The sequence below is a fragment of the Drosophila takahashii genome, chromosome 3L, assembly GCF_030179915.1.
Source record: "Drosophila takahashii strain IR98-3 E-12201 chromosome 3L, DtakHiC1v2, whole genome shotgun sequence".
Taxonomy (NCBI): domain Eukaryota; kingdom Metazoa; phylum Arthropoda; class Insecta; order Diptera; family Drosophilidae; genus Drosophila; species Drosophila takahashii.
This window is the reverse complement of record NC_091680.1, coordinates 32,427,550-32,703,663: the sequence shown is the minus strand read 5'-3', so window position 1 is coordinate 32,703,663 and position 276,114 is coordinate 32,427,550. Positions and strand designations below refer to the sequence as shown.

The 276,114-nt window shown below is 37.7% G+C and overlaps 3 protein-coding genes and 2 long non-coding RNA genes across 11 annotated transcripts; 3 read left to right on the top strand and 2 right to left on the bottom strand.

Moving 5' to 3' along the window:
- The first annotated feature begins 44,784 nt into the window (after positions 1 to 44,784).
- Positions 44,785 to 46,621, top strand: LOC123002400 (uncharacterized). Its single transcript, XM_070215014.1, has 4 exons — positions 44,785 to 45,086; positions 45,210 to 45,637; positions 45,735 to 46,289; positions 46,386 to 46,621. The coding sequence occupies exons 1-4, from the start codon at positions 44,785 to 44,787 to the stop codon at positions 46,619 to 46,621; spliced, it is 1,521 nt and encodes a 506-aa protein (XP_070071115.1).
- A 16,420-nt stretch (positions 46,622 to 63,041) lies between these two features.
- LOC138912965 (uncharacterized) lies at positions 63,042 to 73,987 on the top strand. The gene is made up of 5 exons (XM_070215013.1): positions 63,042 to 63,114; positions 69,962 to 70,776; positions 71,551 to 71,807; positions 71,879 to 72,459; positions 73,467 to 73,987. Exons 1-5 carry the CDS (start codon positions 63,042 to 63,044, stop codon positions 73,985 to 73,987), a joined length of 2,247 nt encoding a protein of 748 aa, XP_070071114.1.
- A 15,162-nt stretch (positions 73,988 to 89,149) lies between these two features.
- scro (scarecrow) lies at positions 89,150 to 203,024 on the top strand. Of its 5 annotated transcripts, XM_044392565.2 has the most exons (7): positions 91,352 to 91,618; positions 94,839 to 95,307; positions 114,898 to 115,109; positions 139,691 to 139,842; positions 153,302 to 153,397; positions 168,625 to 168,711; positions 201,539 to 203,024. In XM_044392565.2, exons 2-7 carry the CDS (start codon positions 94,880 to 94,882, stop codon positions 201,968 to 201,970), a joined length of 1,407 nt encoding a protein of 468 aa, XP_044248500.1. In that variant the 5' UTR covers positions 91,352 to 91,618; positions 94,839 to 94,879; the 3' UTR covers positions 201,971 to 203,024. The 5 variants fall into 5 exon arrangements, with proteins under 5 accessions (XP_070071552.1, XP_044248500.1, XP_044248502.1 ...); XM_070215451.1 differs by lacking the exons at positions 91,352 to 91,618; positions 94,839 to 95,307 and adding an exon at positions 89,150 to 89,170; XM_044392567.2 differs by lacking the exon at positions 94,839 to 95,307.
- LOC138913093 (uncharacterized) lies at positions 111,370 to 197,557 on the bottom strand. Of its 3 annotated transcripts, none has more exons than XR_011418674.1 (3): positions 197,135 to 197,557; positions 196,258 to 197,067; positions 111,370 to 111,384 (listed from the first exon to the last, which is right to left on the bottom strand). It is a non-coding gene; the product is annotated as an uncharacterized lncRNA (long non-coding RNA). The 3 variants fall into 3 exon arrangements; XR_011418673.1 differs by lacking the exon at positions 111,370 to 111,384 and adding an exon at positions 195,965 to 196,187 and having other exon boundaries at positions 197,131 to 197,557; XR_011418672.1 differs by lacking the exon at positions 111,370 to 111,384 and adding an exon at positions 195,965 to 196,187 and having other exon boundaries at positions 197,135 to 197,556.
- Positions 115,352 to 149,907, bottom strand: LOC138913094 (uncharacterized). Its single transcript, XR_011418675.1, has 4 exons — positions 149,824 to 149,907; positions 116,649 to 116,741; positions 116,534 to 116,590; positions 115,352 to 115,496 (listed from the first exon to the last, which is right to left on the bottom strand). It is a non-coding gene; the product is annotated as an uncharacterized lncRNA (long non-coding RNA).
- Positions 203,025 to 276,114: the final 73,090 nt, after the last annotated feature.

Here is a 276,114-nt window from a genome sequence, read left to right as displayed (position 1 = left end):
AAAATGTCATATTTTTGCCGGGTAAAACGCCGGCTGTGAAGAAGAAGAAGACGTGTAAGTAAAAAAGTACAAAATATTTGTTTATTATTAATTTAAACTAATAAGCGTTTCTAATTTTCAGGGGTAAACATAGGTCACGTGCGCAAGACACCATATTCTTCCGATTCATTCGCGATAATATCGACATTGCCAAAGGATTTACTCAGGGCGGCCGCATTCTTGTGACCACTGCTTGAAAGGACCTGGCCAATGAGTTAAATCCCCACGGACTACCAAGTAAAAACGCTTGTAGGGATCTCCTCTGCGTCCTAGCCTCTCTCATTTTATGCCTTCGCAGGTACTCTAGAGCAGATGGCATTGTGCCAAAATTGTACATAATAAAAGAAAAAAATTAAAAATTTGAATTTCCCGCCAGGGTACACTCATAAAAAAAATCGAAGAACTTCCGTTACATCTAGAAAATTTTTTCTTGAATTTTTGCCAAAGGTGACCTCGCCTTTGTTTCAAGAAATGGTTTTTGTGAAAGGCACCTTTTAAAACAAGAAAAAATATTTCTTGAAACAAGAAATTAAATTTCTTAAAACAAGAAATGGTTTTTTAGAAACCCTCCATGAAAAGAAGAAAAAATATTTCTTAAAACAAGAAAGGCGATTCTTGTTTCAAAGGTGCTTGTTTTCTTGTTTCAAGAAATTAAACTTTTTGTTTCAAGAAAGAGTTTTTTAGAAAGGCACCTTTTAAACAAGAAAAATTCTTTCTTGTTCAAATTTCCTTTCAAGAAATTTTATTTCTTGATTTCAGAAAAAATATTTCTTTAAAGGAAGTTTTATATTAACACTGAAACCCTAAAAATAAAATGTAACTTGGTTTTTTCTTTTGCATATTATATTTAATTACATTTAAAACATTTAACACTTAACAGTTAAACATTGTTAAATAACACATTTTTTACTTAAGAAAACATTATTATTACCCAAGGTCTGTTGAACTTCATATGACCTAAGGTGATCCATTTTCTTCGCCTTTCCTCATCTAGAAAAAAAGAGTTATTGGGATATCAATGATTTGTTTTTAGATAAACTTTTTTGAAATAATGTAATGTTAGTAATAGCCAAAATACAAACACGTTGGTCAGACGACCGAGAGAGAGGAGCAAAACAGGTAGAAAATGAAGGGTTGAAAATTGAATTTCAGAGAGAGAGGCACGGGAGAGACACGTACATGCATACATATATATCAGCGGTCGGCACACACATACGTTGACATTTTGTTTTATATTTGTGTGAGTAATTTGCACTGGGCAGCTCATCGATGTGTGTGTGCAGACCGCTGTTCTACGTTATACGTGTGCGAGCAGCGCGCCGGCAGAACAAAACCTTATGCTCACTTAATAGGGCGCTGCCGACCGCTGATAAATATTTACATACAGTCCTTTGCGCGAAGGGAGACCGAATGTAAGCAGGGCAGATCATGACAATTTTAAGAAGGAGAAGGGAGAAACGTCGCGATGCGTAGGTCAAGCGAGCGAGAGAGAGGAGCAGAATATGAAAGGGTTGAAAATCGGGTTTCAGATCGGGTGAGCCGCGTACATGCATATATATTTACATGCATACATAAGTATGTCAAACAAATACAACATATTTTTCTTACCGTAGAAGGTTTTAAAACAAAATTACAGCTTTGCCAAAACAAATTATTTGGCTGATGCAACTGCAGGTATTTTCACTCTGAAAAATAAATAAAATGCGAGTAATAAAATAAAGTTATTATAGAACTCTACACCCACAAATTTATGTACAAATTAGAGACCTGCACGATACGATGCCGATGCCGATTCCACGAGTAAAAGTAATCGTGTCAAACGATGCCGAGTATACTATATACGTAGCTCTTAGCTGAAAAACAATTCAACTAAATTGGTATAAGCTTGGTAAAGAAATTTGGAATTTATCATACATACAATTGTACGCGCGCTATACAAAAAATTATATATTCACATACCTTTGAATATTTGGAAAAAGGCATCACCTCTTATCCGCTTTAAGAAAAATTCTTTCTTGAATTTTTTCCATCAAGAAAGGTTTTTCAGTATTCAAAGGCAAATTTTCTAATAACAAGAATTTTTTTTTTCTATTTTCAAAGGTAGGCCGATTCAATGGCGAGATTTCCCAAAATTTAGAAATTAATTTTTATGAGTGTACATATTGCAGCCCTGAACAGCGGTTTGCCGCGGCTGCGTTGGTTTATTTTCATTTCTAAGTTGGCAAGAAATTTAAAAGCGAACCAAAATGCCGTCTGCTCTAGAGTACTTGCGAAGGCATAAACTGCAAGAGGCTAGGATGCAGAGGAGATCCTTACAAACGGTTTTACATGGTAGTCCATGGGGATTTAACTAATTGGTCAGGTCCTTTCAAGCAGTGGTCACAAGAATGCGGCCGCCCTGAGTAAATCCTTTGGCAATGTCGACATTATCGCGAATGAAACGGAAGAATATGGTGTCTTGCGCTGGTGACCTATGTTTATCCCTGAAAATTACCAACGCTTATTAGTTTAAATTAATAATAAACAAGAATGTTGTACTTTTTTACTTACATGGGTTCTTCTTCTTCACAGCAGGCGTTTTACCTGGCAAAAATATGACATTTTTCACGACAGTGATGCCAACTTTTTGCAAAAGGCGGCCTGTTTGTATTAATTTCTCAATAACTACAACTTCTTTTACCATGAAATTTTTACCAGAAATAAGTTTAATTTTTAACTACCTTGGAATAAATAACACAGGTCGACAAAATCAAGACTTTTTCTTGGCCCAAGAATAAACGCTACAAAACCTGAAAGAATTATAGCTGTAGATTACTACCTCATACTTGGAAACTTTCCAACACGTCGAAGTTTTTAGAAATCCGTGGTCAAAGTTCCAAATTTTCGATTTTTAGGCACTTTTTGCGGGTTAATAGTAAGAAAACCTGTCGTAGCCCAGAGCCACAATTTAGAGGAACTGGTACCTTGAACCTTTAACTTCAAGAGTGTCCAATCACAAAGCTGGGCGACCTCTATTTCCTTAGCTACAATGGATTTAACAGATGTACTTTTTGTCACTTTTTATACCCTTGCAGAGGGTATTATGATTTCAGTCAGAAGTTTGCAACGCAGTAAAGGAGACGTTTCCGACCCCATAAAGTATATATATTCTTGATCAGCATCACAAGACGAGTCGATCTAGCCATGTCCGTCTGTCCGTCTGACCGTCTGTCCGTCTGTCCGTCCGTCTGTCCGTCTGTCCGTCTGTCTGTTTCTACGCAAACTAGTCTCTCAGTTTTTGAGCTATCGGGATGAAACTTTCCCAAAAGTCTTCTTTCTATTGCAGGTAGTATATATGTCGGAGCCGACCGGATCGGACAACTATATCTTATAGCTCCCATAGGAACAATAGGAAAAAAAAAACTTTAAAAAATTCTAGCTTCGGTGTTTTTTAAAATATTACCTTCTACTTTTGGGGATGTTATTTTTTGAATATATCTGAATTTCGAATCAATTATTTAAAAAATCGGACTACTATATCATATAGCTGCCATAGGAACGATCGGAAAATTAATGGAAAAGTAATAGGAAATAAATTCTAGCTTCTTTGGATTTTATTGTATTATCTTCTACTCTAGGATATGACTCTTTTTAAATATTTCCGAATTTCAATTTTAATTTAATCAAAATCGGACGACTATATCATATAGCTGCCATAGGAACGATCGGAAAATTAATGGAAAAGTAATAGGAAATAAATTCTAGCTTCTTTGGTTTTTATTGTATTATCTTCTACTCTAGGATATGACTCTTTTTAAATATTTTCGAATTTCAATTTTAATTTGATCAAAATCGGACGACTATATCATATAGCTGCCATAGGAACGATCGGAAAATTAATGAGAAATATTAGAAAATTGAACATTTTTGCGATTTGTTAATTAATGGGAATGATCTGCAAGGGTATATAAGCTTCGGCTGGCCGAAGCTAGCTTCCCTTCTTGTTTTCATCTATAGTAGCCTGATATTTTCCTTGTTGAAATGAGACCCGTACACATACAATACATTAAAAATATCAGGCTACTATAGATGAAAAAAAGTGACAAAAAGTACTTCTGTAAAATCCATTGTAGCTAAAGAAGTAGAGGTCGCCCAACTTTGTGATTGGACAATCTTGAAGGTAAAGGTTCAAAGTACCTTTTCCGCTGAATTGTGGCTCTGGGCTACGAACGGTTTTCTTGCTATTAAGCCGCAAAAAGTGCCTAAAAATCGAAAATTTGGAACTTTGACCACGGATTTCTCAAAACTTCGACGTGATGGAAAGTTTCCAAGTATGAGGTAGTTCTCTACAGCTAAAATCCTTTCAGGTTTGGTAGCTTTTATTCTTGGGCTTTTTTTTTGTCGACCAGTGTAATTCGTTAACACAACATTTCGATAACTAACTCCGAAATTTGGTATTTTAAAGTTCTAGCTAATTGGAAACACTGCCAGGTTGATGGTTTGCCGACGGATTTTTGTATACCCTTGTAGAGGGTATTATAATTTCAGTCAGATGTTTGTAACGCAGTGAAGGAGTCGTTTCCGACCACATAAAGTATATATATTCTTGATCAGCACCAATAGCCGAGTCTATCTAGCCATGTCCGTCTGTCCGTCTGTCTATCTGTCCGTTTCTATGCAAACTAGTCTCTCAGTTTTAAAGCTATCGCGATGAAACTTTCCCGAAAGTCTTCTTTCTATTGCAGGTAGTACATATGTAGGAGCGAGCCGGATCGGACCACTATATCTTAAGGCTGCCATAGGAATATTCAAACAAATATAGGAAAATTCATTGTAACTTTGTCGGAAGTAGGCGTTTTGATTTTTGACAACTTAAAAACAAAAATTAAATAGGCACACTAAATCTGGAATCCCTGGGCCGAAGCTAGCTTCCTTTCTTGTTTAGCTAATTTTTTCGAGAGGTTTTATAAAAAGCATATTTTTAAATATAACCCGAAGTAGGTATAAAAATCGTAGTATGCAGGTAGTTCAAAAAATTCATTAGAGTTGTCTTAAATAAAGTTATATTTTTGGGAAACATTTGTAGGCTGGGTAATTTTATCAAAACGTCCGGCAAAATACGGGGTATTTAGAAACAGTCAAAAATGACGTCTGTGACACCGAGAATTGCTATTCGGGGGAAATTCGGTTGGAATGGATTTCTGTGACACCCCCGATAAATTATTTTTCAAATTTTGCAAGAAAAACATAAATTAAGTTTAAAACTTATTGGAAAATAGTCCAAATAAGTAAAATAAAATTCGATAATTATTGAATATTCGATATTAAGTGTATGCATCCAGCCCTAGTCGTTTTTCGGTACATTTTCCGAAAAAAGGAAATCTCCTGAGTTTTTGTGACACCAACGGTTTTGGTCGGTTGGTTTCTAAACCAACCGTCCCCAAATCCGTCGACGGCTTGTGTGACACCCCCGATAATCTGCCTGCACTCGGCGCTAGCAGAGACAAATTTCGGTCCGTTCTTTCCTTTTGCGCTTTACAATTATGTTCAGCTAGCAACCCAAATTTGGCCGTTATAACCTACCTTCGGCCAGCTGAAGCTTATATACCCTTGCCGATAAAGTAAATACCTATAGTTACACCCGTTACTCGTAGAGTAAAAGGGTTTATTGTATTCGTGCAAAAGTATGTAACAGGGAGAAGGAAGCGTTTCCGACCCTATAAAGTATATATATTCTTGATCAGGGTCACTAGCCGAGTCGATATAGCCATGTCCGTCTGTCCGTCCGTATGAACGCTGAGATCTCGGAAACTACAAAAGCTAGAAGGTTGAGATTTTACACACATATTCTTGGGATTCCTACGCAGCGCAAGTTTATTTCAGTCTAACGCCCACAATAGCCCACTAACGATTCTAAAATGTGTCTGGCGCCCACACCTTTAAAGATTTCCGAGAAGTATACATGCAATTTTGTTGTATATATTTATAAATCAAAAATCAAAACGCCTACTTCCTACAAAGTTACAATGTGTTTTCTTGTATTTGTTTGAATATTCCTATGGGAGCCGTAAGATATAGTGGTCCGATCCGGCTCGCTCCGACATATGTACTACCTGCAATAGAAAGAAGACTTTCGGGAAAGTTTCATCGCGATAGCTTTAAAACTGAGGGACTAGTTCGCATAGAAACGGACAGACGGACATGGCTAGATAGACTCGGTCGGAAACGTCTATAATACCCTCTGCAAGGGTATAAATATATTTGTATATAATGCAAGGAAAGCCTTTTTATACCCGTTACTGGTAAAGTAAATGGGTATATTCGTGCCAAAGTATGTAACAGCTAGAAGGAAGCGTTTTCGACCCCATAAAGTATATATATTCTTGATCAGGATCACTAGCCGAGTCGATCTAGCCATGTCCGTCTGTCCGTCTGTCTGTCCGTCTGTCCCTCTGTCTGTATGAACGCTGAGATTTTGGAAACTACAAAAGCTAGAAGGTTGAGATCTACCTACGCAGCGCAAGTTTATTTCAGCCGGACGCCACGCCCCCTCTAACGCCCACAATAGCCCACTAACGATTTTAAAATGTGTCTGGCACCCACACCTTTAAAGATTTCCGAGAAGTATACATGCAATTTTGTTGTATATATTTATACCTATCAAATTGTAGAGTGTTTTTCAAATCGGAAGCTGAGTGACGGGTATTAGATAGTCGGGACACCAACCCAACTATAGCGTTCTCTCTTGTTTGTAAATGAAAACCCTGATGAAATTTTTAAAAAGTCATACATGAAATCACCTATGACACAAGGTGACACGATGATGGATGTTCATAAGTGACATCCCATCAGACCAATTTTAAATGTCACTCGTAAAATCATACGTGACATGTCACGGGTGGTGACATCTCAAATAACAAATTCGTATAAGGCACTGGTGATATCACCGGTGACTTCGAAAAAATGTCATTTGAGTTGTTTCGAGTCAAAAAGCGGAACTCCCATAAAATTTTCCCAATATGGCTTCATGAGTGCGTCACAAGGGACAAATTACCTGTCACCGGTGATTAACCTGGTGATGGGTGTTTATGTAGAAGGTATGTATGAGTATAGTTCCGGGGGGAGGGCGGTCGATGGATTACAAGCCACTTAGCACATCTCCTTCTCGAGTCCATGCTTCAAGAACATTAGCTTTGAAACGCTGTTGCCATCGATTTCGCGGTATTCCACCAGGGCCACCATGCCGTCGTAGTCCATCGACTCGCCGGTGAAGAACTGGCCTCATCCGCCTCCTCGGCGGAGGCGTTGGCTCCAGCCAGTACGATTTCATCGCCGGTGCGGATGATCAGCTTGACCTTGTGAGGAGTGAGCAGGAATAACTGCATGGAGACCTGCCAGTTTCTTATTACGTAACTAATTCGCGTAGTAACGGAAATGCAGGGGAAGAGAGTTTGGAGAAAGCATTTAACGAGAGAGGGGAGAGAGTTGGGAGAGTACGAGGAGGGAGAGTTGGGAGAGTACGAACGCAAAGAGAGTTTGAAGAAACGGAGCGGAGGGAGGCGTCAGAGCGAGACGGCACTAGTCTGAACGAGAGATAAGAGAGCGCAGGCGTGCCGTGAGCAAGTGGACTTTAGTGTATTGCCGTGCGCAGAGGGCGAAAGGTCGAACGGTAAAACCGCGAACTTTGGTGTGGTGCGCAGAGAGCGAAAGGTCGAACGGTAAAACCGCGAACTTTAGACCCTAAATTGGAGAGGCGCGAGTTCTTGGGAAAAAAATGAACTTTGGTTTTTTAGTACCATAATTATAGTCTTGGTTACAGCTTCTGACCTTCTGTCCGCTATTAAAATAAACACCCACCCGGCTATAGCGTTCTTTTTTGTTTTTAGCTAATTTTTTCGAGTGGTTTTATAAAATAAATATAACCCGAAGTAAATATAAAAATTGTAGTATGCAGATAGTTCATAAAATTCATTAGAGTTCTCTTAAATAAAGTTATATTTCTGACAAACATTTTTAAGTTGATTAATTTTATCTAAACGTCCGGCAAAGTACGGGGGATTTAGAAACCGTCAAAAATGACGTCTGTGACACCGAGATTTGCTGCTCGGGGGAAATTTGGTTGGAATGGTTTTCTGTAACACCCCCGAATAACTACATTTACTGTATAAGTTATACAAGTTTTCAAAATGAGTGATTCATTAATGCATTCATGCAGACCTCTAAAGCATGTTTATTCTATAGGATGCCTTGACTTATTTAAAATTTGACAACATTTAGTAGTAGAAAATAATCCTTAAAAAAAACGATTTTATTGGTATAAATAATCCGAAAAAATCCTCATGAAAACGCTTTGGATTCCATGAATTAAAAAAATAGTTCCATTTACGATTTAATTTTTTACAATTGGTTTTCCATTAGAGAAATAATGAAAATTTTCGGATTTTTAACTTTGGTGAGAAATTTCAATGACATGGGCAATGGTTGACAATGAAGACTATTTTTTTAGCAATGTCGATTACGTTATATTACTTATTAATTCTTTCTGACAGTTTACTACTACAACAAAAGAGGAAGCTAGTCTAAGCCTATATATCCTAGCAGATTATTCCTATTAACTTACAGAAGTATTATATTTAGGTTTACTTGCGTATATGTTACAAGCAATTAATATTCCAGCTGCTCTCGTATTATTTTGGCATTAATTTTTGTATCCCTCCTATGGCACCTTCATCACTATGGACGGCAGTCCATGTAGTGACGAAGCGCACAAGGAAAGTGTGCGAAGGCGACTACTATATATAGCCGCAGAATTGAAAATCTGCTGTGATGGTCCGACCATAATGAGTGATACACCAATTGAAAGGTATCCCAAAAACTAACAGGATTGCTTACGAACATTGTAAGAAAATCAATTGGCTTGGGAGAGAGAGCTGAGAAAGTAGAAAAGTGATAAGTTCGAATTTTTGAGCTGTTGGGGCCGGTGGGGATAAATGCCCCCACGCAATGTTTTAGTTATTATACCCGTTACTCGTAGAGTAAAAGGGTATATTGTATTCGTGCAAAAGTATGTAACAGCTAGAAGGAAGCATTTCCGACCCCATAAGGTATATGTATTCTTGATCAGGGTCACTAGCCGAGTCGATATAGCCATGTCCGTCTGTCCGTCTGTCTGTCTGCCCGTCTGTATGAACGCTGAGATCTCGGAAACTACAAAAGCTAGAGGGTTGAGATTTCCCACACATATTCTTTGGCTTCCTACGCAGCGCAAGTTTATTTCAGGGCGTTCACGCCCTCTATAACGCCCACAATCGCCCATTAACGATTTTAAAATGTGTCTGGCGGACACACCTCTTAAGATTTCCTAGAAGTTTAAATGCAATTTTGTTATGTATATTTATACCTATCGAAATGTAGAAGACATTTTTTAAATCGGACCAATCATTAAAAAGTAATACGCAATCAAAAAATATTATATATCCATCTCCCTCGCACTCCCTTTAGCCGAGTGACGGGTATTAGATAGTGGGGACACGAACCCGACTATAGCGGTCTCTCTTGTTTTTCTTTTAAAAATACCCATCGAATGAGGGGCCATATGATAAAATCCGACAAAAGTTATAGCCAAAAGAAGATTTTCTTCTTCTTCCCAAAATGAAAATTTAACTCTGTTTGTCAGTTTGTCTGTCTGTCTCAAAACGTTGGTTAAAGTCCTGGAAAATGTATATGGTGTTTAGCGGGAAAACAGCTATAAATAGCGAAATTTTGGAAGGCCGTAACTTCTGTACTACTAAAGCTTACACTATACCTCGTTGTAAAGGTATTTTGAAATACTCTAAACGCTTTCTGAGCGACATGAACAAATAACAGTTAATTTGATTTCCAGATATGTTGAAATGCATATACTTTGTGGACAAGAGTAAAAAGAACGTTATTTTTGACGTTAAAAACAAAATATCACAGTAGTCTTTTTAAAATAAAAATCTCAAATAATGATTATTTACGGTCTGGTCTCTGGTCCCTGGTCTAAATACAACATTTTAAAAACTATACCAAAATAAAAATTTTTTAAAAATTATTTTTTACCTCTTTTTTAATTTTTTAAAAAAAGGCTCTAACGAAATACACTTTCTAATATTTTCTTATTTGGCACGCTGGAATAGAAAATGCCTGTGAAGGGAAAATAGCTGGAATAGTTGTCAAGGGCGGGCCGAATCAGAAAATATTAGAAAGTATATTTAATGACGAGTGTAATAATTTTTCGTCACAAATGTTGATATCAGAATTTTTGCATGTTGAAGTCAAATGTCGATCGTAGTGGTTAAAGGTAGCTTCCTGGGGCGTTGCGGCTGTTGCAAGAAGCCGGTGGCGAGCTGTGGGGGAGATATAAAACACTCGGCGATCGCGACGATAGGAAAAAGGGAGAACACTTGACTTGGTTTCGGGATATGGCGCGGACCGGCCGGGCGATATATTTAATTCAATTGGTACAAGAGAACTAAACTTAAGCTAATTGAGCTGATTTCCTAGAAGTTTAAATGCAATTTTGTTATGTATATTTATACCTATCGAAATGTAGAAGACATTTTTTAAATCGGACCAATCATTAAAAAGTAATACGCAATCAAAAAATATTATATATCCATCTCCCTCGCACTCCCTTTAGCCGAGTGACGGGTATTAGATAGTGGGGACACGAACCCGACTATAGCGGTCTCTCTTGTTTTTCTTTTAAAAATACCCATCGAATGAGGGGCCATATGATAAAATCCGACAAAAGTTATAGCCAAAAGAAGATTTTCTTCTTCTTCCCAAAATGAAAATTTAACTCTGTTTGTCAGTTTGTCTGTCTGTCTCAAAACGTTGGTTAAAGTCCTGGAAAATGTATATGGTGTTTAGCGGGAAAACAGCTATAAATAGCGAAATTTTGGAAGGCCGTAACTTCTGTACTACTAAAGCTTACACTATACCTCGTTGTAAAGGTATTTTGAAATACTCTAAACGCTTTCTGAGCGACATGAACAAATAACAGTTAATTTGATTTCCAGATATGTTGAAATGCATATACTTTGTGGACAAGAGTAAAAAGAACGTTATTTTTGACGTTAAAAACAAAATATCACAGTAGTCTTTTTAAAATAAAAATCTCAAATAATGATTATTTACGGTCTGGTCTCTGGTCCCTGGTCTAAATACAACATTTTAAAAACTATACCAAAATAAAAATTTTTTAAAAATTATTTTTTACCTCTTTTTTAATTTTTTAAAAAAAGGCTCTAACGAAATACACTTTCTAATATTTTCTTATTTGGCACGCTGGAATAGAAAATGCCTGTGAAGGGAAAATAGCTGGAATAGTTGTCAAGGGCGGGCCGAATCAGAAAATATTAGAAAGTATATTTAATGACGAGTGTAATAATTTTTCGTCACAAATGTTGATATCAGAATTTTTGCATGTTGAAGTCAAATGTCGATCGTAGTGGTTAAAGGTAGCTTCCTGGGGCGTTGCGGCTGTTGCAAGAAGCCGGTGGCGAGCTGTGGGGGAGATATAAAACACTCGGCGATCGCGACGATAGGAAAAAGGGAGAACACTTGACTTGGTTTCGGGATATGGCGCGGACCGGCCGGGCGATATATTTAATTCAATTGGTACAAGAGAACTAAACTTAAGCTAATTGAGCGCTGTGCTTCAGAGCGCTGTGTAGAGATTCCGGGCGCGGGAAGGCGGGAGAGCGGGAGAGCCTGGAAGTAGGCATTCCCAACGAGGGAAGAGCGGGCACTGGAAGATCGGGGGAAGCGGCGTAAACATTCCGGCCCCCTTGCAATCACTAGCGTTGCAACGAAGCCACACGTGTCATCTAGGATTGATTGCAGGCGCCGGACAGGATCCACCCGAATGCCGTCCTCTGGGCCACTGGGAGTCCCTTGTCGACCAAGTGGAAGCCAGGTCGGATGACCTTGCCGGCGCCAGCGCTTGGCGAGGGGGAGTATGGATTCAGCCATCTCGGATAGCAATAGAGCTCCACACAGCTCTTGCCTGGGAAGCGACACAGTTTTGACTGGCGCCACGCGCGTCTTGGCCGTAAGAAGATGCACTAGCGTCATGTGCCCCATTTCTACGCGCACATAGATCGCAGCACCATACGCCTTTTGAGAGGCGTCACAGAATCCATGATGCTCTACTCGGAACTCTGGGCGGAAGAAAACCCATCTGGGAAATTGGTATCTATCTCGAGAAAATCGGCGTTTAAAAGATGATCGGTTTCGATTTGAACCAGAACTACTTTATGGTTTAAGGTTCACTTCCTCAATGAAAAACCAGCCGAATCGAGGACACTCTGCAACTCGCGAATGGTAAGGTGAGCCTCTTCTGCAGAGTCAGCTCCCGAAAGGACATCATCGACTTACATGCAACAACGAATTACTTTACTCACCCCTGGATGGGTTAGTTGCACGTCGGTCGCCAGCTTTTGCAGGACCCGAAGACCCGAAAGCTCAAAATATCGAATGTATGCTTCTCTATTGCGGAATAAGATACGTTGGAACGCTGTCTGCTTCGGATCTACCCAGATCTACCGGTACATTTTCTCGATATCAGCACTGTACACAAATCGGAAATATCGCCCCTTCAGGATCTGGATGGTTAGTTCGGACTGTAGGACCGGGCCAGCATGAAGGATATCATTTAAGCTGACCACATTGTCTGAAGGAGGCGTTGAATACCACTCGATGTTTGGTGGTCGTACTTTCCGGTTTTAACACCGCGTGGTGTGGAAGATGAAAATACGCTGAATCGTGGGTAGGAAGGACTTATCTCATGTGGTTGAGGTCGAGATATTCTTGAATCACTGAGTCGTACTTGGATTTTAGCGTACTGTCCCTTTTTAGCCGCTGCTCGTTTCTTAAGAATTGAGCCAACGCCAGGGATCTGGAATGTCCTAGGGAGCATTTCATGTTCTCAGGATCTCGAAAGGGAAGACTCACGACATACCTGCCGGTATCGTCTTTTGTGGTCCGAAGGAAATTATCCTCACAGATCACGTCGGCTTCTTTTGCCACCTTTACTGGCAGATCGATCCTCAACCTCCCAGAATTTGGTGAGGAGTTTATCGAGGGACGCTTCGTACGTGTGCAACATGCGTAGAAAAGGATGAAATTCGATCTTGCCTCGGAGCGGGTACAGGTCCTGTTAGAATCCAGCCAAAAATGGTCTCTTGACCGAGAAGAGGGCCACAGATATTCGCTCGGGTGGCGCTTAGTAGAACGGATGGAAGTATATCGGCCCCGATTAGAAGATCTAAATGTGCGCTCTCATAAAACTTTGGATCCACTAGTGGAAGTTTGGGAAGATCTCGCAGGAAATGTTGAGGAAGCGGACATGAGGGAAGATTTCCGGCTATTTGCGGAAGCACGTAGGCAGTGGTGTTTAACTGCAAGCTAGGCCGGGTCGGAGAACGGATCGTAAATTGACAGAGCTTTTTGGTCTCAGCGGAGACCGTTTGATTAAGCCCTGAGACCTGTGCTTGGATAACCTGGAACGGCAGCTTAATCAGGTTGAAAAGGCGCTCAGTAATGAAGGTCGCCTCAGATCCGGAGTCTATTAAGGCTCGCGCTTGGTAGTTGGAACCCTGATGGCATATATTAATTATGGCGGTGCCTAGGAGGACTGACCAAGAGACCGCCGCAAAATAATTTTGAAGTGTTGGCTGCGTGCCACTGGCAGCCGAGGGACCAGGAGTATTTGGTCTGGATTTGGGCATTAGCGTTGGATTTGCGCGCGCTGGGGATGGGCTGCCTCGGTGTAGGAGGGTGTGATGGCGGACGCGGCACGTGAAGCAGTTATGTGCGCTTTCGCAGTCGCGTAGCTGATGTGTCCGCGCAAAGCAGTTCAAACACAGCTGTTTCCGTTTAAAATAGGCCATGCGTTGGTCGACCATCATCCGGAGAAACTGGGCGCATGTGCGTATAAGATGGTTTTCTCTATTACAGAGATCGCACCCTCTAAGTTGTCTAGGTGTTACCCTTGCCTCATAAGAATTTATTCTCCGAGACGCCGAGTTGGATGTGGATGCCCTGGGCTGAGTCTGACTAGAACCTGATGGTCGAACATCATCTATGGCTTCTAGTGTTCTGTGACGCTCTGTTAGGAAAACGTTCAGCTCATGCCACGTAGGGATCCTGACTTTGTTATGAAGCGAGTGCTCCCATAGGGAAGCGTGTACTTTGGGAGTTTGGATGAGCACATATACACCAAGAGGCAATCCCAAGTTTCAACCTGAATACCGGACATTTCTAACGCCGTAAGGCACACCTGGATGGTACTTTGAAGTTCTTTCAAAGCTGACCCAGACTCCTGTGTGACGGACGGCACATTGAAGAGTATCTTTAATTGACTGTTTACTAACAATCGCTTGTTTTTTAAACGCTGAGTGAGGTTATCCCACGCTAACCGAAAGCCATCGTTAGTAAGAGGTGAATCTGAAACTATATTGTGAGCGTCGCCCCTCGTTTTGGTATTAAGGTGAAATAATTTCTTGACTGGAGTGAGTCTGGGATTGTTGATATAAATTGCCGTGAATAGATCCCTAAAGGTTGGCCAACAAAGATAATCGCCGGTAACGCACGGCGGAAGGTGGCAGCCTGATGGAATGTATGTCTGAGGAGGATCCGCTGGTGAGGAGGTAGATTGAAGAATTTTCGGAGTTTGCGCTATTTGGTCTGCTTTGGTCAGCTCGCTTTCTCCGGCTGCTACAAGGCACGCGGTAAATGCATCGTACTCTTTTTTGATGCGGACCCATACTTCTCGGATTTCGTCTCGGCGAATATTGAGGATGGATAACGCAGGAGGGACCGCCGAGGGAATATTTAATAAATTGGTTTAGGGCGAGTTCGACAGCCGCTGCAACCATTTTTGTGCTGGCTCGCGTGGTTCTTTCGATGGGAGAAGGAGCCTTTTTGGAAGGTGGCGTCTTTACCTTTTTAGGTGTGGGCGTCCTTACAGTGATTTTTGGTATTTTCGGTGATGGAGCAGGGGATAGTTTGTTAGAACTTTCCCTATACATACCAAACTAGGATGCTGTTAGGATGGAATGGGCGCGCTGATATTTCGGACAAAAATCAGAGAAACAAATTACGGACCCACTTATGGACTGGGGGAAGTAGGGTATCGACCGGCTAAAATAGTCGATATGCGTGGCTGAATTATTGTGAAAATATTCCCCAGGCTTTTGGTGGAACGATGAAACCAGAATGGAAAAAATACCCAAAAAATACTAAAAAAAAATAAAATACGGAACAATAATGTACTTGATGAAGTATCTTTCGTTTAGTATTTTATAGGGGGGGTGGCTGGCCGAATTAGGATGGGTTTGGATGTCCCCGGCAGTGTATGGAGATTGTGAGTATTTTTCTCTATTTAAAAAAAATATTCGGAGACAAACAAAAATACTTTGCAGTGGTATGCGGATGGTATTTTTTGTAAATTTTCTTTTTTCTCCCCAAAAGAAAAATAAATCATATAGATATATGGATATATAGAAATACCAAACTCAATAAATAAATAAAAATACTGGAATGGACGCGGTAACTAGTTAATTCGGACGCAAACCGGGAACAATGTTAATAAATTGATTGCACTGGTTTCTGCGATGTCGACAGAATTTAATTTAATTTTTTGGAACTCTAGCGATAAGGGATTTTTTTTGTAAATTAAATTTTCATTTTTTAATTCTCATTAGCAATTCAGGAATGCGCGGGAATTTGGAGATTTCACGTCGGCTTTGGAAATTTATTTTATATATATTTATGGATGGCCGACGGAAATACTTCGATGTTCGGGATTGGGTGTATATGTAGAAAAAATATGTGTGGATGTATGGATGTAATATACATATGTGTAATATATGTATGTGGAATATGTTTTATCCCTTTAGTTCTGGCGTGGTGACACATGACAAATTCATTAGGCCAAACGAACGGCCGCTGCCGACGTCAGCAGAGAAGTCGGCGCAGCGTAGAAGACTGCGGACGAAATCTATCGTGCAAGAAAGGGAAGCCGTATTCATATATTGCTCTCTCTTTTTCTGTCTTATAATCTGCCTGCACTCGGCGGTAGCAGAGACAGATTTCGGCAAGTCCGTCATTCTCTTTTGCGCTTAACCGTTATGTTCAATGCCCACTTCCTCGTCTAAGCTCAACCAAAAACACACGCGTAGTTCTTAATTATTTCGCAGCTTTATTGGGTCTAATATTCACAGAGCGCACGAGGCGCCATTTGCTTTTCACATCTTGTTCACCAAAAGAAGGAGGGGAAAGGGAATCAAGGAATAAGGGAACAGAGAGAAAGTAAAGAGACCAGGCAGCCGGGCTGTCAAAATTCTCATTTTGGCGCTGCTTGAAGCGTTGCCACCTGGCCGACTATCGAAAGCCCAAGGTTCTCGGCCGCTTTCGTTACATTACCCCCCTCTCAGACTCGAGTCTCCTGGCCGAGTACGGCTGGACTTGGCCTCGGTATGCGGCCAATCGGTTGACATGGACGGTCCTGGTGGCACGCTTCCCTGGTAGTCGTATCTCGTATACTAGGACGGCGGGTCCAATCCAATCAGACTGCAGCTTTGGGCATCGGCCCACTCTTCGTGTAGGGGAGTAGAGCCAAACCTCTTCTCCATCGGCGAATTCAACTGGATGCGATCGAAGGTCGTAGCGTAACTTGTTAACGTTAGCGGCTGCCATCAAGTTTCGTCGTCCAATTGTTCCACGTAGGCGGGATAACTATACGGATGAGGGGATGGTCGTCCTACAGCAGTTCGCTCGGTAGCCGAAGTTCCCGTCCCAGCATCAGTAACGACGGTGAAAACCCAGTTGCCTCATGCGGAGCAGAGCGATAGGCCCAGAGAGCTTCCAGCCATTTGGTGAAGTAGCACTTCACCACAGCGATGTAGCGATTCCCATTAGTGGCAGAGGACCGAGTATGTCGATCGCAAGTCGTTCAAATGAAGCACCTAGGACGCGGAGTTGTAGTTGGCCCACTGTACGGCGAGTAGGTCCTTTTCTGGCATTGCATTCTGTACAGCGTGCGCACCAAAGGGCTACGTCAGCAGTCTGTACGATCCAAAAGTAACGTTGCTTGAGCTTGGCGACTGTCTTCTTGATCCCGAAGTGTCCGCCGGTGGTAGAGTTGTGAGCGCTGCGCAGAGCTTCTTCCTGAAGAAAGCGAGGTACTACCAAGGCTTCGCCCGCTGTTTTGGTTTTAATCATTAGAAGACCCCTTTCCATGAAAAGGTGTTCGAACCAGTGCCAATACGCTTCTGTCTCGGGGCTCTCACTCCATGTTGTGGGTTTAGTTGGTCGTTCTCCTGTTTTTAACCACTGCGGAATCAACGACAAAGTGGGATCTTTTTACTGGCTGATAGCAACGTTGACGGGTAGGGCCTGAACAAAATCCCTTGACCATCGTGACCAGTGTGGATCTCCAGGTAGGTCCGGAGAATGGCCGACGTTCGAAGGTCGCTGGCGCGTTGGTCAGACCAAACGGCATAACGGTTAATTCAAAAGGACCGGCATCACACGTAAAAGCGGTCTTAGCTCTTGAGGCATTGTCCACTTCCCCCTGCCAGTAACAGCTCCGAAGGTCCATTGTGGAGAACCAACAGGCGCCGTGCATTGTGGTTAAGATGTCATCCATCCTTGGTAGGGGATAAGAATCCTTGATGGTGATATCGTTTAGACGTCGATAATCCACACAGAACCGGGTGGAATCATCCTTTTTCTTTACTAAAACGACCGGTGAGGCCCACGGGCTCGTGGACGGGAGAATTATGCCTCTTCGCCTCATGTCGGTCACCAGTTCTTCCACTTCGGCCTTCCTCGCCAGTGCAAGACGACGCACTGGTTGCTTGATATGCCCGGAGTCGTCATCGCTTCGGGCAAACACTCGCTGGAAGCGGTTTATCAAGGCCGTCCACTTGGTGCGAAGAGGGGGTGGCAACTCGGGGGGCACTTCCCCATTGTGGGAAGTTGCTTCATCATTTCCGTCTTGATCCTGAGTGGTTTCCAGAACCTCTACTGCTTCCACTTGTCCCACAATTGTTTGCGCAGGGAGAAGATACGTGTGCGCGCTGAGACTCACTAGATTCAGTGTGCTGGTGTTGGTCGTGGTGTCCAGCTGAATTCTTCCTAGTAAAATTTTTGGGGGCAATTGGGAGTGAGCTCCACGTTCTAACAGGGAGGCGGGCAGCTGCTCCTCCGACATGCATTGAACTGTTAAGTGGGTGTCGCTATATGGCAGGATGCTACTGGGCGCGGTCGAATAAAGTAGATTTCCCTGTTCCGTAGTCGGGGCATATAGCGGCAAGGATCCCCACGGAAACCGTAACTGAATATCTTTCAAGTCTACGGTTGCCTTATTTGCAGCAGAAAGTCCATGCCTAACAGGCGGCGATTCGTGCGGTTGCCACAAATTTCTCGGCTGATGGTCCCTGCAGAGTCACTCGGCAAGGTGCACTGGATAGTCGCTTTGGCGTATCCCGCTCGTTTAGGAGGGATACGGCGGCACCAGTGTCGACTATCAGCCGTGTAGGATGTTTCTGTAAGAAGATCAAACAATGTAAGTGTTGGCCTCCAACGGCACAACAGGTATACGTAGCTTCGGCGGGCATAGACTGGCTCCCGCGATGGTCATATTGTACAGGGTTTGGAGTTGTCCGTTTCGCCGCGGTTGACGGCATTAGTGGCATCTTTCCGGATGGTGTTCAGGGGGTGTTCAGCAAACAATCGGCCCAAGACGGTGTCCACGGGGTGTGCGTTCAGTTCCTCTCCTTCTGCAAGCGGAGGCGTTAGTTTCCCATAGGGCTCGGCGGCGACGGCATCTCGGATGGAACCGGTTTCTATTGGAGCGGGCGGCGGTTTGTAGGCGATCTCGCCGGACGGCGGCTCCGGGGCAAGCTGCAAACTCGTTGGTCTCTATTTCTCTATTTCATGAGATTGAGCGGCACTTTCTTTGGGCGGCGGCAGTAAGGGAAAGGGGGCCACGATGGCTTCGACTCCACTTGGAGGAGCATTTAGTCGGGCGCCGGGTTGCTTGGTTGCAACGGCTGCGAGCGGACTGCCTGCGTTTCGTCGTAAGGTGGGCCCGTTCTGGCAGCTACTTGGCGGGGAGGTCTCGACTGTTGGGAACCCGTCGGTCTGCGTGCTGTGCGGGTATTCCGGTTCGCTGTAAGCTCGGAGTCCGTGGACTGCGCGGCTCTCTCTTCGGGCGACGGCTCTTGGGGCAAGGGGGCCACGAAGGCTTCAACTCCATTTGGAGGAGCATTAAGTCGGGTGCCGGGTTGCTCGGTAGGCGGTGGCAACGAGTGGAGGTGCGGCGGGGCGTTACAGGTGTTGGAAGTGGATTCAGTAACCCGGGCAGGTGCAGTGAGTGATTGAGGGTGAGCCTGAGACGTACGGTGGTAGTTGAACCGCCGTTGGGCAATGGGGGTGGGGGGGGGGGGGGGTTAGAGCGGCGCACTGGGGCCAACGGTGTTGACGGTAAACCTCCGCCCCGAGAGGCTGACGGTAGCTAGTTTCCCGGTAGTGGCGCGCAGTTAGTTGAAAACACCGGTCGTCTCGGGCTCTAGCTCGCTGATCCTCCCGTTCTCCTTCCGGAAGAGGCTAGGCGATCTTCTACGGTTTCGGCAGCAAAGTTCATTACTGCGGCGGCTGGACGTCGTCGGCACTGAGCTTCAATGCGGCAGGACATATCGAGGGCATCTGTTAGAAAGCGCGGGTGGCTGCTAATAATAGGGACTTGGTATCCCGTCTCGCGTGTACCGTCCATAAAACCCTGCACGATGATGCTGTTGTAGGTGGCGGTTGGTAACTCCCCAAATACAGCTGTGCCCAGGCGTTCCAGCTCCAGGGAAAAATTCTCGAAAAACTCTCGTGGTCCCTGCATGGGATTGTGGGATTATATTCCTTTATTATTTAACACTTATATATAGACTAACATAAAGTAGTACAGACAACAAGAGTAGGGGCTGTGATTGTGCGGTATTATTGCAAGGTATTGCTTCGCGCAACTGTAGCCACCTAGGCTGAAGTTTCTCTCCTCTCCCTCTCGATGCGACGCAGCGTTCGCAGTACACACGCTGCGTAGGCTGCCGTCGCTTCCCAATTCTCCTCACTCAACAGCATGAGGGGCACAAAAGTTTCAGGCTGAACTCTTACCCCGGTGGTCTCCTCTAGCCTTTGGCGATCGTAGCCAAAACGACGACATTCGAAGAGGACGTGATGAGCGTCTTCGACAATCCCACTGCCGCACTCTGGGCAACCTTCCTCAGTGTCGTGTCCGAAGCGCTTAAGATAGCTCCGGTAGCAACCGTGTCCACTCAACGCCTGCGTGAGGTAGAAGTCGACCTGACCGTGCTTCCTGTTTACCCATGGCTCTATGTTGGGGATGAGCTGGTGGGTCCAGCGTCCCTTGCTGGAGCTGTCCCAGGCCACCTGCCAGTTGTCGACGCTCTGCATCCTGACACACCTCTTCACCTCCGCCTTGGATATTTCTCCTTGGCCTCCCGTCCTGAAAGCGCTCGCTATTCTGACAGCACACAGTCGATACGTCGTGTTGACGCCTCGCATATAGCTGCCAACAGCCGTGGCCTTGGCCCATACCGGAGCAGCGTACAGCAGCTGCGACTTGACTATGGTCGCGAGGAGCCTGCGTCTGTCCTGCTTTGGTCCCCTGGTATTCAGCAGGATCCTGCAGAGAGATCCCGTGGTCTCGCTTGCCTTCTTGTTAACGAACCTTAAGTGCTCCCGATAGGATAGGCGGGTGTCCAGCATGACATGAGATCGTCGTCCCTCCGATCTGAATCTGCGCCGACTCTACTGCTTTCCTGCTTGATATCAGCACCGCTTCTGTTTTGTGTGAGGCCAGCTCTAGGCCTGCCACTGAGAGCCACTCCTCCACTGCTCGAATTGCGCAGTTTGCAGCTGCTTCCACGGCGGCAACTTCCTTGGCCACCACAACCAGAGCCACGTCGTCTGCGAAGCCAACTATCTCAGTGCTGCTCGACAGTGGAAGCTTCAGAACTCCGTCATACATCGTGTTCCAAAGCAGTGGGCCCAGTACCGAACCCTGAGAGACTCCGGCTGTCACTTCGTATGTCCTGGGGCCCGCCGAGGTTTCTAGGACCAGCTCCCTCTTGCTGAGGTAGCTGTGCACTACATTCAGCCGGTACTCGGGTATGTTGAAGGACCCTAGTGGCCAGTGTCCTCCCCCAATCGGCCGAGTTAAAAGCGTTCCGAATGTCAAGCGTGACCACTAGACAGTATTTCTTCGTCCCGCCTTTCCATCTGGTACCAGCGATGGCTTTAGCGGTAATGCTTGTGACCCTCTCTATAGCGTCCAGGGTCGATTTCCCTTTCCGGAAGCCGTATTGATTGGACGAAAGTCCCCCGGCACCTTCCATTGCTGCATTCAGTCTCGTAGCTATGACCCTTTCAAAGACCTTGCCTATGGTGTCCAGCAGGCAGATGGGTCTATATCAAGACGCTTCACCCGCTGGTTTCCCTGGCTTCGCTAAGAGCAGGAGCTTTTGGCGTTTCCACCTGACGGGGAAGGTCCCTTCCAGCAGACACCTGTTGTAGAGCGATGCTACCGCATCCGGATGGAGGGTTAGCAGCCGGTGTGCGTACTGATTGTAAAGTATTCGCGTATGGCGGCTGTCAGGGAGTTGTATGAGCTGAGAGTGGCTTCTGGTAGGGTAGCGTGAAAGCGCTGAGCTCGCCCACGCAGACTCGTATACAACTTTCTGTACTTCTTCCTCTCTGACCAGTGGTATTCTTCGGCCATGTCGTCAAGTAAGCGTTGAAATTCGGGCCAGGGACGTGTTCCATCGGAGGTGAGGGGCGGCTCTGTATCCGACACCTCCAGAATTCCCCATTGTGAGGTTATGTCTTTGACTGGACGATGGACAGCCATCGATGCGGTCCCTGGGATGCCGTCCATTCTCCGTGGAAACACCTGCTGCGACTGTCCTGAACCGGCATTGGCCATTATAGCTAAGCACGGGGGGCTGACCATGCCCAGCACGGTCCTCTCGAACGTCGCCCACATTTGTTCGAACTTCTGCTCGAACTTGAGGTTGAGCGACTGATCCAGCGCATCCAATTTTTGTTTGATCAGGCGGAATGAGTGGTTAATGGCGCGGCCCACTGCATCCAGCGTGGCAGCTCCATCCTGCGGATCTTCTAAACTACACCCTGCTGGCGATGCCTGACGGCGGTGGCGGGCAGAATTCTTAGGCATTTTGACGCGGGTCAGGGTTCTCGCAAACCCTTGTGACCCCACACCTGACACCAATGTAACGATTTTGCCGCCGTGGAAGGGATCTTGTCACGGAAAGCCGAGCGGAACTTCTTTTTAGATCGGTGCGCGGTCACGATCCCGTCAATGCCCACTTCCTCGTCTAAGCTCAACCAAAAACACACGCGTAGTTCTTCATTATTTCGCAGCTTTATTTGATCTAATATTCACAGAGCGCACGAGGCGCCATGTGCTTTTCGGATCTTTTTCACCAGAAGAAGGAAGGGAAAGGGAATCAAGGAATAAGGGAACAGAGAGAAAATAAAGAGACCAGGCAGCCGATGTGCATAAAGTTAGCAGTGCAACTTTTGATTTTCAAAAATTTTTTTTTCCTATAATTTGCCGTTAATTATCCGTAAATTATTCGTGAAAGAAAAAAATTTGCCGCTCAATTATTTTAAAAGTTATTGGATGCTCTGCTAACTTGATATCAAGTTAGCAGTGCACTTTCTCAATCTTTGACTTTTCCAACATTTTTTTTCCAGAAATTTGCCGTTAATTATCCGTAAATTATTCGTGAAAAAATCAAATTTGTCGCTCTTCTCTAAATATTTTTTTTTGTAAATAATGTTATTGCTCTGCTAACTTGATATCAAGTTAGCAGTGCACTTTCTCAATCTTTGACTTTTCCAACATTTTTTATTTCCAGAAATTTGCCGTTAATTATCCGTAAATTATTAGTGAAAAAATCAAATTTGTCGCTCTTCTCTAAATATTTTTTTTTGTAAATAATGTTATTGCTCTGCTAACTTGATATCAAGTTAGCAGTGCACTTTCTCAATCTTTGACTTTTCCAACATTTTTTTTTCCAGAAATTTGCCGTTAATTATCCGTAAATTATTCGTGAAAAAATCAAATTTGTCGCTCTTCTCTAAATATTTTTTTTTGTAAATAATGTTATTGCTCTGTTAACGTGATATCAAGTTAGCAGTGCACTTTCTCAATCTTTGACTTTTCCAACATTTTTTTTCCAGAAATTTGCCGTTAATTATCCGTAAATTATTCGTGAAAAAATTAAATTTGTCGCTCTTCTCTAAATATTTTTTTTTGTAAATAATGTTATTGCTCTGTTAACGTGATATCAAGTTAGCAGTGCACTTTCTCAATCCTCGACTTTTCCAACATTTTTTTTTTCAGAATTTAGTTTTAGAGTTTATTTATATGTAAAATATTCGTAAAAAAACAGTTTGTTTTTATATATTTATTTCAGTTTATTATATAGTTACAACGAATTATAACAGTTAGTAACATAAGACCTTAATCTAATTATAAATTAAAAAAGCTTTAAAGTTTTGCATATATAAGCAATTCTGGCTTGACCATATTATTTTTGGGACTATAAGGCTTTTTTTGTAAATCGTCATAAACTGTCCAATGTGCGTTCCTTCGTGCAAAAGCCTTATAATGACAAACAGTGTCGGTTACTTTCGTTGTAACTGATGGCCCTACAAAATCCACAAACCCTACCAATTCATACATTGCATCACATTTGGGACTTTTAAAAGTAGTAGGTAATGCTGAAATGTCCAGGGGATAGTCTATATCCACGCCGATCAGCACAATGTTTCCTAAAAATAGAAAAAACATTTTATATTTATATTTTGTAAATAAAATTATTTATATTACCAATCTCATGAACGCTGTTTGTGTTGACATTACCGCAGGAATTCTCTTGACATTTGGTCCCATCAAGGACGACATGATCTTGGATAACAACAGAAAGATTTCCTACTAACTCTTTGGATGTAATGGTAATTGTGGGGAACTCAGTTATTCTAGGACTGCAGCCAGACGGACAAATTGATATTTCAGTAAAGGATGGAGTTGCCTTAAATATGAAATTGGCCAGAGTAACTACATTGCAAGTGCAATCAATATTTTCAATATGACCCCGTTTCGGTTCTTTTTTAAAAAATGCTAACATAGTTTCTGCTCTCTTTTTATATGTCATTGAATCTATTTGATGGTCAAAGACATGCATGACAACATTAAACATTTTATTATCATGCCTTTCGCTTGCTAGGTATTCTTTGATTTTTTCAGAGTCCGATACTCCAGCGATGAGCAATTGGAAAATGCTATCAAATGGACATGTGTTGTTAAGCGAGAACTTTGAATTTCCTATTGTGACGAGACCTAAAGAAGAGTTGGATCCATTTTTAAGGACAGGCAAAGGGCAGCACTTAGAACTGAAGAGATCATTTATGTTTCCATGTTCGTCGTTTAAATAAAGAGCGCGTTTTCTTTTATACGTTTTTTGTCCCAAACCTCTCCAGTTTTCAATTGCGTTTAACGCAACTCTTGGTGAATTTACCGAGCTGTCAAAACATTCTTGGCAAACAATAATTTCCTTGCCGTCTTCCTCCAAAAACTTTCCGAACTGAACCTCTTTTTGACACAGGTAGCATGTTCCAGATGGGGATTGGAAATTTGGATCAGATGTGACGCTCTTACTGTTGATGTAATCCTCTTGATTCATATTTTCGGAACTAGTGATACTTTCATGTACTTCATTCTCGATTTCCGAATAATTTGTTTTTTTTTTCTTTTAGGGAGCAGTCAATAAGCTTTGTACTTCCGTTAAAGTACTTTATAAGCTTTTCTACACCAAGGTCAATTCTGCATCTAGATTGCAGAACTCTATTTTTAATAGAATTGAATTCGACTTCCACTGGTGCGCTGCTCGCTGGTATCCTACCATATCCAAAACGCGGTTGAACAATGGAAGACCACATAGGAATAGTTCTAATATGTCTTAAAAGGCGCTTTGAAAGTGTTAGGCACTCTCGAGGGTTCAGATCGTCGCCTTCCTCATTTCGAAGAATATTATCGACTTCTTCTTTAAGGGAAGCAGCCCAATGCGCAAGGTATCCGTTTTTTGAATCTGAAATGTTATTCTCAAAACTATTTTGATAAAACTCTGGAGCTGTGGAATATATATACACATTAATGTTTAATTATTTGATAAGCTATATAATTAATTTACCTGTTTCGTTTCTGTTTCAGTGGCGTCCAAGATGCATTCAACTTCTTTTTGAATTGGTGATGGATCCTTGGCACGGCTTTCAATTAGTTTTACCGATTCCTTCAGAATTGTTGCTCCTTCTCCGCCTTTTTTTGACAATGATATTATAAGCAGAGCTTTTATAATAGTTCCAGCTTCTTTTGGATTGGTACACATAATAAGCTGGCCGATTCCAATCAAATAGAACCGTTTTACTGTTTTTTTCTCATTTTTTAAGAAATCAGCCCAGTTCTTTAAGTAGTGGGCAACGTCGATCCGAATGTACGACCTGGGTAAATTTTCCGACATACAGGCTTCAGCGTACCCTTCTATTGTATCGCACGTAGCAAATGCAAGGCAGGAAGCTGATAGCAAAGCCCTGGACGAGTCGCATACCTGAAAGGAATTTGTAATTATTTTAATGCTTTACTTCAAAATGATTGTTCATTTTTGTTAATTACCACTTCTTTTGGATACTGCGCTCCCGATTGAATCCAGCTTAAGAGCCAAGATAGTATTGTCACTGTATCTTGCTTTTCTGTTATCATTGATGATACCACAAACTGTCCAAAAGAACCGTGTATAACGGCAATGTGCAGAAATATATGTTGCGATTTTTGTCCGTCTACATGCATATACTCCACAAATCTACCTCCAGATGCATCAATGCACAGTCTACTCGTTTTTCTCAACTTGTTGTAGACGCGAATCTGGTGTGGAGACCAAAAATGAACTTTAACGGGATCCTTTCCAATTTCACGAATTGCTTCTTCACCGCTTGGACTTCGTTTAAGATCCGAAATGGCGTCTAGTGGATCGGATTTTCGGTGCATCCTTTTAGAGGCTTCATGTTTTGCAGTCCTGCAAACCGAGGCCTTGTATAGGTGTGGGGGCTCGACAGTATCATTCTCTCCCAGCATGTTGTCAGCATTTCTTGCTCTGTAAAACAGAGTGGATTCCGTTTCTAAAGTTGAAACCACTTGCTGTCGAGTTTCTCCGCGAAGCTGTCGCTTTCCACATGCCTTATCACCTTGACTCGCTGAGCAGACGACTTTCAGGACTCTGTCACTTTCAAGCTGTGGCAATATTTCAGCTTTCAGTCTACTGCCACATTTGCAATGTCCTACAATTATTAAAAAGTAGTTATATTAAATTTAACTTTGGAATCCAAAGGAACAGGTCAAAAATAAAATGTTATTCACTCACCTTAAAAATTGCCTGATTGTTTGTCAGAGCTTATAAAATGGTTTTGAAAATGGTACCCGTGGGACAGTCGAAATTCGTCGTAGATTCGCTTGGAAAATAGTTCTGTCCATTTTTTTGGTTGAAGGATATTTATAATCCTTTGGTAAACTCCGCCGTTTTTAGTTTTACAATTTCGGACGGTCTGGATAATCAAGTGGTCGAATTCCGTTTTTTCAAAGGACAGAACAAATTTAAATTCTTTTTCATGCTCTGCCGACTGTTCAGACTCGACTTCAGAGTCATTGTTATTGAAATCCTCTTGGTCTAAATCACGTGGTGGCTCCTTACCAATTAAGAGTGCTTTCAAGCCAAATCGATTGTTAACCACGTAGGAATATAAAGTGTCCGATTTGATTTTATTATTAAGATCTTTGGAAATTTCCTTCCACACCGGATTTGAAGCAGAAACAATATTAAAATCGGTGGAAATTATTTCTTCCTTTCTATTTAATATTGTGCTAACAACCAAGTCGCTGCCGACTGCCGGTGGTCGACCTGCTGGCATTTTGATCAAGCAAACAAGTTGTTCCACGAATATCACTCTATGTTACGTTTAAACTTTTTTTTATATTTCTTGCACTTTGCACCAAAAATATATTATATTTTATATTTTTAAACTTAATTTTAATATCTCTCGCGACAAAATGGATATTATGATAATATATATATATGGGAATAATATTAAACAGTATTAAAAACTCTTTAAAATGACTAGTTCTTATATTTTTATTAATAATATATGTAAATAATATAAATAAATTTTTAGGGTATACTTGCGTTTTCTCAGGTAAATTCCTTGTATGGCACTACACCGTAACAAAACCGCAATTATGACGTGCCACGAAAATCTCAAGTTAGTTTATAAGAGTAAAACAGAAAAGACAAAAATTGATTTTCAAATGAGATTAGAAAAAATTTAAAAGAGAAAGTAATGTTGTAAAAACTTGAAAAAAAAAACTAAAAATGACTTTTAAAAATTCTCAATAAAATTTAAAAAATGTTCAGGTTTTTAAAACTTTAAACAAAATTCACAAGCAAGTAACCGCACAGATTAAATATAAAAAAAAAACAACAAAATTTATTTTAAAATTTAAATTCAACAAGCTTGAAAAAATAGTAAGTCTTTAAAAAGACTCTAAACCAATTTTACAAGAATGCGCAATATAAATCACAACGCCACTTCACTTTATGTCCTTGTGAAACCTTGTGAATAGTCACAACACTTAATGCACTTATGCACCAACACTTAGAACACTACACAAAATTTTGCAAGTCTTAAAAAAGACTGTCAGCAAAATTCACAAGGATGAACAAAACACAAAGACACAGACTATCGTGCAATGCCTCTTCGCTTTAATTCACGGTTCACAATTATACTGGTACACTGTAATCGTTTTTAAATAGCGCGCACAACTTTTCACTTCACTTTTCACAAAAAAATAGACTAATCGTGCGTTTGGGTGTGGTTTTTTATACCTAATATGAGATTCGAGGAGGAAAGCGATTTTTCAAATTGCGACAAGTGTTTCAGGTTTAAAATTGGAGCAGGTTGCGGAAATACCTGCTACAAATAATGGTTAACCCTTCACACAGGTACCAACATATTTAAACCTTTGAGACTGGCGAGCCATTCATATTTATAAATGTATCTACCTGCTAAAAATGTTGATGTTTGAATTACCTGATTTAGATTTGCATAACCTCTTGGACGACTCTCATGTCGTAACTTAATCATGTAATTAACGGATAATTACCGGCAAATTTTGCAAACAATTTTTTAGAAAAGTCGAAGATTGGGTGGTGTGATCTGTTAACTTGATATCAAGTTACAGAGCAATAACATTATTTACAAAAAAAAAATATTTAGAGAAGAGCGACAAATTTGATTTTTTCACGAATAATTTACGGATAATTAACGGCAAATTTCTGGAAAAAAAAATGTTGGAAAAGTCAAAGATTGAGAAAGTGCACTGCTAACTTGATATCAAGTTAGCAGAGCATCCAATAACTTTTAAAATAATTGGGCGGCAAATTTTTTTCTTTCACGAATAATTTACGGATAATTAACGGCAAATTATAGGAAAAAAAAATTTTTGAAAATCAAAAGTTGCACTGCTAACTTTATGCACATAGGCAGCCGGGTTGTCAAAAGTCTCATTTTGGCGCTGCTTGAAGCGTTTCCACCTGGCCGACTATCGAAAGCCCAAGGTTGTCGGCGGCTTTCGTTACAATATTTATTTAAATATCATAACAGTAACAGTTTTAAGATATTGCGCTTTTATTGAACAAATTAAAATTTATTTACTAGGATATATACCGCTTTAGAAAGGATATAGGAGCATTGGCACGCGCGAACAGCGAAGATGAAGCATACGAAATCGGTTAAAATCGGTATGTTCGACAGTTTTCTGAGAGAAGGAGGTTTTGCGTGATTAGTTAAATATTTTGTGGCAAGTGATATTGTACATAAATTAAAGTCAGGTAAGTGCTACCTTATATGTAAGATATTGTGATAGGCAACTTTAATTTGCACCAAAATGCCTTAAGCTGATTATTTCCGATAGTCTGGTCATTAACTACAATCTGAACGGAAGCAGCGGGAAAAAATCTTTAAAAGCACGCAAAGATTTCTATGCCGTGCCTAATGGTCAGTACGCAATTATATGAATATTAAATACAATTTTTTTTTAATATTTTCAGGAGCATTGATCCTTTATTCCGAAGATGCAGACAAGTACCTAAGAAATGCTTTGCTGAATATTAAAAATAATGTTGGGGACTAGCCCCAAAGAATTTGTAAACACATAATATAAATAATTATAATTTCAAAGCTCGCGCTCTTGTAGCTGTTAAGCTACAAATGCTATTGTAATCAGCTGCTCCAAGGCGCTGCCAGCTTAGATAAATTATACTGGAAAACTTAAGGCGTTGCCAACTTAGATAAATTATACTGGAAAACTTAAGGCGTTGCCAACCTAGATGTATTGTACTGGAAAAAACACACACACACAGACACTTGAAGTTAGAGAGTGAAAAAAGCCGGCAGCAACTTTGTAACGCGAATTATAAATTAATAAATCACCCCCAATCTCTTTAAAACCGATCATAAAAGTGCTTTTGATCATACATTTTTGGCGCCCAACGTGGGGCAGTGATTAATAAATCAATTAATTAGCAATTGTTGAAACGCACGTCTACATACATATGTGTGTTCACATACACCATATAGAACTGGAGCACGTGTTTGATCAACTTTCGGCTGTCCGCGCTATATCACAACACATTCGCAATCGTCGTACGAGTGTGCAGCTTATGCCACTCATCCCAACCATCATAACAATCGTCGTTACACTCCATCAATATCGTCGCCGCCGGCTCAACGCCCCGGAACCAGCTAAGGCTATGGCATCATCGGCCAACCCCGCCTTCAAACCCGGCATCAATATCGCCTAATCGTTGCAAGGAACGCTTTTCGAAGGGTTGCGCCACGCGCGTCAAACCTAACCTCGCTTCCTAACCTCAACGTCGCTTCTACACATTCGTCCATCGATATCTACATTCTACAGTAGATCTACACACATTAACAAGTCTGTATACACATCTACAACTTTACTCGCAAGACATTCAGAAAAATTATTTAGTCAACCTGCACAACCCTAATTGTGAATCTTTATTTCCATCCTTAATATCAATTTCGTCAACAATCGACTAAGTCTACCTTGACTCAATAATTTCAAAATGTCTGATATAGAACAATTAAAATCCAAGCGTTCCAATACCCGCAGGAGTATGGCACGTATCAAAACAATTGTGGATCCAATGCAACAACGCTCCGCTGCGGATTTAACTTGTCGTCTGTAAATACTCGAAGCCTATTTCAAGCAGGCGCTAACGTTGCAATCCATTACCGATATTTGAAGGCAAGTACTCTGAATATCAAAACTTTATATCATCGTTCATCCCAACCCTTGTATTTATCGATAATATATCCACTCTCTTTTCTCTACCTGGTGTCTCCAAACCAAATGGGAAACAATTACGTAGTCTTATCGACAATGCTTCTGCTCTTTATAATTCCTGCTTGTCCTTGGGAACCGAGTCAGATATCGCTGAATTAATGCTAATTTCGATCATCACTAGACCAGGAAACTAATCGAAAGTGGAATGAATCCTTGAATTACATCACGTTACCCACTTGGGACAATTTCGTTAAACTTATCGAACGCCATTGTCAGTATCTAGAATCTAGCCACCCATCACCCGAACCGCAACTAATCAACTTGAGCAACCAGAGGCCACGCCCACAGAGGCATCAACCTAACTTATCCTTCAGCTGTACAGCTCAAAACTGTCTCATGTGCTCAAGTGCGGACCACAAAATACTTCGGTGCCCACAGTTTACTAATCTCCCGTTCGAGTATCGTTTCAGTCACGCTAAAAGATTAGGGCTGTGTCTAAACTGTCTTAGCAAGGGCCATCAAGTATCCAATTGTCCGTCGTTACCAAGATGTCGAACGTGTTCGCGTACACATCATACTTTACTGTATTGGGAATCATCCGGTAATGCTTTAACAGTCGCTGCAGCTTCGTGGCCTAATCCGACGTACACTCAGGAGGCAGTAACGCATACGCATCAGCAACACGACCACGATTATGTCATTCTAGCGACTGCGTTAGTCCTGGTCAAGGACGCCAGCGGCTGCTACAGATTAGGACGAGCAACTTTATTACTGATGAGTTTGCATAAACCCTTCGTATACCACGAACAAAGGAAATCATTGAAATTCGCAGCATTGGTGATTCACGTACCCAGGTTAAGCATCGTACTACAACTAGTATCAAGTCCCGCTTCAACGACTTTGAACTTACTCTGTGGCGTTTGCCACAGAACACATCCCTTGCCGATAAATATTTCAACAAATCTCGTCGTGTTGACTTACTCCTTGGTACAAAGAACTTTTTTGAGATTTTGTCGGCTGGGCAAATCAATCTTAGCCTCAATTTACCTGTACTACAGAAATCGTTGGGTAGTATCTGGCCGATGCTATAATTCGTCTCCTCCTCATCAATTGTCATATACTCAATCAATTATCCAATCAGAAGACCAAATTAATCAAATTAAGCAACTTTATTACTGATGAGTTTGCATAAACCCTTCGTATACGACGAACAAAGGAAATCATTGAAATTCGCAGCATTGGTAATTCACGTATCCAGGTTAACCATCGTACTACAACTAGTATCAAGTCCCGCTTCAACGACTTTGAACTTACTCTGTGGCGTTTGCCACAGAACACATCCCTTGCCGATAAATATTTCAACAAATCTCGTCGTGTTGACTTACTCCTTGGTACAAAGAACTTTTTTGAGATTTTGTCGGCTGGGCAAATCAATCTTAGCCTCAATTTACCTGTACTACAGAAAACGTTGGGTAGTATCTGGCCGATGCTGTAATTCGTCTCCTCCTCATCAATTGTCATATACTCAATCAATTATCCAATCAGAAGACCAAATTAATCAAAATCTCAGTAAACTGTGGAAAATTGAAGAAGTTACAAGTTATACTGAGATTTACACATTCGAGCAGAGAAGATGCGAAGAGTTATTCTTAACCACAGTTCGTCGCGACATTGAAGGTCGTGTTATTGTTCGTCTCCCTTTCAAGGACGATTGTAGTCTGTTAGGAGAATCAATTGATATAGCTACAAACCGATTTCGAGCCCTAGAGCGGCGATTACATCGAACACCCGACATTAGGAAACAATATATTGAATTTATGCAAGAGTTTCAAGATTTGGGTCACATGAGCATGGTTGATCAACCCAACCTCGACCAAGTTCACTTCTACATACCGCATCATTGCGTATTTAAACCAAATAGCACGTCAAGAAAACTTAGAGTAGTATTTGACGCTTCGTGTCATACTAGTTCGCAAAAATCTCTAAACGATCTGTTATTAGTCGGTCCAACAATACAAGCAGAGCTCTATAGACTTCTTCTTCAATTTCGTATACACCGTTACGCCATTACTGCCGATGTAGTAAAAATGTTTCGGCAAATCCTCTTAGACAAGAAGGATCGGAGGTTTCAATACGTTCTCTGGAGAGAGACACCGTTTTGAGCCACTTCGTACCTTTGAGCTTAATACTGTAACTTATGGGACAGCATCGGCACCATTCCTTGCCATTCGCAGTGTGACATACCTGGATACTCGGATCAATTCAAGGTCGGTGCACAAGCCATAAAATCTACCGTGGAATCGTTAGTCCAGATCAAAGGTGAAGTCTCAACAATTCTCAACAAGGGCCACTTCCACTTGGGAAAATGGCATTCTAACCACAAGGACTTCATCGACGATAGCACTCAAAAAAAATCTAAAGACGAATCAGTAACTAGCGCCCTGGGCTTGAAGTGGGACCAACGAAGCGACGTATTCCTTTTCTCGGTTCTTCCTCACAAAACCTCGGAGACACTTTCCAAACGCTCTATCTTGTCGGTTGCGTCTTCATTGTTTGACCCATTAGGATTAGTAACGCCTGTCATAATAGTCGCAAAAATTATTCTCCAAGAGCTATGGATCTTAAAGGTTCATTGGGACGAATCAGTTCCCCAGAACATACACTTAGCGTGGCTATCGTTTCTCTCGTCAATGTCTTCCCTACAATCGCTTAGAATTCCTCGCAATTGTCTAAATCCGGATATAATCAGTCTGCAGCTTCATGAATTTTGTGATGCTTCAATCAGAGCCTATGGCTGTTGCATATATGCACGCGTCCTCAGTTCAGATGGTACAATTAAAGTACAGTTAGTCACATCTAAATCTCGAGTAGCGCCAACCAGGAAATTGTCGATTCCCAAGTTGGAATTGTGCAGTGCACATTTATTGTCTACAATAAGGTTATTAGTTCTTTCGCAAACAAAAACCCAACTAAATATTTATGGTGCGATTCACAAATTGTATTACACTGGATCCGTCAACATTCAGCCACATTATCGACGTTTGTAGGCAATCGCGTGTCGGAGGTTCAAGAGGAAACAACCGCTTGCCGTTGGAGGCATGTTCCTACGCACCTTAACCCTCTCGAGAGGCTGTACGCTAAAGGAGCTAAAGGAGTCCAGATGGTTCGACGGACCTGAATTTCTACAGTTAGATCAAACTCAGTGGCCAGCAGACAAACGAGAGGAGCCGGGTGTGGAAATTGTAAACATGGAATCCCGGAAAACAGCATTCGCAATATCAACCATCTCAAACCAACTTCTGGAAGGAGGCGTCTACAAGATTAGCTCCCACACCTGTTGCTTATCAGAAGTCGCTTGGATACTTCGATTTGCCGATTCTTCTAGACAGCGTAAAATAGCCAACAGCTTATTACCGGCCGCAGATGAACTTCGACGCGCGATGCATTGTATTGTTTGGAATTTACAAACGAAGTACTTCAACGAGGAATTTAACCTGCTGCAAAGGAGCAAGCCTATTCGAAGCAATCTCAAAAATCTTGGCCTTTTCCTTCAAAGGTGCGATAACTTTGAGCTGATCAAGGTAGGAGGACGTTTAGAAAACGCTGATGTTCCTGACAGCCAAAAACATCAAATCTTGTTGCCAAACAACGATCACTTTGTAGACCAATACATGCGGTACGTTCATCTAAAAAACTTCCATGCTGGTCCAAAAACGCCTGTGGCCCTAAGCAGATTACCGCTGTGGATCGTCAACGCCAGAAATGTTGCTTGCCGAATCGTACGTTCGTGCGTACACTGTGTACGATATCGCCCGGTTTTACTCAACCAAATCATGGGTCAACTTCCCAAGGATCGGCTTATCCCCGCGAGACCATTCTCAAAATGCGGAATTGATTTTTGCGGCCCAGTAAACATTTACATGCGAACTCGCGGCCAGCCACCTAGCCAGTGTTGGGAAAGGTACTGTGTTTTTTACCTAGGTAAGGCTAAAGGTATTGGTCAAAAATAAATACCTAGGTAAGGTAAAGGTACTTCAATTTCCCAGTACCTAGGTAAAGGTAAAAGGATTATAATTTTATAAAAGGTTTATAAAAGGTTTATAATTTTTTTGTTTTATTCAATGTAATCATTTAAACTTAAAATAAGACTAGTTTTCAGTTTTTAGTCGTCTTAATCAAACAATATCTTTTCATTTCATTTAAATTATAAATGTTATAATTTTGTGTATATATTTTTAAAACACGCGGCATGAATTATTGTATGCACGTATCACTTCATTAATGTATTTATGAAACCCTCATGTACATATTTGGCGCGCAAAAATTCCGTATGTAGAAACATTGACTATCTATTGTGCATATGTATGTTTACGTACATACGGCATTTTTGCGCGCCAAATATACTTTGGTTTCATAAATAAATTGATGTAGTGATGGGAACATACATACGTGCACAAAATTATATAAAATTAAACTGCGATTAGTTTTAACTTCACAAAACAAACAATAGAACTGCTGAATTCCAATGAATTTTAATGCTGCGTTCCGACTATTACAATTTCGAAACGAAACGATACTACAGTGTCGCAGTCAGATTTGGCTATTTTAAATCAGAGCAATGTTTAATACCTAAGTAAGTACCTTAATAATTCCAAAGGTATATAAAAATCTGTAGCTAGGTAAGGTAAAAGGTACTCAATTATTTCTATACCTAGGTAAGGTAAAAGGTATCACTAAATTGTACCTAGGTACGTACCTAGGTAAAAGTATCTAGGTATGTCCCAACACTGCACCTAGCAAGGCGTATATAGCTGTGTTCGTTTGCTTTGTTGTCAAGGCCATACACATCGAGTTAGTCTCAAGCCTGACAACGGACTCATTCCTCGGCGGTCTCAAACGTTTCATAGCTCGGCTAGGACGTCCTTCGGATGTCTTCTGTGACAACGCAACTAACTTCACAGGAGCAAACAACAAGTTAGAAGAACTTAGAGCGTTGGCGGCGAGTCTGTGCCATCAAGGATCAAATCTAGCGTCGCTGGTCGCTGGAATATATTCAAGAACTGCAACATAGAAGCAATTGGACTCAGGCGTCGCCCAATGTTTCCGTGGGTGACATGGTAATAGTACATGAAGACAACGTGCCACCACAACGATGGAATCTAGGCCGAATCATCGCAGCCATACCGGGAGGAGATGACAGGGTGCGCGTTGCCAATATTCTTACAACCAAGGGAGTTTGCCGACGACCCATATACAAGCTTGCCCTATTGCCGGTTTCTTGAAAGTCAAGAATTACTTTCAATGGGGCCGGGATGTTGGGGACTAGCCCCAAAGAATTTGTAAACACATAATGTAAATAATTTTAATTTCAAAGCTCGCGCTCTTATAGCTGTTAAGCTACAAATGTTATTGTAATCAGCTGCTCCAAGGCGCTGCCAACTTAGATAAATTATACTGGAAAACTTAAGGCGTTGCCAACTTAGATAAATTGTACTGGAAAACTTAAGGCGTTGCCAACCTAGATGTATTGTACTGGAAAAAACACACACAGACACTTGAAGTTAGAGAGTGAAAAAAGCCGGCAGCAACTTTGTAACGCGAATTATAAATTAATAAATCACCCCCAATCTCTTTAAAACCGATCATAAAAGTGCTTTTTGATCATACAAATAAGTTAGTTAAAAAAAACTTAAAAATTATAATAATAATAATTTCAATAACTTAAATAACTCAATTTAAAAGTCACTCGTGAAATCATGCGTGACATGTCACAGAGTGGTGACGTCTTATATGACAAATTCGTAGAAGGCACTGGTGATATCAACGGTGGCTTCGAAGAAATTGTCATTTGAGCTGTCACTATGGTACGGGGTAGGACATCTCGAACAAATGTCCCTATGGAAAGTCACGAGTGCGTCACGAGGGCCAAATGACATAAAAACTGATTTCTGGAACTGAAGGTTAAATACATCTCTCCTCGGTCGCTGATCCTCGCCTCCGTTCCGAATTTTGAATTTCCGCGCCATCTCCCGTGGAAATTCACTGCTTCCATTTCCTCCGTCTGGCAACTCCGCTCCAATTCACAATCGCGTTACTCGATCGTGGTGAGCAGCGTTGCCACTTCCAAGTCGTCGATTCCATATGATCGTGCTTTAGCGTTGTCATTTTCATTCCCGTCCATCTCGAATTTCCATTGTTTACAAATGCGCACAGGTTAGTGAAATTCGGCAATTCTTTGTCCCTTTGTAAACCAGCTTTTCCTTGCAATTGCAGCTTCCCGATGCCCCTTGCTGAATCCACTCCGACACGCACTTGTAGCTGTAGCGCTGTAGCTACTGCAAGTGGTGCAGCACGTTACCGGTTGCCGTTGTGGTGATCTGTGCCACTGTACGTCCCGCTGCTGTTGATCGCTGTTGCCGTGGTTGCCTCGTAGTCGGCGGTGTGTACCGCATTCACCCTTGCCGTCGACTGCGGTCATGGTGTCTGCGGTTGCTGCTGTGCTCTCCAGTCTTCGCGCTCCAGCGGCGGAACCTCTGCCTGTGCGCCTGCTCCGGGTTACGATACGTCGTATCGTCTTCCCCCTTCCTTCGAAGAAGTTCGTCCTCGGGTCTGCCGCTCTGCATCGCCTTGGCCTCTTTCTTGCACTCTTGGTCCGAACAATCACGCTTGGGCTCCACTTGTAACGAACTGTTGGATCGCTACGTAAACGCCGCGACTAGCTCAGAGACATTGTGTGTTCGTCCCACCAAATTTGTATTCCGTGACTCCCCGACCCTCCTCGACGGCGGCGCTCTCAGAGGCAAATGGATGCATGGTTTGATTCGATGTTAACATTTTTTACAAGATACACCCTTTATCTTTAAAACCCTATACTTAACGAAATACTTACCTATATCCATACCGTGACAACTCTAGGCCATTTTTACCAAATCCGATTGGAATTTAGAACAAGGCCGGCGGATTTGCATTAATTGTCAAGGCTAGAATTTACCGGTTTTTAAGGTGCAACCACAAAATAACTATTAATAAGTCATATTTGCAAATAATTTCGATTCCGATGATGCAATTAGGAACATAAAACATCAAGGAATAGCATAAAAATATTATTGACTTATAAAGCCGAACTCAAAGAATTGCTTTTAAAAGCACAGTCTCAAACCTTGTTCACGTGACCTCTGGTGTTCCGCAAGGGAGCCACCTTGGACCCTTACTGTTTGGAATTTTCATTAATGACTTGCCCCAAGTTGTTCTCTCTGCTCATGTTATGATGTATGCTGACGACGTAAAACTCTGTTTGCCGTTATCGAATCCCGATTCCCAGGCACTTTTGCAAGCTGATCTGAACAATCTGAATTCATGGTGCATCCAAAATTTGTTGTTTTTGAACAATTCTAAATGTAACTTTATGTCCTTTTATCGGAAGAAGCTTCTCCTAACTACATATTCTATTGGGTCGAATGAACTTGAACGCATAAATTCCGTTACAGACCTTGGAGTGTTATTCAACCACAACTTAAATTTCTCTAATCACATTGGTATCATAGTTAGTAAAGCAAAAGGCGTTTTTGCCTTTGTTAAGCGTTGGTCGAAGGAATTTGAGGACCCCTACACCACAAAACATTTATACATTTCCTTGGTTCGTCCAATTCTTGAATACTGCTCGTGTGTTTGGTCACCCCAATATACCATTTATCAGGACCTTATCGAGTCGGTACAGAAACAGTTCCTTTTGTTTGCTCTACGTGGTTTAAACTGGGAAACACATCGACACCTGCCATCGTACGTGGATAGACTACGTCTACTTAACCTGCCCTCCCTCAAGGATCGTCGAACGTGCCATGGTGTTATGTTCCTGCACAAATTAATTACTGGACTTGTAAATTCAAGCTACCTTCTTGGTCAAATTCGTTTCTTCATTCCTGTAAGGTCTACTCGACACTTTCGACCAATTGCCCTCGATATTTGTAAAACTAACTTTGAGTTACATGATCCATTTCGCGTTTTATGTTCGCAATATAATGAACTGTATTTTTTGATATTCTCGGAATGCTCTGTTAATTTAATTGTAACAAACATCCTAACTTACCTGTCCCTGCCCCCTTCCACTTGATGTGAGTAGGGTACTATGTTTATGTTGGCAGATATTTGCTAACTTTAAATAAATAAATAAATAAAAAAAAAAAAGCTATCGCGAAGTATATTTAAAGAATTAATTTTTATAGTGCCGAATTTAAAACCGCCTGTCATATGCTTGGCGGAAAGTTTCCGTGTGAATTTTTCGGAAGTTAACAGAGTAACAACAGAGGGAAATTAGATTCCGAGCAGTTCTTTCGGAAGTGAGTCTTGGAACAGGTCTGGGAAATTCGAATCCGTGTGAAACTTTCGGAAGTGAAAACTAGAACAGGGCCGATTGTGTTTTTATTTTGGATCATAATGCTTTACTATATATTAATATTCTCTAATATATACTAATATTCTAGCATACAATTTTAATTAAAATAAAGAGGCAAGCGTGAACATACTGCGCTCGTTGAAAGGACGGTCATATTTTCAAGGTACAGGTGAAATAGGGGCGACGACTGATGATCATAATGCTTTACTATATATTAATATTCTCTAATATATACTAATATTCTAGCATACAATTTTAATTAAAATAAAGAGGCAAGCGTGAACATACTGCGCTCGTTGAAAGGACGGTCATATTTTCAAGGTACAGGTGAAATAGGGGCGCAACTTTACGAATTGGACGACGACTGATGATGATGCCGTCTTAATATCGGCTAATCGGACTCTTCCGTTCGCTCCAGAGCACACTGGTCCCAATGCCCAATATTTTTGCAAAAGAAGAATATACGTTGCATTTAAAAATACGTTGCAAATTAAAAATTTTCAGCCCTGCTAAATTCGGTGGCCCTGAAAGTCAGATGTTCGGGCATCAGAAACGTTGACTTTTTGGCGCGCTAAATAATAGCACATTTTAAACTAAGATTGCAAAAGTTCTACCTAACATTTTAAAACAAAGTAAAATGGAAAGTATTAGTGGAGGTATGTAATATTTAAGTGTTTAATGCACTATTTGTTTAATGTTATGTGTCTTTGTGTATATGTGCTTTTGTAAAGTTGTATATTAAACAATTTTAATCGAACATTCTTTGTGTTTCGTGGAATAAAAGTAGGTTGGATTGTGCCGGATTATAAAAACTATAAACGCAGTTTTGTTCTTGAATTTATTTACAATACGATGACATAAACCTTTTTTGCTCGTTTTTGCTCGATTTTAAAAAAAAAAACTTTTTGCTAGACATCATATGTAGACTTAAGTTAGGCAGAAATGCTAGAGTAACTTTGTGTTGCAGCATCGATTTGGAAACTTAAAGCAAAACATAGAGGATCCTTTGAAAAAGAGGATTAAGAACTTTGTTGCTTATGTTGATGCTGGAATAAAAAAATGCTCTCGGAGGCGCAGAAATAAAGTTTTCTTGCATTATGTTTTCAAGCGAAATTTAATTGAGGAGATATTTACTAAAGTTATTTTATATATATTTAAAATTTATTGGATATATTGGACCAATTTTCCTGGATATTTTGTAAATTTTTGTCACAGGGTGCATTGGTTTCAATAGGGCGGAAAGGAAGGCGTGGCCCGATCGGCACAAAATTTGGTCCAGATTTTGCATATATAATAACTATATAGTGTACCAAGTTTCAAGTCCTTCATATTCAATTCAAGTAGCTTCATATTTCTAGTTTATGCAAGAATATTGAGCTTTGGGACCAGTGTGCAGAGCACGTATTAGTAACACGGTGGAGCGTTGTCTTCATGGATCATGACCAGCTGCCAAGATACTTCGCCTTTGGAAAAAGCCACTTGCTGCGGGCCTGCAAGTTGTGTAAATAATCGTATCGCCAAAGCTCCCAGAATTGATACTAGATGTGGGTGACCCGTTGCCATCGTGTCAAGTGCGATAGGATGCACTCCTCTAAACTTGGCTCGGGAAGTGCTTTTAAAGACGTTCTGACCAAAAAATGCGATGGATTGAGGGCTTCTCCATCGTTTGGATCTTCTGAAAGAGGCATGAAAAGTGAAAAGTGACCAGTGTTTTTTACAAACTTTACCGCCACCTCCCACAAGCTGCCAAAATGTGGTGCGCGGGATAGAATAAAGCTAAATTCTACGCCATTGGATGAGGTGAATCTTTGTAGGTCCTTTAACGCTTGAATTTTGAATTCCTCTAGTTGAGAGCGGGTTCCAACAAAGTTGGTTGCGTTGTCGCAGAATATGCGACTTGGCAAACTTCTCCGCCCGATGAAGCGCTTTAAACAGAGAATAAAAGTATTAGTTGAAAGATTGGTTAATAGGTTAAGAATTACCACAACAGAAGAGAGGATTATACCTAAAAGAAAAAGATAGCAACAGAAGCAGAAAAAGGACTAAATAATAATCGTGAGGAGGATATGAAAAAGATGTCAAGATTGTTGCGAAGTTGCGAAAAATCAGCGGCATAAAAAAAGGCGGCAGTTGGAAAAAAATCAGTAAAAACAAAGATGAAAAACAGCAGCAGAATTTGATTGATGTATTTTAATTTATAATCTAATATTGGAATAAAACCGAGTCGAGTAAAGCACCGTGTCTTACATTTATATTTTGTATGGAGCCTTTTCGCGAATACCAAAAATGGACCACACAGGCCGACTCCAGAGACAGCAAAGGGTTTTGTGAGTGACAACCGGTCAGCAGGAAATGGCCCCATGACCTGGTCCAGCAAACGAGGCTTATAGTAATAACAGTTGCGAACCACTTGGCTAACCAGTTGACGAGAATTAACTAATCATACTTGGAGACGTAAGATTCCGATTAAAGCCTTGGGCCCTGCGTGGATATTAGTTTGGTGAAAAAATTCAACGAGTTTATATGTGAATGCGTATTCTTTTGGCAGTAAAGGTGGGTACTTGGCTTCGACTTGTATTTTCGCATTTTCTAGACGCCCGCCAAAACGAATGAGTGTCACCGTGCAAGTTCCGATAGCTGATTCCGACAAAAAGGGTGTGAGCCCTTGAAGATCTGCGCTGAGGACTTTGCCCTTCCTAAAACAATATTTTTCCTTCCAATACTTTTGATGCTGAATAAGTATAACAACAAACAGAAAAGAGTGCTGCAATTCAGTTGCTGGCATTTTAGCCGCTTACGGCATGCAGAGGTTGTAGCTTGGAGAAATCTTGTTAAACGCCCGCAAAACGTAGGTTGTGTCTCGAAGAACACGATGAAGAGAATACGAAGAGACTCGATTCAGAATTTGATCAAGATTGTTTCCTTTAGATCCGGTGCATTTAAATGATGACATTTTCCGTTTTTTTAGATCCGCATCTATGGTTTCGATGTTGTCAAACGACTGCGGCCAAAGATGTTCTTCCGACTTAAGAAAGGTTGGTCCTGTAAACCAACTTGTATTTTAAAGTTCGCTGGCCTTGCATCCACGAGATTTGATGTCAGCCAGGTTTTCTTTTCCTGGCACATGACTCCAAGAAATGTTCGATGAATTAGTTTGAATTCCTGAGATTCGATTAGCTACAAAGCAATTCAGGCAGGACCACTGAAACGAAAGAAGGCACACCGCATCTTAAAACGTCTGGCCACCAACCCCATAAGAGAGGATCAGACTTCCAAGGAGGACTACCAAAAGATCCAGGAGGACATAGCCTGGGGAAAGCCAGTAATTCCAGACTTCGACCCCGCAAAGGTACCAAGCGACAGCAACAAGCGGGAGAGGTCGATCGAAGTGGCTCAACCAGCGAGCAAAAAGGCCAAGACAACCAGCCGCGGCACGTGGTCTAGATCCTTTGCCGAAGTGGTGAAGGATCGAAAGATCATCGGCGTCATCGACCAGAACGATGAAGGCGGCAGGATCCCAAGGAACCAGTGGGGTCAGGTTAGGCGGGCACTTGCGACGGTGGCCTTGAAAGTGCTGGACGAAAACCCAGGACCACCACCTGACTGCACAGATGCAGGGTGGTACCAGGGCAACGTAAGGTTGATCGCCTGTGAGGACGAGAGATCGGCAGCGCTCTACAAGGCTGCCATTACCAAAGTTGGCGAGGTCTACCCCGGGGCCAAGCTAGCCGTCTGCGAGGCAGCGGATATCCCGTCCAGACCAAGGGCGAGGGTGTGGTTGCCGTCTGAACCCTCTGAGCCAGAGGGTATTCTTAGCCTCTTGACAAGGTTCAACCCCAAGCTCCCAACAGAAGGTTGGAAGGTGGTGAAGGTTGAGAAGACTGAACGCGTCACCATGAACGTGGTGATTCTCCTCAACCAGGCATGCCAGGAACCCTTGGCAGCATCACAGAACCGTGTCAACTACGGTTTCGACAAGGCGACACTCCGCATATACGACACGGACAAACTAGCGGCAGACAATCTGGCTGCATGTGCGTCCTACGAACCCCCAAGCGACGACGAGATGGAGCACGAGGAGACACTCCACACAGGGTACGTGTCGACCGATTCGGACCTCACAGAGACTCTGAAGCAGTTGAGCACCCGCAGTGTGCTCCAGGACATTGTGGAGGAAGTAGAGGGTACCCAGCCCGAGCCCAACCCGCAAAATGGTGCAGTATCTACAGATTAATCTGCACCACAGCAAGGCAGCATCTGCTGCCCTCCTCACCCGCCTGGCAACGGGCAAAATAGACATAGTCCTCATCCAAGAGCCATGGATTGTTGCTGACAACATCTGTGGCTTATCAACCCCCACATACAAGCTTTTTCACATTAAGGGTAAGGGTAAACATAGGACCTGCATTCTGGCTCAAACATCATAACACAACAACTCATACAAACACACTCCTCTAAGGAACTCATCCTGGGTGAAGACGCCAACTCACACCACACACAATGGGGAAGTACAAATACGAATGAAAGGGGTGAGTTACTTTATGACTATCCCCTTCAATCCAAATTATTCATCTGCAACAAAGGTAATGACCCTACTTTCATCACTAGAAATAGGAGGGAAGTCTTAGACATTACCCTGATATCCGACACCCTACTCAACCATCTTGAAGAGTGGAAAGTGGGAGCCGAACACTCCTTCTCCGACCACCGATATGTAGAATTTACAATATCTCTAGAATGCCCTCCCCCCGAGAGCATAAGAAATCTAAGACGCACTAACTGGGGGTACTACAAAAAACTCCTCGATAGAAACCTAAATACTCCACCGACTCGCGTACTCGACAGTCATGAACTAGAAAACCTAGTCAATACTTTCACTGACATCTGTGGTGAGGCCATTAAAAAGGCCTGCCCAAGCAGAACAGTCAAAACAAAACACAAACCGCCTTGGTGGAACACTACCCTAGCGGCCCTTAAAAGCGATTGCAGAAGTCATTTTAATAGAGCTAAATATAGCAACAGCGAGGCTTCCTGGAACACGTACCATACGAAGCTAAGCCATTACAAAAAGGAAATTAGAGCATCAAAGCGAAGAGAATGGGCCAACTTCTGCAGTAGCATAGAATCTACAGCGGAAGCGTCCAGGCCCAGAAGAATCTTAGCAAAATCTCCAGTAACCGTTGGATACCTAAAAACCAATGAAGACACCTGGACGGGAAACAGCCAGGAAACTTTAGAACTCCTGCTAGACACCCACTTCCCTAATAACACGCAAGCAGTAGAGGACCTCCATTTAGTGGAGAGCCTCGACGAGCAGAGCATAGACAACATTTCAAACCCTGAACGCATCAAATGGGCGATTAACTCTTTTAAGCCGTTCAAATCACCTGGCCCTGACGGCTTTTTCCCTGCACAACTTCAACGGACAATAGATACTACCCTTCCATGGCTGACGGTCATATTCCACGGCTGTCTGGCACTGAATCACATACCATCCAGATGGCTGGATATTAAAGTAATATTTATACCAAAGGCCGGCAAGCCCTCTCACACCTCTCCAAAGGACTTCCGTCCAATAAGCCTCTCCTCCTTCTTGTTAAAGACCCTGGAAAGGCTAATTGACACACACATCAGACTAACTACCAACCCTAGTTTACTCTCAAATGCACAACATGCGTACCGTAAAGGCAGATCAACAGATACTGCCCTTCACTCCCTAGTATCTTATATAGAGAGAGGGTTCCATAACAAGGAATACTCCCTGGCAGCCTTCCTAGACATAGAAGGCGCTTTCAACAATGTCACCCCAACGGCTATCACTGGCGCTATGACGGAACTAGGCATTGAGCGTCCTATAGTGGGACTCATTCACACCATACTCACCAGTAGGGTAGTGTACTCCACTATGGGATCAGCACAATCGACTAGGAACGTTAGTAGAGGAACACCGCAAGGCGCTGTACTTTCCCCTCTGCTATGGGTTATAGTTGTTAATAACCTTCTATCACTTCTAGAGGAAGCGGGAACAAAAGTGGTGGCCTATGCGGACGACGTGGTTATCCTAATGCAAGGAAAATTTCCTCAAACGCTATGCAACCTGATGGAGACAGCCCTATCCTCACTCTCAAGGTGGACAGCGCGCTGCGGACTGGGTGTCAACCCAGAAAAGACAGAATTAGTTCTATTTACAAGGAAGTATAAGATACCAAGTCTAACTCTCCCAAAACTACTCCAAACTCGCCTTACTCTTAGCAACCAAGCAAAGTATTTAGGCGTCATCCTAGACAAGAAACTCCTCTGGGCAGAGAACATCGCGGACCGCACACGCAAAGCGGCCATAGCACTCTTTGCTTGTAAAAAAGCTATAGGGAGAAAGTGGGGCTTCTCTCCCGTAATAGTTCACTGGCTATACACTGCAATAGTCAGACCCATTCTCCTCTATGGAATCATCGTCTGGTGGCACTCCCTAGAAAAGAATTGCAACCTGAAGAATCTGCACAAGATCCAAAGAAGCGCAGAACTCTGCATAAGTGGGGCGCTTCGCACAACCGCCACTGAAGCATTGAATACAATTCTTGACCTAGAACCTCTAGACCTGCTTGCCAAAAGCTGGGCATCAGCAACGGCGCTGAGGCTCCGCGAAGCGTCGGCCTGGTCAACAGGCTCATCAGGTCACTCCCGTATACTTACAAACCAGCGTTATATACCACACAGAACAGACTACACCCACAGTCAACTTCGAAAAAACTTATAAGGTTCTCATACCCACCCGCTCAGAATGGGACCACCTCCCTCACCAGATCGAGAACGCCTTCAATATATACACGGATGGCTCCAAGCTTAACTTGCAAACAGGAGGGGGAGTTTTCTCGCCTGAACTAGACATAAAAGTCTCCTTTCGACTACCAGATCACTGTAGTGTCTTCCAAGCGGAAGTGATGGCAATCCAGGAAGCCATGTCTTACCTGGATACAACAAAACACTGCAATACAGACATCTTCATCTTTTCGGACAGTCAAGCAGCCCTCAGGGCCCTCGACTCCTACTCAACTAACTCACTTACTATCTCTGAATGCCGCAAATCTCTGAACGAGATGGCCACTCATCTCAGAATCAGCCTCATTTGGGTGCCTGGACACCGTAACATTGAAGGCAACTGCATAGCGGACGAACTAGCAAGACAAGGGACAACCACCGACATCCTTCGCGATAAGGACACGGTGGGCATGCCCATAGCTACCTGCAAGCTTCTCCTCAAGCAAAGATTGTACACCCTCTCCAACAACCGTTGGAACACGATCTCAACATGCCACACCTCCAGGCTTACCTGGGGTAACTATAATCCGAAAAGAACCAAAACCCTCTGACAATGTAACAGGGCAGACATTTCCACCTTAATTAATGCCCTCACGGGCCACTGTCTTTTAGGGACACACGCGCGCAGGCTAGGACTCAGCAGCTACGACTACTGTCGCAGCTGTAAACAGATAGAAGAAGAGGAGAACATTGAACACCTCCTGTGCTTCTGCCCAGCACACAAACGTTTTCAAACACTAGGAAGCTACACGCTTCCAAACCTTGCAGCCATACAAGGCACCAGCATACCCAAACTCCTTTGTTTTCTGAAAAGAACCAACTGGTTCGAGAAACCCAATTACCCATGAGCTAGGGAAATGGATCTTTTCTGAGATCACATGGTATCACAAGGGGCCCATGGCGGCCTAAGTGAGGGGATTAGTTTATAATCCCCAACCATGCTCACCTAACCTAACCTAACCTAAGCAATTGTGTAATACAAAGTGTAATACGATTTCGGGTCTGTCCAGAAAACAACCTTTTGTATGCTGTTGAACTTATGTTTTATTTTGTTCCACGTATCGCAATAAAAAAAAATGCAGCACATAACTCTAATCGTGGAAGGGAAAGGACTTTAATTGGGACGTCTTCATTTGTTAAGTTACTATTTCGAACTGATTTCTTTATTAATTATTACGTAGCTAACATGAGAATCTTATGTTACTCTTATCTAAAGACCCACGCAGATATACCTGCTTATTTTTGGGTAAAAATGAATAGAGCGACCCGAAATAAGGTCATCCCATATTCGGGTTACAATTTATGACCTCATTTTAAAATACGGTTCACACAATCATGTTTGAACATTCTGCCAAGGGCCAGCAAGATAAGGTTTGTCGATAAATTGATTTATAAGGTATATGATGTGATATATGTATATTTTATTTAATTTCATTTAATTTCATTTATTTATTAATATACATTCTGGAAAATAGCAAAAATAATACCAATTCCCAAATCAGCTACAGAGTATCCACCTATTGCTATCCTGCCTTTTTTGTCAAAAGTTCTTGAGAGGTTAATTGCTAACCAAATCGTGAGTTTTATGGATGCACACAATGTCTTTTAAAAAAAAAACAGTCCGGTTTCCGGAAGAACAAATGGATAGTGGCAAGATTACTTTATTGACGCTTTTAGATTTCAGTAAGGCTTTTGACACAGTAAACCACGAAATATTATTAACTAAACTAAGTCGTCTTTATATGTTTTCAACCTCTGCAACAAGTTTTATGAAATCATACTTATCTCAAAGATCACAGCTAGTAGCTACACAAGCCTCTAAATCATCTATTCTGTCCGTAAAACGTGGTGTACCGCAGGGGTCCATTCTTGGTCCCCTTTTGTTCAGTCTATATGTTAATGATTTGCCAAATATTCTATCAAAATGTGACATGCATATGTATGCCGACGACGTCCAACTATATGTAAGCTGTCCTGTTAGCCAAATTAAAGAATGTGTTCGTGTCTGTAACACTGAATTAGACAGGGTTTGTAAATGGGAAGAGCGCAATGGATTATCCTTGAACCCCCTGAACTCAAAATGCATAGTAACATTTAACCGATTTTTTAACACAGATCATCTGGAAAAACTTTGCTTGAATGGTCAACAAATAAACTATGTAGATCGAGCGAGCAACTTGGGGTTTACAATAAATTCCACTCTTTCCTGGAGTAATCATGTAAATTGTACGGTTGGGAAAATGTATGGGATACTTAGACAACTAAACGACACGAAAACCTTTTTACCAATAAATTTAAAAATGCTCGTTGCGAAAACCAAGCTGACACCATTACTATTTTATGGAGTCGAAGTCTTCGGAAATTGTGACGCTACTAGCCAGAATAAACTCCTTGTAGCTTTCAACAATGTAGCGAGATCTATATTTAATCGCAGGCGCAGAGATCGAATCTCTGACGCAACTTATAACATTTTTGACATGCCGCTCAAAGCTTGGATCAAGTTCAAAACACTAATACTGCTGCACAAAATTATAACAACTGCCGAGCCAAAATATCTTTTTAGCAAGCTAAAATTCAGCGCTTCCAATAGAACAAATAACCTAATTTGTCAAGTCGTAAAACACTCCTATGCCGAGAAACACTTTTTTATCTGTGCTGTACGTTCTTGGAATAAACTACCACATCCAATAAAAACCATTAAATCTGCCACGCAATTCAAAGCAAAATTATACACACATTTTTCAAACTAGTAATTAATTTTAAAAAACTTTAGTCTTTAAGAAATCAATGTTTGTAATGTCATCATTTATTTATGTTCATGAATCTGACAAATTGTGACTAGCGCTTTAATTTATAAGTATTTTTCTGCACTTGTAGCGTTAGGAAGAAATAAAACCAAAATTAAATTATAAATTATAAACTATATGATCAAATATTTGAAGGGCTTCATATTTTAATGATCTTGTGAATGGTTTTGGATTTTATTACCCAATTATACAGTAAATCTTTTATTTTGACATGATTTCTTTCGTTCTTTGATCGTTTATTTTTAAAACATTTGATCGGAAATATTTTAATTTTTCTTTGCCTAAATCGATATAAATTGCGCATTATTATCTTAATTAAGATTCCTTTTCCCCTATATGTAATGGGTTTATATAATTGCTCATCAATGTAGACCTAACATCTTTTCTCATTTTTTGGATAAGCACAGAACATTCTGAATTACCATTTATTATATTACTTTGCCAAGATTCCCCCACGTCTGGGTTTTGTATAAAAATATTCACTTCTGTATTAAGTGCAGATTTTATTGCTATGTCGTGAATACCTCCAAAGTGAGGTCCTTCCGACGTTTTTAATTTCATTTGGAATCACGGAATCATCAAAAAACTTTTCCTTTTTTAGTGGAAACGATACGATTTCCAAATCTATTGCGTTCAATTTTACACTCTTATCTTTATTTATGGCTTCCTTATCCCGCAATACAGAATCTATTTTACTCGATTCTTCACAATTTTCTTCCTTTATGGATTCATCATTCCATAATGCAGAATCTGTTTTATTTGGGGTTATGGGTTCACAATCCCACAACACAGAATCTATTTTAATTGATTCTTTACTATTTTCTTCCTTTATGGATTCATCATACCGTAAGAGAAAATCTATTTGATGTGAATCTAGTTTAGCTATGAAAGAACGAAAATCCTCTCTAGCAGGATACAGGACAGGATACTCAGCATCATTTCTTTTATCGCCGGTTGAAATAACACCTAACTTCTTCTATTGCATCTGTTCAGTCGCAGCAATAGTTATAAGTCAGCGCTCTGAAGTATCACATATCGGGTCAAGCCGTCAGCAACATTATCAATGACTCACTTATTTGCACAAGTTTCTTCTGCTGAATTATAACTGGCATTGCTCCCATTGCCAATAATGCATAATAACCGACACTTTGCTTTATACCTATTTTGTTAGCCTATGCACTTTTTACCTATAAATACCGTTAAGTTTATGCAATAAAATCAGTAACAATTTTGACTCCTACAATCAAGTTTTACTCAATTTGCATTCAACAGAGGCTGTCCCACTAGTCTTCAGATCCTCATATGCAATCCTTGTCCAACTGGTTCAAGTTCTAGTTGCGACGACTTTGGGCAGACAGTTTCTGTACTGTATGCCAAGCATCTAAGCCAAGCAATAAACATTTTGGTGACCCCGACCTTGAACACAACTTTGGAGATATCTTCCATACAAGTCCTTTTGCCCAAGTCGCCAACAAGGCGACAGATTAAGGACACCTGAGCAAAGTCGACTCAGGAAGTTGAAAGACTGGTCAACAAGGCGACCAGCTCCGTCAACGATTTAATAAAATCGTTTCTGTGATCCCGGTAAACGGATTTAGATCATCCAATTACGGACACATTCTCGAAGTTGTCAACAGGCGACATTTTTAACCAGAATCAAACATTCTTAGAATACGAGAACTCAGCCCCACAGTTGCTGTCATCAAATTCACCCAAATCATTCATAAGTGTTAAAAGCTTCTTTGATCAATTCGATTGCGAATAGGAGCGTATCCAGCTATACAAGCAAATAAAACACTCTGTAATAAATATGAGTGACATGGATGAGCAAGCAGTCACAGAAGCACTAGACGTGCAAGAGGAGATCAGTCAAGAAATCTCAAAATTTATCATCAACTTCAAGAAAGGTTCATCGGAGAGGAAATCAAGTCCGAACTATTGTGAAAACAGACTAACCATACTCGATGACGCTTGGAGTCGATTCACAAAGAATGATCTCAAGATTCCTCAGAAGTATAGAACTACAGTATACATGAAGTTCTACAACGACTGTCGTGAGTCATACGACAAATATCGAGCTATCATACGGGACGGCATGGGACAATCAACAAGCCAAGACGAGGTGAATCCAGACTCAACTGTTAACCCTGCAAGCATTCAGCAGCCCACGATAGAGTCAAAGAAACTAATATCAGCATGTCGTCGACAAAAGGCAATATCAGATTCTATTAAGCGGGATCTACTCAAATGGACTCAGTTTTTTGATTTATTCAAATGCATGGTCCATGATACTAACATGCCGACGGTACGGAAAATGTGGTACCTAAAAACCACCGTAACTGGAGAGGCTGAAAGATTGATAAGACACATCTGTTCGTTATCAATGTTGCTCAACATGACCAACGTTCGTACTCTACGTTGCTCAACATGATCAACGACCAACAACTCTAGCAGTAGTACAATTGGTAACAGTACCAGGCGTTCAGTTGCACCCACGGCAGATATTATAATATTTGTTGATCGGCACATTCTATATAGTCAATGTCAACGGTTGACTCGATGTCTCACTGACCCGCCAAGCGGTCAGCACATTCTGCAGTGTCAGCCGATCCAACTACGCTAACCACTGCCATAGTCAAAACATACTGACATACTCCAGAATACAACCCATTCCACTATTCTTTACACTTAACTTCCTCATCTCCAAGTAGTATATAACCATGTACCAAGTTCACAATAAATCAGTTATCAACAAGCCACGCTTGGGATCAAACATTGGTGATCCCGACGTGATCCTTGCATATCCAAGGATCACACTCACAGGGAATCAACTAACTAACCGCGACCAGGTCTAACAGGATCTGTGGCAACAGCTTCGTGATCTGGACACCGAGATTAGAGAAATGGCACGCACACGAGAAGCCGCAAAAACACTACCACCAGCACCAAAGGAGCTGGACGCATCAATAAGCAAGGCAATCTGACTATTGCAATTACGATGTACCGAAATGGAATCATCCCTCAACCTAGCATCCCATGCTACTACCATCACACCCGCACTACAGCGCCACATCGATGCGCAATAGGCATTGGTGAGACAGGCTCATGATGTGATAGAAGTAATACCAGGCGCTTCAGACATCTCCGCTACAGAATTGTGTCAAGTACAGTCACTTTATGAAGAGTACGAGACAACGCTGTTACGCAAAGAAGACTCGCCACTAAAGCTAAGGAAAGATTAACATGCTTATCGGAGCAGAGCACCACTATTCATTGCTGCTGCCAAACCAGACTATACTAAAGGCAGGAGGACCAGTTCTTCAGAATACAAAACTTGGATAGATCATTGCCGGAAGAATCTCCTCGGATCACGATTCAGCGGCGGTTTGTGCCGCCGCAGCTACAGACGAAGAAGTCGACACACTATTGGAACGATTCTGGACTCTAGAAAATCTTGAAACCGAGGAAAGGCATCGATCGCCAATAGAGGCTCATTGCGAAATGCACTTCGTAGGAAACTTGCATGGGATTGCAAATTTGTTGTTAAACTCCCATTTTCTGAACAGTCATCAGCCCTGGGGGCATCACAGAAAACAGACACGAATAGATTTCTGGCTTTGGAAAGAAAAACGTCACCTGAAGTCTGGAAAGGCTACGTGGAATTCATGGATGAATACGAAGCACTCGGACACATGAAAAAAGTGCACCAAACAGATATACCCGCTAATCACTACTTCATTCCACACCATTGTGTGCTAAAGCCGGAAAGCAGTTCAACAAAGTTGATGGTAGTATTCGACGCTTCATGCAAAACCACCAGCAACAAGTCTTTGAACGACATACTCTATGCTGGACCCACTGTGCAAAGCGAGCTATTTGCAATTCTATTACGCTTCTGTACTCATAAATACGTATTTACAGCGGACATAGAGAAAATGTATCGGCAGGTGTGGATACACCCTGACGATCAGTATCATCAACTAGTCGTCTGGAGAAAGAATCCATCAGATGATCTTAAATATTACCGGCTCAAAACCGTCACATACGGTACAACGTCAGCCCCATTCCTAGCAACAAAATGCTTAGATTACTTGTCCGAGAAGGCAAAGGATCAATTCCCGCTTGGATCGTCTGTTCTAAAGCACGATTTCTACGTAGATGACTGTCTCACTGGAGCAAACAGCGTTGCGGAAGCAGTCCAAATTCAAAAGGAATTAAATAAAATATCTTTACCATCCGAAAATGGTGATCATATAATGGGCAAATTCTAACAGACGTTCTCGAAGCAGACACCATCAAAACCGTCAAGCTAGACGAAACATTGAAACACTACAGTGTCAAGACGTTGGGTTTGGTATGGATGCCACTGGATGCCCACTGTGTGGGCGATCCCAGAAAAGCGAGGCGTCAATCATCACCAAACGAGTGGTAAGTTCCGAGTCAGCACAAATTTTTGACCCACTTGGACTATTTTCCCCCGTGGTAGTAAAGGCAAAAATATTTATGCAAACGCTTTGGGCACTGAACCTGAGTTGGGACGATGAGCTCCCTCAAGAGCTTCAAAATAAGTGGAAGAACTATCGATCGGATCTGCCAGCATTAAACAGTAGGCAAATTCCTAAGCATATCTATAATGGAAAGGTTCCAGTCCATCAAGAAGTACACATATTTGTGGATGCATCAGAGCGTGCATACGGAGCAGCAGTGTATATGAGAGCTACCTAGAAAAACAATCAAATTTCGGTAGGACTTCTTTGCTCCAAGTCACGAGTGGCTCCATCCGCGAAAGAAACTTTGCCCCGCCTTGAACTATGTGCTGCGCTGTTGAGCGCGGAACTAACACACAGAGTAAGAAAGGATTTGCGATTACAGATCGAAAGGGCTTCTGGATACTTCTGGACTGACTCAACTGTAGTTTTGTCCTGGATAAACGCATCGTCGGCCGCATACCACACGTTCGTCTCGAATCGTATAGCAAAAATCCAAGCTGTCAAAGAACCATCTCAATGGCGACACGTTTCCTCGGCAAACAATCCAGTAGATGTGCTATCAAGAGGAATTGCAGCCAGCAAATTATCAAAACATACCCTCTGGCTGTATGGACGACTTTTTCTACACGGTTCAAGTGAAAAATGGATCAAGATGCCCGTAATCGGTCCAAGTGATCTTGAACGGCGAACAAAACAAGTGAGTCTCTATAATTGCAACCATAGCAATAGTTTTCAAAAACTACAAAGAATTGTGGCATATATGATGCGTTTCTGTTACAAAAGAAACAGATGAAGTACAACCACCCTATGCATTGGTGAACTAACTCACGCTCGTAATATCATACTGCGCACCATTTAGAAAATTTCTTTCGCATGTGAGTACAAGCAACTTGTTGCCCACAAGGCCGTGGACAAAAAGAGCGCTCTCGTCTTTCTATCTCCCATGATCGGCAAGGATAGCCTCCCGTATATCGCAAAGCATCAAATCTTGCTTACTTACAATGATCCAATAGTAAGAATGCTGTTGCGAGAAATGCATGAAGAGAACATGCATTGCGATGCGCAGGCGTTAAGAGCCATTGCCAACAATGGCGAGAAGCATTATACACTGTGGTGTCAAGTGTTCAAAGGCACGGCCCAAACTAATGCAACAAATAATGGGCAATCTGCCAGTCGATCGAGTAACACAAGCTCAACCATTCTTTAAGTCTGGTGTTGATTACTGCGGGCCAATTTGGATTCACCATAAACTCCGTGGAAAGAGACCAGACAAGGCGTATATTGCAGTTTTCTGCTGTTTCGCTACGAAGGCAGTATATCTAGAGTTGGTAAGCGACCTAACAACAGATGCATTCTTAGGTGCTCTTCAACGGTTCTTGAGTCGACGTGGAATCCACTGCGATAATGCAACCAACTTCGTCGGCGCCAACAATAAACTAAAGGCCTTAGAAGAAGCGATCTTCAAGGATAAGGCACAAGCCCAGATCATCCACCATTCCAATCAGAGACAGGTGGATTTTAAGTTCATACCGCCCCGAGCTCTAACGTTCGGCGGGCTGTGGGAAGCTGCAGTAAAATCTGCGAAACGGTTACAAGTATCAGTCACAGCCACCGCATCATTGGCATTTGAGGAGCTCAACACTGTAATAGTGGAAGTCGAAGCAATTTTTAAATTTCGACCTATTACACCCATGTCGTCCGATCCTAAGGATGTGTCTGCATTAATACCAGGCCTCTAACGGCCCCACCCAATGTAAATCTCTCCCCAACCAACAAAACACAAAGATGGGAATTAGTGTCCAGATTTAAGCACGCATTCTGGAAGCAGTGGTCAATGGAATACCTTCAAAAGCTTCAAATGCGCAACAAATATAAGACTATGTCGCAGAACGTCAAAGAAGGGCTACTTGTATTAATTAAAGAAGATAACCTGCCGGTTATGAGTTGGCCGATGGGAAAAATAGTAAAGACATATCCTGGCAAAGATAATTACGTACGTGTAGTAGACGTAAAAACTGCGTCTGGCGTATTTCAGCGACCAATCACGCGGCTTGCGCCGCTTCTAAAATAAGCAGTATCGACAAAGCGGTCTAACATTTCCATCGAAGGAGCAATAGTTTCAGAAGGGGTCCCAAAAAGAAAGAAAGTAAAAATTTGCAGTTTTACCGACGTTACTAGCAATGCTACTTATTCTTCCGCTCGCAGTGGGACAGCCAACAAATGTAACTCAGTTCGCCAATCAGCCCGGAATATTCTATGAACGACTCGACACTGCAAGAACGGCAGTTTCGGAATGGACCATCATTGCGTATTATGATTTGAAACCATATTGGAGCGATATGAATATATTGTCCCACTGGGATTAAGGAGCTCAGGCACAAGTGTTCTGAGCTGCATAACGAAAACGCATGCAACTCTATATTTGAGCATTTTCAACATGTATATGACGAGCTACAAGAAGGAAGTATCTCATCAACCATTCCCGACAGCGAAGATCACCACTTGATATAGTAGGTAACGTGGCTAACTCACTATTTGGTGTACTGGACGCCAGGTACGCAGACGACATGGCCAAGGACATAAATGAAGTGAAATCTAGAGAAGACGTGTTGATGATGATACTGAAAAACCAAACGTCGATCTTGGATTCTACAATAAAAGTAGTCAGGAAAAGCAAATCATCCACTGATAACCGCATCAGAAATTTGGAGCATCAACTAGCAACCCTCAACAAGCAACGAGGCAGATATAAAGGCGATCACTTACAGCAAGCATTCGTAATCTTAACTGCCCAGCTAACTCTGCTGGCAACTGGAATGCAGCGGATGCAAGCGGAAATCGCTAGCGTTCTTACCGACGTTCGTCATCGAACCATCAGTCCCATGCTGGTAACTCCTAGGCAGCTAAGAGACCAATTAGACAAAATTCGGGATCATCTACTTCCGGGTCAGATGTTGCCGGTCTCATCAGAAAATGTAATGGAACTCTAAAAAATCATGCGCGCTGAGGGAACCACAACTACAGATCATGTTATATTCAAAATAACAGTGCCTCTGGTGGCGACAGCACAGCAGGAAGTCTTCAGTATCATTCCCATCCCGACGTGGAAATCTGGAGGCTGGAATCGATTCGACATTAAGTCACCTATCATAGATGTAAATTCCCACAGAGATCAATTCATGGGTCTTACTGAGGATGAGTTCAAGCAATGTCTAGTATTATCCAACAACGAACACATTTGCTTTAACCATCAAGCCGCATTCAACGCTGAAAATCGGTGTGAGTTTCAGCTATTCAACAACAAATCTGAAACACTCTGTGAGATTATTAAGTCGAAAGCAGAGTTTATTTGGTTAAGAACGCATCAACGAAACAGATGGATGTTTGCGACCCACAACCAAATAGAACTTCAAGCTGTATGCAAGGGAATGCCATCCACCATTCACCTTATTGGATCGGGCTTATTATCTCTGTCCTCAGGCTGCACCGCACGAAACGTGAACATTAGCATTAGCACATTCAGCACGATGATCACCGAATCACATTTAGCGTATATTCGTTTTGGCAATATAACAACGCCCTATGTGGAAGATACATCAGAGTCAGCCCGAGAGACTGCAACCCAACCATCTGAATCAGACGAACTGGATCGTCTACAACAAAGGCTGGCTAAGCTAAAGGATACAGCATGGTCAAATCAATTTACCACTGTGCAGCATCATTAAGTAGCCACGTATGCTGCCTTAGCAATATCAACGATATTGATCATTGGTTGAACACTTGTTCAACGGCCGGGAGAATGTTCAGTCGCAGCAATAGTTATAAGTCAGCGCTCTGAGGTATCATATATCGGGTCAAGCCGTCAGCAACATTATCAATGACCCACTTATTGGCAATAGCTTCTTCTGCTGAATTATAACTGGCATTGCTCCCATTGCCAATAATGCATAATAACCGACACTTTGCTTTATACCTATTCTGTTAGCCTAAGCACTTTTTACCTATAAATACCGTTAAGTTTATACAATAAAATCAGTAACAATTTTGACTCCTACAATCAAGGTTTACTCATTTTGCATTCAACAGAGGCTGTCGCTCTAGTCTTCAGATCCTCATATGCAATCCTTAGTCCAACTGGTTCAAGTTCTATTTGCGACGACTTTAGGCAGACAGTTTATGTACTGTATGCCAGGCATATAAGCCAAGCAATAAACATTATATAATATTAGAATATTAGACAAGAATGATAAAAACTTACTTAGCAGTGCAAGGATAACATCCTTCTGGGCTGTAGGACAACATGATCTCATATGAAATTATATTGTTTATGCACCGTACAAGGTCAGCTTAACCTAAAAATATTACAATTAAAACATACATATTCGAAAAATGAAAAGCTATAATAATTTAGACAAGATACCCAAAATACCATTGATTATTACTTACCTAAAAATGTATTCTTCATTAATAGCACTTTTGTTTGAGCTCGAAAATAACTTATTACAGTAAGAAAGCAATTGAAAAACGCGGAAAAACGGCGCCTGCCTACTGAGCGAGGAAAAGAAACATCAGCAATTTCCATCTATCTTGTTGTTCTCTTCCCTTTGTCACGATCGCGCTTGAATAATTTGTAGAGAAAGATTGAGAGAGAAAAATTTGGGAGAGTGTCGTCTCTGGCACCGTTTCGGTCCGTCGGTGACACTGTCGGCCTAGTGACGATGTTGTGATGCCTTTTTACGAAAATTCATCCCCTGTTCAGCACCTTAATTTCGTAAAGAGAGAGATTGAGAGAGAGGGGGTTGGTGAGAGTCGATTCTGACGAGGCTCTGCCGGCGTCGCAGTCGACTCATTGCTATTTTAGCGCTCGGCCTGAATTCGGGAACTGCAGGGTAGGTCCCGTCGGTAGTCAACTGTTACCTACACTGATAGTACGTGCGAGTGAAAGGGAAATATCGCCCAAGCACGTCAACAGACTAAAAGCATCAGGCAGCCGACGGGACTACTCATATAATTGTATTCGGGAAAAAATACCGTTTGCGATTACTTTTTTAGTCAACCGGTCTTTTAATAAGTCTCCCTGTGCGAGCGACATTCCTATCGCTCATTGAACGATGTTCGATAACAGTGCCTCCCACAAACAGCTCAACGTGAAGGGCTAAACAGAAAACCAAAACGAAGTGTGCTGCGCAGAGAGAGAACGAGGCGACATGCTATTTTTCGGTTGTTCTCGGGAGCAGACCGTATGGAAAAAAACGGTCAACTGTTATTTGCATGCTTTGATTTTAATAACGAATTCTGGCCAATTTGTTTAATGTGTGACACTTCTTTCATGGAAATAGACTCGATTGGTAATTCCTTTGGGCCGCACCCCTGCCGGTCTTCACAGACTGGAACTGATCCCATTTTTGCAGTCAGCTTTGTGCTGCCCCGATTGTTTTCACCTCTATTTGTTTTTGATCTAGTACTGACGCTCTGTAACTTACCACAACCGATAAATGATTTTAGTTAGATGTTTGTAACACATTGAAGGAGACGTTTCTATTTTAAATGTGTACTAGGGAAATTAAGAAAATACATTTCTTGTTGTCCAAAAAGTATGAATTTTTATTATTTGAAATTTTTTTCGCGGGTTGGAAGTCTTCTTTATCCTATTAAATAAACTCAACTATCCGAAATTGTCCATCTTATAACCAACTTAATTTACCCGAAGAAACATTTTTGTTCCTTTTTATCACTTCCAAGATACATAATTTTTTACGCAGAATTTAAAAAACCCTATTTATTGGGGGTGTCACAAAAATCCTTTTTTAACCGAATTTCCCAAAAAGCAAATCCCCAGTATTTTGCCGGACGTTTTGATAAAATTAACCAACTTACAAATGTTTCTCAAAAATATAACTTTATTTAAGACAAATCTAGTGAATTTTATAAACTATCTGCATACTAAAATTTTTATATTTACTTCGGGTTATATTTAAAAATATGCTTTTTATAACACCTCTCGAAAAAATTAGCTAAAAAGAAACCGTCGACAAACCGTCCAACCTGACAGTGGTATAAACAAGCTCGAAATTTAAAATATCGAATTTCGGAGTAGTTATCGAAATGTTGTGTTAACGAATTATTTATTTAAAGGTACTTAGAATTGTAGTTAAGAAAGATAAGAAAATAAGAAAGAAGAAGACAAAATGAAAGTAAAAGTAAACAATTTTTGTTTATTATTAATTTAAACTAATAAACGTTGATAATGTACAAGAGTAAACGTATTGCAGCAGCACTAGATGCCATATTCTTGCGATTCATTCGCGAAAATATCGACATTGCGAAAGGATTTACTAAGGGAGGCCACGTTCTTGTGACCACTGCTCAGGAGGACCTGGCCAACGAGTTAAATTTTACATGGACTACCATGCAAAACCGCTTGTTAGGATCTCCTCTGCATCCTAGCCTCTCGCAGTTCATGCCTTCGCAAGTACTCTAGAGCAGATGGCATTTCGGTTCGCTTTTAAAATTCTTGCTAACTTACAAATGTAAATAAACCAACGCAGCCGCGGCAAACCGCTGTTCAGGGCTGCAATGTTTTCATTATACCCTTGCAGAGGGTAGTATACAAGGAACGAGGTAGATATCAAGGCGACCATTTACAGAAAGCATTTGTGATCTTAACTGCCCAGCTAACGCTGTTGGCTACTGGAATGCAGCGGATGCAAGCGGAAATTGCCAGCGTTCTTACCGAGGTTCGTCATCGAACCATCAGTCCCATGCCGGTAACCCTTTTAGCAGCTAAGAGACCAATTAGACAAAGTTCGGGATCATCTACTTCCGGATCAGATGTTGCCGGTCTCGTCGGAAAATGTAATGGAACTCTATAAAATCATGCGCGCCGAGGGATCTACAACTACAGATCATGTTATATTCAAAATGACAGTGCCTCTGGTATGAACAGCACAGCAGGAAGACTTCAGCATCATCCCCATCCCGACGTGGCACTCAGGAGGCTGAAATCGTTATGACATTAAGACACCTATCATCGCAGTAAATTCCCATAGAGATCAATTCTTTGGTCTTACTGAGGATGAGTTCGAGCAATGTCTAGTACTATCCAACAATGAACACATTTGCTTTAACCATCAAACCGCATTCGACGCCGCAGTTGAAGATGCTGTCGCTAAAGACGCCGCAGTTGTAGATGCTGCCGCAGTAGACGCTTCAGCTGTCGATGCAGTAGTCGCCGGTTTTGTGTTTGCAGCTGCTGTAGTCTCTGCTACAGTATTTGCTGCTGCCTTAGATTCGGCAGTTTGAGATGCGTCGGTTGTTGCATACGGCAGTTGTAAATGCTGCCCTAGCTCCAATTTATTAAATTCAAAACTTTTTTTACCGCACAAAAAATGTATTATTTTTGTTGGATATTACCGGATTTTGTCGATTAGCACTTTGATTACCGCACTAAATACCGATGACCGTATCGCTGATGCTTAGGCCTCAAGCATGCCCTACCCCACTTTGTTCTTAAATAGGTATTTGGTAGCAACCTTAAGCCATATTTTAAGCTTATATAAGGCGCTTTGATTTAAAACAAATAAGATTCTTTTGTATCTTTTTGCTTGTTATTTACTATTCTCTGTTCCTTACCACGGGTGGGGGTAACAAAAGATTTTATTTCGCTACCTTAGATTTTTTAAGGTGGTGGTTTATTACTCTTTGCCTCCCAAGCGTGGCTTGTAGATCAAAAAAAAAAAACCGTTGACATTGACTATGTAGAATATGCTGATCAGCACTTATTATCTGCCGTGGGTGCAACTGGACGCCTGGTACTGTTACCAAACTGTAGTACTGCTTGATTTGTTGGTCGTTGGTCAAGTTGAGCAACATTGAGCAACATTGAGACCAAACAATGAGAATCTTATTTTACCCACGCAGACATACCTGCTTATTTTTAAGGACAAAATGAATAGAGCGACACGGAATAAGGACATTCCATATTCGGGTTACAAGTTATGACCTCATTGTAAAATACGGTTTACACAAATATGTCTATTAAACGTGTTCATGTTTAAACACTTTGACTTTGCTATGAGTAAATGCGAATTATACAACAACCGTATGCCCTCTGTGAAGCATGTGGGGATCTATGTACTTTGCAGTCATTCTTCGGGGAAAAACCCACATATCAGGTTATGACGATTTGGTTTAAATTGTGCAGGTCAGGATAAATATATTGCCAAAGATCTGTCAATTCTTGAGTCCTTGTTTCATCCCAATCAAAATGAATCATCCACCGATCCTACACAAATATTTTGCATGTTATAACTATAGGCCGTAACAAGCCCAGTATCTCATACAAGCGTGCAATAATAGAGAGAGTGTTCCTTTTCGTCATAGCGTTAGTTTCTGGCAAATTGAACCGAAAGCAAAATTCTTTTTGGTTATCTCTAGTTAGGTAGAAGACAAAATTCCAGTAACTTGATCAATCTTCAATGCTGTCAGCTCCTGTAAGCGGATCATCGACATACATACAAAAGAGGTCATCTGTCGGTCCAACCATTAAAATATTATTTATTGATACTCCTTTGCAGATGCGTCAAAAACTACGCGCAAGTTTGTTGTTGAACTGTCTGGACGCAGTACAGCGTGATGCGGAATTACATAATGAAGTTGATTTAAGTCAAAACTATTCAAAGGTTGCATGTGCTCGATTTGATTTACGAGAAAAACTACTTGTGTGGAGCAAAGAGGTTACTCGTTTGTTTGTTCTACATTTAGTTGTTTTCTGTAGAATTACATTTTACACAACTGTTTCTAGCCGCTAGAAAAGCCTTTTTGTGGGGGTGATTAAGTTTTTCCGGACGCTTTTCAAACTGCTTGATTTCCTGGCCTGGCTTTGCGCTGCATTCTAGGAACTGACAATGTCTGCCTAATAAGTTGTAGAAATTATCCCAAGTTTGAAACTGCTCATAGATCTGATCTCGACCATGAGCATGTTTTGAATCTGAATCGACCTTTTGCAAGACGAGCTGAATTAAAATGGATTCAAAGGCATTTTGTTCGGTGTCAAGTGAGAGAAGAAAACCACGCAACGCTGCAGCTGTATCTAAAATTACTTGAAGGGAAGAAGGATCAGATTTTCTCGTTTGAGAAATGGTAAAAAGGCTAAATACCTGTTCGAGTAATATCAACACTTTTTTATCGTATCGTTCCTTAAGGCACTCCATTGCCTTTTTGTACATTTTTCCCGATACTTGAAATGCAGCCACTATACTTAATGCAGGACCAGAAAGACGCCATCTTCCGACCACGAAAGTCCATCACCATGAAGATCTACAAGAATATCATCACCGGCGACGACATATTCGCCGACACCTACAAGATGAACCTGGTGGATGACGTGATCTACGTGGTTATAACGAACTGATTTTTACGGTTTGCTCGGTACGAAGATAGTGCGGCTAGCTCATTAGATTGTGTGTTCGTCCCACCAAATATTTATAAACGTGACCGCCCTGTTAACAGTAACAACACTTCAAAATTCGGTTTAAAAGGCGCTTATTAACGGCTCTGGTTTACAACATTGTAATCATTTGATTATATGAGTCTCGTGCTGGTAATGCTCCTGCGACGCCGCTCGTTAATTCCTCGCTGCTGGTGGTCCTGGCCGCTCAGGGTACTTTCGTAGACTAGATTGTGGAGTTCAATCGTTGTGTTTAGGGAAGCGTCACCGTTCTAAGACTAGGATGAACAGGCACCACGCTTGCAAGACTATCGACCTGTCGGCCGCAGCGTCCTGTACCTTGCTTGTCCCGGTCGGTCCTGCTAGACGCTCACTCAGTTTCTTTTGACTCTCCGGTAGTACGGCCAGATTACGCAAGGAGTCCCTGTAGCAAACGCTCAGAGAAAGACGAACGTTCCGCCCTTACCTTCCCTCCTGGCTGTTGCGACCGTATCTGAAGCTTGGCTCTCGGCGCGGTCCCTGGATGCTTGTCCACGTCGACGTCCTGCGCGTCCTATGTCCTGCTCTTCTGATTGGTATTACGGCTGGACCAGTCGGTATTACAGCCAAATTAGACGAACGCAGTTAGACTAATCGGTATTACAGCCAATGCAGCCGGACTAGTCGGTATTACAGCCAACGTAGCCAGACTAATCGGTATTACAGACAATAAACTCGGTATTACAGCCAACGTTGCCAGACTAATCGGTATTACAGACAATAAAGTCGGTGACTTAGCAGTGCGTTGCCTCTAAGGACCTAACCTACCTGTGTATTAAATCGGTGAATTGCTTTGTCCCAAACGTCTTGACGGAGCGATCTTGCTTATGGTTTTCACGGTTGTATATCCATTACTTTGACTTTGACTAGACGTTGCTCACTCGCGATTTGATGCTTTATGACTGGTCCCGACTCCAGCGCTTATAAAGGCCTCCGGGTCCTGTTAGTCCTCGGCCTCTCCTTTTCTTCTCTCCAATTCAGGGTCCAAAGTCAGCGGTTTTACCGTTCGACCTTTCTCCCTCTGCGCACTACACCAAAATCCGTGGTTTTACCGTTCGACCTTTCGCTTTCTGCGCACGGCAACACACTAAAGTCCAAAGTGCGACGTTGCACCGTTCATCACTTGCTCTCTCTCTTGTGTCTCGCTCAGACTAGTGTCGTCTCGCTCTGACGCCTCTCTCCGCTCCGTCTCTCGCAATTTCTCCAAACTCTCTTTGGGTTCGAACTCTCCCAACTCACTCGCTACTTGTCTCCTCTCTCTCTTTAACGGCTTTTTCCAAACTCTCTTTTTCTGCGTTGCCGTTACTATGCGAATTAGTTGCGTAATTAGCAACTGGCAGGTCCCCATGCAGTTATTTCTGGGTTTATTTGTGCGGAGTAATTTAGCTCCTCACATGCCCTCCTTTCTTCGGATAACGAAAGTAAGCTCGATCCTCCTCTGCGGCTGTTTCCCTTTGTATTGTTATGTCGTACTTTTCGAGCGGGTTCGTCGCAGGCTATTCAACGCCTCTCCCAGGGAGAGGAACAACCCAAGATTATATTTACCCAGCAGACAAAACAAAAAACGCAATTTCAAAAACGGCATAATTTTGGACTGGACTGTACTGCTAAATTTGTAGTCCTTGGAGACCCTCCCAATCATGTGTGCATCCTTGGACACATCTCCCAAATTTAAGTTGTGGGGCGTGCTACCTCGCCTCACTAATCTCATCCCCCAACACGAATGTCAATGTATTTTAAAAAGTTTCTCCTAAATTCTAACATTTAGACACCCTACATCAAAAAATCAAAAGAGTTTTGGCGAAGGAAAAAAGAAGTATTCAACGATCATTAAGAACGATAGAAGCGATTGAGCAAAACGTGCGAATTAACAAAGAAGGAACGACGCGATCAAATTATTAAAAAATCGAAGTTAATCCGAGAAAGACGAAGTAGAACGACGTGCGAATTAAGAAAGTTAGCGACGACGTGATCAAATTATCAAAAAACGCAGTTTAAAACCGTTTAAGTTCATTTATATACCTAAAACTAAAATCAGAATTACTTATCATTAATTTCATTTCAATAAAAATATTATTATACCCTTGCAGAGGGTATTATGATTTCAGTCAGAAGTTTGCAACGCAGTGAAGGAGACGTTTCCGACCCCATAAAGTATATATATTCTTGATCAGCATCACTAGACGAGTCGATCTAGCCATGTCCGTCTGTCCGTCTGTCCGTCTGTCCGTCTGTCCGTCCGTCTGTCCGTCTGTCCGTCCGTCTGTCCGTCCGTCTGTCCGTCCGTCTGTCCGTCCGTCTGTCCGTCCGTCTATCCGTCCGTCTGTCCGTCCGTCTGTCCGTCCGTTTCTACGCAAACTAGTCTCTCAGTTTTCAAGCTATCGGGATAAAACTTTCCCAAAAGTCTTCTTTCTATTGCATTAAAGCTTGGCTCTCGGCGCGGTCCCTGGATGCTTGTCCACGTCGACGTCCTGCGCGTCCTATGTCCTGCTCTTCTGATTGGTATTACGGCTGGACCAGTCGGTATTACAGCCAAATTAGACGAACGCAGTTAGACTAATCGGTATTACAGCCAATGCAGCCGGACTAGTCGGTATTACAGCCAACGTAGCCAGACTAATCGGTATTACAGACAATAAACTCGGTATTACAGCCAACGTTGCCAGACTAATCGGTATTACAGACAATAAAGTCGGTGTTACAGCCAGCCTTGACGTTCTGCTGACTTAGCAGTGCGTTGCCTCTAAGGACCTAACCTACCTGTGTATTAAATCGGTGAATTGCTTTGTCCCAAACGTCTTGACGGAGCGATCTTGCTTATGGTTTTCACGGTTGTATATCCATTACTTTGACTTTGACTAGACGTTGCTCACTCGCGATTTGATGCTTTATGACTGGTCCCGACTCCAGCGCTTATAAAGGCCTCCGGGTCCTGTTAGTCCTCGGCCTCTCCTTTTCTTCTCTCCAATTCAGGGTCCAAAGTCAGCGGTTTTACCGTTCGACCTTTCTCCCTCTGCGCACTACACCAAAATCCGTGGTTTTACCGTTCGACCTTTCGCTTTCTGCGCACGGCAACACACTAAAGTCCAAAGTGCGACGTTGCACCGTTCATCACTTGCTCTCTCTCTTGTGTCTCGCTCAGACTAGTGTCGTCTCGCTCTGACGCCTCTCTCCGCTCCGTCTCTCGCAATTTCTCCAAACTCTCTTTGGGTTCGAACTCTCCCAACTCTCTCGCTACTTGTCTCCTCTCTCTCTTTAACGGCTTTTTCCAAACTCTCTTTTTCTGCGTTGCCGTTACTATGCGAATTAGTTGCGTAATTAGCAACTGGCAGGTCCCCATGCAGTTATTTCTGGGTTTATTTGTGCGGAGTAATTTAGCTCCTCACATGCCCTCCTTTCTTCGGATAACGAAAGTAAGCTCGATCCTCCTCTGCGGCTGTTTCCCTTTGTATTGTTATGTCGTACTTTTCGAGCGGGTTCGTCGCAGGCTATTCAACGCCTCTCCCAGGGAGAGGAACAACCCAAGATTATATTTACCCAGCAGACAAAACAAAAAACGCAATTTCAAAAACGGCATAATTTTGGACTGGACTGTACTGCTAAATTTGTAGTCCTTGGAGACCCTCCCAATCATGTGTGCATCCTTGGACACATCTCCCAAATTTAAGTTGTGGGGCGTGCTACCTCGCCTCACTAATCTCATCCCCCAACACGAATGTCAATGTATTTTAAAAAGTTTCTCCTAAATTCTAACATTTAGACACCCTACATCAAAAAATCAAAAGAGTTTTGGCGAAGGAAAAAAGAAGTATTCAACGATCATTAAGAACGATAGAAGCGATTGACCAAAACGTGCGAATTAACAAAGAAGGAACGACGCGATCAAATTATTAAAAAATCGAAGTTAATCCGAGAAAGACGAAGTAGAACGACGTGCGAATTAAGAAAGTTAGCGACGACGTGATCAAATTATCAAAAAACGCAGTTTAAAACCGTTTAAGTTCATTTATATACCTAAAACTAAAATCAGAATTACTTATCATTAATTTCATTTCAATAAAAATATTATTATACCCTTGCAGAGGGTATTATGATTTCAGTCAGAAGTTTGCAACGCAGTGAAGGAGACGTTTCCGACCCCATAAAGTATATATATTCTTGATCAGCATCACTAGACGAGTCGATCTAGCCATGTCCGTCTGTCCGTCTGTCCGTCTGTCCGTCTGTCCGTCCGTCTGTCCGTCCGTCTGTCCGTCCGTCTGTCCGTCCGTCTGTCCGTCCGTCTGTCCGTCCGTCTATCCGTCCGTCTGTCCGTCCGTCTGTCCGTCCGTTTCTACGCAAACTAGTCTCTCAGTTTTCAAGCTATCGGGATAAAACTTTCCCAAAAGTCTTCTTTCTATTGCATTAAAGCTTGGCTCTCGGCGCGGTCCCTGGATGCTTGTCCACGTCGACGTCCTGCGCGTCCTATGTCCTGCTCTTCTGATTGGTATTACGGCTGGACCAGTCGGTATTACAGCCAAATTAGACGAACGCAGTTAGACTAATCGGTATTACAGCCAATGCAGCCGGACTAGTCGGTATTACAGCCAACGTAGCCAGACTAATCGGTATTACAGACAATAAACTCGGTATTACAGCCAACGTTGCCAGACTAATCGGTATTACAGACAATAAAGTCGGTGTTACAGCCAGCCTTGACGTTCTGCTGACTTAGCAGTGCGTTGCCTCTAAGGACCTAACCTACCTGTGTATTAAATCGGTGAATTGCTTTGTCCCAAACGTCTTGACGGAGCGATCTTGCTTATGGTTTTCACGGTTGTATATCCATTACTTTGACTTTGACTAGACGTTGCTCACTCGCGATTTGATGCTTTATGACTGGTCCCGACTCCAGCGCTTATAAAGGCCTCCGGGTCCTGTTAGTCCTCGGCCTCTCCTTTTCTTCTCTCCAATTCAGGGTCCAAAGTCAGCGGTTTTACCGTTCGACCTTTCTCCCTCTGCGCACTACACCAAAATCCGTGGTTTTACCGTTCGACCTTTCGCTTTCTGCGCACGGCAACACACTAAAGTCCAAAGTGCGACGTTGCACCGTTCATCACTTGCTCTCTCTCTTGTGTCTCGCTCAGACTAGTGTCGTCTCGCTCTGACGCCTCTCTCCGCTCCGTCTCTCGCAATTTCTCCAAACTCTCTTTGGGTTCGAACTCTCCCAACTCACTCGCTACTTGTCTCCTCTCTCTCTTTAACGGCTTTTTCCAAACTCTCTTTTTCTGCGTTGCCGTTACTATGCGAATTAGTTGCGTAATTAGCAACTGGCAGGTCCCCATGCAGTTATTTCTGGGTTTATTTGTGCGGAGTAATTTAGCTCCTCACATGCCCTCCTTTCTTCGGATAACGAAAGTAAGCTCGATCCTCCTCTGCGGCTGTTTCCCTTTGTATTGTTATGTCGTACTTTTCGAGCGGGTTCGTCGCAGGCTATTCAACGCCTCTCCCAGGGAGAGGAACAACCCAAGATTATATTTACCCAGCAGACAAAACAAAAAACGCAATTTCAAAAACGGCATAATTTTGGACTGGACTGTACTGCTAAATTTGTAGTCCTTGGAGACCCTCCCAATCATGTGTGCATCCTTGGACACATCTCCCAAATTTCAGTTGTGGGGCGTGCTACCTCGCCTCACTAATCTCATCGCCCAACACGAATGTCAATGTATTTTAAAAAGTTTCTCCTAAATTCTAACATTTAGACACCCTACATCAAAAAATCAAAAGAGTTTTGGCGAAGGAAAAAAGAAGTATTCAACGATCATTAAGAACGATAGAAGCGATTGAGCAAAACGTGCGAATTAACAAAGAAGGAACGACGCGATCAAATTATTAAAAAATCGAAGTTAATCCGAGAAAGACGAAGTAGAACGACGTGCGAATTAAGAAAGTTAGCGACGACGTGATCAAATTATCAAAAAACGCAGTTTAAAACCGTTTAAGTTCATTTATATACCTAAAACTAAAATCAGAATTACTTATCATTAATTTCATTTCAATAAAACTATTATTATACCCTTGCAGAGGGTATTATGATTTCAGTCAGAAGTTTGCAACGCAGTGAAGGAGACGTTTCCGACCCCATAAAGTATATATATTCTTGATCAGCATCACTAGACGAGTCGATCTAGCCATGTCCGTCTGTCCGTCTGTCCGTCCGTCTGTCCGTCCGTCTGTCCGTCCGTCTGTCCGTCCGTCCGTCTGTCCGTCCGTTTCTACGCAAACTAGTCTCTCAGTTTTCAAGCTATCGGGATAAAACTTTCCCAAAAGGCTTCTTTCTATTGCAGGTAGTATATAAGTCGGAACGAGCCGGATCGGAAAATTATATCATATAGCTCTCATAGGAACAATCGGGAAAAAAATGTAAAAAAATGATCCTACAACATCCTACTTTTGGAATCGTCATTTTTTATCTAATTCTGAATTTCGAATAAAATTTTTTCAAAATCGGACGACTATATCATATAGCTGCCATAGAAACGATCGGAAAATTAATGGGAATATAATAGGAAATAAATTACTGCTTCGTTGGTTTTTATTGTATTCTCTTCTACTCTAGGATATAACTCTTTTTAAATATTTTCGAATTTCAATTTTAATTTTATCAAAATCGAACTACTATATCCTATAGCTGCCATTGAAACGAACGCAAAATTAATGAGAAATAATAGGAAAATTAACATTTTTGCGATTTGTAAATTAATAGGAATTATCTGCAAGGGTATATAAGCTTCGGCTGGCCGAAGCTAGCTTCCTTTCTTGTCTTATTATAATAAAACACAAAAACTTAAAAACTTCTAATTTAAAAAGGAAAACCAATCCCACAAATATGGGGGCTCAACCTACGTGAAAAGTGTTAAGTAAATCGACGAAAAAGTGTGCTAGAACCAAAGATTTACAACGACGAAGACTGTGGAAACAGAAAGAAAAGCTTGCAAAAACGACGTACGAAAACGACGCCACAAATACCACGACAATCTGCACTATACATATGCTTATTACGACGCATAAGTGTATTTAAACGACGAGTACAGACCGTGAGTGTGAACGGCGGATACGAGTAGAAGGAAATTATTTTGATTTTGATTCGTTTTTGCTGGCGTTGAGATCTGAAAAAAAGAAGAATGTAGACCTTTTACACAAATTTGTGTACGAATACGACGGTGATCTGCATAACCGAAAACGACTACGTGGTTTCGAAGGCTTTGATTTTGTGAAAAGTGATGAGCTCTTCAACCAGAAAGTGTCTTACGTCGCGCAAAATTTGTCAACCAACGACCTCGCCATAATTTGCAACATTTTGGGCTTGCAACACCGCAAAAATTTTCTGATGCCGAAATTTGCGTGTGGGAAAACTACTAGAAGATGCTGATAAAGAGGATTCCGATAACGATGAAATAGACGAACAAGAGGAGAATAACGAAGACAACGACGAGAAAAGTTCAAACGATAAAGACGACGAGTTTCGTTCTGCACGCAGCAACGCAGAAAAGCAGGCAAAGAGGAGCAACAAAAACGCAAAGGCTGGCACAGTGGCGTCCAAGAATAACGATTCCGCTTCGGTACAAAGTTTCGGCGTGAATTCGCCGCGATTTTCCGTAAACTTTCGCGATGTAGAAGATTCTATTCGACCATTCAGTGGAGATGATACACTTGCAGTTGAGGTTTGGGTTTCCGATTTCGAGGACATGGCTTCCATTATGTATTGGGATGACCTGCAAAAATTCATTTTCGCGAAACGTTCTCTTAAAGGCCTCGCTAAAATGTACGTTATGAGTGAGCGTGGTATCAGAAGTTGGCAAATGTTGAAAGTCGCATTGATCAAAGAGTTCAAAGCCGAAGTGAATGGTGCTCATTTACATAAGTTGCTATCCGAAAGGAAGATCAAAAACAATGAAAGTGTTCAAGAATATCTTCTTAAAATGAAAGAAATGGCTTCTCGTGGAAGTGTAGACAACAGTGCACTTATGCAATACGTGATTAATGGCATCAATGATTTGAGCGTCAACAAATCGATTTTGCACAACTCTAAAGACTTGAAAGAGTTCAAGGAAAAGTTAAAGTGCTACGAGAAAATTCGTGAAAAATCCGGAAAGCCTAAGTATCAAGAAGACAAGTCGAAATACGCGATTGGCAAAGACAGTGCAGGCCAAAAAGACGTGTCCGTGCAAAGAAAGGTGAATTGCTACAACTGTGGTGCAAGTGGCCATACATCAAATCAGTGCCCTAATCGAAGCAACGGTCGAAAGTGCTTTAATTGCAATAATTATGGACACATTTCTAAAGACTGCCCCACAGGGAAAATTGAAACGGTTGAAACTCCGAAAAATACGCGCAAAGTATCAGATGATAAACTATCGATGTGTAAAGAAATACGTATAAAGAACAACAAGTACACAGCTCTTATTGACACAGGCAGAAAATACAACATAATGAGTGAAACAACGTACGTAAGCTTGAATAAGCCTAAATTGAGTGCTGTGAACATTTTTCTTGTCGGTTTCGGAAACAACAACAGGGTGAAACCATTCGGTTCGTTTAAAGAGGAATTCGAAGTTGACGATCAAGTCTTTGAAGAGAATTTTCTAGTTGTTTCTTCTGACTTTTTGGACGTACAAGTTGTGTTAGGCGCAGAATTTTGCAACAACGCTGAAATTCTAATAAATCGTGACGGAATTAAAATACAAAGCCGAGAAAACCATGACTCCGAAAATGAATTAAGTTCGCTAATGAAAATTTACGTCGAAAGTGCCGAAAATTTTAACATAAACATTGACGAGAGTGCAAGCACTAAAGCAAAACGCGAAGTTTACGAACTGATCAAGAAATATAAGCCGACGAGTACAAAAACAACAAACGATGCGATGCGTATTGTGTTAAAAGACGATACCCCCGTACACTTTATTATTGACGATTATTGATTATTGATTATTGACGATCAAATCGAGCAGTGGCTCAAGGACGGAATCATCGAGCACTCTGAGTCCGAGTACAGCAGTCCGGTCGTACTGGTCAAGAAGCGCGACAACACAACTAGACTCTGCATTGACTACAGAAGGATTAACAAGGTAATAGTACGAGATATGCTTCCCCTTCCCTTGATCGAAGACCAATTGGACCGTCTGCAAGATGCTCACGTATTCAGCACGCTGGACCTCAAAAACGGATTTTTCCACGTAAACGTCGATGTCGAAAGCCGCAAGTTCACGTCCTTTGTAACCCACAATGGCCAGTATCAGTCCCTTTTGGACTTACGAATTCTCCAGGCGTATTTCAAAGGCACGTTAACGCCATTTTCCGAGACTTGACCCGATCTGGTATCGCGATTCCCTATGTCGACGATATCATTGTCCCAGCTACAGACGAAGGCGAAGCAGTCGCCAATCTCAAGACAGTCATCAAGCGCTGTGAAGACTACGGTTTGGTGATCAACCTAAAGAAATGCTGTTTCCTCAAAAAGAAAATCGAGTTCCTAGGTCATAGCATTGAAAACCAAAAGATTTGTATCTCAGATGAAAAGACGAAGGCTGTGACGAAGTTTCCCTTGCCGACAAACCAGAATCAACTACAAAGCATCCTGGGTCTGGTTGTATACATCCGGAAATTTATCCTGAACTTTTCAATCATAGCCAAACCTTTGACCGACCTAATGAAGCACGACGCCAAGTTTGTTTTCTCCGACAGGGAGATAGATGCTTTTAACATGTTGAAGACTCTGATTACCCAGAAGCCAGTTCTCAAGATTTTTCATCCTCAGCACGAAACAGAGCTTCATACAGAGGCATCGATTGATGGATTCGGAGCAGTTCTGCTTCAAAAGTCGCCCAATGACAACCAGATACACCCGGTGTACTACATGAGTAAGAAAACGACAGACGCAGGAAGAAAGTTTTCCAGTTACGAGTTAGAAATCCTGGCAGTGGTAGAAGCATTTCGAAAATTCCGAGCTTACCTATTAGGTATGCATTTCAAGTTGGTCAGCGATTGTAATGCTTTTACAAAGACGATGGAAAAGAGAGAAATCTATACTCGAGTCGCACGTTGGATCCTTGCACTTCAGGAGTTTGACTTAGAAGTTGAACACAGGTACACGCATTCGTCATGCAGATGCTTTGAGCGGTTACCCTGTAATGATGATCTCCGTTGAAAGCTTGCACAGCAAATTGAAGAGTGTTCAATCACAGGACGAGGAATTAAAAGCTATAATTGACATCCTTGCTGAGAAAGCTACCCACAACAATTTATTCATGAGATCTGGTCTGCTGTACAAATTGGTGAACGACGATGAACTGATAGTTGTACCACCAATCCTCCAACGCGAAATCATTCGACAGGCCCATGAAAAAGGACATTTTTCAGTAAAGAAGACAAAGAAAATTATCGGAAAGGAATATTACATTCCAAAACTTGAAGACAAGATTCAACGACAAATCAAATGTTGCATTCCATGTATTGTGCTAAACCGTAAACTTGGGAAAAAGGAAGGATAGTTGCACCCATTGCCGAAGGAAGCGGAGCCGCTTCAAACATTCCACATCGATTTTTTGAGACCTCTCGAATCGACTCACAAGGCATACAAGCACATTCTTGCTGTCATCGACGGGTTTACTAAATTTTGTTGGCTGTATCCCACAAAATCAACATCTTCCAAGGACGTCATCACCAGAAGCTCAGAGCGCAATATTTGGCAATCCTGTACAAATAATATCCGATCGAGGCACAGCGTTCACTTCAGACGACTTCAAAAAGTATTGTGAGAACGTGGGTATTGAACTTCATTCAGTTACCACAGGAGTTCCAAGAGCAAACGGGCAAGTTGAACGCCTCAACGCCACAATTGTATCCGTGCTCTCTAAACTGTCTATAGATGATCCCAGCAAGTGGTATAAGTTTGTGAACCAGGCTCAGCAAACAATCAATTCGACCTACTGCAGAAGTACACATACAACTCCATTCGAGCTACTTGTAGGAATCAAGATGCGCACTAAAACTGACATCAAGCTGAAAGAAATGATCGAGCATGAGCTAATTCAAATGTTCCAGTACAATCGAGACGAGATCCGCAAAGCTGCCAAGCAACAGATCCTTGTCATGCAAAACGAGAACAAGCACTCGTATAATCTCAGACGTAGTCCAGCAGCAACATACAAAGTCGGCGATATTTTCGCTATCAAACGCACTCAGCTTGGTGGTGGGCTTAAGTTGAAACCTAAGTACTTGGGTCCCTACCGCGCAACCAAAGTCAAGCCTAAGGACACTTACGATGTGGTAAAAGAATCTTTATCTTCTGACGGGCCACGATGCACTACCTCTTGCGCCGAATATATGAAGCCATGGATGCAAGTATCCTCTGACGACGACGACGCTACATTCGGGACGAATGTTTAGAAGGATGGCCGAGTTGTGGGAATAGGTCTGGCAGCCCCGTTCAGACCAACCCATCTCTAATCAGCTGAAATCAAGAGAGTTTTGGCGAAGGAAAAAAGAAGTATTCAAAGATCATTAAGAACGAGAGAGGCGATTGAGCAAAACGTGCGAATTAACAAAGTTAATACGAGAAAGACGAAGTAGAACGACGTGCGAATTAAGAAAGTTAACGACGACGTGATCAAATTATCAAAAAACGCAGTTTAAAACCGTTTAAGATTTAAATACCTAAAACTAAAATCAGAATTACTTATCATTAATTTCATTTCAATAAAACTATTATCTTATTATAATAAAACACAAATAGTGGGACTTCTAATTTAAAAAGGAAAACCAATCCCACATATATGAATATAAGTAAATAAATATTTATAGGGCGGGTAAAAATACGTACCACTCATCATCCATTCTAAAAGAATTCAAATCATTTTATCCGTTTAAATTTGATAGAACGAATTTGGCAGGGCAAGTAATACTACGTTTCAGAATGATAACAGAATATGTAAACAGACATAAAATAAGAAAAATTCCATTTCAAAAATTCCTACTGAGGTGTAAAGAGGCCTTTAGAAACACCTGATAAAATTTGTACTATTTGGATACCAGAACGGATTATCTAATGGATGCAATTCTAAGTCAAAGTGTGTAGCCAACCCATTAAGGGCCGGTTTCTCGAGCCCCTGTCAAAGTCCCTGATAGCTATCTGTTCGAAAAACTTAAATACCAGATAAACTGTTCGTAAAAGCAAATCCGCTTTCTCGACTGCTTTAATTTATCTGAACGAGAAACAATTACAGAGTGCTGTTAACGCACAGAATTGTGCTGTGAAGCGCAAAAAATGGCATGCTTCGATTATTTCATCAGCTGTTTGGGTATAATTTAAAGGAAAATTCAGTTGTGATTTCGTTTCTTCTTCATAGTTGGCTTTGGGAAATCAGCTGTCATTCTATCGAGTCGAAAACGCTTAAGAGGGACTCCGAGTCCCTGTCAAAGTTAGCTCTCACATTTATGCTCGAGAAAGCCAAAATGCCTTAGCAGGGACTTTATCTGTTCGAGAAATGTTAGCCGGCACTTGAGAAACCGGCCCTTAATGCATAAAAAATTTTTCTTTTGATTTTAAAAAAATTTTGGATTGTGGTTCAAGGGGAGAGCAGGGAAAAACTTTCAGTCGTCACATTTGCATGTGCGTACATGCATGCAATGACATACACACCCATCGATAAATTGGCATGTACATAAGTATGTAATGAATAAATTAGGATAAAATAACGGATCACCCAATGCATGCCATTCTATGTCAAATATTTTGCAAAAATTTAAATTATGTTTAAGACGAGGGGCGCACGAAGAAAATTATTGGCAAATTTCGTCTCCAAAATTAAACCTACTGTTTTCACCCAAAAGATTTGGAGCTTTAGGTGCTTTTTTTAAGTTTCCTCGTTTCCGGAAATATTTAACTCGAGCTGTTGATCCCCAGCCGACATTGGGGAACTTCTTTTTTTACCTACCGATCCTGCGAGCGGATCCGTTTTTCGCTTAAAGCATTTTGGCCGTAGGAAAAACTGGTGCTAGGGTGGGCTAAGACGAGGAAATAGTGAAAACAGCATTAAGGTGCTAAAAAAGTGTGCTAAGGGTTAGAATAAAATAGGTGGGGTTAAGGTGAGGTAATATTAGGGTTAATGCGGTGTTAAGGTAAGGTATGTTATGGTTAGAAGGATTAGAATATTAGTGCGTTTTAGGTGGGTTTACTGTTTAGCTAAGGTTAGGCGGGATTTTACTCTGATACTAATTTGAATATATGTACAAATCAGCAACAAATGCTTTGCTAATAGTAGCGGACAACGTCGCTTCGGGTATTGCTAGTAAGTAAATAAATATTTATAGGGCGGGTATTAGAACCGGTATCTTTAGGAATCTATTTAGGTTTAAATAGATAAATAAGTTAAATAAATACGGTTTTTAATTAAATATGAATTTAAATAAACTAATTTGGGCGGGTTACATAGTAGATTAATTAAGTTTATTTAATTGTGTTTGCGGAGATTTTGCAGCTAGCAGTTTTTTGTTTTCTTTTTAATATTTCAATTTCAATAACACAAAACACAATAAAGAAAAACAAAACAGTACCAATAGACCCAACAATGACCTACCGACTCACCAACAATGACCCACCGACTCATCTAGCGTCGCACCAACTCACCCACAACAGCGTATTCTGCAGGCACAGCGAAGTTGGGCAGCACATTCTGCAGGCACAGCAGAGGTTCGGCTACTATAGTGCACTACCTACATTTACTAAGTGGTACGGCGAGAATGCTGACAACAACTTGTCGCAATACAACTCATTCCACTATTCTCTATACGAAGCTTCCGCCTGATCTAAGTAGTATATAAGCATGTACCAACAACCGAATAAATCAGTTATCTACCCAACTTATATCACCGCGTCTTTTACTCATTTTTTCCCGGGATCATACTCGCGTCAAAACGTTAAGTGAGCTACAAGTGCAAGTTTGTGTATTGTACAACGCATATCCCAAGGGCCTAGATGCTCACACAACATATGTACATTGATACACCAACCAAAGCACAGTGGTTGCGCCCATAGGCCAAAATTCAAAAAATCGTCAGTACCAAAAGTTATTGATTAGGCTCAGATGACACATTCAATTTTTAGCGTCAATTTATTGTGACAATTTTTCATTTGTGTGAGTCTAAAGAAGTGCAGGCGGGTCAGGATTAATATGATATCGCGCCTTTAGTATTGGTGTTAGTGGTAGAGCAGTCAAAAATATTTGATTCTTTCTCGCGCTCGATTAAAGTCCCATTAAAGAAAAATTGCTACAATAAATTGACGTTAAAAATTGAATTCGTCATCTGAGCCTTAGTAAACAAATTGTCTAAAAAATGACCGAGCTTCTTAATGGCAAACCGGAATTTTCTGGAAATCTAACGGGACTTTCCAAAAATAAAAAGCAAAGTGTGACCACGTGTTTAATTTTGCAGCGCAGCGGCGTTACGTTTACATTTCGTCAAAACAAAGTTGCATTTCAAAGTGGTCAAACGTTCGCAAGAGAGGTCCGAATTAGTTTATTTAAAATGAACCTTAAACTTCAGGTATTTACTTTCACAGGTTCTTTTTGTGAAATTAATCTGCTTGGTTTGTTATTTGTTGTGTATGTTGGATTATTAATAATAATAATAAATAATAATAATAATAATAATTTTTTGTACTGGCGATTTTTTGAATTTTGGCCTATGGGCGCAAGCACTGTGCAGCGGCTCGAAAATCTTTTCTTTACAGGTTCAGATCAACAAATAGCTTTCCTATTGCATGCTGTGCTCCGCCCGATGTTGAAGAGAAAATTGTTTCAAAACGTTTTTGCTGCACGTATTAACTTTCAACGTCGTAGAACATCAGTTGCAGCAATTAACGAGGACGGAAGCTAACTTTGGCAAGCCGAAGTTTTAATACCCTTGCAGATTTCACGAATGAAAACTTGACTAGAATAGCAACATGAATTAATAAACAACAAAATATTCTACACCCACAAAAAAAAACGACTGAAATCGCCCTTGGTTTTAGAAAATCGCCTATGAATTTGCTTTAATGGCGATTTTGTCTCTATTAAAGAAAGTAGGTTTTTAAAATCAAAGACGTTTTTTCTAAAAATCAAAAAAAAAATAGACTGCAATTTAGAAGTTTTATTGCTAGAAAGTAAAAAAATATTTCTTAGAATTTAGAAATAAAGGTTTTTTAAAAAATATAAATACGGTTTTTTTTAGATATAGACAAATATTTTTTAAATAACAAAAAAAAAATTTTTTAATTCAGAAAATACAAAAATCTATTTTCGGGCTTCGGAATTATAGCCGGTTCTTTCTGTGACGCCACGGCCCTTGTGTTGTTTTTTTTTTTCGTTCTTGTTTGTCACCTTATTTGAATTTCCTTTAATTAAGCACATGGGTGGTTTCAAATTGGAACTGTAATAATAACTGAAATGAGTATACAAATTACAAATTATAAATATAAAAAACCTTACTATTTTGAGAAAAACATCTTGGTCGCCGCACGCGGGAATCGAACTGCTAACCGCTTGCCTCACAGTTTGCAGTCAAGCACTCTACTAGCTGCGCCACGGAAGGATCACGTGAGGCGCTATACAAAGTCTATTCACATTTTGTTCTCCTATTTTTACTCAAATTGATCTGGCTCTCTTTTGGTTATTCCTTTTAGTTGTTCATTTAATCTTGTTCTTAAATATTTATTGATTAATATTAATATTTATATATTTATTGTGGTTCAATAGTAACAGTAATTAAATATTTCAAATTTGAAAAACTTAAACATCATTTTTATCAAAATATAATTATTCATGAGCTAAAAAAAAATGGAATACATTTTTTTTTTGTTAATATGTAAAAATTAGTGTTAAAAAAAAAAAAACAAAATGACACCATGAGATTTTCGTCTCGACGTGGGCTTGAACTCACACTTGCAGCCGCAAGCTTGAATAACATATGCATGCACGCACGCGTAAGACCCCTAGGCTACCAATCCTGAAAATTTTCTTCGATTAATAGCGATCTTTTTTTAGGCTAAAAAAAAATTTTCTAAAAAGGGTATGGGAAGGGAAATTGATCAAATACGGTTAAATTTTTTATTTTCTAGAAAAATATTTCTTAATATCAAACATTTTTTTCTAAGTCTTAGAAAATTTTTCAAACATTTTTTCTGTTTTTATGTCTATGATGTAGAAATATTTATAATTTTAATAGCAATTTTTTTTTATTTTTAGAAAAGTTCAGTCTTTTTTTTCTAAAATCAATGGCGATTTTAACCCTCAAATAAAGAAAGGAAGATTAGAAAAATAAACCTTATAATTGAGAAAAAAAAATTGATTAATTTTTTGAGTGCACTTAGTTAATTTTTTCCGCACCGATTATGCGATCGGATCCGTTTTTGGTTTTAAGTAGGGGAGTGTAGGGTAAGGTGACGAACGATTCGATTTTTTAATGTAATTTTCCCAAAAATCAATATTTTTCAAAAGTGTAAAAGCAAAAAGTTGCTTACATCCACTGAGCATCTTTCTGTGAAAGTACAATTAGAAATTCAAACGCAGCTAAATCCTACAGCGTTTGGTGTGAACCATTCTTTTTTTTGCACTTTTAAAAATTGTAGGGTAATGTGACGAACGATTTGTTTTTTAATGTAACTTTACCAAAAATCAATATTTTTTAAAAGTGTAAAATCAGAATGTTGCTTACATCTTCTGAGCATATTTTTGTAAAAGTTCAATTCGAAAATCCATCGCAGTTAGATCCCACAGCTTTTGGCGTGAGCCATCCTATCCAACTGACGGCAGGACTAAAATCAATACAAAACTACAATAAAACTGCAACATTTAATGTTATCAGGTAATATTAGAGTTTTTTACTCAAAATCAACAATAACAATTAAAATTTGTGAATAAAAAATATTTGTCACCATACAATATAAAAGGTTCGTCACGATACCCTACAAGGTACACTTGGAGCAAAAACGGTGTCACTCTCAAACGGCGCAAACATAAAAAACGCTTAGTACCAAAAACTGTTGATTAAGATCTCATTTGTACGAGCATATATTTTTCTGATTTTATTTTTCACTCATCTTCGCTCTGGCACTGCTGAAACACAAATAAATTGAATAGGTTTGCTAGTTTGTGCACCACCTTTTTAGAAAAAATTACCACACGAACAAATTACGGGACTTCTTAATAATATTACTGTAAAAACATTGTCGACACGATGAGAGGAGACGACTACATTTATTTGGAATTTTTAACGTGACGTCATATGTGAGATTCGACGAGTTCGTCACATTACCCTACTCGTCAAATTACCCTACATAGCTCCACAGCTCCATATACAATCAGTTAGGGTTTTTTTGACTTACGGTTGATTTTTTTTGTAAGATTGCGGGGGTTGCGGGGTTACTCGTAGAGTAAAAGGGTATATTGTATTCGTGCAAAAGTATGTAACAGCAAAAAGAAAGCGTTTCCGAACCCATAAAGTATAAAAACGATTTTTAAATGTGTCTGGCGCCCACATTTTTAAGATTTCGGAAAAGTAGTAGTTAGCAGCCTTTCTTTTTAAATGCACTACTTTCAAATACTTCCTATTCGGGAACACTTCATCAGAGAGATTTCTAGGCCATAAAAGGTTATTAAAGAAAAAACCTGGAACTTTAGTGTGGAAGTGTTTATTAAAACTATTTAAATTTAAAAAAATTCTACATTTTTTTATAGGAACTTATTTAAACAATATATTAATTTTATGGGAACTCATTAAAGAGTAATTACTTTGATTGAAAATATGAGAAAAGCACCCTTGTTTTTTATAGCAAAACCGGAAACTTTGAAATTAAATTACAAAAGAACCATGGTCGACCGCCAAGTTCTTTTTGTACGTAAATTCTTAAGAAATCGCGGTCCATCTAGGATAACTTTTTCGCGAATTTCGGGGGTGAGTCCGCTAATGTATAGTATTACCGGGGTTATTTATTGTCATTAAAATTAAAAATATTATTGTGAACTTAAAAGAGCATTCTGCCTCGATAGGAAATAATATGGGCATGGCTCAGGGGTCAAGGGCTAGGCTCTGATACTATTTTGTGCTCGGGGGTACCAGGTTCAAGTCCCGCTGACACCACAACTTATTTTTTTTAGTGATTAGTAAAATCTTACAACTTTTTTAATACAATATTATTCTTAGAAATGTTAAGGAAGTGTTAAATACGCTTCTTAAAAACTTTTTAATTGCTCTGCCTCAGACGGTTTTCGAACCGGGGTCCTCTCGCATCAGAGGTAGATGCCTTACCCATTGATCCATCGCACCATGTTACGCGCGAGTGGATAAGTTCAACTTAAATGTTACGTTAACACGATCCATAACACATATAACTTTTTAAAACTAAAAATGCTACTTTTCACTTATACATTTTATGGAAATTTAATTTAATATTATTTGAATCTTGACTTTCAAAATAATTGTGTCAAATAAACTTTTTATTCAAAATAAATGGTTTAAATTCCGGATAAATTGCGAAAATATTTAATTGGATCAGAAAAAACATTGATTATACTATGTATATAACTTACTATTTATAATAATAAAAACTAATATTGCGACTTTGGTTTTTAACATCAGTATTATCGTTTTAAATATATTTGAACGAAGGTTTAAATATGCTTTTTATTAAAATCAATGATTTATTTATTTGATTTAACTATGAAAAGTAGTAAATGAAATCAACTAAAAAAATATTTGATTTCACTAGCGTTTTTTTTACCAGTGCAGATTTGTTGAAATGCATATACTTTGTGGACAAGAGTAAAAATAACGTTATTTTTGACTTTTATATAAATATCACAGTAGTCTTTTTAAAATAAAAATCTCAAATAATGATTATTTACGGTCCCTGGTTTGTAGACAATTTTGGATATTATTTTTTTCGCTCATTTTTATGTTATCATTTTCTATAGGCGCTTCTTGTAACTGCGAATTTTCACAATTGTATGTACATCTTTGTTTTTTTTTCTACATTTCATTTATTAGAAGATATTTGTAAATTTTTGTTTTTTGTACTGAAATTAAAATCTGAATGATTTTGTTTTTTATGATTTAAATACATTGAAAGAACTAGAGAACCCCATTTGTTTATATTTCGAAAAGCTTGTGGAGAGGGGGAGAGTTACACTTTCACAAATTTATACTTGGATGCTAATAATGAAATTTTAGCACTGTAACTTCACTGGAAGTATCTTTGCGCACCATCGCCATATAAGCCATACTACCCTGCAGGAAACGGAATCAGTTTTGGACCAGTAAAATACTAGTTGGCTCAGGAAAGTTAACTAGTTCAAGTTATGTCCATTTCCTTGTAGCGAAGTGGTCCATTTTTCATTGTCGTCGGAAACAACTAGTCCATTTGCTACTAGTTTTGCACTAGTGACTGTTAACCAATTTACGGTAACAGCTGTTAAACTACACTAAAAAAATATTTTCACGAAAAAATTGGATTTTGGATTGGATTTCACTAGTACTTGACGATGTCTAACTTGACGCTCTCCTAATTAAGTATCCAATTAATAGGCGCGGTCCTTAGAGAATTTCTGATAATTATTATGTAATCAAATACAGTAAATGATAATTAAATGGAATTCAAACAAACTTACTTTTTTTGAGGCAAGTCGCCCTCTCTAAGACTTGAACCCGGGACCTTTGGATTTGTAGACACACTAACTGATTGAGCCATACACGCATCACATTTTGTAATGCCCTAACAAGGTTTATGAATTTTAGTGTGACATAATTCAAAAACAGAGATTTTTCATATTTATATTGCCGTGGACAGATTAAACAAAGTTTAAAATAAAACTAAAGCATCACCTAGCAAACGAAAAACAAAAAAAAATGTACAGAGACTGGGGATTGAACCGAGGACCTCGAGTGTTTGATTTGTTTAGTGTTAAATTTCCCAGGACATTTACACTCTAGGCTTTATTTTTGGATCATACGTGTTTCATTTGCAACTAGTTAAATTCCAGTTGCCTTTTAACTAGACCCTAACATGTATTTGTTCTACCAGTTAAATATTTTTAAGGTTTTTTTTGGTCAGAAAGGTACTAGTCCGAGACAAGTTTCTTTTTTACTAGTTTTGTATTAATCATTATTTCGACTAGCACAAATTTTCTAGACCCTGTGTAGTCCGAATGCATTCAGACAAATTCCGGTTGCTTTATATGAGTTGTATAACTAGTTGTTTTTCAGACTAGTTCGCATTTTTCCTGCAGGGTAACTACTATAGGATAGAGTGTTCCGATGTGCCAATTTTTTTACTCCATGTTCTCAATATTTTTTTAGATTTTTGAGGAAAATTTCATAACGATATCTCAACGGAGCCGCGGCTCCATACAAGCCCAACCAGTGTGCGCTGTGGGGCTGTCCATATATTACGTTTTTGGTGATTTTTGCCCCCCTCCCCCCCTAGTGATCAAAAGTAATCATTCAATAAACACCCCCCCCCCATGATTACGTAATCCTAAGAATAACATTTTTTTTGTTTTAATCTGTGGATTCAAACGGAGATGCAACCCAATATTTAATATTGTTTATAACTGATGAAATACTCTTCGTCAAGCCATTTCAGGTCTTCGCGTCCTTCGTGTGATTGAACCACTAAACTTTCTCTTTTTCGCCGCCCAGCCAATACAAAAATTTTTTCTCTGCTTTCCTATCTAAGTTTGTAGATATAAATAAAGGAAACAAGTTTTTAAATAAATTCTTTAAATAAAAAATTAATATAAAATGATTACGTAATCATTGTGCAAGACCCCCCCTCCCCGTGTAATCAAACAAAAAAATTTCAAAGCCCCCCCCCCCCCCCTAGGTGATTGCGTAATATATGGACAGCCCCTGTGTAAACAAATAAATAAAAATATAACGTATAACACAAACCTTCTGCTTCAATACTTCAGTAAGAAAACAAGGCTCAGTAATTTTTTCGTTAAAGAGCACGAGAGCCCTCTCCATAAAAAAAGCCCATTTCTAAAGTAAAATTGGGGCCTCCGTATAACGATGCTTAAAGTCAATGTCGATCCTAAAATATGAGATATTTATGCAAAATATACAAACAAAAATATTTTATATTACCAGGTTGAATCCCAAAGAGTGCGAGAACGGTGGCCAATTTCGTATAATTAACACTGTGTTACTATTCTCGCAGCTTGCTATTTTGTGCCTACACCCAAAAAAAAAATGGACTGAAATCGCCCTTGGTTTTAGAAAATCGCCTATGAATTTGCTTTACTGGCGATTTTGTCTATATTAAAGAAAGTAGGTTTTTAAAATCAAAGACTTTTTTCTAAAAATAAAAAAAAAATAGACTGCAATTTAGAAATATTTTGCTAGAAAGTAAAAAAAATTTTCTTAGAATTTAGAAATAAAGGTTTTCTAAAAAATAGAAATACGGTTTTTTTTAGATATAGACAAATATTTTTTAAATAACAAAAAAAAATTTTTTAAATTCAGAAAATACAAAAATCTATTTTCGGGCTTCGGAATTATACCCGGTTCTTTCTGTGACGCCACGGCCCTTGTGTTGTTTTTTTTTTTCGTTCTTGTTTGTCACCTTATTTGAATTTCCTTTAATTAAGCACATGGGTGGTTTCAAATTGGAACTGTAATAATAACTGAAATGAGTATACAAATTACAAATTATAAATATAAAAAACCTTACTATTTTGAGAAAAACATCTTGGTCGCCGCACGCGGGAATCGAACTGCTAACCGCCTCACAGTTTGCAGTCAAGCACTCTACTAGCTGCGCCACGGAAGCATCACGTGAGGTGCTGTACAAAGTCTATTCGCATTTTGTTCTCCTATTTTTACTCAAATTGATCTGGCTCTCTTCTGGTTATTCCTTTTAGTTGTTCATTTAATTTTGCTTTTAAATATTTATTGATTAATATTAATATTTATATATTTATTATGGTTCAATAGTAACAGTAATTAAATATTTCAAATTTGAAAAACTTAAACATCATTTTTATCAAAATATAATTATTCATGAGCTAAAAAAAAATGGAATACATTTTTTTTTGTTAATATGTAAAAATTAGTGTTAAAAAAAAAAACAAAATGACACCATGAGATTTTCGTCTCGACGTGGGCTTGAACTCACACTTGCAGCCGCAAGCTTGAATAACATATGCATGCACGCACGCGTAAGACCCCTAGCTACCAATCCCGGAAATTTTCTTCGATTAATAGCGATTTTTTCTTGAGCTAAAAAAAATTTTCTAAAAAGTGTATAAGAAGAAAAATTGATCGAATACGGTTAAATTTTTTATTTTCTAGAAAAATATTTCTTAAAATCACACATTTTTTCTAAATTTTAGAAAAATCTTCAAACATTTTTTCTGTTTTTAGAAACACAATATTTCTATTATGTAGAAATATTTATAATTTCAATGGCAATTTTTTTATACCCGTTACTCGTAGAGTAAAAGGGTATAATAGATTCGTGCAAAAGTATGTTACAGCTAGAAGGAAGCGTTTCCGACCCCATAAAGTATATATATTCTTGATCAGGGTCACTAGCCGAGTCGATCTAGCCATGTCCGTCTGTCCGTCTGTCTGTCTGTCCGTCTGTATGAACGCTGAGATCTCAGAAACTACAAAAGCTAGAAGGTTGAGATTTCCCACACATATTCTTTGGCTTCCTACGCAGCGCATGTTTATTTTAGCCGAGCGCCACGCCCCCTCTAACGCCCACAATCGCCCACTAACGATTTTAAAATGGGACCTGCGCCCACATCTTTAAAGATTTCCGAGAAGTATAAATGCAATTTTGTTGTGTATATTTATACCTATCGAAATGTAGAATCGGACCATTCATTAAAAAGTTATACGCAATCAAAAATTATATATCTATCTCCCTCGCACTCCCTTTAGCTGAGTTACGATTATTAGTCGGGACACCAACCCGACACAGCGTTCGCACTCCCTTTAGCTGAGTGACGGGTATTAGAAAGTCGGGACAACAACCCGACTATAGCGTTCTCTCTTGTTTATTTTTAGAAAAGTTCAGTCTTTTTTTCTAAAATCAATGGCGATTTTAACCCCCAAATAAAGAAAGGAAGATTAGAAAAATAAACCTTATAATTGAGAAAAAAAATTGATTGTTCTGTATTTGAGAAAAATTTTTCTAAAAAAACTCGTTCAATAGAAAATTTTTTTTAAGATTAGAAAATTTTTCTGAAGATTTGAAAATTTTTCCTTTTTATAGAATATTTTTTCAAAGCACAAATAATTTTTTGAGTGTATAATTAAACAAAAATACAAATTTAAAATTTTTCACCCTTGTGTGCCTATGGGAGCTAAATGATATAGACGTCTGATCGTGACGCGCTTTTACCCTAATCAAGGTATGCATAAAATAATACGATTTGGAAAGTTTCATGTCAATAGCTTATAATCAGCGCGAAATATCCTGAAAAACTTACAATTTTTACCGATTTCACGCTATTGTTCTTATGGGAGCTATAAGATATAGACGTCCGATCGGCACGCGCTTTTACCCTAATCAAGGTATGCATAAAATAATAAGATTTGGAAAGTTTCATGTCAATAGCTTATAATCTGCGCAAAATATCCTGAAAAACGTACAATTTTTACCGATTTCACGCTATTGTTCCTATGGGAGCTATAAGATATAGACGTCGATCGGCACGCGCTTTTACCCTGATCAAGGTATGCGTAAAAGAATAAGATTCATGTCAAAAGCTCTTACACTGAGCGAAATATCTTCATTTTGTGAAAGCTATATCCGATTGTTCCTATGGGAGCTATAGGATATAGACGTCCGATCGGGTCGGTTTTTAAACTTGATCTGCGTACATGTTTTAGGATGACTGTGAGAGTTTTAAGTCGCTAGCTTTTAAGCTGAGCTCGCAAACGGTATTGAAACAGACATACAGACGGACAGACGGACATGGCTATATCGACTCCCCTACTGATCTTGATCAAGAATACATATATATATTTTATGGGGTGGGAAACGTCTTCTTTACTTCATTACAAACTTCTGACCAAAACTATAATACCTTCTGCAAGGGTATAAAAAGTGCTTTGTATAACAGGGGTGAGACCTTGCAACCCATCATCATTGCTGTGCGGCGTACTTTAAGTAGTTCAACATTTTATGTATATTTGATAACATTCAGTATAAGTTTCCGTCGTTCCTTTTGCAAATATTCTGTAAAAATAAAAGAAAATTTGCAATCGAAAATCAAATCTTTTTCATTGGCAGACTATTTTTAGGGTGCTGTAATATTTTTAATAGTGATCGTACTATATTTCTGGGAAAGTACTATTTTAATGGTAAAATACCATTTTCATAGTAAAATTACTATTTTCTTGTAACGTAACTATAAAAAATAGTAAGTTAACCACAATTTATGGTTGGGGCTAATTGTATCCTTTTTTACAGTTGCATAACTATTTTTTATAGTAACCCTTACGTTTACAAATTACTTAAGAGTAACAATTTACTTAATATAATTGACAGTTTTTATGTTTGGGGCCTGTTTGACCCCATAAAGTATATATATTCTTGATCAGGGTCACTAGCCGAGTCGATCTAGCCATGTCCGTCTTTCCGTCTGTATGAACGCTGATCTCGGAAACTACAAAAGCTAGAACGTTGAGATTTTCCACATATATTCTTGGGTCTCCTACGCAGCGCCAGTTTATTTCAGCCGAGCGCCACGCCCCCTCTAACGCCCACAATAGCCCACTAACGGTTTTAAAATGAGTCTGGCGCCCACACCTTTAAAGATTTCCGAGAAGTATAAATGCAATTTTGTTGTGAATATTTATACCTATCGAAATGTAGAAGACATTTTTCAAATCGGACCAATCATTAAAAAGTTATACGCAATCAAAAAAATGTTATATATCCATCTCCCTCGCACTCCCTTTAGCCGAGATAGTAGATAGTCGGGACACGAACCCGACTATAGCATTCTCTCTTGTTTTCATATGGGCACTTCCACCAAAAAGTCCACCAAGCCAAAAACCTTGAAACTTGAATAAAACAAAATTCCACATGATTTTGCCCCGATATTAGTTTTTAAATAGTTTGATCCTGAGCTAAACTTAAAATTCGGAGTATAGTTTGATAATTTTTATGACAAAGCCCACCAATATACGCAATAGTTAGTTTTTGGCTATTTTTTTGTTATTTTTTGAACCTGTCTTCGGTTATTAATTTATCCTATAGGAATGCTAATATGTGACAATTTTCTGTACTGAATGCTTCATTTACATGTTAAACTATTAAATTAAAAGCAAAACAGCCAGCAATTGCGGGATAATAGTAAAGAAATCCCCTTTAAGCGGTGAGAAAATATGTCCCGAGCGACATGCCCCGAGCGAATGTGTTTTAAACTGCATAAAAAACAAACTGCAAGCAATTTTTCACATTTCACAGCCACATAATTGGAAAGCATTCTAAAAAAAAATCGCATTCAAATATTCCATCAGAGTTCGCTAAGATCTGGTGTTGAATGAACTTTCCCAAATCCACTTCTGTATTGGTCACGAGCGAATAAGGCAGTTTTTTAACGATATCTTGAAAACTAAAAGTGGTACAAAATCAAGATTTTTACACAAAATATAACTTATATATTGAAAAGAAAAGCTCATTATTAGAATTAAAATCAATTTATTTCCAATTTTTATACCCTTGTAGAGGGTATTATAATTTCAGTCAGATGTTTGCAACGCAGTGAAGGAGACGTTTCCGACCAAATAAAGTATATATATTCTTGATCAGCACCAATAGTCGAGTCTATCTAGCCATGTCCGTCTGTCCGTCTGTCCGTTTCTATGCGAACTAGTCTCTCAGTTTTAAAGCTATCGCGATGAAACTTTCCCGAAAGTCTTCTTTCTATTGCACGTACACTCAGAAAAAAAAATTTCCTTAATTTAAGTCCATTGACCTTGATTTAAGGAATAATGGCTTTAAAATGGCTAAATAAGGCTATACATGGACTTAAAAATTTTTATCCCATATACATTTTAAGTCTACATGGACTAAAAATGGACCTAAGTCCATGTAACAGTCCATATGGCCTTAAGTCCAAAATTAGTCCATGTAGACTTAAAATGTATATGGGATGAAAACTTTTAAGTCCATGAATAGCCTTATTTAGCCATTTTTAGTCCATCGTTCCTTAATTTAAGGAACGTGGACTTAAATCAAGGTAATTTTTTTTTCTGGGTGTAGTACATATGTCGGAGCGAGCCGGATCGGACCACTATATCTTAAGGCTCCCTTAGGAATATTCAAACATATATAAGAAAATTCATTGTTACTTTGTAGGAAGTAGGCGTTTTAATTCTTGACTACTTATGCACGTAATACATATGTCGGAGCGAGCCGGATCGGACCACTATATCTTAAGGCTCCCATTCAAACATATATAAGAAAATTCATTGTTATTTTGTAGGAAGTAGGCGTTTTAATTCTTGACTACTTAAAAACAAAATTCAAAAATAGAAACGCTGAATCTGGAATCCCTGGAACTGCACCGAGTGAGTATTACTTTATCTGCAAGGGTATATAAGCTTCGGCTGGCCGAAGGTAGCTTCCTTTCTTGTTTTTACTTTAAAGGTGTGCAAATGTCCCGAGCGAAAATATGGTTTGGCACCGAAAGCCGAGTCCTTACACACAAAAAAAAAACTTGGTAAAATCAACTGTAATAATTGTCAAACAGGCCCCAGCCAGCAAAATTGTCAATTCTACTAAGTAAATAGTCATTTCACAACAACAAAATACACACAATTAGGAAAGACACAAACCCAAACCAAAAACAAAATACACGTAACTATTTTAATAGTTACGTAACTATCTTTGTTGGTCAATTTTACCAAGCAATTTTTTTTGTGTGTATAGTCATATCCGTCTGCCCGTTTCTATTCGAACTAGTCTCTCAGCGATTAAACTTTCCCAAAAGTCTTCTTTCTATTGCAGGTAGTACATATGTACATATACCGAATAAAAGAAATATAATAGAAAAAACATTGTAACTTTGTAGGAAGTAGGCGTTATTTTAAATGCGAGGGTATGTAAACTCCGGGGTGCCGAAGTTAACATTCTTTCATGTTTTATAGTTACGTACACACAAAAAAAATTGCTTGGTAAAATTGACCAACAAAGATAGTTACGTAACTATTAAAATAGTTACGTGTATTTTGTTTTTGCTTTGGGTGTGTGTCTTTTCTAATTGTGTGTATTTTGTTGTTGTGAAATAACTATTTACTCAGTAGAATTGACAATTTTGCTGGTTGGGGCCTGTTTGACAATTATTACAGTTGATTTTACCAAGTTTTTTTTTTGTGTGTAACTATCCGTACACAAAAAAAAATTTGCTTGGTAAAATTGACCAACAAAGATAGTTACGTAACTATTAAAATAGTTACGTGTATTTTGTTTTTGCTTTGGGTTTGTGTCTTTGCTAATGGTGTGTATTTTGTTGTTGTGAAATGACTATTTACTTAGTAGAATTGACAATTTTGCTGGTTGGGGCCTGTTTGACAATTATTACAGTTGATTTTACCAAGTTTTTTTTTTGTGTGTATAGGTCAATTTTTCTAATATAATTTTTGTGTGAGTACAGATTCGGTAACTCCTACGGTTTTGATGGGTTCGACCCCAAATCCGTCGCCGGTTTCTGAATATGTGAAAATTTGGGAGACAATATTTTATAATTTGAAAGTTTTTTATTATCGCATTTTATCTGCCATTTGGTCATTCGCTTATGAAAACTCACGTGTTAGATACCGAAAAAAAATTACCCTCGATGGACCCCGATTTCTTAAAAATTTACGTGCAGAAGTTAATCGGCGTAAAAAGATGGTTATCTTTTAATTGATTTGCATAATAATAAAGTAACACTTTTTTAGATTTTGTGGTTTTTATCAAAACATAATTCTTGAAACCAACAAAGCTAATTTTTTTATGTATATCTCAAAATATGACCTTGACCCATTTGTATCTAAAAAGATAAAAGATTTAATAATAAAAACTGTAAATATTTTAACATTTTCAAGAGTTTAAATTTTTTTAGAACGAAAATAATATAACACAGCTAAAAACATAATGTGTAACAATAAGTGAACGGAACTCAGTTATCTTCCGCTTACGTATAAAAGTTTACGTTAACTTTTCAGCAAATGCAGAACCATTTCGTTTCTTCGGTTTTTAAGAGTGCGGGTCTGCTTTGTTTAATTGTGTGATAATATGGGCTTAGCTAGCATTTGTAGCGAAAGTAAAAACAATTCAATCTGATGCCGTCCTAAAATGTTTGCATTGGGGGTTGGAATACCAACTTTATTCCCATTGGTTGCCTTCCGTTTCGGCTCAAAATCTCAACGCGTACATGGAAATTGAACGACAATAAAAGCTATAGCCGTCTCTTTCCGGATAATTGGAATTCCCATAAGTATAGTGTGCGAATGAAACGAAACCTACATCGTGAAACGAAGATAGAAGCAGGGTTTAAAACGAGCTGCAATGACCTTACGGAAAGCATGATTTCGGAACAGCCCTCTTTTTTTGTGTAGCTGGTATTGGCTGGATGAAGTAAAATGAATAAGCAATATTTCATGTTTGTTTTGTTCAACTAAGTATGTAGCCAGTACCAAACACAGCACAAAGTCATCGTTAATAGGAAAAACTTATTCGAGGGCTATCCAGAAGCCATCTGAGGAGTACTCGTCAGTACTGTTCAGACCTCTTATTTCATTTGACGGAATCGTGTCGAGTGGATATTCATAATAAATTCACTGACGTGGGCTTATATGTGTTGAAATTTACATACATACTTATATTGTGCTAAAGAAACAAGAATCAGATGTTACATATTCTAAGTGAATTTCGTCTTCAAATCGTCTTTTAATAAATCGATCTCAATAAATACACTTTCTATTGAGATTCATAAATTTTTATATATGGATATATAAACAAATGTACAACATTAAGTGAGTTGAATTTAATATGTTAATATGTGGTGCGCTATAGACTGTTCTGACAAAAATTTTATCTACGCTTTACTTTGGATAATTCTGAATATGTGTCCTAACAAAGCAGTATTATAATTATTATTTTATATTATTATTTTAAATTACAAACCATTTTCAACTTTTTCAGCCGAAGAAAAAACTAAAAGGCTTTTTAAATAATTTAAATATACACACAAACAAATCGATTGGTAAATCTAACCAATATAATAGTAAAACTGTCCCCAACCACAGAATTGCCACTTTTACCAATTAAATTTTGTTGTGTCTATAGACATAGTGACGGATCCAGGATTTGATTACACAGGTACACAGCCAAAAATTTCCACACACCATTTCTAATTTTCCATGATAATAGGGTGCTCCTGAGTAAAAGTCCCATTAACACAAAAAATTTGCTTGGTAAAATTGACCAACAAAGATAGTTACGTAACTATTAAAATAGTTACGTGTATTTTGTTTTTGCTTTGGGTGTGTGACATTGCTAATTGTGTGTATTTTGTTGTTGTGGAATAACTATTTACTTAGTAGAATTGACAATTTTGCTGGTTGGGCCTGTTTGATAACACTATGCAGCATCAAAAATGAACCTGGATGAATGCTATATTTTTGGATTCGTTACGAATTCCCAAGTTAAACTGCGTTTTCCTAAAAGTTCCCCGACGCAAGGATTCTTAGCAAAAGGACCTCAAAGTTCGAAAAATGCTGTAATTGACCAACTTTGCGGAGCTCTCAGAGGCAAATGGATGCATGGCTTGGTTCAAAGTTAAAGTTTTTTAAAAGATACACCCTTTATCTTTCAAACCCCATACATAAAATAATTTTAGGATTTTTTTTAGGGCAGAAATAAATTCCAAAAAACATAGTTGAAATCGTCGAGGCTTACCTTATAACATACTTCTGGGAAGAGAATATTGCACTACAAGCAATATTTTGGGCGAAAAAAAAATGTTTAAAAAAAATGTATATATAAAATTTATTTATAAAATTTATTTTTTTAAACTTTTTTTTTTTAAATCTAAAAATATTTTTTTTGGGTTCGTCGAGTCTTACTGTATAATGCTGCGAGAAATTTTGTCCAAGGAAACCTCTGAGAAAGAAGATATCGCACTTTGAGCGATATTTTGAGCGAAAAAATAACGCTCAAAAAATAATCATTATTTTTTGATCGATATTTTTTTCGCTCACAATAATAATAATTATTCTTTGAGCGATTGAAAAAACTCAACAAATAATTATTAAAATGGAGTAAAATGTATAAAAATCAAGAAGTGAGAAATCATTGCGGATATGGATAGAGCACACAAATAGTAGCCGATTGGTATAATTCGTTTGATTATACGACTTTTCCAAGTGGATGATTTTTTTGCTTGAAAAATACATCGATAATCATTATTTACGGTCCCTGAAATAAATAATTTACAAAGACTGGGGATTGAACCGAGAACCTATTCAGTTTGGTTGGTTTTGTGTTGAATTTCCCAAGACATTTACACCCTAGGCTATATTTATACCCTTGCAGAGGGTACTATGATTTCAGTCAGAAGTTTGCAACGCAGTGAAGGAGACGTTTCCGACCCCATAAAGTATATATATTTTTTAACAGAATCACTAGACGAGTCGATCTAGCCATGTCCGTCTGTCCGTCAGTCTGTCTGTTTCTATGCAAACTAGTCTTTCAGTTTTTGAGCTATCCAGATGAAACTTTCCCATAACTCTTCTTTCTATTGCAGGTAGTATATATGTATGTCGGAACCGACCGGATCGGACTACTATATCTTATAGCTCCCATAGGAAGGATCGGAAAAAAAAACGTTAAACAAATTCTAGCTTCGGTGTTTTTTCAAATATTACCTTCTACTCTTGGGTATATTATTTTTTATATACATATTTCTGAATTTCGAATTAAATATTTAAAAAATCGGATCACTATATCATATAGCTGCCATAGGAACGGTCGAAAAATTAAATGGAAATTAATAGGAAAAAAATTATATCTTTGCTGATTTTTATTACATTCTCTTCTCCTCTGGGATATGACTAATTTTAAATATTTCCGAATTTCGATTTTAATTTAAAAAAAATCTAAATACTATATTATATAGCTGCCATAGAAACGATCGAAAAATTAATGTGAAATAATAGAAAATTTAACATTTTTGCGATTTGTAAATTAATGGAATGATCTGCATGGGTATATAAGCTTCGGCTTGCCGAAGCTAGCCTTCTTTCTTGTTTCGGATCATTTGTGTTTCAATTGCAACTAGTTAAATTCCAGTTGTCATTTAACTGGTTTTTAACATGTATTTGTTCTACCAATTCAATATTTGTAAGGTTTTTTTTGTCAGAAAGGGACCAGTCCGAGACGAGTTGCCTTTCCACTAGCACAAATTTTGTAGACTTTTTGTAGTCCAAATGCATCCAGACAAATTCTGGTTGCTTTATATTAGTTGTATAACTAGTTGTTTTTCGGATCACTTCGGTTTTTTCCTGCAGGGAATAAATAACACAGGCTGACAAAATTTGACATGGGTCGGTGTCCAGGCCTGCCACCATTTTATTTCGATAAATGAGACTTTTCTAGGCATAAGTTGCCACTACGCTTATAGTCCATCAGCTCTGGTATTTGCGGTATTTTTAATTTAGGAAAATCACAAATTTTCTTCGTCTTTTGGGATATATCTTCAAGAGTGGTCAACCAATTTGGGTAATCTTTTCGGAATGAAGTAGTTACATGTCTCTTGTATACGGTCGTTTTGGAAAATTCAATCCAAATGAACCACAAGAGAAGGGTGGCGCATTCAAAATTTTAAAGTCACAGCAAAGTTTAAAAATTTTCATATGTGAACAGTGTTTAAAAATTAAATAAAAATATTTTCTTCTACAATGCATTTTTGACCCAAAGATACCTTATGTACATTTTTTGGGACACAATTTATTACAGTTGCGTAATTTTTTTATTAAGAGTAACTATTTACTTGGTGGAATTGACAATTTTTGTGGTTGGGGACTGTCTGACAATTATAACGGTTAATTTTACCAAGTTTTTTTTGAGCATTTACTTTTACTTTTATCTTTTCCCACACTTTTAGAAAGTAAATTATATTTTTGTAGTTTTGTCCTAACGGAATGTATAAAAAAATAAAATAAATTTTACATTATATATATATTGTATTTCTAGTGCTTAAATCTTTCTAAGGACTTGCTAAAACATTACATCGCATGTCATCCAACGGCCTTTCTAATACAACGATAATTGAAAAAAAAAATTATAAACAACTACAAATTATTAAGGATAAACATATTGTAACGGCATTAAATGAAGTAGACTTGGTTATGAGTTTATCTCCAAAGGAATTACTGATACCTACCGCCACTTCCCAGCATCATCCAGTGAATACACCTACGAAATTAAGTACAAACGAAACAACGACACAAAATAACGTATCTACAGCAACCGCGGTAGCGGTTGCACATCACCACCACAATCTTTCGAATATTCACCATCTCCAAAATCTGCAAAGTCATCATCAGAATACAATTTTTAATAGTAATCACTCAACACCTTTTAGCGTGACCGATATCTTAAGTCCAATTGAAGAATCGTATCGCAAACTGGAACTGAACGGAAACCCGCCATCTCCGTTTCGGTAAATATAATTATAACAAAAAAATGACATTAATATACATTTGTCTTAAAGGGGTACATAGCTGTTTTTAGCCCAAAACAAACATTTTTTAATGTTTATTTTTATATTTCGAATAATAATTTAAGCTTTCATGTTTGCTTACACACAACAAATTTTGCTTGGTAAAATTGGCCAATGAAAATAGTTCAGTAACTATAAAAAACAGTACTTTAACTATAAAAATAGTCGTCCGTGTACCTATTTTTGCTTTGCGTACTATTAAATAATTCAACTACTATTAGATATTTATGCCGTAAGCGTATTTTGTTTTTGTACCTTGAAACTATTTTAAATAGTTGTTTAACTATGAACAATACACTATGGGCAAAAAATTCGAAAGTGAGGCATTTTTAAATTTTTTTGTTCTTCAGTATTACATAAATGACCTTCTGTGGTTATTTACAATACTTAAAGGAACCTAAAATCCATTTTCAAAGAATTTTATTTGGCGTTTTTCGCTATTTTTTCCCTTAAGAAATTCGAAAGTTTGAAATAGGGTCACACGTTTACAAAAAGGGACGAAAAACTTTGTAGTTTTCACACCTCGATTTCTTTGGTTATTGTAAGCCAACCAAAAAAGTTTAAATATGGATACAAAGAGTGAAGGATTGTTAAATAAATTATAAACACTGAATGTTTATTATATGTGCTTTTTGTCCATTTGTTTGATGAGTTGTCGCTTAGTTTTTAGATGACAAATAAGAAATGTATTTTTGCTTTCTGTGGAGTGTAAGATGTGAGTATAGGAGAGTATAGGCAAGGTAAAAATAGGAAGTTATAAACAAAACAATTGCTAATCGAACCCTATCAATACTTTTTGCACGTTTTTGCACGTTATACGTAAAACCTCCATGTTGTAGTTGCATTCGAGTTCTGTCACTACACATTGCTTAATGTTTGTATCGGCAACAACCGGCAACAAACCGCTGTGATGGAATTTGTTTTGCAAACTATGAACGGAATCGAATTAAGCGATAGTCAGCACACAATAGTCAAAAAAAAAATTAAGCAGATTGTTGCCTTTTTTAGTCGTAATTTGCCAAAATGTCATAGAATAATAGACCGATTCAAGGAAGAACATTTCCTGCGGCTTTCGTCGAACATGAAAATTTCATTTTTGGAAAAGGGCTTGCCAAGCGACAAACCTGGTCGCAAATGCCTAACTTCTAATGAGGCAGGACCACGATTAAAGCGTAAGGTGGCATCTCAATTGGCGAAAGAAAAAGAAAATTCGATGCCATTAATTTGGCATGGTGCTTCTTTTTGGCAAAAAATATCAAACAAGAAGATACTTCAGTTTTGTTGCGAAAGGCGTTAAATATGAAATATTTATTAACAAATTCATTTTTTTTATATCCTTGCCTTTAAAAGTAAATATGCGGCGTTGGCGGTTGATGGAGACTTGGTCCAATTCAAAATTTAACAAAAACAGAAATTGTATTACAGTTACCAACACAAACAACATTTTCTTTAAATCCTTGCCTTCAAATGTATATCTGCGGCGTGGGCGTAGGATGAAGATGTGGTCCGATTCAAAAAGCAACAAAAACCGAAATTACATCTTAGCCTTAAAAGTATATAACAAAAATTTTAGATTTGTATCTTTAAAACTGGAGTTTATGCCTCAAGGACTGAATATTTGCCCATAGTGCAATAGTTAAAAGTCTAGCCCTTCATGAGCCAAGCCCACGTCAGATTCTGAGACATTAAGACTTTACTTGAAAATTTATTTTCTACCTTAAGTCTAACTATAAATAAATATACTTCCACACTAGCTGAAAGTCAAGTGCAACCCGCACCTTTATAAGGTGTAGGATAAAGTCACGTTTGGAAAAGGTAATTGCACCTTTTTAATATTACTTAGAAATTACAGTGAAATAACTATAAATAATTGTATATTTACTATAAAAATAGTAAGTTAACTACAATTTATGGTTCGGGCACATTCTACCCTTTTTTACAATAGCATAACTATTTTTATAGTAACCCTTACGTGTACGAATTACGTAAGAGTCACAATGTACTTAGAAGAATTGACAATTTTTGTGGTTGGGGTCTGTTTGACAATTATTACAGTTGATTTTACCAAGTTACTTTTGTGTGTAGGAATGCTTTCTTAAGAGCTGGCTTAAATTTCCAGTGTCCAATCCAATCAAGGACACTCCCGATTAAGACCATTTTTTCTGAGACCAAAAGAAAATGATACGATCAACAATTTCGAATTATATTTTAAAGATTTTATATTTACAAACTACGTAAAAATAAAACAAGAGAGAACGCTATTGTCGAGTACCTCGACTCTCAGATACCTATTACTCAGCAGCAAAGCAATTGCTTGAACTCCATTATTGGCCTATACCTATACATTTCGATAAGTATTAATAAAGACAAAAAAATTGCATTTATTTTTTCAAATACCTTTTATTGTTTAAGGCGATTGTTGGGCTAGACACTCTGATGAAACAAACTTGTGCTGCGTAGGAATCTCAAGAATCTGCATGGTGAATCCCTACACACAAAGAAAAAACTTGGTAAAATCAACTGTAATAATTGTCAAACAGGCCCCAACCAGCAAAATTGTCAATTCTACTAAGTAAATAGTCATTTCACAACAACAAAATACACACAATTAGCAAAGACACAAACCCAAAGCAAAAACAAAATACACGTAACTATTTTAATAGTTACGTAACTATCTTTGTTGGTCAATTTTACCAAGCAAATTTTTTTGTGTGTACTTTCTGGCTTTTATAGTTTCCAAGATCTCAATGTTTATAAGGACAGACAGACAGACGGACAGACGGACATGGCTAGATCGACTTGGCTACTGATTCTTATTAAGAATATATATACTTCATAGGGTCGGAAACGCGCAGAGGATATAATGATTTTTGTCGGAATTTTCAACGCAGTGACGGAGACGTTTCCACCTCATAAAGCACATATACCACCAGACGAGTCGATCTAGCCATGTCCGTCTGCCTGTTTGTTTCTATGCAAACTAGTCTCTCAGTTTGAAAGCTATCGGGATGAAACTTTCTTAAAAGTCATCTTTCTATAGCTTGTAGTGGGGTAAGAATACTCGCGTATGTTGTAGAGCTTGCCTCGGTTTTCATCTGTGATATTATTGAAAGACCATTATGAATTTTTGAAGTTAAGAACTTTAAAAATGTTTTCGAACATCTCGGAAACAGCTTGGAGGAACGACGTACAAATTTACACCTTTTTAAATGTGTACTACACACAAAAAAAAACTATGTAAAATCAACTATTTAATAGTATAGTATTTTAACCGAAAAAATTGTAGTTTTTATACCCGTTACTCGTAGAGTAAAAGAGTATATTGCATTCGTGCAATAGTATGTACGCTCAAAAATTTTTTTTCCTAAATTTTAGAAAATTTACATAAAATGAAATTTTTTCTTTTTATTTTTAGAAAACTTTTTGAATTTTATAAACTGTTTTCTTGAATCTAGAAAAAAAGACCATTGAAACAGAATTTTATGAAAACCTTTTTTAAATTTAGAAAAATGAAATGGTGTTTTTCCTAGTTTGCTCTCCAAAATGTTTCTTAAATTAATGGCGATTTCGCCAGCTGACTTTGCCTTTGAATTACACCCAAACAGCTGATGAAATAGTTGAAGCACGCCATTTTTTGCGCTTACAGAACAATTCGGTAGAGGTGGAGAAAAAATTGATGTGAAAATTGATAGATCGATGTTTGATGATATTTTACAAAACATCGATGTTTCCTCGAAAAAACACGCTATTATTGCGCTTACAGAACCATTCGGAAGCTCGATGTTTGATGATATTTTTTTGAAGTAAAAATCCAATTTTGTTACGCTTTCCGAGCTGAACTGGTCAGAGACATTTGTAAAATTAAAAAACAAATTGCTTAGACATATGAACACATGCATCGAAATATAAATGGAAAACAAATTTCTAAAGCGTGCACTGTACAGGCACGACTTAGGAAAACTGCAAGCCCTCATCTACGAAACGGAAACGGGAAGGCTCCACTGTTAGCCAGCAATTCAAAAGATCTGAGGATAAGGCCATTGAGCAATACTCTAGATTAGCAGACTCACCCCCGAAATTCGCGATACCCAAACTTACAAAAAAACAAGAAAGGAAGCTAGCTTTGGCCAGCCGAAGCTTATATACCCTTGCAGATCATTCCTATTAATTAACAAATCGCAAAAATGTTCAATTTTCTAATATTTCTCATTATTTTCCGATCGTTCCTATGGCAGCTATATGATATAGTCGTCCGATTTTGATTAAATTAAAATTGAAATTCGGAAATATTTAAAAAGAGTCATATCCTAGAGTAGAAGATAATACAATAAAAACCAAAGAAGCTTGAATTTATTTCCTATTACTTTTCCATTAATTTTCCGATCGTTCCTATGGCAGCTATATGATATAGTAGTCCGATTTTTTAAAAAATTAATTCGAAATTCAGAAATATTTAAAAAATAACATCCCCAAAAGAAGAAGGTAATATTTCAAAAAACACCGAAGCTAGAATTTTTTAAAGTTTTTTTTTCCGATTGTTCCTATAGGAGCTATAAGATATAGTTGTCCGATCCGGTCGGCTCCGACATATATACTACCTGCAATAGAAAGAAGACTTTTGCGAAATTTTTGTCCCGATAGCTCAAAAACTGAGAGACTAGTTTGCGTAGAAACAGACAGACGGACAGACGGACAGACGGACAGACGGACAGACGGACAGACGGACAGACGGACAGACGGACAGACGGACAGACGGACGGACAGACGGACAGACGGACAGACGGACATGGCTAGATCGACTCGTCTTGTGATGCTGATCAAGAATATATATACTTTATGGGGTCGGAAACGTCTCCTTCACTGCGTTGCAAACTTCTGACTGAAATCATAATACCCTCTGCAAGGGTATAAAAATGGTCAAAGTGCAAATTTTTTTTTATACCCTTGCAGAGGGTATTATGATTTCAGTCAGAAGTTTGCAACGCAGTGAAGGAGACGTTTCCGACCCCATAAAGTATATATATTCTTGATCAGCATCACAAGACGAGTCGATCTAGCCATGTCCGTCTGTCCGTCTGTCCGTCTGTCCGTCTGTCCGTCTGTCCGTCCGTCTGTCCGTCTGTCCGTCTGTCCGTCTGTCTGTTTCTACGCAAACTAGTCTCTCAGTTTTTGAGCTATCGGGACAAAACTTTCGCAAAAGTCTTCTTTCTATTGCAGGTAGTATATATGTCGGAGCCGACCGGATCGGACAACTATATCTTATAGCTCCCATAGGAACAATCGGAAAAAAAAAACTTTAAAAAATTCTAGCTTCGGTGTTTTTTGAAATATTACCTTCTTCTTTTGGGGATGTTATTTTTTAAATATTTCTGAATTTCGAATTAATTTTTTAAAAAATCGGACTACTATATCATATAGCTGCCATAGGAACGATCGGAAAATTAATGGAAAAGTAATAGGAAATAAATTCAAGCTTCTTTGGTTTTTATTGTATTATCTTCTACTCTAGGATATGACTCTTTTTAAATATTTCCGAATTTCAATTTTAATTTAATCAAAATCGGACGACTATATCATATAGCTGCCATAGGAACGATCGGAAAATAATGAGAAATATTAGAAAATTGAACATTTTTGCGATTTGTTAATTAATAGGAATGATCTGCAAGGGTATATAAGCTTCGGCTGGCCAAAGCTAGCTTCCTTTCTTGTTAAATTAAATTAAACTGACGTCGCTATTAAAAACAACAATAAAACTGCAGCAGTAAATGTTATCTGGTATTATTATCGGCCCTGTTCTAGTTTTCATTGCATATATGACTTATTAATAATTATTTTGTGGTTGCACCTTAAAACCCGGTAAATTCTAGCTATGACAATTAATGCAAATCCGCCGCCCTTGTTCTAAATTCCGCTCGGATTTGGTAAAAATTGCCTAGAGTTGTCACGGTATGGATATAAGTTAGTATTTTCTTGGGACTTATTCTAAACTTATCCGATAAGGTTAATGGTTTTTTTATAAGGAAGATAATTTATTAACGAAATAAGTGTTTTGGCTCGGAATACCACATTATTTCATGTGAAATTTGAACGGGGACATTTGATGGGGACTTTGTTTTTCGACTTTGGCATCTCTGTATGCTCTTGCAGTTTGCAATACTATGATTCCCACACTGATTTTTAATACTATTCTGTCGGGAGCCTTTCAAAACTGCAAAGGGACCAAAGGGAAATATTATAAAATGTCCCTAACAAGTAAGGGAAATTTAGTACTGTTAACGGGAAATCCGATAATGTTAACAAATTCACTTCCGAGTGAAAACTGGAACAGGCCGGTATATTTCTTTTACAAATAATCAACGATAACAGTTAAAATTCTTGAATAAAAAAAGTTCGTCACAATACCCTACAAAAAGTTCGTCACGATACCCTACAAGGTAGACTTGGAGCAAAAACGGTGTCACTCTCAAACGGCGCAAAAGAAAAAAACGCGAAGTACCAAAAACTGTTGATAAAGATCTCATGTATACGTGCATATATTTGCCTGATTTTATTTTCCACTCATCTTTGCTCTGGCACTGCTGAAACACAAGTAAATTGAATGGGTTTGCTAGTTTGCGCACCACATTTTTAGCGAAAATTACCTCACGAACAAATTACGGGACTTCTTATTAATATTACTGTAAATACATTGTCGACACGATAAGGGGAGACGACTACATTTATTTGGAATTTTTGTCGTGACGTCATATATGAGATTCGACGAGTTCGTCACATTACCCTACTCGTCAAATTACCCTACACTCCCCTACTTTATGTGGTCGGAAATGTCTCCTTCACTGCGTTGCAAATATCTGACTGAAATTATAATACCCTCTGCAAGGCACTATGGGAAAAAAGTCTATTTTTTTGGCATAAACTCTAGTTTTAGGGATACAATTTAGAAATTTTGTATTTATACTATTAAGATAAAGCTGTAATTTCGGTTTTTGTTGCTTTTTGAATCGGACCATTGTTTTCATCCACCGCCCACGCCGCATATTCAAATTAATTGGCAGGGATCTTAAAAAATTTGTATTTGTATTGGTAAGACGGTAAAATAATTTCAGTTTACGTTAATTTTTAAAATTTGTCAAAAAAAAAATTGGTGACATGTACAAGAAAAGTGAAATATTATCTAAGAGCAGATGCCAATTTTAGCTTTAACGGGGGTCCAGCTTCTTTATATTTGAGTCCTTTGCAGCCAGGATTTTCACTTGACTTGCCCCTTTCCATGAATTTAATTTTTAAGATTAATGAAAGCCACTTAGATTGTTTTTTTATTTAAAAAATATTTTTTTTTATGTTTATAAGTTGCTGGATTTAAGTCATTTTTTTTAAGAAACGTGCAAAAAGTTGCAAAAATTATTATTTTTGCGATATAAAGGATACATTTGGTAATAACTTTGCGTTTTTACCTTTTTGCAACTTTGTGCCATTTATAAGTTGTACACCACGAAACACAAACAAACTTGTTAGTTTTAAGCTAAAAAGATACACCTTTAAAACAGTTCACAGTTGGACAACAAGCCATAATAACACCAGTTTACAAAAAAAAATCGATGAAATATACCATGAATGAAACCTTTGTTTTCCGGTAAGGTACGTCTTCCTGATTAAGAAAATGACACTTAAAATTTTTTTTATGGATAAAATTTTTTTTAAAGTGTAAAAAACGTTTTTGACACTTTTTTATTTTCTAACTTGAGTTGTGGTTAACCGATTTCAACCATAAGTGACTCATTTTACAGGTAATAGAATGCCCTCCAACTTTCTTATACATTGCATTGAGTTCCATTCATTAGTTTAGAAGCTACATTTCGTCAAAGTTGAAAAAGTTAGAAAAAATGCAAAAATGCTGGCATAAAGGGCTTCGTTAAGAATACACGCCTAAAAACCGAAATTATTTTTATAACTTCTTCTGGTAGAAGGTGCTTTGACAAAAAAAACAAGCTATTGATTATTACAATCCACCAGCAAATTATTTTGATATGCATTTTTGAAGCTTGCGACAACGGTGTTTTTTTGGCCGTTTACAGCTGTTAACTGACACAACAGGGCTCTAACAGAGCTGTAATACCCGTTTTTCCCAACGTAAAAAATCGATATAAAATCGAACTATTGATTGATTTTTTTGTTGATGGTCTTGTTAGTTGACTGAAAGATGTATCTTTAAGTATAAGTCATAAAACTAATTTCGGTTTTTAGGCGTGTATTTTTAACGATGCCATTTATGCCAGCATTTTTGCATTTTTTCTCACTTTTACAACTTTGACGAAGTGTAGCTTCTAAACTAATGAATGGAACTCAATGCAGTGTATAAGAAAGTTAAAGAGCATTCTATTACCTGTAAAATTAGTTATTTATGGTTGAAATCGGTTAGCCACAACTCAAGTTAGAAATTGAAAAAGGGTCAAAAACGTTTTTTACACTTAAAAAAAAAATTTATCCATAAAAAAAATTTTAAGTGCCATTTTCTGAATTAGGAAGACGTACCTTACCGGAAAACAAAGGTTTCATTCATGGTATATTTCATCGATTTTTTTTTGTAAACTGGTGTAATCAAAACATGTAATCTAAGATACATTTATAAATACCTTTGCTACGATTTGACATGATCAGAAATAATAATCCTTTTTGTTGCTCCACAAAATAAGCACTAAAAGTTTGCAAAGCTTTTTCACTTATTAACGCACACAACAAAGTCAATCGAACAGCTGACTTTGTTCGCTTATCAACTCTATAGTGTTGTTAGTAAAAAATCTTAGATAACTGTTCTTGGCTAATTAGGGTATGTAAATTCACAAAATATATTTTATTTTTAAAAATAATTTGTAAAATAAGTTGATTTTATGCCAAAAAAATTGACTTTTTTCCCATAGTGCAAGGGTATAAAAACATTGTTACTTTGTAGAAATTAGGCGTTTTGATTTTTGACATTGTAAGGGTATATACACACAAAAAAAAAAAACTTGGTAAAATCAACTGTAATAATTGTCAAACAGGCCCCAACCAGCAAATTTGTCAATTCTACTAAGTAAATAGTCATTTCACAACAACAAAATACACACAATTAGCAAAGACACAAACCCAAAGCAAAAACAAAATACACGTAACTATTTTAATAGTTACGTAACTACCTTTGTTGGTCAATTTTACCAAGCAAATTCTTTTGTGTGTACCCTTGCAGATTATTAACATGGCAGGAGCATACATGAAATTGTAGCCTGATTTCTTAAAACTCTACAAAACTGGGGAAATTTGATTCTCTTGCGAATATGATTAACAAAAAATAAATTTTATTTTATGTAAATTAAATATAAGTAAAACTAAAAACTAAACTAAAAATATGATTTAACCCAGTGTAGAAGAGAATATGATAAAATATAACATACTCCTTTTCCCATTAATTTTCCGATCGTATTTGATAGTCGGCTGATTTTTATAAAATTGAATTTAAAATTCTGAAATTCTAAAAAAAAAAAGATATTTGCTGATCCAGAAAATACTTATTTTATAGGGTCGGAAACGTACCCTTCACTCCGTTGCAAACTTCTGACTAAAACCATAATATACCAAAATTTAAGAAATCTCAAGGGCTATACAGTTTGAAGTTTTAAAAAAAATCGTTAAAGCTGTTTTTGAGAAAAAAAACTAAACAAATTTTTGTTTTGTGCATATCTTTTTATACCCTTGCAGAGGGTATTATAATTTCAGTCAGATGTTTGCAACGCAGTGAAGGAGACGTTTCCGACCACATAAAGTATATATATTCTTGATCACCATTAATAGCAGAGTCCATCTAGACATGTCCGTCCTTTTTAAAGCTATCGCGATGAAACTTTCCCAAAAGTCTTCTTTCTATTGCAGGTAGTACATATGTTGGAACGAGCCGGATCGGACCACTATATCTTATGGCTCCCATAGAAATAATCAAACAAATAATAGAAAAACTATTGTAACTTTGTAGAAAGTATGCGTTCTGATTTTTATACCCTTGCAGAGGGTATTATGATTTCAGTCAGAAGTTTGCAACGCAGTGAAGGAGACGTTTCCGACCCCATAAAGTATATATATTCTTGATCAGCACCACAAGACGAGTCGATCTAGCCATGTCCGTCTGTCCGTCTGTCCGTCTGTCCGTCTGTCCGTCTGTCCGTCCGTCCGTCTGTCCGTCTGTCCGTCTGTCTGTTTCTACGCAAACTAGTCTCTCAGTTTTTGAGCTATCGGGACAAAAATTTCGCAAAAGTCTTCTTTCTATTGCAGGTAGTATATATGTCGGAGCCGACCGGATCGGACAACTATATCTTATAGCTCCTATAGGAACAATCGGAAAAAAAAACTTTAAAAAATTCTAGCTTCGGTGTTTTTTGAAATATTACCTTCTACTTTTGGGGATGTTATTTTTTAAATATTTCTGAATTTCGAATTAATTATTTAAAAAATCGGACTACTATATCATATAGCTGCCATAGGAACGATCGGAAAATTAATGGAAAAGTAATAGGAAATAAATTCTAGCTTCTTTGGTTTTTATTGTATTATCTTCTACTCTAGGATATGACTCTTTTTAAATATTTCCGAATTTCAATTTTAATTTGATCAAAATCGGACGACTATATCATATAGCTGCCATAGGAACGATCGGAAAATTAATGAGAAATATTAGAAAATTGAACATTTTTGCGATTTGTTAATGAATAGGAATGATCTGCAAGGGTATATAAGCTTCGGCTGGCCGAAGCTAGCTTCCTTTCTTGTTGACAATGTAAAAACAACATTTTAAGTAGGCATACCTGCAAGGGTATATAAACTTCGGCTGGCCGAAGTTAACTTCCTTTCTTGTTAATTACACTAGTTTACAAAATAATATTCTTGGTGTGCTCCCCAGCAATTGATGGCAAATTCTGTTAGTGCTGGACCCCTAGATCACAAAAATAGCACGTTTTTTTTTTCGATGGCACAGTTTTTTTTAAAAGATTTTTTAAAGTTCGAAATGTTAAATTTCGGACTTTTTTCGAATTTCTTCTTATATCTCGGCAGATATCCACTCGGTTGCGCCAGTTTTAGTTTTATTTTAAAGTCAATAGATCAGAGCTTAACTTTGCCATACAGATCAATACGATTGGATGAGTTATGGCAGCGCAGAAGCTCGACAAAGATGAAAAATGTGTTTTTTGGTCGTCTGTAAGTCGGCTGTATATATCGTAAAAACTCGAAATAAATCCGTTGAAAAATCATAATGGCTACAAACATAAAGTTTACATCCTACCGAATAAAACAAGCCGGATATGGCCCAAATCCATGAAAAACTGGATTTATGGTGGATTTTTAAAGTTCGGATTTTTCCACTTTTTTCGGTTAACAGAGTCCAAATTTAAGATTTATCATAGGCGGCGACATGTAAACAAAAATGAGTGGTGACGGCAGCCGGGTCAAAAAATAGCTAAATTTAAAAGCTAGAAAATTATAAAATAAATTTAATTTCTGAAAATTCCTTTAAAAATATAAAATTGCTTGCGTTATGACTGTGAGTATTTTTAACTAAGTACTATCCATTTGGATAGTTCATTCTTATGAAAAAAGTAACCTTAATTAAAAAATTAAATTCACTTTAATAATTTTCTAGCTTTTAAATATCTGATTTAGCTATTTAGTGACCCGGCTGCCGACACCAATTACACTATGCAGCATCAAAAATTAACCTCGATGAATGCTATATGTTTGGATTCGTTACGAATTCCCAAGTTAAACTGCGTTTTCCAAAGAGTTCCCCGACGCAAGGATTCATAGCAAAAGGACCTCAAAGTTCGAAAAATGCTGAAATTGACCAACTTTGCGGAGCTCTCAGAGGCAAATGGATGCATGGCTTGGTTCGAAGTTAAAGTTTTTTAAAAGATACACCCTTTATCTTTCAAACCCCATACATAAAATAATTTTAGGATTTTTTTTAAGGCAGAAATAAATTTAAAAAAAAACATAGTTAAAAAACTGAAAAACATACAGCTGCGGTCAAAATAGTAGCAGTGTTGCCGCCTTGTGTTTTTAAAAGTTTGATGTTGTAATTTTTTCTTATCCAATTAGTCTAATAGTAAAATTATAATCTATACAATATTACCAGGAAAAGATCAATTACAACCAGGGACCGTAAATAATCATTATTTGAGATTTTTATTTTAAAAAGACTACTGTGATATTTGGTTTTAAACGTCAAAAATTACGTTCTTTTTACTCTTGTCCACAAAGTATATGCATTTCAACAAATCTGGAAAGCAAATTAACTGTTATTTGTTCATGCCTATGAAGTGCATAAAAACCAGTTAAATAGTTTATTAAAACTTGTAAAAACCTCAGTAGGCCTTTTAAAATAAAAATCTCAAATAATGATTATTTACGGTCCCTGATTACAACAACAAACTTTTAAATACACAGGGCGGCAACACTACTACCATTTTGACTTTTATGTTTATACCCTTGCAGAGGGTATTATGATTTCAGTCAGAAGTTTGCAACGCAGTGAAGGAGACGTTTCCGACCCCATAAAGTATATATATTCTTGATCAGCATCACAAGACGAGTCGATCTAGCCATGTCCGTCTGTCCGTCTGTCCGTCTGTCCGTCTGTCCGTCCGTCCGTCTGTCCGTCTGTCCGTCCGTCTGTCCGTCTGTCCGTCTGTCTGTTTCTACGCAAACTAGTCTCTCAGTTTTTGAGCTATCGGGACAAAAATTTCGCAAAAGTCTTCTTTCTATTGCAGGTAGTATATATGTCGGAGCCGACCGGATCGGACAACTATATCTTATAGCTCCTATAGGAACAATCGGAAAAAAAAACTTTAAAAAATTCTAGCTTCGGTGTTTTTTGAAATATTACCTTCTACTTTTGGGGATGTTATTTTTTAAATATTTCTGAATTTCGAATTAATTATTTAAAAAATCGGACTACTATATCATATAGCTGCCATAGGAACGATCGGAAAATTAATGGAAAAGTAATAGGAAATAAATTCTAGCTTCTTTGGTTTTTATTATATTATCTTCTTGTTTCTGCCTTAAAAAAATCTTAAAAATTTTTTAAGTATGGGGTTTAAAAGATAAAGGGTGTATCTTTTAAAAAACTTTAACATCGAATCAAACCATGCATCCATTTGCCTCTGAGAGCTCCGCAAAGTTGGCCAATTTCAGCATTTTTCGAATTTTGAGGTCCTTTTGCTAAGAAACCTTGCGTCGGGGAACTTTTTGGAAAACGCAGTTTAACTTGGGAATTCGTAACGAATCCAAAAATATAGCATCCATCGAGGTAAATTTAAAAAGCACTAAAAATGCTGCACAGTGCTATTTTTGTTTACATGTCGCCGCCTATGATAAACCTTAAATTTGGACTTTGTCAACCGAAAAAAGTGGAAAAATCCGAACTTTAAAAATCCACCATAAATCCAGTTTTCCATGGATTTGGGCCATATCCGGCTTGTTTTATTCGGTAGGATGTAATCTTTAAGTTTGTACCCATTATGATTTTTCAACGGAGTTATTTCGAGTTTTTACGATATATAGAGTCGACTTACAGACGACCAAAAAACACATTTTTCCTCTTTGTCGAGCTTCTGCGCAGCCATTACTCATCCCATCGTATTGATCTGTATGGCAAAGTTAAGCTCTGATCTATTGACTTTAAAATAAAACTAAAACTGGCCCAACCGAGTGGATATCTGCCGAGATATAAGAAGAAATTCAAAAAAAGTCAGAAATTTAACATTTCAAACTTTAAAAAATATTAAAAAAAAAACTGTGCCATCGAAAAAAAATTTAGTGCTATTTTCGTGATCTAGGGGTCCAAATCTAACAGAATTTGCCATCAATTGCTGGGGAGCTTTTCGGCTGTAAACTAGTGTTATTACATTTACACAAATCACATATAGGAGGCGCGTAAAGCATTTTAAAATAATAATAGCACAAGGCTGTTGCTTCAATAGTTTAGAAGTTACGGCCTTCCGTATTTTAGCTATTTGTAGCTGGTTTCCCGATAAACTAGCGGGTTTTTTCCAAAAGTGATAAAACTAAAGTTTCTTATGTCGAGCTGTTGAACATCATATTAAATTTTCAGGGCTTTAAAACCATGTTTTGGGACACACAGACAAACTGACAAATAGAATTAAATCCTCATTTTGACTAGGCCCCCGCAAATTTGTTTTCGGTATAACTTTTGAACGGAGCGTCCGATTTTCTGATATGACCCCTCATATTAAGACCATTTTCAGTAGAAATACAACTAACGTAATGCCGTAATGCCACCGGCCCCAACAGATCCAAATTTCTAAATTTTCACTTTTACACTTTCACCGCTCTCTCTCCAAACCAATTGATTTTGTTCGAGGTCTTGGTATGCAATCCTTTAAGTTTTAGTAACACCTTTAACTTGGTGTATTACTCATAACGATCGGACAATCACAGCAGATTTTCAATTTTGCGCATTCGCACATTCTCCTTGTGCGCTTCGTCACTACATGGACTGCCGTCCATAGTGATAGTAGTTCGATTTTGTTAAAATTAAAACCGAAACTCGAAAATATTTAAAAAGAGTAGAAGAGAATACAATAATTAATTATATTTCCATTAATTTTCCGATCGTTCCTATGGCAGCTATATGATGTAGTCGTCCGATTTCGAAACAATTTTATTCCAAATTCAGAATTAGATAAAAAATGGTAATTCCAAAACTAGGAGGTTATATGTTCAAAAACACCCAAGATAGATATTTTTTTACATTTTTTCCCCGATTATTCCTATGGGAGCTTTATAATATAGTTGTCCGATCAGGCTCGTTTCGATTTATATACTACCTGCAAAGAAAGAAGACTTTTGGGAAAGTTGTAGTCCGATAGCTTTAAAACTGAGAGACTAGTTTGCGTAGCTAGCTTCGGTGTTTTTTTGAAATACTACCTTCTTCACTTGGGGATGTTATTTTTTAAATATTTCTGAATTTCGAATTAAATATTTAAAAAATCGGACAACTAAATCATATAGCTGCCATAGGAACGATCGGAAAATTAATGGAAAAGTAAAAGGAAATAATTTCTAGCTTCCTTGGTTTTTATTGTATTCTCTTCTACTCTAGGATATGACTCTTTTTAAATATTTCCGAATTTCAATTTTAATTTGACCAAAATCGGACAACTATATCATATAGCTGCCATAGGAACAATCTAAAAATTAATGGGAAATTAATTTGAAACAAATTATAGCTCCGTTGATTTTTATTGTATTCTCTTCAACTCTAGGATATGATTTTTTTTAATATTTCGGAATTTAACAAAAATCGGATGACTATATTATATAGCTGCCATAGGGAAGAATAGAAAAATTAATGTCAAAACAACAGGAAAATTGGGGTCAAATCTCGAAAAACATCCAAACTTTTTTTTTCAATAGAGGATTGAAACATAACGACCCATTTTTGTTATACTCTTTGTACTCGTAGAGCAAAAGTATGTAACAGGGAAAAGGGAGCGTTTCCGACCCTATAACGTATATATATTCTTGATCAGGGTTACTAGCCGCGTCAATATAGCCATGACTGTCTGTCCGCCTGTCTACGCAACTCATAACTATTGTTGAGTACAAGTGACCCTTGCTTTAAACACTACTACACTACTACTATTTGGACCGCAGCTGTATACTTTTATGTTTTTTGACTCTGTTTTCTATTATTTGTTTCTCCCTTTAAAAAAATCGTAAAACTATTATAAGTATGGGGTTTGAAAGATAAAGAGTGTATCTTTTAAAAAACTGTAACATCAAAACAAACCATAAATCCGTTTGCTTCTGAGATCTCCGGATAGTTGGCCAATTTCAGTATTTTTCGAACTTTGAGGCTCTTAGAATCTCTGCTTAGAATCCTTGCGTCGGGGAACTTTTTGGAAAACGCTTTTTAACTTTCGCCTCAAACAGCTGCAAATCGCAAATAGACGCAGATGGAACTTTCTAAAAATAAGAAGAATGATAAAAAAACTTTTTAGGAAAGTATAAAAAATATATCCAAAAGTGAAAAATTCTGAAAAAATTTACCTTTAGCAAATAGCGAACAAGAAAGGAAACTAGATTCGGCAAGCCGAAGCTTATATACCCATGCAGATCATTCTATTAATTTACATTCGCAAAAATGTTAAATTTCCTATATTTCATATATAATTAATGTGTAGAGTAAAAGGCTGTATTGTATTCGTGGAAAAGTATGTAACAGAAAGAAGAAAGCGTTTCCGACCACATAAAGTATACATATATATTCTTGATCAGGGTCACTAGCCATGTCTATCTGTCCGCCTGTCGTCTGTGTGTCCGTCCCTATGAACGCTGAGATCTCGGAAACTACAAAAGCTAGAAATTTCGGATTACCTATTGGGCTTCCTCTATTTCAGCCGAGTGCCACTCCCCCTCTAACGCTCACAAACGATTTTAAAATGTGTCTAGCGCCCACATTTTTAAAGAGAAGTATAAATGCAATTTTCTGCGTTTAATTATACCTATCGAAATGTACTTCCATTAAGGTCCCACTTTTTTCAAAAGATTCTTCCGTAATAGATTTAACCACATCTTCTTGAAGCTCCAATGCTGCATTATCCAGTAAACTTTGCAACTCAATTTTAGCATGAGATTCATTTACTGATATATTTTTAGGGTAGGGGAGAAGGGGCGCTCCAATAGTACGAGGGGCACAATAGTGTGTGGCCCTAGCAAACAAACGTCTTGCTTAAATTGCACGCCGTGTTTGCTGAAGGTTCCTTCAGTCAATGTCAAATTTCTGTTAATCGTCTCATTCTGTTCGGGACACTTTATTGGAGATTGGTCGCTCGCGAGATTTTTTGAAAAATAATTTATTTTGTTAAATATTTTGTTGGTCTTCAATCTTTGTGGTATTTAGCCAAACTTCAAAAAATCCTTTTGGGGTGAAAATGGTTGAGGTGACTATATGATAACACATGGGTTTTAATTTATTTCTTATGACTTCTGCAGGTTGAACTATTGGTCATAGTCGCAGTATTGGTTGCGCTCATGGTCGAATTTGTAAGCGAGAGTTTGCAGATTGCAGTCAAGATAAGCAAAATCGCCTCCGCGTCAAACAGCTATAACCGCATTTTTAATAGCAAAGAAAGGATAGAAAAAAACCACAAATAATGTACACCATTTTAGATCAAAGGATTAGTGTCCAAAGAGTTCAATAAAATTTTATGAAAATTATCTCTTTTACCCTATACCGTTAACAGCAAAAGTAAGTTTCGTACTGGGGCTAGACTGGCTTAAAAAGTATGTTGACATTTTGCAACGTTTCTCGATAATTTGCAATTGACTTCAAAATGATGTAGAAAAAAGTTATAGCCAAAAGAACAGCCTTACCGATGATACCAGTCTCGTTCCAATGGCTCTTTATTTGGAGCTGCTAAGTCTAACCAAACTTTTCCTCCTATTAGTACCCCCTTCTCACCTATCTCTTTTTTTGCTATTACCGAAATTCATTATAAGCAAATATTGACTTTTGAACATGGCTGTCTCCTTATTGGGACATTACTTCAGTGGGATCTAGTTGCATTGACGGATGTTGACTCAATAATATTGTTATTCTCAATATAATACTGAACATCTTCAATACATTTCGAAACGTTGCTACCATCTTTGGTGCACTATAAATTCAAAATATTATATATGGTCCTGAAAATAGACAATGATTCAAACCTCCTTTGGAAATGCAAACAAAAGCTATAGAAAAAAACGAAAAAATAATTTGAATAATTTTAAGTAAAAGTAATTAACTGACAAATAAAAGCTGTAGAAAATAATGTTGACAATCACAAAAGATCACAAGTCAGAGACACACAAAATGTGACCTTGAAAAATATGAAGTCGTGTTACCATATTAAATTGTAGTCGTATTCATATTTTTTACAAATACATTAAAAACTTTCGGCACCTAACCTTATCGATTTTAAAATTGTAAAGATTAAAAAAATAATTCCTAATGGGTAATCGTGAGAGAACGCAACTAAAACTTTAGGTAAACAAATTTAAGACACACAAAAAATGAACATTTAAATGGGTTTCAAGTATCAAGTTAGTTTTTATTCATTTTTTTCAAGTTAGAATAAATTAATTTCAAAGAGTAAAATAAACACCGTTTTAAATTATATAAACATATTAACTTGAACAGTTACCAGCCCGATTTCAAGTGCGCTTTTGCTTTGAAATATGTATTGAGTTCATGCTTTTGATTCTATTTTAAGAAAGTATCGTTAGGTTTCCAGCGAAATCCGGTTTGCAAATTGAAAGTTTGGACATTTTAGAGAAAAACTGCGTAAATAGAGTTTAAAAATTTTCTGATCGTTTTTTTTTTATTTTAAGCCTCTAGGTTCTATAAATAAATTCGAACAATACAAATAACAGAGGACGACAAAATGTGACATGGGTCGGTGTCCATGCCTGCCACCATTTTATTTGGTTAAATGAGGCTTTTATAGGCATAAGTTGCCACAACGCCTATAGTCCATCAGCTCTGGTATTTGCGGTATCCTTAATTTAAGAAAATCACAAATTTTCATTTTCTTTTGGGATAATCTTTTCGGAATTAAATAGTTACATGCCTCTTTTATACGGTCGTTTTGGAAAATTTAATCTAACCCAACCACACAACCAAATTTAAAGTCACAGCAAAGTTTAAAAATCTTCATATGTGAACAGCGTTTAAAAATGACATAAAAATATTTTCTTCTACAATGCATTTTTGATCCAAAGACACCTTATGTCCCTAATTTTTAGGACACTCATCAGGTTTTTGTGAATTGTTTTGGAATTTTTAAAATTGTTTTTCTTACTTCCTTCACAGTGACGATTCACAAACAGTGCCCAAGCCTGTCACAAATTTAAATATCATAATTCTAAACGATATAAGTTGTTTTGCTTTGAGTAAGCACATGAGCGTAGCCTACTAATCTTTGTGGGCTGAAATGCCTGAAGAGTAATTTTTAAAGCAAGGGTCACTTGTGCTTAACAATAGTTATGAGTTACGTAGACAGACGGACAGACAGTCATGGCTATATTGACGCGGCTAGTAACCCTGATCAAGAATATATATACTTTATAGGGTCGCAAACGCTTCCTTCTCCCTGTTACATACTTTTGCACGAACAGCGTGCAACAATATACCCTCTTACTCTACGAGTAACGGGTATAAAAAGCAACGTGAGGAGAAATCGAAACCGAAGGAACCCTAAAAAAGGGGCTTTGCTCTGAGCGTAACAGCTGTTAATCAAAAACCCTTTGAATGTGTTAGCTCACTCCCAGTTCTCGAAGTGTAAATGACAGGTTTTTCTCGAACACTTTGGTAAAATTGACCGATACTTGCAGGCTCTGCTTAAAATAAAGATTGCCACGCCCACTCGACTATAGCGCTCTCCCTTGTTGTGACTTATAATTTTTCAGAAATTATAAATAAACATTTACTTTTAGGTCCAACTCAAGTGGTAGTAGCATTAACTCCCCTGGAACATTAACTACTTCAACTATGGCCAATCCGTACGCTATGGGATCGTTATATCATAGCCCAGGAGTTCAAAGCTACTGCGGACCTACCGACAATTTATCTCTTGCTGGTCACTATACTGACATGAGAAGTTCAGCATCATGGTACGGATCAACAGCAAACGATCCAAGATTTGCAAGTAAGTTACTTATTTTTTTCCAATTAATCTAATACTCCTCTGAAACAAATGTATTATGTAGCTGTTTAAATGCTTTATTGGGATAAAAAGGTTGGATTGGGCTCGGGTAAAAATTCGTAACAGGAAAAAGAAAGCGTTTCCGACCCCACGCACAAAAAAAATATGTAAAAACATCTTTTTATTATTGAATACAAAATACACAAAATAGATAATGTTAAAACAATATTAAGTTACCTACAAAATATTAGTAAAAATTTGACATAACCAACATAAATTGGTCTTTTTTAATTCATTTTTTGAACTTGTTTTATTTTGATTGCTTTTCTGCCTGCGCTTGGGATCGAACTGGGGCCCCAATAATCGGAGTGGATCTGTCTAACGAGTAGGCTACAGAAGAAAAGAAAATCATTAAACCTAAAATCGACATTAAGAACAACAAGAAGGGAAGTTAACTTCGGCCTGCCGAAGTTTATATACTTGCAGGTATGCCTACTTAAAATGTTGTTTTTACAATGTCAACAAGAAAGGAAGCTAGCTTCGGCCAGCCGAAGCTTATATACCCTTGCAGATCATTCCTATTCATTAACAAATCGCAAAAATGTTCAATTTTCTAATATTTCTCATTAATTTTCCGATCGTTCCTATGGCAGCTATATGATATAGTCGTCCGATTTTGATCAAATTAAAATTGAAATTCGGAAATATTTAAAAAGAGTCATATCCTAGAGTAGAAGATAATACAATAAAAACCAAAGAAGCTAGAATTTATTTCCTATTACTTTTCCATTAATTTTCCGATCGTTCCTATGGCAGCTATATGATATAGTAGTCCGATTTTTTAAATAATTAATTCGAAATTCAGAAATATTTAAAAAATAACATCCCCAAAAGTAGAAGGTAATATTTCAAAAAACACCGAAGCTAGAATTTTTTAAAGTTTTTTTTTCCTATTGTTCCTATAGGAGCTATAAGATATAGTTGTCCGATCCGGTCGGCTCCGACATATATACTACCTGCAATAGAAAGAAGACTTTTGCGAAATTTTTGTCCCGATAGCTCAAAAACTGAGAGACTAGTTTGCGTAGAAACAGACAGACGGACAGACGGACGGACAGACGGACAGACGGACGGACGGACAGACGGACAGACGGACAGACGGACAGACGGACAGACGGACGGATGTACTACCTGCAATAGAAAGAAGACTTTTGGGAAAGTTTTATCGCGAAAGCTTAAAAATTGAGGAACTAGTGCGCATAGAAACGGACAGACGGACCGACGGAGAGACGGACATGGCTAGATGGACTCGGCTATTGATGCTGATCAAAAATATATATACTTTATGTGGTTGGAAACGTCTACTTCCCTGCGTTGCAAGCATCTGACTGAGATTATAATACCCTTTGCAATGGTATAAAAATCACCTTCTGGAAAAACGTGACTTGAACTCGCGACCCAGATTGTGGGCAGACACTCTAACCCTAAAAATGAGTTATTATTGGTGGTGTATTTAATTCACATAATTTAATATTGTATAACCCAAGGTCTGTTGAACTTCATATGACATAAGGTGATCTCAAAACTCAGTATGTAGTTGCAGTCATCAAAAACGATTTTTTCGCCTTCCCTCATCTAGAAAAAATAAAATTATTGGGATATCGAATATTTGTTTTAAGATAAACAACATTTTTTGAAATAATGTAATGTTAATAATAGCCAAAATACAATCACGTTGGTCAAAAGACAAAGAGAGGTGCAAGACAGGTAGAACACGAGGATAAAAGGGTTGAAAATCGAATTTCAGAGAGAGAGAGAGAGATCCGGGAGACACATACATACATTCACATTTACATACAGGCCTTTGAGCGAAGGGAGACCGAATGTAAGCAGGGCAGATCATGACAATTTTAGAAGAAGAGAGAAACATCGCGACGCGTCGGTCGAGAGAGCGAGAGGAGCAGGCTATGAAAGGTTTGAAAATCGGGTTTCAGATCGGGTGAGCCGCGTACATGCATACATATTTACATGCCTAATAAGTTATGCCCGATCAAAGTTTTATATATCCGTCTCCCTCTCAACGAGTATCTCATAGTCGGGGTACCCGAAAAAAATCAAAAACAACACTGTGTTACAAAACTAATGCTTTTTAAATTTACCTCGATTGATGCTATTGTTTTGAATTCGTTACGAATTCCAGAGTTAAACTGCGTTTTCCAAAAACTTCCCCAACGCAAGGATTCTTAGCACAAGGACCTCAAAGTTCGATAAATGCTGAAATTTGCCAACTTTCCGGAGGTATCACAGGCAAACGGATTCATGGTTTGTTTTGATGCTAAAGTTTTTTAAAAGTAACACTTCTTATCTTTCGAGCCGCATACTCGGAATAATTTTAGTATTTTTTTAAGGGAGAAATAAATTAATTGCGACACAGCCATAAACAACCAGCATTAGGGGAAATAGTTAATGATATATTCTCTGTTAAGTATAAACAAAACAGTGATGTACGAAATCAAAATTATTTCGTATACGTCAGAACACACAAAAAAAAAACTACCCTGCAGGAAAAATGCGAAAAAACAACTAGTTATACAACTAATATAAAGCAACCGGAATTTGTCTGAATGCATTTGGACTACACAGGATCTAGAAAATTTGTGCTAGTCGAAAAAATGATTAATACAAAACTAGTAAAAAGAAACTTGTCTCGGACTAGTACCTTTCTGACAAAAAAACCTTAAAAATATTTAACTGGTAGAACAAATACATGTTAGGGTCTAGTTAAAAGGCAACTGGAATTTAACTAGTTGCAAATGAAATACGTATGATCCAAAAATAAAGCCTAGAGTGTAAATGTCCTGGGAAATTTAACACTAAACAAATCAAACACTCGAGGTCCTCGGTTCAATCCCCAGTCTCTGCACATTTTTTTTTGTTTTTCGTTTGCTAGGTGATGCTTTAGTTTTATTTTAAACTTTGTTTAATCTGTCCGAGGCAATATATATGTGAAAAATCACTGTTTTTGAATTATGTCACACTAAAATTCATAAACCTTGTTAGGGAAAATGTGATGCGTGTATGTCTCAATCAGTTAGTGTGTCTACAAATCCAAAGGTCCCGGGTTCTAGTCCTAGAAAGGGCGACTTGCTTCAAAATAAGTTAGTTTGTTTTAATTCCATTTAATTATCATTTACTGTATTTGATTACATAATAATTATAATAATAATAATTAATAATTATCAGAAATTCTCTAAGGACCGCGCCTATTGATTGGATACTAAATTAGGAGAGCGTCAAGTTAGGCATCGTCAAGTACTAGTGCAATTCAATCACTTGATGGTTTAGAGATTAATTTTTAGTTTTTTCGGGAAAATGTTTTTTTGAGTGTAGTTTAACAGCTGTAACTGTAAATTGGTTAACAGTCACTAGTGCAGAACTAGTAGCAAATGGACTAGTTGTTTCCGACGACAATGAAAAATGGACCACTTCGCTACAAGGAAATGGACATAACTTGAACTAGTTAACTTTCCTGAGCCAACTAGTATTTTACTGGTCCAAAACTGATTCCGTTTCCTGCAGGGTATGTAAAATCAACACAGAAAAATAGTGAAAAACTATTTTCTGAATTTTTCATGTATTTTGTCATTGAATAGTATTTAACAATTAAAATAGTAGAAAACCTATTTACGAAATTTTCATGTATTTTGTTGTTTTATTCATTTGGAAAATTAATAGTAACGTCTCAATCACAGTTGCCAGATTTGGCTCAAAAGATCGTTGGCTCTTTGGTCCATTTTTATTGAATTTGGCTCTTTTTTTGCTAATAGCGATAAAAAATATTTTAAACTTGAAAAAGACGAATTAATTTTTTAATTATGAATTTTTTTTTGCAATTTTAAAAGTGATTAATGTCTGAAGCCCAAAAGTGACAGATCGAAACAAAATTCTTCCGCTGGTATGGTAATTTGGTATATGGGCGATTCTTTTACAAACCGAACACCTTTTTGATTTATTTTTAATTTTGAAAAAGTACCCTTTCATTAAAAATCTTTATCTCCGGTTGTAGTAATCTGATTGACTTTGTGTCTTTTGCTTTCTTGTTTTTAATTTCTTACGTTTGTAAGACCGACTTCCGGTTGGGGCAATTAATTAATTTTTCCGCACCGATTATGCGATCGGATAAAGTGATGAGCTATGCCATACAATCAGTAAGGCATTTTTGTTTTTTTTTTGGACCCACGGTTGATTTTATATGATTTTTTTTGTAAGATTGCGCGGTTGCGGGGAGCCTTTTTGGCAGCACGTTGTTTTTGTTTTTTGTATGCTTGTTTTTTTTTTATGAACAAAATTGTACTATTTGGATATTAGAACGAATTATCTAATGGATGCAATTCTAAGTCAAAGTGTGTAGGCAAACCATAAAATACAAAAGAAATTTTTGTTTTGATTTAAAAAAAATTTGGATTGATTTTCAAGGGGAGAGCAGGGAAAAACTTTTAAAAACGCAATGACACACACACATCGATAAATTGGCATGTACATTGTACATACATAAGTATGTAATGATTAAATTAGCATAAAATAACGGATCACCCAATGCATGCCATTCTATGTCAAATATTTTGCAAAAATTTAAATTATGTTTAAGACGAGGGGCGCACGAAAAAAATTATTGGCAAATTTCGTTTCAAAAATTAAACCTACTGTTTTCACCCAAAAGATTCGGAGCTTTAGGTGCGGTTGATTTTATATGATTTTTTTTGTAAGATTGCGCGGTTGCGGGGAGCCTTTTTGGCAGCACGTTGTTTTTGTTTTTTGTATGCTTGTTTTTTTTTTATGAACAAAATTGTACTATTTGGATATTAGAACGAATTATCTAATGGATGCAATTCTAAGTCAAAGTGTGTAGGCAAACCATAAAATACAAAAGAAATTTTTGTTTTGATTTAAAAAAAATTTGGATTGATTTTCAAGGGGAGAGCAGGGAAAAACTTTTAAAAACGCAATGACACACACACATCGATAAATTGGCATGTACATTGTACATACATAAGTATGTAATGATTAAATTAGCATAAAATAACGGATCACCCAATGCATGCCATTCTATGTCAAATATTTTGCAAAAATTTAAATTATGTTTAAGACGAGGGGCGCACGAAAAAAATTATTGGCAAATTTCGTTTCAAAAATTAAACCTACTGTTTTCACCCAAAAGATTCGGAGCTTTAGGTGCTTTTTTTAATTTTCCTTATTTCCGGAAATATTTAACTCCAGCTGTTGATCTCCAGCCGACATTGGGGCACTTATTTTTTTGTTTACCTACCGATCCTGCGAGCGGAACCGTTTTTCGCTTAAACCATTTTGTGCGTAGCCTTTAATAGGTATTTGTGTGTTATTTCTTATATATTCTTTTTTATGTTTTTAAGGTTTTTGGGGGTTCGAAATAAACGGTAAAAAAGACAGTAAAGGTGGGTCAAGGTAACAAACAAGTTTTACTAAGAAAAAGTGAAGTTAAAGTAAGTATGTATAGTAAGGAAAATTTTTAGGTGACACTTAAGTTAGGTTAGCTAAAACCAGGAAAAACTGGTGCTAGGGTGGGTTAAGGCGAGGAAATAGTGAAAACAGCATTAAGGTGCTAAAAAGTGTGCCAAGGATTAGAATAAAATAGGTGGAGTTAAGGTGAGGTACAATTAGGGTTAATGCGGTGTTAAGGTAAGATGTTATGGTTAGAAAAATATGGATAGAGTATTAGTGCGTTCTAGGTGGGTTACTGTTTAGCTAAGGTTAGGCGGGATTTTACTCTGATATTAATTTGAATTTGAATAATGCTTTGCTAATAGTAGCGGACAACGTCGCTTCGGGTATTGCTATATATATTAATAAACTATCTTTTAAAAGAAAGGCCATAAGAAAAAAACCTTTCAAATGAGCTAAAAAAGGCAGAACCGCTCAAATAAAATAAAATGCCTTTAAGTATTCCAACCAAGCCTATTCCTACAAAGTGGGTCGCGCGTTTTTTCCAATCTTTTGAAATATTGAGAATATAACCAGGAAATGTTGTGTAGATATTCTTAGATAGTTAGGAATTGATTTTAAGCTACATACAAACAATTTTATACTGCTAAAGGAGGTTTAACATGTTATATACACTGGTAAAAAAAACGCTAGTGAAATCAAATATTTTTTTGGTTGATTTCATTTACTACTTTTCATAGTTAAGTCAAATAAATAAATCATTGAATTTAATAAAAAGCATATTTTAACCTTCGTTCAAATATAAAAATAATGAAATCGAAGGGAATTATATTTGAAACGATATCACTGATGTTAAAAACCAAAGTCGCAATATTAGTTTTTATTATTATAAATAGTAAGTTATATACATAGTATAACCAATGTTTTTTCTGATCCAATTAAATATTTTCGCAATTTATCCGGAATATAAACCATTTATTTTGAATAAAAAGTTTATTTGACACAATTATTTTGAAAGTCAAGATACAAATAATATTAAATTAAATTTCCATAAAATATATAAGTGAAAAGTAGAATTTTTAGTTTTAAGAAGTTATATGTGTTATGGATCGTGTTAACGTAACATTTAAGTTGAACTTATCCACTCGCGCGTAACATGGTGCGATGGATCAATGGGTAAGGCATCTACCTCTGATGCGAGAGGACCCCGGTTCGAAAACCGTCTGAGGCAGAGCAATTAAAAAGTTTTTAAGAAGCGTATTTAACACTTCCTTAACATTTCTAAGAACAATATTGTATTAAAAAAGTTATAAGATTTACTAATTACTAAAAAAAACAAGAGATACCCGTTACTCAGCAAAAGGGAGTGCGAAGGAGATGGGGATAAAAACTTTGATCCGCCGTAACTTTTTAACGAATGGTCCGATTTTAAAAATTTCTTCTTCATTTCGATAGGTATTCATAAACACAATAAAACTGCATTTAACTTTTCCGAAATATTCAAATTTTAAAAATCGTATATAACCGATTGTGGGTGTTAGAGGGGGCGTGGCACCCTTTTTAAACTACAAACTTTTACAAACTACTTGCGCTGCGTAGGAACTCCTAGAATCTGCATGCATAATGTCAATTTTCTAGCTTTTATAGTTTCCGAGATCTCAGCGTTCATACGGACAGACAGACAGACGGATAGACGGACAGACGGACATGGCTATATCTTCTCGGCTAGTGACCCTGATCAAGAATATATATACTTTATAGGGTCGGAAATTCTTCCTTCTAGCTGTGACATACTTTTGCACGAATACAATATACCCTTTTACTCTACGAGTAACTGGTATAAAAAAAATAAGTTGTGGTGTCAGCGGGACTTGAACCTGGTACCCCCGAGCACAAAATAGTATCAGAACCTAGCCGTTGACCCCTAAGCCATGCCCATATTATTTCCTATCGAGGCAGAAATATTTAACTCCAGCTGTTGATCTCCAGCCGACATTGGGGCACTTATTTTTTTGTTTACCTACCGATCCTGCGAGCGGAACCGTTTTTCGCTTAAACCATTTTGTGCGTAGCCTTTAATAGGTATTTGTGTGTTATTTCTTATATATTCTTTTTTATGTTTTTAAGGTTTTTGGGGGTTCGAAATAAACGGTAAAAAAGACAGTAAAGGTGGGTCAAGGTAACAAACAAGTTTTACTAAGAAAAAGTGAAGTTAAAGTAAGTATGTATAGTAAGGAAAATTTTTAGGTGACACTTAAGTTAGGTTAGCTAAAACCAGGAAAAACTGGTGCTAGGGTGGGTTAAGGCGAGGAAATAGTGAAAACAGCATTAAGGTGCTAAAAAGTGTGCCAAGGATTAGAATAAAATAGGTGGAGTTAAGGTGAGGTACAATTAGGGTTAATGCGGTGTTAAGGTAAGATGTTATGGTTAGAAAAATATGGATAGAGTATTAGTGCGTTCTAGGTGGGTTACTGTTTAGCTAAGGTTAGGCGGGATTTTACTCTGATATTAATTTGAATTTGAATAATGCTTTGCTAATAGTAGCGGACAACGTCGCTTCGGGTATTGCTATATATATTAATAAACTATCTTTTAAAAGAAAGGCCATAAGAAAAAAACCTTTCAAATGAGCTAAAAAAGGCAGAACCGCTCAAATAAAATAAAATGCCTTTAAGTATTCCAACCAAGCCTATTCCTACAAAGTGGGTCGCGCGTTTTTTCCAATCTTTTGAAATATTGAGAATATAACCAGGAAATGTTGTGTAGATATTCTTAGATAGTTAGGAATTGATTTTAAGCTACATACAAACAATTTTATACTGCTAAAGGAGGTTTAACATGTTATATACACTGGTAAAAAAAACGCTAGTGAAATCAAATATTTTTTTGGTTGATTTCATTTACTACTTTTCATAGTTAAGTCAAATAAATAAATCATTGAATTTAATAAAAAGCATATTTTAACCTTCGTTCAAATATAAAAATAATGAAATCGAAGGGAATTATATTTGAAACGATATCACTGATGTTAAAAACCAAAGTCGCAATATTAGTTTTTATTATTATAAATAGTAAGTTATATACATAGTATAACCAATGTTTTTTCTGATCCAATTAAATATTTTCGCAATTTATCCGGAATATAAACCATTTATTTTGAATAAAAAGTTTATTTGACACAATTATTTTGAAAGTCAAGATACAAATAATATTAAATTAAATTTCCATAAAATATATAAGTGAAAAGTAGAATTTTTAGTTTTAAGAAGTTATATGTGTTATGGATCGTGTTAACGTAACATTTAAGTTGAACTTATCCACTCGCGCGTAACATGGTGCGATGGATCAATGGGTAAGGCATCTACCTCTGATGCGAGAGGACCCCGGTTCGAAAACCGTCTGAGGCAGAGCAATTAAAAAGTTTTTAAGAAGCGTATTTAACACTTCCTTAACATTTCTAAGAACAATATTGTATTAAAAAAGTTATAAGATTTACTAATTACTAAAAAAAACAAGAGATACCCGTTACTCAGCAAAAGGGAGTGCGAAGGAGATGGGGATAAAAACTTTGATCCGCCGTAACTTTTTAACGAATGGTCCGATTTTAAAAATTTCTTCTTCATTTCGATAGGTATTCATAAACACAATAAAACTGCATTTAACTTTTCCGAAATATTCAAATTTTAAAAATCGTATATAACCGATTGTGGGTGTTAGAGGGGGCGTGGCACCCTTTTTAAACTACAAACTTTTACAAACTACTTGCGCTGCGTAGGAACTCCTAGAATCTGCATGCATAATGTCAATTTTCTAGCTTTTATAGTTTCCGAGATCTCAGCGTTCATACGGACAGACAGACAGACGGATAGACGGACAGACGGACATGGCTATATCTTCTCGGCTAGTGACCCTGATCAAGAATATATATACTTTATAGGGTCGGAAATTCTTCCTTCTAGCTGTGACATACTTTTGCACGAATACAATATACCCTTTTACTCTACGAGTAACTGGTATAAAAAAAATAAGTTGTGGTGTCAGCGGGACTTGAACCTGGTACCCCCGAGCACAAAATAGTATCAGAACCTAGCCGTTGACCCCTAAGCCATGCCCATATTATTTCCTATCGAGGCAGAATGCTCTTTTAAGTTCACAGTAATATTTATGATTGTAATGACAATAATTCTCAAAATTAAAGTAAATATTTTAGGCGCTCATTCGAAAAAAAAAACAAATTTGAAAATTATAGTTACAAGATTCTGGGTGAAAAAAAGAGTCAAATCAAATACAACGAGGACGGAAGCTAACTTCGGCAAGCCGAAGTTTTAATACCCTTGCAGATTTCACTAATGAAAACATGACTAAAATAGCAACATGAATTAATAAAGAACAAAATATTCTAGAATTGAAAAAACAATTAAAAATTGTTCACCCTATTGTTCCTATGGGAACTATATGATATAGACGTCCGATCGGCACGCGCTTTTACCCTGATCAAGGTACGCACTAAAAAATACGATATGGAAAGTTTCATGGGAATAGCTTATATTTTGCGCGAAATATCCTGAAAAACGTCAAATTTTGACCGATTTCATCCTATTATTCCTATGGGAGCTATAAGATATAGACGTCCGATCGGCACGCGCTTTTACCCTGATCAAGGTATGCTTAAAAGAATAAGATTCATGTCAAAAGCTCTTACACTGAGCGAAATATCTTCATTTTGTGAAAGCCATATCCGATTGTTCCTATGGGAGCTATAGGATATAGACGTACGATCGGGTCGGCGTTCAAACTTGATCTGCGTACACATGTTTTAGGACGACTGTGAAAGTTTCAAGGCGCTAGCTTCTAAACTGAGCTCGCAAACGGTAGTGAAACAGACGGATATGGCTATATCGACTCCCCTATTGATCCTGATCAAGAATATATATACTTTATGGGGTCGGAAACGTCTCCTTCACTGCGTTACAAACTTCTGACCAAAATTATAATAACCTCTGCAAGGGTATAAAAATATTTGAATTTACTATAAAAATATTTAAAACATTATTAACTATGCGCCATATACGATTTTACTATTTTCATGTTAGGATCTATTTCGCTGGGAAAAATAATTGAAACAATGGTAAAATAGTGACATTTACCATTTTTTTTACCAGTGTATGTAGCTCTACTGTTTACTGCACTCAAAAAGCTTCTTATTTGGTGTATTGATTATTAATTACTATAGTGGAAAGATATGCCCAAAGAGGAGTTTTGAAATTATTAAAATATTAAGTATATTAGAATTTAATGGTAAATGTGGTAATCTTACATTTTCCACTTTAAACAAGAGAGAACGCTATAGTCGGGTGCCCCGACTATTAGATACCCGTTACTCAGCTAAAGGGAGTGCGAAGGAGTTGAAGATAAAAACTTTGATCCGCCGTAACTTTTTAACGAGTGGTCCGATTTATTTCGTTAGGTATTGATAAACACAATAAAACTGCATTTTTACTTTTCCGAAATATTGAAATTTTTAAAATCGTATATAAGCGATTGTGGGCGTTAGAGGGGGCGTGGCACCCTTCTGAAACAAACTTGCGCTGCGTAGGAACTCCTAGAATCTGCAGGCAAAATGTCAATCTTCTAGCTTTTATAGTCTCCGAGATCTCAGCGTTTATACAGACAGACAGACGGACAGACAGACGGACAGACAGACGGACAGACAGACGGACAGACAGACGGACAGACAGACGGATCAATTGCGTTGCAAACTTTGTAAAGTGTAAAAGTGTATATCAATTCCAACAACAATTTCTATACAAAATAGTTTTAAAGGCCTACTTTTGAAAATTTTTTTGTATAGAAATTGTTGTATAGTGTAAAAGTGTAAGGCAGTTCCAACAACAATTTCTATACAAAATAGTTTTTAAAGGCCTACTTTTGAAAATTTTTTTGTATAGAAATTGTTGTTGGAACTGCCTTACACTTTTACACTTTACAACGTTTGCAACGCAATTGAACACCCTAATTGTTTCGACTGAAGCATAACTACAGCTGTTAATTAAAAACCCTGTGAATGTGTTATTTCACTCCCAGTTCTCGAAGTGTAAATGGAAGGTTTTTCTCACTTTGAAAAGGTTGACCGATACTTACAAGATCTAGTTTTGTCCACCTGATAACCTTTGCAAATTTTTGCAAGATTTAAAACAAGAAAGGAAGCTAGCTTCGGCCAGCCAAAGCTTATATACCCTTGCAGATCATTCCTATTAACTTACAAATAGCAAATAATTTTAATTTCGTATTATTTTGACATTATTTTTTCTATCCTTCCCTATGGCAGCATATAATATAGTCGTCCGATTTTTGTTAAATTTAATTCGAAATTCGGAAATATTAAAAAAAATCATATCCTAGAGTAGAAGAGAATACAATTAATTTCCTTTGGGTGGAAAAATTAGCTTAATTTGCTTGTTAATTGTGTGGTGTGAAAGAAGATTTTCATAAATCTGAAAATGAAAATTCCTAGCAAAGGTATTTGTTAATGTAAATTAGCTTAAATGTTTGCTTTTATGTGTCTTGTTGTCCAACTGTGAACTGTCTTATATGTGTATCTCTATAGATTCGAACTAGCGGTTGTGTTTGTGTTTGTGGAGTATAACTTCTTAATGGCACAGAGTTGCAAAAAAGTAAAAACGAGGAATTAACCACAAAAGTGTCCTTGTTGTTATACAATTAACAATTTTTGCTCATTTTTCCTACTTTTTGGTAAACTTGCGTTTATCTAGCCACATATGTATATTCACCGTGTATAGGACTAATTACTTTTGGTTCCCCATGAAGCTACATCATAATTGAAAAAGACATTGTTCCTGTTGGCTCCTTAGCAGAAAGTGCATCAGAAGCTAGACACAAACTTTGTTTGTAGCCAGGCGGGGTTTTCTGAATCGTCTCTAATAAGGAAGTAAGAAAATTAATTTTAAAAAATCCAAAACAATTCACAAAAACTTAATGAGTGTCTTAAAAATTAAGGACATATGGTATCTTTGGGTCAAAAAAGCATTGTAGAAGAAAATACTTTTATTTAATTTTTAAACGCTTTTCACAAATTAAGATTTTTAAATTTTGCTGTGACTTTTAAATTTTGAATGCCCCATCCTTCTCTTGCGGTTAAGTTAGATTACATTTTCAAAAAGGATCATATAGAAGAGATGTGTAACTATTTAATTCCGAAAAGAGTAAAAAAATTGGTTGACCACTCTTGAAGATATATCCCAAAGGACTTCGAAAAATTATGATTTTCTTAAATTAAAGATACCGGAAATACCAGAGTCGATGGAGTATAGGCGTAGTGACAAATTATGCTTAGAAAAGACTCATTTATCGAAATAAAATGGTGGCAAGCCTGTTGGCATGTGTAATTCTTAACAATTACTTCATTATAAAAAATTTTAAATACTTTGTGGGGGACAAACCGAAAAAAAAACAAAATTCATAATTTTGTTTAATTTTAAATAATGCACAAAAAAAATGTCAATATAATATCTTTTAAACTTGAGTTTTTGCACCAAAAACGGGTTTTTCGCCCACAGTGCTCTGGTAACAAACAGTGTGACATTTAGGTCTGTATACTACAATTTCAGGTAAAAAGGCATTTGAGAAAATAATTGATTTGGAATTTATTTGGCTGTCATTGTTTACTTTAGAAATGGAAAGATGATTGTTGGTTTTTGAGTTTTTGGTCCCAACGGCTTCAAGAGGTTATTTTTGTTGTATGGTATGTAAACAAAAATAACCTGATATATATGAAAGCATGTAGGTATACTTTTCGTTATATATATTTATATATATATATATATATATATATATATATATATATACACAAACATTAAATATTTTTATATTTGTTTATATGTATTTACATATGGATACAATAACGATGAAACGCATAAAAGCAATTCCCATGATAAAAAATTATATTCATTTGGTATAGATTTTTTATGGATAGGATCGCCTTCGTTGAGTAATTTGTCTATTATATAATCATTTTTATACCCGTTACCCGTAGAGTAAAAAGGTATATTGTATTTGTGCTAAAGTATGTAACATGGAGAAGGAAGCGTTGCCGACCCTATAAAGTATATATATTCTTGATCAGGGTCACTAGCCGAGTCGAAGGGCTATATCGAATGTCTGTCTGTCCTTCCGTCCATATGAGCGCTGAGATCTTCAAAACTACAAAAGCTAGAAAGTTGGTATTACCCACACACTATCTTGGGCTTACGCAACGCAAGTTTATTTCAGCCGAGCGCCACGCCCCCTCTAACGCCCACAAATGATTTTTAAATATGTCTGGCGCCCACATTTTTAAAGATTTCGGAGAAATATAAATGCAATTTTGTTGCGTTTATTTATACCTATCGAAATGTAGAATTTTTTTTATTCGGACCACTCCACTATGGGAAAAAAGTTTCTTTTTTTGGCATAAACTCTAGTTTTAGAGATACAATTTAGAAATTTTTTATATATACTATTAAGATAAAGCTGTAATTTCGGTTTTTGTTGCTTTTTGAATCGGGCCATTGCTCTCATCCACCGCCCACGCCGCATATTCAAATTAATTGGCAGGGATTTTAAAAAATTTGTATTTGTATTGGTAAGACGGTAAAATAATTTCGGTTTACGTTAATTTTTAAAATTTGTCAAAACAAAAAATTGCTAACATGTACAAGAAAAGTAAAATATTATCTAAGAGCAGATGCCAATTTTAGCTTTAACGGGGGTCCAGCTTCTTTATATTTGAGCCCTTTGCAGCCAGGATTTTCACTTGACTTGTCCCTTTCCATAAATTCAATTTTTAAGATTAATAAAAGCCACTTAGATTGTTTTTTTATTCAAAACGGAACATAAACAAACTTGTTAGTTTTAAGCTAAAAAGATACACATTTAAAACAGTTCACAGTTGGACATGTAATCTAAGATACATTTATAAATGCCTTTGTTACGATTTGACATGATCAAAAATAATAAACCATTTTGTTGCTCCACAAAATAAGCACTGAAAGTTTGCAAAGATTTTTCACTAATTTAAGCACACAACAAAGTCAATCGAACAGCTGACTTTGTTCGTTTATCAACACTATAGTGTTGTTAGTAAAAAATCTTAGATAACTGTTCTTGGCTAATTAGGGTATGTAAATTCACAAAATCTATATTTCATTTTTAAAAATAATTTGTAAAATAAGTTGATTTTATGTGAAAAAAATTGACTTTTTTCCCATAGTGCATTCGTTAAAAAGTTATGCCCGATCAAAGTTTCATATCTCCATCTCCCTCGCACTCCCTTTAGCTAAGTAACGGGTCTCTGATAGTCGGCTACAGCTATCTCTCTTGTTTAAAATTGATTAATAATAATTGAAAGTTTTACCAAAGAGAATACATTATATAGAGAGGGCATAACTCTGACTTTCTGTTCAAACTGTTGTCGGCAAGGGGAAAAGGGGGAAAGAGCTTGTTCTATTTTTAGAATTCGTTTATTGAGTACACAATGCAAAAGTGTAAGTGGGCTTTGTGTGTATGTGTGCGAGAACGTGGCAACACATTTTCGAGAAAATTTCATTTTTGTAATTTCTATACCCATTTAAAAGTCGAAAAGGGTTTTCTGTCCAACATTTTCAACTCGGTCTATGGTCGTGCTGGTTAAAGCGTTGATCAGCGATGTTGATGCGAGTTCGATCCCCGCAAGGGGCAGACGTTTTCTAATATTGTTTTTTTCTTTTTTTGATGTCTCGAAATATATATACTTTTTTTTATTATTTTAGTTAAAAGCTAAACAATTTTTTTATATTTCTTTTCTTGTAGATTAACATCTTAAGATTATACAAAAAAGTTTTAAGTCAATCTAAAAGAACTTTGGAAGCTAGGATGTAATTAGAACTAGTAAAATTTTTCTAAAAAAAATAATTTTTGATTTTGCACGGCTTAATAAAATATTTAAAGTAAAAAAAAAATAAAACTTCCCAGGGCGGGTTTTTTCTATTCTTAAACGAAATGTAATTTTTGGCGGAGATACAGTGAACACCGCAAAACGTCTTTTTAAAGTGCTCTATACGTGTTTTACATATGACATGTTTTTCTCGAAACCACGTTTTTAAAAGTCCGTGTTCATCGGCATTTCTAAACGGCTCAACCGATCGTTTTTAAATTTGTCGCATATTTTTCTGCATAAAAAAACCCGCCCCCAGGGAATCGTTATTTTTTTTTAAACTTTAAAAATTTTTTTGTTAAGCCCAAATTCAAATTTTTTAGCTGAAAAACGCATTCTTAACTTTGGAAAATCAAAAAAAAATTCTTAAAATTAAAAAAGTAAAGAACGGGCTTCCTAAGGGCTGGTTTTTTTTTAATTCTTAAGCGAAATGTAAAAACAAATGTAAAAATGGAAATCCAATAATTTTTGGCGGTGGTAAAGAAATTATTCGATGTTATTTAAACAAGAAAGGAAGCTAGCTTCGGCCAGCCGAAGCTTATATACCCTTGCAGATCATTCCTATTAATTAACAAATCGCAAAAATGTTCAATTTTCTAATATTTCTCATTAATTTTCCGATCGTTCCTATGGCAGCTATATGATATAGTCGTCCGATTTTGATCAAATTAAAATTGAAATTCGAAAATATTTAAAAAGAGTCATATCCTAGAGTAGAAGATAATACAATAAAAACCAAAGAAGCTAGAATTTATTTCCTATTACTTTTCCATTAATTTTCCGATCGTTCCTATGGCAGCTATATGATATAGTCGTCCGATTTTGATTAAATTAAAATTGAAATTCGGAAATATTTAAAAAGTGTCATATCCTAGAGTAGAAGATAATACAATAAAATCCAAAGAAGCTAGAATTTATTTCCTATTACTTTTCCATTAGTTTTCCGATCGTTCCTATGGCAGCTATATGATATAGTAGTCCGATTTTTTAAATAATTAATTCGAAATTCAGATATATTTAAAAAATAACATCCCCAAAAGTAGAAGGTAATATTTCAAAAAACACCGAAGCTAGAATTTTTTAAAGTTTTTTTTTTCCGATTGTTCCTATGGGAGCTATAAGATATAGTTGTCCGATCCGGTCGGCTCCGACATATATACTACCTGCAATAGAAAGAAGACTTTTGGGAAAGTTTCATCCTGATAGCTCAAGAACTGAGAGACTAGTTTGCGTAGAAACAGACAGACGGACAGACGGACAGACGGACAGACGGACGGACAGACGGACAGACGGACAGACGGACATGGCTAGATCGACTCGTCTTGTGATGCTGATCAAGAATATATATACTTTATGGGGTCGGAAACGTCTCCTTCACTGCGTTGCAAACTTCTGACTGAAATCATAATACCCTCTGCAAGGGTATAATAACACTCAATAATATACAAAAGGTTTGAATAAAATCCATCTTAACAGTTTTTATAGAAAAAATCAACAAAAAAATTACAAAATAGAAAAAAAACAAAATACTCTTAAAAAACAAAAAAAAAAAAACCCCCGCAAGAAATTTAAATTCTACAACGGGATTCGATCCCCGTACCGCTTAGATTGGTAGTCAGATGTCTTATCCACTGGGCCAAATGGCTAGCAGTGCTGCGGCCGAATAGATTCCAAGTAGAATCGAGCAGTGCGGGTTCTACTGTTAAAATGCGGGTTCCACCGCTAGAACCCGCCATACGACAGACTCTTTTGTATGACATGTCCTCTCTATATATTTATACTCTTTGGTTTTACCTTAGAAGAGCTGTCTGTCTGTCCTTGTCAACGCTAAGCGCCAGACACATTTAAAAATCGTTTGTGGGCGTTAGAGGGAGGGTGGCGATCGGCGTTCATACGGACCGACGGACATGGCTATATCGACTTGGCTGATCAAGAATATATATACTTTATAGGGTCGGAAACGCTTCCTTCTTCCTGTTACATACTTTTGCACGAATACAATAAAGCCTTTTACTCTACAAGTAACGGGTATAAATATGTTTTGAAGGGCCAAAAATGTACAAAAAGTAATGATAACACTTAATTCTTTATCATTTTATTAATTTATTTATATAAAATCCTTTCGTCGTCAAAACACAAAACTTTTGTTAGTTTTCGGCTAAATAATACAAACACAAGACATTGAATAACTGGGCAATGACGTAAATTTTTTAGCCCTCTAAACACTTTTAAGAATCCCAGCGGCAAAAAAAATAACATTCCCAAGAGTAGAAAAAAACACCAAAGCTAGAATTCAAAATAAAATTGTTTTTTTCGATTGTTCCTATGGCAGCTTTATGATATAGTCGTCCGGTTTTTAAATATTTTATTCGAAATTCGGAAATGTTTAACAAATAACATTTCCAAGAGTAGAAGGTTTTATTTCAAAAAACACCGAAGCTAGAATTTTTTTAACGTTTCCTTCCTATGGGAGCTATAAGATATAGTTGTCCGATCCGGTCGTTTCCGGCTTATATACTACCTGCAATAGAAAGAAGACTTTTGGGAAAGTTTCAAGCCGATAGCTTCAAAACTGACAGACTAGTTTGCGTAGAAACAGACGGACAGACGGACATGGCTAGATCGACTCGTCTAGTGATGCTGATCAAGAAAGGTCTCCATTACTGCGTTACAAATATCTGGACTAAATTATAATTCCCTCTGCAAGGGTTTAAATATATATTTTTATTTTTTGTTATACAAGCCTTTTACACAAAAAATTATGTTTCAAAAGTGAAAAGCAGAAAAATACAGAAACAAATTTTCCCGTTCTTACGGAAAAAATTCTGTAAATTCCATTCTTTGAAGTGGGTAAGAATTTCTCAATTGCGCATATAAAATAATAGATTTTATTCAAACTCGGGTACCTCGTAGAGTTCGCCTTCGTAATCATCTGTGATTTTTTTGAATTTTTTTGGTGTCAATTTAGAGGCGCTATGAATTTTTGAAGTTAAGAACTTAAAAAATGCTCTCAAATTTAAAATTAGTATATCTCGGGAACGTCTTAAAGCAACAGCGTGCAACTTTACACGTTTTTAAATGTGTACTAGGGGAATTGAAAAAATATTTTCTTACATTTTTTGTTGTCCAAAAAGAATAAATTTTAATTATTTGAAATTTTGTATCGCGGTTTTGAAAGTCTTCTCCATCCTATAAAATAAACTTAACTATCCAAGATTGTCCATCTCATAAACAACTTAATTTACCCGAAGAAACATTTTTGTTCCTTTTCATCATTTCCAAGATATATAATTTTTTACGAAAATTTAGAAAAACCCTATTTATATTTCCAACGACAACAATTCTTACATGTTTAAGCTGAAAGTTTGCACAACTCAATTTCTCACTGATATTTTGCCCATATATTAATATCACAATTTTACCACCGTCCCTTCATATAGCTGCCATACAAATCGATGGATTTTCTTATTGTTAAGAAGGTAGGCTTTGAAAAATTAAAATTACAATTTGAAAATTCATAGATTTGTATGGAATATGAAGGGACCGTGGTAAAATTATGATATTAATATATCTGCATAATATCAGTGAGTAATTGAGTTGTGCAAGCTTTAAGCTTAAACATATCAGAATTGTACTCATTGGAAATATAAATAGGGTTTTTCTAAATTCACATAAAAAACAAGAAAGGAAGCTAGCTTCGGCCAGCCGAAGCTTATATACCCTTGCAGATCATTCCTATTCATTAACAAATCGCAAAAATGTTCAATTTTCTAATATTTCTCATTAATTTTCCGATCGTTCCTATGGCAGCTATATGATTTTGATCAAATTAAAATTGAAATTCGGAAATATTTAAAAAGAGTCATATCCTAGAGTAGAAGATAATACAATAAAAACCAAAGAAGCTAGAATTTATTTCCTATTACTTTTCCATTAATTTTCCGATCGTTCCTATGGCAGCTATATGATATAGTCGTCCGATTTTGATTAAATTAAAATTGAAATTCGGAAATATTTAAAAAGAGTCATATCCTAGAGTAGAAGATAATACAATAAAAACCAAAGAAGCTAGAATTTATTTCCTATTACTTTTCCATTAATTTTCCGATCGTTCCTATGGCAGCTATATGATATAGTAGTCCGATTTTTTAAATAATTAATTCGAAATTCAGAAATGTTTAACAAATAACATTTCCAAGAGTAGAAGGTTTTATTTCAAAAAACACCGAAGCTAGAATTTTTTTAACGTTTCCTTCCTATGGGAGCTATAAGATATAGTTGTCCGATCCGGTCGTTTCCGGCTTATATACTACCTGCAATAGAAAGAAGACTTTTGGGAAAGTTTCAAGCCGATAGCTTCAAAACTGACAGACTAGTTTGCGTAGAAACAGACGGACAGACGGACATGGCTAGATCGACTCGTCTAGTGATGCTGATCAAGAAAGGTCTCCATTACTGCGTTACAAATATCTGGACTAAATTATAATTCCCTCTGCAAGGGTTTAAATATATATTTTTATTTTTTGTTATACAAGCCTTTTACACAAAAAATTATGTTTCAAAAGTGAAAAGCAGAAAAATACAGAAACAAATTTTCCCGTTCTTACGGAAAAAATTCTGTAAATTCCATTCTTTGAAGTGGGTAAGAATTTCTCAATTGCGCATATAAAATAATAGATTTTATTCAAACTCGGGTACCTCGTAGAGTTCGCCTTCGTAATCATCTGTGATTTTTTTGAATTTTTTTGGTGTCAATTTAGAGGCGCTATGAATTTTTGAAGTTAAGAACTTAAAAAATGCTCTCAAATTTAAAATTAGTATATCTCGGGAACGTCTTAAAGCAACAGCGTGCAACTTTACACGTTTTTAAATGTGTACTAGGGGAATTGAAAAAATATTTTCTTACATTTTTTGTTGTCCAAAAAGAATAAATTTTAATTATTTGAAATTTTGTATCGCGGTTTTGAAAGTCTTCTCCATCCTATAAAATAAACTTAACTATCCAAGATTGTCCATCTCATAAACAACTTAATTTACCCGAAGAAACATTTTTGTTCCTTTTCATCATTTCCAAGATATATAATTTTTTACGAAAATTTAGAAAAACCCTATTTATATTTCCAACGACAACAATTCTTACATGTTTAAGCTGAAAGTTTGCACAACTCAATTTCTCACTGATATTTTGCCCATATATTAACATCACAATTTTACCACCGTCCCTTCATATAGCTGCCATACAAATCGATGGATTTTCTTATTGTTAAGAAGGTAGGCTTTGAAAAATTAAAATTACAATTTGAAAATTCATAGATTTGTATGGAATATGAAGGGACCGTGGTAAAATTATGATATTAATATATCTGCATAATATCAGTGAGTAATTGAGTTGTGCAAGCTTTAAGCTTAAACATATCAGAATTGTACTCATTGGAAATATAAATAGGGTTTTTCTAAATTCACATAAAAAACAAGAAAGGAAGCTAGCTTCGGCCAGCCGAAGCTTATATACCCTTGCAGATCATTCCTATTCATTAACAAATCGCAAAAATGTTCAATTTTCTAATATTTCTCATTAATTTTCCGATCGTTCCTATGGCAGCTATATGATTTTGATCAAATTAAAATTGAAATTCGGAAATATTTAAAAAGAGTCATATCCTAGAGTAGAAGATAATACAATAAAAACCAAAGAAGCTAGAATTTATTTCCTATTACTTTTCCATTAATTTTCCGATCGTTCCTATGGCAGCTATATGATATAGTCGTCCGATTTTGATTAAATTAAAATTGAAATTCGGAAATATTTAAAAAGAGTCATATCCTAGAGTAGAAGATAATACAATAAAAACCAAAGAAGCTAGAATTTATTTCCTATTACTTTTCCATTAATTTTCCGATCGTTCCTATGGCAGCTATATGATATAGTAGTCCGATTTTTTAAATAATTAATTCGAAATTCAGAAATAATTAAAAAAATAACATCCCCAAAAGTAGAAGGTAATATTTCAAAAAACACCGAAGCTAGAATTTTTTAAAGTTTTTTTTTCCGATTGTTCCTATAGGAGCTATAAGATATAGTTGTCCGATCCGGTCGGCTCCGACATATATACTACCTGCAATAGAAAGAAGACTTTTGCGAAATTTTTGTCCCGATAGCTCAAAAACTGAGAGACTAGTTTGCGTAGAAACAGACAGACGGACAGACGGACAGACGGACGGACAGACGGACAGACGGACGGACGGACAGACGGACAGACGGACATGGCTAGATCGACTCGTCTTGTGATGCTGATCAAGAATATATATACTTTATGGGGTCGGAAACGTCTCCTTCACTGCGTTGCAAACTTCTGACTGAAATCATAATACCCTCTGCAAGGGTATAACAAGAAAGGAAGCTACCTTCGGCCAGCCGAAGCTTATATACCCTTGTAGATAAAGTAATAATTATAATTAATTAGTTTAAGTTAGTTAATAAGATATTTTAAAAAGTAAACAGAAAATGGCTTTTAAAGATAGTCCTTTCCCTCGGTTCTAGTTATTCTTTTTGATCCACCTGATAAAACTTAAGGATCAACAATTCCAATAACGGGGGGATTAACCCTGATTGAAAGTACCAAGTTCCAGTTTGTACTGAAAATAAAAATCTGTGTAAAATACCTGTGGGTACTTCCCATCTATGAGAGGGGCTATGGCAAATCGTGCGTTGCCTACTGCCCGGATCACATACACAAACGACAGCGAACGAGGTCTTAACTTTCCAGCAAAGCTGGGTGAACCGCCCACCAATTTGCATCGATGCATCTGCCTCGAATCGGGGCCACCTATTGCCGCAACTCACCAAGCTGGTGTCTTCGAGATTATAAATGTCGAACAAAACCCACATGTCTCTTATTTTCAGACTGTCGAATCGATTTAAGATTTAATAGTGCTTATCCACTTAAAAAATATTTTAATAACTTATGGTTTATCAAAACTTCATTGAAACAAATTTTAGATTATTAATTTAGCTGAAGAGTATTGGGATTAATTGTATTGTCATTATGCATCAGATTTGTCGTTGGCATTAAAGGTAAATGATGAACAAAATATAACAATTAAATAAATTAATATCATATATTTTAGTATTTTTGACTTCTTAATTTTTAAGTTCTAAAAAATCCGTCGACTTCTACATATAGTTGCCATTGGAAAAATCGGCGAATTAAGAGGAAATTTTCATCGACTCTGGGATATAATTTGTTTTTTTAATTTTTTAAAACGGTCAACTATGATTTGCAAAAATATGACTACTATATTACTTATCTGCCATAGGATTACTTTAAACATATGAACTAGTAAGTCTAAATGTATAATTTGTTCTGAGGTAATTTCCCATCCTTTATCAGAATGGCAAGGGTATATAAAACCTCAGCTCGCCCCGATTATTTATTTATCAATTCTAACCGATAAATTGTTCCTTTAAATCAGCGGTCGGCACACACATACGTTGACATTTTCTTTTATATTTGTGCACTGGGCAGCTCATCGATGTGTGTGTGCAGACCGCTGTTCTACGTTATACATGTGCGAGCAGCGCGGCGGCAGAACAAAACCCTATGCTCACTTAATAGGGCGCTGCCGACCGCTGCTTTAAATTTTACTGACTTTTCAGTTTGCTTCCAAAATTCTTGACTTTATATTGAACAGTTTATAAAATTTTGCACCAGACAACGCGTTATTCATGTAATAAAATCCACAGGAACGCTTTTGTGCATTCAAATCGTCAAAGTCATCATTGCTATCGTTATGATTGAAGGGATGTACATATACTTATAGAATTTGTGGTCAAACGTCTCCTTCACTGCGTTGCAAACATCTGACTGAAATTATAATACCCTCTACAAGGGTATAATGATATATCTTGGAAATGATGAAAAGGAACAAAAATGTTTCTTCGGGTGAATTAAGTTGGTTATGAGATGGACAATCTTGGATAGTTGAGTTTAATTTATAGGATGAAGAAGACTTTCAAAACCGCGATAAAAAATTTCAAATAATCAAAATTCATACTTTTTGGACAACAAAAAATTTAAGAAAATTAATTTCTAACTCCCCCAGTACACATTTAAAACGTGTAAAGTTGCACATTGTTATTCTAAGCTGTTCTCGAGATATACTAATTTAAAGTTTGAGAACATTTTTTAAGTTCTTAACTTCAAAAATTCATATCGCCTCCAAATGGACACCAAACAATTTCAAAAAAATCACAGATGATAACGAAGGCAAACTCTACGAGGTAACCGAGTTTAAAGGAAATCTATTATTTCATATGCGCAGTTGAGAAATTCTTACCCAAGTAAAATAGTAAGATTTATCTGAAAAATTCGGGAAAAGACGCCTCTAGATGCCTGTCAAATATTTTAGGGCACATATTTTTCCTTGTATTTTTTTAAGCCTGTTCACCGCATTAAGTTGGTTGTGAATAGAGGTGAACAAACTACTTCAATAGCTCTTAGGATTTTATTGACTCAAATAATGGTGGAACCTTAAATGCAATTATGTAGAAGGGCATCTAAGCCATTTTTTGGCATAGGTTTTAATACAATTGAGCACAGACCCTCGAAGATATCTTAAATCAAACATTAAATGTTGATATGTTCTCAAACCGCGATTGCACAAATACCACCCGTTAAACGCGAAAACTAAGTATGCAGATATGCTTATATACGTCTATATTAACACAATTTAATGCCCATAGGGCTGCACCAAAAACACTGCCGCCCTGTGTTATTCGTTTATTTTATCTCATTATTAAGTTTTTGTTTTATTATTTTAACTTTTTTTTAAAATATGTTTTTATATAAATAGAATAAAGTTGTATGCGTTTTTAAAATCATTATATACTTGTTAAAAATTTCATTTTTAAATTTTTTTTTATCATATTGATGTGTTTACTCTCCGATAACTCTTTTGCACTTGTAAAAAATACGCGATCCACCTAAGGGACCACTCGGTGGTCGATCCCTATTCTACCCCAAAAGGGCCACCGGCCCCCTCGAGAACTACAGTGAATTCGTTTAGTTTTATGGGTTCAAAAATAAGTAGTAACAAAATAAATCGATAAGAATTAATTTTAAAATAAATATTTCAGTATCTCGCCTCATGAGTTCGTCAGCCAGTGGGACCATGGGACATATGGGAAATATGAGTGGACTAGCAGCTTGTAGCGTTAGCGATACAAAACCACTACAGTTTCCTTTAGCACAAAGGAGAAAACGGAGAGTTTTGTTTACGCAAGCTCAGGTAAGTGTCATATATCCTTGATCAGATTAAAACAATCTATGTACATCCAATATAATGGAAAACCAACAATTGATTTGGTTCCGGTTTGTGAACCGCTTCGGCGATATACTGGAACAGGCTTCAGGTTTAAACCAGATTTCAAGTAAAAATAACACTATGCAGCATCAAAAATTTACCTCGATGGATGCTATATTTTTGGATTCGTTACAAATTCCCAAGTTAAACTGCGTTTTCCAAAGAGTTCCCCGACGCAAGGATTCTTAGCAAAAGGACCTCAAAGTTCGAAAAATTCTGAAATTGGCCAACTTTCCAGAACTCTCAGAGGCAAACGGATTCATGGTTTGATTCGATGTTAAAGTTTTTTTAAAGATACACGCTTTACCTTTCAAACCCCATACTTAATTTTTGAATTTTTATTAAGGGAGAAACAAATTTTATAAAACATAGTCAAAATACATAAAAGCATACAGCTGCGGTCAAAATAGTAGTAGTATTTGCCGCCCTGTGTTTTTAAAGGTTTGTTGTTGTAATTTTTCTCCTCCTGGTAATATTGTATTGATTATAATTGTACTATTAGATTAATTGGATAAGAAAAGTGACAACAACAAACTTTTAAAAACACAGGACGGCAAGACCTCTACTATTTTGACCGCAGCTGTATGCTTTTATGTTTTTTGACTATGTTTTCTAAAATTTGTTTCTCCCTTAATACAAATTCTAAAATTATTCTAAGTAAGGGGTTTGAATGATAAAGGGTTTATCTTTTTAAAAACTTTAACATCGAATCAAACCATGAATCCGTTTGCCTCTGGGAGCTCCGAAAAGTTGGCCAATTTCAGCATTTTTCGAACTTTGAGGTCCTTTTGCTAAGAATCCTTGCGTCGGGGAACTTTTTGGAAAACGCAGTTTAACTTGGGAATTCGTAACGAATCCAAAAAAATAGCATCCATCGAGGTAAATTTAAAAAGCATTAAAAATGCTGCACAGTGTAATCAAATAAAAACACCTCTTAAGGCTTAGTACTCAACCCAACAAAAAGTCGTCCAAAACAAAAAATTCATATGAAAAACAACGTTAAAAAATTTTGTTTCATATGAAGTTTTTGTTTTGGACGACTTTATGTTGGGTTGAGTATTAGCCCTAACGAGGTAAAAAACTATTGACGATCGCACCTTGAACATACAAAAGTTCTGATATCAACATTTGTGACGAAAAATTATTACACTCGTCATTAAATAGACTTTCTAATTTTTTTCTCATTCGGCCCGCCCTTGCAAACTATTCCAGCCTTTTTCCCTTTACAGGCATTTTCTATTGCAGCGTGCCGAATGAGAAAATATTAGAAAGTCTATTTAATGACGAGTGTAATAATTTTTCGTCACAAATGTTGATATCAGAACTTTTGTATGTTGAAGGTGCGATCGTCACTAGTTTTTATCAAAATACCTTTTAAACGAGTTATAGCACATGGGTGTACCTTTAGTAGTGTAGAACTTACAAACTAACGAAATTTAGCTATTTTTAGCTTTTTCCCGCTAAAGTAGCGGCTTTTTCCAAAAGTCGTAGAACAAAAGATTCCTATATGGAACTCTTAAGTGCAAATTTACTGATTCCATGACCCTAAAATACAGTTCGGATACCCTCACACAAAATTCAATACTCAGGGAGCGTTAGTTGTTCGAGCTGGCAAAAGTGGCTATTTTCGTATAAAAATAACTTTTAAACGTGACTTTTTACAGTAATGTGTTGTATACCAAAATTTAAGGAATCTCAAGGGCTATACAGTTTAAAGTTGTAAGGAAAATCGTTAGAGCCGTTTTTGAGAAAATTAAAAAAAAGCTAAAAAGAAAGTTTCACAAAAATTTCTTTTGTTCATATCTTTTTAATTATTACATTTACACAAATTGCAAATAGAGGGCGTTTATAGCATTTAACAAGAGAGAACGCTATAGTCGAGTGCCTCGACTATTAGATACCCGTTACTCAGATAAACAACTTAATAGAAATATGCCTTCTTATATGTTATTCGCCGCTCGATTTTTACTTAGGGATCCTCTTTCTAGAAGAGGCTTTCTAGAACTTTCAATTCTGCCTAGCACATCTTCCGTCTCTCTCTAGCGCAGGTGAATGCACTTGTAAAAAACGTATACGAGCAAAAAGAGACAAAATGCGCGCCCCATTTCAAATAATTTAAAATTTGCATTAACATATTGTGAATTAGAGTGACCACAGAAAAAAGGCAGATTTTTTCCAATGCCATTTCCTAGATGGCGCTAGTGTATATTGTATTGCGCCATCTACCGCCAGATATTGGTACTACTGGTCATGAAAGGCGGAAATGTAGGCGCTGGCCAGGTTTAAGCGTTTATTGGGTTTGTGGGCGTAAGAGTGGTCGTGGCAATTTTATACTTGGCAGATCGATAGGTATTGACGAAGTGAATACATATACATATACTATTTTCATAATAGTTTCAAAACTGTGGGCGTTAGAGGGGGCTTGTGGGCATAAGAGGGGGCTTGTGGGCGTAAGAGGGGGCGTGGCACATTTTTGAAACAAACTTGCGCTGCGTAGGAGCTCCTAGAATCTGCATGCAAAATGCCAATCTTCTAGCTTTTATAGTTTCCAAGATCTCAGCGTTCATACGGACAGACAGACAGACAGACGGACAGACAGACGGACATGGCTAGCTCGACTCGGCTAGTGATCCTGATCAAGAATATATATACTTTATGGGGTCGGAAACGCTTCCTTCTAGCTGTTACATACTTTTGCACGAATACAATATACCCTTTTACTCTACGAGTAACGGGTATAAAAATACCTTTCAAACGAGATTCAGCACAAGTCTGTAGCTTTGGTAGTATAGAAGTTACGGCTTTCCGAATTTTAGCTATTTATAGCTTTTTTCCCGCTAAACTAGCGAGTTTTTCCAAAAGTGGTACAACAAAAGTTTTTTTTATCGATGTGATGAACGTCATATCAAATTTTCAAAACTTAAAAAACATGTTTTGGACAAACTGACAAACAGAATTAAATTTTCATTTTGGGAAGAAGAAGAAAATCGTATTTTGGCTATAACTTTTGAACGGAGGAAAAGGAATACAACTAAAATACTGCGAGGGGGCATTTATCCCCACCGGCCCCAACAGCTCCAAATTTCGAAATATTCACTTTTTCACTTTCACCGCTGTCTCTCCCAAGCCAATTGATTTCTTAAAGTCTTGGTATGCAATCCTGTTAGTTTTCCCAATACCTTTCGATAGGTGTATCATTCATTATGATCGGACCATCACAGTAGATTTTCATTTCTTCGTGTATATATAGTAGTCGCCTTCGCACACCCTCCTGGTGCGCTTCGTCACTACATGGACTGCCGTCCATAGTGAAATATTTTTGTAGGGTTAAATGACACTGATTTTATTTTCATTGTTAAATATTAATGAAAAATAATAAAAACAAGAAAGGAAGCTACCTTCGGCCAGCCGAAGCTTATATACCCTTGTAGATAAAAGAATACTCACTCGGTGCAGTTCCAGGGATTCCAGATTCAGCGTTTCGATTTATTTCAATTTTGTTTTTAAGTAGTCAAGAATCAAAACGCCTACTTCCTACAAAGTTACAATGAATTTTCTTATATTTGATTGGGAGCCTTAAGATATAGTGGTCCGATCCGGCTGGCTCCGACATATGTACTACCTGCAATAGCAAGAAGACCTTCGGGAAAGTTTCATCGCGATAGCTTTAAAACTGAGAGACTAGTTCGCATAGAAACGGACAGACGGACAGACGGACAGACGGACATGGCTAGATAGACTATACTAGGCTATTGGTGCTGATCAAGAATATATATACTTTATGTGGTCGGAAACGTCTCCTTCACTGCGTTGCAAACATCTGACTGAAATTATAATACCCTCTACAAGGGTATAAATATTATTATATTAATAAATATTAATATAAATATAATATTGCGAATAAAAAGTCGCAATTACAATATTATTTTTACCTTGCAATTAATATAAGTTGAAATATGTTTTTTAGCTGTGTCTCCATAGAACAACACGATGAAAATTAAAAAATTATTTGTTGGGAATTTGTAAAAATATCATGTATAATGACATGCATTTATATTTGTCCCTTTCTAAGCCTCTAATAAATGATCAAATGAATAAGCCAAGTAACCGCACTAAGAAAGTCGAAGGATTGATGTTTAAAAAATTGTATTGGTTTTTAAATTCTGTTGTCGGTGTCTTTAAGTACAAAATTTTAACTTATTTTTTAGATAGCTTTCGGACCTCCATCGATTTTAAGTGCCTTGTGGTGGTCACGATTCTCCAAAATTAAGATTGTAAAAACATTGGGTGCGTTCAGCAGAACAACATGATCACTGATTACTGATCCATCACAAGTGCCACAAGGCACTTAAAATCGATAGAGGTCCGAATACCCGATACATCGATGTTGATCTAAGCATTAGTATGAGTCAATCTTGGCTAGCTTTTGAGATAAATAAAACCAGGGACCGTAACTGTTATAATTTTTGTTTTAAAAATCACACTTTAACAGTTATTTTCTGATTTGTAAAGTAAAAATCAAAGAATAACTGTTATTTTTTGAGTTTTATAATAAAAGTTGACAAATAACAGTTATTCGTCGTGATCAAAAATAAAACTCAAACTTGATTTTTGGCGATTTTGTGGGTAAAATAAATTTAAAAAAAAATATAGTTATAAAATATGCGCGATCGCCTTTTTTAATAAATTTTTAGTAAGTTATATAAAACATGGTTAGCATGTTTTTTTTAATTATTTCATTTTTTCAAAAATGTCGAGGGAATAACTGTTATTCATAAAAATCAACAAATAACAGTTATTTTTTGAGTTTTATTATAAAAATCAAAAAATAAAAATCATTACGGATTTGTAAACTACTATGGCTAATAAAAATAGTGGTGTATTTAAAAAAATTTTATGACCCTTCTAAGTGCGTGATTTTTTTTGTAAGAAACATTTACAATAACAGTTATTTTCGGTCCCTGAAAAAAAATTAAATGAACATCGATGAGAACGGTATTTTTTCTCGGTGTACAAAAGCTAGAAGGTTGAGATTTCCCACACATATTCTAGGGCTTCCTACGCAGCGCAAGTTTATTTCAGCCGAGCGCCACGCACCTCTAATGACCACAATCGCCCATTAACGATTTTAAAATGTGTCTGGCGGCCACACCCTTAAAGATTTCCGAGAAGTATGAATGCAATTTTGTTGTGTACATTTATACCTATCGAAATGTAGAAGAAATTTTTTAAATCGGACCATTCATTAAAAAGTTATAAGCAATCAAAAAAATGTAATATATCCATCTCCCTCGCACTCCCTTTAGCCGAGTGACGGGTATTTGATAGTCGGGACACGAACCCGACTATAGCGTTCTCTCTTGTTTTACTACTTGAATGACAGTGAAAAATTATAATTATTCGTGTGTGGGCACATGCTTACCAAACCAAACGGTAGTAAGAAACGTACTGCGTGGGCAAACACTCATTTGGACAATGTAAATACAATATCCATTTATTTATTTAAGGCTTCAAGTCGTTAAGTGAGAGTCGTTTTGAGGGAAATGCAAAGTAAATACATCAAAATATTGGGAATGTTATAAGGATAGTTGAGATGTATTATATATTAACCGTAACCAGAGCTCATCAACCGAATTTTTCTAATTGGGCTGCTCAGTTGAAAGAAAATTGAGAATGTCTAGCTCAAGGTCTCAGCAACAATCCTTTTTATACCCGTTACTCGTAGAGTAAAAGGGTATATTGTATTCGTGCAAAAGTATGTAACAGCTAGAAGGAGGCGTTTCTGACCATATAAAGTATATATATTCTTGATCAGGATCACTAGCCGAGTCGATCTAGCCATGTCCGGCTGTCCGTCTGTCTGTCTGTATGAACGCTGAGATCTCGGAAACTACAAAAGATAGAAGGTTGGGATTTCTAACACATATTCTTGGGCTTCCTACGCAGCGCAAGTTTATTTTATCAAGGTGCCACGCCCCCTCTAACACCCAAAAACCGCAAAAAGCCGTGTCGCCCACAGTTTTGTGTATAAATAGTACCAATTCCGTGCCATAGATGGCGCGTCGCCGCGTGCTGAACACTCCTGCTGGTGCTGAAAAAAGCCGGTCACTCTAATTTGATATATGTGAATGCAAAATGTAAATTATTTGAAATGGGGCGCGCGAAAAACATGCCAGAAGGCATATTTATATTGAAGTTGTTAAGCTGAGTAACGGGTATTTAATAGTCGAGGAACTCGACTATAGCGTTCTCTCTTGTTTTCGTTTCGTTCGGGATCTCGGTCTCGGGTTTTTAGTTGACCGGAACACTCGGATCGGTCCGCAACTGACCGCTGGATACGAACAAAATCGTTCGTCGCTCATATTTTGACAGTCAGTAGGGGAGCAAAACAACAAAAGGGCTCCTACAATAGGTTTGTTTTTTTGTTGCTGGGTCAGGTTTAGGGAAAAACAAGAGAGAACGCTATAGTCGGGTGCCCCGACTATTAGATACCCGTTACTCAGCTAAAGGGAGTGCGAAGGAGATGGAGATAAAAACTTTGATCCGCCGTAATTGTTTAACGAATGGTCCGATTTAAAAAATTTCTTCTACATTTCGATAGGTATTGATTAACACAAAAAACTGCATTTTTACTTTTACGAAATATTGCAATTTTTTAAATCGTATATAACCGATTGTGGGTGTTAGAGGGGGCGTGGCACCCTTTTTAAACTACAAACTTTTACAAACTACTTGCGCTGCGTAGGAACTGCTAGAATCTGCATGCAAAATGTCAATCTTCTAGCTTTTATAGTTTCCGAGATCTCAGCGTTCATACAGACAGACAGACAGACAGACAGACAGACAGACGGACAGACGGACATGGCTATATCGACTCGGCTAGTGACCCTGATCAAGAATATATATACTTTATTGGCTCGGAAATGCTTCCTTCTAGCTGCTACATACTTTTGCACGAATACATTATACCCTTTTACTCTACGAGTAAGGGGTATAAAAGAGAAATATATAGCGGCCAAAAAAACGTTTTATTCAAATATTAAAAAATGTTGATACATTTTTATATAATGAAAACTGCGACACTCAAGATACTCAAAAATTAACTGTTGCTTGTAATTCGATCGTCCGTTACGTGTTTAATCTTCGTCGCACTGACCACACTTCCCACCTAGTCAATAATGTTCTTGAGCTTAGCCTTAGTCAGTGGATTGACCTTAAAACATTAATTTTTATTCATAAGATTGTGTGCACCCGTGAACCGTCTTACTTGTTTCAGAAACTTCTTCCAGCTCAATCGCAAAAAACACAAAATTTTATTATCCCTCGATATAAAACCTTATGCTCGAAGAGACAATTTTTTATAAATGCAATTCGCCTATGGAACTATCTCCCACATGCTATCAAAACAATTAGAAGCGCGTCTCAATTTAAATCGAAAATTAAAAAATTAATGCTAGATCAAAATTAGTTGCAAACTTATAATCAAATTATTAACCCTACTTTGTTAGATTTTAAGTTTTACTTTTAAATTAAATTATTCTTGTTACTCAATCCGATGTGACTAGCGCAATAAATATAAGTTTTTACTTGTAGCGTTAGGATATAAACAAATAAAATTGAAAATTGAAATATTATTTTTTGTTTATGTTTACATATTTAATATTACAAATTACGCTTTGTTATTGTTAAAGATTTTATGTCTTTTGTTCAGGCTGAAATTAAGCGCCGAAAATGACCTCTCCAATGATATATGTTATGAAAGAGGGACTAGCACAACTTTCGCTACACCCTTCAAATAAGGGGACTTAAATTTTAGTCATAAAAATTAATATTGTTGGTCATTAATGGCAGGTGACCATGAAACGAAGTAAGTACACGAAGTAAGAAGTAAGTACACAGAGAGAATTATTTAAGTAATTTGTACTCAAATTGAGTATTTTTCTTCTTGAAAATTAAGCATGGACAGAAATACTCATTCTGAGTACAAAATACTAACTATCAGTACAAATTAGTCAAAATTTTTTTATTATTAACGACATTTTTTCTCAAAATGAGTACAAACTGCACTCATTTTTGGAAATTCATTGGATATTATTTTAAAAATGTGTATTGCCTTTTTTCAAATTAAGTACTGAAAAATTATGGAATTGAGAAAAACATTCTCAATCCGGAGAACTTCCTTTCTTAGTTACACACTATTTTAAGGGCTATACAGTATATCTTAGGGGAGTGTAGGGTAAGGTGACGAACGATTCGTTTTTTGAATGTAACTTTTCTAAAAATCAATATTTTTTAAAAGTGTAAACGCAGAAAGTTGCTTACATCTACTAAGCGTATCCCTGTAAAATTTGAATTCGAAATTCCAATGCAGCCAAATCCCACAGTGTTTGGCGTGAACCCTTCTTTTTTTGCACTTTCAAAAGTTGTAGGGTAATGTGACGAACGATTTGTTCTTTAATGTAACTTCTCCAAAAATCAATATTTTTTAAAAGTGTAAAAGCAGAAAGTTACTTACATTTACTGGTCATATTTCAGAAAAATTTGGATTCGAAATTTCAACGTAGCCAAATCCCACAGCGTTTGGTGTAAATCATCCTTTTCACAAACAAAAAAATACATTTTTTTATATATAATTTACGGAAAAGTTATTTTCGATACGGAAAAGAAGGAAGTAATAAGATAATGCCCAAACTTACAAAAAAAAAGGTCAATGTGCAATTTTTTTAAAATTAAATTAAACTGACGTCACTATTATTATATTTTTATTACAAATAACACTGTGCAGCATTTTTACTGTTTTTTAAATTTACCTCGACGGATGCTATATTTTTGGATTCCTTACGAATTCCCAAGTTAAACTGCGTTTCCCAAAAAGTTTCCCGACGCAAGGATTCTTAGCAAAAGGACCTCAAAGTTGGAAAAATGCTGAAATTGGCCAACTTTTCGGAGCTCCCAGAGGCAAACGGATTCATGGTTTGATTCGATGTTAAAGTTTTTTAAAAAAAAAACCCTTTATCATTCAAACCCCTTACTTAGAATAATTTTAGAATTTGTATTAAGGGAGAAACAAATTTTAGAAAACATAGTCAAAAAACATAAAAGCATACAGCTGCGGTCAAAATAGTAGAGGTCTTGCCGTCCTGTGTTTTTAAAAGTTTGTTGTTGTAACTTTTTTTATCCAATTAGTCTAATAGTAAAATTATAATCAATACAATATTACCAGGAAAAGATCAATTACAACAACAAACTTTTAAAAACGCAAGGCGGCCACACTACTACTATTTTGACCGCAGTTGTACGTTTTTAGTTTTTTGACTATGTTTTCTGGAATTTATTTCTGCCATAAAAAAAATCCTAAAATTATTTTAAGTATGGGGTTTGAAAGATAAAGGGTGTATCTTTTAAAAAACTTTAACATCGAATCAAACCATGCATCCATTTGCCTCTGAGAGCTCCGCAAAGTTGGCCAATTTCAGCATTTTTCGAACTTTGAGGTCCTTTTGCTAAGAATCCTTGCGTCGGGAAACTTTTTGGGAAACGCAGTTTAACTTGGGAATTTGTAACGAATCCAAAAATATAGCATCCATCGAGGTAAATTTTTGATGCTGCATAGTGTAATCAACGATAACAATTAAAATTCTTGAATAAAAAAAGTTCGTCACAATACCCTACAAAAAGTTCGTCACGATACCCTACAAGGTGGACTTGGAGCAAAAACGGTGTCACTCTCAAACGGCGCAAAAGAAAAAAACGCGAAGTACCAAAAACTGTTGATAAAGATTTCATGTATACGTGCATATATTTGCCTGATTTTATTTTCCACTCATCTTTGCTCTGGCACTGCTGAAACACAAGTAAATTGAATAGGTTTGCTAGTTTGCGCACAACATTTTTAGCGAAAATTACCTCACGAACAAATTACGGGACTTCTTATTAATATTACTGTAAATACATTGTCGACACGATAAGGGGAGACTACTACATTTATTTGGAATTTTTGTCGAGACGTCATATATGAGATACGACGAGTTCGTCACATTACCCTACTGGTCAAATTACCCTACACTCCCCTAATTGTTTCATAATTATGTGAATAATAAACTGTTATAAATAAAACAAACTTACTTTTTGTTCGACTTAAGTCGCCTTCTCCGTCACTCGAGCCCCAGACCTTAAAATTCTGGAAAAAATTGGGTCTGAATCGTGTGTTAGAGGAGGTGTGCACTAAGAAAGGACTTTTTAAAATTCGGCTCCTAAGGACTCCCAGGATTCTCGAAAAATTCGAAATTGCTTGATTAAAACATCAACTATTCCCACAGTTTTCAACCAAACAAGTTGATATTTTTATTTTAAGCTTTGTTTGTGAAAATCTTTGAAAGCCCAGAAGATGAGCCCCAACCGACTTCCTGTTGGGGCACTTAATTAATATTTCCGCACCGATTATGCGATCGGATCCGTTTTTGGTTTAAAGTATGGAGCTATGTCATACAATCAGTAAGGTATTTTTTTTTTTTGACCCACGGTTGATTTGATATGATTTTTTTTGTAAGATTGCGGGGGTGGCAGGGGGTCTTTTTGGCAGCATGATGTTTTCATACCCTTGCAGAGGGTATTATGATTTCAGTCAGAAGTTTGCAACGCAGTGAAGGAGACGTTTCCGACCCCATAAAGTATATATATTCTTGATCAGCATCACAAGACGAGTCGATCTAGCCATGTCCGTCTGTCCGTCTGTCCGTCTGTCCGTCTGTCTGTTTCTACGCAAACTAGTCTCTCAGTTTTTGAGCTATCGGAATGAAACTTTCGCAAAAGTCTTCTTCCTATTGCAGGTAGTATATATGTCGGAACCGACCGGATCGGACAACTATATCTTAATGCTCCCATAGGAAGGATCGGAAAAAAAAACTTAAAAAAATTCTAGCTTCGGTGTTTTTTGAAATATTACCTTCTACTTTTGGGGATGTTATTTTTTAAATATTTCTGAATTTCGAATTAATTATGTAAAACTAACTATACTATCATATAGCTGCCATAGGAACGATCGGAAAATTAATGGAAAAGTAATAGGAAATAAATTCTAGCTTCTTTGGTTTTTATTGTATTATCTTCTACTCTAGGATATGACTCTTTTTAAATATTTCCGAATTTCAATTTTAATTTGATCAAAATCGGACGACTATATCATATAGCTTAATGAGAAATATTAGAAAATTGAACATTTTTGCGATTTGTTAATTAATAGGAATGATCTGCAAGGGTATATAAGCTTCGGCTGGCCGAAGCTAGCTTCCTTTCTTGTTGTTTTTTGTTTGCTTCGGCAGTTCGCACCACTCACGAACGTCAGCAGAAGCAGAGAGAGAGTAGTGAGCAGAGAGAGAGAGTCATTTGAAGCGAAAGAGAGGCGGCCAATGTTTTTTTCTGGTTTGAAAATACCTGATCAAAATTGTACTATTTGGATACCAGAACGGATTATCTAATGGATGCCATTCTAAGTCAAAGTGTGTAGCAAACCCATAAAATTGACAGGGAATTTTTGTTTTGATTTTAATAGAATTTTGGATTGGTTTTCAGTCGTCACATTTGCATGTACATAAATATGTAATGATTCAATTAGGATAAAATAACGGATCACATAATGGATGTAATTGTAAATCAAATATTTTGAAAAAAATTAAAAAAAATTGTGTTTACATTGTGTTCAAGACGAAGAAAATTGTTGGGAAATTTCGTCTCCAAAATTACACCCACTGTTTTCACCCAAAAGAGTTGGAGCTTTATGTGCGTTTTTAATTTTCCTTATTTCCGGAATTATTTAACTCCAGCTATTGATCCCCAGCCGACATTGGAGCACTTCTTTTTTTGTTCACCTACCAATCCTGCGAGCGGATCCGTTTTACGCTTAAAGCATTTTGGCCGTAGCCTTTCACAGAAAGAGTGTATCTTTTAAAAAACTTTAACATCAAAACAAACCATGAATCCGTTTACCTCTGAGACCTCCGGAAAAATAACCAATTTCAGCATTTTTCGAACTTTGAGGTCCTTTTGCTAAGAATTCAAAAAATATTTTATTTTTAAAAATAATTTAAAACAAGAGAGAACGCTATAGTCGGGTGAGTGTCCCAACTATCTAATACCCGTCACTCAGATAAAGGGAGTGCGAGGGAGATGGATATATAACATTTTTTTGATTGCGCATAACTTTTTAATGAATGGTCCGATTTTAAAAATGTCTTCTACATGTTGATTAACTATTGATGCCGTATACAGAACCAAATTGCTCTTATACTTTTCGGAAATCTTTAAAGATGTGGGCGCCAGACACATTTTAAAATAGTTAGTGGGCGATTGTGGGCGTTAGATGGGGCGTGGCGCCCGGCTGAAATAAATTTGCGCTGCGTAGGAAGCCCAAGAATATGTGTGGGAAATCTCAACCATCTAGCTTTTGTAGTTTTCGAGATCTCAGCGTTCATACAGACGGACAGACAGACATGACTATATCGACTCCGTTAGTGACCCTGATTAAGAATATATATACTTTATAGGGTCGGAAACGCTTCCTTCTAGCTTTCGCACGAATACAATATACCCTTTTACTCTACGAGTAAAGGGTATAAAAAGTTGATTTTATGACAAAAAAAATTGACTTTGTTATAACGAATTCAAATTTATCGCATCCGTCGACGTTTAGAAGTTTTAGATGTAACATAGTAATTATAGTTATTATCTACTCCTAAATCTTGTCAAATTTCACCGCATTTAGGAGTAGATAATAAAATCAAAAAAGCGGTTTCATTCGTTTAATAAATCTAATAAAATGTTCTCATGAAAACGGTTTAAATCGAAATTAAAGCATACAATGAACAATAGATTCAAGGAATAGTTAAAATTAGTTCCATTTAAGATTTAATTCTCATATTTCTTTTTTCATCAGGGAAATCTTGAAAATTTTGGGATTTTCAACTTTGGCGTCGAATTCCAAATAAATGGGCAATGGTTGACAATGGGGAGTATTTTTTAGGAATGCCGTGATGTATTGAGCGTAGATTTCATCGAAAATAATAATGGTTAGTCTAATTATATAGGCCACATAATTTGAAATGTCGGCAAACATCGGTTTTTTGTATTCTTAGCTATAGCGCGGAACCTGTAGGTGATGGGACGTAAGTTTGTATGGGACTTTTACTCAGGAGCACCCAATTATCATGGAAAACTAGAAATGATTCCTGGAAATTTCACAAAGTTCAGTTTTGTGTTCCTGTGTAAGTCATGGCAAATTCTAGGAGTAAGATTATAAATATGTTCCGGGTCGGAGTGGTTCACAACCCTGATTTTTTACAATTTATCTCTGGCGACATTATGAAGTACATATATTTTCTTATCTTAGGTGTATGAACTTGAAAGAAGATTTAAGCAGCAGAGGTATCTCTCCGCCCCTGAACGAGAACACTTGGCCAGTCTTATTCATTTAACCCCAACACAGGTGAGTAAAAGAGAATATTATAATATTGATCAGACAGATTTCTATAACACTAGTTTACAATTTTAGATTTTTTTTTATATAAACGCTGGGACCCATTTTTTTGGTTTGTTGAGTCACTGATGACGATGAAAAAAAATTTTTTTCCAAAGAATAGTTTTGGAGATATTTCAAATTTTAAATTTCTGACAACTTGTTTTATTAAATGTTACAGTTCCTAAAATGTACTTTTTAAACCAGGGTCCGTAAATAATATTTATTTATTTTTTATACCAAAAAAATCATGTTCAAAAAAAAATCCTAGAAAAAAAATAACTCACTTTTTAAACGCCATAGTTTCAATATCCGGTTTAATTTGTATTTTTCCAATTTTTATTTAAAACTCGAATGATAATCGTTTTTTTTTTTAAGTTTTTTATAAAACTCTAAAAGTAATGTTTATTTTTTTAATTTTTATTTCAGCTCTTGAAATAATGATTATTTATTGAGTTTTATTTTTTGCTTGACAAATAACTTTTTTAATACACTAAGTAAACCATGGCCAACACATTAAGGATATTTTTAAGTCTGTACAATTACCGGGAACCGCCAAAAACAAAGACTAAATAGTTTCCCTATGCTAGCTGAATTCAAAGTATTTATACCCGTTACTCGCAGAGTAAAAGGGTATATTGTATTCGTGCAGTATGTAACAGGGAGAAAGAAGCATTTCCGACCCTATAAAGTATATATGGGCACTTCCACCAAAAGGTCCACCAAGCCAAAAAACTTGAAGCTTGAAAAAAACATATTTCCACATGATTTTGCTGCCATATTAGTTTCTAATTAGTTGGATCCTGAGCTAAACTAAAAATTTGGAGTATAGTTTGATTATTTTTATGACAAGCCCCAATAATATACATAAAAGTTAGTTTTTGGCTATTTTTTGTTATTTTTTGGACCTGTCTTCTGTTGTTAATTTATCCTATAGGAATGCTAATATGTGACATTTTTCTGTACTGAATGCTTCATTCACATGTTAAACTATTAAGTTAAAAGCAAAACATCCAGCAATTGAGAGGTAGAGGTAAAGAAATCCGCTTTACAAAACTGTCGGAAAAAATGTCCCGAGCAACATGTCCCGAGCGAATGATGTTGAAACTGCATAAAAAAAACAACGGCAAAGAATTTTTGAGAAAAACCAAAAGCATTTCACAGCGACATGTTTGAACAACATTCTAAAAAAATCGCATTCAAATATTCCATCAGAATTCGCTAATTTCTGGTGTTGTATGAACTTCCCCGAAATCCACTTCTATTTTTGTCCCGAGCGAATACGGCAGTTTTTTACCGATATCTTAAAAACTAAAAGTGGTACAAAATCAAGATTTTTACAAAATAATAGAGCCTGGGAAGAGTGAAAAGAAAAGCCCATAATTAAAATTAAAATCCATTTTTTTAAAATTTTTTTTTTAAAAGATTCAAAAAGATTTTTCAAGATTTCTGAGAAATATATTTATATATATCAATGCAATTTTGTTGTGTATATTTATACCTTTCAAAATGTAGAAGACATTTTTCAAATCGGATCATTCATTAAAAATGTATACGCAACCAAAGAAATTTTATAAATCCTCAATCACTTCCTTTAGCCGAGTAACGGGTATTAGATAGTCGGGACACCAACCCGACTATAGCGTTCTCTCTTGTTTTATATGTATTGGGTATTGAAAAAATAATTCAAAATAGAAAATATTTATCCCAAATTAGAAGTTTGCAATGCAGTCGAGGAGACATTTCCGACCTTATAAATCAGGGACCAAAAATAACACTATGCAGCATCAAAAATTAACCTCGATGAATGCTATATGTTCGGATTCGTTACGAATTCCCAAGATAAACTGCGTTTTCTAAAGAGTTCCCCGACGCAAGGATTCTTAGCAAAAGGACCTCAAAGTTCGAAAAATGCTGAAATTGACCAACTTTGCGGAGCTCTCAGAGGCAAATGGATGCATGGCTTGGTTCGAAATTAAAGTTTTTTAAAAGATACACCCTTTATCTTTCAAACCCCATACATAAAATAATTTTAGGATTTTTTTTAAGGCAGAAATAAATTTCAAAAAACATAGTCAAAAAACTGAAAAACATACATCTGCGGTCTAAATAGTAGCAGTGTCGCCGCCTTGTGTTTTTAAAAGTTTGATGTTGTAATTTTTTCTTATCCAATTAGTCTAATAGTAAAATTATAATCAATACAATATTACCAGGAAAATATCAATTACAACAACAAACTTTTAAATACACAGGGCGGCAACACTACTACCATTTTGACCGCAGCTGTATACTTTTATGTTTTTTGACTATGTTTTCTAGAATTTGTTTCTGCCTTAAAAAAAATCTTAAAAATTTTTTAAGTATGGGGTTTAAAAGATAAAGGGTGTATCTTTTAAAAAACTTTAACATCGAATCAAACCATGCATTTATTTGCCTCTGAGAGCTCCGCAAAGTTGGCCAATTTCAGCATTTTTCGAACTTTGAGGTCCTTTTGCTAAGAATCCTTGCGTCGGGGAACTTTTTGGAAAACGCAGTTTAACTTGGGAATTCGTAACGAATCCAAAAATATAGCATCCATTGAGGTAAATTTAAAAAGCACTAAAAATGCTGCACAGTGTAATCGATGTAAAAAAAAAAGATAATCTTTAAAGAACTTGCGCTTTTTATATCATATAATACAGCGCCTTTGGTGATGCCATTTTACCAGTATTTTGCTACATGGACATCATCTATTGAAGGATTCGCGGTTTTTTGTTCATATTTGTGTTCCTCTTTTTCCTCGTTTTTCGGCAACACCTAAGATTCTTCATCATATAAGATTAAAAACCGCGAATTCTTTAGAAACATTTAAGAACAGTGAAGCACCTTAAATTCTTTTTGTGTGTTGATACTAAGAGGCGTATTAGATTTCTTTAAATTTCAGGCGGCATAAGGCCTTGAGTTTGTAAAACTTTTTTAATTTTTCTGCAGTGTAAACTGAAATTGAGTTTTCTCAATACATGTAAGTTAAGAGTAACTAAGTTTAGATGCCTTGCATGGTTACCGGTGTCACTACCGACAGCTAGGAACACTCTTAGGTGCCCATTTTAATTGGAAGGACAAGGCACACGACTGCAGCGTTTCTTATTGTTTTGCTCTACTTGCTTAAGGCGAGTACTTCGTCCTTAGTACATTTGCTAACCACTTTTAAAGCCTAACCTCTTGAATTTAAGGAAATTGGACTTCGAGTTTTATTTTCTGATCAAAAAATAAAACTCAAGGAATAAGTTTTATTTTTCATCTAGAAAAAAAAATAAAATAAAACGTTTTTTGAGTTTTTAAATAAAACTTATAATCATTACGGTCCCTGTTTTGAACACAGGAAAAGAGAACGCTATAGTCGAGTGCACCGATTATCAGATACCCGTTACTCAGTTAAAGGGTGTGCGAGGAAGATGGAAATATAAAACTTTGATCGGGAATAACATTTTACCGAATGGTCCGATTTAAAAAATTTTCTTCTATCTTTTACATTTTGGTACGTATTGTTAAACACAATAAAACTGCATTTTTACTTTTCCGAAATCTTTAAGGGTGAGGCGCCTTTTAAAATAGTTTAAGGCGATTGTGGGCGTTAGAGGGGGCGTGGCTTTTGGCTGAAACAAACTTGCGCTGCGCAAGAAGCCCAAAAATATGTGTGGCTAATCCCAACTTTCTAGCTTTTGTATTTTCCGAGGTCTTAGCGTTCATAGAAATGATTACCCTATCTTGTGATTTTTCTTGAATTGAGAAAAAAAAGTTTCTTGTTTTTTTTGTGATATACCCTAAATATGACTAAATATGGATATGACTCTTTTTAAATATTTCCGAATTTCAATTTTAATTTGATCAAAATCGGACGACTATATCATATAGCTGCCATAGGAACGATCGGAAAATTAATAAGAAATATTAGAAAATTGAACATTTTTGCGATTTGTTAATTAATAGGAATGATCTGCAAGGGTATATAAGCTTCGGCTGGCCGAAGCTAGCTTCCTTTCTTGTTTTTTTATGTTTTTATAGGCAAATCGGACTAAAAATGAGACAAAAACAAGAAAGGAAGCTAGCTTCGGCCAGCCGAAGCTTATATACCCTTGCAGATCATTCCTATTAATTAACAAATCGCAAAAATGTTAATTTTCTAATATTTCTCATTAATTTTCCGATCGTTCCTATGGCAGCTATATGATATAGTCGTCCGATTTTGATCAAATTAAAATTGAAATTCGGAAATATTTAAAAAGAGTCATATCCTAGAGTAGAAGATAATACAATAAAAATCAAAGAAGCTAGAATTTATTTCCTATTACTTTTCCATTAATTTTCCGATCGTTCCTATGGCAGCTATATGATATAGTAGTCCGATTTTTTAAATAATTAATTCGAAATTCAGAAATATTTAAAAAATAACATCCCCAAAAGTAGAAGGTAATATTTCAAAAAACACCGAAGCTAGAATTGTTTAAAGTTTTTTTCTTCCGATCCTTCCTATGGGAGCTATAAGATATAGTTGTCCGATCCGGTCGGCTCCGACATATATACTACCTGCAATAGAAAGAAGACTTTTGCGAAAGTTTCGTCCCGATAGCTCAAAAACTGAGAGACTAGTTTGCGTAGAAACAGACAGACGGACAGACGGACAGACGGACAGACGGACAGACGGACAGACAGACAGACGGACAGACGGACAGACGGACATGGCTAGATCGACTCGTCTTGTGATGCTGATCAAGAATATATATACTTTATGGGGTCGGAAACGTCTCCTTCACTGCGTTGCAAACTTCTGACTGAAATCATAATACCCTCTGCAAGGGTATAAAAAATAAATTGTGCATGTTTTGATATATTTTGGGAGGCATGTCTTAATCGTGTGAATTTTCTGGAAACTGCCTCTCTCTTTAAACGCACATACGAACACCGTCACATACTAGTTAATGCACTTGCTGTGCTTACCCAGTCGGGAGTGGAACGCATCCAGAATGGGTGATGGATAGCATCCGAAGCACCGATGCATGCATGCCCGATCGATGAACTTCTCACTTTCGTTTTACAGCAAAGCGGGACAAAATGGGTGCTATCCTATTCAGCGCTCCTTTTTCACGCATCGGCAATGGGTTTCAACTTCGGGAAACGTTCGGGATTGGTTTCCATTTTCCCTTCCAAAAGATGCGATCCAGAACGCATCTATTGAAGTAATTCTGGTCGCGTTCTAAAAAATGTGTTCTGAATCGCATCTTCTAGAGTGCTTCTGGATGCGATTCTCAGGAGTGAAAAAAAATAGTTCTACTCGGACTAAAAATACGTTTTTTTAATTTAATTTTTTATTCTTTAATTTTTTTTCTTATTAAACATATGCATAAGAAACGAAAAAACCGCGCGCATTCCCGCAGTGAGTGATTCTTTGTGAAACGCATCGAGATTTTCTTAATGGTCTCAAACCGATATCTCATTCCTATCACGACATTTCACCATTTAAAAAGAATTTTTAAAAAGGTTAAAAAAAAATCCATTTGACAGAAGCGAAGATATGGCGACGCTTTTTTTTGTTTAAATAATTTTTAACTTTAAATTACGTGGGGTATAAAATAAATAAAAATACTCCAAAATTATAATATGTGACAAGCTTTCATATAAAAATAACACCCATAATGGTTCTAGTGCAAAATATAGTCCAAACTTAAAAAAAAAAAATTTATTCGCGGTTTTCTGCAAATCGGCATTTTTAATCTTTATAAAAAAATAGTATAATGTTCTATACATAATTCTTGTTGGCCCCTGAAAGTTTCGTCATGGGACCTCCATTACTTTCTGCATAATTTAAAAAAAAAACAATAAAAAAACAAAGCAGTCTTTCGTTGTTATACATTAAATTATAATAGACAAACAGTTTTCGTTCTTCATTAATTCCGGGAGAACGACTGTTCCCATGTAGGTAAAACTCATAGGAAAAATGCAGTTTGGTATAGCAAAGAAATCCCTACCAATTTCAACGTGGGACAATAATAATGATGTTAAAGTTTTTTAAAAGATACACTTTTTATCTTTCGAGCCCGATACTTAGAATAATTTTAGGATTTTTATTAAGGGAGAAATAAATTTTAGAAAACATAGTCAAAAATTATAAAAGCTTACTGCTTTAAAAACACAGTGCGGCAATACTATTTTGACCGCAGCTGTAAGCATTTATAATTTTTGACTATGTTTTCTAAAATTTATTTCTCCCTTAATAAAAATCCTAAAATTATTCTATGTATGTGGTTCGAAAGATAAAGAGTGTATCTTTTAAAAAATTTTAACATCGAATCAAAACATGAACCCGTTTGCCTCTAAGAGCTCCGGAAAGTTGGCCAATTTCAGCATTTTTCGAACTTTGAGGTCCTTTTGCTAAGAATCCTTGCGTAGGGGAACTTTTTGGAAGACGCAGTTTAACTTGGGAATTCGCAACGAATCCAAAAATATAACATCCATCTAGGTAAATTTTTGATGCTGCATAGTGTTATTTAAACAAAAAAAAAAAGCGTCGCCATATCTTCGCTTCTGTCAAATGGATTTTTTTTTTACCTTTTTAAAAATTTCTTTTTAAATGGTGAAATGTCGTGATAAAAATGAGATATCGTTTTGAGACCATTAAGAAAATCTCGATATCTCGACTCCAATATCTCTTTTGTTCTTCTCATTTGTTTTTCAAGACCACCGTTTAAAAGATTATCATTTCATATTTTCCGTGCCAATGAATGCATTCCGGATGCATTCCGATGGAAGCTATAATTGCACCGATTGAAAAAAAGTGGTAAGCGTTCGGGTCTCGGCTAGGGTTCGGCTGCGACGTAAGAGAAGCTGCGATTGAACGGACCGCTCCCATTTTTCCTTCTAAAAGAAGCTATAGGGGAGTGATGTTTTAGGTTGCATCTAGAATCCATTCTGGATGCTGTCCAACATTGTATCGTATTTTTACTGTGGACAAAGATGCAATCCGGATGCGTCCCGAAAGCCGACCACTCCAAAACTTCCGACTGGGTACGCACAAGAAAATTCTCGATAACTGTCGTCGCAACACGCCGCGGACTAACCGCATGTCTTCTTCTTTTTCGTTTCGAAGAAAGAATTAGAAGCATACAAAAAAAAAATTTTCTTAAATCTATGGTGATTTTCTAATTCTACTTTTCTGTTTTCAAGAAACCATTTTTTTTTTTAATTTAGAAAAATTCTTTAAATTTATAAAAATGTACCGTGGGTTTCAATGCGACTTTCTAGATTCTAGAAAAGGCTGAAGTACATATTTTTTTTAATTTCATGGCGAAATCGCCATTAATTTAAGTCAAAAATTTTCGAGAGCAAACTGGGAAAAAAAAACCCGAGATTTAAGAAAAAAATAATTTTTCTAAATTTAAGAAAAGTTTTTCATAACATTCTGTTTCTATGGACTTTTTTCCACGGTTCAAGAAAACAATTTCTTAAATTAAGAAAAATTTCCATTTTATGGCGGTTTTCTAAAATTTAGCAAAACAAATTTTTGAGTGTTTTTATAAATATTTGAAAACCCGTTACTCGTAGAGCAAAAGGATGTGTTCGTGCAAAAGTATGTAAGAGGTATAAGGAAGCGTTTTCCCATCTAGTGATTCTGAACTAGCCGAGTCGATCTAGCCAAAGACATTAGAATATAGATTGGTCTTTGATCTAGCCATGTCCGTCTGTCGGTCTGCCCGTCTGTATGAATGCTGAGATCACGGAAACTAATAAATCTAGAAAGTTGGGATAAACGATGGGATGGGATTAATGATACCATTTAACGGCGTCCAAGTAACTTTTATTCCTGAGCGAAAAAAATAAAAATCTACAATAATCATTATTTTTGAGTTTTATTTTTTCCGATCATAAATAATGATTATTTTTTATTTTTATTTTATCAAAAATTATTATTATTATGGTAAAAATACCAAAAATAAAAATCATGGCGATAATGAATAGATAAAGCAAAGATAGTCACTATGGTGTTTTGGCATATGTCGATCCTAAGTGCCTGATTTTTCGGATCAAAAATATATCAATAATTATTGATTATAATCTTCATTTACGGTCCCTGGTGAAAAACGCATTTTTGACTTTGGAAAAATTTAAAAAAGGGCTTCCCAGGGGGCGGGTTTTTTAATTCCTAAGCGAAATTTAAAAACAAAATGGAAATTCGATCATTTTCAGCGGAGGTGAACACCGCAAAACTTTTTTTTAATAGATTTCCAGCAATCGCTTTGCTACCGATATATTAGCCGATAGTATCGGCTATTAAAAATTGTGGATGTTACTTAAATGACACTTAATATTATACAAAAGGTTTGAATTAAATCCATCCAACCAGTTTTTATAGGAAAAATCGCAAATTTAGTCGTTTTTTTGGTCCAAAAAACCATTTTTACTTTTCCGAAATATTTAAATTTTTAAAATCGTATACAAGCAATTGTGGGCGTTAGAGGGGGCGTGGCACCACTTTGAAACAAACTTGCGCTGCGAAGGAACTCCAAGACTCTTCATGCCAAATACCAATCCTCTAGCTTTTATAGTTTCCGAGATCTCAGCGTTCATACGGACGGACAGACGGACAGAAGGACTTGGCTATATCGACTCCGCTAGTGACCCTGATCAAGAATATATATACTTTATAGGGTTGGAAATGCTTCCTTCTAGCTGTTACATACATTTGCACCAATACAATTTACACTTTTACTCTACGAGTAACGGGTATAATTATTATTTTTACGGAGAAGTTATAAATAAATAAATGTAATTTTTTAATAGATTAAAAAATGACTTTTTACTTTTTGTCATTCAGAAATTGTCAAAACACTTAAAATTTAACTTATAATCATTAAAAATTGTTAAGGGACTAGTTAAGCAAAATGAATTCATAAGGATCCGACAAAAATAAGAGAGTGGCCCTACTTGCTGCGACGTTTTTTCATAGAAAAAAGCCGAGGCCTTGTTAAAAAATTTAAAATTTTAAAAGTGTAAAAACTTTTTTTTTTTAATTTTAATTTGTTTTTATTATTGAGAAATTAAAAACACATTTTTAAAAACCTTTTTTTTAAAGGAAGAGGTTTTAGAGGAATGATTGAAAAAGACACGAAGTAAATCGGATTACTACAACCGGAGATACAGATTTTCAATGAGAGGATACTTTTTAATTACTTTTAATTTGTTCACATCTATTCTCAACCAATTTGATGCGTTGAACAAACCTAAAAAAAATACAACTAAATAAATAAAGCAAATAGTTTTTTTTAATACTAAAATAGTTAAACTTATTAGAACAATTTAAAAAAAAAATTTACGCCCCACCGATAGTTTGTTGTAGCCGATCGAAGTCTATCGATTAACGTACTCAACTCGAAGAAAAAACGCGCAAATTTTACTCCAAAGTTTCCCAACGACGTTCAAAGTGTTTAGAGGGCTTAAAAATAAATAAAAATATGAAAAATGTACTTCAAGGTATGATTAAAATCTTCTCAAAACAAATTGTGTGGTAATGCAAACATTGTCCAGTTATTTAATATCTTGTGTATGTCTATTTTAGCCGAAAACAAGAGAGAACGCTATAGTCAGGTTCGTGTCCCGACCATCTAATAGCCGTCACTCGGCTAAAGGGAGTGCGAGGGAGATGGTTATATAACCTTTTTTTGATTGCGCATAACTTTTTAATTAATGATCCGATTTAAAAAATGTCTTTTGCACTTTGATAGGTATAAATACACACAAAAAAATTTGCTTGGTAAAATTGACCAACAAAGATAGTGTATTTTGTTGTTGTGAAATGACTATTTACTTAGTAGAATTGACAATTTTGCTGGTTGGGGCCTGTTTGACAATTATTACAGTTGATTTTACCAAGTTTTTTTTTTGTGTGTATACACAACAAAATCGCATTTATACTTCTCGGAAATCTTTAAAGGTATTTTAAAATCGTTAGTGGGCGATTGTGGGCGTTAGAGGGGGCGTGGCAGAAGCCCAAGAATATGTGTGGGAAATCTTAACCTTCTAGCTTTTGTAGTTTCCGAGATCTCAGCGTTCATACGGACGGACAGGCGGACGGACAGACGGACGAACAGACAGACGGACATTGGCTATATCGACTCGGCTAGTGACCCTGATCAAGAATATATATACTTTATAGGGTCGGAAACGCTTCCTTCTCCCTGTTACATACTTTTGCACGAATACAATATACCCTAACAAAAGTGTTTGTGCTCTGTTAAGCTTTAGTTAAAAATGTACGTTGATCGACGCAAGGTTGTTATAGAAATGTTTTAACAAAATGATAAAGAAACAAGTGTTATTATTGCTTTTTGCTCGTTTTTGCCCCTTTAAAAAAAAAAAACACAACATTTTGGACCTTTTGCCTTTTTCTTCAAAGACTTAAGGTGGAGGATAATAACAATTTTTATTTAATAACTACCTTATCCTATCTTATATTTTTTTTCTTAATAAATATGTTTTCTATTAACAACCAAACATTTTTAGGGGGTTGACCATAATGGGGAGGTGGTGGGTGCATTAATTATGTTCTAGTATTACATTTTACACATACAGTTTTCACATGTTTTCACCGCATCAAGTTAGTTGTGAATAGAGGTGAAAAAATTACTTCAATGGCTCATAGGCTTTGCTAATTATTTCAAACCGCGATTGCACAAATACCACACGTTGAACGCGAAAACTAAGTATGCATATATGCTTATATACGTCTATATTAACACAATTTAATGCCTATAGGGCTGCGCCAAAAACACTAGCGGCCTGTGTAATAAATATTTTAAAAAACTCTAGAGAGCGACCAATGTCCAATGAAGTGTCCCGGATAAAATGTGACTTTTTTCACAAATTGGACGTTGGTTCGTAATTTCTTCAACTGATGGGGCTTAAAGCTCAAATTTTTAATGAAGCCCTCTGGTGCTAAGGAAGGAACCTTTAGTAAAAACGGCGCTCAATTTAAACGAGCCGTTTGGCCGCTAGGACACATACTATTCTGCTCCTTTTACTATTCAAGTCCCCTTCTCCCTTAAGACTCAGTGAGTACGCGCAAGTATAGTTTTTAATTTAGGTTCCTTACTACCTTTACGGTAACACAATGCTCATGCCCTTAAATAAAGAAGAGCATGATCAAACAATGACCACTTTTCAATTCAGTTTAGGGGTGTGTTTAAAATGTATTATACTTTTCACTGTCCCTTAATGCGTTTTTATCTTTCAAAAACAGAGACTGTTGTGTATACATATATTTTGTTTGCTTTATTCAGGGGTAATAAACATCTCTGCTTATGGGGGTATTCATTGAAGAACGTTTCAGCAAAATACCTCTGAAGGGTGACAACACAATTCAAATGTTTTTATTGTTGTAACACGTCGCATCTTGAACCTTTTGTGCAGACCGCAAAAGTAATTGCTTAACCTAATGACAATTATGTGTTAAGTGGTAGGCATTGTTAATATCACACCCTTACAAAAACCTTAACATATACTGGCCAACATTATAATAGAATTTTTATCAAAATTTCCACTAGCCCAAAAACATCTAAGTTAATTTGAACATATTTGTAAGTATTTGATTTTTGTAGAATTCTGCTCTAGCTTACAGCCAAAATACAATAAAAGGATGATAGACTTGGATCCTTAGATCAAAAAAGGAAGGAAAAACAGTTTTATGCACACAAAGAAAAAACTTGGTAAAATCAACTGTAATAATTGTCAAACAGGCCCCAACCAGCAAAATTGTCAATTCTACACACAATTATACACACAATTAGCAAAGACACAAACCCAAAGCAAAAACAAAATACACGTAACTATTTTAATAGTTACGTAACTATCTTTGTTGGTCAATTTTACCAAGCAAATTTTTTTGTGTGTGGATAGATATTTCCAATCAAAAATTGTTAGACCATTTTTATACCTTTGCAGAGGGTATTATGAGTTCAGTCAGAAGTTTGCAACGCAGTGACGGAGATGTTTCCGACCCCATAAAGTATATAGGGTCACTAGCCGAGTCGATCTAGCCATATCCGTCTGTCTGTCTGTCTGTCTGTCTGTCTGTCTGTCTGTCTGATGGAACCATAAATGCAATTATGTAGAAGGGCATCTAAGCAATTTTTGGGATAGGTTTAATTACAACTGAGCACAGACCCTCGAAGATATCTTAAATCAAAACATTACATGTGGCTTTTTTTATTCAAACTACGATTTCCCAAATACCACCCGTTAAACGCGAAAACTAAGTATGCAGATATGCTCATATACATACGTCTATATTAACATATTTTAATGCCAATAGGCCTGCACCTTTTAATAAAGTCAATTTTGTTGACCTGTGTTATTACCCTAACCTCTTAAAGTGCGTCTTTCTCGAAACCACGTTTTGAAAGTCCGTGTTCATCGGCATTTCTAAACGGCTCAACCGATCGTTTTCAAATTAGACGCATATTTTTTTAGGTGAAAAAATTCATTTTTGACTTTGAACTATTGAAAAAAAATTCTTAAAAATAAAAAATTAAAAAAACGGCTTCCCTGCGGCGGGTTTTTTTTTAATTCTTAAGCGAAATTTAAGAACAAAATGGAAATTCGATCATTTTCAGCGGAGGTAAACACCGCAAAACTTTTTTTTAATAGTGGTCCAGCAATCGCTTTTCTACCGATATATTATTCGATAGTATCGGCTATAAAAATTTGTGGATTTTACCTAAATGACACTTAATAATATACAAAAGGTTTAAATTAAATCCATCCAAACAGTTTTTATAGAAAAAATCGCAAAGTTAGTCGATTTTTTGGTGCCATTCGTTAAAAAGTTATGCACGATCAAAGTATTATATCTTTATCTCTCTCGCACTCCCTTTAGCTGAGTAACGGGTATCTGATAGGCGACTGTAGCGTTTTTAAGTAACGAGCAATTCCCCTCTCTAGAACTTGAACCATGGACTTTTGGATTTGTAGACACACTAACTGATTGAGCCTTACACGCATCACATTTTGTAATGCCCTAACAAAGTTTATGAATTTTAGTGTGACATAATTGAAAAACAGTGATATATTGCCTCGGACAGATAAAACTATGTTTAAAATAAAACTAAATCATCACAAAGCAAATAAAAAACAAAAAAAAATTTACAAAGACTGGGGATTGAACCGAGAACCTATTCCGTTTGATTAGTTTTGTGTTAAATTTCCCAAGACATTTACACCCTAGGCTATATTTTTGGATCATATGTGTTTCAATCTGATATAAAGATCAGATTTTTTAAAAATTTTATTCGAAATACTGAAGTATTTAAAAGTAATATTCCCGAGAGTAGAAGGTAATATTTCGAAAAACACCGACAATTTTTTTTACTTTTTTTTCGATTTTTCCTATGGGAGCTATAACATATAGTTGTCCGATCCGGCCGGTTCCGACTTATATACTACATGCAATAGAAAAACGACTTTTTAATTTAAAAATTAAAAATTTTTTAAAATATTTTTCTGAAAGATATTAAGATGTCCCACAAAGTTGCATACCAAATATTTAAATATCTCAAACGAGTCTATAGTGCTGCATAACTAGACAATCGAATGTTAATTAGTTACGTTAATATTTTTTAAAAATAAACTGTAAGAGTTAAAAAAAAAACCGATCCGTATAATTTATTCCTTTAACAAATAAAAAAGTTTCGATCGATTCTGAGATTTTACCCAAATGGGCCTGTCACGTTTCAAGTGGAATTACCCATATCGCAATGAATCAATTTTTTTAAACTGCGTTTTGCCAATGCTATTTTCTTTTATGTCATTTCTTTAATGGCGGTATAATGTCGTTTGTCTGACAGCGAGCTTATGTCGCAATCAAACGACAGAAAGTCGCCAGGAAAAGAGCGCATTATCTCGCCGCGAATTTGTAATGGGCGAGATTATGTCGGCGGACTTATGTCGCTATGCCGTTACTCGTAGAGTAAAAGGGTATATTGTATTCGCGCAAAAGTATGTAACAGCTAGAAGGAAGCGTTTCCGACCCCATAAAGTATATATATTCTTGATCAGGGTCACTAGCCGAGTCGATCTAGCCATGTCCGTCTGTCTGTCTGTATGAACGCTGAGATCTCGGAAACTACAAAAGCTAGAAGGTTGAGATTGATAGATTGAGATTGAGACGGATAGACGGACAGACAGACGCACGGACGGAAACACGGACATGGCTAGATCGACTCTATTGACCATTGCCTACTTATGTTAATTATTTTTCTGATATCCGGCTATGGAAAGAGATCCTTCTGCAATTGAGCAATGCAACCTGAAAATATTATATACGTGCCATAGGAAGGATAAACAAATTTATGTCAAACGAATAGAAAAACAGCTATTACTTGTTTTTTAAACATTCATACACGCAAGTTAACCTAAAAATAGCTATAATATTTCTGAGATTAATTTTATTTTAATGGGAATGATCTGTAAGGGTATATAAATTTCGGCATGCAAAAGTGAGCTTCTGGTTGTACCCGTTACTCGTAAAGTAAAAGGGTATATTGTATTCGTGCAAAAGTATGTAACAGCTAGACGGAAGCGTTTCCGACCCCATAAAGTATATATATTCTTGATCAGGGTCATTAGCCGAGTCGATCTAGCCATGTCCGTCTGTCTGTCTGTCTGTCCGTATGAACGCTGAGATCTCGGAAACTACAAAAGCTAGAAGGTTAAGGTTTTCCACACATATTCTTGGGTCTCCCCCCTCTAACGCCCACAATCGCCCACTAACGATTTGTGTCCTGCGCCCAAATCTTTAAAGTTTTCCGAGAAGTATAAATGCAATTTTGTTGTGTATATTTATACCTATCGAAATGTGGAAGACATTTTTCAAATCGGACCATTCATTAAAAAGTTATACGCAATCAAAATATCTATATATATCTATCTCCCTCGCACTCCCTTTAGCTAAGCTACGATTATAGTCGGGACACCAACCCGAGTACAGCGTTCGCACTCCCTTTACCTGAGTGACGGGTATTAAATAGTGGGGACACCAACCCGACTATAGCGTTCTCTCTTGTTTTTCAATAGGAAACTTAAATATGGCTCATTCCTCCTATGCTTCAACTTAAATGTATCCCTTTATTAAAAAAATAGTTCGTATTTATTGTTTTATTTGTTATTTTCAGGTGAAGATTTGGTTCCAGAATCACAGATATAAATGTAAAAGGCAAGCAAAAGAAAAGGCAATGGCTGAACAAAATCAACATAACCAGGTAAAATTATTTTGTAAAACAACACAACAGTGAACTTTTAAAAATGTTGGTGTTTATTCGGGCAAAAGTATGTAACAGGGAGAAGGAAGCGTTTCCGACACTATAAAGTATATATATTCTTGATCAGGGTCACTAGCCGAGTCGATATAGCCATGTCCGTGTGTCCGTCTGTCCGTCTGTCCGTCTGTTTGTCCGTCTGTCTGTCCGTCTGCCTGTCCGTCTGTCTGTCTGTCCGTATGAACTCTGAGATCTCGGAAACTACAAAAGCTAGAAGGCTGAGATTTCCCACACATATTCTTGGGCTTCTTACGCAGCGCAAGTTTATTTTAGCCGAGTGCCACGCCCCCTTTAACGCCCACAATCGCCCACTAACGATTTTAAAATGTGTCTGGCGCCCATACCTTTAAAGATTTCCGAGAAGTATAAATACAATTTTGTTGTGTACATTTATACCTATCAAAGTGCAGAAGACATTTTTTAAATCGGATCATTAATTAAAAAGTTATGCGCAATCAAAAAAAGGTTATATATCCATCTTCCTCGCACTCCCTTTAGCCGAGTGACGGGTATTAGATAGTCGGGACACGAACCCGAATATGGCGTTCTCTCTTGTTTAGATATAGATATCTTAGCCAATTATCCACAATCTCTTACGACGCTAAGGTCTGTCTGGCGCGCAAAAGTTTTTGTGTAAATGGACATTTTTTTTTATGACACCAGTTTAAAAACAAAATCGATTTCTTCCTCATTGAAGACTAATTTGAACTAAAAAAATTTGGTTTTTTAACCAAATGCTTATACACGCTTATACTTATTTTCCGAATAGTTCACGTAAAAAAAGTATCAGGAAAATCAAAAAAATATTTTTGCCCAAATCTTTTCTGTTTTTAAAAGAACGGCCAACAATCATAAAAATGTATTTCTATATATACCTACTTATAGTAAAGATAAACATTTTATATTTTTTCCAAAAATTCTATAAAAATAGAATAAATAAAACAAAAAATCGTTTTTATTCAACCTACTTCTTAATAACTATTTAAGAATGTGTCATGAAAGTTTCACGAAGAAATTCGAATTAGTTTGTGCAGTAGATATATTTCCTTACTTTATATGCGTTTTTGTCAAAAACAATTTTTTCTCAGCTGCGTATCGTGTATCTCAAAAAGTAATGCCTGGATCATCATGCTGCTTTTACAGAAATGTTTGTAATGAAGTGCCCACCGTCTGAACCTACTCCATGCAGAAATTAGTACCATTAGGTATTTATTGCTAAGCAAAAACTACAACGAAAATTCCCACAGCCGCCATTTTAAAAGAAAAAAAACAATGAAAATTGGTTAAAACCATATAAGAACAATGTAATCAACATACCAAGTTATAAATTCTCAGCACAAACCCTTATTGGTTAAAAAAAGCACGAAAAAGATGAAAAAATCGCAGTTTTATATGTATCTCCCCCTTAAGTTACACCCCCTGCTCTATATCCATGTATCAACATTTTAAGATAGAATAATGATTTTGATTCTCATCTAATCAAATCTAAACTAAAGACAAATATCACAAAACACATCACAAAAAGCACCGTAAGCAAAAACTAGCAGCTGAAACTTGGTCAAATTAATCTGTAAAGATTGGTTAATATTTCTTGAAACAAAGGGGAGAGTGGGGTAATTTCGTCACAGGGGCAATTTGTCACCTGCAATATCTCGGAATCTATAAGTCGTAAAAATATATAATTTTTTTGTTTTAGTCCTTCAAGACGGCATGACACAACCAATGCATTTTTTTTTGCACAGAAGGTCAAGATAATTAAGCTATAATATTAAATGTGTTTTAATAGTTCAAAAGCTACATTTAGTTCTCGACGAAATTTTTTCTGTATGCCTTAATTGAAAAGGGATAAGATACAGCTTTTTTTTTATAATACACAGTGCTATAATGTGCATTTCTGCGATAGTGATTTTTAACTTCGCGCCTAATTTCGGAAGAAAAATAATTATTTCTAAAAAAGTACTGTGTGTAGCGTGTACCCTACGCTAAGGGTAAATTCGCACCTATTTTAAATACATATTTTTATATTTGACCAGCTGGTTAACGAACAGACTACCAGCAGCAGCAACAAATATAGGACGTCAACAAAAATGGTACGCTTGATCAGTGTAGCATATTTACAGGCGTTAAACTCCCTACATTTTTCAGGTGACGAAATTGCCCCGGTGGTGTGGGGATTTTACCCCCCTGTCTGGCGAGATTGCCCCAGTATATTGGTTTTACTTTTTATTTTTTTATAAATCACCAAGGTAATTAAAAAAATAGGGGAATGTCACATTTTAAAGCTTGGTGCTAACCGCATTCAACAATTAAAAAAGAAATATAAAACCGTTTCTCAAGATGGACAAAAAATAGCTTTGAAAAAATGCTGACGAAATTGCCCCACTCTCCCCTACTTATTATACTTCTTTTTTCCTTAACTTACGTAAAAACAACAGTACTTTGTCCTATGCAAACTACTTATGCGGTTATTCCGTGACATTGTTCGGCTCATTCATTAGAGAAATTTTTTCTCAGCCTATACGATTTTACGTAGGTGCGAGCAAGACAGATATATGTCAGCTGCAATGAGCAATAAATAAGCTAAACTGTAAAAACCATACGTGGACCGATAAGCAATGAGCAAAATTGAATATAAAACGTGAAGTTTTGCTTATTCATTTGAGCTACTGTGGAATGGGATCAATAATAAAAACTAATTTGATGCTTTTTGGTTGAATTTTTTAACCTTTTGAGACATTAGGTGCTGTAAACAAACAAGAACAATACAATTATTGTTTCAGCGGCTTATGTAATTCGTTGCGAATTAAAAATAACGATCACCTTCTAAATTAAGTCATTAATGCGTCTATAAATTTAATATAAAATGGCTTTTCTGGAAATTATTGCCGGATATGATAAAATTAACAAGGAAGGAAGTTAACTTCGGCCAGCCAAAGTTTAAATACCCTTGCAGCTATGCTTACTTAAAATGTTGTTTTTACAATGTCAAGAAACAAAACGCCCACTTTCTACAAAGTTACAATGCTTTTTCTATTATTTTTGTTAATTATTCCTATGGGAGCCATAAGATATAGTGGTCCGATCCGGCTCGTTCCGACATGTGTACTACCTGCAATAGAAAGAAGACTTTTGGGAAAGTTTTATAGCGATAGCTTTTAAACTGAGAGACTAGTTCGCATAGAAACGGACAGACGGACAGAAGGACAGACGGACATGGCTAGATGGACTCGGTTATTGATGCTGATCAAGAACATATATACTTTATGTGGTCGGAAACGTCTCCTTCACTGCGTTGCAAACTTTTGACTGAAATTATAATACCCTCTGCAAGGGTATAAAAACATTACCATGTGTAAATGTCTGATTTTATGGCAATACACACTATTAGTATTACAGTTTGTTCCCTTAATGATTTACCAGTTAAAGTTATTTGAAGTATGAAGTTTAAATTTAACGTTTACATTCTAAGAGACTATGACATCTTATCCGAACAAATCCGTAAACGGGTATATTGTATTCGTGCAAAAGTATGTAACAGCTAGAAGGAAGCATTTCCGACCCTATAAAGTATATATATTCTTGATCAGAATCACTAGCCGAGTCGATCTAGCCATGTCCGTCTGTCCGTCTGTCTCTCTGTCTGGATGAACGCTGTGATCTCGGAAACTACAAAAGCTACAAGATTGGCATTTTGCATGCAGATTCTAGGAGTTTCTACGCAGCGCAAGTTTATTTCAAAAAAGTGTGACGTACCCTCTAACGCCCACAATCGCTTATATACGATTTTAAAAATTTCAATATTTCGGAAAAGTAAAAATGCAGTTTTATTGTGTTTATCAATACCTATCGAAATGTATTTTTTTAATCGGAACATTCGTTAAAAAGTTATGGCTCATCAAAGTTTATATCTCTATCTCCCTCGCACTCCCTATAGCTGAGTAACGGGTATCTGATATTCGGGGCACCCGACTATAGCGTTCTTGCTTGTTTTCCTTTTATTTTTTTAAGCCTGTTCACCGCATCAAGTTGGTTGTGAATAGAGGTGAACAAATTACTTCAATGGCTCATAGGCTTTGATTGACTCAGATAATAATGGAACCTTAACTGCAATTATATAGATGGGCATCTAAGCCATTTTTTGGCATAGCTTTTAATACAGTTGAGCCCAGACCCTCGAAGATATCTTAAATTAAAACTTTAAATGTTGCTATTTTTTTCAAACCGCGATTGCACAAATAACACAAGTTAAACGCGAAAACTAAGTATGCAGATATGCTTATATAAGTCTTTATTAACATATTTGAATGTCCAAAGGCCTGCACCTTTTAATAAAGTCCATTTTGTTGACCTGTGTTATAGTACTTTGTCCAAAACTCCAAATATAGAATGTCATACTGCGTTGAGCCTGTAATTAAACCGTTTTAGTGTGTAGGCAAATACTCGAGTGCAGTGCAATTTAGGATTTTGGTTTAGTACCGCTTCCATCCGCTGGGTGGCTTCTTAGTCTGGACCGCCACAGTACTCCCTCCCTAGTGACGACGTCACGATGTTATGAATTGGACTCTTCGCTTCTCGTAGGTTCGTGGTTAGCCATTGCTTTCGGGTTGGTCCAGTTGAGCATCACTTCTAAGTAAAAAAGCTGGTTTTATTCTGTCCACAGACACTGCTACTTCTTTTCCGTTGACATTTAAAGTAAATACTCGGTCATTGTTGCGGTGTACAACTTCGAATGGACCAGTGTATGGTGGCTCCAACGGATGTTTGACGGCATCGGTGCGAATAAATACCTGGGAGCATTTGTCTATTCCTTTAAGACGGAACATTTTTTGGCTGGAGTTGGGCGTATTTTTCGCAGCTGTTCGCGAAAACTACTAATAAAAGTGGCAGGATCTGGGCTTGCATCTATGTCTTCAAAGAATTCGTTTGGCAAGCGTATCGACGTACCGTAGAGCATCTCGGCAGCCGATGAGTTGAGAGTCTCCTTAAAGCACGTTTGAAGTCCTAACAAGACGGCAGGTAGCAGTTCTGGACAGGGAGTGTTCGAGTGACAAATCATCGCAACCTTAAAAGACCTGTGCCATCTTTTGTTTGACTGTGGGTGGTACGCAGTCGTATGGATGTGTTCACTTCCCATAAGTCTAGCCAGTTCCTTGAAGAGCGCAGACTCAAACTGAGTGCCTTGATCGGTCGTTATGGTTTCGGCTGTTCCAAAACGCGCAACTCAGTGTGACCAAAAAGCATTGGCCACCGTCTCGGCAGTGATGTTTGTGAGAGGAATAGCCTCGGGCCAATGGGTGAATCTGTCTATCATGGTGAGACAGTACCGAAAATCTTGATGGAACGGCATGATGACGATGTCCAGATGCACGTGATTAAATCCGTCGTTGGGAACTGTGATCTTTTCTGGAGTCAGATGATTGTGCCGGTTGATTTTAGCACGTTGGCAAAGCAGACAGGTCCTGCTCCATTCAAGAACGTTTTTGCAGTCGAAGAGAAGTGGTTCCTTGCAGTAAGTTCGGCAGCTCGGAATCAACTGACTGTGCTTCCTCGATTTCCTGTAGAGTGACCGAAACTGGCACAGAGCCTAGAGCATCTGCGACTGTGTTCTCCGCTCCTTTGACGTGGACGATTTCGGTCGTAAACTGCGAAATGTAGCCCAGATGACGGAGTTGCCTTGGTGATGCCATTTTTGGCCTTTGTCTAAAAGCATAAACGAGAATCTTGTGGTCCGTTTTGATGCAAAATATGTGACCCTCGAGGCAATGCTTGAAGTATTTTATGGCTTCATAAATCGAGAGCAATTCCCGATCGTAGGTGCTGTAGTTTTTCTCAGTGTCCGTAAGTTTCTTTGAGAAAAAACCAAGTGGTTGCGTATGGGGATCGATTACCTGTTCTAGTGCGGCACCGATCGCGACATCAGAAGCATCACATACCAGGACGAGTTGTGCAGTTGGGCTCGGATGGGCCAACAGTACCGCATCTGTGACACTTTGCTTGCATACCTCATAGGCGGCTAAACGATCTGGAGTCCATTCGACCAAGCGTTGATCGTTTTTTCTGACGTTCCTCAGTAGCTCTGAAAGTGGTGCCTGGATGTGTGACGAGCGGGGCAAGCACCTTCGATAATAGTTGATTATGCCGAGGAATCGTCCGAGTTCGCAGATTGTAGAGGGCCTCGCATAGTTTTGAATAGCTTCTACTCGATAACTTGGAGGTTTGATTCCGTGTTTATTGATGCTTAGATCTATTTATTGATCTAACTTAGAAACTGCACCTCGGTTTGAGCCAGCTGACACTTGCTAAGGTTGATGCTGAGGGCATGGCTACGAAGGATATCCAAGACTGAACGAAGATGTTTTTCGTGTTCCTCGGGTGTATTGGACATAATCAGGATATCGTCTATATAGCAATAAACGAAATCGACGCCACGAAAAATATTGTCGATGAATCTTTGGAATGTTTGCGTAGCATTCTTTAGACCGAACGGCATATAAAGGAACTCGATTAGGCCAAATGGAGTGCAAACGGCGGTTTTAGGGATATCACACTCAGCCATTGGCATCTGATAGTACGCCTTGATAAGTGTAGAAAATATTTTTTTTCCGTGTAGCTGCTCCGAGAAGTCATGGATGTGCGCAATTGGATAACGGTCAGGTACCGTTATAGCATTCATCTTGCGATAGTCCCCGCACGAACGCCAACCACCATCCTTTTTGCTGACCATATGTAACGGGCTTGACCATTGGCTTTTGGAAGGGCGACAAATGCCTTCATTGATCTAGAAGTTGATCTCTGCTTTCGCAGTGATTAGTTTCTCACCAGACAAACGGCGTGGGCGATCGGATATTGGGCTTCCTATGGTTTCTATATAGTGCTTTACATCGTGCCGGTTGCTTGTCCTGTGTGCTGGTATGATGACGTCCACGAAATCCTGCAATAGGCTTCCAAATCTGCATTTATCATTAATGGTGGACACAGAGTGATGTGTCGCGTTTGAAAACAAAGCCTGGCTCGACAAATTGGTGTTTGCATCAATCAGTTTTTTTCCTTTTACGTCGATGAGCAGGTTGAAATGGGACAAGAAATCAGCGCCTATAATAGTTATCTCGGTGTCAACTACGATAAAATGCCACATGAAAGAACGGCAAAGACCAATGTTTAGGTCAACCACCACGCTGCCGTGGGTGTGCATGACAGTTCCATTTGCTGCATACAATGTGAGATCGCTTTGTTTGACGTTTTGCGTAGCTCGTGAGCGTGGCATGACTGAGACCACAGAGCCCGAGTCTATGAGGAATCTGCGGTGTAAGATGCGATCGGTGATGTAAAGACGGATTTCTGAGGACATGTTAGGTTGGACTGAACGCTCGCCGTTGCTAGATTGGCTGCCACCCTCCAGCCCTGAAGGGCTGGCATGACTGAGACCACAGAGCCCGAGTCTATGAGGAATCTTCGGTGTGAGATGCGATCGGTGATGTAAAGACGGATTTCTGAGGACATGTTAGGTTGGACTGGACGCTCGCCATTGCTATATTGGCTGCCACCCTCCAGCCCTGAAGGCGACAGCTGCATTCACCGTAGTGCCAGCGGTTACGTTGCTTGAGCCAATGGCAAAGGTGCTGACAGAACCCATGCACAGTGGTCGGGCTTGTATGGGTAGGTCGACCAAAAATACTTATAGTAAAGATAAAAATTTGAAATTTTTTCCAAAATTCTATAAAAATATAATAAATAAAACAAAAACAAAAAATCGTTTATGTTCAACCTACTTCTTAAGTTACACCCCCTGTCTATATCCATATATCAACATTTTAAGACAGAACCATTATTTTGATTCTAATCTTAGCACGTATATTTTATTCCAAAAGATCAAAAACATTTTTATTGAAAACTGAATTCTTTTTTGGGGGTATCTTTCGTTGTCCCGTTATAAAAAGATCCGACGAAAGAAGAAGACGATTGAGTAGGTCTTCATGGTAATACCATGAATGTTGTCAGATCAACGGCTATCTGGAGAGCAAAGGACTTAAATTTTTCCACATTAATTTTGTATCCTGAACCCAGTGCTTGTAATATTGTTGCGCATCTTTCAATAAGGTCTTTAATTTCTGATGATAACACAGGATTACCAAAGAATTGTCTGGCAGTGTTTCCATCATTCGATGTACCAGAACGACCAACCTTCGGCTTATCGACGATCAATCCCATTTTCAAACGAAATTCTGTTTGAATATTCATTTTTCTTTGAAGAACTTTTTCTTTACCTTCAACGCTCCGAACTTGCCAGACTTGTACATCAAGTCTGTACGACAAATGAATAAAATATTCAAAAAAACGTATGTATGCATGAAGAGGTGACAGTCCGAATTGGAATCGATCCTGATGAACTTCCCTTTCTAAACTTGTCTGAATATCGTTCATCTCTGTGGGCTTCGCGTTGCATACATAACATTTTGAAGATGCACAGTTTGAAACACAGTTTCACAAACGAAAAAAACTATCGAAAACGGCGAGACCACGTGTTTCTCTTTAAGGTAACTCAGCGGCTAGCAAAAACTAGCAGCTGTAATTTTGACAAAATAATCTGTAAGGATTGGTTAATATTTCATTATAAGTTTGATCGTTAACTTCGATTAACTTCACAACTAAAAGTCTAAGTGAAATTTTAGTTTACATATTATTTCCTAATAAAATTGGACAAGTATTACAACAATTATTAAAAACTAAACACAACATTCTAAGTACATGAATATAATTAAATGTAGTAGCTAATACCTTTGTTAACAATATTTAATAGTTCGTGGTAGTAGTTCGTGGTTGACCGAATCAAAGGCTTTACTAAAGTCAGTAAAGATAACATCAGTTTGCATTGTGGATTTAAAGCCTTGACTAATGAAGGTCGTAAACTCAAGCAGGTTAGTTGTTGTAGACCGGCACTTTGTGAAACCATGCTGCTTAGAGGATATTAAGGAGCGACACTGGTGCTGCAGTTGATCGCAAATAAGTTTTTCAAAGAGCTTAGGAATAGCACTAAGTTTGGCTATGCTGCGATAGTTGCTGATATCAGATTTACTACCTTTTTTGTGTAGCGGAATAAGAAAGGATTCTTTCCACATAGATGGAAATGTGCCAGTAGCAATCGACTTATGAAAAATCATAGTTAATGGAACTGCAAGTGGTATGGCGCAATGTTTGAGGACACAGCTTGGAACCATATCAGGACCCGCAGAGAATGATAATTTAATCGTGGATAGGCTACGTAGAACTTCTGCTTCATCAATTAGAGGGTTGAAAATGGCGTCAGTGTGGGGTAGCTGGTAGGAGTAGCTACAATTGATTCCGGTATTATTTTTGCAATAGGTGGATTGGAAAAAGTTCGCAAACAGGTTGCCAATATCTTGATCATTCGATGCAGATACATTATTTAGCTGTAGTGATGGAGGAAATTTGTTAGCTTTGCGCTTTGAGTTGACGAAGGAATAAAATAATAATTTAGGATTGCTGCGAAATTCGTTTTTACAGCGTAGAAGGTAGCTGTTATAACATTCAGAATTATGCAGGAAGTAATTGGATTTAGCAACGCTGTATTTGGAAAAATCAGACTGAAGTCCTGTTTTGGCGAACTTCTTAAAAGTTTAGTTTTTATATTTTTTAAGTGAGCCAAGTGTTTGGAAGACCACGGAGGGCTGTTAGAGTTATTAACAACTGTGGAAGGGACTAATTCATCAAATATGGAATAAAGGACATTATAAAAAGTTGAAATGGCCTCATCAAGATGAAGACTATCAAGACAAGACCAATCCACTGAAGATAGGGATCTCGACATTTGCAAATAATTTACATGCCGAAAACAACGAGTCCGCAATGGGGCCTCAAAGGAATTGGGTACCCGAAAAATGCCACTAATGGATAGTTGGAGTGTAGGATGATGAGAGTCCTCAGGAGTGGTCAATGGAGAGGTACGTGTGACAATGGCATCACAAAGGTCAGACACAAAAATAAGATCTAAAAATCTTCCATTCGCATTAGAAATTGAGTTAACTTGACCAAGAGATAAGTCAATAAGACCGTCGACAAAATCGTTTTGATCACCAGGAACGAGGGCAATTAGATCGACACAAGGAGACCAGGATAGGTACGGAATATTAAAGTCACCCAATATTATAATATGGTCTGAGTCAGAGGCATATGATGAGATATTCTGGATAGCGGAGAGGTGTTGCATATAGATCGAAGCCTCAGAGCATGGAGGAATATAGGAGCAGGTTACAAATATGTTGCAGTTAGGAAGAATTATTTTGACTGACATGAATTCAATATCACCAACATTGGGAATGGATACAACTTGGGATGATATTTCAGACCTTACTGCGATTAGGACACCCCCACCTCGTTTAGAGGGACGGTCACGTCTATAGAGGAAAAAATTATTGGTAAGTATTTCATTATCAAATACCGTGGGATTAAGCCAAGTCTCAGTAAAAGCAATAACGCTGGGATCAAAAGCAGCACTGTCAGTATGCAATCTGGACAGCTTACTGAGAAGGCCACGGACATTTTGATAATGTAATACAAAATCTAGTTTTTTGGAACTGACGGATTTGTATTTATAGCTGTTTCTTTCCGATCAAACTCGTGAACATTCGTATTAACTGGCCATAGTGCAGGATTTAAAGCACGGGAAAAATGCGTATCAGGCAGAATTATTTTAAATGAAGAAACTTTTCTTTTGTAAGCAAAATTAAATTTTGTTACAACAAAGTTTTCAGGAGAGGCTTGGAGCTCATCGCTTAGGTGACCTTTAATTTCATCGATGGTAGTATCAGGCCTTAGACGCGACACAAAAATGGCCTTCTTTGGCATGATTGCTTGTGGCGCTACAGCTTCGAGGCGTCTACGGTTTGCGCCTGCTGGATGACCATTATTAACCGCAGCCAGAAGGGGCCTGCGATTTCTTTTGGAGGAACCAGGACCATTATGTACATTATGTACAACCGACGTTACTTGACCAGAGGATACTGGCGGTGCCGTTTTAACGGAGGATACCGACGGTGCCGCGTTGGCGGATTGTGGAAGGTTGAATTGTAAGGCACCAGGATCAGGCTCAGGATGAGAGCCAGGGGCCAGGTCTGCACAGATAGACTTAGGAGTTACAAAATTAAGCACTGGAGCAGGAATTGCCAATCTAGTAGGAGACATGGCTGCTTCAATGGTAGGGCACAATAATAAAGGACCCGGCAGTGGAGGCACAAGGTTATTCGAGGATACGTAGTTTTTATCGTATTCACTGGCGTTGGCAGAAACTAATGAAGCGTACATTAGTGAGCTATTGGAGGAGCCAGGATCCCTCAGGGATGAAGGTGGAATAGTAGGAGTAAGGTGGTTCATTAATTGGCCAGTTGGAGGAGAAGAAAGCTTTGTTGGAGTTTCCTTAATTATTTTTAGCCCATTAAACTGGGACTCAACGGCTATCAGCTTCTCGTGAAGGTGGCTAAACAGCTTCTTGATCTCCCTGAAGCCAGTTCGAGTTTGCCGCATGAAGGAACGCATCTCGTCCGTAATCTCACGGCACGCAGAGCAAGTCCAAAGAAATCCAATTCTTTTGGAAATAAGATCCCCAATACGACCATGTACGCCGACACCAGCGCACTTGCAATGCGCAGTATTCTCGCATAGCCAGCACAACAAATAAGTTTCGCCAGCAATAACGCCGTTGAACTCGCATTTTTTGGCTGAGCAGGATAGACTCATTTTTGAATGCACTCAGGTCACTATGCAGAGCAAAGTAAGAGCGGCGAAAGATTAAGGCAACGCGTGGAGAGCAGCGGAATCAAGAGCAGCAAGCTACAACGCTCGGATTTAAGAGCGTAAGTTAGCAGGAGGACTTGCACTGATCGGTGAATTTAGGCGACACGCACAAAGCGGAGAGCGGGAAAAGGGCCGTTAGAGTGGTAACGGACCGGCAGCTCCGAGAGGCGTACAGCAGGAGAGCGGGAGAATAAAAACAACAACACAATACTTGCTGTGACAAAGCAGACGCTTTGTTATTGTTTGCTGGCTGAAGTTAATTTTCTGGTTTGTTTATAAATTAAACACTTTTATATTAACTGTCCGAGCTCGGATTTGATTTGAACAGGAGGAGTTTATGAACCACAGAACTTGTAGGCTAATTTAGCGATTAAATTTAAAATTTTATCACTCAAATAAACAAAAGATTCTGGAGCAACAGAAAAACACGACCGGCTTAGGCAAAGGTATCTTGTGTATTTTTTGTTGTCAGAGTCTTCTTTAAATAGTTTTTATTTTTTGATTCAAGTCGTCACTTGCAACTCGCTAAAACTGCAAAACCGATAAATTTTTTTCGTCTATGTTTAACTGAAATCCGATAAACCGATAAATTTAACTGGATCAAAACAAAAACAAGAAAGGAAGCTAACTTCGGCCAGCCAAAGCTTATATACCCTTGCAGATAAAGTAATGCTCACTCGGTGCAGTTCCAGGGATTCCAGATTCAGCGTTTCTACTTCAATTTTGTTTTTAAGTAGTCAAGAATCAAAACGCCTACTTCCTACAAAGTTACAATGAATTTTCTTATATTTGTTTGAATATTCCTATGGAAGCCTTAAGATATAGTGGTCCGATCCGGCTCGCTCCGACATATGTACTACCTGCAATAGAAAGAAGACTTTCGGGAAAGTTTCATCGCGATAGCTTTAAAACTGAGAGACTAGTTCGCATAGAAACGGACAGACGGACAGACAGACAGACGGACAGACGGACAGACGGACATGGCTAGATAGACTCGGCTATTGGTGCTGATCAAGAATATATATACTTTATGTGGTCGGAAACGTCTCCTTCACTGCGTTGCAAACATCTGACTGAAATTATAATACCCTCTACAAGGGTATAATAACAGCTGATTAAAAAAGTTTGAGCTATTATGAAACAGTGTTGCCACACTTTTAGCGAAAGTTTTAGCTTTTAAGTTTTTATTTATGGCCTATGGGGGCGACCACTGTGCCATGGTTTCTAGCATTTCGTCTGCTACTTTTGCAAGTTTCTCGAGATCATTTTCTTCCCATATCGATAAAATAGGGCGAATGTTTTGGGGCATCTCAGCGAGGAACAGTGTGCGGATTATTGATTATAATTATCGATAATTATCGAGCAGCCGGGCCTTTACAGTATCGTATTTGTTAGCCGCTGGCGGGTGAGTAACTAAATCCTCTACGGTCAAAACAACGTCTGGATCCAAGTTGACAGTAATGTAATCGAATTTGTCGTCATCGTTGTTGACGCCGTGCAAACGAAAAGATCGCTCCACTTGGGCGAACCACAATTGCGGATTTTTGCTTGTGAATTTCGGTAGGCGAATTGTTGCTCCATCGGCAGATGGAGCCGTGTTAGCCGTGTGCGCTGAAGAAGAATTAACCTGCAATGCCTCGACTTGGGCTTGCAGATCTCTGATCGTGTCCAGCAATTGTTGCGACTCGTCGGTCATGTTGAGGGTGGCGTCGTTGTCAAAGATTAACCTTCGAGGAACAAGCGAGCGCAGATTGTATCGGCGTTCGGCGGGCATACACTTTTTGATGTGTTGGTGGCGTCGCTTCAGCTTTGTGTGTGTGTGTGTGGTTGAAAGACTGAAGTTCTGTGCAAATTTTAATTTTGCCTGATTTTGGCGCAATTAAAGAGTATTTGTTCAAGCTCGGGGTCACCACTATGGTAGCACAGGTCGGTTACCACTGATTTGATTTATAAGTTTTATTCGTTTTTGATCAGTTTACAGAGTTTCACAATTACACACGTTTGTCCTAGAAGCTTGGCGTCGGCAGAGAGAGTGTAACCGTTTTAGTGTGTAGGCAAATACTCGAGTGCAGTGCAATTTAGGATTTTGGTTTAGTACCGCTTCCATCCGCTGGGTGGCTTCTTAGTCTGGACCGCCACAAACACGCGGCGACGGCGCCATCTATGGCACGGAATTGGTACTGTTTCTACACAAAACTGTGGTTTGTGGGCGTTAGAGGGGGCGTGGCACCATGATAAAATAAACGTGCGCTGCGTTGGAAGCCCAAGAATATGTGTAGGAAATCCCAACCTTCTAGCTTTTGTAGTTTCCGAGATCTCAGCGTTCATACAGACAGACAGACGGACAGTCGGAAACGCCTACTTCTAGCTGTTACATACTTTTGCACAAATACAATATACCATTTTACTCTTCGAGTAACGGGTATAAATACGAATTAAATGAAATTTAATTTTAAATTCGCCATAACCATTAACATTTTTTTAATTTCGTAGAGATTTGAATATTTCTGTATAGCTTACAAAAATGTGCATTTCAAAGCAGTACTTTGCCGCCGCGTTGAGTTCGCATAGGCCGATATGGGTTTCGAGTGTGGTTGCATGTGATGGGGCCAGACAGTGGCCTGTAACGATTCTGTAAATCTGCAGTCTTTCAGTGGTAGACGCAGCACATACTGGCTTAGTTTGCCGTTGCGTTCCTTGCACATAGTTCTTGAGATTCGGCAAGTCATGGTATTCCTCCACCTGCTTTTTGCTCGCGTGTCCGCCTGTTTCTCCAGAGCACTTTGGAGCGATCGGAAGGAAACGGGCACGTTCTCCGTTCTGTTGCTCATCAGCTTTACGCCCTCCCTGAGAGAATAGTTTGCGTAGAAACGGACGGACAGACGGACGGATAGACGGACAGATGAGCAGACGGACACTGCGTTGCAAACATCTGACTGAAATTATAATACCCTCTACAAGGGTATAAAAATAGGGGAATGTCACATTTTAAAGCTTGGTGCTAACCGCATTCAACAATAAAAATAGAAATATGATAACGTGTCTCAAGATGGACAAAAAATAGCTTTGAAAAAATGCTGACGAAAATACCCCACTCTCCCCTACATTTAGGGCCGTTTTCTCGTTCGCCTCTTAAATTTAAAGTACGGGTAAAATTCTGATATGCCATACGATTTTAAGGTTTTTACCTTACTTTAAATTAAACAAACGGACGAGAAAATGGCCCCAAAGTTAGCAAATATCTGCCAGCATAAACATAGTTGCCCACTCACATCAAGTGGAAATTAAAAGAGCCATCCGAAAATATCAAAAAGTACAGTTTATTATATTGCGAACATTAAACTCGAAAAGGATCGTGTAACTGAAAGTTTGTTTTACAAATATTGAGGGCAATAAGTCGAAAGCGCCGAGTAGACCTTACAGGGGTGGAGAACCGAATTTGACCAAGTAGATAGCTTGTATTATTTGACTTGATCCAGTGATTAATTTGTGAAGGAGCATAACACCATGGCAGGTCCGACGATCCTTGACGGAGGGCAGGTTAAGTAGACGCAGTCTATCCACGTACGATGACGATGTGTTTTCCAGCTTAAACCACATAGAGAAAAGAAAAGGAACTGTTTCTGTACCGATTCGATAAGGTCCTGATAATTGGTATATTGGGGTGACCAAACACACGAGCAGTATTCAAGAATTGGACGAACCAAGGAAATGTATAAATGTTTTTTGGTGTAGGGGTCCTAAAATTCCTTCGACCAACGTTTAACAAACTAACTATGATACCAATGTAATTAGAGAAATTTAAGTTGTGGTTGAATAACACTCCAAGGTCTGTAACGGAATTAATGCGTTAAAGTTCATTCAACCCAATAAAAAATGTATGAGTAGGGGAGAGTGGGGCACTAATAGAAAGAAAAGTTTGGTTTGACATAGCAGCTATAAATAAAGAGCCATTGAAATGAGACTAGTATCGGAAAGGCTGTTCTTTTGGCTATAACTTGCATAATTTTGAAGTCAATTGCAAAGCCTTTGAGGAATGTTGTAAAATGGCAATATACTTTTTAAACTGGTCTAGCCCCAATACTGGGGTAATAACAGTAATAAAGGGTAAAAGAGATAATTTTCATAAAATTTTATTGGACTATTTGGACACTAATCCTTTGATCTAAAATGGAGTACATTTGCTGTGGCTCTTTGACGCGGAGGTTCATATTTTTGTAAATTTTTTTATTTATCTTCCTTGATTTCTAGAATTCCATTATTCCTCCGCCCTTTACCGCTACTTAGGTCATTTTGCTCAGTTTGACTGCAATCTAGCTCATTAAACCCTCGCCTACGAATTCGACCATGAGGCCAACCAATACTCAGTGTTGGGACATACCTAGATACTTTTACCTAGGTACGTACCTAGGTACAATTTAGTGGTACCTTTTACCTTACCTAGGTATAAAAATAATTGAGTACCTTTTACCTTACCTAGATACAGATTTTTATATACCTTTGGAATTATTAAGGTACTTACATAGGTATTAAACATTGCTATGATTTAAAATAGCCAAGTCTGACTGCGACAGAAATGAATTTTGAATGAAATGAAAAGATATTGTTTGATTAAGACGACTAAAAACTGAAAACTAGTCTTATTTTAAGTGTAAATGATTACATTGAACAAAACAAAAAAAATTATAAAAAATAAAAAAACAATATATTTACCTTTTACCTTTACCTAGGTACTGGGAAATTTAAGTACCTTTACCTTACCTAGGTATTTATTTTTGCCCAATACCTTTTACCTTACCTAGGTAAAAAAACACAGTACCTTTCCCAACACTGCCAATACTGCGACTATGACCAATAATTCTACCAACCTCCAGAAGTCATAAGAAATAAAATAAAGACCATGTGTTATCATATAGAACTATCTACTATTTCCACCCCAGAAGAAATGTTTGAAGTTTTGCTAAATACCAAGAAGATTGAAGACCAACAAAATATTTTGTAAGAGAAACGCTGTGGGCATAAAATTGGCTTCAGAAAATATTTTTTCAAAAAATCTCGCGAGCGACAGAATGAGACGATTTTGGTTTCTGGTTAGCCTAAGGGCCGTTTTCTCGTCCGTCCTGCAAAGTAAAATTTAGCTAATGGAAGGATAAGTTTATCTAGGTGGCAAATCGGTTTTCTTTTTCTCGTCCGTCATTTAAAACTCCAAGTAAAAAGCGCACTAATTTGAGACTAGGTGGCAGCCCCACAACAGAAGAGATAACTAATTGTCAAAAATTAGTCGAAAAACTATCGAAAAATACCTTAAAACAGTCATACTAACAGCTGATGATATAAACAAAATATTTTTTTTTTTTTTTTTTTGGTTTTAAATCATCGCATGGATGATCAGATGGTTGGTCGCAACAACACTGCCGCATAGATATAAACAAAATATCAAACTCATAAAAAACGAGGACGGAAGCTAACTTCGGCAAGCCGAAGTTTTAATACCCTTGCAGATTTTACGAATGAAAACTTGACAAGAATAGCAACATGAATTAATAAACACCAAAATATTTTATAATTGAAAAAAATAAAATTTAAAAATTTTTCACCCTATTGTTCCTATGGGAGCTATAGGATATAGACGCCCGATCAGCACGCGCTTTTACCCTGATCAAGGTATGCGTAAAATAATAAGATTTAGAAAGATTCCTGTCAATAGCTCTTACACTGAGCGAAATATCTTCATTTTGTGAAAGCTATATCCGATTGTTCCTATGGGAGCTATAGGATATAGACGTCCGATCGGGTCGGCTTTCAAACTTGATCTGCGTACACATGTTTTAGGACGACTGTGAAAGTTTCAAGGCGCTAGCTTTTAAACTGAGCTCGCAAACGGTATTGAAACAGACATACAGACGGACAGACGGACAGACGGACAGACGGTCAGACGGACAGACGGACATGGCTATATCGACTCCCCTATTGATCCTAATCAAGAATATATATACTTTATGGGGTCGGAAACGTCTCCTTCACTGCGTTACAAACTTCTGACCAAAATTATAATACCCTCTGCAAGGGTATAAAATAATATAGTTGTAAAATATGCGCGGTTGCCTTTTTTAATAAATTTTTAGTAAGTTATTTAAAACATGGTTAGCATGTTTTTTTAAATTATTTCATTTTTTCAAAAATGTCAAGGGAATAACTGTTATTCATAAAAATCAAAAAATAATAGTTATTTTTTCAGTTTTATTATAAAAATCAAAAAATTAAAATCATTACGGATTTGTAAACTACAATGGCTAATAAAAATAGTGGTGTATTTAAAAAAATTTTATGACCCTTCTAAGTGCGTGATTTTTTTGTAAGAAAAATTTACAATAACAGTTATTTTCGGTCCCTGATACTATATGGAGCCGTAGCAATAACAACAAGAGAGAACGTTATAGTCGGGAGCCCCGACTATCAGATACCCGTTACTCAGGTAAAGGGAGTGCGAAGGTGATTGAGATAGAAAACTTTGATAACGCATAACTTTTTAACGAGTGGTCCGATTTAAAAAATTTCTTTTAAATTTCAATAGGTATTGATAAACACAATAAAACTGCATTTTTACTTTTCCGAAATATTGAAATTTTTAAAATCGTATATAACCGATTGTGGGCGTTAGAGGGGGCGTAACACTCTTTTGAAACAAACTTGCGCTGCGTAGGAACTCCTAGAATCTGCATGCAAAATGTCAATCCTCTAGTTTTTATAGTTTCCGAGATCTCAGCGTTCATACGAGTAACGGGTATATTAAAACTCAAAAATAGTCATTATTTCTGATCGGAAAAAATAAAACTCACTTGGACGCCACGTCTTTTCTATACCGATTTTAGTCCTATAGTCCTATAAATCGAATGCAGACGTGCCACCTCTGACAAAAAAAAGCTTGAACTTGGACTCTGCATCCCGTTAAATGTTATTCTAATTTTAGTCAACATTTAACAAAATACCACTACTTTTTGATATCTTTAGTTAGTCCACTTAGACTAAAGAAGCTTTTCCTCTTGCTCCTAAGAATTCGAGATTATTTAGAATCTATTTAAATATCAAACGAACTATAAGAAAAATGGGTAATACTATATATTAGCGGACTCACCCCGAAATTCACGAAAAAATTATCCTCGATGTACCGCAATTTCTTAAGAATTTACGTGCAAAAAGAACTTGGCGGTCGGCCATGGTTCTTTTGTAATTGAACTTCAAAGTTCCCGGGTTTGCTATAAAAACAAGGGTGCTTTTCTCATATTTTCAATCAAAGTAATTAAGCATTAATGAGTTCCTATAAAATTAATATATTGTTTAAATGAGTTCCTATAAAATAATTTAATTGTTTAAATGAGTTCCTATAAAAAAAATGTAGAATTTTTTTAAATTGAAAGTTTTAATGAACACTTTTCCGCATTACCATTGGGGTAAAGTTCCAGGTTTTTTCTTTAATAACCTTTTAAAAATCGCGCGATTTTTTAATAAAAATACACATGTGGTCATCCATGGTTATGAGAGTTCTTAAGAACTCGCTGTCCATCAAGGATCATTTTTACGCGGTTGTGAGGACTAGTTCCCTATAATACCAATTACTCAGATGTTTGGAATTTTAAATTAGTACTATTTTGACAAAAAAGGAAAAGAGTACATATATACATATATGATTTTTATAGCAAACGTTAGAAAAGCATACTTGTTTTTTATAGCAAACCCGGGAACTTTGAAATTCAATTACAAGAGAGCCATGGCCGACCGCCAAGTTCTTTTTGCACGTAAATTCTTAAGAAATCGCGGTCCATCGAAGATAATTTTTTCGCAAATTTCGGGGGTGAGTCCGCTAATATATGGTATTACCGAAAAATGTCCTTAGCTAGGAAGAGAAAGTATCCACACAATCAGTTCCTCTTCTTCTTAAGAATTCGCGATTTTTGAAGAACGCATTTAAATATCCAAGAAAAGGTTCGATACTGAAATCGATTTTGTTAGAACCGCGAGTTCTAAGGAACAAGTAAAAGTTTAGATTTTGTGGGCCATTCTCTACTTACCTAAAGCCCAGGACTTATACGTGGTAGAAGCATGAAAGGAAGAAATTTTATTAAAAAATTAATTTTTTATGGAAAACTGTAGGGGAGTGTAGGGTAATGTGACGAGTAGGGTAATGTGACGAACTTGACGAATCTTACATATGACATCACGACAAAAATTCCAAATAAATGTAGTCGTATTCTCTTATCGTGTCGACAATGTATTTACAGTAATATTAGTAATAACTCCCGTTATTTGTTCATGAGGTAATTATACCCGTTAAAAGGGTATATTGTATTCGTGCAAAAGTATGTAACAGCTAGAAGGAAGCGTTTCCGACCCCATAAAGTATATATATTCTTGATCAGGATCACTAGCCGAGTCGATCTAGCCATGTCCGTCTGTCCGTCTGTCAAAAAGGTGCCACGCCCCCTCTAACGCCCACAAGGCCCCTCTAACGCCCACAGTTTTGAAGCTATTATGAAAATAGTAACTGATATGTATTCGCTTCGTCAATACCTATCGATTGGCCAAGTAAAAAATTTCCACGCCCACTCTAACGCCCACAAACCCAATAAACGCTTAAACCTGGCCAGCGCCTACATTTCCGCCTTTCATGACCAGTAGTATCAATATCTGGCGGTAGATGGCGCAATACAATATACACTAGCGCCATCTAGGAAATGGCATTGGAAAAAATCTGCCTTTTTTCTGTGGTCACTCTAATTCACAATATGTTAATGCAAATTTTAAATTATTTGAAATGGGGCCACATTTTGTCTCTTTTTGCTCGTATACGTTTTTCACAAGTGCATTCACCTGCGCTAGAGAGAGACGGAAGATGTGCTAGGCAGAATTGAAAGTTCTAGAAAGCCTCTTCTAGAAAGAGATCCCTGGGTAAAAATCGAGCGGCGAAAAACATATAAGAAGGGATATTCCTATTAAGTTGTTTAGCTGAGTAACGGGTATCTAATAGTCGAGGCACTCGACTATAGCGTTCTCTCTTGTTTTTTCTAAAAAGGTGGTGCGCAAACTAGCAAACTTATTGAATTTATTTGTGCGAAGATGGTTGTCGTCCTAAAACTTGTGTACGCAGATCAAGTTTGAAATCCGACTGATCGGACGTCTATATCCTATAGCTCCCATAGGAAAAATCGGATATAGCTTTCACAAAATTAAGATATTTCGCTCAGTGTAAGAGCTTTTGACATGAATCTTATTCTTTTACGCATGCCTTGATCAGGGTAAAAGCGCGTGCCGATCGGACGTCTATATTTTATAGCTCCCATAGGAACAATAGGGTGAAATCGGTCAAAATTGGAAGTTTTTCAGGATATTTCGCGCAGAATATATATGCAATTCCCATGAAACTTTCCAAATTATTATTATTTAATGCTTACCTTGGTCAGGGTAAAATATAAATATATTTAATATATATTTTTAAACATATTTAAAATTTAAAATTTTTATTTTTTCAATTATAGAATATTTTGTTGTTTATTAATTCATGTTGCTATTTAAGTCAAGTTTACATTCGTGAAATCTGCAAGGGTATTAAAACTTCGGCTTGCCGAAGTTAGCTTCCGTCCTCGTTTTTCAGTAAGTTTGGCCGTTATCTTATTACTTCTTTCTTTTCCGAATCCAAAATAACTTTTCCGTAAATTAAATATTTTTTTTTTCTGTAAAAAGGATGGTTGACGCCAAACGCTGTGGAATTTTGATCTGTTAAAATTTCGAATCGTACTTTTACAAAAATATGCCCAGTAGAAATATTTTTAAATTAAGAAAATATTTAATTTTATGGCGATTTTCTAAAATTTATGAAAAAAATTTTTTGAGTGTAGGCATAAAGTAAACTTCTACTTGGCTCTATTACTCGAACGGAACAAAAAAGTTGACAAGTTAAGGGCTAGTACTCAACCCAACAAAAAGTCGTCCGAAACAAAAACTTCATATGAAACAAAATTTTTTAACGTAGTTTTTCATATGAAGTTTTTTGTTTTGGACGACTTTTTGTTGGGTTGAGTACTAAGCCTAAGGAAGGAAGAAAAATATTTCGATTCATACAAGTTGTTTTACTGAAACTTTGAGACCATTGCGCACCGCCTAAACGTTAAATTTTTTTTTTCGCATACATTTATTAGACACAGAAGTCTACAATTTCAGATGCTGAGATCAATCGACCTTAAGAAAGTCCACCCTAGTGTACATGTAAAGGAGGGCTGAGAAATTTAACAATGCTTAGAATTTCATAGTTATTTGTTGCCGCGCCAACTTCATAAGATTGGAAATGACAATTAAATTTATTTAAAATACCAACTCTGCTTACAACATAAATTCAGTTATTTTCCAAGGTAAACAAAAATATTTTAAATATTTGGTCAGGATTTTCGTTTTTAACTAAGTAATTGTTGCTTTTATAATACGTTCCTTTACCGTTACATGGGTCGGTGTCCAGGACTGCCACCATTTTATTTCTATAAATGAGGCTTTTCTAAGCATATGTTGCCACTACGCCTATAGTCCATCAGCTCTGGTATATGCGTTATCTTTAATTTAAAAAAATCACAAATTTTAACCGTCTTTTGGGATAAATCATCAAGAGTGCTAAACCAATTTTGGTAATCTTTTCGGATTGAAATAGTTACATGTCTCTTTTATACGGTCGTTTTGGAAAATACTAACTGAACCACAAGAGAAGGTGGGCGCATTCAAAATTTTAAAGTCATAGCCAAGTTTAAAAATCTTCATTTGTGAACAGCGATTAAAAATTAAATAAGAATATTTTCTTCTGCAATGCATTTTTGATTTGAATATAAGCACATGAGCGAAGTTCATGTCATGCAATGCCTGAAGTGTAATCCCCCTCCAGCTTTTAACTTACGCCCATGTATAAATATTTTTAAAGCAAGGGTGACTTGTGCTCAAAAATAGTTATAAGTTACGTAAAATAGTGACAGGTTTGGGCACTGTTTGTAAATCGTCACTGTGAAGGAAGGAAGAAAAACAATTTTAAAAATTCCAAAACAATTCACAAAAACCTGATGAGTGTCCTAAAAATTAAGGACATAAGGTGTCTTTGGATCAAAAATGCATTGTAGAAGAAAATATTTTTATTTAATTTTTAAACGCTGTTCACAAATGAAGATTTTTAAACTTTGCTGTGACTTTAAAATTTTGAATGCCCACCTCCTCTTGTGGTTGAGTTAGATTGAATTTTCTAAAACGACCGTATAAAAGGGACATGTAACTATTTAATTCGGAAAAGATTACCAAAATTGTTTGACCACTCTTGAAGATATATCCCAAAAGCCGAATAAATTTTGTGATTTTCTTAAATTAAAGATACCGCAAATACCAGAGCTGATGGACTATAGGCGTAGTGGCAACTTATGCTTAGAAAAGCCTAATTTATCGAAATAAAATGGTGGCAGGCCTGGACATCGACCCATGTCACATTTTGTCGGCCTGTGTTATTACTTTGATTGGGCGGAGCCTTCTAATCAGTATAAACACAAGTAGTATAAACACAAAAATGGCTTGAAAACGATGGAGTGCTGGCATGGCTTTACCTGGATCCCAGATTTCACCATATATTAAACGCTGAACAAAAACAGAATGGTACAGAATTTTTGAAAACATTATGGAAGAAGATAATTCATCATGAACCAAAATTAAGGAGTAAACAAGGAAATGCAAACCCATTGAACACCGACAATGAAACCAACTCTTCTTTTGATATTTTACACAATTTTTTAAGCTCCCATTTACCAGAGACTCCTCCTACTGCAGAAACAAAAGTTAATAGAAAAATTGAGACCGTACAGGAAAATTAGCAATGTATTAAACTTTAAAACTTAAAATTTAACCTTTTTTCTAAGACTCCAACATTAAGTTAATTATAATATGCAATTCGTTTTAAATATTTAAGTAATTCTCTATTGGTCCACAAAATCAATCGAATGCCTAACATTTTATTTCTTTATATATTTACTATAGTTACTATAGCACTGTTAAGAGCAATAGCTGTAGTAATATACAATGCTCTGCTCCAAACAAAAACAAGAGAGAACGCTATAGTCGGGTTGTTGTCCCGACTATCTAATACCCATCACTCGGCTAAAGGGAGTGCGAGGGAGATGGATATATAAAGTTTTTTGATTGCGCATAACTTTTTTTGGAATGGTCCGATTTAAAAAATGTCTTCTACATTTCGATAGGTATAAGTATACACAACAAAATTGCATTTATACTTCTCGGAAATCTTTAAAGGTGTGGCCGCCAGATACATTTTAAAATTGTTAGTGGGCGATTGTGGGAGTTAGAGGGAGCGTGGCGCTCTGCTGAAATAAACTTGCGCTGCGTAGGAGGCCCAAGAATATGTGTAGAAAATCTCAACCTTCTAGCTTTTGTAGTTTCCGAGATCTCAGCGTTCATACGGACGGACAGACGGACATGACATGACGGAAACGCTTCCTTCTCCCTGTTACATACTTTTGCACGAATACAATATACCCTTTTACTCTACGAGTAACGGGTATAAAAAAAACAAGAGAGAACGCTATAGTCAGGTTGGTGTCCCGACTATCTAATACCCGTCACTCAGCTAAAGGGAGTGCGAGGGAGATAGATATATAAACAATTTTGATTGCGTATAACTTTTTAATGAATGGTCCGATTGGAAAAATGTCTTCTACATTTCGACAGGTATAAATATACACATCAAAATTGCATTTATACTTTTCGGAAATCTTTAAAGGTGTGGGCGCCACATACATTTTAAAATCGTTAGTGGGCGAATGTAGGCGATAGAGGGAGCGTGGCACTCGGCTAAAATAAACTTGCGCTGCGTTGGAAGCCCAAGAATATGTGTGGGAAATCTCAACTTTCTAACTTTTGTAGTTTCCGAGATCTCAGCGTTCATACGGACAGACAGACAGACAGACAGACAGACGGACATGGCTAGATTGACTCGGCTAGTGACCCTGATCAAGAATATATATACTTTATGGGGTCGGAAACGCTTCCTTCTAGCTGTTACACACTTTTGCACGAATACTATATACCCTTTTACTCTACGAAGAACGAATATAACTATGTAAAATCAACTATTTAATAGTGAAAACTGCCCCAACCCATAAAAAATAGAAAATGCCCCAAAAAATAGTACATTACCTATAAAATAGTAAATGACTTACAAAATAGTATTTTACCCGAAATTTGTTTTTTTTTTAATTTAGTTTTTTAACTATTTTTAATTTAATTTGTTATATTAATTTATATGGAAGTTATTTATAGACACTTACATTTCACAGATACTTAAACTTACAAATCAGGTTTTTTGCCTCCGCTGGAAATCGAACCGGGGCCGCAACCATCGGAGTCGAGCACTCTAACCACTAGGCCACAGAAGAATGATTTTCGTAGAGGAAAATCTATAGACTTGAAATCAATATTTAACAACAAAAAAAAAAGAAAAACATCATCTGCAAAAGCGGGATTTGAACAGATATTATGAGTCGGATACTCTATCCACCCTTAGTCCAGAAAAATAGTTGGCATACAATTTATAATCGTATTTTTAAAGCAACAAAATATATTTAGGAAAAAAATGGTTGAGTTACGATATTAATTGTGGTGTTACTATTTAATGCCCCAAAATATAAAACAGCAAAATACACGCATGCGAAATAGTTTTGCTACGATATTAATTGAGACGTTACTATTAATTTGCCAAATGAATAAAACAACAATATACATGCAAATATCGTAAATAGGTTTTCTACTATTTTTATTGTTAAATACTATTCAATGACCCCAAAAATAAAACAACTAAATACATGAAAAATTCAGAAAATAGTGAAATACTATTTTTATGTTGATTTTACATAGTTTTTTTTGTGTGTAGTGACGAAGCGCACCAGGAGAGTGTGCGAAGGCGACTACTATATATACACGAAGAAATGAAAATCTGCTGTGATGGGCCGATCATAATGAGTGATACAACAATCGAAAGGTATTGCAAAAACTAACAGAATTGCATACCAAGACTTGGCTTGGGAGAGGCGGCGGAAGTAAAAACTTCGAAATTTTGAGCTGTTGGGGCCGGTGGGGATAAATGCCCCCTCGCAATGTTTTAATTCAATTTGGTCAATCGATACGTATTGATAGGTATTACCTAGCTTAAAAACTGCTGGAGCTTCGCGGTTTGTGGGCATTCGAGTGGGCGTGGTACATCGGCATGATAAGGAATCTAAATCCAAAACCACATCGCTCTAGCTCTTATAGTTGAGATAGAGAGGATAGAGATCCTGATCAAGAATATATATACTTTATAGGTTCGGAAACTCTTCCTTCTACCTGATACATACTTTGCCCCGAATACAGTACACCCTTTTAATCTACAAGCAACGGGTATTAAAAATAAAAGAAAAAGGTTTATTGCGTTATCTCAATTTTCCAACAAATCTAAGTGGTATTTTTCCATATTGTTTTGGGCTTCAATTTTTATACCCTTGTAGAGGATATTATAATTTCAGTCAGATGTTTGCAACGCAGTGAAGGAGACGTTTCCGACCACATAAAGTATATATATTCTTGATCAGCACCAATAGCCGAGTCTATCTAGCCATGTCCGTCTGTCCGTCTGTCTGTCTGTCCGTCTGTCCGTTTCTATGCGAACTAGTCTCTCAGTTTTAAAGCTATCGCGATGAAACTTTTCCGAAAGTCTTCTTTCTATTGCAGGTAGTATATATGTCGGAGCGAGCCGGATCGGACCACTATATCTTAAGGCTTCCATAGGAATATTCAAACAAATATAAGAAAATTCATTGTAACTTTGTAGGAAGTAGGCGTTTTGATTCTTGACTACTTATGTATAAACAAAATTAAAATAGAAACGCTGAATCTGGAATCCCTGGAACTGCACCGAGTGAGCATTACTTTATCTGCAAGGGTATATAAGCTTCGGCTGGCCGAAGTTAGCTTCCTTTCTTGTTTTTAATTTTTTTGCAGTCCCTGCTTGTAGTAGCCGCGAGGTAGGTATAGACGACTTGTGCACTTCTTGCATTTGCTCGGTACAAAGCTCGTCGGATATGGCGTGTGTTTTTTCCTCCTCGTCTATGTAGCACACCCGTTCTACTACGAAAAGTTTAAGTGCACTTTCGGTATTCTACATGGTTGGTCTCAAAATAGTTGCGATAATCAGAAGTATTCGGACGGACACTAACAAAGCAGATTCAGAGAGAAATACCAGCGTGTTGGGCGGCTTTGGTGTTATTTGCCCCAATTCTATACCCTCCCATCCTTAGTAACACGATAGATTTTCATTGTTACCTCTTATCAAATGTCTTTTATTACTTCATTACTTCATGTTCAGAAAACTCGACATTAACTTCGTTGTTCAACGACGGACAGTATAATAGGGCTTAATTACATGATTTCATATTGCTCCAGTTCAATAATATTTCAAGTTCATTTCAAGGTTAGTTCGACAGTTAAATTTTTTTAGATAGGTGAACCTAAATTTACATCCTAAGTTATGTGATGCTCATATGTGTGCCCTAGCGGTATATCCTGGTTAAATCAAAATATTCGCATGCAAAATATAAGCCGATATCGGCGGTCACTTACGGAATATATATCCTTCGCTGCTGTTTCGCTGGGCCCATTGAAGATGCAGGTGCTGTGTGATTTAGACTTGGAAGAGCTTTGTTTTTTGATATTAAACGGGATAAGTGTTGGCGTACATAATAGGCATTCACATGATTTACAAGCTAAATGAAAAGAAAAACTAACGTAAGAACAGGGTCGGAATAATAAAAAAAACAAATTATAGATATAAGTAGAAAGCTCAATACGACTTCCTTAGTAGCGATTCCTGGAGCGGTCGCTAGTGGATGGCTGCGCCGGCCCGCATGTTTCGGCGGCGACGACGGATTTCACAATAGCCTCTCACATGGCCACTTGACTTAAAATGATCCCAATCCTTTTACGTGACCGGCTTCGATCGCCCTCACGCGGGGCTTGTGTTCTGCTTCCGCTGTTGACTCCTTTTCTTTACAGTTAATCTACGAAGGTGGTGATCGGGTGATTCGGGCTGATAGGTTATGGAAGCACGTGGGATGTTGCAGCGCACCACTGTCCTAGTGCGATCAGCGTTGTCGTGGTCGGCCGCCGGTTATCCGTGATCTTCCAATCAAACGCCAACCGAATAACTTTCCTCCAGATCATATCCAAGGCTCTTCTTAGTCCGGGGACGCTAACAAGTCGGGCGTGGCCCGACCGCGTGTCAATTCTTGGCAGCGGAGTCTCAGCTGCACGTGTTGCCTGAGGCACACTTTTGCTGAGTGCAACAATCGTAGCGCTTGGCCATTCGTAATGGGTTAACAATTCATTTAGTTGAAAGCGCGAACGCGCCTTGCGTACGGACCGGCCTTTTGCCTACATGGGAATTTTCACTGTTAGGTTATGTTCACTGTTTCAGATTTCTGTGTGTATAAATACCCACTGAACTTTATTCACGCGCCGGTGAAACAGATTTATGTTTATATCTCCTTTATACTTTCGTTTGTGGCTCTTTACGGGTACCCAATTTCCACGTGGGGAATGGACTGGTGATTAGTTTTTTTCCACTCACAGATGTATGACTTGATTGCCAAAGATCACAAAACGAAATGAACGAGCTGCTGCCCAACAACGCGCTGGCAACGTGTACTGGAAAGTTCGCCAGCCGCTAAGAACGGGACTATTCCTGATTTCTCCTCTTCCTCTGTTCTCCTTCGCACGCACCGACTGTACGCAAGGGCGAGAGGGTAGATCTAGCTCTGCGTGTGCGAGTAGTGCGACTAGTATGATCTACGTTTTACTCTAACTTTTGACTTGCGGCGTGTACGGATTGGGATGAAAATTGAGTTATTCTACGCTCGTAAGGTTTTCTGTTTTCAAAGCCCACCTGACCCCTACATGCTTTAAAGTTTATAGACTTGGGTTTTTTCCAGGGTTCGGAAAACATGAAAAATTGTATTTTACAAAGGTTTTACATGTGAAAAATAATTGTTAACACACACAACCGACTTGTGTTTTTAGCACAACTTGCATTAACACGCCGTGTTTTTTACACAATGTGTTTTTAACACGATGTGTTTTTGACTTCAAAAGTGTGCGAGTCAAAAAAACTGTAACTGTTAACATTTTATAGAATTTTATACTCTTTTAAATATAAAACAAAGGAAAAACTCGTTGATTAACCCACTAACAAGTTCAATAAAAAAAAAAACAAGAAAAGACACATTATATTAGTAACGGCAGGCAGAATCAATTTATTAACATATATAGTGAGCTGTCTTCATATTTAATAGTGTTAAGTAGGTCTTTGTTTAGTTTTACAATAAACTTTCCTTTTTTTATTAACACAAAAAGGATAATCACCGGAATTTAGAGCGGAATTTTTCAGATTTTTAACATAACAGTTAACATAAGTTTTTGATATTTGAGCTGTGTGAGAAACACCCCCTGTGTTAAAAACACGCTGTGTAAGAAACACGTCGTGTTAATAACATGTCGTGTAAATAACACAAATGACATGTGTGAGTTATTTATGTTTCTAACATTTGTAGGCTACAATTTTTAACACACATGTCAATAATTTTTTTGAACTTAACACTTGGACATTTAAGGGCTAGTACTCAACCCAACAAAAAGTCGTCCAAAACAAAAAATGTTTCATATGAAGTTTTTTGTTTTGAACGACTTTTTGTTGGGTTGAGTTACTCAACTTGAGTACTAGCCCTAACACGTTAATAACACAAGTTATTTACAGTGTGTGTTCATTTCAGAACCCTGTTTTTTTTCAAGTCAAAGTGAGTCAATATTACAAGTTAAATTATAAGTTCACACTTCAAAATTAACTTTTGCAGGCTGAACTTGGATCTGCACCACTTTAAATGGTTTTATTTGTATTTGTAATTTCAGTCAGTAAAAGATATACTTTCAGCCTTTGTTTAAGTTTATGTATTTAATTAAACATGTATTCCAGTTGTATTTCTTTCTCATTCTAAAAGAACTAATTAAGGTTGTGAGTTCTTCTATAAAAACTGGAATAACATTTAACAAAGTACCACTACTTTTTGATATCTTTAGTTAGTCTACATAATCTAAAGAAGCTTTTCCTCTTAATTAGTTCTTGAAGAATGAGAGCACAATTCGACTGTAATCTAGTTTAAATCGGCTCAGAAAAAAGGTGACATCCAGGTACGTTTTTTTTTTTTGAGTGAAAAAATTAAAATCAACACACAAATCACACTGTGTAAAAAAATTAATGATTTTTAAATTTACCTCAATAATTGCAATAAATTTGAATTCGTTACGAATTTCCAAGTTAAAATGCGTTTTACAAAAAGTTCCCCGACGCAAGGATTCTTAGCAGAAGGACCACAAAGCTAAAAAAATGCTGAAATTGGCAAACTATCACTGACAAACGGTTTAATGGTTTGTTTTACTGTTAAGGTATTCTAGAAATGACTCCAAGCCCCACACTCAGAATAATTTTAGGGTGTTTTTTAAAGGAAAAAAATAAAAGAAAACATAGGCATAAAACGTAAAAACATACATCTGCGGTCAAAATAGTAGTAGTGTTCCCGTCCTTCATTTTTAAAGGTTTATCGAGGAAAATTTTTGATGTAACATGGTGTCATTATTTTTGTGTTCAATTTTTTCGATCAGAAATCATTACACTATGCAACATCTAAAACCTACCTCGATGGGTGCTATATTTATACCCTTGCAGATGGTATTATAATTTCAGTCAGATGTGTGCAACGCAATGAAGGAGACGTTTCCGACCACATAATGTATATATTCTTGATCAGCAGCAATAGCCGAGTCTATCTAGCCATGTCCGTCTGTCCGTCTGTTTCTACGCAAACTAGCCAGTTTTGAAGCTATCGGCTTGAAACTTTCCCAAAAGTCTTCTTTCTATTGCAGGTAGTATATAAGTCGGAACCGGCCGGATCGGACCACTATATCTTATAGCTCCCATAGGAAATATCGAAAAAAAAGAAGTTAAAAAATTCGGTACAGGTTCGGTAATTTTTTTAAATATTAACTTCTACTCTTTATCTTTATATAGTTGCCATAGGAACGGTCGGAAATTTAAATGCAAATTAATAGGAAAAAAATTACTGCTTTGTTGGTTTTTATTGTATTCCCTTTTACTCTGGAATATGACTCTTTTTAAAAATTTCCGAATTTCGATTTTAATTTTATCAAAATGGAACTACTAAATCATATAGCTGCCATAGCACACTGGGCCAGAAAGTTAATTTTTTGGCCAAAAATCTGTAATTTCTTTCCTAGGACAGTTAGAAGGATGCAGTTTTTTGCGTTTTTTTTTTAAAAGATTAAACTTTCCAACGAATTAAAAGTAAAATTTCTTGGAATTTTATATGATATAGATAATCCAGACCAAAGTCGGAAAATTTTACGTACTTTTCGGTTTTTTATTTTTAAAAAAATAACTAGAAGACGCACTTCTTCTTTTTTCGAAAACAATAAAGTATGAGATAAAACAAACTAAAAAAAATTAACATCACTAAAAAATATTATGTCATTTAAGATTTATGAACCGTTAAAAAGTGCAACTTTCGGAGGCTCCCACATCAACGTTTATCAAACAATCGATTTAAAAAAAATTTCTATTTTTTTGTTCTTGTTACCTTTTAAGTTTTATATAATCAAATTATGTAAAAAAAATTGTTTAAAAATATTGTTTTTTGATTTGTTAAATGTTAATTTGACATATTCTGAAGTCATCACAAAAGTATGCTACATTTTTATTTGCATAGTCCTGATTAAATAGATAGATATAGGTTTGGAAAATACCATAATCGATTAGTGTACGTAAAAAGTAGATTTTAGATGTTAGTCACACTAAAATCAAATTTTTGAGCTCAAAATGTTCACCAAAACCTGAAGAAATAAAGTATGGCATACTCTTGGGCTCTCTTAGCTAAGCTCTTCAAAATAGCTCGACTTCGAGTTAAGCCTTCAATAAAAACTTAAATTACCGAAAACTAAGGCAAAACCGCATCGAGTCGGTGGGCTACGCTTTTAGTAAATTGATCAACGAATTTTTTTTTGAAGGAATGAACTAATTTGGGGATGGCACTCGAAGGCACTCGAAAAGCAAAGTACTCATTTGCTGAAAAAAAGCGTAAAAATTAACAATTACATTTATTTTAGCAAACAAGTAAGACATACGAGCTATATTATATTTTTTACTTGTTGAAAATAATCCCTTCTGCAAGTTTCGGAAAGAAGTCGAACAGCAACATCAGCATCTTTGACTTCTAAATTTTTTTTCATTTCCATCAATATTTTATGAATTTTTCACTTTGAAAATATGGTAAAAGAAAACTACTTGCCCGAATTCTTTGAAACTTTGGCATAAATTAGTTTAATGTATTATAAAAAGGATCCCAAACTCAATTTGGTCATTTTCTTAAAAAAGAAAAACGTATTTTTGGCCAAAAATCTGATCGGCTGGCCCAGTGTGCATAGGACCGATCGGAAAATTAATGAGAAATAATAGAAAATTTAACATTTGTAATTAATAGGAATGCTCTGCAAGGGTATATAAGGTTCGGCTGTCCGAAGCTAGCATCCTTTCTTGTTTAATATTATTTTTATCAACATTTTTTTAGAATCTGGCAATCTTTGCTTCGGAGATTCTGTTAACGCTGGCAAATTTATATACACTTGTAGAAACGTTTTAACTTACTGTAACCCACTTTGTCACAAAAATAATATACTTATATTTTATATAATTTTAATATGGATAAAACACTTAATTACCTTTAAAGTAATGACTTAAGTTAAATTTTTAAAACCATATTTGTCTTATCATTCATTTTAGTCTGCAAGCTCACCGAGGCGTGTTGCCGTCCCTGTACTTGTAAAGGACGGAAAGCCATGCTCTGGAAATAATAACTCAACGCAAACGCAACCACACGGAAATAGTACTACGTCAGCAGGAAATAATAACACTACTACCAATAGTGGAAATGCCAATAGTGGAGGAGTGTCTGTAACTGCCAATGTTTCAAGTGGTCTCAATCTTATAACAGGAGATGCCCCCAACTCTCACTCGCCGGATACATCAACTTCTTTACTCGCTAGTTATGGGACTGTTGGAGGTTCCAACGTTGCTATGCTGCAGCAACCCTGCAATAATACTTTGATGTCAAATAGCTTGGCAATGGCATATAGAAATCAAAATAATTTTATATCTAATGGACATCAGCAGCAATGCGGCGGATATTTGCCGTTACAAGGCCGAGCATGGTAAAAATTTTCGCTTATCGGATCTTTACCAGTTTTTACTTCCGAAAGATTCAGACAAATTAAAATTTCTAGACCTGTTCCGAGACTTTTTTCCGAAAGATCAGCATGAATTTGAAAATCCCTATCTCGTTTGACTTTCAAAAAAGCATTCGGTTACCGGATTTGAATACACCAGTTTAAAAATTCAGTGATTACGAATGTTTTGCGATGTATTTAAAGGCAAATAATATTTGTAATACATTCCTTAATGTCCAGGGTTCGTAAACATCACTCACTTTTAATATGCCCCAAAAATCATTTCAATCATTATCAAGTATTATACAATTTGTATAGTTATTTTCCGAATCCTGTAAAACAGTTGTGATTTTTATCAGAAAAATATTTATCAGCCCTGCTTGGTTACTCCTAATTTTATTGTGACAAATATCACCGCCCTATGTTGAAATTATTATATTTAAACAAAATTACAGATTGTGAGGGATATTTTACGAACCCTGTTAATGTCTAATGTTCGTTATTACATCGTAAGATTTTAAATTGTTAGCCCTTAAAATAATGTAAATGCATATCTCTAATGCGCATAGACACAAATTAAGAGCACGCCAAAAATTAATAAGCCCTTTGGCTAAAAAAGCTCAGGGAAAGTTTAGGCTTTATTAAGGGACGACCGCAGCAGTCATCTGTTTTCTTTTACGCCTAAAGGTACCTTCCCTAAAAAATTCGTAAAAAAATAAGGAAAATTGTTAAAGGGAAATACGATTAATGGAACTGAATGCCCTTCGAGTAAAAACTGTTACAGGCCGGTATATAATTTAACCAAGTGTACTCTATTCGGTTATTTATGTAGAAGATATTAAATACAAATAAAATTAAATGTTATATCGGATATCAGATTCATTAAATGAAATATACATTTGTAGTAAGCCCTAACTTTAACGTCAATAGTAAATATATTTAATATGGTATACGTGCATATTTACAAAAAATTGCTCAAAAAAATTATATATAAGTGTATATAACTAGGCCAATGTATTAAATAAATAATTATTATTTAATAATCATGGAAATTTAATTTTTTGAAGCAATCTTGGGTTTAGATGACAAATCTATTATGAGGTTGCTTGGCATCTAACGTTTTTAGCTGTAAGGATCATTTCGAACGCATCTTTTATTTATTAGCTTCTTACCTTCCAGAGAACGCATCTCTTATTTATTTGTTTCTTACCTTCCAGAGACCCAAAAAGAAAAGTGTAGGAAAAGTTGGTTTTAAAGTTTTTAAGAATTTACGTGCAAAAAGAACTTGGCGGTCGGCCATGGTTCTCTTGTAATTGAATTTCAAAGTTCCCGGGTTTGCTATTAAAACAAGTATTTTTCTAACTTTTCTAACGTTTGCTATAAAAATCATATATGTACCCTTTTCCTTTTTTTGTTAAAATAAGACTAATTTAAAATTCCAAACATCTGAGTAATTGGTATTATAGGGAACTAGTCCTCACAACCGCGTAAAAATGATCCTCGATGGACAGCGATTTCTTAAGAACTCTCATAGCCATGGATGACCACATGTGGATTTTTTATTTTGATAATCAGAAGAAATCGCGGTCCAAGGAGGATTGTATATTTTAACCTTTCTTTTAGTCTTTTCCACCCAAAACCAAACAAAGATTGAATTTGTTTTTCTGAGCGACACAACAACCCTTATTCAGCTAAAACTACTTGTTTAATACTGACAAAAAGAACTGCGCCGCAGGCAAAAAGAAAAATCGCGCGATTTTTTCTTTAAGTTTTTTTGTCTTTGGCGCAGACTTTCTTTTACTTTCTTTTTTAAATGCACTACTTTCAAATACTTTCTATTCGGGAATACTTCAGCAGAGAGATTTCTAGATCATAAAAGGTTATTAAAACTATTATTATTCATTAAAACTATTTAAATTAAACAAATTCTACATTCTTTATAGTATTATTAAATATATTAATTTTATAGGAACTCATTAAAACGTAATTACTTTGATTGAAAATATGAGAACAGCACCCTTGTTTTTTATAGCAAACCCGGGAACTTTGAAATTCAATTGCAAGTTCTTTTTGCACGTAAATTCTTAAGAAATCGCGGTCCATTGAGGATAATTTTTTCGCGAATTTCGGGGGTGAGCCCGCTAATATATAGTATTACCTTATTTTTCTTCCACAAATTTGCCTTATAGGCATTGCCTATATGGGCCGTCCTTTTACAAACCGAACAGATTTGGCCAAAACGAGTTTTGCACATATTTGATTTGCCTGAAACTTTTTTACGTGTACTATTCGGAAAATAAGTACACTTCTATCAGTATTTGGTAAAAAAAAAAATATTTTTTAGTTCGAATTAAAAAAAGGAACTTCTCATTAATAATTTGTATTGGGTGCTTAATGGGTTAAGAACATTTTTGTGTCATTTAAACGGAATTGAAGTGCTCTTTCCATAGGTGCCAAAATGTTTATATTATAGGTTCAAAATATGAGTACAGTTAACATTCAAATTTGTGAAAATACTTTTGACTAGGGTTGTATAAATACAATGGCCATCATCTTTTAAAAAATTCGTGGTCTGTCATCTTTTACATTAGGTAAAATGGTAACTGGAAATATTGTTCTGCTGAAGTTCTGTACTTCGCGTTAAAGCTAAATCATGGACCGGAAACAAATATTATTGTAAAATGTGTCTTACAAAAAAATGCATACAATTTTTTAAATACACGACTATTTTTGTTAGCCATTCACAAGTCCGTGAATGAATTTCATTTTTTTAATTTTGATAATAAAACTAAAAAAATAACTGTTATTTGTTGATTTTTATGTATAACGGTTATTCCTTAAAATTTTCAAAAAAATGAAATTTCTAAAAAGCAAGAAAGAATGCTATAGTCGGGTTGGTGTCCCGACTATCTAATACCCGTCACTCGGCTAAAGGGAATGCAAGGGAGATGGATATATAAAATTTTTTTGATTGCGTATAACTTTTTAATGAATGGTCCGATTTGAAAAATGTTTTCTACATTTCGATAGGTATAAATATACACAACAAATTTGCATTAATACTTCTCGGAAATCTTTAAAGGTGTTGCCGCCAGACACATTTTAAAATCGTCAGTGAGCGATTGTGGGCGTTAGAGGGGGCGTGGCGCTCGGCTAAAATAAACTTGCGCTGCGTAGGAAGCCCAATAATATGTGCGGAAAATCTCAACCTTCTAGCCTTTGTAGTTTCTGAGATCTCAGCGTTCATACAAACAGACAGACGGACAGACAGACGGACAGACAGACGGACAGACAGACGGACAGACAGACGGACAGACAGACGGACAGACAGACGGACAGACAGACGGACAGACAGACGGACAGACAGACGGACATGGCTATGTTTTCGTCAACGTACAAAAGTTCTGATATCAACTTTTGTGACGAAAAATGATTTTAGATGCGACTAAATAAGTACGCTGCCTAAAATTTACTCGTTCGACCCGCTTTAGAAAATATTTAATATCTACACGAAAGTTTTCTGTTGTAGCGTGCCGAATGAATAAATTTTAGGTAGCGTACTTATTTAGTCGCATCTAAAATCATTTTTCGTCACAAAAGTTGATATCAGAACTTTTGTACGTTGAAGGTGCGATCGTCACTAGTTTTTTACCTCGTTAAGAGGTGTTTTTATTCTATATCAGAAGTTTTTGTTTGTTTACTTTTGCTCTCATAGGTGCTAATATAAACATTTAAATTTAAATTGGTCAATCATAATTTTTAAACTACTGTATTTTAACGAATTAGGTTAAAAAGGCGTTGAAGTAAAAGGTATTTGAAAGGTATCATATTTCAAAATACCTTTTAAACGAGGTATAGCACATTGGTGTACCTTTAGTAGTGTAGAACTTACAAACTAACGAAATTTAGCTATTTTTAGCTTTTTTCCCGCTAAAGTAGCGGATTTTTCCAAAAGTCGTAGAACAATAGGAATCTTTTGTTCTACGAACTCTTATGTGCAAATTTACTGATTCCATGACCGTAAAATACAGTTTGGATACCCACACACAACATTCAATACTCAGGGAGCGTTAGTTGTTCGAGCTGGCAAAAGTGGCTATTTTCGTTTCTGAATAACTTATAAACGTGACTTTTGACCAGGGACCGTAAATAACAGTTATTTGAGACTTTTATTTTAAAAGGCCTACTGAGATTTGTTTAATTTTTTATCAACAATTTTACTGGTTTTTATGCACTTCCAGATTTGTTGAAATGCATATGCTTTGTGGATAAGAGTAAAAAGAGTGTTATTTTTGACGTTTAAAACAAAATATCACAGTAGTCTTTTTAAAATAAAAGTCTCAAATAACTGTTATTTACGGTCCTTGCTTTTGACAGTTATGTGTTATAGACCAAAATTTAAGGACTCTCAAGGGCTATACAGATAATAGTTTTAAAGAAAATCGTTAGAGCCGTTTTTGAAAACAAAAAACAAGTTTAAAAAAATTCTTTCTCATTACGATCGGACTATCACAGCATATTTTCAATTTTGCGGCACCTCTCCTTGTGCGCTTCGTCACTACATGGACTGCCGTCCATAGTGATAGCCGCAAAATTGAAAATCTGATGTGATAGTCCGATCGTAAAGAGTAATACACCAAATTAAAGGTATTGCTAAGACTTAAAGGAATACAGACCAAGACCTCAAGAAAATCAATTGGTTTGGGAGAGAGAGCGATGAAAGTGTAAAAGTGAAAAATTAGAAATTTGGAAAAATGCGCTTGATATGATATGCGCTTCATATCAAAGAATCTGACGCTCCGTTCAAAAGTTATACCTAAAACAAATTTGCGGGGGCCTAGTCAAAATGAAAATTTAATTCTGTTTGTCCAAAACATGGTTTTAAAATTATCACAGTCGTCATTAAATACACTTTCTAAAATTGTATCATTCGGCACGCTGCAATAAAAAAGCCTGTGAAGAGTGAAGAAGAAAAAGGCTGGAATAGTTTACTAGGGCGGGCCGAATGATAAAATTTTAGAAAGTGTATTAAATGACGACTGTGATAATTTTTCGTCACAAATGTTGATATCAGAACTTTTGTATGTTGAAGGTGCGATCATCACTAGTTTTTTACCTCGTTAAGAGGTGTTTTTCTTTGATAAATAATTAGATTTAAAACAATTCTGAGCTAAAAATTTTAATTAGGTTTAAAATATTAGGGAAAAGCTATATTATGGGTGAATATAACTTATCTTTAGTTCAAAAGACCGTTTTTGTTCTCCGTTCAGTTCAAATGGTCTTTGATCAACCGAAACAGTTTTGAAACAAAAAAAAAAACAGGTTATTGGTTAAGAAAAGACCGAAAATCTTTCGAAACAAAATGAACAGTTCTTATGTTACTATTTGCTCTAAGGGTCCCGAAGCGAGACTTCTGGCTCTCAGCTGAGTGAGGTTCAGACTGCTGCTGGGGGGCGTAAGAAACTCTCAGTTGTTCCACATAGGAGCAACTATTTGTTTCAAGATATACGCCTGATACCACATCTGAGGATCGTGAAAAATTCCCATCCGAGGATATTGTGGTTGGACAATTTCGATTTTCATACGCCCGCAGGATATCGTCTTTCAAAATTTTTGCTCCGCCTGATGTGTTTAAAGTACTGCTATCTGAAAGCTTTTGGCTTAATGATGATTTGGTTATAAAAGAATTGGTTCCCAATAAACCGAAAACAAATAACAGGCCTTCCACGGTGCCAAATAACTGAAAAGTTTATTCTTGGCTTACCAAAATTACTCATAGCTCCTCTTCATGGTCAAAATCAAACTACCCTTTTCCCTTAAATAGGGCAAATTGTATTTTTTCCCCTATAATTACCGAAAGTTCTCTCTTATGAGATTTAAGAACAACAACGCCAACTTATTCTCCCAGTCCTGATGGACTTCCTGGGTGTGTGCTTAAGTTTTGTGCATCAACCATTTGCAAACCTATTCTAAAGCTCTTTCATTTGTCTATTTCATCATCATTTTTTCCAACTATCTGGAAGGACTCTTTTATTATTCCACTTCACAAAAAGGGTGCGAGGGCGAATGCCCAGAACTATAGAGGTATTTCTAAATTGTCGGCAATTCCAAAAGCCTTTGAACGTATCATCACATCCCACTTGCAACATTTATGTTCCTCGCTAATATCACCGTGTCAGCATGGTTTCGTTAAGCGATCAAGATCACTTGATCGTATATATTCAGTAAATGCACATAATGCTGACTGTCAACCAAGCTATGAGTGTTCTTGGGTTTATAAAGCGTTGGTCAAAAGAATTTGATGACCCTTACACAACCAGATTATTATTTGCCTCCCTTGTCCGTCCTATTTTGGAATATTGTTCTTTAATTTGGAGTCCACAATATCAAGTGCACATCGACCGTATTGAGTCGGTTCAAAAAAAATTTCTTCTTTTTGCTCTTTGTAATTTGAAATGGGATCAAAACGTAAGGCTACCCTCCTACCAGAGTAGATTATTATTGCTTAATTTACCAACACTTGCAAATCGTAGAATAATGCTTGATACTATTTTTATGCATAATCTTATAAGTGTGATATTGATTCTGTAGAACTTGTAAGCCGCCCAACTTTTAATGTTCCCTTTAGACAAACACGAAATTATAATCCTCTTAATTTACCACGTTGTACATCAAATTTTAGTCTGTACGAGCTCTTTCGCGTTCTTTATAATAATTATAACATCCTTTATCATTTAATTTCCATCTCAACTTCTATAAAACTTCTAAAAAACTAATATTTTAACTCATCTGATTCACTCCTAATATTATTTATAAGTTATTATGTGTCCCGCCTTTATTTGTTTTATGTATTCTTCCTCGCGAACTCGCAATCTTGCCCAAATTGATAAAAGGGTCCCGCGCGTAACAAGCATGTGCTTGGTGTCGTTGGACCACTTGTTTGTACTGCTCGAGGTGCATCAACGTCCATCATATAAAATACTAAATAACTCAATAGAACTATAATAAATATAATTAAAACCTGTGGGATTGTGTGTTCGTTACTTAAAAAACCTAATCACAGCCCGGTCCACACTATGTCCGATGATGCTTCTGAATTTTCCGCTTCAGCGAAGCGCAAACTCTTTTGCTGGGGCTGTGGCAAGCCAAATACTTATAGAACGAACACACAGCCTCGACAGCCGCAGTGTGTTCAACGTCAACGGTCGACTAATCCCGAAGTGAATCAATAGTTTTTCCAAAGTCAGTCGCAAAAGTCCTACATCTGTATGGCCTAGCTTAGGTAGATCAAACCAAAACTTTTTAAAAATTCAACACCATCTAAAATTGCAAAGATTTTATTCAAAGAATGCGCAACGAATGAGAAATTATTGGGAAGCCATCAAAACAATTAATACAATTCGTTATAAGGGAAAAGACAGAAGTCCCTATGCCGAAGTGCGTCTCTTAGATCGGATAGTTTTGGTTTGTTATATATTAAAGAGAAAGGAAGCTAGCTTCAGCAAGCCGAAGCTTATATACTCAGGCATCTCATTCCTATTAATTTACAAAAACATTAAATTGTAGCTGCTTTCGTATTATTTTGGCATTATTTTTTGATTCTTCCTATGGGGTCTATGTAATATGGACGTCCAAATTTTGTTCAGTTAAATTCGAAATTTTAAAATGATAAAGAAAAGATATATCTCAGAAAAGAAGAGAATGTAATAACAAATTAGGAAAAACAAATAATTTTTTGCTTTTAATTTCCATTTAATTTTCCGTCTGTTCCTATGGCAGCTATATGATATAGTGATCCGATCTTTTAAAAATGTAATTCGCAATTTAGAAATATTTAACAAAGAATGTTCCCAAGAGAAGAAGGCAATATTTTTTAAAAGCACCGCATTTTTTTAACGTTTTTTTTTTTGATCATTCCTATGGGAGCTATATAAAATAGTTGTCCGATCCGGTTCCGACTTTTATACTACCTGCAATAGAAGGAAGAGTTGTGGGAAAGTTTCATCCCGATAGCATAAAAACTGAGAGACTAGTTTGCGTAGGATCAGACGGACGGACAGACGGACATGGCTAGATCGACTCGTCTAGTGACGCTGATCAAGAATATATATTTACTTTTTGGGGTCGGAAACGTCTTCTTCACTGCGTTGCAAACTTCTGACGGAAATCATTATACCCTCTGCAAGGGCATAAAAAGTGGAATACTGTTCAAATGGGGGTTATTTTCAGTATGCACTGCAGACGGATAAAAACAAGAAGTAGTAGTAGAATTTCTGGATCTGCATTTTATTTCATTCCTTAGGCAAGATTTAAATTTGGGCATTGATTTTTGGTCCAAATTCAAGTTGCTACCACCAGAAATGGAAATTTCCGAGATAGTTATTTCAACGCATGATCTCTATGCTCAGCAAGACGAAAAGTTAAAAAAAGTCATTATCAAATTTCCGTCTTTTTCCGCATATGGCTTGGGGAAAACTTCCGTCCTCTCTCATTCAATTGATGTTGGCGATGTTAAGCGTGTGGAAAAACTTTTATGTGCAGAAGTGGATCGGATGCTTAAGCTGGGAGTGATTGAAGAATCAGATAGTCCGTGGTCGTCACCAGTGGTCTTGGTTCAAAAACCGGGGAAGGTTCGACTTTGTTTCGACATTAGAAAGGTTAATGCGGTTACAAGAAAAGATGCTTATCCTCTTCAACAGATAGACGATATTTTAGGGCGCCTACCGAAATCCATGTATATATCCATTCTGGATTTAAAAAACGCATATTGGCAGGTACCCCTTGACACAGATTCTCGTGACAAGACGGCCTTTACCATACCCGGAAAGCCGCTTTACCAATACAAAGTCATGTCCTTTGAATTGACTAATGCTTCGCAAGCCATGACACGTCTGATGGATAAAGTCTTCTTGGCAGAATTAAGAAACGAAGTTTATGTTTATCTCGACAATTTGTTAATAGTTTCTGATGGTTTTAAGTCACATTTGAGGGTATTGGGAATAGTTGCAGGCCACATCAAGGCAGCAGGTCTCACGCTTAATGTTGAAAAAAGTACATTTTGTATGCGTTCCGTGAGATACCTTGGCCACATCGTTGGAGAAGGCGTTATAAAAACTGACCCGGATAAGATATATGCGATGACCGAGTTTCCACTGCCAACATCATTGAAAAGCCATCGTTGATTCTTAGGAATGGTCGGATGGTATCGCAAGTTCATCAAGAACTTTACGACGGTAGCGGCGCCCCTGACAGATTTATTAAAGCCAAGACGGAAGTTCGTGATGACCCCCGAAGGAAAACAAGCATTTAAAGATCTAAATAGTAGGTTATGTTCAGCACCTGTTCTCCGAAGTCCTGATTTTGGGAAACCATTTTTCGTGCAGTGTGACGCTAAAAAATCCGGTGTCGGGGGAGTATTAGTTCAGAAAACTAACTAAGGCGATAAATACCCAGTAGCAGTCGTATAAAAAAAGTTGAACAGGGGGAATTCACAAAACTTTAGAGGGAGTGCGAAGATATTATTATTGGCCTGGATTGGTAAAAGATGTGGAATCCTATGTGTTAGCCTGCGATACGTATAAAATGACCAAAGCACAGAATTCCGTACAAAGACCGCTTATGGGTATACCTCCAGAGTCTGAAAGATTCTTTCAAAGAATATATATGGACTTCTTGGGGCCGTATCCGCGCTCCAAAAACGGTAATATTGTCATTTTTATCATACTGAGCCATTATTCCAAATTTGTCTTACTAAAGGCCGTAAAAAATACATTCATACATTTGGAGTACCGGAAACGGTTGTTTCCGATAACCGGACCCAGTTTAAGTCTGACGCATTTCAAAAGTTTTTCCGTAGCTACATGTGAGTTATACTCTTACGGCAGTGTATTCGCCACAATCAAATGCGTCTGAGCGGGTAAACAGATCGGTTGGAGCGGCTATTAGATCGTACGTTAGGCCCGACCAAAAGATTTGGGATGAAGAGCTGAGCAGCATTTGCTGCACGTTGAGATCGGCGGTATATTCTAGATTGGTTACAAGTCCCTATTATATGGTATTTGGGCAACAGTTTGTGGGATCTGGATCAACTTATAAGTTGCTAAAGGCGTTAGGGTTGTTGCAGGATCGTTCTGTGGCTTTCTCTAAGGAAGATTCTTTGGAGTTGGTGCTAGGCAAAGCCATCGAAATAAAGAAAAAGCAGAACACCAAGAATTACCGACTTTAGAATCTCCGCTCTAGAGAAATTTCCTATAATGTTGTCCAAGAAACAAAGCAATTTCCAAGCGGGGTATGATGGTAATGGGGTAAAATGGCGAAGTCATAGTCCGGTAAAGCGGTGGTAATTTCAACCTAGATCCGCGCGCCACAATTGTTCTTACCATTTTTGGCAGACTCAGAGTGCAGCGATTGCCCGAAAAGAAAAGAGTGAATGAAATGTCACAAAAAATATATTATTCTCTTTTATTTGGTACATTGAAAACCTAGAAAATTGATAGTATTTGCTTCACTGTCCCAAGTCCCTGTTAAGCGAATGTAAATGTGAAAAGAATTAGATATTTACGCCGCAGCCATTACGGATAATCGGGGAATGGGAAACGCATAATTTCAAGGGAAAGATCTCCCTCCGATTTTGGAACGATGGGATCGGAATTCAAGTGCAAATTGATACATGTGTGATTTATTTTGCTTTTTTCGCTGCTCAACGACTGCATATTTCTTTTTGATTTCTCCGAAGTTTTATTTTTATTTATTTTTTATTGAATCATACAATCCAAAATATATTTATGTTCAAGTCTTTTTTAATTAATTTTGGTGACATTTCCATTAATTCTATTCTAATCGCCGGATATTTCAATTGCATGTATTTTCATTTATCTATTCGTTTTATTATGCCTGTTTGTCATAAGTTATTTTATTAGGATTTAAATATATTTTATAATGTGCTAGAAACCCGTTTTGTTTGCATGACTAGGATGACTCCCCTGTAGAAACTTATCAGCGATCCCAGAAGAGGCCGTTCAACAAATAATTTAAAATCAGGTATGGAAGGGAGGGCATCCGGAGTTCCTCCAGAACATCTTTGAGGAATTTCTATCTATTTAGTCTGTCTGCGTGTATGCGATTATTCTCCTTCTGTATAATTCTTGACGTAGCACGCAAAATTTAAATTTTTTGAAAATGCATGAATTTTGAAGGTTAAAGGACAAGATCAAAACCCCACACAACCGACAATGAGAAAAATTTGTCTCAAATTTTTGTTCTGCAAACTCTCTTCCCAGCAAACTTTCAAAACTCCCGTGCCGATCCTCGATTTGGCCCCACTGGGCATCGATAACCATTAACTATCGACAACTCAGCGGGTCCTCATTTTGAATTTCCCGCAACCATCTTCCATTTAGTCACACTGGGCACCGATACTTATCACTGATAAGTTATCAGCTATCGATAACCCAGCGGGACCACCCCATGATATCGAAACCATCCGCTATCGATGTCCCTAGAGTAGCGTTGCCACCTGATCGCTACGATATTTCTCATGAACTATGTTTCCAATTTTGCTTTTATCGACCGCCTAATCGTGGCGGCCTCGTCCCTAGTTAATTTTTTTGTATATTCCTTTATTACATAACACTTATATATATAGAGGTAAAAGTAGTTACAAAACAACAAGAGTAGGGGTTGTGATTGCGCGGTATCACCGCAAGGTATTGCTTCTCGCAATTGTAGCCACCTAGGCAGAAGTTTCTCTCCTCTCCTTATCGATGCCACTCAACGCCTGCGTGAGGTAGAAGTCTACCTGGCCTTTTTCTGTTTACCCATAGTTCTATGTTGGGTTTCTGCTGGTAGGTCCGGCATCCCTGGCTGGAGTTGGTCCAGGCCGCCTGCTAATTGTCGACGCTCTGCATCCGTCTTAGTTCTTTGATCCGCCTGATCGCCTGCTAGGGCCGCTCGTATCTCCTTGTCCTCCCTGACGAGTTCACACAGGGGAACTTGGTCTGCAATGACGAGCGCTGCGTCATCCGAGATCGTCCTAAAGTCGTTCGCTATTCTGACAGCACCCAGGCGTCGAGTTGACGCCTCGCATGTAGCTGCCAACAGTCGTGGCCTCGACCCACACTGGAGCAACATACAGCAACTGCGACATAACAACGGTCGCGAGGAGCCTACGTCTGTTCTGCTTCGGTTCCTGGTGTTCAGCAGGATCCTGCAGAGATATCCTGTGGTCTCGCTTGCCTTTTTGTTCACGAAAATTTAGTGTTCGCGATAGGAGAGGCGGGTGTCCAGCATGACTCCCAGGTACCTTATGGCACGCTGCGATGAGATTGTTGTACCTCCGATCTGGATCTGCGACGACTCCACTGCTTACCTGCTTAATATCAGCACCGCTTCTGTTTTGTGTGAGGTTAGCTCTAGGCCTGCCATTGAGAGCCACTCCTCCACTGCTCGTATTGCGCAGTTTGCAGCTGGTTGCACGACAGTAACTTCCTTGGCCACCACAACCACCGCCACATCATCTGCGAAGCCAACTACTTTGGTGCTGCTCGGCAGTGGGAGCTTCAGAACTCCGTCGTACATCGTGCTTCAAATCAGAGGACCCACCCAAACTCTGAGGGACTCCAACTGTCACCTCGTATGTCCTTGGGCCCGCAGAGGTTTCTAGGACCAGCTCTCTCTTGCTGAGGTAGCTGTGCACTACATTCAGCCGGTACTCGGGTATGTTGAAGGACCCTAGTGGCCAGTGTCCTCCCCCAATCGGCCGAGTTGAATGTTCCGTATGTCCAGCGTGACCACTAGACAGTACTCCTTCGTCTCGCCTTTTTATCTGGTACCAGCGATGGCTTTAGCGGCAATGTTGGTGGCCCACTCTATCGCGTCTAGTGACGACTTCCCTTTCCGGAAGCCGTATTGGTTAAATGAAAGTCCACTGGCACTTTCCATTGCAGCGTTCAGTCTCGTACCTCGACCCTTTTAAAGACCCTGCCTAAGGTGTCCAGCAGACAGAAGATGCATATGAGGATGCTTCTCCCGCTGGTTTCCCTGGCATTCGGGGCCAGATCCGGCCCAGGTGCTTTCCAGTTCATCAAGCTTCTTGCCACGGATATTAGTTTCGCCTCCATGACCGGACTTATCGGCCTCCCAACTTGTCCCGTCTTTCTAGCATGTAGTATATATGCACATGTCGGAACGTGCCGGATCGGACCTATATATCTTATGGCTCCCATAGGAATAATCAAAAAATAATAGAAAAACCATTGTAACTTTGTAGAAAGTAGGCGTTTTGATTTTTGACAATGTAAAAACAAGAAAGGAAGCTAACTTCGGCCAGCCGAAGCTTATATACCCTTGTAGATAAAGTAATGCTTACTCGGTGCAGTTCCAGGGATTCCAGATTCAGCGTTTCTATTTTAGTTTTGTTTATACATAAGTAGTCAAGAATCAAAACGCCTACTTCCTACAAAGTTACAATGAATTTTCCTATATTTGTTTGAATATTCCTATGGAAGCCTTAAGATATAGTGGTCCGATCAGGCTCGCTCCGACATATGTACTACCTGCAATAGAAAGAAGACTTTCGGGAAAGTTTCATCGCGATAGCTTTAAAACTGAGAGACTAGTTCGCATAGAAACGGACAGACGGACATGGCTAGATAGACTCGGCTATTGGTCCTGATCAAGAATATATAAACTTTATGTAGTCGGAAACGTCTCCTTCACTGCGTTGCAAACATCTGACTGAAATTATAATACCCTCTACAAGGGTATAACAACATTTTAAGTAGGCATACTGGCAAGGGTATATAAACTTCGGCTGGGCGAAGTTAACTTCTTTTTTTGTTTTTTTTTTAATGTCAGGTGTTGGTAAGCTGTTTCGGTCAATTGTTTGGATCAGCTGTGTATCTCATCTGCTTTAGCCAGCTGTTTCGGTCAGATATTTTTGGAACTTTTAATACACAATTTTGTCAACTGTCAAAGGAAGCTCAAAAAACTAGGAAAATGGACTTCAAAAAGTATAGACAATGTTTTTCGAGGAAAATGAATAGAGGAGCAACCAGGACAATTTGAATATGTCCTTGAATAGCTCTGATCCAATATACACAAGTTAACGGAATTCGCCAAAAAAAACACACCTTTTCTAAGGAAAGCAGCCGGTAGTAAAAGCGACCAGAGCGATAGCGAAGGTGAAACTGAGAAAAAGTCGGATGTATGCTTATATTATTTAAATCATTTATTTTCCTTTAAAATTATGGATTTCATTAATAAATTTGAAGTTATATATATCAACTTAGCGAAGGTAAGTTATATATATCAACTTCGCGACAGCGAAGGCGAAACTGAGATAAAGTCGGATATATGCTTATATTATTTAAATCATTAATTTAATTTTTAAAATTATGGATTTCAATAATAAATTTGAAGTTATATATATCAACTTTTTTAATTCTTAGCATATTGTTTTTGGAGTATATCGAGTATTACTATAAAAGAGTAGATGTCGATTTGCGTCATGTTCCCCCAGCCCAAACCATAAGACCTAAAATTCTGGAAAAAATTGGGTCTGAATCGTGTGTTAGAGGAGGTGTGCACTAATAAAGGACTTTTTAAAATTCGGTTCCTAAAGACTCCCCAATCAGTAAGGCATTTTTTTTTGGTTTTATATGACTTTTTTTTGTAAGATTGCGGGGGTTGCGGGGGCCTTTTTGGCAGCACGTTTTTTTTTGTTTTTTGTATGCTTCGGCAGTTTGCACCACTTACGAACGTCAACAGAAGCAGAGAGAGAGAGAGTCGTGAGCAGAGAGAGTCATTTGAAGCCAAAGAGAGGCGACCAAAGTTTTTTTTCTGGTTTGAAGATACCTGATCAAAATGTTACTGTTTGGATACCAAACGGATTATCTAATGGATACAATTCTAAGTCAAAGTGTGTAGCCAACCCATAAAATAAACAAGGAATTTTTGTTTTGATTTTAAAAAAATTTTGGATTGGTTTTCAAGGGGAGAGCAGGGAAAAACTTTCAGTCGTCACATTTGCATGTGAGAAACGCAATAACACACACACATCGATAATTTGGCATGTACATAAGTAAGGGAGTGTAGGGTAAGGTGACGAACGATTCGTATTTTGAATGTAACTTTCCAAAAATCCACATTTCTTAAAAGTGTAAAAACAGAAAGTTGCATATTTCTGTAAAATTGGGATTCAAAATTCCAACGGATCTGAATCCTACTGCGTTTGGCGTGATCCATATTTTTTTTGGACTTTCAAAAGTTTTAAACTAAGCATATTTTTGTAAAAGCACGATTCGAAATTCCATCGGAGTTAAATCCCACAACTTTTGGCGTGAGCCATCCTTTCCAACTGACGGCACAACTAAAAACAATACAAAACTACAAAAAAAAACTGCAGTATGTAATGTTATCTGGTAATATTATAGTTTTCTACACAAAATCAACGATAACAAATAAAATTCTTAAATAAAAAAAGTTTGTCACCATACAATATAAAATGTTCGTCACAATACCCTACAAGGTACACTTGGAGCAAAAACGGTGTCACTCTCAAACGGCGCAAAATAAATACCAAAATAAGTACCAAAAACTGTTGATAAAGATCTCATTTATACGTGTATATATTTATTTTATTTTATTTTCAACACGTCTTTACTCTGTCACTGCTGAAACACAAAAAAATTGAATAGGTTTTCTAATTTGCGCGCCACCTTTTTAGAAAAAAAAAACCTCACGAAGAAATTACGGGACTTGTTATTAATATTACTGTACATGCATTGTCGACACTATAAGGGGAGACGACTACATTTATTTGGAATTTTTGTCGTGACGTTATATGTAAGATTCGACTAGTTCGTCACATTACCCTACACTCCCCTATGTAATGATTAAATTAGGATAAAATAACGGATCACCTAATGGATGCGATTCTAAATCAAAAAATTTGAAAAAATTAAAAAAAAAATTGTTTTTAAATTGTGTTAAAGACGAGGGGCGCACGAAGAAATTGTTGGGAAATTTCGTCTTCAAAATTACACCCACTGTTTTCACCCAAAAGAGTTGGAGCTTAAGATGCTTTTTTAATTTTCCTTATTTCCGGATATATTTAACTCGAGCTGTTGATCCCCAGCCGACATTGGGGAACTTCTTTTTTTACCTACCGATCCTGCGAGCGGATCCGTTTTTCGCTTAAAGCATTTTGGCCGTAGCCTTTCATAGGTATTTGTGCGTTATTTTTTATTAAATATTCTTTTTTATGTTTTTAGGGTTTTGCGGTTAGATCTGTTCGAAATAAACGGTAAGAGTTTTTCTCTGAATTCGCTTAGCTAACCAAAACTATATAACTAGGCTACCAGAACGGTGGAGTTAAGGTGGGAATAAGGTGAGGGTAGGGGTTAAGTTCCGATTAAGGAGGTATTAGATAGATTATGGTATAAGTAATGTAAGGGAAGGGTGAAGGTAAGTAAGGATAGGTTCGTTTGGACTTTAGTGAGGATAAGGTCAAGGTGACAAACAAGTTTTACTAAGAAAAAGTGAAGTTAAAATAAGTAAGTATAGTAAGGAACATTTTTTTTCAGGTGAGACTAAAGTTAGGTTAGCTAAGAAATGGAAAAAGTGGTGTTAAGGTGGGTTAAGACGAGGAAATAGTGAAAACAGCATTAAGGTGCTAAAAAAAGTGTCCCAAGAGTTAGAATAAAATAGGTGGGGTTAAGGTGAGGTAATATTAGGGTTATGGCTAAAAGGATTAGAATATTAGTGCGTTCTAGGTGGGTTTACTGTTTAGCTGAGGTTACGAGGGATTTTACTCGGATATTAACTAATGATAATTTGAAAATGTAGGGGAGTGTAGGGTAATTTGACGAGTAGGGTAATGTGACGAACTCGTCGAATCTCATATATGACGTCACGACAAAAATTCCAAATAAATGTAATCGTCTCCCCTTATCGTGTCGACAATGTATTTACAGTAATATTAATAAGAAGTCCCGTAATTTGTTCGTGAGGTAATTTTCGCTAAAAATGTGGTGCGCAAACTAGCAAACCCATTCAATTTACTTGTGTTTCAGCAGTGCCAGAGCAAAGATGAGTGAAAAATAAAATCAGGCAAATATATGCACGTATACATGAGAAATTTATCAACAGTTTTTGGTACCTCGCGTTTTTTTCTTTTGCGCCGTTTGAGAGTGACACCGTTTTTGCTCCAAGTCTACCTTGTAGGGTATCGTGACGAACTTTTGTAGGGTTTTTATTCAAGAATTTTAACTGTTATCGTTGATTATTTGTAAAAAAAATATAATAATACCAGATAACATTTGCTGCTGCAGTTTTATTGTTGTTTTTAATAGTGACGTCAGTTTAATTTAATTTTAAAAAAAATTTGCACTTTGACCATTTTTTTTTTGTAAGTTTGGGTATTATCTTATTACTTTTTTCTTTTCCGTATCGAAAATAACCTTTCCGTAAATAATATATAAAAAAATGTATTTTTTTGTTTGTAAAAAGGATGGTTTACACCAAACGCTGTGGGATTTGGCTACGTTGAAATTTCGAATCCAAATTTTTTTAGAAATATGCTCAGTAAATGTAAGCAACTTTCTGCTTTTACACTTAAAAAAAATTGATTTTTGGAGAAGTTACATTAAAGAACAAATCGTTCGTCACATTACCCTACAACTTTTGAAAGTGCAAAAAAAGTAGGGTTCACGCCAAACGCTGTGGGATTTAGCTGCATTGGAATTTCGAATTTCGAATTTTACAGGGATATGCTCAGTAGATGTAAGCAACTTTCTGCGTTTACACTTTTGAAAAATATTGATTTTTACAACAGTTACATTCAAAAAACGAATCGTTCGTCACCTTACCCTACACTCCCCTACTGAAGAAAAATTATCTCATCTTATAACTCCGTGGTTCTACTTTCTAACCTCCGGGAAGGGACCTCGTAACATATATTGGTCCACAAGCCACGCTTAGGATCAAACATTGGTGACCACGACGTGATCCTTTACCAACAAAGGATCACACCCTGCAACCCCCTTCAAACTCAAGGCTGAACCTCAAAGTTAAGTTCACACTCAGCTGCATCCAGCTTCACAGGATAGCAAAGCTTATACAGCTTCACAGGAACCGCATAGCTTATCCAGCTTCACAGGACCGCATAGCTTATCCAGCTTCACAGGATACCCAGCTCATCCAGCTTTACAGGACCACATAGCTTATCCAGCTTCACAGGGCCGCATAGCTTATCCAGCTTCACAGGACCGCATAGCTTATCCAGCTTCACAGGACCGCATAGCCTATCCAGCTTCACAGGACCGCATAGCCTATCCAGCTTCACAGGACCGCATAGCTTATCCAGCTTCACAGGACCGCATAGCTTATCCAGCTTCACAGGACCGCATAGCTTATCCAGCTTCATAGGACAGCATAGCTCATGCAGCTTCACAGGATAGACAGCATATCCAGCTTCACAGGATAGACAGCTTATCCAACTTCACAGGACAACATAGCTTCATCCAGCTTCACAGGATCAGTCACCCCATCCGGCCTATCCATCTACCTAAAATACCGAGCATCATCCAGATTCACAGGATTCGTCATCTCCAAAACACGAGCACTAACTGCAAACATTATGTCGATCTCATTCATAGAGGAAACCAGTCAAAACAGAGTCGATTTACAAAATCGTCTGCTTGACGATCAGAATGAGGTACAAGGGCAAATCCAACAGGTCATAAAGAATTATAGCAAGGTTTCGGCCGAACGACGCAAACGAGACGGCTATTATGCCGGTCGGCTAAGCCAGTTAAACGATCTCTGGCAGCAGTTTTGTGATCTAGACGAAGAGGTCGAGAAGGCGGCACTACCTAGCGAAGAGGAGTATGCCTCAAGATCAGCGGCATTAAAGGAGCTGGTAGAAAAATATCAGCAAATATTTAAAGACAACATCCCATCGGGAAGCGGGCCTCTAAAAGTTCCGCGGCGAACACAGAACACAAAGGACCCGATAGTCAAACACATACACACTGGTTTATCGATTGAAGTTGCTATCCGACAACTACAGAGACGATGTAACGAATTAGAAACAATCACCCCAGCGCTACAACGACATCTGCATCTCCAATGGGAACTATTGAGACAGGCCCATGATGAAGTCGAAAATATACCTGGAGCAGTGGCCGCCGCCGAAGCAGAAGTAAGTCGATTCAAGGCACTGTACGAAAGGTATGAAATTACCTTACTTCGAGAGAACGACGCGCCAATGAACCTAAGTCTTTCGCTTCCACCAATCAAGATTCCTGAATTTGATGGCGAATATCTAGATTGGCCCAGATTTCACGATTTATTTGTAGAATTAGTCCATAATAAGCTATACTCCGCCAGCCAGAAGCTACACATTCTTCAGAGCTCTCTTTGCGGTTAAGCAAGGAACATTTTGACGGATACAGCCTTCTCACAAGCTGGATATGAGGACACCTGGAAAAGACTAAAACTAAGGTATCAAAACGGCAAAATATTAGTGTTTGCTGCAATAGCGAAAATAGTCGATCACATGCCCATCAACGGGACTGCACAACAGCTTCGAGCACTACACGATACAGTGCAGAAGACTTTAAGCACACTCAAAAATCTCGATATCAGCACTAAATCATGGGGTCCAATCCTTGTTTTTCTTATCAGAAAAAAACTGGACCATGAGAGCCTAGCCGCACTGGAAAATTCAGCCGATGCACCAACTGAAATTCCAGTCTTAACGAGTGTACTGACGTTTATTGAGCGCCGCGCGTGCATATTTTAGACGATAAACGCACAACCTACTACAACACTCCGCAATCCATCAATCAACAACGAAGAGAGCTGCAAGATTTGTCACCTAGGTCCACATTACATAAGGGCATGTATCCGTTTTCAAGAAATCGATCCTGAAACCCGGCGCCAAGTTATTATTGAAGTAGGAGGATGCACAAATTGCTTGTCTACAGCTCATACGGTCGAAGTCTGTAAATCATCAGTCAACTGTGGAGTCTGCCAGCAACGGCATCATACAATGCTACATAAGGTGACCGACATCACGCCTTAATTGAGGGTACCCCTCAATGCGGGTGGAAAATGTTTGGTCTCAATGTTGCTCAACATGACCAACGACCAACAAATCAAGCAATACTACAGTTTGGTAACAGTACCAGGCGGCCAGTTGCACCCACGGCTGCAGTCGTTCGGTAGCTTAAAAGACAGCCTTTTTTAAGGCTGAGAGGCGAGAGGACCCCACCTTGTGGTGTGCCTCTATGTTCCCCCTTTACCATGGAAGCATCGCCGCACTCTGAATGTACCCGCCTGCAGCTAAGCAGGTTTCTTATCATGAGACTTATTGCAGGGTGCGTGTTGGTTTCTTCTAGGCGATCCATTATAGTATCCGTCTTGACATTGTTGAATGCTCTGGATATATCTACGAGTACTCCAAGCGCATATTCCTTAATGTGTAGGGCTCTCTCAACGGTTGCTACTAGCGAGTGTAGTGCCGTTTCCGCAGATTTGACATGAGCCTCCCTTCATTATTCCTGATGTGTAGATCCAGCAGCTTTTCCAGTGTCTTGAGTATAAAAGAGGTAAGGTTTATCGGCCTGTAATCCTGGGGCTTGCGTGACTGCACTTTCCCGCTTTTGGGAGGAAGACAATCCGAGAGGTCCTCCATTGGATTGGGATATAGCCCGTGCTTAGACATTTCATATAGCCATGGGGTGATCCTTTCCTTTGTCGCCTGTAACATGACTGGGAATATTCCATCTAGTCCTGGTGCCTTATAGCCCGCAAAGGAGTCTATGACCCAGTTGATTTTCGTAGTTGTTATTAGATTGTTTGGGAAGCGTTCTTCACCAGTTGCTATGTCTTGGTGAGAGTCTATGACCCAGTTGATTTTCGTAGTTGTTATTATATTGTTTGGGAAGCGTTCTTCGCCAGTTGCTATGTCTTGGTGCGTGCTGGCGTCTAGGATATCCGTGCATCCTGGGAAGTGCGATTGCATAAGTGGTGTTAGGGTCTCTTCACTGCCCTCCGTCCACTATCCGTCGTCGCGTTTTAGCTGACTCTGTATGGTAGGTTGCTTTGAAAGCAGTTTTCGGAGTCTAGCCGTTTCCGGGACATTGTCAATGCTGGAGCAGAAGTTTCTCCACGAGCTTCTCTGTGCCCTGCGTGTTTCCTTCTTGTAATCCCTAAGTAGGATTTTGTATTCCTCGTTGATGATCTTATCGTCTGCCTTTTGGCGATTTTGAAGAACTCTTTGAGGTTATTTCTTTGGAGTGTCAGTTTCCGATTCCACCATGGTGGCTTGGGCTTCTTCCTTGTTCTTGATGCCGGGCATGATGCGTAATACGCATCCATTAATTCCTTAGACAGGGTCTCTAGGGACCTTTCTATGTCTCTCTCGGAATTTAATACGCCTGGGCTAGTCGCGAGTTTCGTGGTCACTGTCCTTGTAAACTTTTTCTTTGGAGTGGTTTTAAAATCATATCTGAACTAAATATACCTATGATCCGAAAAGGATGGCGTTTTTATGACCCTCACTTCGGAGACCAAAGTACTCTGTCCCTTTAAAAGTTTGATGAGGTGGGACCTACAAAGGTGTGTTCCTCCCCCACGTTTGTTATATATGGATTAGTATATAGAATGAAGTTTAAGAGTGACTCACCTCTGTCGTTGATGTCTGAGCTTCCCAACACGCAGTGGTTTGCATTGGCATCTGCACCAATGAGGAGTTGGTCATCCTATGAGCCTAGCTCCACCAAGCTGCTCAGCTCGCCTGGTGGCGCCGGCAGGATCACCGCAGTCAAGTCGTCAGAGCTGTAATGAGGCATAAGGTTAGCATGGATCCCCTGCCGCACAAGTACGGCGCTTCTGTTCCTGCTTACCGTTGGTGAGTAGAATTTATTGTAGTTTGAGGACCTTAGTCCGGCCACGATATTGCCCCATGCAATCCATGGCTCTTGAACCAAGGCTATGTCGACGGGCCCTTGCTCTAGAGCAATCAGGAGCTCCGCCGATGCGAGTCTGCTTGCACAGTCCCCTTCCGAGTCGTCCAGAGCAAGTTACTGGGCGGCACCCACGATGCCTTCCAGACCAAGGTCCTTCTCCACCTCACCTGCCTGCGTACAGCAGATCCTTCGCCTCCTTGTTGATTTGGAGAACCACACTTTGACCTCTCGTTGGGTAGAGGGCTGTCCATGTGCAGAATCTTCCAATTCGCCGTTGGGACGTCTGGATTCTGCCGTTGAAGCAACTTCAGCGCCCAATCCCTTTGGATTGCGATGGGGAAGAGCACTTTTGCCTTTGGTGTGGATGGGATTAATTCCCTGTCCACAACCTCTAGCTTGGCGCACACCCACAGCGCCTCCAGTTGGCAGACCGTTTGCGTCAGCCACGTCCTGGTCGGATCGTCGTTACACTTCTGGATTTTCACGCCGTTCAACCACCCAGCACCATCGAATGTGGACATGGGGGCTGTGGGTTATTGATCCATTCGTGCAAAGAGAGACTCGATCAGTCGCGCATGGACAATCTTCTATCGCGCCTCCGTCATCTTCCCATTTTCGTCGTTCCTGTCAATGAGTGCCACGATCAGGTGTCGATTGACTACATCACTGATTTTAGCCCTCTTGTTGGGCTTCTGTGCTGCTTTGGGTGGCGGAGGGCCTGTCTCCTTGGGCCCGCGTTTCCGCTTGCTCACCGAAATGTCCTTGGCGGCACTCTCGTGTGAGCGTTGCCTTTTGTTGGCAAGCATCTCCTCCAGCTCGTTGGCAAATTCGCCCGCAGCCTTCTTTCCTCAATCGTTTGCTCTGCCAGGGCTAGCTTTTCCTTCTCCTCCTGGGAAAGGTTCGCTTTGTCCTGGAGCCGGCTCTTGATCTTGAGGGCTGCCTTGTATTGCTTCTTAGCCTTCCTCTGGCACTTGGGTTAGCATTTTACATTCGGCTTGAATCTCATGCAGGTTTCACACTTCCCCACGTGGCCTCTTGCGTTCCTATGCATACCTGGCCAGTAGTATCGGGCTGCCAGACTTGACAGATTAGTTAAGAGGTCTTTATATCCATAAGGATCGAGGTGTTTTTGGCGAAGACAAGAAGTTCTCCTGGTTCCCTGCTGGAGGCGTCTCCTAGTGATGCCAGTACTGGGGCACCAAGGTATCTTCTTCTCGCTCGTGAGAAAGCCGGGCAATTACTGATAAGATGTTCCAGGGTTTCGATAGCCCCCGATTCATCGCATTTCCTGCAGGTGCTCTGTTGAGTATTCCAAGTGTGGTTGCATGTGGACAGTGGCCTGTAAGGATTCCCACTAACAGTCTACAGTCTTTCCGTGGTAGACGCAGTACATACTGGCTGAGTTTGACGTTGCGCTCTGAGCCGGATCTTGATCTTGAGGGCTGCCTTGTATTGCGCCTTAGCCCTAATCCCCTCGCTTGTACGCTTCGGCCCTTCCCTACGGGGGGAGTTGGAACCTGGTATAATTCTGTATACATTCTCGCCTTCCATAATTCTGTCCTTATCTTGTCGCACATCTCTTGAAAGCAGCTGCACGCTGCTGAAGCTTCCGACGCCGATGTCTCCTTTATGCCTCGGATCATTTTCGACATGGCTGCCTTGAAAAAGCGTTCGCCTTCCAGATACGGCTTTAGTTTTCGGATCGCCCAGAGCGCCGTTGAGCGTTCGGCTTGAATATGATATGACCTTTTCCCATATTTCCGTGTCCTGTGTTAATATTCCTCAAATGCCATTTGGTGCTCTTGGATCCACTCCCATTCAATGGTTTTTGCAAAACTTGGCACAAATCGGCGGTACCATGACGATTCTCCAGGTATTGCCGGAGTTCTTTGAGGGTCGAGGGTGGTTCCAATTCAGCGATGGCTACTACCTTTTCCAGATCCGTGCCTATTCCTTCGCTCGTCACTCTATGGCCCAAGTACAACAGTTCCTTTTTGAAAAATTGGCAATTCTCCGGGCTTAGCCTCAGGTTCGCTTCTCTTAAACGTCGGTACATCTCTTCTAACTTTCCAGCGTGCATCCGATCACAATGATGTCGTCCTGGTAGGCGAATGCGTGAGGTGACAATTTGGGACCAATTACTTGGTCCAGGACCCGTTGAAACGTTGCGGATGCCGAGTGGAGTCCAAACGGCATTACCTTCCACTGAAATAAACCCTTTCCAGGCACCGTAACTGCTGTGAAATGCCGGCCATTTTCTTCCAGTGGGGTTTGCCAGTATGCGTCTTTCAAATCTAAACTGCTGATGTACTGAGCCTCCCTTAGCTGATTAATGATGTAGTTTATTCGGAGTATTGGTTAGGCGTCCTTTACAGACTTCGCGTTGATTTGCCTAAAGTCTACGCATACTCTCCACTTGCCTGTCTTCTTTTATACCATCACGATGGGGGAGCTGTATGGGCTCTTTGAGTGTTCTATTAACCCCATTTGAAGGAGCTCGTCCACCTTCGCATTGATCTCCCCTTTAACTTTTGGATTCTTGGGGTATTATCGCTGCTTAATAGGTTTGTCGTCCTTTATTGTGATCTGATGCTCTGCCATATTAGATGTCCCCGTCATGGTACTGAAGTCCGGTATCTCTACCTCCAGGAACTTCGTTGTGTTGTGATCCTCGCTTGTCTCTTGCTTGACTGCCACTAATATTTTCTCCTCGAGCCATCCATTGTGTCGATTCCTGGCTGATATTATTACCTCGCGTCTAGCACACTTTATCTCCGTTCCGACTTGTGTTAGGAAGTTTCATTCTAACACCAACGAAATCACTACCCCTGATATTATCAGCAGGCTCATGGTCAGTCGCTTGTTCCCGAATTCGACTTCCACATTGAGCTGTGCGTTGATTCCGCCGCATCTTCCGTCTGCCAACCTTACTTGCCTTCTTGGCCTCGTAATCTTTACGACGGCAGCAAGGTTGCCGGCCAGTTCTTCGCTTATGAAGCTTGGTGGTGCCCCGGTGTCGATTGTGGCTTTGTACGTACCGCTGCTGACAACTGCTGCTAGCCGCCTCTCTGCGGCTGAGATCGCTGGCCATTTCTAGCGGATCACTCCACTTGCTCCAAAAGCTCGAATGGTTTTTCTACGCTATCGAACCTGAACGACCATTCGCGAACTTGGCATAGTCTGGCTAGCTGGGTGTAGGTATCGGTGCTATCGTTTTCCTTTCCTGGGTTGGCTCTTGTCGGAGGAGCATTTGAATATAACGTAAATTTTATTAAAACAATGTAACTGTACGGCAACTCTGTAAGCTAGGGCTACGAAGGGGCTGATGTCAGGATTTGGTTTTAGATTTGGAAAGGTGTCCAGGGCATCGCACCAACGACGGGCGACTACAGCGGCCATCAACATCGAAACGGGAATCGACTGACAGACATCAGCAGCATTATCCGCCCGTCTGAAGACAGGTTAACCAAATTCCGGATCATCGCCATCGTTGAGGAGCACGAAGCACGAAATCTTTTTGGACCACCATAGCGCCCAGGATTGCATAACTATTCTCCCCTCTCGCAATCAGCGATTCGCAGCCACGTGCAGTGGTCAACTTGTGCACAAACACGGAAGAAAAATTCCGTTACAGCACACAAGCGCAAGCGTGCCGTGAGTACACAGATAAACACATTGCATAGTTTTCATCTATCTCTGTTCCCATATTTGCATACCGCCGAAAATAAATACATACATACGCTTTACCGCTGCTCAAGTAGCTTTCGCTGAATTTGTATCTAAGGATTTGCCAATTTTCTAACGCCGAGCTGCACTTTAGGTACAAATTGGAGTTAACTAATTTCCGGCAGCATAACTGTTGTTTCTCGAACTGTAGACCCTTCCTTTTATATAGTTGTTGCACAATTTACAGTCAAGTTCAACGCCATAAGTCCAAACAAGCGAAGCTACTACCAACGAGAAGAAGAAGACGACGACAATATCAAAGCGACGACGAAATCGAGAGTGTCATTGCGAATCCGCGGGAACAAATCCATGAGTGAAAAAGAGCGAAAGAAGAATTCGCAACGACGCACAGTGTAAGATTTGGCCAATCTTGCGGGACTTTTAGCAAAAGTTGAACTATTTTTGAGGTCGATGAGCTTTAAGCAGCAGTTTTAGAAATGTTCAACTATTACGAAAACAGGCACAAAACAAAACAAACCATTTTTTTTTTGGAAGATAACGGTTTTGAAAGTTGGTCTTTAGAAATGCATGCAAAATTGCACTGGGAAGCGAGCAACAGTTGACAAAGTTTAGTCTTATCAATTGCATCGCGTGATCAGTTGGAGCAACCAAAAGTTATTTTTCCTAGAAACTTTAGACTATTTTTATTCCACTTTCAAAAACAAAAACATTTTTTTGGGACAAAAATTTTAATTTTTATTTTTTGAAAAAAGTGCCAAAAAGTAAGTGTATTTTTTCATGTTTCTGTTTTTTGGTGGAAAAAAACTTATATTATTCTATCGTATTCTATCCAACCAGAACATACATCCTTCGCATGCATTCATTCTGATTCAGAATCTAAAATAAAATCTTGCCAATATTTTTCCCAAAGACCTTCTATTTAGAAATGAGTGAAATAAGCCGTGCTGCATTTTTCGAGGTTTGGTTGAAAAACATAAAAACCACTCCGCGAGACGCTCTTGTAAAGCACGCAGTGATGGTGTTTGGCAATGACATTGATCACTTCAAATTGAAATTACACTGTCTTTGAGTTTCACAACCGATTTGAGAAATCTAGGAGAGATAAAGCCAGGTTTTTTGCTCATAATGCAAGTGGCCTTCAGGTCACATTAAATGGCGAAGACTGTCGCATTGATGTCATTGCTTCCACCTCAAGTACAAGATGAGGATCAATTGCTATCAGCTGCAGAACAGACTTTGCGGGCAGAAGGAAAACGGGATTCAGCTAAATTAATTAATGAATTACCAAATGCTCCCCCGTCCACGGGGACTATAATTAAGAAAGCTAAATTATCTTCTAATAGCACTGCAAAACACCTTTCAGCAGATCAAGCACTTGCCCTTCTGATAGAGTGTAAATTATCAATGCACCAGTACAATACCACAAAAATTGTCTGTCCAAAATTATATCCATGTTATGATCTCGTTAAGGAGTCAAAAATGTTAGAGAATCCTATGCTGAAATAAGTTTACAATCCCTTGTTGATCATACCGTAAAACGGCTGATAAGTGCTCAAGAAGACATTTTTGAGTCACCGTCTCCACTAGACGATGTACACATGAAGTTTGAATTGTTACCATTTAATAAAAAAAAATCTTAAAAATATAAACCAAATTTTTTTTTTTTTTTGTTAATTATCTTTCATATAAAACCTTATTTGCAGCTGTTTAGCTTATAACTTCGAAGTTACAGCTAAAAACATGAGCAAATAACCAAAATTCAACATATTCAAAAAAAAAAAAAGTGGCATCCAAAAATTAAAAACTAAATTTTTTAAGTTGGCGAAAATTATAACAAAAAATACGAAACTAGTTAAAAGTTTCAAAAATTGTTTTTGTCAACAAAAGTTGGGGCTTTTATCTTAAAAAACAGTTTTTTTTTAAATTTTTAACGCCTTCAAAAGTGCCACGCCCATTTTTTATGTTCAACATAATCTTTGGGCTTACTAAAATATTCACTCCAAATTTGAAGCCGATATCTTTAAAAATACGACTCCTACTGATTTAAGTCCCCCTAGATTGGCAAAATCTTACACTGTGCGACGCGCGAATGAAAGTGTTTTGGGAGTATTTTTACCGAATGAAAGATAATGCCTCGCGGGGAAATGTTGAGTCGATGCAAATTGATACAAATTGATGCAAATTGATCGATACAAATTGAAGGACTACCAAACAATCAGTGCAAAATCCCATTTTGGCGAAAGCAGTGTGAAGGGCAAAAAAGCTCTAGCAGTGCACAGTGGTACAAAAGGTGGCAAGGGGGAAAGCGCTTGGTACAACTGTGGCGAGAAGGGAAAACCGTCTAGTGGTTGCAACAATAAAGATTTAAAGAGTGTTTTAAATGCAACCAATTAAGTCACATCTCCAAAAACTGTTCCCAACGTGGGAAACAGTCTATGAGTTGTTGAATAACTCCCCACAAATAGCAGCAGGGAGAATAACAGATAGCCGGCAGTTTACCAGTTAAGCGGCGAATTAGCATATTAGCGGCGCGCTGAAGAGAGTTTGAAGAACGAGAATTGCTGAAAGAACTCTGATGAAGAGAGTTTCTACGAGCCCGGGTCGGCGCATGACCGGAAGCCCAAGTACCAGAAGCAGAGGACATCGTTAACTGCAAGGCATTCGCCAAGGACATCGAGCTACGCGGAATCGTCACGAACGACAAGCAAAGAGTGAGACGAGAGATCAGCATCGCGGAGCATCTACAAGGAGCTACAGGGATCTACAGGACCGAAACACGGATTCAGCGAGGTAGGCGATCACCGAGGCGACGCATTATCATCACCAGGAGGAGTCTGAGACACCGAGGCCGAGCCATCAAGCCCGCTGCAAATCACACCCGAAATAAACCCAATTCGAACCCGTGAATTCTGTGTTTTCTCTCTGATCTACTGGGCGGTCACGTTTATATGAATTTATTAGGATGAGCACAAAACTTCTCTGAGCTAGGAATAAAGAAATGGGGGGCGGTTCTTTTACAAACCGAACACCTTTTATTGGCTCACATTTTTGATTTGCCTATACTATTCGGAAAATAAGTAAACACGTGTATCAGGATTTGACCAAAAAAAAATTATTTTTTTAGTTCGAATTTTTTTAAGTGTGCCAAAAATTGTCAAATTTGAAAAAGTACCCTCTCATTGAAAATCTGTACCTCCGGTTATATGAATCCAATTGACTTCATGTCTTTTGCATTAATTCCTCTAAAACCTCTCCTTTCAAAATAAAATTTCTTAAAAAAAAAATTTTTAATTTCTTAAAAATAAAAACAAATTAAGATTTTAAAAAAATTGTTAACTATTGCCCCCACAAAAAAAAAATTTTTTTTTATTTTAATACTTGCGCCATATTGTTATTTACAATCGGTTTTTGTAAAAAGTTGGAGCCACTTTTAGTTTTTAAAATATCGAATTTGTTTTAGCAAGGCCTCGCCTTTTTTCTATGAAAAACGTCGCAGCAAGTAGATCTACTCTCTCACTCTTATCGGATCCTAATGGAATTTATGTTTTCTCATTGTTTACTAGTCCTTTAACAATTGTTAATGATTAAAAGTTAAGTTTTAAGTTTTTTGACAATTTCTGAATGACAAAAAGTAAAAAGTCATTTTTTAATCAATTAAAAACTTACAACTATTTATTTAACCGTCTATTTAATAAACAATAATTTTAAATTTATTTTATTTATAATTTTTTTTTATTATATGTAATTTATTAAACATTTTGAAATATTTTTTTTTAAGTTTTTAAAAAAATTTATTTAATAAAAAAAAAAATTATAAAATTTAATTAATTTTTTTTTTTAAATTTAAAAATTAATATTTAAAAATGTTTAATAAATTACATAATATAAAAAAATAATAAATAAAATAAATTTAAAATTATTATTTATTAAATAGACGGTTAAATAAATAGTTGTAAGTTTTTAATTGATTAAAAAATTACTTTTTACTTTTTGTCATTCAGAAATTATCAAAAAACTTAAAACTTAACTTTTAATCATTAACAATTGTTAAAGGACTAGTAAACAATGAGAAAACATAAATTCCATTAGGATCCGATAAGAGTGAGAGAGTAGATCTACATGCTGCGACGTTTTTTCATAGAAAAAAGCCGAGGCCTTGCTAAAACAAATTCGATATTTTAAAAACTAAAAGTGGCTCCAACTTTTTACAAAAACCGATTGTAACTAACAATATTTTTTTTTTGTGGGGGCAATAGTTAAAAATTGTTTTTAAATCTTAATTTGTTTTTATTTTTAAGAAATTAAAAATTTTTTTTTTTAAGAAATTTTATTTTGAAAGGAGAGGTTTTAGAGGAATTAATGCAAAAGACATGAAGTCAATTGGATTCATATAACCGGAGATACAGATTTTCAATGAGAGGGTACTTTTTCAAAGGGCATAGGGGAACAAGCCTGGGAAAACTGCCCCAGGCGATATTGCAAAATTTTAGATGAGGATTGGTAGATAGGAACCTAATCGATAAGAATTCCAATTTTCAAATATTTTGATCCGCTGGTTTACGAGTAATCTTCCGCAACTAAAGAACATATCACTTGATGTATCTTCCCTTCGGTGGTTCTTGAGAAAACTTTTTTGATGCCAATAATTTTTGTGTTAACCTTCAAGAATGTCAGCCAATCTTTGGATTTTTACCATTCTTATAAGCTACCAAAAATCGCGATTCAAATTTTCAAAAAATTGGTTCAAGACTTTCCAAGTCTGACAACACCGCCAGTTTTTTACAGTTCGTGTGTCCTATAACCATCTACTTCATATAAAATATTCATAATTTTTCGAGTGCACTATGGGCAAAAAATTCGAAAGTGAGGCATTTTTAAATTTTTTTGTTCTTCAGTATTACATAAATGACCTTCTGTGGTTATTTACAATACTTAAAGGAACCTAAAATCCATTTTCAAAGAATTTTATTTGGCGTTTTTCGCTATTTTTTCCCTTAAGAAATTCGAAAGTTTGAAATAGGGTCACACGTTTACAAAAAGGGACGAAAAACTTTGTAATTTTCACACCTCGATTTCTTTGGTTATTGTAAGCCAACCAAAAAAGTTTAAATATGGATACAAAGAGTGAAGGATTGTTAAATAAATTATAAACACTGAATGTTTATTATATGTGCTTTTTGTCCATTTGTTTGATGAGTTGTCGCTTAGTTTTTAGATGACAAATAAGAAATGTATTTTTGCTTTCTGTGGAGTGTAAGATGTGAGTATAGGAGAGTATAGGCAAGGTAAAAATAGGAAGTTATAAACAAAACAATTGCTAATCGAACCCTATCAATACTTTTTGCACGTTTTTGCACGTTATACGTAAAACCTCCATGTTGTAGTTGCATTCGAGTTCTGTCACTACACATTGCTTAATGTTTGTATCGGCAACAACCGGCAACAAACCGCTGTGATGGAATTTGTTTTGCAAACTATGAACGGAATCGAATTAAGCGATAGTCAGCACACAATAGTCAAAAAAAAATTAAGCAGATTGTTACCTTTTTTAGTCGTAATTTGCCAAAATGTCATAGAATAATAGACCGATTCAAGGAAGAACATTTCCTGCGGCTTTCGTCGAACATGAAAATTTCATTTTTGGAAAAGGGCTTGCCAAGCGACAAACCTGGTCGCAAATGCCTAACTTCTAATGAGGCAGGACCACGATTAAAGCGTAAGGTGGCATCTCAATTGGCGAAAGAAAAAGAAAATTCGATGCCATTAATTTGGCATGGTGCTTCTTTTTGGCAAAAAATATCAAACAAGAAGATACTTCAGTTTTGTTGCGAAAGGCGTTAAATATGAAATATTTATTAACAAATTCATTTTTTTTATATCCTTGCCTTTAAAAGTAAATATGCGGCGTTGGCGGTTGATGGAGACTTGGTCCAATTCAAAATTTAACAAAAACAGAAATTGTATTACAGTTACCAACACAAACAACATTTTCTTTAAATCCTTGCCTTCAAATGTATATCTGCGGCGTGGGCGTAGGATGAATATGTGGTCCGATTCAAAAAGCAACAAAAACCGAAATTACATCTTAGCCTTAAAAGTATATAACAAAAATTTTAGATTTGTATCTTTAAAACTGGAGTTAATGCCTCAAGGACTGAATATTTGCCCATAGTGGAGTGGTGCAACAGTGTTAAACAAACAAAAAACTGAAGAATTTATTTCTAGAAGGGTAGGAATGGAGTCAATAAAATATATTTGGCTTGTAAATAGTTAGTTCTAAGACCAGAATTATTATCAAAGAGTAAAGATTTTAATATTATGGGTGGAAAGTGGTCCGAATTATAAAATGTTTGGCATGTAAATGTTTGCTTGTAATTGATTTAATAGGGACCCAGTCCCAGTCTAGTCCCCACAGCTTCGAATTTCATATCCTCCCTGGACAGAGATTTCATAAGAAATCCTTTGAGCATGGATGACCAACAAATACTTTATTTATGTGATTCTAAAGAAATCGCGGTCCAAAGAGGATTATTTAATTTGCGATCCTTTCGGTACCATCGTTATTCTAAAAAGCAAGATAGTAATTTTAACAAATAACAACGGTGCCGAAATCTCGAATTTCAGAGAGAGAGAGGCACGGGAGACACACGTACATACATACATATATATTTACATACAGTCCTTTGCGCGAAGGGAGACCGAATGTAAGCAGGGCAGATCGTGTCAGTTTTAAGAAGGTGAAGAGAGAAACGTCGCGACGCGTAGGTCAAGCGAGCGAGAGAGAGGAGCAGAATATGAAAGGGTTGAAAATCGGGTTTCAGATCGGGTGAGCCGCGTACATGCATAGATATTTACATGCATACATAAAACAAACAAATACAACATATTTTTCTTACCTTAGAAGGTTTTAAAACAAAATTACAGATTCGACAAACAAATTATTTGGCTGATGCAACTGCAGGTATTTTCACTCTGAAAAATAAATAAAATGCGAGTAATAAGATAAAGTTATTATAGAACTGTACACCCACAAATTTATGTACAAATGTTTGTATGTACGTAGCTCTTAGCTAAAAAACAATTCACCTAAATTGGTATACGCTTGGTAAAGAGATTTGAAATGTATCCTTTAATTACATACATACAATTGTACGCCCGCTATACAAAAAATTATATACATATTTACATACCTTTGAATATTCGGAAAAAGGCTTCACCTCTTATCCGCTTGAAAATCACGTCCATCACTCACGAATTTTTTTCACAACTGACGCTCGGGGGATCAGAGAAGTCGGTAGCCGGGTAGTAGTCGGGCCGAGTAGGCCCTTCGTCCCACTTCGTTTTTCTTGTCGTTAACATTCGGCAGCCGAAGGAAGTCAATGGCTACTTTCCTATATTCTAGGGTCATTTCATTCATATATTCAAAGGTGATTTTGTCCTTAAATACGTACAAAAATGTTTTGGCTGCGACGGCAAAACAAACATATGAGATTTTCATTTTTCTATTTTTAAGAAAAATTCTTTCTTGCATTTTTTCCATCAAGAAAGGTTTTCTGTATTCAAAGGACAATTTTCTAATAACAAGAAATTTTTTTTCTATTTTCAAAGGTAGGCCGATTCAATGGCGAGATTTCCAAAATTTAGAAATTAATTTTTATGAGTGTAGAGTAAAAGGAAGCGTTTCCGACCCCATAAAGTATATATATTCTTGATCAGGGACACTAGCCGAGTCGATCTAGCCATGTCCGTCTGTCCGTCTGTCCGTCTGTCCGTCTGTATGAACGCTGAGATCTCAGAAACTACAAAAGCTAGAAGGTTGAGATTTCCCACACATATTATTTGGCTTCCTACGCAGCGCAAGTTTATTTTAGCCGAGCGCCACACCCCCTCTAACGCCCACAATCGCCCACTAACGATTTTAAAATGGGTCCTGCGCCCACATCCTTAAAGATTTCCGAGAAGTATATATGCAATGTTGTTGTGTATATTGTAGAATCGAAATGTAGTATCGAAATGTAGAAGACATTTTTCAAATCGGACCATTCATTAAAAAGTTATACGCAATCAAAATTTATATATCTATCTTTCTCGCACTATCCAGTACAGCGTTCGCACTCCCTTTAGCTGAGTGACGGGTATTATATAGTCGGGACACCAACCCGACTATAGCGTTCTCTCTTGTTTAATACTAAAATAGTTAAACTTATTAGAACAATTTTTTAAAAAATTTTACGCGCCACGTGCTAAGTTTTCAAAAAGGGGGTGCTGACACGATAAGTGGAGTAGGTGAAGAGTAATGACATAACTTTCGAAGGACAACCTTGACAATAGGGGATCGTATTGCGCGGCCCGCGACGATCCATTTGGCACACGAATGTGTGAAGGGGAGGGAATGTGGCCGAAACATTGCCCGATCGTGTTACGATAAAGCGACAGCAAAGCTTGTGTAGACTAATTACCGACGGACTTTATGGACGCTTACTATTTTTCAGGCATCTTAATATTTATTCTCGTTATGATGGAGAGGAGAAAGTCTTACCAAGAACCCACCCCATCCGGCGAGCTTATGCCGGCAAAATTGGTGCCTGAACATCGGATGACTTTCTCTCGGCCCAAGTCCTTCTCGGGACTGGGGCACTAATATGCCCACGTAACACATTCTGTCTTAATATAAAAACAATCGGTCTTGAGTCATTCCTATGACCAAGAGTTCTTAATTTTAGAATATTTCTCTTAATTTTAAACTGTTTTTTCTCAGTGTACCACATATTCCTCGTTCCGTTCCTCGTAGAGTAAAGGGTATATGGTATTTGTGCAAAAGTATATGACAGCCATGTCCGTCTGTCCGTCTGTCTGTCTGTCCGTATGAACGCTGAAATCTCGGAAACTACAAAAGATAAAAGGTTGAGATTTCCCACAACGCCCACAATCGCCCACTAACGATTTTAAAATGTGTATATTTTGTTGTGTATATTTATACGAATCGGACCATTCCACTATGGGGAAAAGTTTTTTTGGCATAAACTCTAGTTTTAAAGATAGGGCCTTGAAAATTATAATATATACTCCCTTTGCACAAATAGAATGTCGGTTTTTTCCCCTTTTTGAAAAAACCTTTCGGTTGTAAAAACACCCATTTCTTTGGAATTCAACGCCAAAGTTGAAAATCCCAAAATTTTCAATATTTCTCAGATGAAAAAAGGAACTGGGAACTAAATCTTAAATGGAACTAATTTTAAATATTCCTTGAATCTATTGTTCATTGTATGCTTTAATTTCGGTTTAAAGCGTTTTCATGAGGACATTTTATTGGATTTATTAAATGAATAAAACCGCTTTTTATACTCTTATAGAGGGTATTATAATTTCAGTCAGATGTTTGCAACGCAGCGAAGGAGACTTTTCCGACCACATAAAGTATATATATTCTTGATCAGCACCAATAGCCGAGTCTATCTAGCCATGTCCGTCTGTCCGTCTGTCCGTTTCTATGCGAACTAGTCTCTCAGTTTTAAAGCCATCGCGATGAAACTTTCCCGAAAGTCTTCTTTCTATTGCAGGTAGTAAATATGTCGGAGCGAGCCGGATCGGACCACTATATCTTAAACAAAACAAAATATAACAAACAAATATAAGAAAATTCATTGTAACTTTGTAGGAAGTAGGCGTTTTGATTCTTGACTACTTATGTATAAACAAAATTAAAATAGAAACGCTGAATCTGGAATCCCTGGAACTGCACCGAGTGAGCATTACTTTAAATACAAGGGTATATAAGCTTCGGCTGGCCGAAGGTAGCTTCCTTTCTTGTTACAGTTGATTTTACCAAGATTTTTTTTGGCTGTATAAGAAGCGTATCTCGAGATAGAGGTATACATTCACACCAGTCTCCGAGCATGCAGTACTGTGCAAAATAAGTTTAATAAAACACAAGAGAGAGCGCTATAGTCGGGTGCCCCGACTATCAGATACCCGTTACTCAGCTAAAGGGAGTGCGAAGGAGATGGAGAAAAACTTTGATCCGCCGTAACTTTTAAACGAATGTTCCGATTTAAAAAATTTCTTCTACATTTCGATAGGTATTGATAAACACAATAAAACTGCATTTTTACTTTTCCAAAATATTGAAATTTTTAAAATCGTATATAAGCGATTGTGGGCGTTAGTGGGGGCGTGGCACCCTTTTGAAACAAACTTGCGCTGCGTAGGAACTCCTAGAATCTGCATGCAAAATGTCAATCTTCTAGCTTTTATAGTTTCCGAGATCTCAGCGTTCATACAGACAGACAGACGGACAGACAGACGGACAGACAAACAGACGGACAGACGGACAGACGGACATGGCTAGATCGACTCGGCTAGTGATCCCGATCAAGAATATATATAGTTTATAGGGTCGGAAACGCTTCCTTCTACCTGTTACATACTTTTGCACGAATCTAATATACCCTTTTACTCTACGAGTAACGGGTATAAAAAGAATTGGACAGAGGGAACAACAATTTTTCTTTGGGTAAATTAAGTTCCCCATGAGATGTACAACCTTGGATAGTTGAGTTTATGTTATAGCATGAAGAAGACTTCCAAAACCGCGATAGGAAATTTCAAGTATCTACACACAAACAAAAAACTATTTAAAATCAACATAGAACAAGAAAGGAAGTTAAGTTCGGCCAGCCGAAGCTTCCTTTCTTGTTTTATTTTATTATCTGCTCCTAAATGCTGTCAAATCTTAAATAAGTCAAGGCATCCTATAGAATGCGAGTAAACATGTATGTTTCTCTATGTATGTTCAGTAAACGTATTTAATTTGTTAGTTCTAGAGGTTGCCATGACTAATTCAAAATTTGACAAAATTAAGGAGTAGATAATAGAATCAAAAAAGCGGTTTTATTCGTTTAATAAATCCAATACCCAATAGGGACGATTTTTGTAAAACACTTACACACCAATGCCAGTTCCTAAAAGGTCGTCAACGGATCTTAATTAAGGATCGCCAAGGTGATTGGTGTCCGGCATTTGTCACTACACAAGCTAGCTGCGTTTACTGTGAGTCCTTGCTAGATTAAACTGAGCTCAACGGAAGGATTTCGTAAAAAATACATCTCTCTCTTTCAACTGCTTACGGAAATCTCACACTGTAACTGAATGTTCATTCAATTCGAGGTGTAAAGTATGCCAAACACCGCATCACACTCTCCCGCATGCATTCTCAACAAATCAAGGGCATTTAGCATCCATCGGGGCCGTTCAACAGTTTCACATCAGAGACAAGCAGCAGCCGTGCAGCCAGGATCACGATAGATTTCTCTTCTAGCACGCACCGCAAAGAGAAGTCTCATACCCACAGCGGTAGTCCATATCAAGGATGGAAACGGCCAGTTTTAGATAGTCAGAGCGTTATTAGATCAGGTTCGGAACTTAACTTGATCGCGGAGGAGACTGCAAAGCGTCTGCAGTTATCGAAATGCCACGTCAGGCCAGTGATCAGTGGTATTTCTGACACCTCAAGACAAATCAATTACAACGTGCATTCAACTCTTAAATCGCGAGTTTTGGATTTTCAATGGACATCAAATTTCGCGGTGATCGCATCTATTTGTGCTCAACAACCTAGCGAGGGTGGTGACATTACCGAGTGGAATATGCCATCGTTCAAGATCGACCATCTGTAGATGAAATCGTATAGCACTTTTGGAAAGTGGAAAAGTATCAAACGACCCGACAAACTTTTACCGATGAAGAATAGCTCTGTGAACAGCATTACAAGAACACAGTTGCTGTTGGATCCGACAATCGCATTACAGTTCGTCTTCCATTCAAGGAATCACCACAAACGTTTTTTCCCACTAAATAAAATTCAGTCCTTAAAGGAATCATATGTTCGATTCACGCGCGAATACATCACAACAGGTCATATGTCACTCATAAACGACTCAGACAAGAGAGCGCCCCAGGGCCGTTCTTTTACAAACCGAACAGATTTGGCCAAAAAAAAAATTTCACATTTTTGATTTGCCTGAAACTTTTTTTACACGTACTTTTCGGAAAATAAGTAAACACGTGTATCAGGATTTGACCGAAAAAAAATTATTTTCCTAGTTAGAATTTTTTTAAGTGTGCCAAAAATTGTCAAATTTGAAAAAGTACCCTCTCATTGAAAATCTGTATCTCCGGTTATATGAATCCAATTGACTTCATGTCTTTTGCATTAATTCCTCTAAAACGTCTCCTTTCAAAATAAAATTTCTTAAAAAAAAAATTTTTAATTTCTTAAAAATAAAAACAAATTAAGATTTAAAAACAATTTTTAACTATTGCCCCCACAAAAAAAAATTTTTTTTTATTTTAATACTTGCGCCATATTGTTTAAATATTTATTTTTAAATTAAAAAAAAAAATTAATTAAATTTTATAATTTTTTATTTTTATTAAATAAATTTTTTTAAAAACTTAAAAAAAATATTTAAAAATGTTTAATAAATTACATAATATAAAAAAATAATAAATAAAATAAATTTAAAATTATTGTTTATTAAATAGACGGTTAAATAAATAGTTGTAAGTTTTTAATTGATTAAAAAACAAGAAAGGAAGCTAGCTTCGGCCAGCCGAAGCTTATATACCCTTGCAGATCATTCCTATTAATTAACAAATCGCAAAAATGTTAATTTTCTAATATTTCTCATTAATTTTCCGATCGTTCCTATGGCAGCTATATGATATAGTCGTCCGATTTTGATCAAATTAAAATTGAAATTCGGAAATATTTAAAAAGAGTCATATCCTAGAGTAGAAGATAATACAATAAAAATCAAAGAAGCTAGAATTTATTTCCTATTACTTTTCCATTAATTTTCCGATCGTTCCTATGGCAGCTATATGATATAGTAGTCCGATTTTTTAAATAATTAATTCGAAATTCAGAAATATTTAAAAAATAACATCCCCAAAAGTAGAAGGTAATATTTCAAAAAACACCGAAGCTAGAATTTTTTAAAGTTTTTTTCTTCCGATCCTTCCTATGGGAGCTATAAGATATAGTTGTCCGATCCGGTCGGCTCCGACATATATACTACCTGCAATAGAAAGAAGACTTTTGCGAAAGTTTCGTCCCGATAGCTCAAAAACTGAGAGACTAGTTTGCGTAGAAACAGACAGACGGACAGACGGACAGACGGACAGACAGACAGACGGACAGACGGACAGACGGACATGGCTAGATCGACTCGTCTTGTGATGCTGATCAAGAATATATATACTTTATGGGGTCGGAAACGTCTCCTTCACTGCGTTGCAAACTTCTGACTGAAATCATAATACCCTCTGCAAGGGTATAATGACTTTTTACTTTTTGTCATTCAGAAATTGTCAAAAAACTTAAAACTTAACTTTTAATCATTAACAATTGTTAAAGGACTAGTAAACAATGAGAAAACATAAATTCCATTAGGATCCGATAAGAGTGAGAGAGTAGATCTACTTGCTGCGACGTTTTTCATAGAAAAAAGGCGAGGCCTTGCTAAAACAAATTCGATATTTTAAAAACTAAAAGTTGCTCCAACTTTTTACAAAAACCGATTGTAACTAACAATATGGCGCAAGTATTAAAATAAAAAAAAAATTATTTTTTTTGTGGGGGCAATAGTTAAAAATTTTTTTAAAATCTTAATTTGTTTTTATTTTTAAGAAATTAAAAATTTTTTTTTTAAGAAATTTTATTTTGAAAGGAGAGGTTTTAGAGGAATTAATGCAAAAGACATGAAGTCAATTGGATTCATATAACCGGAGGTACAGATTTTCAATGAGAGGGTACTTTTTCAAATTTGACAATTTTTGGCAAACTTAAAAAAATTCGAACTAAAAAAATAATTTTTTTTTGGTCAAATCCTGATACCCGTGTTTACTTATTTTCCGAATAGTACGTGTAAAAAAAGTTTCAGGCAAATCAAAAATGTGAGCCAATAAAAGGTGTTCGGTTTTAAAAAAGAACCGCCCATGTATGTTCTGCTGGCGCATGTATGTATGTACATATGTATGTCCTGCTGTCGCAATTTAAGTGTGACCGCGCAAGGGGAAAATGAAAATACCACAGCCAAAAAAAATTGATTATATCGCAAATCTTAAGTAAACGTTAAATTTTAAAATATCGGTAGACCTTACAGAAATCCCATTAAGCTGAATTTTACAGTCGAAATTTTCCTTAAAATTGCTTCTGTTTTTTAAAATGCAAAAGCCCGATCAGCAAACTATTTATTAGTTTTCAAATGTTGAGTTATCGACAAACTTTGGATCTGTAAAAAACAAAAACAAACAATGATTTGCTCTGCTATGTACACACACACGCACAAAATAAATATATCCAAAAAATGCGTATTTTACACACACAGCCATTAGATACATATATGCGTGTGTACGCTTGTGTGTGTGCATTGCAGCTGACTAAGGAGTTGAGAGTCGATCAAATTCAAATTCAAGACAATACTGATATTCTTTTGCTAAAAGAATATTTCATTTACATTTCCAAAACATACTTACATAAGACATTTTGTAACCGATTTTTGTGAACTAAAATTCAATTCGCATTGATAATATTAAAAGAACATTAAATATTCAAACAAATTAAATATTCAAACACGTGCTTCATATTGTTTAAACAAATTCAAATGTTTAAACAATTTGATTCACGGCTTCCCCTCCCACCTGCCTTTCTTATTATTAATGTAATTCTAATCAAGGTGAAAAATTAATGTGAAAACAAAAATACTGAAACAAAATATCAATGGTAAAATGCAGTAATTTGGAATTGCCTTTCTTGATGTCTTTTCTTAAATTAGTCAAATACACAAAGCAAAACATATTTGTTTCCCTTATAATAGTTGTCTACTGTGGATACCTTCCAAAAACGCCCCATGTGCATAAAATTAGCTTTGCTACATTCTTAGGTAACTAATTAATTATCAAAAATTAACATCTTTACAAAGAGTAAACATAACTCGGTTTAAATAGTTTAAAAATGGCATCTTTAAAAAACAAAAAATATAAATAGAAAATTTTTCTGGTTTGCTGACGGACTGGGCCAAATATAGTTCTGCTAAGGCGGAATTTGTCCAGCACAATTCTGACTGTTATCAAAATTACCTGTCTCGTTGTAAGCGTGATTTCAAAAGTAACCCTAAACTTTTTTATTCTTTCGTCAATTCTAAGCGGAAATCTAATTGTTACCCTCATTCACTTTATCTTAATAATAATATAGCATCTAATGACGATGATATTTCCAACCTATTTGCTGATTTTTTTCAATCGACTTATACGGAATGCAATGGTGTTATTGATAATGATTATCCATACCCACTACCTCATCTGAACTCTATCTTCAAACCAGTGATTAATGTATCTGATGTTCTTCAGAGTTCTAAAGCTTTTGATTCTGTGAACCATAAACTTCATATTTTTAAATTGTCCCGTTTAGGGTTTCCTCCAAACCTACTTGACTGGATACTTTCCTACCTTTCTAATAGAACTCAAATGGTCTGTTTTAACAATAGAGTTTCCAAAATAATTAATGTTACTTCTGGAGTGCCACAGGGTAGCCACCTAGGTCCTTTACTCTTTGGCTTAATGATTAATGATCTACCTAATGTTATAAAATCGTCTACCGTATTAATGTATGCGGATGATGTCAAGCTTTGTTTGTCCATGTGTTTACCTAGCTCATTTAATGACCTTCAATTAGATCTTGACTGTTTGTATACGTGGTGCATGATTAACATGTTAAATTTAAACTATTCCAAATGTAACTTTATGACCTTTTATCGTTGTAATCCATCTCTGTTTTCTTATTCTATTGGAAATAACGCCCTTGAACGAATTTTATCAGTTCAGGATCTTGGCGTTTTATTTGATCATAAACTTAGTTTTAAAGACCATATATCTACTATATCTAATAAAGCCAGAAGTCTTCTTGCATTTATGAAACGTTGGTCAAGGGAGTTCGATGATCCTTACACAACAAAGCTTTTGTATGTTTCTCTTGTTCGTCCGTCTATGGAATATTGCTCTTGTATATGGTCTCCTCAAATTAGCTGTTACCAAAATATGTTGGAGTCTGTCCAAAAACAATTCCTTTTATTTGCTCTGAGGGGATTACACTGGGACACAGGTAGTCGACTGCCCTCTTATCTTGCGAGGTTGCGCCTGCTCGACTTACCAACCCTCTACCATCGTAGAAAGTGTTCTTACATAAACTTATTAATGGTGATGTCGACTCCCCTTTCCTTCTTAGTTCACTTAACTGGAATGTACCCTGTAGAACAGTTCGCCGTTTTCGTCCGTTGTCCCTGCCAATATGTAGATCTAATTATGCCCTGCATGATCCTTTTCGTGTTCTGTGTGACGACTATAATTCACTGTGCCACGTCTTACTGTTTGATACCCCCAATGCTACTAATTCTAATAAACTTATGTATTTTATGTCATCAAATAATTTATAAATTCTTTGTAAGCATGTATTTTAAACTGTCTGTTGTTAGATCGTATTTTCTCCATGTAACAAGCTCCGCGCGTAACAAGCTTTGCTTGGTGTCGTAAGGGCCACTTGTTTGTACTGACCATAGTGCATCAAAAAAAAAAAAAAAAAAAAAAAAAAAATAGAAATATACGTAGAAAATGTAGAACGAGCTAGCAAGGCCAATATCAACAGGATTTGTTTTAAGGGACCGATGAAATAAAATTAAGCCTAAAATTATCCTATCTCTGGCATTCATTTTTTTTTAAATAAGAATCGGAGACATTAATTATACCCGTTACTCGTAGAGTAAAAGGGTATATTGTATTCGTGCAAAAGTATATAACAGCTAGAAGGAAGCGTTTCCGACCCCATAAAGTATATATATTCTTGATCAGGATCACTAGCCGAGTCGAGCTAGCCATGTCCGTCTGTCCGTCTGTCCGTCTGTCTGTCCGTCTGTCTGTCTGTCTGTCTGTCTGTCTGTCTGTCTGTCTGTCTGTCCGTATGAACGCTGAGATCTTGGAAACTATAAAAGCTAGAAGATTGGCATTTTGCATGCAGATTCTAGGACCTCCTACGCAGCGCAAGTTTGTTTCAAAAATGTGCCACGCCCCCTCTTACGCCCACAAGCCCCCTCTTATGCCCACAAGCCCCCTCTAACGCCCACAGTTTTGAAACTATTATGAAAATAGTAACTGATATGTATTCGCTTCGTCAATACCTATCGATCTGCCAAGTATAAAATTGCCACGACCACTCTAACGCCCACAAACCCAATAAACGCTTAAACCTGGCCAGCGCCTACATTTCCGCCTTTCATGACCAGTAGTACCAATATCTGGCGGTAGATGGCGCAATACAATATACACTAGGCCATCTAGGAAATGGCATTGGAAAAAATCTGCCCTTTTTCTGTGGTAACTCTAATTCACAATATGTTAATGCAAATTTTAAATTATTTGAAATGGGGCGCGCATTTTGTCTCTTTTTGCTCGTATACGTTTTTTACAAGTGCATTCACCTGCGCTAGAGAGAGACGGAAGATGTGCTAGGCAGAATTGAAAGTTCTAGAAAGCCTCTTCTACAAAGAGATCCCTAAGTAAAAATCGAGCGGCGAATAACATATAAGAAGGCATATTTGTATTAAGTTGTTTATCTGAGTAACGGGTATCTAATAGTCCAGGCACTCGACTATAGCGTTCTCTCTTGTTTTTTTTTAACTGTCGAAGGATAAACATCCCATCACATTTTTAAGCGGTTGTAACCTTTCAAGGCGAACTTAAATTAAAAATATTCCCTCAATTTTTTTAAATCTTAATCAAAATTATTATATTGGTTGTTGGAGAGCTATGTAAAACTTTTAGCAATTTTTTTTAAGAATACAAGTTTTTTTCCAGAGTTAAACGCTAATCGATTTGGAATTGAATTACAAACTTAACGCGGGGTGATAATCCATATTTTGGCAGTTTTTTGGTTCGATTTCGATAAAGTATTGCTTTGAAATTCATATTTTTGCACTCTTAAGGGCCGGTTTCTCGAGTCCCTGTCAAAGTCCCTGATAGCTATCTGTTCGAAAAACTTAAATACCAGATAAACTGTTCGTAAAAGCAAATCCGCTTTCTCGACTGCTTTAATTTATCTGAACGAGAAACAATTACAGAGTGCTGTTAACTCACATAATTGTGCTGTGAAGCGCAAAAAATGGCGTGCTTCGATTATTTCATCAGCTGTTTGGGTATAATTCAAAGGAAAAGACAGCTTTGATTTCGTTTCTTCTTCATAGTTGGCTTTGGGAAATAAGCTGTCATTCTATCGACCCGAAAACGCTTAACAGGGACTCCGAGTCCCTGTCAAAGTTAGCTCTCACATTGGTGCTCGAGAAAGCCAAAATGCCTTAGCAGGGACTTTATCTGTTCGAGAAATGTTAGCCGGCACTCGAGAAACCGGCCCTAATTCCTACAAAAAAATGCATAAATTTATCTGGGTAAGAGCGAGACAGCAATAGTCAAAACTCTCCGAAATTGAAAAAGAGTTTAATATTTTTAACATGTAAATTTAATCAAATTCGTATCCTATCTATTTTTTTCTTTGAGAAAATTTTTTTCAAATAATGTTTCTAGGCTTTAATGGCAATGGATTGGAAATTTAATTACATGCTCAACGCAACGAAAAAGGAATCTGTTTGTTTCTGTTTTGTCCATCTGTTAACTTATCAAACAATCCATAATAATTTTAAAAAGATTTAAAAAAACACATGTTTTTTTAAGTAGTTTTCAAAGGACAAAATATTTTTGTTTTTACGGATATCAAGGGAAAAAGTTCTAATAAAATCTTTTCTCGGTTTATAGAATAAAAAATAGGAATTTTTTAAATTTAAAATAAGTACCAAAATATAGCAATGCTTAATTTTCAATTTTAATTTCCGCAGGCGAAGCTGCGGGCTACAGACCCTGCTAGTCTATATATATACAGCTATCAGTAAGAAATCTGGGAATCAACGCACAGCCAAAACCACTGGTTAACAATATTAATATGCATTTCTATTACATTCTTATAACTTTAAACTGATTTGCTAAGATTTATTGGGGCTCCCCAAGTGGTCCCAATCGCTTCCAATTGGAAAAAGGAAAATTTTCCTTTCAAAAATTCTGGACTCTAAACCGTTTAACCAATCGAATCCGTGTTTTCACCTAAAAATAGTGTAAGACATTATACATGTTTCAAAAATTTGACCGCTAAGATTTTTATACCCGTTACTCGTAGAGTAAAAGGGTATATTAGATTCGTGCAAAAGTATGTAACAGGTAGAAGGAAGCGTTTCCGACCCCATAAAGTATATATATTCTTGATCAGGGGCACTAGCCGAGTCGATCTAGCCATGTCCGTCTGTCCGTCTGTCTGTCCGTCTGTCTGTCTGTCTGTCTGTCTGTCTGTCTGTATGAACGCTGAGATCTCAGAAACTATAAAAGCTAGAGGATTGGCATTTTGCATGCAGATTTTAGGAGTTCCTACGCAGCGCAAGTTTGTTTCAAAATGGTGCCACGCCCCCTCTAACGCCCACAATCGCTTATTTACGATTTTAAAAATTTTAATATTTTGGAAAAGTAAAAATGCAGTTTTATTGTGTTTATCAATACCTATCGAAATGTAGAAGAAATTTTTCAAATCGGACCATTCGTTAAAAAGTTATGCGTGATCAACGTTTTCTATCTCTATCTCCATCTCCCTCGCACTCCCTTTACCTGAGTAACGGGTATCTGATAGTCGGGGCACCCGACTATAACGTTCTCTCTTGTTTTTCTTTTATGGTTAAAGAAACCTTTTTTTTTTAAAAAAGGTTTATATTTATTCAACAATAACAGGTATACTACTACCTATGTGGCAGCTTGAGCAGGTTGTAAATTACAGGGAGTAACAAAATGTGGGTATAGTTGTTTATACATTAAGTCTATATTATTTATATTTTAAATTTTAAGCTTTAAACGGTTAAATGGATCTTAAAGGAAGGTCATGTGGGTGGTATCTTTTCAATCTTCTTCTTGTAGGTCTCCATATTAGTCTCCTCGCTAGGGAGTTAGGATGAGAGCCAAGGCAATTATAGTGATTTTCTGCGTGCATACGTATGACATCGCCTATCTTTGGAATTTTGAGATCTCTTTCTATATCTCTAGTTCTCATGAACCAGGGGGCATTACAAATCGATCTAACAATCTTACTTTGCGCTACTCTTATTTTGTTCAGATTTGACTTTGACGCTATGCCGTAGATTTGTAATGCATATTTCCAGATTGGGCTGAGGATAGATTTATAGATTCTCACTTTATTGGACAGTGAGAGCTTATTTCTTGGTGATAAAAGCCAGGACATACTTGCTGCCTTTGAAAGCACAGCCTGCTTGATCATGGTTGTTTGTCTCTGAAAAGTGAGTCCTCTATCCAAAATCACACCAAGGTACTTGTAATGGGCCTCGTGACGAAGTACAGAACCAAGCATGGAGATTCCTGGGCAGTCTTTTGGCGTTGTGGAGAATGTGACACAAGCACATTTGCTGCAGTTGATGCCTATGTTCCATTCTGTTGTCCACTTTTCAAAACGGGTCACATACTCTTGCAGGCCCAAGGTTGCGATTTCCATGCTTGGACTTCTGACCATAATAGCAGTGCCGTCGGCGTAAGTTGCGATCAGCATATTATCATCGTCGACTTCGGTACAGACCCAGGAATCTGGCATATCTGATGTGTATAAAGAGTATAGTGTTGGACCTAGTACACTGCCTTGGGGTACACCAGCTGAGATAGGGCGTTATGACGACTTTTCTCCATCGACAACCACACTGAATTTTCTTTCAGCTAAGAAGCTCTGAATGAGGAGAAAAAGCTGAGGCGTAAGGAGGCTCTTTAGCTTGCTTAGAAGACCGTCGTGCCATACTCTATCAAAGGCTTGTTGAATGTCCATGAACACTGCAACTGAGTACATTTTGTTTTCCATGGCTTCCAGAGCGAAATTGACCACGCGATGTAGCTGTTCAGGTGTGCCATGACTTTTTCGAAATCCAAACTGCCACTTTGGAATAGCTCTGCTTACTCTTTCTTGTCCAAGGATCCGATTCAGTATAACTCTTTCCATCATTTTGCCCAGTGCAGGTAAGAGGCTAATTGGTCTGTATGCATCTACTTCAGTGGGTTGCTTTCCAGGCTTGGGTATCATCGTGATGATAGCATTCTTCCATGCACTTGGGAAATGACTCATCCTTAGGACGCTGTTAAACAACAGGACTATAAATAGTAGTGCCTTGATGGGAAGAATTTTCAGTGCTTTGTTGTCTAGAAGGTCCTCTCCTGGTGCTTTTTTGTTTTTGAGCTTTCCGATCTGTGCCTTGACTTCTTCCAGGGTTACAGGCTTACAGGGAAGAGCCATTTGAAAAGGTCTGTCCAGTTGCATTTCCACTAGCATTCGATTTTCCATCGGAGTAAGATCTAGCGGCTTAAATCTGTTCTCTAGATTATCAGCAAAGATATCCGCCTTCTGCTGACTTGACCCACACCAACCACCAGTGGGATTTCTGAGAGGAGCCTTTGGGGTGACCTGTCTCTTGAATCGGCTTGTGAGTTTCCACAAGGAGTAGTTGGTCGATGCATCTGGGCTCGCATTCTCCAACATCTGATCTATGTGGTCTTGCTTGTTCATGGACAAGACTTTGCTTAGCCGATTTGACAATCTTTTATAAACCTTGTAGACGCGAATATCTCCTGTTCTTGTGTATTCTCGGCGGACTCTTCTTTTAAGCTGTATGAGAACTAGAGCATTTTGTGGGAGCAGATTGCTTCTACTTTGGTTCGGAAGGTGCCTTTGGTTCGGGCTAGCAGCTGTCGCAGCTGTGTATATATTTTCCATGAAAGCTGCTACCGCAGCTTCAAGATCATCTGGATGGTTGATGACAGCGTTGAGGTTAATGCTTCTGTCCAGGGATTCCTTAAACTTTTTAACAGAGGAGCCGGGCGGTAGAAGAGATTTTCTTTTGGCCTTGCATTGCGGTATTTAGCTTAGCGTTGCGACAATTGCCAGATGGTCCGAGGATAGCTCGTATTTGGTTTCGATCGAAAGTTTGTTGAGTGGTACCCCATTTACGATGAAGAAGTCAAGAGCTGTTGGTGTGAGCCTGGTATTTGAGGAATAAAAGGTAGGTTCCCCAGTAGCTAGAACTTGGCTTGAGCTAGAAGCTATGGCCTCTTGAAGACGCTTTCCCCGGCAGCAGGATCTTAAATTTCCCCACCATTGATGCTTGGCATTAAAGTCGCATTAAAATCGTTTTTTGTCCAAGGCTCGCTGGGAGGAAGATACAGAGAAGCTATTTTAACAACACCTCCATTTGTTAGAATTTCAATGCAAGCTAGCTGTAAGTCTGTTCGCGTTGTGGGCTCACTCTGCGTGTGGATAATGCTGGTCTTGATAAGGATAGCAGAGCCGCCTTTAGCGGTGTTGCTAGGGTGATTGGCAAAGTATTGATCATAACCAGGAAGGTACAAATTAAGACCTGGACGCATGTGTGTCTCGGTAATGAGCATTATGTCTATTGAGTTATCAATAAGGAAAAGACGAAGTTCTTCACTTTTCTGAACTATACCTCTTGCATTCCATAATCCGATTTTTATTGTTGAGACTGTCATTTTCTAGAAATTAGAACCTGAACTAGATCGCGAAAAGCCTTGTTTGACTCAATCGTTTCCATGACTAGTTTGAAGAGTTGATCCAGCCTAGTGTTAATATCGAATATTGCCTTCTCCAAGGTAGACAAATTTTTGTTGGGGTTGCGGTCGCCTCCAGGTATATGTGCAGAAGACTGCGTAGCTGTAGCGCTGGTGCTCGGAAGGTTATTCCTTGCCATGTCTGCATAAGAGACGCCATCTCTGGTGGCTGACATGGAGAATAGTTGACCGTGTCGGCTTTCGTTGGTCCTGCTGTTCGTTGAGTTGCTTAGCCTTATTCCAGATTTGTGTTTCCTGCTTAGTTCCATCCTGACTTTGCAGCCTTTAAAACCTGCAGGGTGATTTTCTCCGCAGTTTGCACACATACATTGATTGTTGAGGATTGACTCGCACGATTTGGAGTTGGTAGGATGATCTCCAGCACAATTCCCACACACAGGCTTTATGAAGCAACAATTTTGAGTGTGGCCAAAATTTTGACATTTATAACATTGGACGAGGTCCTTATTTCGGGTAGCCTTTTCCACTGTAACTCGGTGCCTTCCTATTTGTTTGATTTTAAGCGACTCGGCGACATTCGTAGTCATCTTGAGATTGACATAGAACAGATTTTGTCTATCGTCAACATTACCGTAAGCCGTAGTGCCGCGCGTGCCAGGCTTTCTTGGACAGTAAATATTCACTACGTTGAAACCTTTGTCCGTGAAGCAACGTTCTATTTCCTCCTTTGGAACTGTGGAATGTATGTTCCTTAGCACCAGTTTAAATGGCTTGTCCTCACGGAGTTGTTGATGCCAAAACTCGCAATTTAAAGCAGTCAGGCTACGAACCACTTTGCGGAAATACTCTGCACTGTCAGTGTATATGCGAGTAATTCCGACTTTAGATGTGCGAATCTCATAACTATTTGCTGCAATGATTTCATCAAGGGTTCGTTCCAGAGTGAGAATATCAGTGACCTTTGGAACACATATGGGTGGAGGTTTTTGGCTTGAAATTTGCGCTTGGTCAATGGGATCATCCGTCTCCTCATTTGTGTCCATCTCCTCAATTGGGTTCGATTCCTCAGTCAAAGGTGCGAAGCGGTTTTTGCGAAGTCCATTGGAGGTCGAAGCCTGATTTAAATTGACAATTTTGGCATTGTTTACATTTGCCTTAGTCTTCTTTATGTCGTCTCTTTCTTTACCGCAGCTTGGAGGGTTTCGTTTCCTGCTACGAGTAGTACTAGGTGCTTGAAACGAGCACCCAGTAGCGGGTAATATCAGGAGATTGTTAGCTCCCAAAGACAGAGACGTTCCTGCTGTAGAAACTGGGCTGGTATATGAGGAAGCTGCAACGGTGTACGTGGTGGTGCCAGAACTGGCACTCGTAGCTGTAACGGTGTTAGTTACAGGTGTTGCTGAGCTGGTCTTAACAGCATCTTAATTTCGTTGTCGAAGGGCATCCAATTGCCGTTGAGCCAAGTCTCTTACAAGCTTGGTTCGAAGTTCCGCTGGAGATTGGCCAGCGATTTCCTTCATCTTCTCAAATCCGGGTGGCTCTTTCGGGAGCGGCGGATAAGAAGGTGTGTTCTCATCCATTTATTAATTTACTATAATTTTCGATTACGAAAATAATAGAAATCAAATTCAAAATCTTCAAAAGTCTTTACTTCTTATCTCTCGCTGGGCAGTGCAAGCGCAAGCGAGAGACAAGACCGAGCCCAATGGGCAAAGTCGTACACAACGCTTACACTATGCTCGGGTGGTAAATAAGTCGGACTCGGTAAAGACCCCGGCGTAACGGAGTCTAAAAATAGATAACGCGCTGATAAGCGCAGCAGAAGAAGTTGTGGTTGCTCTGTGGTTGCTAATTAGGAGCTTAACACGACCGTACGATACAAGTGCACAAACTCGACTGACCGCTAAGATTTAAGGCTTTTTACTATTTTTAACAGCCCTTCTAAAATTACAATTTAGCCAAAAATCTCTTCAAACGTCGAAAAATGGTACTTCTAAACTGAATATCAAAAGTTCCTAATGTAAAGTTTTTCCTCAAACTTTAACGATTCATTTGATGGTTTTACCAAAGCTCTAGCTATCTTTAAAACAGAGAAACTAAGCAAAAAGTCGACCTATTATCGAATTCAAGTGTTTTCATAATGCTGCCTGCACATTGCTATCTTTCTCTGCATTTTCATACAAATTGTCAACAAATGATTCCGTCTTCCTCCCTCTCCCTTTGCCTTGCATTTCCCTGCGCTTCATCCATATATATAAAGCTATCAGTAAGAAAACTGGGAATCAACGCACAGCCAAAATGTAGTGGCGAAAGCTCGAACCGCAAGAAATCCATTTTTCAAATAGGCGTACATTTTATATGCCTCACCACCCGGTTTCTGGTGTAAAACTCCGAGTGGTGTTTGATGGGTCCTACCAAAGATATTATAAACACTAAGATGTGTAACGAGGAGCAAGAAAATGTACGGAGGCAGCGTCATTTTTGTCAAATGCGACTCACACGTATTCAGTCTATTTTTAGAATGCCGTTTCTTGACTTCTCTCTCTCGCTCACTTGCTCTCTCGCTCTCAAAACTCCGCGCTGCAGAAAAGTCGAAATTCAATTTTTGTCTCATTTGTTGATTCTTGAATTATGTTGCCGAAAAGGAATCGTCCTAAAAGGCACATTGCGCACAACATTTCAAAAAGGGATGTGGCGCATTGCGTTAGTTGATGGCCCGCGAATAATGCGATTGAGGTTCGAGTCCACTCTGAGGCGAAGTGGTTTTATTTTTATCTTCATTTTTTTTTATTTTACTTTGTTTTTTTGTTTTTTAATTTTTTGGTTTGTTTTTTAATTTTTTGTTGTGTTTTTTGTTTGTTTTTAATTTTGTAAGTTCTAAAAGCAGAAGCATTTTGAGCAAATATTTCAAATTCATTACTTTTGAATTAAAAGTTTATGAAATACGCATCCGAGTTTACTATTATAATTTTTTTTCATTTTTAATTTTTATAGAAGTATACAATTTAAATGCAATTCAGGGACTAAAAATAACAATAAGTTTATTTTTTAAACAAAAAAGCAAGCACACAATCCCTAGAGAGAAATGATTTACACCGAAATCTCATTCAATCCATTAATGGTCTTTACCTTTCTTTCAATTTAAAAAAATATATTCAATGAACAATGTTTAAAAAAAAAATACTTAAAAAAAGAAAGGTTGCGTTCAGTCGGAGTTGAACTCGGTCCGACACGATCCGCAGTCGAGCGACTACACCCCTAGCCCACAGTGCCTTGTTTCGAGACGTGAGACAGATGCGTGATTGAGCCTATTTCGCAGTAGAGCAAACGAAATTGCACACTTACACAACCAAAGAATCTAACACGGACAACGCACACTAAGAAATGATAAATCCACTTTCTGAATCCACACCAAAAATTTTGCCGTACATTCAGTTGTATGGGCGTTACACCTCTTAGTGTTTATATTCTCTTTGGTCCTACAATGACTGACATGGCAAGTCGCTCAACGATGCGCTGCATGTTGTTTGTCCTCGATTTCGCATTTATCCATATGTGTTTTCCGCGGACATTGTTAAAATGTTTCGTCAGGTATGGGTTTCCACTAAACATCGAAACTTCCAACGAATTTTATGGAGAGAGGATCCCAAAGAACAATTAGCCCATTATTAAGAGTACTTGAGCAACTGGCTCTACAAGCAAGATTATCCTTATGCTGCAAGGATTCTTCTTGAGGATTTTTAGGGGGCAAGGGGCAAGCACGAAAGGTGAGCTGATACGACGAAAGGATGAACTCGTAAGACTATTTGAACACGCACAACTTGAGCTTGGAAAATGGGAACAGCGAAATGATTGGTGGCTCTAAGACGAGTCTAACCCCAGATATTATAAGTAGACATCGGATTATTTCTTTTTCTGCATTTATGCTCCAAATACCGCTAACTTTTGTATTTAGGCACTATATTAAATATGTATTCGAATGGAAACGACATATCGGAAATATGCATTTCAAAACAAACGCTCTTGTCAAATACTTCACATAAATAAGCGTTCTGACAAAAGCCTGCTTTGATAATATGTCGTAAAATATGTTGGATATGTTCTTGGCATGCAAGATATGTCAAATATGCAAAAACAATATGGAATTAATTTTTTTATTTTAACGTAAAACGATTTTTAGTTCAATCGAAATTTGATTTTGACAAGCCGTTAAAAATATGATTTTGCATATAATTCGATGTCTAATTATAAGCATGTCGAAAGATGGAACAACCAAAGAGCTTGGTATTCATTGGAAACCAGATCCTGACATATTGGTGTACAACGTCAGTCTGATTGAAACCGAACAATGTACGAAACGACAGGTATTGCCCGATGTCTCTCAGATTTTCATTGTTCCAAGAGTTATGGCTGCTTGACCTGAGCTGGGAGTCACCAGTGCCCAATAATTTGACGGAACTGTAAAGAGGCATCTGGGCTACTCTTCTGGACCGATTGAGTTGCATGCATTTTTAGATGCATCGATAAAGGCCTACTCCGCAGCTGTATATAGCCGAGTCAAACTTCCGAACGGCAGCTTCGAGGTGAGCCTTCTCGCTGCAAAGACACGCGTTGCACCACTTAAACAGCAGTCATTGCCTCGATTGGAGCTTTGTGGGGCGTTGCTTTTAAGTTGACCAGTTGCATCTATCAGGGCTGCATTAAAGCAAATCCCAATCACTGTCCACGCATGGTCTGATTCTACGATCGTCGTGGCTTGGCTGTCGCTCATTCCGTCCAAATTGAAAACATTCGTCGCTAATCGCACTGCAGAGATTTTGGAAATCATACCCCGGCATGCTTAGCAGCACGTCAAAACGAAGAAAAATCCTGCCGATTGCGCTTCCAGAGGAATGATGGCTTCAGAACTTCTCAAGTTGGACCTTTGGTGGAAGGGTCCAGAATGGCTGCACGACGAAGACTTAAATCTGGTAGCTCAACCATACTCACAAATTTCTAGTTCCGTTCCAGATGATCGAGTCAATAAATAGGTTAAAACCGTCGCAATGATAACCATGGGTGACACTCATCCTGTAATCCGTAATCGCACCTCATCATGGCTGAGACTTGTTCGCATCATGGCCTATGTATTGCGGTTTATTCGTCGTCGAAGATCCCAACACACACCCAGCTCGATATCTTTGTGCTTTCAAGAAATATTTGAAGCACGTACCTACTGTGTTAAACATGTTCAGACAGCATTTGAAGATGACCGTGAGCGGTTAAAGAATGGACGCCTTCTAAGAAAGGATTCCAAGCTGTGCATACTTTCCCCGATAAGCAACTCGGATTTGAACTTTTCTGCCAAGCATCCGGTCATTATGTCCAAAACGCATCGGATCACATACATCATTGTACAGGTTAAATCTGCATCCTGGCGTATCCAAAATTCGTCAAAACTTTTGGATTTTAGGTGCTCGAAACCTGATTCGAAAGGTTACACAAAGGCATAAAGTGGATCTTTATACCGCCACATGCTTCACATTGGGGTCGAAAATGGGAGTCCGCAGAGTGGAGTGGAGTGGAGTCTGGAGTGCGGACACATGGTATTAGTAAAAGACTTAAACACACCCTGCCGCATGGATTTTGGCACGAATTATAGACACCTATCCCGGAGCGGATGGCTTCGTACGTTCAGTTTAATTGAAAACATCAGCTGCAGAGATAACACGTCGAATTACAAAAATGGCTCCGTTATCGAGTTCTGAAACGGAGTTTTAGGGCCGGGCGGTATGTTAAGGAAAAACAGCTTAGTTTTCAATTTTCCCGGCTACAATTTAAATTACTTTATTTTATGTATACTTTATCACTACATCTGATAAAGCGCTTGTATCTCATATATATATATTGCAGCCTAGAAGTATGCAATAAGATAGCTTGTACAATATGGTAGTAGAACTGGCCTTCATGCAGTTTTAGTAGTAGAACTGGCCTTCAGGCAGTTTTAGTAGTAGTATGAAAAGAAAATTGAAGTCAATGCTGATTTATAAATATTAATAAGAAATAATATCATAAAAGGATTAAAAAAAATCGGAGAAATTTATTGAAGTTTTCTTAATGGTTAGAAAAATATTTTTCGAAGTTAGTATTTTTTTTAGGGTAGTCCCCAAGTATCGGAAAGGGTTAAGGTCGATCTCGATATTGGAAAGGTTTGACATGTCAAACATGGAGGTTATAGCTTCCGGATCTAGGCCAGATATACCCGCCATATTCTACCCTCATTCTTTTCCGATTTGACCACCAAGCTGTACAGACGTGTTTTTTTGAAAACCTCTCTCCACACCAGTCGTATATATAAACCACGTGTAATTGGCCAGAAAAGTGAAAATAATTATTTAAACCACAAGTGGTGCAACGGAAAAGAATTTACAAATCAAAGCTTTTACAATTTCGGTGCCAGTTCTGAGATGGGTAATTTAATTTAGAATTTTCTCTCACGTGCAAATCTAACCTCCGACTTTCACATTAGATTGGCACCAAATGCATAATTGCATGACATTGTAGCAGTCCCTAACTCAACGAGGAAAATTTCAACAAATTTAGACGAGAAAACCCGCCCAGCGCAACCATAAGAGAAATTTTCATAACCAGCGACGAATACAACAAAAATCATCCGATCATCCCAGGCGTTTACGTGGTCCACAGCGACAAGAAGCTGCCATCCGCATAAACTATAAATTTCTACCAAACAACCACCCACTTGGGCCGAAAACCCCACTCGCGGCCGTTTAAACCTTGAAAATACATAATCATATTCATAGCTCGGCCAAAAGAGAACTTCGAGAAAAAAAACATCGCAAAGCGCTGCTCACAGCAGCAGAAGTCTCCCACTTCCAATACTTCCATTAGAGAGTTAAAGTTAATTGCCTAGGTAACTTCTAGCAGTCGTCTCCACGTCGTTGTAAAGTACAGACTTACGAAGGTCCCCGATATCCGGCTAAAATCGCGAGAAATTAAGTAAAACCGCAGATCGCGTTAGTGGCAGGAGCATGCGGCTAAAAGGCCGGTAATATGGTCGTAATATCGACTTATAAGTTAGGTCCGTTGTAAGAGTTCATATTTTTTTTCCCTATTTTTCTTATTGTTGAAATCGGCCATGAGGCAAAGAAAGAGTAAATGGCTGCGAAAATGGTGATAAATGTGCGAAGTTAAAGGTAAAAATCAGTGAAGAGAAATAGCGTATAATAACCATAACTTTTGGGTCCCAGATCCAATAACGTGCATGTGTCTTACATAATATATCGCGTTTGTTTTGCTACCGCGCTTCTTATAGAGATAATGCCGTCGTAATACCGAAAAAATTTCGCTGCTGATTGCGAACGATATTATCTCCAGACATATTTCAAATTAAATTCCTTTCATTTCTTTCGTAATTTAATGGCTTTTCTATATTTGCCTTGATTCTGAATTTTGCTCGTCTGTTTAGCGATGTATGTTTATGATGAAACAGAATCTTTTCTATTAATTTTGGAAATAACTTCGTTACTGACGGCATACATCGAGAAATTATTATCGTAATTAAATATTAAAGAAACCTAAACCTAAACCAAACAAGAAGGGAAGCTAGCTTCGGCCAGCCGAAGCTTATATACCCTTGCAGATCATTCCCATTAATTAACAAATCGCAAAAATGTTCAATTTTCTAATATTTCTCATTAATTTTCCGATCGTTCCTATGGCAGCTATATGATATAGTCGTCCGATTTTGATCAAATTAAAATTGAAATTCGAAAATATTTAAAAAGAGTCATATCCTAGAGTAGAAGATAATACAATAAAAACCAAAGAAGCTAGAATTTATTTCCTATTACTTTTCCATTAATTTTCCGATCGTTCCTATGGCAGCTATATGATATAGTCGTCCGATTTTGATTAAATTAAAATTGAAATTCGGAAATATTTAAAAAGAGTCATATCCTAGAGTAGAAGATAATACAATAAAATCCAAAGAAGCTAGAATTTATTTCCTATTACTTTTCCATTAATTTTCCGATCGTTCCTATGGCAGATCATATAGCTGTAGTCCGATTTTTTAAATAATTAATTCGAAATTCAGATATATTCAAAAAATAACATCCCCAAAAGTAGAAGGTAATATTTTAAAAAACACCGAAGCTAGAATTTTTTAAAGTTTTTTTTTTCCTATTGTTCCTATGGGAGCTATAAGATATAGTTGTCCGATCCGGTCGGCTCCGACATATATACTACCTGCAATAGAAAGAAGACTTTTGGGAAAGTTTCATCCCGATAGCTCAAAAACTGAGAGACTAGTTTGCGTAGAAACAGACAGACGGACAGACGGACAGACGGACGGACAGACGGACAGACGGTCAGACGGACAGACGGACAGACGGACATGGCTAGATCGACTCGTCTTGTGATGCTGATCAAGAATATATATACTTTATGGGGTCGGAAACGTCTCCTTTACTGCGTTGCAAACTTCTGACTGAAATCATAATACCCTCTGCAAGGGTATAAAAACTATTACTTTGTTCGGTTTTCCCTTAAAGAAAAGCAAAACCCAACCAAAATAATTATGAGAAAATAATAAATAATTATGCTTATTGCCCTATTTCTTATATTAAATTGATATATACTTTGCATGTACATTTATATTTAAATAATTATTTCTTTCCCTACAGCAGTGTATTGCTCTTTCTTTGCCCGCGCAAGAATATAAATAAAAATATAAAATAAATATAAATAAAAATGTTATTAAAGATAGCTTGCAATTATATGAAATGAAATAATACATTACAAAATTAAAATAGTGAAATTACTGCGAATTACTATTAGCTAAAAATTAATGTCGAGGAGTGTAAGATATGAATTGTTTAATTAAAGTTATCACTATGAGAATGAACTAGAGCGCAATTTTTGTTGGGAAGCCATGCTTAACCATAGGAAGCCCATGTACTAAAAAGGATCAATTGACCAAGGGATCGCCAGCCGTGGGCTACGCGAAAGGCGATCATGGTAGGGTGGGGATAAGGACACTGAATACCACCACAGTGTCCTCAAGCGTCCGTTGTCCTTGAGGTTGAGTGTCATGCCTTAATTTCTACTACTTTGTTTTCTATTTCTTTTCGTTTCCCGGTCTTTTTCCCCCTTTTCCCCAGGCAATCGCACGCGATATTTAATCTAAATCAACATGTATGAAGCTGAGCATTAGAGTAGAGATCAGCAAAATTAACCCACCCCGACTACCGAACTGAGAAGCTGGAACAAGCGCGTGCCTAGCTGCTCTACCTAAACCAACCATCCGCTCCATGCAAACGTTGCATGCTACAAAAACCACTGGTTAATAATATTAATATGCATTTCTATTACATTCTTATAACTTTAAACTGATTTGCTAAGATTTATTGGGGCTCCCCAAGTGGCCCCAATCGCTTCCAATTGGAAAAAAAGTAAATTTGCCTTTCAAAAATTCTGGACGCTAAACCATTTAACCAATCAAATCCGTGTTTTTGCCTAAAAATTCTTTAAGACATATTACATGTTTAAAAAATATGACCGCTAAGATCTAAGGCTTTTTACTATTTTTAACAGCCCTTCTAAAATTACAATTTAGCCAAAAATCTCTTCAAACGTCGAAAAATGGTACTTCTAAACTGAATATCAAAAATTCCTTCGGTAAAGTTTTTCCTTAGGCTTTAACGATTCATTTAAAGGTTTTACCAAAGCTTTAGCTATGTTTTAAACAAAGAAAATAAGAAAAAGTCGATATATTATCGAATTCAAGTGTCTCCATAAGCATCATACGTTTGCTGCCTGCATATTGCTATCTCTCTCTGAATTTTCATACAAATTGTCAACAAATGATTCCGTCTCCCTTCCTCTCCCTCTGCCATGCATTTCCCTGCGCTTCCTTAAAAATATAAAATGAGCTTTAATACGGTTTTAATTTCTGTAGACTTTAGTTTATAGTTATTGGTGACCAATCCCTCACCAAAGTGCCCCAAACTCATTCAATTAGAAAATTAAATCCTGTACGCTAAACCGTTAAACCAATCGATACCGTGTTTTCGCTAAAAAATAGTTAAAAACATAATAAAAGTTTAAAAATATGACGGCTTCAATTTTTAACTTTAAACTATTTTTAGTACCCGATTTAAAAGTAGCCGATGTTGCACACGCTTGCAACTATATATCTCCATCTCTTTTCCACACCCTGACTCTGCTTTATGATTGTCATTTTTTTCTTCGAAATACCATTACAAAAAATAATTAAAGTTGGTATAACTATATTTATATTTATTTTACTAGGTGATAGAACGGCCGGTGTTTTTGCCCAAACTTTACCTAAAATAGGAGATGGAGATTATCCAACTGTTGATGGAAAAATAATAATTTCATCAAGTTTAGGTACAGTTGTTAACACTTTGGAAGAACATACATCAAAAAATTTTTCCAGATATTTCAAATGTTGTTCACAAGTCATTGGACTGGCTATCAGAAAGAGCAATATTAACTTCAAGAAATGACAGAGCTGCTTCAATAAATAATCATCTTTCAAATTCATTTAACGGTGAGGAAGTTACATACAAATCAGTTGACACTGTTACTGAGGTAGAAGATGCTGTGCATTATCCTACTGAATTTCTTAAAATGCCGAATCCAGCAGGATTGCCTTTGCATGTTCTTACGCAAAAAATGGAATGAGATTGCAAGTTAAAGCTCTTCACAAATTTGTTATTGAAGCCGTTATTTTTACCGGCTGTGCCAAAGGAGAGACAGTATTCATACCAAGAATTCCTCTAACGTCATCCAACTTACCATTTGAGTTTAAACGTGTACAGTTTCCTGTAAAGGTCTGTTTTGCCATTACAATAAATAAGACACAAGGGCAGACTTTGAAAGTAGCTGGATTAGATCTTAGGGACGATTGTTTTTCCCATGGACACTTTTATGTGGCCTGTTCAAGAGTTAGCTCAGCAAAGAGCTTAATCATCCTATCTCCTGATGGCCAAACAAAAAATGTTGTTTACAGAGAGGTTTTAAAATAACTTTTAAAAATATTTGAACTTATATTGTGGACTAGGCCTATTTAGGGGAAACCACGTTTAAAAAAACGCGCCGAATCCTCTACCTCCGGGTGGTGTGGAAATGGGGGTTAATAAAAGTTTCATCCAAAACTACAAATAAATTTAAACTAACTTCTAAAATGCAAAATTATATAATTCTACTGCAAACTATTTCATATGAAAAGTAGCTTCAGATATTTGGGTTATCCGCAAGCGAAGCTGCGGGCACCCTGCTAGTGTAATGATAAAAATTTTAAGTAACACACAAACGGGTCTTAAAATATGTCATATCAATGCCCAAAGCTTAACTAAGAAAATGGATGAATTCAAAAATATGTTTGTTCGTTCTAATGTGGATGTTATTTGCGTCTCAGAAACATGGTTTGTCCCGGGTATTTATTTCGATCTGATCGTGATGGCCACGGAGGGGGTGTTGCAATTTATGTTAACCAAAGACTGAACTCTAAATTTATTTGTATCCATCCTGTTGATAGTGCCATCGAGTATATATTCCTTCAAATCACATCTAATAAAAGTTCTTCAAAACTCCTAATTGGTTGTCTCTACAGACCAAATAGAACAGTTCCTTACTCTGATGAAATCGACATATTAACACCAACATCATTCTAGCAGGCGATCTAAATTGCAATATGTTAATTGAGCATCACCTCTCGGATAACATGGCAGCACTAGGACTGCATCTAGTTAACCAAATTTCTGTCCCGGTATTTTCAAACCATGACCTAATTAATAACATATAATCTTGACATTCAAAATAATGAACTTTTACAAATTCTTTGGTGCTAGTCCCCAACATCCCGGCCCCATTGAAAGTAATCCTTGACTTTCAAGAAACCGGCAATAGGGCAAGCTTGTGAATGGGTCGTCGGCAAACTCCCTTAGTTGTACGAATATCGGCAACGCGTACCCTGTTGTCTCCTCCCGGAATGGCTGCGACGATCCGGCCTAGATTCCATCGTTGTGGTGGCATGTTGTCTTCATGTACTATTACCATGTCACCCACGGAAACATTTGGCGAAGCCTGAGTCCAATTGCTTCTAAGTTGCAGTTCTTGAATATATTCCAGCGACCAGCGACGCCAGATTTGATCCTTGATGGCACAAACTTGTCGCCAACGCTCTAAGTTCTCCATCTTGGTGTCAGTCCTCGGCGCCGAGGAATGAGTCCGTTGACAGGCTTGAGACTAACTCGATATGTATGGCCTTGTCCACAAAGCAAACGAACACAGCTATATATGCCTTGCTAGATGGCTTGCCGCGAATTCGCATGTAAATGTTTACTGGGCCGCAAAAATCAATTCCGCATTTTGAGAATGGTCTCGAGGGGATAAGCCGATCCTTGGGAAGTTGACCCATGATTTGGTTGAGTAAAACCGGGCGATATCGTACGCAGTGTACGCACAAACGTACGATTCGGCGAGCAACATTCCTGGCGTTGACGATCCAAAACTGTAATCTGCTTAGGGCCACTAGCGTTTTTGGACCAGCATGGAAGTTTTTTAGATGAACGTACCGCATGTATTGGTCTACAAAGTGATCGTTGTTTGGCAACAAGATTTGATGTTTTTGGCTGTCAGGAACATCAGCGAAAAGCGGAAAAGGCCAAGATTTTTGAGATTGCTTCGAATATGCTTGCCGCTTTGCAGCAGATTAAATTCCTCGTTGAAGTACTTCTTTTGTAAATTCCAAGCAATACAATGCATCGCGCGTCGAAGTTCATCTGCGGACGGTGGTAAGCTATTGGCTACTTTACGCTGTCTGGAAGAATCGGCAAATCGAAGTATCCAGGCGACAACTGATAAGCAACGAGTGTGGGAGCTAATCTTGTAGACGCCACCTTCCAGAAGTTGGTTTTAGGTGGTTGATATTGCGAATGCTGTTTTCCGGGATTCCATGTTTACAATTTCTACATCCGGCTTCTCTCGTTTGTCTGCTGGCCACTGAGCTTGATCTAACTGTAGAAATTCAGGTCCGTCGAACCATCTGGACTCCTTTAGCTCCTTTAGCGTACAGCCTCTCGAGAGGGTTAAGGTGCGTAGGAACATGCCTCCAACGGCAAGCGGTTGTTTCCTCTTGAACCTCCGACACGCGATTGCCTACAAACGTCGATAATGTGGCTGAATGTTGACGGATCCAGTGTAATACAATTTGTGAATCGCACCATAAATATTTAGTTGGGTTTTTGTTTGCGAAAGAACTAATAACCTTATTGTAGACAATAAATGTGCACTGCACAATTCCAACTTGGGAATCGACAATTTCCTGGTTGGCGCTACTCGAGATTTAGATGTGACTAACTGTACTTTAATTGTACCATCTGAACTGAGGACGCGTGCATATATGCAACAGCCATAGGCTCTGATTGAAGCATCACAAAATTCATGAAGCTGCAGACTGATTATATCCGGATTTAGACAATTGCGAGGAATTCTAAGCGATTGTAGGGAAGACATTGACGAGAGAAACGATAGCCACGCTAAGTGTATGTTCTGGGGAACTGATTCGTCCCAATGAACCTTTAAGATCCATAGCTCTTGGAGAATAATTTTTGCGACTATTATGACAGGCGTTACTAATCCTAATGGGTCAAACAATGAAGACGCAACCGACAAGATAGAGCGTTTGGAAAGTGTCTCCGAGGTTTTCTGAGGAAGACCCGAGAAAAGGAATACGTCGCTACGTTGGTCCCACTTCAAGCCCAGGGCGCTAGTTACTGATTCGTCTTCTAAGTTTAGATCTTTTAGAGTGCTATCGTCGATGAAGTCCTTGTGATTCGAATGCCATTTCGCCAGGTGGAAATTGCCCTTGTTGAGAATTGTAAAGACTTCATTTTTGATCTGAACTAACGATTCCACGGTATCGGCACCAGATAGAATATTGTCTACATAAAACGAAGATTTTATGGCTTGTGCACCGACCTTGAATTTATCAGAGTATTGGTCTGCCAGGTATGTCATACTGCGAATGGCAAGGAATGGTGCCGATGCAGTCCCATAAGTTACAGTATTAAGCTCAAAGGTACGAAGTGGGTCTAGTGGTATCTTTCTCCAGAGAACGTATTAAAACCTCCGATCCTTCTTGTCTAAGAGGATTTGCCGAAACATTTTTACTACATCGGCAGTAATGGCGTAACGGTGTATGCGAAATTGAAGAAGAAGTCTATAGAGTTCTGGTTGTATTGTTGGACCGACTAATAATAGATCATTTAGAGATTTTCGCGAATTTGTATGACACGAAGCGTCAAATACTACTCTAAGTTTTCTTGACGTGCTATTTGGTTTAAATACGCAATGATGCGGTATGTAGAAGTGAACTTGGTCGAGGTTGGGTTGATCAACCATGCTTATGTGACCCAGATCTTGAAACTCTTGCATAAATTCAATATATTGTTTCCTAATGTCGGGTGTTCGATGTAATCGCCGCTGTAGGGCTCGAAATCGGTTTGTAGCTATATCAATTGATTCTCCTAACAGACTACAATCGTCCTTGAAAGGGAGACGAACAATAACACGACCTTTAATGTCGCGACGAACTGTGGTTAAGAATAACTCTTCGCATCTTCTCTGCTCGGGTGTGTAAATCTCAGTATAACTCGTAACTTCTTGGATTTTCCACAGTTTACTGAGATTTTGATTAATTTGGTCTTCTGATTGGATAATTGATTGAGTATTTGACAATTGATGAGGAGGAGACGAATTATAGCATCGGCCAGATACTACCCAACGTTTTCTGTAGTACAGGTAAATTGAGGCTAAGTTTGATTTGCCCAGCCGACAAAATCTCAAAAAAGTTCTTTGTACCAAGGAGTAAGTCAACACGACGAGATTTGTTGAAATATTCATCGGCAAGGGATGTGTTCTGTGGCAAACGCCACAGAGTAAGTTCGAAGTCGTTGAAGCGGGACTTGATCCTAGTTGTAGTACGATGCTTAACCTGGGTACGTGAATCACCAATGCTGCGAATTTCAATGATTTTCTTTGTTCGTGGTATACGAAGGGTTTATGCAAACTCATCAGTAATAAAGTTGCTCGTCCTAATCTGTAGCAGCCGCTGGCATCCTTGACCAGGACTAACGCAGTCGCCAGGATGACATGATCTTGGTCGTGTTGCTGATGCGTATAAGTTACTGCCTCCGGAATGTACGTCGGATTAGGCCGCGAAGATGCAGCGACTGTTAGAGCCGGACCGGATGATTCCCTATGCAGTAAGGTATGATGTGTACGCGAACACGTTCGAAATCTTTGCGATGACGGACAATTGGATACTTGATGGCCCTTGCTAAGACAGTTTAGGCACAGCACTAATCTTTTTGCGTGACTGAAACGATTCTCGAACGAGAGATTAATAAACTGTAGGCACCAAAGTATTTTGTGTTCCGCACTTGAGAGGCATTGTCGATAAGACTACGTAATTGTTTACCATTTGGTTTGGGGACACCAGGTAGAGCAAAGAGAGTGGCAATATTATCGATAAATACAAGGGTTGGGTTATCGTAGCGAGTTTTTAGTCGTTCTAAGGCCTTAGGGTAATTTTCCGATGTAATTTGAAAAGAGTACGTGCCATCAAATATCGGTAATGCGAGTCGAGGTAGTTTTGTTTCTGGCCTGGCGACATTGACATTTATATCGCCAATTGCAGTACTGTGTGCATAAGGGCCAAGCTGATCCTGGATGCATACCTTTGTTCCGATAAAAAGCTCCTCTATATCTCCACGGGTATCGCGATTTATCTCCTCGGCGTCCAATTCCTCGATCTGAGACTGCAACGATAGCGCCTGCTTGAAATAGGCTTCGAGTATTGACGGACGACAAGTTAAATCCGCAGCGGAGCGTTGTTGCATTGGATCCACAATGGTTTTGATACGTGTCATACTCCTACGGGTATTGGAACGCTGTGATTTTAATTGTTCTATGTCAGACATTTTGAAATTATTAAGCCAAGGTAGATTTAGTCGATTGTTGACGAAATGTTTATTAAGGATGGAAATAAACACTCCCTAATTGGGCAATAGTGGAGGTTGACTAAATAATTTTCCGAATGTCTTGCAAAATAAAGTTGTAGATGTGTATACAGACTTGATAATGTGTGTAGATCTACTGTAGAATGTAGATATCGATGGACGAATGTGTAGAAGTGATGTTAAGGTGAGGAGGCGAGGTTAGGTTGAACGCGCGTGGCGTAACTCTCCGAGAAGCGTTCCTTGGGATTTTAGGCGATGTTGGCAGATAATGCCGTAGCCTTAGCTGGTTCCGGGGCGTTGGGCCGGCGGCGACGATATTGATGGAGTGTAACGACGATAAGATGAACGGCTCAGCTAGGATGCCTTCGACGATTGTTACGATGGTTGGAATGAGTGGCACCAGCTGCACACTCCTACGACGATTGCGAAAGTGATGTGAAATAGCGCAGACAGCCGAAAGTTGATCAAGCACGTGCTCCAGTTATATGTGGTGTATGTGAACACACATATGTATGTATGTAGACGTGCGCTCCGACAATTGCCAATTATTTAATTAAATAATCACTGCCCCACGTTGGGCGCCAAAATTGTATGATCGAGAGCACTTTATTGATCGGTTTTATAAAGATTCGGGGTGATTTATTAATTTATAATCCGCGTTACCAAGTTGCTGCCGGCTTGTTTTATTCTCTAACTGCAAGTGTGTTTTCCAGTGACTTCCAGTACAATAAAATTTATCTAAGTTGGCAGCGCCTTGGAGCAGCTGATTACAATAACATTTGTAGCTTAACAGCTATAATAGCGCGAGCTTTGAACCTATAATTATTTACATTATGTGTTTATAAATTTTTTGGGGCTAGTCCCCAACACCTTGTTTGATGAAAGCATTAAAAATATAATAAAACTGAGAAACCTGGCATACAACAAGTGGAAGCGATATAGGACAAATTATCTTTATGAAAAATTTAGGAAACTTCGTACGAAGGTCCACGCCTCACTAGACCAGGCCAAACGCTTACACTACCGCTCAAAGTTTGAAGAAGCTATAAATACCAAACAAACTTGGTCAGTCCTAAAAACTCAACCACACATACTCAAAGTAAAATCAAATGCCACAGGCCTGGACGATATTAATCCTAAATTCTTAAAAATTATACTGCCACAAATTTTACCATATGTAACCTATATTTTTATACCCTTGTAGAGGGTATTATAATTTCAGTCAGATGTTTGCAACGCAGTGAAAGAGACGTTTCCGACCACATAAAGTATATATATTCTTGATCAGCACCAATAGCCGAGTCCATCTAGCCATGTCCGTCTGTCCGTTTCTATGCGAACTAGTCCCTCAGTTTTAAAGCTATCGCGATGAAACTTTCCCGAAAGTCTTCTTTCTATTGCAGGTAGTAACTATGTCGGAGCGAGCCGGATCGGACCACTATATCTTAAGGCTCCCATAGGAATATTCAAACAAATATAGGAAAATTCATTGTAACTTTGTAGGAAGTAGGCGTTTTGATTCTTGACTACTTAAAAACAAAATTTAAATAAATAGAAACGCTGAATCTGGAATCCCTGGAACTGCACTGAGTAAGCATTCTTTAATCTACAAGGGTATATAATAGACATCTGCATGAATAACAAAAAATACATATTCGAATTGACAATGTTCAAAATGAGTTGAATGAGTTGGAATGTGTAGGGAAACTGGCTTGAATAAATAAGTGTACTGACGTAAAACTCAGTCGAACCAGAAATGGTGATGGAAAACGAATCGAGTAAATGAGTACACGAACAACTCAGACGAATTTATTCGAATCCATTCGAGTTCTTACATGACGTCATAAGGGCAAAATGGAAAATTAAATTTGTTTTGAAATACTTACATAAATATTTGGTTTTTTGTCTTTTTTTTAAATTACAAATCTACCCTTAGTTTTAGCTCGCCACTGAATCCAACCATGCCATTTTCATATTTAAATCCTAAGAATTCGCGGACCAAGGAGGAGAAGTATAAAATAGTGTAGTGAAGAGGCAGAAAGGAATGGTCTTCCTTCTACCGCAAATCCTAAGAATTCGCGGACCAAGGAGGAGAAGTACAAAATAGTGTAGTGAAGAGGCAGAATGGAATGGTCTTCCTTGGACCGCAACTTCTTAAGAATTTATCTAACAAACTCCAGGATGACAATACTAAGAAGTCGCGGTCCAAGGAAGACCATTCCTTTCTTTATCTGTGGCGGTAGAGGCGGATCTTTTGGTTCTGGGACATGTTCATAAAACTAATTGTTTTTCCATATTTTTTTTTAATTCTCGTGGATTTTTGCATGTGTTTTGAGTTTAAACTAAGGGGTGCTTGGTAATTTCGAAAATAAGAAATCACAAAAATACTTATTTTTAGACATACATATATGTATATCAAAACAAATTTAATTTTGTATTTTGCCCTTATGACGTCATATAAGAAAATCGAATGGATTCGAATAACTCGAATGATTTCAGCCTATTCAAATATGACATTCTGTTTTTCGTTATCACTCGTTTAACTCTAGGCCTTTTCTGTCATACTCTATACGGACCAAGATGCAATCCATTCTAGTCATAGTGTGCTGAGCATTTACTCAACTCTATTCTATTCGAATGGAATCATTTCAAAGCCTGTTTGATTCCAGTCATGCAGATGTCTAGTATATAAGCTTCGGCTGGCCGAAGGTAGCTTCCCTTCTTGTTAATTCTGCCATTACTTTTTCAACCTTCCGTGATTTGTGGAAAAATTCTAAAATCATACCAATACCCAAAGGTAACGATGAGTACAGGCCTATAGCCATTCTTCCTGATCTCTCTAAAGCTTTTGAGCAAATAATGGCATCTCAGATAAAAAAATTTATTTTAAAAAACAACCTTATGTTTAATTTTCAATCTGGGTTTCGCCCATTCAGAAGCTGCACAACAGCTATAATAAAAATCTCTGAGGATATTAGGAAAGAAGTCGATAACAGCCAAGTAACACTAGTCACACTCCTCGATTTCAGCAAAGCTTTCGATTCTGTAAACCATACAATTCTGTGCAATAAATTGACGAACCTTTTTAATTTTTCCGAAACCTCTGTTAAACATTTGTCGTCTTATCTAAGTAACCGTCATTAATGTGTTGTCTCATCTTTTTGTGCGTCTTCACTTCTATGTACTACACGGGGTGTACCGCAAGGATCTGTTTTGGGGCCAATCTTGTTTTCAATGATCTTCCAACTGTAGTGACCCATAGTCCATATGTATGCCGATGACGTGCAATTATATGTTAGTGGAAATCTATGTCGTATTAATGACTGTATACATGCTTGTCATTCAGACCTTCAATGTATTAGCCAATGGGCACGTGGAAATGGTCTAGCTTTAAATCCCAAAAAATCTAAATGTCTGGTTATTTATCTATCTGACTCCATCTCTACCGCATGGCGTTGAGGTTTTTGAAGCTGTGATGCTGCCAGTTTTAGGAAAATGGATGTAGCATTCAACAATATTTTATTTATTGGGGGTTTATAGTTAACAATAAATCTGCTAACTTATATTAACATAACTATTTACTTAAATAAATATAACTTAAATAAGAGTTTAACAAAGCAGTGTTATTAGTACAGATTATTCGAAGACTCAAGAAAGGAGTAAATTTTAGCTGATAAACATTCAATCGAGTTTTCCAATGATATTTCAGTATACAATAAATTATAATTTGAACAAAGAACCCTAAAGGGCTCATGAACTGCAAAATTTGACCTACAAATTGGCAGGTGAATTGTTCGAAAAGTTCGAGTGAATCTCAAAGGGACAGCGATGTCAATGTAGCTCAGGAGACGCGGGGAATTTACCTCACCCAAAAGCAGTTTATGTAAAAAAATTACGCCACCGCACATTCTGCGATGTTTTAGAGATTGTAAATCAATTAATTTTAATCTCGATTCATAGGGTGGCAAGTGTCTATTCGGGTCCCAGTTTAGCTGACGCAAAGCGAATAATAGAAACTGCTTTTGAACTGACTCAATTAGTTTTTGTTGTTCATTATATTGAGGGCTCCATACACTCGAGCAATATTCCAAAATAGGGCGAACCATGGAAACATACAAAGTTTTTGTTGTGTATGGATCGTCAAACTCCTTGGCCCAACGTTTTATGAAGGCTAAAACCCCCCTAGCTTTACCAATAGTAACGGAGATGTGGCTTTTGAAACATAATTTGCTGTCGAATAAAACACCTAGATCATTTACTTTGGAAATACGTTCCAAAATACAATTCCCGAGATAGTAGGGTTGAATATTAGCTGAAGTTCGATAAAAAGACATCGACTTGCATTTTGCATGGTTAAGATGTAACAAGTTAATGGAGCACCAAGACTGTAATTCATTTAGATCCGATTGTAGGCGGTGGTGAGAGATTTGGTCGGAGTATGAAAGGCAAATTTTTACATCATCAGCATACATTAAAGTAGTGGCGAAAGATATGACATTTGGAAGATCGTTTATAAAGAGTACAAACAGTAGTGGACCTAAGTGACTGCCTTGGGGGACACCAGAAAAAACATTTACAACAGAAGACAATTGATTATTAAAGAGAACGCGTTGAGTTCTATTTGAGAGATATGCCAAAATCCAGTTTAGTAAAATTGGTGGAAATCCAAGAAGAGACAGTTTGTGAAGGAGAAGGCTATGGTTTACTGAATCAAATGCCTTGCTGAAGTCCGTAAAAATAACATCAGTTTGGCATTTTTTAAGGAAACTTCGATGAATGAGACAAGAGAATTCGAGGAGATTTGTAGTAGTTGACCGATGCTTAACAAAACCATGCTGAGCTGGAGAGATTATGGATGTACACATATGTTGAAGTTGGCAGGTGACCAACTGTTCGAAAAGCTTAGGTAAAGCAGAGAGTTTGGCAATACCGCGATAGTTTTCAACATCGGATCTTGAGCCTTTTTTATGCAGAGGAATGATGAAAGATTCACTCCAAATTCTCGGGAATTCCGAAAGAAGCAGAGATTGGTTGAATAAAAAAGTAATTGGCCAGGACAAAGTTTCGGCACAGTTTCTAAGGACACAGCTTGGTATCTTATCAGGACCCGGAGAAAACGATATCTCAAGAGACAAAAGGGCTTTCAGAACGTCTTTGACTTCAAAGTATGGTACATAGATATTATTAATGTGGGATAGAGGGTATGGATAAGGAGTCGAGGAGCTATAGGACTGTGGAGAGTAGGTTGACTGGAAAAATTTGGCAAAAAGATTAGATATGTTTAATGATGAGGATTCAGAAGAGCTTTTATAATGAAGAGATGAGGGATAACAGTTACACTTTCTTTTAGAATTCACAAAGGAATAAAAGTGTTTTGGATCCGAGCGAATGTTTTCTCTACATTGAGCAATGTAGCGAGCATAACTCTGATTAGCAGCCATAGTAAATTCAGAGCAAATCGATACGTACTTCGCCAGGTCAACGGAGAGGTTGGTTTTTAGATATTTTTTGTATAGCCTTAATTTTTTTGTTTTTGAGGTAAGATAAGTGCTTATTAAACCATGGAGGCTTGGATGAGTCAATAACAGATACATCTGGGACGAAAATGTTGATCGACGAGTGCAAGAACTCATAAAACGTTGACACTGCGGTCTCTAGATCATGACATGATTTTAATAATGACCAATCGATGGCACCCAAATGTTGACTCAAACTGTAGAAATTTGCTCTGCGAAAACATTTGACTCGTGTGGCCGATGTACTACGAGTTTCAGCGTTAATCTCAACTTTCAACAACAAGGTTGGGTGGTAAGGATCTTCTGGTGTGGAGAAGGGTGAGCATCGGAGCACAATTGTAAGGGTCTCGTTATTAACAAAGATTAAATCTAGGAGCCTGTCTTTATTGTTCTCCACAAAGTTAATCTGACCCAAAGACAAATCAGATAGGCCGTCGATAAAATCATGTTGACTCTCAGTAAAAAGAAGATTGGAGTCCGGTGAAGTCACCCAAAGCAGGTTAGGCAAGTTAAAGTCACCCATTACAATGAAATGATCTTCATCGCCAGTTGCAGATGAAACTAAATCAATTGCAGAAAGGTGCATTAAGTACAGAGATTCATCCGATTTAGGTGGAATATAAGAGCAAGTTATGTAAATGTTGCTACTATTTAAAGATATTTTGACAGCTATAAATTCAATGGAATGATCATTCTGAAAAGCAAAAAGCTCTGAAGACAGTGAATTGTGAACTGCAATTAAAACGCCTCCACCTAGGGTGGGGCGATCAACTCTATAAACAACAAAGTTATCAGCAAATATTTCTTGATCAGAGACGGAAGAATTAAGCCAAGTTTCAGTTAAAGCTATTACGTCGGCATCGGTGGAAAGACTGTTAACATACACCCTACTCAGTTTTCCCAGTAGACTTCGCACATTTTGGTAGAGTATTGACAAGTTATCTAGTTTTTTGAAGCAGCTGAACTGGAACCCCGAGTCTTGTCCTTTTGGAGATACTCGTGAACTAACGTATTCACTGGCCAAATTGTAGAATCAAGTGCTTTAGGGAACAAATGGTCTGTAAGAAGAATTTTAAATGAAGATATGTTACGCTTTTGCTTAAAATTAAATTTGTAGACAGAAATAGCGTTATCTGGAGCAAGAAGTTTATCGCAAAGGTAGATTTTCACATCCTCAGCAGTGGCTTCTGGGTTGAGTCTGGATACAAATATGGATTTTTGAATGACCCCACTTAGAGGGATGCCCGAGACTGCAGGAGTCCCCACGCTTTTTCTCTGGTCCGTTCGGCTTGGAACACCACTCAAAGGGATGTTAGAACGACCTGGAGCCAGCCGTCTTGGGCTAGGCAGATCGTTTATAGTAGAAACTGCACATGATGCAGAGACTGAGACATCAGGAACCAGCTGCAATCCAGGAGTGGCGAGGTTTTGTTCCGGTGGAATATTACCAGGGGATGCCGCAGCTAATGCAGAGTGCGACTGCATTGGTAAGTTGTCTGAAGATCCAGATGGAGTAGTATGAGCAGGTGGAAGAGACGGTGTAAGATAGATTGGAGAGTGTTCCATGATGTTAGCACCAGTAGGAGTAGAGAGCATCGTGGTTGTCAGCCCGTTTGCAGGAAGTTGGAGATTATTTGGAATCTTCCTTTTCGGTGATTCACTTAGAATCTTGAGACCGAGAAACTGGGATTCCACTGCCAGGAACTTGTCGTTCATAGAGGTAAGGAGTTTTCGAACCTCCATAAATCCGGTCCTAGTTTGCCTCATGAAGGTGCGCATTTCATCCGTCATCTCACGGCATGCCGTGCAAGACCAGGTGAAGCCGACTTTTTTGGAGATTAAATCCCCAATACGGCCATTGAAACCGGCTCCGGCGCACTTAACGTGCGCGCAATTGTCGCACAGCCAGCATATAAGGAAAGTGTCTCCGCTGATAATGTTATTATACTCGCATTTTTTAGCAGTGCAAATGATAGTCATTTTGGCTGAGTATCAGGTCACTGTGCAGCAGACAAGCGTAGGTGTATAAGCGGCAATAGCGGCAGGGCAGAGCGGCAGCAGGGCAAAGAGCAGTCGGATGTAAGCGTCGAAGAGCAGAGCAGCAGCAGAGTAGAAAGCAGTCGGTTGTAAGCGTCGAAGAGCAGAGCAGCAGCTGGGCAGAGAGCACTTGGATGTAAGCGTCGAAAAGCAGCGAAAGGCAGCAGCACTCCAGAGAGACGAAGTTAGCGCTGAAGAACCGATCGAAGCGCAGTGCAGTGATTGCAAGTTCGTGTAGATGTTCGTGGCAAGCACAAAGAGAGCCGTTTCACCAACAACAAACTTTATGTTTAGCTGTGACGCTGGCAAAACAGAGCGCGATTGTGTGAATGTTCGCGGCAAACACAGAGAGAACAACAAAAACAAACTGTAGGTTTAGCGGTAACGCTGGCAAACAGAGCATTAGCAAATATATTCTGTTGCCAATTTTGTTTTGCAAGTTATTATGTTACTGTCTTTTTAAAGTATCCAAACGGCTCGTATTGTTTAAGATTGCAGTGTTACTGACAATATGTTCAAAAACTGAGATGAACCGAATAGGTTTTCACAGGGAAATCGCGATGTGAAGGAGGAGCTTAGAAAAACACGTCCGAATACTAGTTGAGCTGAGCTGCTTATATATATATATATATATATATATATACGATATATATTTAACTTGAGGCCCCGGGACCATATTTCTGAATACACCAAAAAAATTTACAAAATGGATTTAAAAGCTGTCATCGATCGAATTATCCTCAAAACGGTACACAAAATTATTCACACAAGGGAACCGTCGTACCTGTTTTCTGAGTTAAGCTTTAGCGCATCTCAGAGAACTAACAATTTAATTGCAAGTCGGACTAAGTTGTCAAGTTCTTCTTACCACTTTTTTGTTAATCAAAAAAATCAACCTAATTATAATACTCACTTTTAAGTAAAATTAGTTTTAGTTCAAAAATTTGTAATTTAGAATAAGAATATTGAAACACCATGCCATAACACGACGTGACTAGCCCATTAAATTAAGAGTTTTATTACATGTAGTGCTATGATGCAAAATAAAGAAATAAAGAAATAATAATAAAGTCAAAACGGACTTTTTCCCCTTAGTGCTTTGGAAAGAGTAGTGTCCGGTACCAAAGGTGTTAAAACAGTGAAGCCCAAAACGAGTCAATGAAAATTAGTGGTGAACAAGTGAAAATCAAGAGATCAGAATCATGATCCGTCAGTGAAGATAATCACGATAATAACTGAACGAATTGTGAAACTAGTTTGAATGCCAATTAACTGAACCGATTTAAAATAGCATCGAGTGCACAGTGATGAGTAATTTAAGAACCGATTCTCTCCACCAGCCGTTGAAGTCGACGCATGCAGCTATATGTTTGTGTTTAAGTGAAAACAATGTAGTTAAGAACAACAGTGGTTTGGCGCACATATATATAGGGCGGAGGTCTGTAGGTTGGTACACCTTTTGTTTTTAATCTGCCATTTTGACATTCACTTATGAAACTTCACGCTTTTGGTACTGATCGAAAGGTAAGTCTATTAGCTTTAATAAAACAAAAAAAAATCATTTGAAAAAGAGGTCTGTAAGTTGGGACACTTTTAAAAGTCAATAATACTCACACCAAAAATACTCCAAACTGTTAAAATCTAATTATTTATGTTAATTTAATCAATTTTTTTTCGTCTTAAAATTTTTTACATCTTTTTTAAGAACTTAGACCAAATAACAATTAAAATCAAAAGGCTCATTAAACATTCAGTTTTCCCCTAATACACTAGTTTACAAAATAATATTCTTGGAGAGCTCCAAAGCAATTGATGCCAAATTCTGTTAGTGTTCGACCCCCAAATCACGAAAATACCACTCATTTTTTTTCGATGGCCCAGTTTTTTAAAAAGATTTTTTAAAGTTCAAAATGTTAAATATCGGACTTTTTTTGAATTTCGTCCTATATCTCGGCAAATATCCACCCAATTGGGCCAGTTTTTGTTTCATTATAAAGTCAATAGATCAGAGCTTAACTTTGCCATACAGGTCAATATGATTGGATAAGTAATGGCAGTGTTTTTCGGTCCTCTGTAGGTCGGCTGTATGTATCGTAAAAACTCGAAATAAATCCGTTGAAAAATCATAATGGTTACAAACTTGAAGTTTACATC

Coding starts and splice junctions, on each gene's coding strand:
- LOC138912965 (XM_070215013.1), top strand. CDS start 63,042: ATGCTTGTCCACGTCGACGTCCTGCGCGTCCTATGTCCTGCTCTTCTG. Junction 63,115..69,961: donor TATTACGGCTGGACCAGTCG/GTATTACAGCCA, acceptor GAAAACTACTAG/AAGATGCTGATAAAGAGGAT. Junction 72,460..73,466: donor ACACCCGGTGTACTACATGA/GTAAGAAAACGA, acceptor AACTGTCTATAG/ATGATCCCAGCAAGTGGTAT.
- LOC123002400 (XM_070215014.1), top strand. CDS start 44,785: ATGACGGAACTAGGCATTGAGCGTCCTATAGTGGGACTCATTCACACC. Junction 45,638..45,734: donor AGGCTCATCAGGTCACTCCC/GTATACTTACAA, acceptor CCACCCGCTCAG/AATGGGACCACCTCCCTCAC. Junction 46,290..46,385: donor CACCTCCAGGCTTACCTGGG/GTAACTATAATC, acceptor ACTGTCTTTTAG/GGACACACGCGCGCAGGCTA.
- scro (XM_044392565.2), top strand. CDS start 94,880: ATGTCATCCAACGGCCTTTCTAATACAACGATAATTGAAAAAAAAAAT. Junction 139,843..153,301: donor TTTTGTTTACGCAAGCTCAG/GTAAGTGTCATA, acceptor TTCTTATCTTAG/GTGTATGAACTTGAAAGAAG. Junction 153,398..168,624: donor TTCATTTAACCCCAACACAG/GTGAGTAAAAGA, acceptor TGTTATTTTCAG/GTGAAGATTTGGTTCCAGAA.